Source organism: Corvus moneduloides, chromosome 7, assembly GCF_009650955.1.
Source record: "Corvus moneduloides isolate bCorMon1 chromosome 7, bCorMon1.pri, whole genome shotgun sequence".
Lineage (NCBI taxonomy): Eukaryota > Metazoa > Chordata > Aves > Passeriformes > Corvidae > Corvus > Corvus moneduloides.
In genome coordinates this window covers 17,926,898-18,215,255 of record NC_045482.1, presented here as the reverse complement: position 1 = coordinate 18,215,255, position 288,358 = coordinate 17,926,898, and the positions used below count along the sequence as shown (strand labels likewise).

The following is a 288,358-nucleotide window of genomic DNA, read 5'->3' as shown; positions in this document are numbered from 1 at the left end:
GAATCTCTGAAATTAGTTTTACCTGGCTCGACCAGGCAGAACTGAAGGATGTACAGAAATAATAGCTATTGTTTTTAAATTTGTCTTTATGCTAAAGACAGCAAAAATAAACCTGTATATCACAGTATTCGCTGTTTGTGTCCAACGATTCAAAACTGAATAACCGGTGTGCCAAAATCCCTGTAATTGCAATTATCGCTCCCTTCCTCTTGAAATTTAGGTTATAAAACTAATAGTTTATACCAGAAAAATAGTCATTTAACTTTTCACATTTATGACAGTGAGTGATAGCTATACTGCATTAAATAAGTGTTCTGTTCTTCTAAAAAACATGTCTAGATTTGATCAAGAATAGATAAAAAGGATGTCAAAAATTCTATCAGAATTGACAGGATTTCTATTGAAGAGCTACCATTCATCATTGATTGAGCTAATTGATTTATGCAGAGACTATGCATGTGTTATAGGGATTGTAATCCTTTCTTTGTTCCACAGTTCTACTCAAGAGACTTCACCGATTCTACTACAGCAGAAGTGGTACAAAAACCAGTTACATGAAAGAATCAGGCCCACTGAAGGACAAGGATTGTTATAGCTACAGACAGTGAAGCACAGGAGATATTGTGTAGTAAATGCAAGGGACTTGGACCATTGCATATTTTCCTGATAGCCTGATAACCTTGGCAGACAGAAGAGTCTACTTCCCAACTTCAGCCTTTCTACCCAACATAACTGGCTTCCCCTTCTCCAGAAAGACAGCTACAAAATATTGCAAGCAAGCTGTCTTAGCAATAAGAACAACCTATTTGCAAAGCCAAGCTGTAGAAATACACTAGTAGCAAAAGAAATACTATGTTAAACTGTTAAGAGTTCACACATTAGTCTAAATCACTATACTTGTGCGTGTTTCAATATACTCAGTTAATATAATGAGGAGTCACTTCACAAACAAAGTAAAAAGTGGAAATAAACAGCACTCAAAAATACACAGACTTCAAACTGATCTTAAGTTTTTGGTAATACAGAAGGATTATTAACACTGCAAAGCTAAAATGCAAACAGGCATTTCAGCAGGATTACATTGTATAGCATTTGTAACTCAGTGTAGTAGAATAGTGCATTCTCCTGTCTCTGAAAACGTAGTAAAATGTAATATTAGAATTATTGTGGTATCTATATGCACATTTTCTAATATGAATGGTATGTCATAAACATAACTCATTCTATTACTGCATGATTATGTTGAAATAATATAACATGGTCATAAATGAAGAGAAATTATTTTGAATTGCTTGTTCTCTTGAAATACTATTCAAGAAGATCAGAATTAAAATAGGGACACTTAGTAAATACTGCAGCAATGGTTTTATTCTTTGAAAAGTGTCAATTGTATGTGAAAATGAAACTGCAGATACACTTCAATATTTATCATGCCAGGTATTTCATTCACATTGTAGAAAATAGCCATATCAATGGCAGAAATGAGGTATGAAGTTAGCTTGTGTAGTGGATAATCTGGTGGGGAAAGAAAAAATTGCACTCTATAAATCTCCAAATGAAAAATACAATCTAGGGTTTCATAATGCCTTATCATTGAGATGAAACTATGAACTGGAGGAGCCAGACAGAAAAATGAATATGTTTAATGTGTTAGATGTGCTCTTTGTATTGGAAAACACTGTACATAATTCAGACACATTACAGTTTTCTGGCTGTTTATATAAAACGTTAAGATAAACTGTGAGTGAAATAGTTGTGGATGAGTAAGCAGAATTGTCTCAAGATTAAAAGAGATTCTGAAAGATGGGGTCAATTAGTTCATTTCTTGTTCTTGCCAGTAGCAGATAGTGATTTCTTGGGCAAGTCATTTAACTTGGTTTTATCTCCTTAATGTCTATAACAGGTTATTATTAGCTCCCTTGCTGGGATGTTATGTGGTTTAACAGTCTTAACATTGAGGTCCTTGGATGTAGGGTTCTACATAAACACAACTATTTTGTTTTGGCAGATGGCAGCACCTTTGAGCTTAGACTGCAACTCACTTCCACTTACAAATTATTTTTCTTTATAGTTCTGGATTGGTAAGTGGCCTGACTTTAAAATGGCTACTTTGTCTAGTTTTTTTCCTGAATGCATGCAACATTGCATCTTTTTTTATCAATATAATTGACAAGGGAAGAAAAATGAGGACAAAAGTAAAGTGCTAGAGAGTATGCTTATAACATATAATTGAGTGGGATGCAGAGATTACAGAATTAACACTACCTAAGCTTATTACAGAACTAGGACAACCCAGCTAGCCAGCATAGTTATCCTGCCTTCACAGTGTTGTTCTGAAGACTCACTAGGCACTCTAAGGATTCACTGTTTCATACCAACTCAGCTGGTCGTACCGTGAGGAATCAAACTACTTATCATGGCAATGGCTTGCCCAGTGCAAATTAGTCTGGAAAAATGCTAGAAGCAAACCTTCAAATAACCAGTCGACTTCTGAAAGAAATTAGTTGGAAATTTTCTCTACCTAAAGCTACAAAACATAGATACTCACTTTCCAGATGAGACAACATAGAAATACAAAAAGACAATTTGCCAGAGGCCCTCTACCATGATCTTCTTTGCACACCTTAGAGGGGAAAACTGTCCTCTGAGATGATGAAGAAATCAGTCTGATATCACCAAAAAGAAAGTATCTGAAAAATGCTTTAAACTGTCAAATTATTAAACTAAAACAAGTGAAAGGTGCTAAAATATGACAATACCTGATGTGCAAAACTGAAGTAGCATAGCAGCATCAGAAGAAGAAAGAGTATCATCAATATTATACAGACAATATTATAGATATTTTTGTTAAGAATTAAAAATGTCTAGTTATTTACCACAAGTGATATAAATGCAGGCCAGGAGCCAGCTGGATCTTTCAGAATAAAGCATTCATCCAGCAACAAGTGTATCCTATTCATAAAGTAAAGAGACAAATGTAATATTACAGCCCGATTTTCATGTGCCAAAGAACTTCACACTCATCACACACTGCAATATTGTCACCCTCCTCCAGTGGAGCTGTGAGGTCCAGCAACAAGGCCATGCAGGAGAACCACTTCAAGTGTAAATCAAGGGAAAATGAAGGTGGGGAACTGGAGAAGTTCATGCTATGTTTAAAGGAAAAGTGAACAAATCCTTCCTTTCCCCCTTTTCTATAGAACATAAGAATGTGCTGATGAGAGGCCAGCAAGGCCATTACCAAGTTCAGCATTAGTAAACACGGGCTTAGACTGTAAATCGCAAAATTTTTCAGAAACAAGTATTTGAGCTCCACCTGTTCTGGAAAAATAATTTCTTGGGAAACAATAAAATGAAAGAAGGAAAGAAATAGAGAGGGAAACCCTGAAAAATAACAATTAGAGTAAAATCAAAATGAGAGACAAGCTGGATAAAGGGAAACATACAGTCATGGGCAAGTATTTTGTTTTAAAAAAGCAAGCATCCAATATGAATTAATCCTTGTTGCCTCTACAAGTTAGCCTGCTTCTAGTGTGAGCCCTTTGGTAGTAAAGCTGACATGCAATAATGCTCCTAAGAGGCACTAAAGTTTATTACCCAGCCTTAGCTGTAAGACGTGGATCTGGGTTGCAGCCTAACACCATCACATGCCCACAGATGAGAGCAGCACTGCCTGGATGCGCACTGCAAGAGGAGAGAGGGAGGTAAAGTGAAGGGGAGAGGGTGGGGGCATCTCTCTCTCTGCCTTGAGGCTATACCGGCAGTTTTCACATTACGAGCATAAATTTAGCAGCACAGCACAGATACTCAGCAAGGCCTGTAAAGCTTACAGCCATTTAAGGGAATCAGACTTCATGGAAAACACCACATGTTTGTGCAGTGGTACATATCTCTGCATCACACACCCTGGTATCTGTAACACCTGTCATCTAGCTCATTTGCTCCTAGACTTTGTACACTGAATTTTGGTCCATGGCCCCAAGTAAGGGGAATTTCAGCTTTCTCTGGCAGTCCCATAGCCCCTCAGCAGAAGGAAAGTTGTTTCGGGAATGACACAAGAAGGACACACGGTAAATCAATGGCAAAGGCTGTAGCCAGGCCAGGCCACATTGGACAGCATTCTATGGACAGTCTCTGGGTTGGCTGGTGATTCCTGCTCACCTCTAGGCCAAGTTTGGCAAGTCAGCATAGGTCTGGGGACAAGCCTGGTCAAGAAAAGCAGAGTGGAGCAGGATGTGGGAAGATGCATACTGCATGTGTGGGCAGCTTGCCCACACTCCTCCCCCTTCTACTTGTCACATGCATTCCTTCAAGGAATGGGTGTTTCCTGTTTGGTTTTTCCCCTGGGCATGCAGGAGGAGAGAAAGAAAGGAGGCAGCCATGCTTCGATGCTGACTGAGTCTGATCCTTGTAGTAGCTCACTATTACACTGCCCAGGAGGCAAAGAGTTTTTCCACCAAAGCACACTTGACTGACAGTCTAGAAAGTGTTCAGTCTGGAAAGGACTAAGCAGGTGGAGACCGCTCTTTCCACCAGTCAGCAAAAAGGATACTAGGAAGAAGGGCAGAGATTTCTTGTTTAAATGGATTGAGAGGAAAGGTTTGGAGAGTGAAGAGAAATCCAGAAGCACAAATCTAAGTCACAGGATGCCTTAGAGGTACTGATTTCCCTGGTGTGGGAACAGGCCTTCACTTGCAAATGTAAACTGTGCCGAAGCTATTGCGGATTAATGTTGGGAAAACTAAAGACCCTCTGTCACCTGGTAAAAGTTATTCCTCCTGCAACCTCTAAATTTTAAATGGTTCCTTGTGATCTTACAGGGGGACCCTATGCCATTTTTTATGCTGATGTGAACCTGAACTCACAGACAGACTTGAGGATAGTCAATATCCAGCAAGAATGCAGAACATCACTGGGACCTCTGCGTGCATTGTGGTTGTCAGAGTATTTGTCAAAACAGATCCTGCCAAAACCCCCCTCATACTTAGCAGGCTAGAGGAGTCCTTAGAGACTCTGCAGCAATGCCAGGGTAAGGTAGCTTAATTTGCATTTGATGGGCTCCAAACACCAGTGGATGGCACAATGAAAACTGCACTGAAATCCAAATGCTAAATAAAGTTAATTTCCACTAAAACCCACTAAATTAAAAAAATCAACATTTCGAATAACGCAAACCAACACAGTCTAAGAAACAGCAGACATAGTGAGAAGGAGCAACACGGAACGTAATTACAACAGAAAGGCCCCACAGTGGAGACAGGAAATACAAGGTTAGACTTGAGCATACATTGCAATTTGGAAATGTTGCCTTAGAGCCAGAACATCACTGCTCTGAAGCTTCATCTCGCTATGATTCTTCGTTCTCATTATGATTCAAGGCCTCTGCTTGGATTTCATCTTCCATTGGACTGGATTTAGCATGGCAACACATGGTAGAAATTAGCAAGGAACCACTAAAGAGAAAAAGGCACCCCAGCTACAACTACTCTGGTAACAATTTCAAATGTAAACATCTTAGTATACCAAAGTATTTGGGGTGGTATTGCCTTGTTGATTTTTTTTAATTAAAGTCAAAACTCTTGCAGAACCTTTGAAATGGTTTCTTCAGTCAGAAAAGAATTTTTCACCAAAAGCTATCATAGTAAATCTTGGCCTTAGCAGCTGACATATTTGGATTAAAAATTAAATAGGGCTCTGAGACTTGAGATTCTCAACACGTTTGAGATTTTACTTAGGTGTTTGTTGAACAGTTTTTATTTTATTGGTTCACTGGTCACTTTGCTTTCTCTTTTTAAAAGCAACAGCCATAATTTTACTAACAGTGAAAAAACTGCCAATAGCACTGTCATAGGTTAGCAAAGCACAGTCTCAGAAGTGATGTTCTTGCAAAGGGGTGCTTACAGCTCCTCTATGACCTGACAGAACCTATCAGCTGGCCAGTTTGAATATGGACAATTTTTTAAGCCACTTAAATTCTGACCACCTCTGTGATCCACACTTAAGAATAGACAAACCCCAATCAGAGCTCCCTCTCTTGTTTCCGGCACTGGGACAGGTGGCTGCGGGGCCCTGTACGGGAGCCACGGCCATCCTGGAGCCGATGGGCCCTGTTCCACCCACGGAACCTCCCCACAGCCCTGCTGTGTGCGGATGGAGCGGCCCGGCTCCCCCGCTCCACTGTGGCCAAGATTCAGCTGAAGCTGCCTTGCTGTCCGGCAAAGATCATGTGACCAACAGCGATAAGCGAAATTCCAGCTGCAAGGCTGAGGTGAGATTAACCCTTTTAGTGCTGTGAAGAGCTGAAAACCTGAGGGAGGAGAAAGAGGAGATGCTTAAAGCTGAAATTCTGTTGTAAAGCTATGATATATCAGAGTGTCCTGTTGTAATTCCATGAAGATATGGGGGGTGGAGCGTTCAACTCGTGAGCAGAAGCACCTGTGCTGAGATAGGCAGATGCTGACGCAGCTGTAATTTGATGAGAAGTTTAAACAGGGAGAGATGGAAGCGATGAGGACTTTTGCTCCAAATGGAAAAGGAGAAGACCTCAGTTCCTAGAGATGCTCCCAGAGATAGTCCTAGAGTTGAAGATGAGGAGGACCCTTTGCTCCCAGGGAAGGAGAAGGGCCTCTGTTCTTAGAGATGAAATGCTCCCAGAGATGGGTGAAGATAACTTTTGTTTCTGAACGGCTCAACCTTAAAATTGCACCCCAGTAATTTAAGAGTGGACCCTTGAAGCAGCTGTGGGAAAAGCTGCAAGTCGAGGGAAGGGACTCACATGCGAGCAGAGAACCAACCTGGGCGGCTGTCTCGTTGTGATAGTTTCTCCATAGCATGGGCAAGAGAGACTCCTCTTCCTAAATGGACTGAACAAGGTTATTATGGAAGTGGTAAACAGACTGAACATCTCAAGGGTTGTCTTTTTACATTGTCACTGGGAGAAGGGAGAAAGGTAGGGGGAGGAGAAGAGTTCTGAAGGTGTGGTATGATTTTTTTTTTTCCTTTTCCCCTCTTTTATGTCTGTTAATAAATTTCTTAATATTCTTTCAAGTTTTGTTCCTGCTTTATGTTTCTCCTAATTCTTATCTCACAGAAGGTAAATAGTAATGAGTATTTTGGACCAAACCACTACAGCACTGAGCAGAATTTTAGAAAAGCAAATACAGACAAAATACCAGAGAAAAGAGATGCATCAGACTGTGCAGTATCATCTTAAGAAAAACTGAAAGTTAGTGTTCTTGTATCTGAAACTAGAAGAACTAGAAATGTACTTTTCCTACCATAACAGTGTTACAGGGTCATCAGGAACAGCTCTTCTCTAATTAGGATTTTCTCTGACCAAAGAGATCAGATGCATTAAAGCAAGGCAGTTTATATTTGAAAGTACCTTCCAGACTTTCAGTCTCAGTCAGTCTGCAAAAACCATGTGAACGTGTGGCTCATTGACAGCACCACAGGGGCTCACACAGTGCATGACACTGACTTATCTGTAGAAAGAAGATGAAGTACAGCCAGGTGATGCATTATGCCCTTCTCTTGAAAAAATATCACAAGTTTAATTATTTTCTTTTGCTGCACAAGTATTTTCACAGCAGCTGGTTAAGATAATATTTACTAATGTGTAGCATTCATATCTGAGTTTCCACGTGCCCCCTGTAATTTGGGCTTGGCTTTCTGGCACTTTCAGCAAGATGTTAAGCTTGTTTCAACTGCAAAAAATGCAAATTTTCCATTTGCCTCCTCCAGTTTGGATTTTAGAGACATATAAATAACTTTAAGAGTTTGGGCACAGTGCCCATTTTTCACTGCTTACTTTATGTTAGGAACATGAGTGGTACAGCCAAAATAATGGAAACCAATTATATTACCTTGTAAATTATAGTAGTTAAAAAAATAAAATTATTGAGAAAATGTAATAAAATAAGGAATGGTAAGAGATAAACAACCTAGTGTAAATATTTTGGCCACCACTCCCTAAACTGTATTTAAATCTAAACATGATTTTAGAGTGAAATTTTTCTTTTTATATTGCTATGTCTTAAGCTGTAGAATCCTGTTTTCCAGACATCCTGAGGTGAAAGATGTGAAGACCAAAGCAGAGGGATACACTCTTGCCCTGAGAAACATGGCTTAGAGACTTAGGTACAGGGCTTGGATTGTTCCACGATTTGTGCCCTTTTCTTTCATCATTTTCCCTGGCCTGAAAAAAGCTGGCAAAGCTTAGGCCAAATTTTGTCTTTAATGTGAATTTGCCCATGTGACTTTAGAGGAGATATGATTAGTCTAGAATTTTATACAGAAATGAACTACAGCTTTGAAAATGGGAACAATGACTTGAAAGCACAGCTGAACCTCATGCTGAGACACTTAACTGATGCATGGAAAGTCATAATAACAGCAATGAAAGATCTGCAGTATAGATATATTTCTGGGAGTGGTACTTATATTAAATTAACTGTTGTGGAAAGTTTTACTTCAGAATGTGAAAAAATCTGGCCCACACCACTTAGAAGAGATTGCTCTACCTCCTTAAGAGGAAAGACAGGTGAGAATCACCTCACTTGCATCCTGGCATGATGTTTCCTAAAGGTGTTTGTAAGTCTACTGACATTAGGCAATGAACTCCAATTTAAGTGTCCTCAGGAGAAAACTCACATTATGAAGCAGCAACAGAACAAAGAACTTCATTGCCCTGGAAACTCTGCTGCTCTCCAGAAGGAAGGCATGGCAAGACCAGTGAGTTCTTCTCCACCTTTACTGAGCAGCCTGTGCAAGCTGGGTCTACCAGACAAACAACACCAGGACCTCAGGACTATGTTATTGTCACTGATGTCTGCTACTGGTCACTGCTATCACTACCCATGTTCACTAGATTACCTTGCACATGTTTCACCATCTGTGAATTCCACCAGCTGTGCATTTAGTCCTGGAAGACTGGACATCCTTTTACAAAGCTGAAGACTAATCCTGCTTGCTCTGTATGAACATAACCAGACCAATTTACTCGTGTAAAATGGTCTTTTTCTTTGCAGAGGTCCCAGAACAGAATTCTTCATACAGCACGAACAGCATTTAGGTTCTCCTGTAGACTTTTAACAACTGCATCAAACAATTCCTTTCCCTTTCTGAGGAATGGAAAAATGCAAAGTGTCCAAACTCCAAAATGTGCCCCATTAAGCATGAAGAAAAGAAAGTTTTTATGCATTTACTATCTCCCATCTTCCTACCTCCAAAGTATTAATTTACTTTTTTTTAGCTCCACTCACCTGCTTCACATGCTGTGTTAACAACACTGAAGTTGCTAATAAATACCAACTGCCTTCCCTGAGAAGAAGTGGATAGTCAAGCTCAGCCTCATACATCAGTCACTACTGTGTGTAAGTGTAAAGATGCATGTATGTACAGGTGGATGTGTCATTCATGTATTATTATTCTAATTTATAGGAAGAAATTTACACAATAAAATCCTCCCCAGTTAATTGCACTTAGAAATGTATCACAAAGCTGCAGTGAAATTTCCGGAGTTCTGCCAGCTATGTAATAATAATCATCACGTATTTGCAAGGCTGCCACAAAACAACACAATTCATAGTTGTCCAGAATGTTCAATATTGCGACAAAAAGCACAAACTGTAGTTCAAATAAGTCTTCACTATGAATGCACTGGATCATTTACCTTAACAATGTGAACGTGCTCTCATTATTATGTTCAACTTGATTAGTGTGTAGTCTAACATTTAAAAGTGCACTTCGGATGAAAGAAGGTATGAATGCATGATTGGTCCTAATAAATTGAGCAACCCCATAATGAACTGCAAAGGATCTACAAGAAACTGATAGACACTGGACAGAGACACTCATAACTAGAAAAAAAATGGCAATAGCAAAGGGAAGATGGAGTGCTCTCTCCTATGAAACAAAGAAATAGACCCCGCCAGCCCACCTCAAATTTGCAAAGTCTGAACAGGAATAGATGGCATCCCTTTCAGCATTAACAGTGATAACAAAAGTAGCGAGAGGAGGCTTAGTATGGATGCTCTGTAGCAGCATCTGCTGGTTACTACAAGGAGAGCCATCATCTCCTTCAAAAATTGAGAAGATACCCCTGGGTAGAGAGGCATGACTTTCCCCATGCTGGAATGGTCCATTGGACAGGCTGCAGGATTAAGCTCCAGGAAATAAGAGTATAGCTATTGTACCATGCCTCAATCATTCTGCCTGTAACTTGAAATTATTCAAGAACCTCAACTGAAAGCACTTAGCATTTTATGGTACTGTTAAATCTTCACCACTGACACAGTTACAAAGAAAGGGAAAACAGAGAAGAGAATATTTGATTCAAGGGAGAAGCCAGCATTTGCAGATGTTACCAAAACAAGGAGGAAATATATTTGTTTGGACAAGAAACAACAACTTTCCCTCTGGAGGAAAAATGAATAGAAACCACAAACTGGATGTTCATACTGTATGTCATGGGCACGTAAAGCAGCAGAATGGACTACGTGGCTACCTTTGTGTGGTGATGAACCAGCACTAGTAAACCAATCCTTTTCATATTCTGAGGAGTTCATATAGTTTCCTATATGAACAATCTCCTTCTGCCTGAAGGGTAACCTTTTTCTTTAGTTCACTTTGAAGTGGACTAAGTTAGACTGCAGCAAGGCATTTACTGGGGGGGGGGGGGGGGGGGGGGGGGGGGGGGGGGGGCGGAAGGGGGGGCGGGGGGATGGGAATAAAAAGAAAAGCTCATTGTGAAGGGCAGTGTGGAAGAGCTATTTCAGTTTAAACCCTCTCCTCTTTCACAGAAACTTCCTCTGCCAGGTGATGAAACCCTCAGTGTTGGTGGAGCCAGCTGAGAATATCTATACACAGCACAGCGTAGAGTGCAGCTCTTTCTGGAAAGTTTAGATTATACAACAAGCAGATATGGTGCAATGCCTCAGCCCTCCCAAAACCCTTGCACTGTAATATTCTGTTTCTTCAGGATTTTCATATTGCTTTCAGTACCTGACCTAATTTGAGCCATTTCCTTACTGCATGTCACATTTGAAGAAATAGGATGAAACGATCGTTCATCAGCCTAAAAACAAAATCTTCTCCTTATATACTGCCCTTGTGTTTCTGGCTGAATATACCTGTAAATGGCCTAAATAGCTGAAAACATACCTACTTAACAGAAATCAGTTTTTTTAATCCCAGGAAGTAAGCAAAAAGTACCAAATAAAATCGTACTACAGCATCCCTTCTGGCACTCTTTGTGAATGGGTGTGGCTTTCTCTATTGAAAAGAGGAATGCAAAAGCCCTCTCAGGCACATGATGATTCTTAGGACATCCTGTGCAGAGCCAGGGGTTGGGCTGGATGATCCTGATGGGTCCCTTCCAACTCAGCAGATTCTGTGATTCTGTGAATATGATACAGGTCTAAAGAGATGGTGGAAAGTACACTGCAGTAAATTTGGCATATGATACTGTTCAACAAATAATGAATATGAATTGTTCAATGCTTCAGTCTTTTTTTCCATAAAACAAGACTGATGATGCATTTTGGTAATGATAAAGTAAAACAACAAGTTCTAAGGTTTCCATGCTATTGCTTCTCCCCAAATTATCATAGTGGATATGTCATCAGTTCCAGAGAAAAAAACCCCACAATCAAACCAAAGAAGTGGAGTCAGAGGTATTCTTCCTGCCACACAATTGGTGGAGTTTTGGGTTGAGTCAACCTTCTGTTTTGTTACACACAACTAGAACTTCAAATTTCCCTGTGGCCCTATATTTTTGCATAGTTGTTGGATAGAGGCAAACTCAGCTGGTCAAGTAACCATGACTGAAGCATGTAACTATGCCTCTGTGCCCACTACAGTACCGTGGCTCTTGGGATCTTTCAGCTACAATGGTCTGGGGTCTATGGCTGCAGCTACATTGTGTCTGTTCTTACCAAGCCCAGTTTTTATGACTCACAGAAACTCACGTGTGTGTGAATTACTGGCTTTTCAATTGACAGTGAGGCAGCAAAAAATCATCTACAAAATAAAAGCTTAGCTACTTGCATAATAGTCTCACACATTTTACCATGTGTTTACTGTCAGAACGTGTTGTAGTTAATATCTGAATTTCTGCCAGACTACTGACAGACAGAGTATGATCTATTTTAAGATTTTTCTTTTTTTTTTTGGTGAAGTTACGACTGCTAGACTGTAAATACTGTGTGCAATAATAGAAGCATTAATTTGACATAGCTATATGTTTCAAAAACGTTCGTAGTTTCCTTACGTTTTTCATTCTCTTTGCAATTCCAATTAGAAAATGCATGATCATTGGTGCCTGGAGTTGCTACAGCATATTTTAAGATACAAAAATTATACGAAATATTTCGTTCATTGCTGTTGTTAAAATGGTGGTTTGTTGTCTAGTAACTTTAGATTTACCTATAGTTCCTCTTAAAATCAAACACAATCCTGAAATCTCTACGCACATCATGGCAAAGGACACCAAAGAAAATCAGAGCAAGGGAGCACAGTGGAAACCTGATAAACTTTTCCAGCTAATTACAGGCTTATCTCTCTATAAGGCAAACAAAAGTAAATGAAAGAGCTCTGGATTCAAGCCACAGTAGAATTTTCCTTTCCTAAGTTTCATGGTACAATTTCTTCACTCCCCAGGTTTTACACAGCATGCTTATACTTTTAAAACTTCAAAATGATCCATATACTGCAGGGGATTTAAATGGCATGCACAAGGAATCCTAGGGCATCCTCTACCCTATTGTTTGTATCTCCTGGAGCCAAATTCTTTAAATGACAACATCAAAATCATTACATTCGGCTGCCTTTCATGGCTGTTGCAGTTTTCTCATATTCCCCTGTCTGTTTTAGAGCATACTGTGAGATAGCTTTGGGTTATGTAATGAACATCCTTAAACCAAAAAAACACCATTCAAAAAGGACTCTTTATCTTCATTGTTTCTGCTAGGGCACCAGTCATACATCCATCCCATTTAAAAACAATGAACATTATTAATTTTTCTTGTTTTTAGTAGAGCTGTATATGGAAGATTCATTTTCTGCCTTGATTCCTTTACACTTGCATGTGCTAAAGGAGAATACATGTACTTTTCCAGGATGGCAAAACACAGCCATGAGAAATCTTAGTCTCTAGTCAGCCCTATTCAAGTCTTTTTTTTTTTCCCCTTCACTGAGCTTTGCATAAAGCTAACCCAAACCCACATGGATTTCTATAATATCCAAAAAGAATGACAATGACTGATGTGATGTAGGTGGAAACTGCCTGAAGAAACCTAAATTGTAACAGGAAAAAAAAATTGACATTTTAGATTTTAAATGTTACACAGTTTTTATAAAGCCTCAGTCAATTTATTTTATTTATTCTAATGAAGAGCATTACAACTGCTTTACTGCACTGAAGCAAGCATCGATCACACCATTAATCACACCTTGTGAATAGTCACAAATCAAGTTCTAACAGCAAGCACTGAATCAGGAGCAATGAAGCATAAACTCCTTCACAATTTATGATCTCTCCAATTGCATCTTTTCAACCATTAAATTGCAAGATACCATAAATTTTTATCTTCTTCACTTCAGTCACATTATTGATTCTGCCTTGTGAAATATAGAATAGCTGTAAATCTAGGCTATTGAATTAAATTTAAAGTCTTGACTTCAGAAAAGAAACCCAACACACTGCCATGGCTGTTAATTTACACTGAGGAACAAATGATAGAAACATTAAAATTTAAATGGACAACAGGGATTTCAAAGAGCCAGGGTTCTGTCAATCCTAGACCTTGTCAACCTTGAGGGTTTTTCTTTTAGCCAAATTTTAGATCACAAAGTGTAATAAAATAAAAGCTCCAGGTGGATGCAGAACAGATTATTCTTGCAAACAAGTAAATGATTAAGAGGGTAAATCAAAGCTACTGAATAAATGTTTAGGTTTAAAAAACTTCACTGAATTCAGCACAATTTACCTAATTACAAGGATGAGGTGCTATAATACAAATAAAATTGGCATAATAGTGAGAGCACATTTTTACTTCACTTTACTAGTGAAAAGATCTGATCCCCTAATATGTCTCTAGAACATCATAGGCAGGTTTTCCAGGGAACGGTGCATCCATCAGAAATGAAAAGGAAGATACACCAAAGTGGAAGCCTTCATTAATTAGTGGGAACAATATATGCAGATAGAAATAGAAGCTCCCAAGGGACTGGAAGGATATAAAAGTAGACCTGGGAAACATGTTTTGGAAGAAAACACAGGGGGGCACCTAAATTTCCAGGGTACTGGTGGAGAAGGGGGAGTTTCATGAAGCTGTCGTGGGTTGCCCCTGTGAAAGTGATGTCTAGACAAGGCCAAATGCCAGGTGCTTGCTGCTGTTGCTCTACATGCCCCAGTTTTCTGGGTGCCTGGACAGAGCTCACAGTCCTCTCCCAGACTCTGAGGTATTTCTCCTTCCTGCTTCAGGGAAACTGGGTTGGTCCCCTAAAGGCCCATTGCCTTCAAGGTGAATGCCTTATACCAGCATGACAAAACACACTTCCACCATTTCCATTCCTAGCAAAGGAGCCCCTGCCTGACAGTGAATGTGCTCCTGGGTGCACAGCTCCCTGACCCACTCACTGTTCTCCAAGTCCCTCCTGCATGGATCACAGTTGTCCTCACCACAAGCCCAGAAACACATCATCTGTTACACAGTTTATAGGATTCAGAGGCTGAAATTGGTATTCTGGCACATGGCTTATGTAAATCCCCACCCCTTAGAAAAAGGCCATAAAGCTATTTGCCACTGGCAGGAACAGAAGCAGAGCAGACAGAGGCAGGGGGTCATCTCTGTCCCAGCCTCCCACATCACCCTAACCAGCCGTAGTCTCTGGATCTCAGTTTCCATATCGCAGAAATGGAACAAAGGAATTTTTCCCTTCCAGGGAGCCAGCAGCAGGAAGGACCCATGGCCACTCACCATAGCTGTACTGGAGAAAGGACGAAGGACTGGGTGGTGAAAGAACAGAGCAGAGGACACAGGCAAGGCAAGAGCTGGCAAGGCAGGCAGGGCCCTCTCCTCTCCATGTGTGCAGGGCGTGGAATGGGGGATTTCATCTCTAAGAGCAGTTCCACATCAGGACCACTGCCAGGAGCAAGCTCCTGGTGATGGCTGGTGCTACTGGTGATGGCTGCCTACTCTGCTTGCAGATGTGTGTGTAGGAGGCTGGGGTGGAAACAGGGGTGGAGCAGGTAGACAAGTCTCTGGCAAAAAATTCAGCCTCAAGGGAAGGAGGAAAATAGGTCTCCTAGCCCAGGCTCTGTTGACATACTCGGAAGTTGCCTAGAGATATTCAATTGTCTTCCAGGCCCAATTCTAGCTATATTCAATCACGTAAAACAAATCAACTAAAAGGGTGGTCTGAAGAGTTTGTAGTAGGAAGCACTCTAACTGAGGCGTGGGATCATTCTTATCTGACCAGCATGTACCTCTTCAGCAGTAACTTTCCTTTCTTTCCTCCATCAGCTGTTCCAGCCCATGAGTATAATTATCTCCCCTTTTTTTCTACATAGAAAAAATTTGCCAAGACGTAAATTTTGTATCTGGTTTTATGATTTCACTTCAGTCCACAGCTCAAGAGTCAAGAACATAATCCTTTTAAGGAGATGAAAAGTAGTAATCGCAAAACTCCAATTTGAAACAACCCTATTACTTCTTGTACAACTTACTGGTAGCACTACCTTACTTTCTCAGTACATTAGCATGCTCTAACAGGTCATACTGTCATTTGGCACCACACTTCACAGGGGTATAACACTCCCCCCTCCTCCCCCACCCTGAATTTATAACAAAAATGTTGTAAATTCCAACAAACTACAGAAAGCAATGTTGGTGACTCAGTATTATACCCCAAATATGCTAAGTGCACTGCATTCCTAGGCTGCTGTTTCCCACTAGGGAAATGAGTACTCAGTGCTTGGGATTGATGCGGCCCATATTGAGAAAGGAGTAACTGGCATCATTTCTCCAGTGCCAGTAGCAAACGTCTCTACTGCTTTTCGTCAGAACAGCCCTTGCTTTCTAGCCCAAGGAGAAATGCATTTCAGTACTGACTGAGCCAATGCCCAGTAGAATCCTTCCACATAAAGCCACATACAAATACAGAGTATTTTGTAAGATCATTTTAGATTATTTACAATCAGATTCACAACTCATTTATGCCAAAAACAGTGTTTGTTCTGAGGATTCTGTGTTGTGCTTGTACTATCTCTGGGCTTTGCATTCCTACTTCTTTGTTGATTACTGTCACTTGGACTTCAATATTATGATCTGCAAATCTCTCTGGATCATGTAGTACCCATCCAAAACATGCTGCTGCTCCTCTTACTGTATTATACTGGTTCATATCTGGAAAGGAGTATCCTCTTCCCTTTTAACATCTGGAACTTTTTCAGAACAAAGAGTGAACTTTGGGTATTAGGTCAGGGAAATAAACATGAAGGAAACTCTATTGCTCTTTTTTCTTTGATCAATCAGTTACTAAATTCCATGAAATAATCAATTAGCCAGAAAACAGAACAAATGCTGAACACAAAAGACATGCTACTATCAAAAAATATTTTTGGCACATAGCCATAGAAATGACCAAATCTAAAATGGCCATAGGCTCAGACTCATATCCAGAAGTTTAAATACTCTTTCAGACTTACATCAGAATTCTTTGACTTGCTTTGCTCTGAAGTTTGTTTCTTTTATATTGGAGAGAAGATGTGCGCATCTGAAGCCCCTGGGCATACTGTTTCTGCTGCTGGCCAAAACTTCCATGATCATAATTTCTTTCATTTCATTTCCTATTTCAAGTGAAAACTGAAAAGCACTAATCAACCGAAATGCCAAATTACAACTATGGGAAAGCACAAGCCTGCAGGAACAAACAGTGCTTGCTTGTAAAATCTTTTTGTTTGTGACTGTTAATTAAAACTGAATCCAGATCAGTAATGCTTCCCCTGCCACTATGGACAAAACTAAATAAAAAAGAAAGAATTGAAGAAAATAGGAGATTGATACGTCTCTTACTAAACTCTCAGAAACATTTTGTACCTTAAAATTTGGGTTCCTTCAAGGAAAAAAAAAAGGAAAAAAAGGGGGAAAAAGGGGGAAGGGATAGTAAGAACTGTCTAGAAACAACACACTTGCTGCTTGATCAAAACATCTGCTCAGAAATATTGAGTATCCCAGAAACAGTAGGGCTTGTGGAAACAAAAAACTTATAATAATGGAGAACTGTTAGGTGGCCAGAATGTGTGTACAGTATGGGGAAATATAGTGCAAATGTGTTGTGAAAGCTGGTGTCCCTGCATGAGGAATAAACTGCAAAGCCTAGGACATTCTGCTAGTAGGAAAAGGCATGGCAAATGGGAAAGAATTAACCATTTCCAGGTTTCTTAATTTACAATACAGATGTAATATTTAGTATATGAATAACCCAACTGAACTTAAGCATAACAAACTAACACTTTCTTCTTGTGGAAAAACACATTTGAGGAGCTTTTCCTCCTACAATGTCTGTTATATGATATGTTTCCTATTAACACATTTAAACCCAGACAATTCCATGTGCAGATGAAATATACTTCACAAAACTGAGACTGGCATCAGCAGGCAATCCAGCTATGAGCAGAAAACCTTGAACAGGAAAAAAATAGCAGACAAGCTTTAATGAAGACCTCACAAACAATTCATTAACAATAATACAAGAAGCATCCAGCGCTGTAGTCCCATTTTTGAAGCTTTACAAGCAGTAAATTTTACACTTTCTGAGGTCAGGTAAGATATTTTACTGAGTGATCAACAGAAAAAAGTTATGTTCCCAAACTCGGAGTTGACATGTGTGTGCCCAAGGACTATGAGATACAGTTTTTGAATTAGTAATTTTTCCTAACAGAACTACATACAAGCTCACTGGAGACAAATAGAAAGGTCTTCCATTAATTATGTAAGTAAATTCATAGCCCTGATCCCCAGATATCCACTCTTCCTAGGTCTGGACACCAAAACAGAATAATGTCTGTGTGCATGCTCTCTCCCTGTGTGCCATGAAAAGTGTTTAATCTGAACCGTGGTGATTATACCTGAACATTGGTGTAGACACAGCATCTAAATCTAGTTTTGGTTTGCCCCACAGGACACAGGATTTTCTTATAAAATAAATAGAGAAAAAAATCAACTTCATATCCCTCTTTCATAAAGAAATTATGCTCCTAATTAGGCCTGCAAAAAACTGCTAGAACTACTTTGTGCCTCTAAACCAAAAGCCTGGATTCAAAGAGACTTTCAGGAATTCAGAAGTTGGACCCAGGCGTGAAATTAAAGACTATTGTAAACTCTTCACAAAGCTTTGGTTTTACTTCTGCCTTCTCTTTTTCACAGCTGAACCATTTGATCAACAAAGTTTTCAAAAAACTCAGTGAGCTGCTCTGAAATTCACTACAAAGTATGATACCAGCAACTTTGCACAAAAATTTCTGATTTAAAAATGATGGCAGATTTGGTCTAATTATTGATATGTTCCAGAATCTTCTAGATTGTATTTGCTGCCGTTTTCCAATAACTTTCCTGATCAGGCTGAATCTGATCAGAACTGCAACCTTCCCCACTTTTAAACAGTGCCAGCAAGTTCCTTTAAACTCCTGCAGATAATTTTTTTCAGTTCAATGAAAATTTAATAATCAGTAATTCTCTTTGAGAATTCACCTTTGCCCTTCCCTTTAAAATAGGAGGGGATGGTGCAAGAAGATGGGGTAGTGCTCAACATCAGGAACAAATGGCTGCTGTCCTTGAAGTGATCTGAGCTTCTAAGGAGCCAAGAACCACCTGACAACCTAAAACATGTAATTACGTGTTAGCTGTCCTTTCCTGATAATGTTAGGAGGAAGTACTTGTATACTGAAATGAGCCCTCTAGCATGACAGAGCTCTATAGAGACAGCTCTGTCACTTGGAAGGGTGAATGCTACAGCACCCTTTTAATGTTCTTTCTCCAGGAAACAATGGTATTTGTTTGAAGGTGTGAGAAGGAAGACTGTCAAGCAATGAAAAGGACAGATCCATTGTGAAACAAGAAAAGTACTCACTGTGCAGCAGCAGCAGGTGCCAAGGATACTACAGGGTTTCCAGTAAAGGCTGTAATTAGGCCTTTTATGGCTATGACCAGAATCAGCAGTCTGTGAAGAGCAGCAAACTGCTCTCTTCCAGAAAACATAGGATTTCCCAAAGTTTTCCTTGGTCTTTAGAAGGATTCAGCCTTGCACAAAACTCTTCTGAGAAAGATGTCTGCAGTGCAGCCGTATGCAGTCCCATCAGATAGTAGAAAGCAAAAAAAGTAAATATTTTTTAATATATAGTTATTTTCTAAACAGTTACAAGATGCATAAAAAAGGTGTTTCTAATGTGACCTGTAAATCAATACTTGGTAAGCAATAAAATAATTAGCAGAATTCTTTAGAGAATCTGAAAATCTTGCACAGCAATATTTTAGTCAGACGTGGGGAGGATCTGTAGCATTTTGCAATAAAACCTTACAAATTAAAACATAATTTTTAAGAACTGATGTCAGTACAGAGACAGTAATATTTCAAGGAGGGAAAGCAACAATGAATATAAAATAGAAAAATGCATGAGAATAAAGACATAAGTTATACCAGGTCACATATTAACAATCTGTTGTATTTCTTGCTCAGAAGAGTCACTTTTCACCATCCATTTCCATCTCTGGACACCCAGTCCTTTTCCATCTTTGTAGATCTTCAAGGACAGACTCTTCAGATTATGACTAACATTAAAAAAACAGAGAAAAAATTTTTTTCTCTCCCAAAGGAAGTATCTTGGCTCAAATTAATTTGTGGTTTAAGCACTGGCTACAGATGGCAGCAGAATCTTAGAGAGTGAATATATAAGTGGATATGGGCACCAGAAATGAGATGGGATTGATGCTTGCCTTAAATAAAAGCCTATATAAGCTAAGTTTGAGGTTGATGAATGGTTTCTGCATATGTGACATTTTAGTGACTGCTGAATGTAGCGATTCTTGGCAGGGTGGTTATGGTGAAGTGATGCTGAGAGCCAGAGACAGTGCTGGAAAGCCAGAAATTATGGGATCTGCTCAGCTCTGTAATTTTGGCTGAATATACCAGTGAGCACATGAGTCACACCCTTCACTTTGCAATTTTTGTCTGGTTGATTGATATGAGAACACCAAGGGATCTCACTGAAGATAGATCTCAAACTCAGATATTAAAAGATTCGCCATGAATGCTCATCTTCTTTATTATACAGTGTTCGTTGTCTTTATTCTGGATTGCTTTGAATATCTATTTTGTCATTGTTTCCTTTTGTGCTCAAAACAAACAGCTTTTCTCCATCATGACTAAGAGAAGATGGCATTTAAGGTTAGAGTCATTAATTAGGTAGTCTTAGACTGAATGTGTACATTACAGGAGCATTTTACTTCTCAGCAGGTGTATTTCAGAGAGTGTTAAAATATTTAGTGCATTTTGTAATGGCTGTTTGAGGAATATATATTACCTCAAAACATTTATCGACTATTGGTTTCAATTATTGCAATTATGAATGTTGTTAACATTGCAGAGTCAACTCTACTAGTTAAATACAGATTTAGTCAGTAAAAAGGAGAAAGCATGGCTAAAGCAGGTAGAAAAATCCCAGACAGCTCACTGTACAGTAAAAATTTGTAAATGTGAAGATTGAACTGGATACGCAACAAAAGATGGAAAGAACAGATCTACCACAATCTTAGTCTGTAGCATTTGGCATGTAAGGCAGGGTTGTGAAAGCCTGTACTTCATCAAGTAAGTAAATTAATAAATAACACAATCCATTTAAGATGCAATAACTCTTATTTACTGCTTAGATTTTCCCCATAGATAACAACAATTGTTCTCTGATTATTAGTTGAGATAATATTTTATTGTTTTTCCCATTTCTCTACAGTTGCATGCCTGCCTAGATTTCAACAACTGGGTAGAGATAAAGCATCATTAGTCTAGAGCAGAATTGCCAATTGAAAAAAAGAATTTTGATACAGGGCATGTGGGAAGGGCAAGAAAACACTTCTATCACTGAAACATGCCCTCAAGCCAGGACCATATTTGTAAACTACCTGCCTCACACCCCCAGCACATGACAAGGCTCCAGGCTCTGTTTAGATTTAGCCAACAGTGGACTTTCCCATGTGCCAGAATTAGACTAGCAGTAGCTGCAGAACATCACCACTCTTATCCTCTACCATTACTGATGATTTTAAGCTGATTCAAGAATTCTGTTGCACACCTTTCAAATCAAAATGAAGTAAGCTTGAAATCAAACCTTAACATACCTACTCAAGTTTCAGAAGTTATGTTTCTCTGTAAGAAAATGCATACATGTTGCAAACTCCCAAGTAAGCAGAAGCGAAGTGAGCGTACATACTTCTTGTGGTTTAACCCCAGCCAGCAGCCAAACCCCACACAGTCACTCACACAACAGCAGGATTAGGGAGACAGTAGGAAGGGTAAAAGATAGAGAACTCCATAAGGAAAGCAAAAGCCATGCACACAAGCAAAGCAAAACATGGGATTAAGTGCTTGCCATGGGCAGGCAGGTGTTCAGCCACCTCCAGGAGAGCAGGGCCCCATCACATGTAACACTGACTTGGGAAGACAAACATCATCTCTCCAAATGTACCCAGTTCCTTCTTCTTCCCCCCACTTTATCTACTAAGCATGATGCCATATGGTCTGGAATATCCCTTTGGTCAGCTGGGGTCACCTGCCCTGGCTGTGTCTCCTCCCAACCTCCCATGAAGCCCCAATATCCTCACCACTGTGGCCGTGCAAAAAGCAGAAAATGCCTTGGCCCTGTGTAAACCCTGCTCAGGAATAACAAAAAGACCACTATATTACCAACACTGTGTTCAGCACAAACCCAAAACATAACCAAGTACCAGCCATTGTGAAGAAAATTAACCACCCTAGCTGAAACCAGCATGATACTTGATTAAGAACAGGTATGATCAGATGTTTACCATACCATGATTTTTATGATTTCATACATGAAACAGGCCTGACTGCTGAAGACTGCTTTTCTATTTAACAGCATGACAGGCAGATACCATGTTTCCCATAGCACTGTACATTTAGTTTCTTGGGAGCAAACTTGCATCACTGTATAATTAGACAGTTATATTTAAATGCACCTGCTGTGTCAGTGACTCTTCTCCGTGTCTTGATATGTCAAATCTGAAATTAGCCTGTGCCTTCTAGAAATGCCTTTAGTAAAGGGTGAGGAGATACTTTTCTGTAGGGTCAAATCCTGCAGGCGTTGCACCTGAAACAGTGAACTTGTTCCCAGATGTGCTGACCCACCTTCACAGGCTTTGTAGCCTCCAATGGGGCACGTATTGCATTCTTTTCTGTGCCAGCTCAACTTTAATGACCGCAGAAGGACAAAACATTGTTGAGTTCATATTGTCAAAGCAAACAACTACAAATCCTCCACATGCAAGCATGCTCTCTTTACCTTTCTGTTCTCTTATCCATAACAAGCGTCTTTGAAAACCAGGCTGGACAGCAAGGAGCAGAATGGAAATTCTGTTCTTACTGTTACTCATATTGTGCCATTTTGAGCAACAAATGCAATGGTTTTAAAGTTGCACTATCAAAAGAGAGGGAGCATACATGTCAGAAAGTATGATAAGATGTGCTCTTCATAAGTGTCAGTCCAGATTAGCTTCAGTGCAGAAAAGCAAATCATTAAAAGTACTACCAACATCATCTTTGTCATAACAACAAAATGAGTAATGACAAATAGTTGGAATTTATATTGGTGCTGGCATTAATAACTTTGCTGGCAGAACCTCACCTAGCATATTTATTTACTCCGTCTTTTGGTTTAGCATATTTAACTACATATGGCATTCCCGAATTACATAAACCTGAAAGTGCTGAGTGTTCCTAATTCCCATTGACTTCCCGGTGAAATGGAAAGGATGCCTAGCACCTTGCAGGGTGAGAATGCAGCATTTTCCTATGTCTACTTCTGTTCCTAGCTCTCTTGTAGCAGAATCTCATAATGTGTATTCCAGATGGCTTTTGTTTCAAGCACCATTCCCCTCAAGCCCAACTGCTTATGAACTCCCTATAGATTACAGTCTGGAGGCTGGGAATTTCTGCTTCATTCTACAGCAAGGAAATATGTAAGCACTTTAATCTGTGTATTGGTAGCTGCAATGTTATAACAAAGACCCACTTAAGGCTGCACTATACTGAATAGAATTCGCAGATATTAGAAAAGCCACTGATTCAACTCAGCATATTTATTACCAATCAGATTTCTTAAATTTCCCAGCAGCAACTATTTCACTAGCAATGAAACAAACACACCAAAAAGATACAATACAATTTTCATGTCCTATCTGCTGCAAGAACTAGTCTCAAAATCAAGCACAAATGAAACCACCTGACTGTGTTGGCTCACTTTCAACACGCCAGTCTCCCTGACTTTGCCAAAGAAATGTTCCGAGTCTCACACTGAGAATGACAGAATATATGACTCCAGTGGCCCATAAAAAGAAGCAGAGAAAATGTAAAGCTGGCAGACAATGTCATCTACTGGCAACAACTGTATGACTTTTCTGTTGATTCTGCTCCAAAGGTGCAGCTTCAAGACCAGAAATATTTGTAACTGTACACATGCACTGTAGTTAAAATACACTCTCATATATTTTATTCTACTAATGAAAAGAAATGGATGGCTAATTTCACACCTGACATACAGGTATGACTCAACAGAAATAAATGGAACTGCATCACTTGAGGCAAGAATAAATTTGACCCAGAGTTCTTGTTTCATTTTAACTTATCAAGAGAAACCCAGAGCTAAAATTAGCTTACAGTAGAAGTCACATGGTAACATGAATAAATCTCTTCCCACAAGTTCTGTGAAGATGCCTCTGGCTGTGAACCACAGCCATCTGTGGGCAATAATCCTGTCTATCTAATAAATATCAGGCAAAGTCATAAATTACGTGAGACTGCACCATACATTAGAATAAAGGAACAATGACAGATGGCAGAAAGCCCATGAGGTCACTGCAGGGGTGAATAGAAGTGTGCAAAATGTAGTGAAGGAACTGCTGGGAAATGTAGGTACATACAGTCTTCAAAATATTTTGCAAAGAATAAACAAACTACAGGCAAACTGAAAAATATACGGGTAAAAAATCATCCTTTCTGTGCTGCCATTTCACAGAAATGGAAATGCATCTGTATCTTTACACCCAGACCATGACAACTATTAAGTCTTTGCCACTTAATAGGAAGTGGAAAGGCACAGAATCTGAAAGAGGTTTTGGGGAGAAATTTTGTTCAGGAATTATACAATGCTCCATGTATTTTTTCTACCTGGAAAGTGAAGGTGGTGCAAAACAAACCAGGACAATGATGTGGATGGAAAATGTCTCTTAGAAATAGCTCTAAAATTCATCTGATTTTTGGAAGAGGTGCTCCTCTGTGGTTCCTCCCAGGCACCACAGCAATCAAACTGTAATATGTGAAATCAGATTCTGAAACTATTAGAAAGCCAGACAACAGCTAATTAAACTGACAAAGAACTTTAGATATTGAAATCTGGCTTCCTACCTTAAGTCTGTCTGTAGCTATAAAATGGAAAATACCTTAGAATCTAAAATTAAACATTTCTTTTGTGGCAAGCTAACCAAATGCTTTGATTAATCTGGTAATTTTACTTATGAACTCCAGCCTGAGTCAAATGTATTCACATAGGCAGTGTCACCTCTGGATACTGCAGACAAATACACTGCTCAAAAATGGCTCATTTCAATCCCTGGAAGTCTTACTGAAATACTTTCATTACTTGGTGCTAACAGAACTTCATCAAAAAAGCAAGAACTCATTGTCATGGCCACCTGCATGTTACTAAGTAGTTGCAATGTTTGTTTGAACAGGACTCACAGAGTGTCCAACTAAAACCAATTTTTTTCCTACAAAACACTACAATGGTTTATCAACTGAAAAATTATGTTTTGTAGATCTTGCAAAATATGCATTAATGAAAACATTTTGATGATTTCTCAGGTCAACTACATATCATGGGATGAAGGAAATGGGCCACTTTCCATTTTAAGTGGCTTTTCATCTGCTTATACCCCTTCTTCTACTTATAAAGTTCTCTTTGTCCTATGTTAGATAAATTTTTTTCCCCACTTAAGAATGCGCTGTCAAATAGGACTTAAAAACATTCTTTTGAAAGTGGAAAAAACCCCTTTAAATTGCATTTGCTCAACGTTAACCTCTAATCACTTGGGTTAAAAACTTCATATTGTTTCATATACTGATTCTCAAAGAACAATGGCACATACACCAATGGAAGTTTAATCTTCATGGCGCTTTCAGGTTTTTCTATGTCTATTATAGTCACTACTGGCAGATTTTGTACAACACTGACATCCCACACATCTCCCTACAGGACACAGTCCCATTTACACTACTTATTACATTAATCCAAAGACACTGAAGACTTCACAGGCACTGCCTGAAGTGTAAATGACAACATACTTCAGCGTTAATATGTTTATCCCACGGATTCATCAAGCTCTGGGTTGATATTTATAAATCTGACAGTATTGCTCACACGCAGCAGTGTTAAACACGAGATTATTTTTGCAGGATTGGGGGCTCATCTACACTACAGACTTGAATAACTTCTGAAAATCCAGTGTCTGCTTTCCAATAGCACTTACAATAATGTTGTGAAATATAAAATAATTGAAATCTCTCAAAATCCTTCTGGAAGATGGATATATCAACACTGAAGACTGAAGAATGCACTACTATTATTCTCCAAAAAAGGAATAATACACAAGAGTTTTATCAACCTTTAAACAGTAAACAAAATGCACTGGAACATTCAAGCCAATTTCAGTGGTTGGGAGAGTAACCACCACCCAGAAAATTAGGACAAAATTTTCTGACTGAAACACAAATTAACTGCACTACATTACAGAACTGAGCAACTACACTTTAGATCACACTTTATAAAATCTGAGGCATTCATTAAAGGACAGGTGATGGTTTAAGGCAGTTCCAAATCTCCTCCTAGGGTACAGGGATCACGTGGTATTTTTAAGTCATCTGGAGACGTTAAAGGGAAATGTCGTATCCATCTGCCCCCTATTCACACCAGCCAGCAGGCAGAAGCCAGTCCAAAGTGCACACAGATATATATTAAAAGACGTGGTCATGGCTGCTGCTGTGTCCTCCTACTTCTGAGGGAAAAAAGGAGGCAAAAATTTTCCAAGCAAAGCTTTGGAAACTCCCAGAGTTGAGACTTTTACATTGAACAATGCATTAAGAATATCTGGGAGGGAAAATCCTGTGCTGGCAGATAGGAGCACTGGATGATCTACAATGGTCTGTTCCATTTTTAAATTCTATCATCAGATTTGTCCTCAAGTACAAACCCTCTAGGAGTTTCTTGGGGGCGGTGCATCCCTCCACAACCCCTACTGCGGGCTCTGGCTTAAAAGCCACAATAGAGTCCTTAGAATCTAACAACAAGAGCTATTCTAGGCGCTGGTTAGGAAAATGGGATTTAAAGGAAGTTTCTACTATTGTGCAAAATTAGGGCAAAAAATCTCCTTTCAGATAAGCAACAAAGTATATCAATTCCAACAGTTTGCTCTCCTGCTGTTGTATCCATCATAAAGAAAGAAGTCTTTCTGTGGTGAATAAAGGTGATCGTCTAATCAATTAAGATTTCATAGAAAATACGGAACAATTCATCTGTCTGCCCCACCCTCTTCCCAGGTTGAAACAGGACCTTTCCACTTTACTCTGCATGTCACTTTTGTTAAAATGACAGGCACCTCACAGAAAACACCAAACATACATGTAGAGAGAGAAGAATTCCCATTTTGAGATCCACCACACGAGTGAAGGTTTTTGAGCTATGAATTTGATTGCTCTGTATTGGACAATTGCTTATATAGCATGATATGTATCATTTTTGTATGTGTGGTTATTCATGCATTACAGTCCGATCATGATTACACTTTTTTGATTACACCAGTATTATTAAAGGCATTTCTGAAACTGATGTAAAGTGTACACGGCACAGAAGTAATAGTAATACCATTCACTGACCTCATTATTGTCCATGACATTTCACTGATTCAGTTGAATATGGCCAATATCTCTACCAAGCACAATCTATTTTGGCCTATCATGGACTGTGGCAGACTTAGGTTTCTTTTACACTTGTTGAAAACAAGTTTTTTTTACACTATGTTGAAAACTTTCAGCTGAAGTTTGAAAGTTAATTTCTTTTAGCCATAGCTATGTATTACGTTAGTTATTCTTTTATCCTATTTTACTTGAAGATATCTTAGAGCCTCCCAACTCCTCCATTGAAGGATGAAGAAACACCAGATGTTCACAGTACTGAGTCTTAAGGCTAATGTTGCTTCACAATGACATTAACTTCAAGTTGGTATAGCTCTTATGCTTTAGCCTCTAATGACAAGGACAGCGCCAGAGTATAGCTACATTTTCTCTTTATTTGGCTATAAGTTGAAAACAAGTTCTGACTTCTGATCATTTCACATGCAGGAAATATAAGTAGAAAAAGAAGCATTAAAAAATTAGATTTAGGTTAGCATTGTACCTGCAATACCTGAAATATATTCTAACGGAATTTCTCCATTGCTGGTATTTGTTTAAAAGGGTTTGGCTTAATAAACAAAAGAGAAAAAATAAAGAGAACAATAAATTAAACAAAACACGGATTGCTGTCTATATGAAATGCAGAGAAAATGCATAGAAACAAAGAAGGAAAATATATCCTCTAAAAATAAACTATAAGACATTAAAATATAGATAATGTTATACCTTATCTAATCCACAAAAAAACCCCAAACCCAAAATGAACAACAACAAAAAAACCCAACCAAAAAGATTTGCAAAACGTACCAATTTTACTCAACTTACCTAGAGTTCGCACTGCGATTCATAGAATCTGTTGTTCTACTGGTTATGCTGCATATGCTTTTGAAATACTGAACTTTAACACACATACTGTTTTATGAATATATTTCCCTTAAAAAGCCCAATCAAGCAAAGCAGGTGTTTATGGAGTGTATTTGAAAATATGATTTCTTTTACCTGACTTTTCCCCATTTCAGCATTTGGACATATGGTGCTACTCTTGGGGATGGTCCTGTGCAGGGCCAGGAGTTGGACTTCATAATCCTTGTGGGTCTTTTCCAACTCAGTATATTCTGTGATTCTGTGAAAGATAGTGTCACAGCTGGCAGTGCTTCTACTTGTGAGAAATTAGAGTCACAAGATCTTAAAGATAACTGATAACCCAACATAGACGAATATATTTTACAAACATCCCTGTAGGACTAAAAAACCTGAAAGAAATTCCCAGATTTATATAAAGAATTTCCCACCCTCAATAACTATTCTGGAATATTTATTTAAGAGAAGGAGAAGCAATAAGAAGACAAATAAGTATTATCTTCTTGGGAAATGCTTCAGAAAGAGATGATATATAGAAGTGGAAATTCTCAAATGATTGCTTTCTTTCTCTAGAGAGGGTTGGGTTAGTGTTACACGACATTTTCAGATGTTTCTAGCTTATATTATCATGAAGTGTTCACAGTCCCCTCAAAGCAGTTTTTGCCCAACCCTGCTCTTTGCAGCAGTGCTCTTTTTTTATCCAAGAGATGAGCAAAAAAAGAATCTAGATGTTTTAAGCTCACAGAAAGAAAGACAGAACTTAACTACCCTAATTCTTGTATCTTCCTGACATAAGACAGACACCCCTACTGCAATTTCAATAAAATGCTATGATCTTAAAATATAGCACAGCCATGCATGTTAATAGGACTCAGTATAGTAAACCTATGCACCAGAGAGGCTCTGCAATCATACTGCAAGATCTGGCTTAGCAGAACTGATGAATATCCTATGGAGATAAACTTGGCTCAGACCTCAGTTGATCCTTAGAGCTCTCTCATTCTAGGCCAAATGAAAATCCACAGAAGCAATCGTTAAATGCATCTCCATTTTTTTCCGGGGAAGTACCTGCAAAATAAAAAGTACCATAGTGTTTCTATAACTGGAAGCATGAATAAGCAAGACAGGATTGCAGACAGAAGGGTGAACTGTCTGCCTGGTGGGGAACAGGCCTCATATGCCCTTCAGATGTTAGAGTCATGATGCAGCAGTAAAAAAAGTAAAGAAAGAAGCAGGGGAAGCGGTCAATAGGTCAAGGAGTACAAAACCCCTACTAAGCCCTACCATGCTGCAAATTGCTGTCCTCTTCTCTCTCCCCATCTGCTCTGTGACTGGATCATCAGGCACTAGGAGGTGTCTAGCATGGCCTTGTTCTGGATTTCAACACGCTTTTGAGAATGGTGTAGCAAATGGATGATTAGCTGATCTAGCTACTCAAAACAGCGCTCACTGCTGTTCTATTCATTTTTGTGGCACTGGCCATCTCTCAGTACTTTTGACACTCTTCCTTGGTCACTTTCCATCCCATTGAGAAGCTCGGGGAGCCAAGTACAGTTTGCCAATTACTTAGGATTCTCTAAAACTGATAAAAAGTAATTAGAAACATTAGCAACTCTGCTAATTATCTCAGTCATTGCAATCACCATGTGAGACAAAACAGTGATGTTGAGCAAGGAACAAAGGCATAACTAACCAGCACAGTAGAAAATTGTTGAACAGGAAGACCACTCACCAAATCACAGATGCTTTACTATGTATTGATTTATATTTCACGTGTCTTGGTGATCATTACAGCAATACATATATATCACATTAAAGCCTGTTTAGGGAGCTTAACATGTTGAAAGAGGTAGTGTGTTTTTATTTAACTGATGAATGGGCATTTGATGCCACTATTACTTGTTCCCTGCAAAGGAAATTAATATGTCAAACCTTACTTTGTGGGTGTTGCTATGAATTTCACTACATCTGAGGAAAATAAGAGAAGAAAAAGTATCAGTCCAATATAAAACTTGATTATACAGAAATTAAATCAATTAATTAACATGTAAAGGAAGATGTCTTGCAACTCACACTATAAGAAAAAAGCCAGAAAAAAATATTAGCAGCTAATAGGAATCACAGTTCTGTGATCATTGATTTTTTTTTTATTTGTCAACAGCATTGTCCTTTAATCACCAAGCTACTGTCAGCCTCCTCCTGTTCCATCTGATCATATAGATAAATCACTTGCATATATCCTTATACCCTCTTGTGGCTGACACTAGGCAGCATTAGTTACAAATACACTGCCAGTTTGAAAAGAATGAAGAAATATAGAAAAATAATTTTAACTTCCCACATAGTTACTTCAAAAGCTTAATGATTTGACCACTCTTTTTATCAACAGGCACTTTATAAGCCTGGCCTGAATAATTCATTGGCTAGACAACTGTGGCAAAAATCTACAAAGTATCACATCCTCAGGGGCAAAAACCAGTAACAATGTTAAATAGTGACCAGACTACTGTATTTTGTTTAAGTGTTTTTGTTAGGTGTTTCAGTCCAAATTCAGAATAACATCTTAAGCCTGTGATTAAGGTTCCATTGAATTCAAAGCATTCACAGCACATGCCTAAAGTTCAGTGTTTCCATTTTTTTTTTTTTAATATAGCCAGACTGTTAAAAAATACCCAAAAAACCCAAAAAACCCACGACAACAAAAGTACAATACTGTTAGAGATTTTGGCAATTTGTTTCAAGAATACCAGACCAAGTTGCTGAATAAGCTAAGACAATACCGTCTGCATTTCTAGCATGAAACTTCCTAAACTGTTTTCATTATCTAGACTGAAGTACAACCAAGCAAAGAAACGTAAGTAGAGAAATAACTTTTTAATTTCTCTATGAAAACGTTGTTTTTCAATCACAGTGCTTGTTAGCAATAGTCCATCAAGTCAATTATAGTGTAACCACAGAACAGACTAGTGACTTCGGTGATTTAGTGAATTGCTGAAAAGTCAAGTATGACAAATGTTGGAGCAATGATGTCCATCACTTTGAAGAAAGTGATCTTCAGCCTCCTTTACAAAGACCATCTCTGTCAGTCCCACTAATGCTTTCTTCTTGGAATCTACACAAGAAGCAAAGATATATTTGTTAATATACTTTGGGTTAATGGCTTGGATCTGTAGGCAAGTGTAGATAAAGAGGTGATTTAAAATAATTCTGATTGTTAAAGTAGAAATCAAATTTGGGTAATAAAAATAGAAAGCCTGGTGTTGGCATCGAAATGTTATTATGTAATATTCCATTTCATTATTGTGCAAATCAGTTATTAATATAGACTGATTTACATATATGAAGTATATATACACACAATGTCATATGCAAGCTTACATATTTGTGTGTACGTACAAACATATATATACACATGCTATAATCTATATAAGAGAAAGAAGCAGAAAAGTCAACAGTGCCTTTTCTTACTGTTATGGCTAGTAAGGGCATTAGCCAGATGTTGAAACTCATAGGCATCAAACAACAGTGATCATTATAGTCTTCAATCACCCCATTTAGAATTTACAACAAGCTAAGCAGAAAACCATTATTTCCACCTTCAGTATAAAGTTTTCCTCTGGCTGAAAACTGAGCTCTGCAATGGACTGATGCACCATCTGTTCTAACTTCAGAACCCTTTTCCATGAAACTTCCAGCAAGGGGAACAAGCTATTGATGAGACCCCGGAATATAAGGACATCATTAGGGAGTATCATAATAAGATTAAAATCCCTTGAGGGATCTCATCAAAACCCAGATTAAAAAGAAACCAAAAAAAAGAGAAAAGACTGACATTATAGTAACAAACCATAATATAAGGCATAAAATTAACAAACATTATGAATTAATCATACTTAGACAATTACAATCCATATGGCTAGTTAAACTCAATCTGCTACATGTAGTGGCATAGTCTGGATACTGTATATTCAATGCCAGTGCATTTCTCCCAGGATGTAATTACTTAATTTTGTGAATGAGAAAATGATGTGTAAAAGCCAATGTTTCCATGGATTCAATGCCCCAAGTCAGATAAAATGCATGAATGCTTATGAAATCTCGTGACACTTTTTAACCCTATTTCATCACACTCATATTACCTTTAGGGATGTAACAACAGTGAATCACCTTCACACTCACTACTAAGGTTAATACAAGAAACAAACTGTGTTCAAAGTCTAATTTTCTGCAAACAGGATTCCTAGGATTTAGATTACAACAAATGACATAAGATTGAATCAAGCAGTAGTTCTTGAGGATTTTTATCACTTGAAGCACACACATTTGGATTCCGAGAGCAACCACTTTTTCCTTACCGTTCCACTTATATTCAGACAGGAGATTTCAGTCTCTCAGAGGACTTGGCATTGAGATTCTGGTTCACTTTCCTCTTTTGTCTTATATAGCATGTCACGTCCGGTGATATTATACAATTTGAAGATGTGGGAAATTGCAACTCCTCAAAAAACCAAAAAAAAAAAAACCAAACCAACAAAACACCAGACCAAGCCAACTCTAATATTTTAGTCCTTTGTAGACTCTGTAAGGAATTTCAGGCTAATGCTTGTTCCTTTCTCCTACCAAGTTCTGGAGCCCAACTTGTTCTTCTACAACATCTGGAAGAAAACAGTTTATATCCAGCATAAGCAAATTAGTTGGGCAATAAACTTCACCACTTTACTTGTTCTCTGAACAAACTTGAATTTAAAAAATATGAACATTTTAATTAATGACAGACATGTTAAAAAAGGGAGTTGTTACATGGAAAAAGAACAGTAGATACCTCAGAACTATCTCAAGATTTATTCCATTCAGTTATTCAGATCAGGCTGCTAGAAGGAGGAAAGACTGTATTCTTGTATAACAGAATCTTATGCCTACCAGAGGACTGGTTTTGGAGGGAGAAGACATCATCTTTCACTTAGCTCATTAAATGGTTATTAAAAATAGGTGGGACTAGTGAACAACAACAAAATTGAAACATTTTATGGAATTGTGAGGATTTAAATTGTCATAGGTCCAGAAATTATCATTTGCACTTTCCTATTTAAGTATCCACAAAGTAATATCAAAACCCAACACAGGTCTATAAGCTCCAGGTTTACTTCAGTCATTTTGTTTCAAGAACAACAATCACAACAAAGACATTAAATTACTTTGAGACCCTGGCCATAGAAATCCAAATTACTTTGCATCTTTGAGTGAAAGTGCAAAAAAAATGTTATGACTGTTTGAAATAAGCAGATGTTTGTTAACCTACGACTTTTTTGCATACAAAGGATTTCTGGTTCAGGGTTCTTCTTTGTTTTCCAGGGGACAGGTACAAAGAAATGAAACATTTTCAATTTCCCAATCTCTGACTGGCAGGCCTTATTTAGAAAATACGTACTTTCTTTGGGTCCATAATGTCATTTATCTTTGTTATTTCTGACATGGGGCACCTACTACATTGTGCAATTCCAGGCAGATAATTTGGCTTCCTTCATAGTAATTTGATGTGCTCCAAACCTATTTAAAAGTTGCAGTGTGGTTTCGTAAGCAAACTAATCCCAGAGACAGCACAGAAGGCTTTAGAACACAAATGTGCAAGAGCAGAGTCTTGGTCCTGATGACTATGACCAGTAAATGCTTTTCTTGTTCAATAATATACACTTAATTAAAGGAACCAAAGGGCACTCTAGTCAGTCTTGTGGAATTATTGATGCACATTTTGAGTGGTTACAATCATTCAGCTTTCAGCCACATGCTTTATAATACCTTTTTAGGAGCACTATATTCACCATGAAATCCTGTGCTTGTCATGACTTCTTGCTTAATTAAAATAATGTAATCAAAAAGCTCACAGAACAAATGTTGACTGAAAAAATTATGCTAATCTTATACATATCTACTATTCACATATTACTTTCAGCAGAATAAGTTGACTAATGTGTTAATAAAATGAAACATACCCAACTATCTTGTCAAATGCTATTTTTATCTCAGCATTTACATACATTTGTCACGAAGGGGGTACATTCTGAGTAAAAGGAATAAACACTGTTATGATTAAACATGTCTGACATGATGTTTTCATCTGAGCATCAGGCAATGCCACATGCATAGGAAACCTGCACTCATGCAGTCGTAAAGCCAATGGCTTCATATCAAAATCAAACTTACAGAGAACAGGACAGCTTTATTTAGCAAGGGGATGCATCTGATTAGATTTGTTCTGAATTTGGCCCTGAACACTCAGATTAAAAATGTGGCACAAAGCTTGAACCAAGTACAGCCTGCTAGGATTGAACACTGCATTTCACTGAGACCAGAAGAATTTTTGTACAGAAGGAAGAAACTGAGAAGAATCTTCTCACAGTCCAGATCTACTTCAGAATGTTATCAGTGTCAGGAAGCGAGAGGGGCCCAGTCCCCTCACACATGAGAGACATGCTTGACTCTCTGCACCAGGAAGGACTTAAAGTATTGCACTTACAAAAACTGAGAGTTAAGAAAAAAGGGAAGAGCAGAAAGACCGGTAAGGAGAGGAACTGGAGAAGTGGTGCCATTTCTGCCTTTGGAAAAGGCCAGGTAAATCTATATAATTATGCACCCAAGCTTTCTCAGAAAGGACAGGTCTTTTAGCAGCCTTTCCTCTACTCTCTGAAGATACTGGAAAGAGATAATCAAGACCTGAGCTGATACAGGAGTGTACACTAATGACTTGTCTGCTTTCTCTCTTAGTGCTGCCGGAATTCAAGTACAATGCCAAGAGTATTTCTCACATTCTTGCTCCTGAATATGCTGGGAACTCTCTATAGTCCATTTCTAATGAATACTGCCCTGCCCCCCAAATTCTTTAGTATGCTTGCCTAGCAGCAGCATTACCAAAAAGTTTAATTTTTTTCCTCCAGCACCCATGTAGACAGAATACAATGTGCAGAGATAGGTTAACTTTCTCATGAGTCTCCTTGAACTGGCGGCTCTTCTGATGTCAACACTGTTTCACACAAAGTCTGAAATCATCATTGTATAAGCCCTGCAGGGGGAAAAGAAAACATGAACATGTGAGACAGAGCTGTACTGCCATCATCCTCTTACTGTGTTGTTGATTATGAGAATTTGTGCCTAATCCATAGATCAGTCAAAAGCATCAATGGCTTAATGTCAGCGACAAATTCATAAGGTATCTATAAGCAATAAGAATGTTTTATAGCAGCCTTTGGACTTGGACAACTTCAGACCTAAAAATGCACAGGAAACAAATTGTTAATATTAGCAAGAAACAAGATAAGATTAAGAAAACCCCATTAGTAGTTCACAGATCAATAAACATTTTCTTGTCTGAGATTAAAAAGACATAAATATTTCAGAATTTGATAAGCACAAAAGACTGATTTTATACCAAGGAATTTTCAAAAAAGGCGGCCTATATGCTTTCCTAGAATGATGATCCAATAAAATGAGAAAAGTATTGAAACCTGAATTTAGCATATACACACAGGAAAATTTGTGGTAAATCTCTCTTGGGATAGTCAGAAAAAAAGCTCTAATAAACCAGCAATGCTTTACTATTTTATACCATCTTTTACCGATGTATTTCAGGTACTTTCAGGGGAAGAAAATATCCAGGTTTTTCTTTAGTTAAAAAATTTGTCTCTGCCACACAGTCTCATATAGCTTAAATTCTTAATTATTTTAGCTCCCTTACAGTCTTCTGTAGCCTGTTTTGCAATGGAATATCCCAGTACATCTTAAATTTTTAATTATCTCAGATCTATCTACCAATCTGTCTTCATGTCAGTTTCTTGACCTTCAGCTCTATCCTTTGCCCATTTTTTATTGGGAATACCTTAAGACCCAGTGCTATAACTCAGAAAAAAAAAAAAGGGAGGAGAGGAGTTTTTGTATCCACCAAAAAAGAGTTTTAATATTTTCTGGGAGACTTTTTCTTTTTCTTTTTCTTTTTCTCCCCCCCTTTTCTTTCCTGGATTTCTACTATGAAAACCTGCCATTTCCAATTCAGCAGTCTCCCTTAAAAACCAAAAAAGGTTACTGTGCCATAGGATAACACAAAACTAAGCCTGAAAAATCACTTTATTTCTAATTTAACTTTATTCTTTTGCCAAACCCCACCCTGCAGTGTCTTAACTCAAAGTACCATAACAGAAAGCAAATCTACAGAAATGCAGCTGAGTTCATAAAAGCATTCCAATACTCTGGTTTGCCATAAACCTTTATAGATACTTCAAACTAGCAATAGTAAAAGAGAAAAAGAGCCTGTTGCAGTGGTGAGGGCCCAGAACAACAAGATAGACCTTTCTGTGGAGTGTTTTAAACATAGTTCATTTGATTCACAAAGATTTCAGGAGGTCCTATAGGCGCTTTTGTTGGTACCTGTGTTAGAAGGATAACCCTGTCAGCAGAAAAACTCCAATGGCACACCTCATCTTTTCTGATTGGTGATAGACAAAGGGATACTTTTGCATTCACTGAGGTGAAAAGTGAGAAGTCTACCTTTCCAAAGAGGGCTCCACTGTGTCGTTTAAGGGACTTACTTACTTTGGAAACAGGCTGTTCTAGAGAGATTGGAAAGTAGCCTGTCTTTATGAGGCTAACCCCCAGAGATCCACACAAGCATAGACTCATAGAAACATTTTGGTTGGAAAAGACCCTTACTGGCTGTTATGTATAGTATATTGAAATACGCTAGACAAGAGGACCTGATCACAGGAGAGCACACAATAGGAGAGACAAAAGGGCACAAGAGCAATGTCTTGTTCAAACTACAATAATTCAGGTTCCAAAAATACTGCTAAAATTAATCACTAACCCTGCCCTAGAGAGAACACTTTCTTTGTTTTAAAAAATCATCAAAATTAAAATCAGAATGGATTTAAAACCAATCATGTATTTCCTGAGCACTGCTGTCATTGGCTTCATGTTTCTTGTTACATTGAATAAATAAAATCAAGAGAAAACAGAACATTTTAAACAGTCATACATCTATAGCACATGGATTCTGTGTGCTTCTGTCTCACTTTTCTGGTTGCTTAGCTTGAGAAACAGCAAAAAAGGATAAAGGCTATTGAGATGTGTCAACCTCCGTGACTCAAAACAATTTTTTTTTCTGTCACAGCCTACTCTTTCCTATGGTTTGTTATTTTAGATGATAAATTTGGAGTAATAATTATGACTGACACAGTACCAGTAGTAAGCAGTAAAATAACAGGCAGTTCATAACAGGCTATGGACAGTGGGAAGATTCTTCTCAGTTTCTTCCTTCCGTACAAAAATTCTTCTGGTCTCAGTGAAATGCAGTGTTCAATCCTAGCAGGCTGTACTTGGTTCAAGCTTTGTGCCACATTTTTAATCTGAGTGTTCAGGGCCAAATTTTCTATGAAATTACTCTCATAAGATTGACTTCACAGAAGTACAGTCACCATTTCTGAGATTTCTGCAGAAAAATATTTTGATCAACTGAAAAATATTACATCAGTCAAAATAGCATAATACATACCCTTTGTGAAGTCTGGGACTCTCTGTGCCTAACATACCTGCAAGTTCTACCCATTGGGGAAAAAAAAAGCCAAACCAGGAATTACTACTGAAAGACAAAGTAACACTGGGGAAGGGTGAGCAGCTGACACCTTTGATCTTCTTTCTGCTGCAGCAGGAAACACGAAGGCTACCTGAGGAATGCCTGACACACTCTGGTAGTTTTAACCCAAAGAAAGCAGGGCAGCTACTCACAGAGCATGTTTCATTCCAAAATACAATGTTTCCTCAAGAAAGCAATAAATTGCTCTGGTTTAATTTGCAAGGTTTTTGTTGGTTTGGTTGGTTGCTCAGGTTTTTTTCCCTAAGCTGTTATTTCCCAGAGTCAGGTATGTAAAACTGAACATAGGCAAACAGAACAGTGTATTTTGATTGTGATGCTCCATGAGTAAATTCCATCATGCATGCATCTTTCATTTGATGTTTCCATAATTCCATCCATAGTGCTGTTTCCTCAACTCTCCAACCCCAAAGCCATCTTACCCTGAAACAGCAAATGCCAGCATTCCTTCGAAAAATAAAGCAGGAATTTCTTCTGTTCTCTTAGCATATGTAAATGCTCTTGAAGAACTCTCACCGATTCTTCTCTTTCGATTTTGCCTCATCAAATTTTTCTGCCTCAATCAAGGCAGATTTCTTCACTTCCTACCCAGTGATATTTTTCACCTGCTTGAAGAAATCCCTTCTCCTATTTATCAATCTCTCTTCTTTCATCTCCTGTGCAGCAGGCACCAGTGCTTCTCCTTGCTTGTGCTAAATCTCCCAGGCTCATTAGTCCTCTTCTCCGCCCTTGATCTTCATCTTCTTCACCTTTGTGATTGTCTTCCATGTGCTTTCTGATATCTGTGACTTTCTGAAAACCTTTTCCCTTAGCACTGCAGTACTTCTGCTTTCTTCTGTGACTATCTCTGCATGATCCTCTAACCCTGCAGTATTTCTTGTTATTGCTGTAAACTGCTCACCTTGTACTTTGCTTGCAGGTCTGCCTCCATCGGCTTCTGAGGAATCAGACTATTTCTTTTGTCCTTTCCTGATCAAGATGCTCTGTCTTTCCACCTTCCACTCCATGAGTCATCCTCCTTTTTTTTGTTCTTGTACACCTCTCCGACACATTGATCCCACAGCTTTACCTAAGAGATAATTGATATCTCCCTCTTCCCATTTGGTGAAATCTAAATGATCAAACTTTCCTGCTTTTCTCATCAGCTGTTTTTACCATGTGAAAGGAAGCTATTGTTCTTATAACTATTTCCAAACTTATAAAATTATATTTGGAGAGTGATAGTATTGCATTAGGCTGAAGAAACAAACGTTACACAATTGCAATTCTAATTTCATATTGTATTTGTTCATGATTTTAAGGCTGCAGCTATTTAGAAAGTACTGCAGATTATGATTTTATTAGGTCATTTCTACTGCCATCAAGAGCAAGCCTTGCTGTAAGCTTTGAAGTTGGACATTTTTGCTGTACACACAGTAGTGGTCAACATAAGCACTATTAAGGTGACATTGCTGAGTCTGTATCTCAAGTAGTTTCAGCTCTTGACTCAGGACTAAAATAGTGAACCAATCTCCATGTCTGCTCAATACCTCGACCTCTTTCTTTAGAAAATAAAGGCTAGCAGTGGGATTTCTAAAAAACAAACAATTATGCCCATCAACCTGATGGGCCCCTAATTTTTTTTTTTAAATTTTGTAACAAGGCCGAGATTTGGAACATAAACTCTGCTAACAAGACACAGAAAAGATACAATAATTCCATATTTCTGGCTAAAATATTTTCAGCTGAGCTATGTGAAGACACAAACAATAACAAGGACAACCATGCTCAGACAACCTCTTCTACCACCAATTGATGCCAACAAGAGACTTTTCATTGACTTGGATCAGGTCCCAATTAGCTGGAAACAGTATGTGCATGCTCCAGCACTCAGGTGATGAAATGGTTTGTTAGCAGACCACATGGTTTTGATTAGAGGCCTAATGAACTAATGCCTTAAATCAACAGGAAATGCAGCATCTGGTCAGCACTTCATTGCTTCCTTAAGCCCCAGACACATCTTAGTATTGCCTCCAGCTCTCTTATGCTACCCCAGTGCACAAAAATATTAAGGAAGTAGTTCTTTGGAAGAAAAAGAAGTAGATATTAATATATTAATTACTACAAGTGAGACACAGGAAAAGAAGTGTTGCTGGTTCCAATATACTATGCATCAAGTTTCTTCCAACTGAGACAAAAATCTTAGGCCTTCTCTAGTTTTCACTGTCCAGTATATTCTACAGCATGTTCTTTGAATAACTAACCAGAGTTAATGATGTAAAACATACTTATTGATTCATAAACGTATTTGTCTCTAATAGATATTAAAGTACTTTATACTGATATTTACATGCTGTATCATATTGAGATGTTTGTATCTGTGACAAATAATTTTACTTGGTTTTTACAGAGTCCCCTGACCCCTACCCAAAATTATCATTAATAGGGATTCCATATTTCCACACAGCTTGTCAGTTTGATTATTTAAGTTCTTATTTGGTGTACTGAAGACCTTAACCACCCCTTCAAAGCATGCAGCTCCCTGTAAGGCCTCCAATGTCTGAAATACATAAGGATCATCATCATCATAATAGCATGGCAGCTGTGCTTCCTATAAGCCAGAAAAGTTGGTCCTGTACACAACAGACACACCTCAGCCACAGTGTGCCATCTGCCTAGTTAGCAGTTAGACAGACACAGCAGATAGGAACAGCTGCTCCTGACAATGTGAAAAACATCAGTACTTCCTTAAAGGCTTTGGCAATGTGGATAAACAATTTCAGTGAAAAGAATATTTTAAATTGCCGCAAATTTTCGATGCAACTGCTATTATGCATCACACCACAACAAAGTGATTATGCTCAGTAGAATGGATTTTGTTCAGCAACTGTAAGACTGTTAAGGGATCTTTTTGTTGTTTGTGTTGCTTTTGGTTTCGCTTTTTTTCCTCAGTTTTACAGAAAACCAGTTAAAAAGGTTAAGAGACCATTTTGTCATGGACAAGGTTTCATGGCACACTGCAGTAATGTACTGTGAATTTTTTCTATTTCATTCTTTCAAGTAAAACAATTTTACCTTCACAAGTTCACTATGGTCTTCATCTTGAACTATTTATTTAGGCCATTTATGTAAAGACTGGATTTCTGAGAAACCTCAATACTGTGTCTGGTCTGCAGCAAAATTAAGACTTATAATAAAGCATTGTGAAGATGGGAGAGTGTTTGGAAATGCAGAGAAACAGCATAATGCTTGATCTTGGCAGCTATATGTTGCCAAAAGTTGGATTTTACAGTGAGTAAATGTTAAAATGCAACAGATGCATGGAAAGATGACAGGCTATAGAGGATGGGTGAACAGATAAGCACTACACACACACACACTTCATACCTACACAGTTTTTCTCTTCTCCTTTGTTACTGCTCATGAATAAACAGAAAAATTCTAGGTGTCTGACTCTGGAATGAAGCTGCTCATTCAAACTAGGGGCTCTGTGCCCCTTTTGGAGGTCAGCTGGTTGCAGGTAGGAGGAATGGAAGACAGAACAGCTATCTCTCACCTGCCTAACCATGCATAAGGGAGCAGATATTGCATGGTGTCTTTCACCACCTCCTTCCTGTTTGAGTACTCACAGTCTGGAGATGGAGTAGAACATTACTGTAAGTAGGCACTGGCAGTGCAGAAGTCAGGCATGGAAAGAGTTAGCAGTACAGACTCCACCTCAGAAACTGATATGGAAATAAAACCTATTTATAGAAAAAAACCAAAAACTATCTGGAAACATAACACAATTGCTATCTTAAATTTTGTATATATTAAACTTTCTGGCTGTCTCCATAAGTGTGAGATTTATGTTAGTTGTGAAAAGATCAGTAATTGGAGGCAAATTAATGAGAAACTTGCTGTCATATTACAGCATGCATTTTTAACGGAAATCTTTACATATTTGGACAAAATATCTATATATTTTTATATGTTAATTCTTTAACTGGTAAATGTAATTATCTAACTCTAAAGCAAAAAATATAAAAGGACAAAAATGGATTTAATCAAAATATTCTGTCATTGCCATACATAAGCCACCAGAATATCTTTTCAACAAATGAAATTATTCTTTATTTTATGCTTTTAAAAATGCATTAGTGTAATTGCTCTGCAACAAATTACCTTCTGTGCTATAAGCGTGGCTACAACATCCCTCGCATGTACATCAATTGTGCATATTGTCATGATGTTCTGATGATCACCAGGGGTGAGTTCCCCTAACAGCATGTTTATAAGGGCATTCAGTTGAGCAATCTGCAAAATAATTATATTTCAATGGAGATATTACACTGTGGGGAAAAAAACCTATTATATGTCAAGTGCTAAATGGAGCAGTTATAGAACCAAGACACATTTATTGGTGCTTTTAATCAAAGCAAATAACTTTCGCAAACTAATAATGGTGTTGTTTTCTTACAATTTTAATTTTACTCCTTAATAACAAAAATACACTTTTCTGCTGGCTCCCAGAACTTAATTTCAGAAGAGATAAATACTAGTCTGATACTGCACTTGGAATCCTAGTCTGTAACTGCACACGTGATAAAGCTAATAGATGTTTAAAGTATCTCACGTATGCTTTAAAACTCTGCTTCCAAAACAGTCACAATACGCTTCATGATTACTACAGGAAATGCAGGGGCTGGGGAGGGGAGAGAAACAACAACTCTTTGGGGCCTGAGTGCCTTGATCATGGTGACTTCTTTGTGCCAGAGGAACATGAAAAGCAGGATCCCTGAACAGCTTCCTACATCAGACTGCTAAGTAATTCCCCATCCTGATGGGAATGGTGACACTGAAGAGGTGGCCCTAGAAGCCACTGGCAGGCACTATGAATTAGACTTATTCCCAGGCATCTGGACATCTTTATTTAAAAAAGGATGCTTCTGAACAAAAACAATGAAGTATTTTTGGAATTATTTTTTTGGGGGAGGCGAGAGGGGAGGGAGGGAAGGGGATGGGGAACCCAGAACAGTCCTAAATTACACTTGCTATGAAATAACAATAAGCAAATAAGCAAATCTGCTTTTTAAATGGTTTCAAGACAAATCTTTGACAAAGCCTGCCAAAGATATTAAGGCACTGATTTTAAAAAGCTGATTGATGCAGAATCCCACCTTTGCAATAGGGGAGTGTTCGCACTGATGAAAGAAACAAGATTTTAAACACACACATCCTTACGAGATTGATGCAGTGGAAAGTAGTGTAATGTTTTCTAGAGATCACTTGATTTTGGCATTTAAATTTTATAAACCACTAAGGTTTCAAAGATTTGACTTACACCATAAGACTCATGTCTTTAAAATTACCATTTTTATACATTTTGTGCATAACAGGTTCTCATACCTACTTGTGATTGCAGACTTTCAGATTATTTCCAGCTATTCTTTTATATCCTTGAAGATTTCACCATCCTTAGCACAGACTCTCAATATCTAACAAATCAATTGTTTCAGCTGATTTTGTAGCTTATTTTCACATGCTGCAGCTTCAATGATTTTTTCTGCAAAAAAGTTGCGGAGTTCCTTCTAAATTCACTGTTATTCTACCTAATGTAAATACTATTTCCTCTAACATCTTATGGAAGAAATTCATATAAATATCATTACTAAGTGTTAATAACATCGCAGACTTTGTCATGTTGCTTCTGAAGATCTTCTTGTTAAACCTGTTTCCTGGAAAAAAGCAAAACATACAGACCTGGAACCTGGGCAGACCAGGTGACTGGAGCTCAGCACCCTGGAGGACAGAACAACCTCTGTCCTAACCCCGGGCTCTGAGCTACACAAGTTACACTGTGAAAGACCTCAGTCCTGTAAAACACACTGTGATCTGCCTGCTCAGAACACAGGTTTGTTATGAATAAAACCTTTGGTGTTCTGCTCTTTTCACCCAGTCTCCTTTGACTAAAAAGTCCTACTTCACACCTTATGTGAATTTGCAGAGACAGATGAAAATAACTCACTTTTTGTATGCTTGTCTTGAATTGTGCCTCTCTCCCCAAGCTCTAATAATAGGATATAAAAGCTTGTGGATCCATGAGAGAGAATTTAATGGAGATTTCCCTGAAATGGAACCCATAGAGTTGCCTCAAAGGAGAAAAGAGCTATAGAACAAAAAAATGGGGTAAAAATCACCAAACTTCATTTTCTCTCAGTATACTGTTTATGCAGTAACACAGCTCATACACTCTGCAACGTGCAGCACTGAATGAATTTTTAGCCTGTTTCCTACCAGTATGAAAAGAATGATTTTGGTGGCCTACATCCAAAGACACAGCAGTGTCACTGTTCATATTACTCAGTGATTGCATATAATTTGGCATCACTGAAACAATTGCAGCTCTGAAAATGTTGAGCTCTGGGCTATTATGAAGGCTAAATTAACTCTCATCACTTGAGTGAATGATCCATTCACACCAAGGTCAAAATCACTAGTTGAGCAGCACAAGCAAGATGACACTAAAGCTGAGTGACCTGCAGTTGCATATAGATAAGACTTTATTATTCTCTCAGACAACCTGAATATTACTGAAAATATTAAATTAGTTACTTACTGCAGAAAAAAATTAATATCTCTGTGGAAAAAGTAAAATCCAACCTATCTGTCTTTCCCCTGTTCGCTTTGCACCTTGGGTTCAGACAAAAATATGAGTGCTATGAGTGAGTGACTGAAGTTGCTGAGGCAGGAATGAAAGTTCAGGAGGAAAATGAGGTGAGACTTTTGGTTTCCTCTTGAAAATTCTTAAACTAGCCTGTAGATCAGGTACTTGACTGCATGAGCAAGACAAGAGAACAGAGAAGAAGAGAGGTTAACAGGTGATAAAGGGAAACTAGAGTCTCCCGGGGAATAAAATTTTCTTTTTCTGGAGGAAAAATGGTTTTCTTTTTATTCATTTTAAGTTCCTTCTCAATCCGCAATTTGAGCAGATCAAATATGAAATCTCCATGTCATAGAATAGTCTGATACTGTTTTTTCTGAATGGCAATTAATAGTTATAATAAAAAACTTCTTTCAGAACAAAAGGTTGGTTTTTTTAAGTAGTTGCCCAAAAAGACAAAATCTTTCAACTTTTCAGTCAATATTAATCTCCACCTTTTGAGTCAATATTAATCTCTGCATTCATCTGCACAGTCCTGGGTTAAGTTCTCATCCCCCATGGCTCACATTCTCCAGGCAGCCTGTATTTCATATTGCACATTGTTGTGTGACTGCATTACATCCCATTATTGGTGGCAGTGGCTGAACTACAGGAAGACAGCATGGTGTGTCATGGGTTACACAGTCCAGCAGAGACTCAGGTTCCACAGGGGAGGAGCGGGAAATAAAAATAACTAACTGCAGTTTCCAGTAGAGGCCCGAGGGAACCAACAGCATGAACTGTGGAGCTACTTGGTCACTGGGACCTCTGCTTTATGCCACACTACAGTAATGACTCAGTCAAAATTCTATTTTTGATGGACCATATATGGTTTCATTTACTTTTCTTGACAGGAAATTTACCCAAAGCATCATTTTCCCACAGAAAATGTTAATGTGTTTCAGGGGTTTTTTGTGTGTTTGGGGGTTTTTTTGGTGGGGAAAAGAAATTGACTAATTATTTTTGATTATCCAAACTTCCTGCTCCTCTCAGGAGCCGAGGCTGCATGTCAGGCAATTCTGTCTAAACCTCAGTACACACTTGTTCTGGCCCCTAAACCTAGGTGGCTTTGGTTACACTGCCTCCTCAAATCCACTAAGGTATTTCATTTCCAGTGTGTGAGGATACTTTTATCTAGGAAGATGAGTCTTTACAGTCTGAGATTTCTAATTTAGCTTCAACAACAATCTTTCCATCATCTTTGCATAAAATTACACTTCAGTGAGCCTCAAGGGGAGAGAAAAAAGAATACAGACAATAGTCATGCTTTGTACAATTAGCAAATGGTTCTAGGGTAACAGAATGGACAACAAAGATACCCATTTTCCCTTGAGTTCTCCTCAATGCTGTCTAATTGGCTCTGACCTCAGGATCGACTGAGCTTCTCCTATTAGATGTAACAGGAAATGTTGTCTGCACAGGGAGGCTAAGGTCTGTAGAATTATTTGGTTCATATCTTTCAATTCAGCAGAAAACCAGGCAAGAAAATACACCACTCAATAATCTGACATGTTCTTCACAAAACACAGGGCATTGAAAAGTACATATAACCACTGTTTATACTGCCAGATTCTTATTGTCACCAAATTTTAGGTAACATTGTCAAATAACTTTAGTGCTTTGCAATCTGTTGATAGATGTTGAAGAAACCTATATTTAGAATAATATTCATTGGGCTAAGAAGAGTGATTAAAGAACACAACTATCTAGGATGAAAAGTTTCCATGCTTTGAATGGTTACCCTCAGAAATGATTTTCAGTAAAACAATTGCAGAGAGGAAGTGGCATCATAGAGAAAAAGTGGGACTCATATCTTCCACAGGGATCATAGAATCCTTCTGGTTATTGGTCTTTTTAGAACTGTTTTTAGAATTACTATAACAGGTTTGTTAGAAATATTAGTTATTATTGAAGGAAATGAAACCAAAGCAGAACAAAATGAATGGGGCTGAACAGAGCCAAGTAATTCTTCTCTTTTCTGTACTGCAATCTTTCTATATAATCTTACTCTCTAAACAGGTGTTTGACATCATCAGAGGAAATATGCTGTGAAAATGAAAGTATTTCCATTGCTTTAAGGTCATCGATGTTTCTAAAGCATCATAAACCTGAAGTCTAATCTGCAAAGCAGCTCTGTGTACCAGAACACTTCCTGTTCTGCTGAAATACAGGTTAAACCATTTGAGCACATAGACACAGCTGGTCACCCGTCAAAATAAGGAACAGTTGCTTCTGTCTGTTACGTGCACATCTGAAGCATGCACATAAGAAAATCACTTGGTTGATAAATGATTCACCAGTAAGGACATCGTTTCTCCAGACGGATTCATATTATTTTAATCATGATGTTTTCCAACTCATTTATGCAAAATATTTTTGGTCTGCCGATTTCTAAATAAGAAGTTCCTTAAACATTACATTGTCTTGATAAGATATTAAGGTCATCTACAGGATTTGAAATTAACTTACTGCACTGGTGACATCAGACTTGTAATTAGAAATGGAGTGTTTGTTTCCAAGAAGGGCAAGTTCAACATTAAGAGCTTAGGAGATTTGCTTTCACAAAAGTTCTGAAGGTGTCATTTAAAGAATCACAGAACTTTCAAGTTCTCAGCTGTAAAATAGGGCTAATAGCATTTTCCTATCCACAGGAGCCTATATAGGGGCAAGTAAATATATTTCTTATATTTAGAAAGATGAGGAGATAGCAAGACATACAGTAAGGAAGTTTTCCCTGTGGAAAACAAAACCTATAAAAAATTTGTATAAAATTCAGTAGACAGTTCTTGTTCAAACAGTTGGTACTCAAAGAGTTACATTCAAACAAAAGCATATGATAGGCTCCCATTCAGGTTTCTCCCCCAAGAGACCTCAGCCATTGTCTCACCAGCCTTTAGAAAGTGCCCCAACTACTGAGGCATTCTTCAATTTCACTTTGATGTTACCCCACATTGTACCAAATCTTTAAATACTCGGTGACCTCATCCTTCTGCCCCAAATCAAAGTGAAATTTTTGTCTATACAGACTGCTTTGCAACATTTGGAGGACTGACCAATGGTATGTTTAAGTTCATATAAGTCCCCAATATATGTAAAAATTTTTAAGATAGGAAAGAATGAGAATTGTTACCTTCTACACTTGTTTCTTCACCTCCTGATCATTCATATCCCCAAAACATTGGGGGTTTATTTCATAGTTCAGTTTTTAAAGTGGGGTAGAATAGAGAGACATCTAACAGATTCTGGATTATTATGCGTCCAGCTGGTATTTAATTCCTGTAAGTCATTCTTAGGATGTTAGTTTACTTTCACCATTGTGTGTGTGCATCTATTTCATTCTACTGCCATTTCTCCTACTGCTTTAACTGCACATATCTGTTTATCTCACAGCTCCTCTGTGCAGGTGAACAAAGAAAAAGTCTCCATGTGTTATTCACCTGATAAACTTTGCCTTAGAAATAAAGCACAAATATTCCAGGAATAAAGTTATCCAAAATTCTGCAAATCCAGAACATAAAGACTATTGTGCCCATAATTTCTGGGTTCTGAATTACAAGAAGGTTTAACTTCTTAAACTTCAGCTCTTTTCAGATGCTTAATCATTGATTCAAAAGCGCATATCCTATGTCCTAGTGCTTTGACAGGTCTTTGTGTCTTACACAGCAGACAGTTGTGAACAAAAAGACAGAAGCAATAAAGAAGCAAGCAGGGTAGTGACTGCATCTTGGAATTTGACTTCTGAATCTTACGTGAAAGCCAGCTGGGTAATTTGCTGGTTACGGAAGAAAAAATAAACTCAGAAGGATATTTTCAGAAGTACTTTGAGATTTGGGAGTTCAATCCTGTAATACTTGTTTCCCCAATTTTTTTAATCCTTTGAGTTCAAAAACCCTCTAATGAAGGGAATTTAACAAGCTACAGGCTCCTACATAATGCAGAGTACTCAGAACATGAGAGATTATTTCAAGTAGTGAAACACTGTTCATTAGGGAAATGATCACATTTGCAAATCTTCTGAGCTCCATCTCCATGTGCTCATCATTTATTTGTTTCCATGGAGTTTTCATCCAATCTTTAATACTTGTCTATAAAATTTAAAAAATAAACAAACAGCTCCTACTACATTCTAAGCAAAGCCCATGGTTTCCAGCTCATCAGCAGGTGAATATTTATGAATATGTATGGTATACTAATGCAACAATATAAGTTTCAACATTTAAAACCTACTGATGCTGAAAAGTAACCTAAGAGATTTTTGTCCTTTGTTATAGGAAAGGAATCCTTAACTTTATGGTTTGATTTTTTGCTTGTTTTCAAAGTTAAAACACATTTCTAAGGTATTAAAATTCCACAACTAGGAATCAATTCACTTCTTATTCAATGTATTTTCAGTAGCATTAATTGATGAAAGGTGTGCAAGTAACAAAAAAGAAAAAACTAAATTTCAAACTTGAGATAAGCAGGTATATCTCTCTTACAGTCATAAAATGTATTGACTGAATTTTTCTTGAGATTCTCAAAGAAAAATCAATTAAGGTAAATGTTTGACACTCAAGGAAACTGAAAGCAGAAATATACATTATTTACCTTGTTTAGTATATGCAATGACTCCAAATAAAACCGGATCTTTTAATGGAATTAATGAAAAAAAAAATTCCAAAAGTTCTCTTGAACTTCTTCTCTGGAAAAAATCACCTGGAATATGTATTCAGTAAACAATGTTGCATTACAGCTGCTCTAAGTAACTCATTGTCTGGGTGCTCTGCACCAGTATGAAGTGACTATTCCTGAGAAATTACTCTACTATTCAAACAGCTCTAGGAGACATTTGAAGATGATGAATAACCACAATTGTAAGTATCTCCCACATGTAAATCAGTGGACTAAAATGTAAAAAAAGTCCACCTAACTTGCAGAAACATATGGTTTTGCTTTGGGACTAATGATTCATTGAATTCAAAACTTCAAGTAAATCACTAGTATCAAAAATTCTGATTAACAAAAACCAGTTAGCTGCAACACTCCCATTTACAGTGACTGCAATTGCAGTGGCAAAATCATTATAGTACAAGATACTAAAACCAATAGAATGTATTTAGAAATAAGCTTTACAAAAGATTTGGGTTCTGTAAAATGAGTTCAAGCTTAAATCAACTTATATTTAAAAAACTGAACAATGTTATGCTCATGTAAAAATAAATAAAAAAATAAAAATCAGGAAGATCTTTTGCTTCCTAATCTTGTCAGGCACTCTGTTTCATCAGAGCAGAAGGAGCTTCTCCTATTCTTCCACAACAATAACTTCATCTCTGAGGTAACTGTGCACTCATGGACATTAAAATAAATTTTGTCGTCTTTTGGAGACTGAATGGCTTGTGTACAGCTGCAATTACCTCTGAGGAAAAGCTGATGAAAAGAGAAATCTGTGATGACCACTGAAAGGGACTCCTGTCATTCTGAACAAATGCAAGTAAAGCTGGATGCCAGATTAGTGACTTAATCATAAAATATAAGTCAATAGACAGGATTCTGTTATAATCCATCCAAGGCCAGGTTTTCATGGTTCTTATGTTATAAAATAGGATTGCTGCAAAGGTTATGCTTCTAGGGGATTATTAAATGGCCATTTTGAAACCTCCTTTCTTTACGCTAAAGCAATATAGAAGAAAATGAAAGACAGTTGTATAATTTCCTGAAAGACACTATGACAAACTTATCCCCACCAGGAACCGTCTTATCCATCTGAATCCATAATAACGTGCATTTAGGTTTGGAACTCCTCCAACTTCAAATTGATTTGCCGAATTTCATAAAAAGTAGTGAAAAAACCACTTTGTTTCCTCCTTGACGACCTCTGAAACACATTTCAGCCTCGGGCACTTTTCAAAGCCATGCACAACAATTCAGAATAGAAAAAAATGACAGACCCCATACTCTAGCAGTGCCTGTAAATACCATTGCAATAATGTTATCATTCACTGTCAGATACTGAAAACGTACAAATTGAGGCAGACACTGTGGGTTCACATGCTACTAGGTGAGGCTTTTTCTTCTCACTACTCTTCATTGCTTATTCGGGCAGATACCACAAATGCATTTCCATCCAAAGGAGGGTTATGATAATGAACTAGTAGTGCTTTTTTGCAAGGTGAGTTAAACTAAGTCTGAAGTCTAAGTTTGTAATATTGTACAGTTCACAGACAGAATAATTTCAGATTGTTTCTTAGACCACTTGAGGAGAGTTTATAGGTTCAGAAAACTTGAGCAAAAACCCAAACAGCTTTATTTGAAAGTTCCTTCCTCAAATATCCAGTCTGCATATGTGCTAAGCATGAGGCATACCCAGAGCCTGTTTTGTTTATGACATATCCCCATAACTCTGTGATGTTTCCTGATCCTGGCCATTCAAGAACTGAGCCGCAGGCCTGGGAATCGAGCCAGACATTTGTAGCAACACGACAGTAGCATGCCCCTGGAAAACTGAGTACTCTGCAGTCACTTAAAGCCTGCTAGACAATGCTCCATCTACACTTTCTTCTTTTTTTTTTTAATCACAGTTTATGTCTGCATTACTTTGTTGCTGATAAGCCATGTTTCTGTGGCTTTAGTGCCACAAACCGCTAAGAGCTCATCTAAAGCTTGCTATCATACAGGCACGAATTGTATTTATTTCTTTGAAATAGAAGATGAAGAGCATAGAGTCAGACCATTAACTTGATTTCCTCACTTTGTCCAATAAAAAATAGCAATTCTGCCCCGAAAATTGAATTTTAAAGATTTGTCTGTGTGTTCCCCGACCAAGATTTTTATGTGCTAAATCAGTATTAGTGTAAATGAGCTACAGTTCCAATAATACATTAACAAACTTGTGGGAATCCTTCAACAATCAGGCCGTGTCTTCAGGGTTCCACTGCATGTAACAAGGTGCCTCTGGTCAGTGCTACTGTCTGCGACCCAACAGAATTGCTGCCCAGTGCCCATCATCATGGTAAGCTGGATTCTACACATGGTAGCCCCCATTCATCACAAAATCACCCTTAACATATGAAAACTATTAAAATTTAGAAAGCAGTGTATTTGCTGTTAGAGAAGTATCAGGAAATTCACTAAGATTGTAGACCTGTTCATTTTTTTCCATTACCTAGCCAATAGATTTACATTTTCAGATAGTCAAAGAATTTTACACATTAAAACATTCCCTGGATGTCTATTCAAACTCAAATATAGCTTCAAGGATTTCCTGCAACTCCAATAATCTACATCTGGATGCTGAAGGAAATATTGACTCCCTTCACTTTACTTTCAGCGGTGTTAATAGATAAGGAAGAGCCTTTTTGTATTCAAAATGTAAACACGTGTTAATGAGTATCACATAACTTTGCTTAATTATTAATAAATTCTATGCAAACAGGAAATAAACATACGAAATCCAGCTGTTGGAATAGGACAGGAAGGGGTTCAACTCACATTTCATCACATCTCCAAATCTGGGTTTCATATACACAGAAAAACTTTGCATGAACCAATGAGGAAGAGTAATGCACACAATTGTGTCTTGATCTGGATGCAGTGGCACCCAGAGAACTTTGACATGATCACAGCTTCACTGGGGTTTTGAAGTATAGTGTGACATGACTTGACAGTGCTCCTTTTCACTGACCCTTAGACTGAAATAAGAAAAAATTCTTGTGGACCAATAATCTTACCAGAAGGAACAAACAAGCCATATATGCAAAAATGGTGTAAGACAATGATTAAATACACAATACTTGCCTGTAAAAGCAATAACACTTTCTGTACTGACCTTCATCTCTTCCTGCTGTGTCTTCCCCTAAAATGCCTGTGGAGGTCAGTAATGCATAAAGCTAATAGGGGACTGTGAGTGCCAGGCCCCTGCAATGTACTGATGATGGAATTTTTTCTCTGCAAACAAACAAAGGTCTGCTCACTGTCAACACTTCACAGAAAATTGCTGGACTCGTCAATTACGCCACTATAAACAAATGTATAAGCATACATGTATTTAGACATATACCTGTACACACACACACTTCTAAAATCATGAAGCCTGCAAATTAATATAAAAGCAAGGCAAGGCAAATAATTTCTCATCTGGACAGCTTACTATCTAGTCTAACAACAGAAGTGGCAGACAAGTGGGAATATTTCAAATACAGTAAGGGATAAGAGGAGGACAGGTTTACAGAATTATAAACATTAAGTAGCTTGTTTGAAACAATTCTGCATTTGGGAATCCCAAGTGAGCATTTCATTTGTTCATTTGTTTAATTAGAGGTTAATAGCTGCATTTAGCTCTGTGGAATGGAACTGCTAGGACCTATTTGAATTACCAAGGTATTAGGGCAAAATTTGAGAAAGTTCTTCCTCTTTTGAATAATTTTTTTTCATTCCTATTCATATAGCCAATTGATATCCTCAGTATGCCACACACTTAGACATCCACTTTGCTACTTAACAGTGCAATGAATGAGCAAACCAGTCAAATGAGCTTTTCCCAGGTAAATAACAGAGCAAACCAATTTGTATATTTAGCACTGGAGAACAGATGTAAGGCAGCGAGACAAAAGAGAGCTATAGCCAAAAATACAAATTAATATAATTTTATGTTGTTTTATTATAAATAAAATGCTAAACACCACCTTTGTTCTCCAAGTGTATATATGTAATTTTATATCCCGAGTCTGCCATTCAAAAGCACTCAGATTAGGCTGCAAAAGTTATCTATGCACAAATTTGAACAAGCAACTCTCGTTCTCAGTTATTTTTGTTCATGATTTTGTTGATGATTGGATCCTCATAAGTCACACAAATGCATTAATCTTTTGCATAAGAAAAGGGATAAAAGTAAGTTTACAGCAATTAGAGTCTATTATATGAATGTTAATAAATATAGTCAAAATCTGGAAATGAATGTTTAAGCTAACATTCAACAGAAAATCCTACTGTTTTACACAAAGCTAGTTAGCTAAGTTGATGTAAAATCTAGTTAGAAACAGTTTTACAGTCAGAGGATATCTAGTTAAGAGTTAGCAGTGGATAGTGTATAACCCATCCTGTCCTAACGGGCATATCCAAACAGGTCAGAAGAACTGCACCCAGAAAGTCCTCATTTCTCTCCATTGACTCCAAACACAGCCTACACTGACTAGTTCAGGTGTCATAACTGTCTTTAATTCAACCCTGCCAGTTTATAGGAAGGTTAAAAACCCTCTTGCTGTCATTTAATACTTGGATGCTCTATTCTATAAGGAAACGTGTTCATTCCAGAGACTCCTTCATGGAGAAGCAGAGATGAAAAAAAGTCCAAGAGAGTGCCAACATAGATATTCAAGTATGGATCTGAACTTTCCCTTAATTTGGAAAAGTTCCCAATTCAAACTTCTCTCAATGGTTTTGCTGCTTAGGATAAGACAAGGCCTGCTTGGATGAGCAAGGAATTACACTGTAACAGAATGAGTTCACAAAAGATGACAACTCAGGTCAGTTCAACATGGGGCTCTCTGCTACCCGGAGGACTAGCCCTAATCACACTGAGCTAGTGTGGGGCCCTTTTATCAACTCTCTCTGCTAGTGTGCTCAAAAGAGGACTAAGGCTGTCCAAGAGACAAAGAACTAACAAACCTCAAGAAGATACTTGTTTTCTGCAAGAGGATTTCCTGGCTCTCACACCAAACAATATACTACAACAGCAGTCCTACTCTAGCTAAAGTTTCTGAAATCTGGGTGCTCTATCTGTGAAAAAAGTTGCAGCAGCATAGCCATGTAGGCTTGACATACCCCAGCCCTTTTCTATCTACCCCAATTCTTTTCTATCTAGACCTATCACGGTATAACATGGTGACCTGGGTTCTGCTCTGCAGCAACAGGCCATGAGCAGTTCCCTCTGAATTCAGAGGAAACATCTGACAGCTAAGGATTCAGGCTTCTGGATTATCAACTGCTTGTATCCCTATGGCATTTATTTTTCTTATTCAGCATTGCTGTTTTCCATATGAAAGTGTAAAGTCATTCAGAATAATTTGACACTCTCTCATAGCATTGCTTTTCAAGGCTAAGTGGTAGTAAAGTCTTCTTCAAGTAGGATTTAGGATTATTTTTTGGAAATCACAAGAATGATGCTGCAAACTCAGATTATTTTTATAAAGAGTTTCTTTCCATGTATGTTTCCATTACAGCTCTTGCAAACCTAAGCAAGGTGAAAATTACAATAAAACAACGCATACAAGACAAGCTGGTGATCTGAGACAGCCAGCACGGCATCATTAATGACAAACTGTGCCTGACCAATATGGTGGCCTTCTATGAGGGAAGACAAAATGGTGTCATCTACCTAACTTTCTGTAAAGCCCACAACAGTCTCGCAGAACATCCTTATCTCCAGACTGGAAATGGACATGAAAGTGAAGGGTGGGCTATTCAGCAGATGAGGAATAGGCTGATTTGGCACAGCCAGAGGGTTATGGTCAGTGGCTCTACATTCAGGTGGAGGCTGGTGATGAGTGGCGTCCCTCAGGGCTCTGTCTTGGGACTGGTGCTTTTTAATATCTTTATCAATGGCACAAACGGTGAGATCAAGGGCAGCCACAGCAAGTTAGCAGATTACACAAAGCTGAACGATTGTTCTGTACCAACCCTGACCCCCCTAAAAACCCAAAATAAGTAAACAAAAAAAGAGACCATACCACACACATCACCATCTCTCCTCTTATTTTTATCAATTCAGCAGTCACTGAGCTCCACAAGCCCAAGCAACACTCCATTGACAAATCAAAGGACAAGGAGAAAGCACAAATAAAAAATTGACTTCTAACTTGAGACCAAAGTTCGTAATCAGCCTGCAATCAGAATATATTTTAGAATCATTTCAATGTTTCATCAACTGAATTTTCAAAGAATACCGGTGGATTCTTCATTTAGTTCTTGATCATGGAAGAGAAACAAATCCTCTTTTAAATAATTTATCAGCTGCTTTTATGTGGGACTTCTATTCCTCAATGTAGACATCACGAGAATGGTCAGTCAAAATGCAATGTAATCAGGTAAGCTACACTTTCTCCAAAATTTATGTCTAGCTGGGAAAGCTCTTTTTGTTACGTTTTTTGTTGTCGCAATGTGGAACACTTGAGAATATACCTTGATAATTAATTTTGATGCAGTTTTTATTTTGATTGTAAACTCTGATTAGTACTCCAACATATTGACAGTGACAGATATGTCATAACAGTTCATAAAATCATGGTTATTCTTAACTTACCCATATCCTGGAAAATACTTGAGTAACAAGCCTAAAGGTCACTTTTGTTTTTAAAACATCTGTTTCTAAACCCATACTGTTTAACCCGAAAGACACAACCTTCTTACTGAATTAGGGTTCCTTAGAGGTTAAGCAGGTAATCCATGGAGACTGTTCCCTTACTTTTCCTTAGCTGCCATTCCTTAAATATGTTCCATCTCAGGAACTATGAGTCATTTCACTTTTAAGCACTCTTATTTCCTTTAAATTTACCTAAAACTTTATTAGACCCAGTCAGTTCTGCCCTGAAAGACAGCCCGCATACATTTAAAACATTCCCAATGGAGAAGAATAAAACATTTAAAATCTATATTTGATCTGACAACAGTATTATCATGTTTAAATTAGAAACAGATTAGACATAATTGAAGATAAAGAGGACACAAGCATCACTCCCATTTTGGTGGAGTGGGCTTTAAATTATCAGATTCATTCAGAATACATTACGCAGAAACATTGAATTGTTAGCTTCAGACAGCCTTTTCTAAGAGTTTACAATTTCTCAGTTCAGTGAAGCTTGCCACCAGCTTGTTATCAGAACAAAAAATGAAAAATCATTTGGTTCAGAGCACAGAACTGATCTCACCTCCAAAAGTACACGTTTTCTTCTGATAACCAACACTTCTTTGGACTGTAGAGGTACCGCTTCATGCTTTACAGTGAAGTCAATCTTTTTAAGATTCTTCCACGTTTCAGGTAATTCCTAACCACATTTCAAGTAGATATTGTTTGTCAGTTTGCAGAGCCAACAATCCCCCCCCACAAACACACATACTTTCATTCTCCCCAACTTCCCCTGCTTTTTTCCTTTTTTTGAAAAATATTAGTTGACTTTGTGTAATTCCTTCCCTATTGTTCTTACGCAGTGACAAAGACGGACTCTTTGCTCAAAGTAATTTGCTAAATTCGATTTATGGAAAAGATTAAAGTTTCTTTACAACATCCTGCATTTTCTAGTTAGAACATGTTTACATAGATTAAATTTGGAAATAATCCTCAGCAGCACAAAAAACACCTCAGTGATGCAACTCATGATAAAATAGTTTGATAAATATATTATTTTGACCCACCCATAAGAAGGGTGCAAAAATGCACATAGTAGCAACTGAATGTATTAGTAAATCCCAAACATGTTAAGTTCTTCTGCTTAACCTGCTTAGCTCTTAACAAGGGTGTGCTTGAACCCACTCTGGTCCAAAAAAATAAAGCCATATTCCTTACATTGCTGTTAGACATCCCAAAGGTTCATCTGCTTTATGACCTATACCTGTTGCTGACAAAAAAGTCAGCCACAAGTGTAGTTGAATATGGACATGGACTTGCTCACAAAATATAATTAGACATAGTAGTTCAAAGGCAAAGGTACACAAAGATAAATGGGGTTTTTTTATTGTTGTTTTGAAAAATTTACATGGGGTTTTTGCAAATATTTGTGTTTAGTCTGAATCTCATTCAACTTAATTCCACAATTCTGTGACACAGCTGAACTTCATTACCTCCTTGCAAGTTATATTGCTCAGAAAAGTTTCCTATCACTGTTTGAAGAAAGTGGCTAGAAGTTTAATAAACACTAGCAATCCTTTGACAGTATGTAAATTAGAACACTGTGAAATACCTGTCTATAAATTGTACTTTTAAATGGATATTTCCATGCAGGTGAAGTTTATTTTTCAGCTGCATTAAGAGGCATGACAGATTAGAAATGAATAGTAAAGAAATTATTCGGAAAGATTCCCCGTTTTCATATGCAGTGTAAGTCTTTACATTTCCTGCAAATGATGCTAGGGAAAAAATAACTACAGAAACACATTTAGTCACTTGGAAAAATCAGGTTGATAGCAGAGCTCTGATTCATAAAGAACCAGTGTTTTGCAGACTAAAAGAGTCAAACATTATAATGGTGCTATTTTTACTGCTTCAATTTTTGGTCTGCCAACACTTCCCTAATTAAAGTTACATTAAAGAGCATGGCTCAAATTTTCAAGAGGATTGCCTTCAATCTGCATGTACCATCTCTGCACCATTTCTACAGCTCTGTGTGCAAACACACCATGGAGCAGCAAGAGCTGGCTGCTTCCCAAGAGAAGGTGAGCCAGAAGCCAAAGTTACCCCAGCAGACAACATCCTCATCAACCTGTCCCGGTGGGCCTTAAGCATGGCAGCAGTGCCAGGTGTTTGTAACTGGGTGCATCAATAGCCCCAGACACAGTCAGCAGTGAAACAAATCCTGGGTCCCACCAGCAAGTACAGCCAGGAGTGGTAAGACACAGAGAGATAAGGGCAAGCAAGAGCATACAGACTCTGGTGTCCATCCAGGAGAGTATGCCTGGAGCACAGGTCCAGAGCCAGGTCCAAGCACCCCCAGGGGGCAGGGCTGAGGAGAGGCTGCAAGACAGGAACACCCTGTAGCTCAGAGAAAGTGAGACCCCAGGGCTGAGCTTCTGTGGTGTCCCCTGGGTGTGGAGTAGAGTGCCTAGAGAAGCTGGTCAGGGCCATTATAACTGCACTCAGGACACTGATAGTTTGCACACCTGCAAAGTGATTAAGCTGCTAATTACCTGATCTACCTGCACAAAAAAAGGGATGTCCTAATCCTGCAAGGTTAAGATTACTCTGTAGATTTTTACAGTGACAGAATTTAACCTGCCTCAGGTTATGCACAGAAAAACCTGTTAATTTTGGGGCAGAGGTGAATTGAGACATTTTCAGTATTTGTTTGCCAAATTAAAATCATGTGCTACCTGTGAGTTTCTTAGCTGAGATCATCTGGAAAAGGAATTTTCATTTACCCAGAAATGTTCATGTTTCAAAAACTATTTTTGTCCCAGCAGGGCAGTAGACAGGACCATCTGAAAAAAGGGAAAATCTTTCAACAGGTTTTATATAAAACTTGTATATATCAAAATGCAGCGGTGGATTCCCCCATGTTTGATGCATTCATCTGGAATATGAGAGAGCACCAAGACCAAGGTTCTGCTGTAATCAGACAGTGGATTAAGTGCACTATATCTCACATGCTGTGCTGAACCCCCTGACCAAGAATCTTTAGCTATTTGAGCCATGTGATCCCTATGTATCCTTCAGCTCTGCTCTTAGTGCCAAGGAGAGGCATTGGAGAGGAGAAAATGTTACATTTTTTACTTCATTTCAGGATTAACTGAAATGCAAGAACAAACACAAAAATAAAAGCAAAATCTTTTAGGTGGGCCTTCTAGGACATATTTGTGCAATGTGGAAATCCTATTTTGTGAAAGGCAGACCACATAAACTAATGGTCCTGTCTGGCCTTGAAATCTACGTTTGATTAATAAAGGAGATCCATAGTTAAAACCTGACATCAAAAATGCCTTTAGCATATGACTATTTAGTTGAAAACACTACCTTCCACTGACAAATAAGTTTTTCTTCTTATCATTTTAATTGATTCTTAGGAGGAAAATTCTGGTACAACACTGATAAACACTTCTCATTAAGTCTCTTGAATGCAACTTGAGGACACTAAGAAAAATGTCCTATTTTGGACACAATTAAGTCAACCGAATATTTACCTTAGAACTGGAAACAGACAGCAAATATCATTATATTTTTAAATATATATTCAGTAAAAGAAATGTCCAAGGAAAAAAGCTTTAAAAAAAACCCCAAACCAAATGCATTTAGTGTTATTTTTATTTCACCTATATAAGTGTGTACCAAAATTTAGAGCTGTTATGTTGCACCCTTACCTCCAGTTCTTCATGGGAACCTCACCCCCAGTTCTCCCAGCTGCTGTCTGCAAGTTCTCAAGAGGTCAGTTTCAAGACTTTGAAAATGTAATCTAAGGATTACTGTTTCTACATAGACATTGGATCACTGAAGGAGTGGCTAATCATTGAAACAGACTCCCCAGGGAAGTAGTGGAGTCCCCATCCCTGCAAATGTTCAAAAACCAAGTCGACATGGTACTTCACCATAAGGCTTAATGGACATAGTGGTATTGGGTCGAAGGTTGGACTTAATGATCTTGAAGGTCTTTTCCAACCTTTATGAGTCTATGGATGTCCCATTATTTCACCCAGAGCTGTGTACTCTCCTCCTCACACTTTCTTAGTCAACCTATCTCTGGTTTCATGAGTGAGCCTCTACATTCAGCAACATGTAATGTAAGAAAACGTTGAGGTAATTAGCACAGAACACCTGAAAACTTAAAGCAAACCAAACACATAAAAAATAGTAATGAACAAATAAATTCAATCAAAACACAGAAGCATGGTGTTAAGGCGTAGTTGGTGGGCTCCTTTTTCCTCTCTTTTTAAGAAAGAGGGAAATGCATTTCACATGAGTGCCAAGTTATTCCTGAGAAATATCACGGACTCATTTACACTTGACCATCTCTTCCTTTTCTGCATCTACTGCAAATGGTCAATAACCCTATTCAGGTTCTCAGTGCTGCAGAACCAGGGGCAGGGACTTCCTGTCTGATAGCAAGAAATAGTTTGGATGGGCATTTGAGGGGATGGATACAGCCCTATGATCCACATCCATCTTTTAGAAGAGTCCAGGATTGCTATTAATTTCAGAGTTCCTCTCCCAAAGAATGGATCAAAAGTCTGCAAAATATCTCTATTGTCTCATGGCTTAAGGGATGAAAGGGACTTAAAAAGGTCATTCAATCCATCCTTCTCAATATAAATATATATATATTATACACACATGTAAAGAGGAGGATTACGTATATATACGTATATATGTATATTTGTACTTAGGTATGTACAGATAAAAATCTTTATTAAACAGAAACTAGAGAAGCTTGAATAAACCTGAGCTGTTTTCCTTAAAATTTCAGGTTCCTTTATAAATTAAATTCACCAATTAAATTAAAAAAGCTAATGGTCAACTTGATCTGAAACAACTACTAAAAAATTGTTCTGATTTGAAGATTTATTAGCTTATGTAGAATATTGGTCCTAAAAAAAAAAAAAGAAACATGATGAACAAGAGATTTCAAACAAGACAACAAAATAATACAATGATTTATATTTCATTAATAGACACAAGAAATGAAAGCAAAGGAACCTCTGCAAAAACGGAAATACCTGTTCTTTAGAATACAGTAAGTCTCATGAACATTCTAGAACCTCAGAATTCTAATAAAATTCCAGCTTCCCTTTACTAAGAAATTTTCCACAGAGCAGAAACTTCTTCACACATGCAATTTTATCATCAATCCATTAAGTACCACTCTTTGTTAAAGTGTTCCAGAACAGACAGTGACCAAGTCCCTCTTCCTCATAGCTACTTCAACTTATTTCTTCCACATCTGATCTACATAATGCTAAATGAACATCCAAAAGTGAAAAAGCAGTAGAGGCAAAGATTAAATTCAAGAAAGAAAAGACATCCTTAAAGCTAAGTCACATGCCAAGACCCAAGATATTGCACCGATGGCAATGACAATTATAACTTGTCAGTTAGCAGCAGGTTTCCTGTCTGCTCCCTGAAACAACTTCATAGGAAATGACTGCTTCGATACATGTTTCTCAAGTATTATAATTTCTGTTTCATGCATCACACTAACATCAAAAATTTAAAGTACCTACTGTCATCAGCTAGACACAAAACACTGTACTTGTTATTACTCACATCCTCCAACATGTTGATTTAACTTACAGCACTTGCTAGTGAGGTGGACTGTGATTCAGATCCTTACAACCATCAGCGTCACTTTCCAGTAGAGCTTCAAAAAAATGCAGTATTGTGCCCAACTTTGTCCTTTGTTTCCTTTTCACTATTGTACAGTGTAATCAACTTACGTTTAATTTATTTTTGCCTGTGTAAACTGTGATTTTGATATTTTTATTTATCGATATTTGTTTCCATCTCATATTAAAAAAACTTGCAAAAGGAAGCAATTGCATAAATTTTTGCATGTCCTGCTAGTCTGGCAAAAATACTCTTGCACAAAAACTTGCATTAACATTAAATTTCTAGCAAAATTTTTTCACTGTAGTTCACAAAACACTTTTGTCCGCTATCTGTGGACATAACCTCACAGCTTATAGAGAAGGAAATTATTGTGGATACATAGCTCAGCTGTACTCGCAGATCTAGGAGCAGAAACCGTATCAGGTGTCCTGATGAAAAGTAGTCACCAAGAAAGCAAATATCCAACCAATAATCACAAAGAAACCAGCAGTTCTTGAGAAATGCCCAGCCTGGAATATGTAGAAGTCATTTGACACCAAATGCTCAGTAAAACAGGCACTGTAAAGCCAAAGACTGCCTGTGCACAATGCACAAGTGAAAGTAGAAGGCAAATTCATGAACCAGCTTTGCAGAGAGTCCATCCAGGTGCAGATTTCAGTGTGTGTTAGAAAGGCACTCTCAACTGGGCAAGTGAACCAGAAGTTGTTAAAAAGAAGTTAGCTAGTATAATTCAAAGAATATGTGCTGATGGAAATGACGGGATACATTCATAAAACAAGAGAAGCAGAGGTTAAGGAGAGCAGACTATGATAGATCATGGGGAACAGATGGGAGAAGTCCTCACAGCCTCTCTTGAGATATTAGCCTTCTTGGCATAAGCCATTGGATAGGGGTGAGTCAGATGGGAAAACAGGTACATTCAAATGCCTAGAGGAAAGGTCAATTGTGACACTTGAAAAAAAAGGAAAAAAAAAATAAAGAAAGGTAACAAAAGTAAGAATAACTGGAAAGGGTCTTTTCCAAAATATTTGACAATCTGTCTTCAGATGATGCAGCATCATAGCTGTTTTTGATTAGTCCCCCCATAATATCACAGAAATTGCCATTGATATTAAGTCCAAAGAAGGTTTAAAAGTTATTTTACTGCTATTAAGAAGAAGCTGCACTTCAAATAAAGGAGTGGATTTAAATGTTGCCTCAGTGTTTTCATTCAGATACTGAAGAAAACACTTGATAGCTTTGAACAGCCCATCTACAATCATGTGTTCTATGTATTCAGGGTAGAGTTTCCATTCATCAGAAAGAGGATCTGTCTGAAGCAAATACTGATTGTCCTGGAAAGAGTAATTTAGAGAATCAGTAACAGGGGTTTAGAATTGCTCTTCTCAGTGTGTATTTCTTATTCCAGTTAACTGAGTCCAGGAATAAAGAAACTCTCACTTTGATGAAGAAAAGCATTCCCACTATTTACAACATAATTACCTTTTCATTGTAACTTTTACAAGTACATCTGGAACTAGTTACTGAAAACTATTTCCCTTTGGAGTTAGATCTGCATCAGCAAGTGCAAATTCTTGTTCTAGCTTTTACTTAGTCCTGGCTTTCCTAAAAGTATTTAGACCTATTTAGTGACAATAGCTACTCCCAGAACAAAATATGTACTGCATCTACTATCATGCAGACTATCTGGCAAATCTTTTCTACTGTTTCTTGAATTGTACTTCGTAGAGGTTTTTTTTTTTTAAATCAATGGGTAGAAGAAAGGTTTTCTGTCATTTTTTTTCTTGACAAAAAAAGTGTTTGACTCACTCTGTACAACATCGAGTTTCACATTATGCTTGAATATTCTGATTCTCTCATTCACATTTTAAGCAAGTTCTCCCTTCCTGTTCATTATGATCACAGAGATCTGCATTCTGCCAAGTCAGAAGCAGACATCAGTTGTTTGTCAAAACTCTCCAAATCATGTATTCTACTTGGCTTTGCAGCACAGTCTTTCACAGCCTCTGGCATAGATTTTAAATACAATTAAATTTGCAGTATAAGAAGAGTAAGAAAAACTCTTTTCTTTCTAAGGTTATCAAAAATATCTTTAAACAGATTCCTTCCTTCTTTGTTCAATCCATTCTGTACCAAACCCAAATTTACCTGTTATGCTGCAATAAACCATTCATCTTTTCACTTGGGAGGAAAGATTGACAATCAAATGTGCTCAGTCTTCTAGTTTTAAAAACACCTTATGCCAGGTTCTCGGTGGATTCAACCTTCTTATTATGATATATCAGCTGAGTCTGCATCCTATTTATACATTAGTAGACAAGCTGGCTTTTAATGTAAACAAAAAGTTCCAGGATAGCCTATAAACCTGAGTATTTCTCACTCTCCCTAAGATGGATGACTGGACAAAAGCAGGACAAGTTTCTCTTACTGCAGCTCCTCCTTTGTCTTTCTATCATAGCTTCTGTGTGACATACTCAGATTTTAGTTCACTGATAATGCAGCAGACTGGTAGAAACATGAAGGTGAACATGACCCTGTTTTGAAACTGGATGATATCAGCTTGTTTGTATTATATAACGATGTGGTTTGACCCTACGAAAGTCTATTTTACTGGTTGTCCATATGCAAACTAGAACCATTTTAACTAAAATCAATCCAACATGGCAACTTTGATTAAAAAGGTTCAAGCTAACTTTTACAGAGAAACACAATATGTATCTGCCTGGTACATGAGTTGTCATTTCCATCAGCAGGAAGAAGTGCCATTAGATAATTTTTTTCTTTGTTTCTATGAAGGAAACTCCCATTATTCACCCCAGTTATGGCAGTAGTTTTGTAAAAATACATATCTGAGAACTGGACTAAAATCAACAATGGATTTTATTTCAGCCCCTGAAAAGCATTTTGCTCAGCCTAATAGCGGAACTTTCATCATCCTTTACTAGGCTCATAAACCACTTCGGCTTGATTTCATAAATTTCCTGGCTGAAGGAACTAGTTTTATCCATTCGTTTAATAAATGAATGCATTGGAGGTCAGCCTTTTGTATTGAAAGAAAAGTATACCTACACTCAGTAAAACTACAATGTATGATTAACTACAAACTACAGAGTAACAACCGTCTCACAGAAAAGATAATTCCAAAACATAGTTGATCATAGTTTGGTTTTGGTTTAGTATAGATGAAAATTTGAGATTACTATGGTTTTGTCAATTTTCTACTCTGTTTTTATATTCCCATACATCTGTCGAAAAGAATCTTTTTTATTTACCTTGCAAAGTGTATCTCTTGCAATGTGAAAGCACTGCAACCTCTTGGTGTTAGAAGGATGTTGTAAAATCTCAACATATTACACCCATTGGAGAAATAGCAGAAAGCTACAGAATCACAAAAGATTTTGTTATTCAAAAAAAGGCGATCAGACACCAAAAAAACCCCCTTTCTCAAGTTACCTCATTGTAACTACAGAATTTACTGAAGCAAAATATGTATCAGCGTCCTGAGAGCAAGAGCTACAAGTCTTTGCCATCTGTATCCTGCAGTGTTGGTCTCTTCATTTAGATTTCACGTACAATATCCTTTTTAAAAAATGAAATCTGAATGGCATTTCTCTCATTCTAAGCCACTAATGCTTCTCAGGGAACACGTGTAATATGAACACACAATCCTGTTATATTCTTTTGGACCCTGAAGTAAAAATTCATGACATCTGATACATAACTTGTATCTTGTGCTTATGTCTAGAATGAAAGAGAACTTTTACCACAAAACAAAATAATTGCTAAAACAATTTAAAGAAATCCTTAATGTCATGCAGTGAATTTACTACTGGGTAACTTTCTAACTAAAATTACTTCATACCATCCAAATGCAGAGGTACGTTTCACAGAATCATAGACTATGTTAAGTTGGAAGGGACCAATCTGAATCATTGAGTCCAACTCCTGGTCTTGCACAGGACATCCCCAAGAGTCTTACCATGTGCCTGAGAGTGCTGTCCAAATGCTTCTTGAGCTCTGTCAGGCTTGGTGCAGTAACCACTTCCCTCGGGAGCCTGTTTCAGTTCCCAACCACCCTCTGGGCAAAGAACCTTTTCCTGATATCCAACTTCAGCTTCCCCTGACACAACTTCAGGCCGTTCCCTCGGGTCCTGTCACTGGTCACCACAGAGAAGAGATCAGTGCTGCTCCTCCTCTTCCCCTCACAAGGAAGCTGTAACTGCAGTGAGGTCTCCCCTCGGTCTCCTCTTCTCCAGGCTGAAAGACCAAGCGGCCTCAGCCGCTCCTCATACGGCTCCCCCTCAAGGCCCTTCACCATTTTCGTTGTGATTCTTTGGACGCTTCTCTATAGTTTATTACCTTACACTGTGGTACCCAAAAGTGCCCCCAGCACTCGAGGTGAGGCCGCCCCAGTGCAGAGCAGAGCGGGACAACCCCTCCCTTGCCTGGCTGGCGATGCTGTGCCTGGTGCCCCCAGGACACCGGCTGACCCTCCTGGCTGCCAGGGCACTGCTGACTCATGTCCAACTCACCATTGACCAGGACCCCCAGGTCCCTCTCTGTGGCACTGCTCTCCAGCATTCCCCATACATTCTGTCTGTACATGCAGGGGTGCCCAATCCCAGGTGCAGAACCTGGCACTTCCCTTGCTGAACTTTACACGGTTGGTGGCTGCCCAGCCCTCTAATCTGCTGAGGTCTCTCTGCAGGGTCTCCCTGCCTTTGAGGGAGTCAACAGCTCCTCCCAGTTTTGCATCATCTGTGAACTTGCTTAGTATCACTTCCAGCCTGCATCCAAGCCATTTATGAGGACGTTGAGGAGCACAGGGCTGAGGACGGAACCCTGTGGAACCCCATTAGTGACTGGACACCAGTCTGAGGTCACCCCATTCATTATAACCTTTTGTGCCCAAATTGTGAACCAGTTACTCACCCACTGCATGACATGTTTACCCAGCTGTGTGCTGGACATTTTGTCCTGAAGGATACTGGGAGAGACAGTATCAACAACTTCACTGAAATCCAAAAAGATTACATCAGCTGGCTTCCCTTGGTCAGCTAGGTGGGTTACTTTGTTATAAAAGGAAATCAGGTTTGATAAGCAGGACTTTCCTCTCATGAAACTGTGCTTGTTGCAACCAGTGACTGCATTGTCTTTCAGGTGTTTTTCAATACGTCCCAGAATAATCTCCTCAATAACTTTACTGGGCACTGAAGTGACACTGATAGGACTGTAGTTTCCAGGGTCCTATTTCTTGCCCTTCTTGAAAACTGGGATGATGTTTGCCAGCTTCCAGTCAGCTGGGACTTCTCCAGATTCCCAAGATTGCTCAAAAATTTTTGAGAGATTATGCAATGACATCAGCTAGCTCCTTGAGGATTCTTGGATGAATCCCATCAGGCCTCATAGATTTGTAGGGATCTGGAGCATCAGATCCCACATAATTTCAGGGTTGACTGGGAGTTAGTTGATCATTCTCACAGTCATGATCCTCAAGCTCAGGACACTGATACCCCCTTGGTCCATCATCCATGTTGAAGACAGAAGCAAAGAATGCATTAAATACCTCTGCCTTGTCCATGTCCCTGCAGATATGGACACTTACTTTAATAGCAGCGTGAAATCTAATTTCTGCTGTAGCTGCCAAGATAGCCAACTGCTCTTTTTTAATATTTTTGTTAAAGAGAACAAGTTGCTTCAAACTTTGTGCAGAATTTTTCCTCCTCTTCCACATGATCCCTGCAGAAATTAGAGGAGGAGGAAAAAAATTCAATGAGGAGTATACTTACAAGTATGATTCAATGCTCATTGAACAGATTTTAAAAATCAAAAAGCATCCTATGAGAACTTTATGAGCACATTTCCATATTTTTCACACACGTCAAAGTATACCTTTAATTGCTTATATAAAGATGTGCAGATCTGAGCTTTTAAAGACAGGAAATAGAACCAAAATGTCACGGGCTACGTCAGCTTTCTTGTACATCTATGCAATCTCTGCTGTAATTATTTTCTATTGGGATTCTAAAGAACTGGATAAAGCCTGTCAACTTTTTGTCTAAAGTTTAAGTGTTTTGCTTTCACTGAATTTCATCAGAAGGTAATTTGGTTGTGAAGGAAAAAAAAAAAAAAAAGACATTCTAAGCATCTGCATGTTCATTTTAAAGTGGAAGTTTAATATAATTTGAATTTCAATGAAATAAGATGAGAAAGTGTTCAGATTTCAAGTATTTTTAAATTTCTCATGAACGTTTCAGAGCCTCCAGAACTTGTTTTTTGGTTCACAAGAGCATCTGCTTTTCCAAAATCCCCCAGTTTCCTGCTACTATTACTGCACAGTCAAGTTCCTTTTTATAGTATCGCCTTTTCAAAATCCTAATTCGGGGGAAGTGATCTTCCATACTCCTGAGTGTCTCATTTCCACACAAGCAATAGATATCATTACAAACTTGATCAGTAAAGAGAGAATTTAAAAATTTCCATGGCCTACATTTTGGCCGGAAGGATTGGCAAAATACAACAAATCCTCTGAATGGTACAGTAAATATCAGAATGAACTAAATTGTTAAATTCCCATGAAATCTGCTTGTAATCAGGCTAAAAATACTGTGGGAAAACTGCCTGTCTCATGGTTTCTTCAATAATTCTAATTTTGGTTTTGTTTGAAAGTCAGAAGTGCCTAACCTGAAAATGTATGGAAATGTTCCAAAAGCCACGGCAGCATTTTGAGAAGATCAGCAAAAACCAACTGCAGGTTTATTTTGATTTCAGTTCAGCTTTCTCCTAAGTCATTTGACTAATTTCAGTATGTGTGGAAATATGTTTCCTTACTTTGTGATTACTTTAGAAACAGTTATTACCTTAAAAACAGAACACAGAGAATTTCATCTCTTATGGTAATTGCAGGCTTAAAAATGAAGACACTGCTCCAATCAACTTCCTGTTTCTTTGAAGGAGAAAAGATTTTTAAGTTCTATCACTGAGGTGTGAAAATGAACAGAAAAAAATTTTGCTCTTCTAGTTATTATTTAACAGGTACATAAGTATGTACTTGTAGAACAGTCAGACTACCAAAAACACTGCACAGCAGGACCTATGAAAATACAGCGTGTGTCTAATGGGAAGAGAGAAAACAGTAGGTATAATCCAGAAAACAGGCAAAGAAAAGTACTGTGTTCCTGAGACTGCACATAAAACTGCAAAGAATATAGAAAACAATTGAAAATACCTAGCTAATTACTTAAAACTTATTTCAAACCCCAGCTGAAATATAACATATCTCTTTGAGAAAAAAAAAAAAAATTGAACTATACCAATTAAGGTATATCAATTAATTTAATAAATACCAAAATGTAAGCAAATTAGTAATTTTAAAAATAATAATTAAATTAAGAAGAGGTGGGAGATTTTTCCTACTTACTGTCTTTTACTCTCAAACATCTCTTTGTATCAGGTAATTTCCTCATCAAACATTGACAGAACAACAGGAAAATTGGGATAAAAGCTAGAACTGGTGGCAAGCCTTTCCAGCAGATTACTAAATATCAGCAAATTTGCAGAAAATTCACTGAACAATAAATAAAGAATTGCAATTTTATTCTAAAACATTTTACCCTAAAACCTGCATATTTCCCAGAAGTTATTCTGTTAAAATGACAGAATAATTTGCTGATTAATTATAGGGGGCTTTTTTTGTTTTTTAGTGGGAGTTTTTTGTTTTGTTTTTGGGAGGAGGGTTTGTTTTGTTTTGGGTGTTTGTTTGTTTGCTAGGGTTTTTTTGTTGGTGGTGATTTGGTTTAGAGTTTTTTTGCTTGGAAAGTAAATTAGGAATTGCATATGGGAAATATACATAGAATCCTGGTTTAGAGTTACCTTTCTTGCCTCTTCAAATGCAAGATTAACATTTTGTGTGAATGGTAATGGTGTTGAGGAAGAGATTATTAAGAACTGAATGATGGGAACTAATTTAATAAAGTTATGAAAAATTAAATATAGAAAAACAAAAATAGTGGAAAAATATAGGTACTTTTAGAATGAATCGAAGACATTCTCACAAAAGAAATATAACTATATATAAATATATAAATAGATAAGAAAATAATATATGCCTTATTTCTATAACTAATTATTAGAATAAACTTTATCTTTGCTCAGTTTGTAGGAGTGGTTCTGAGAGGCAGTTAAGAGTGGTGACTGGAACAGCTGGTGAAAGACACATATCTTGTGCTACTGGAAATCAGACCAGACAATATGCCCAAAAAATACCTCTTAAGAAGAAATGAAGCACTTGCATTACCCATTTCCAAAACAACACAGGACACAGAAGTAGCAGTCATAAAATGTGAAGAAACACTCTGATGCAGCATTGTGAGACAGTACTGCAGCCTGGCAAGTGGCACTGGCCAGGAAAAGCGTAAGGGCTTTTTTAGCCCTTAAGCTACAACAGTGGGTGAAAAAGCCAGCAGTACAAAGCTCTAAGGAAACCATTCTGGCAGAATGCATGAAAACAGCTGTCCTAAAGCACTGGACACACATCTGTCATAGTTTCTCCACATACCCAAATAATGGACTGAGATAAGAAAAATTATTTTTCCTCTGATCTGGTTGTATTTTGAGTTAACATCACTTGGAAAAAAAGCCTGTGCTATAGAAGCCATTTCTAGACCTATTGTGAACCTCCTGTTGAATCTGTGATAATCCAGTCTGTCCAAAATAAGTATTTTTACTATCACAGAATCATAGAATGGCCTGGGTTGAAAGGGACCTTACAGATCATCTACATCCAACCCCTGCTGTGGGCAGGGATACCCTATGTAAATGTAGTTATAATTATTTCCTTGACACTGTGGGAAATGGCACTGAAGCTACCACTTCTGCAGATGTCAAGTCTTCAAAAGGCAAATTGCAGGTGCCTAGAGGACAAATTCAAGAAATACAACCAAAAAGTTTATCGTGTGATTTTATATAATTTTTACCAATAACATGTTTGCTGCATTTGAATATGTATTACCAGCAGCAGTCTCAGTTTATGACAGTTCATGGTTAAATACTCCATAAAAGCTAACTCACTTGCTCTATTTTGAACTCGCTACACTCATGCTGACAGCCCAAATTACAGTATTTTATTATATTGCATCTTTACTGTGTATTTTATTTATCTCTGTTGTACCCTTTAGTATTTGGCATCTATTCAAAATCTTTACCTGTGTTCTCCTGCTGTTCTGGGGGGTTTTGTAGCTTCTTTTGATTTGTACTCAGAGCATTTTCTTTTACTTTCACACTGTACAAAGTTCATTAGTTTGGAGAGCTTATGCAATCTCTCAATGACACCAAATCCCGTTTGTTCATCTGATTTGCCACACAGCTGCTAAGATAGCCTGTGTATTAAATCACCAGTTGTAACCACCTGTAAAACACTGCTTGTAAATATGCTCTTCAAGGCACAAAGCCAGCTTAATGTAGCAGTTAAATTTTTAAATGAAATGTCACAGGAAGCATGTATGTTCCCTATAAGCAATTCGCAATTCAACTGGTTTGCATACTGCCCGTTTACTGTTTGTTAAAATTCATGTCTTGATTTTTTTATGTGTCTTCATAGGTTCTGCTAACAGAGCATCCATAAAAACTGGAATTTTTCATGGGGCATCTAAGTTTAATCCCTCCTGCAACAGCTACATTGACTTCATTTTTCCTGAATTTCTTTGAAAGAAGATATTTTCTTAGATCTAAAAAGTTCTAACAATGCCTTGATTTGGCAAGACAATTCATTGTGTAGCTCTACAGAGTAAGTACTTTGTCTTCTATTAACTTTGGTTTTCCTCTAAAGTCTGAAATTATGGCCTAATCTCAATATAGGCATAAAATAACATTCTTCTATTCAACAGTTGCATGGATATGAACAGTCAGTGAGCTTTGTTTGGTGACATTTAACTTTATCATTCTTCCATACCCATTGCAAAACCTTGCCTTCTCCCTAAAGTTCCAAAGACGGTTTTTATCAACAACTTTTTCTTTTTATGTATTTCCTTGTCTCTCTGGAAGACCGTTTCTAAATAATAGCTTTTGAGGAGAGAGCTTTTCTCCATTTTCATTTGGGTGAGGTTTTACAACGGTCTTAAGCACCTGCATCTTGTAGAAGTGAAAGGAACATAGATAGTAATGGTCCTCTCTTTCTTTTGAAACTTTCTAACAGGTTTGAAATCTTAATGAACTAGAGAATCTACAACACTTATATCAGAGAAAGTTCTATGTTTTATTGTAATACTTTTTATGGAACCAGTGAGTTATTTTGCTGAATATAACTGCTGGATAAAAAAATCCATGCTGTGAAGAGTTAGTTTGTGCCTACAAGAATTACTTTGATCAGCATCACTCTTCTTCAACAGAGAGAGTACATGCTTCCCATGTTTCTCAGGCAGCCATATCCTATCAACTCTCTGCTTTCTTCCTCCACCACAGCACAATGTCCATTTTCTCCCATATTTTCCTTCCCCCCCCCCCCCCCCCCAGTTCTCCCTTTGTTCTGTCTGTTCTCCCTTACGTGTGGTATGTTTGTATGCTTATATAAACTCCTTCTCCTTATTCCTGATTTTATGATGCATCTATTTTTGTTTGTTGTACATGTTGGGATGCATTTGTACAGCACTGAAAGTAAACCTCTTCTATCTCAGCAGGAAGCTGTTCCTCAAAGCAATTATGCCTGATGGCTCTCTTTCCATTTTCCATCAGCTTCTCAAGAAATTGTATTTCCTGAAACCCTACAAATTCTCCTTTAGAATCTTACATAACTCTATGTATTCAGCCATCTCTTTTTCATCCATCTTCTCTTTTTCATTATGTTTTTCATTTTGTTAGATATTTGGCTCATTTACTCATACATTATCTATTCTGATACTTTATATTTTCCACCACTATATTGATTGCTATTTTCTTAGAAATTTATAGAGTTTACATAGGATCACGGCACACAGCTCCCACTGATTTTAGTAACTCCCACTGACTTTAATGTGAGTTTTGTGGCTAACTCCCTGGCAACTCAGAAAATACAGGGTCTAGTGGGTATAATCTGAGTTTAGAATCACTTATTTAGAAGAATAAGCTTTTAAAAGTTTTTTTTCTGGTTTTGTGGTCTTGCATTATTACAACTTTTAATAGCTGAGGGACCAAAGAAGACATTTTCACATAAATTAGAGTATTTGAGGTCTACATGTCAAGATTTAGAACAAATTAGGAAAGATTAGTCATTTTCCCCTGAGTCACCATCAAATTTTGCCCTTGCTTTTATCATTGCAGTCTATGGTGGTCTTCTCTCGTCTACTGCAGATGAAAAAACACGACTTGAATAATGAATGAGTCTATGATCAAAAATATGCAAATCTTGTTCTTCATCTCAGAATTTGGACATATCAACTTCAATTTCCTAAATCCTCTCTTCTAACTCAAGCTATTAATGATGCTAAGACAATTATCTAGCTCTACCAGACTGCCTATTGTTCATTCAGCAGAAACCTCTATTTTTAAAAGAATGTCAAACTATTTCTGTAACATTTCATATATTATTTCATTTTTCTTTCACAGTCTTTCTGTGTCTTAAGTAGTAGCCAGGGTGTTCACAGCTACAAGATAAGGAAGCTTTATCTGAAAAAGTAACACATTCTTATAGACCATCTGATATAACTAAGAAAAAAAGGTGAGCTTTTAGACTCACAACCCCTTCATCTGTATCTTAATCTTGTGTTCTTTTCAACAGGACTAAAATCTGCTGTTACTCTTTGGTCATCTAAAAAATATGTCCCTTTTTTCCTCTTTCTTCATGTATCTCTAAAGGCAGTTTCTCCAAACCTGGATATTTGTGCACCCATTTTCCATTCCAGACATCAAGCCAGTTCTCACATAGCTACAATCTCTAGTGCAATTGAAGACAGCGGGTTTTCGCTGTTTGTTATATTTGCTTTTAAAGTAAATCCAGCAGTTTACAAAACATAAACCTGAACATTAGAAATACCTACTGTAAATCAGAACATTAAGTTCTTATTCAAGGCCAAACTGTGATTATCCTTTTTGTAATTTCAAGGGTAAAAATAATACAAGTGCTTTATATCAAATATATACTGGCAGCCAACTACTGCTGTGGTCCTGAATACTTCCAGTGATCAAGGTGTTGGCAGAGTCCTGAGTCACCTTCTCAGACGAGTAAGGAAGCTGGCCATGAAAAAGATACTTCAGATTCCAAAATGGCCAGAGGACCTTAAAGCAAAAACCTTTTTGCATCCTGGGTTTCAGAGAGGTAGTACCTGCAGTATCACTTGTTGTGAGTAAACAACAGGATTACATTCACTGTCTACTGTTGCTCCTTTGTCAAATAAGCTGTGATTGGAGTCAGGGTCACCATATTTCCCTGCATACCAAGTGACTTGCTGCCAAAATGACTGGCCTGGTCTACATCTATCTGGTCTTCAAACTGTTGCAAACTTGTGTTGTAAACACGTTAGCATTGATTTTAGTTGAGGCTAAGGAGATATATCTCCTTTGTCCATATTTTCTTTTCCCACTTTTTTTCTTACTGAGGAGAATTTCATTCCATGTGAAAGTCTTATATAAAAGTTGATAGCATTTATCCAGCAATAAAAGTCTTGAACATTGAAAAAAGAATATTTGACAAAATTATTCATTTCCCAACATTTGCTGTTTAATTGCATGAAGACTAAAAGCTGCACATGAACCAAATTTAAATAAATTTTTAAAAATCAAGCTGTGCAAGTACAAAATTTAAAAATAAAAAAAAAAAGAAAAAGAAAAAGAAAAAGAAAATAAAGAAAAAAAAAAAAGAGAGAGCAAACCCCCCAAACCTGTAGCTGTGATAAACAGGCTAGCTGCAGCACAATGTATTTTCATTCTGCCACCCATTCGCACTATATTAAATTTTACCTCTGAGTCCTGAAAATTGTTCAAGGCAGCTAAATTTTCATTGGAGGTTTGCCTGGAGCCTTTTTCAGGATCAAGGCCTGCCTCATCAGGTGTCCTACCAACATGAATTACACTAGTTCAAAGTACAGTTCTCATACAAATTAATCACAGCACGTACTCAAATATTTATCAAAATGTTTCTCAACCTAGTAATTTCACTCTATAGAATTTTGAGATATGAAATAGATTAAATATTTTACCTTAGAAGCAGATTCCAGTCCTTTTGACTCTTGAAATGCAGGATTTAATATTGTTACTAAGTGGTGACCATTCATCTGCCAAGTGAATCTCACATGATGAGAGAGCTTTCTGCATTACAAATGTATGGAAAGTTCTATCTCAAAATTCAATTACAAATATCAATAGTTGCTATTCAGAGCAACAGCTCCAAAATAAAGCTCTTTAATTTCAGATTATAATTGAAAATGTAACCAAATTATTGTATATTCTATTGCTTTTGACACCACTGACAAATACAGGAACTAATCCTGTACCTGCTACTCACATTATCACTAATGCAAGTAATCCCATTCAAATTAAGAATGTGTAAACAAAAATTATTCATGTAAGTAAAAAGTACAAGATAGAGTGGATAAATCCCCTGAAATTGAATGATACAATCCATTTATTTAGTTTCTTTCTCTAAGGTATGTGGTTTCACATGCCCAGTTGGAGCTGAAAGTACAACTGAGACTACAAAAGCTTAAATAACAGATACTGCACAAGCAGAGCTGATACAGCTGTTGATCTTATGAAAAAAGCAGCTCCCGGGATCTCCCTGCATTCCTCAGTTCATGATCTCCCGCATGCTTATAGTCCAGGAGGCTCTTGACTCAAGCAGAGGGCTCAAACTTATGAGCTACTACATAAGCAGGCACAGCCTACTTCCATGACAGTCCCATTAGAGGAAATGAGACAGAAACAAACACTGACAGGATTATACTTAGAACTTTTTTCCCTATTTTCCTGCCTCAGTTTTAGATCCTCAGCCCACCACTACTCAGTTACAGCACAGATGACTTACCAAGAAACGGCATTATAACCAAGATAATAACATCAAAGGAGCATTTCAGTAAGAAAAAGTTTTAAAAGTCAACATCATTCTCATTAAAAAGGGCTGAATAAAAACGCTATGGATAAAATCACTTAGATTTAGACTACAGTTGTTCAAGCTACCTGGTATCTTCAAATATTAAAATCTTGCCATGCACAGCTCCACAACCAGTATTGGACTATTCTAACCATACTTCTGCCACATAGCTGAGCTGATGGAGACAGGAATACATTTCTCAGTGAATTTTCCATGATTTCTAGTCACCGTGAGCCATCAGGCACGATTCAATCTGCCTCTATTGCAGCTGGACTTCTTGCCAGCTGTTACTGACAGTCCAGTACTATATGAAAGTGTCAGTCCTTCAAATGGTAAGGTAAAGCCAATTAGTTCATAAGGTTAAAAGCAGAGTTTTGTGGAGGGACATCCTATTTTTCTACAGTTCCTTTAAAAATTAAGCAAGCCATATCTAGATTGAGCATGTGTCTTCTGTGCAAGAGTAATAGTCACATTTCACCAAAAATTGAATAAGTCTATTGTGTAAATGAAGGACTCCCTAAGCACACATTAACAAGAGAGACCATAGCCATCTATCATCTCAACGATCGCTGAACAACAGGATCTGTAAGTAATTTTGATAGAACAGATTGTGACAGCTTCATAGGAATTACTGCAAGTTGCATAGGCAAAAATCTACAGAATAAAAGGAATAGAAATAGGATGTAGGTTGTTCTGTCAATTCACATATGATCAAGCATTGAAAGCAGCATTGCTAAAATAAGTATTTTTCTCACTAGAATAAAAAGACGCAGGGAGAGTACAGGAGTGCCTGAAGTGTCACATATGAGCTAACTATACTGAGAAAATCAAATAAGGATCTTGTTGCTAAAAGAAAATATCAATAAATGCAAAATATTTCTTTTCATGTTTCAGTAAAAGCAAAAATAAGCACTGTATTTCTCATCATATATAAAAACATTATACATATATATCTATACCTATATCTATATATCTTAGCTTGACTGGCCTCCCAATCAACCTATCAGTCCTATGAGTAAAGTGTAAGAACAGAAAAATCTGGATCTATTTCTTACAAGAAGGTAAGGCCAAGTTATTAATGCATGACAGAGTCTGGTATAGGTGAAGTAAGTATTCTGGCATTATTTCAGTCATAAATCTTTTACCTCACCTCCTTCATTTGTCCTTGTATATCATCTTATACAGAGATAGTTACAAGAAATTTGACAAGTAGGGCAGTGCTAGAAAACTGCACTATCCTTTTCTTTGAGGAACAATTCTGATTTTCTCCATCTTATGGAACTCTCAAACAAGAGACTCACAATGAAATGCTTCAAAGACAGTGAGAGCATATGGCAAAATGCAGCCCTCTCATCTCAACTTCTCTGCAAAAGAACTAAGAAGTTACTGTCCATGAACGATTAGAATTTATCTGCTAGCCCATAGCTGTGAGTAGTCAGAAAGGAGATAATTTAGAATAGTTCAGAAATGCTTATCCACGTTAGTTTAGCCTTTCATGCCAAGACTTCTTTTACTACGACATAAGTGTATCTTGTCAATAGGGAGGTGTTTACAGTTTAACAATTTTGCATGAACAAAAAGAAACAACAGAAAGTTTAAAAAGACAAACTGAAAGGAACAAAAGGTAGTATGCCAATGCTCTAGCAGAAGGCCAGTTTTTTACTTACAATATGCTACCTCAAATTTAGCACCTACATGTTAAATAAATAATTTATATTCTCTCTCCTCTGCTAAGAGATTGCTCTGTGTATAATGAACAAAAGCAATTCAGATTGATACAGATCACTTCATCAGTACCTCACTGCACTTCACAAAAGCTACTAATGACCCTTCCTCTCCCTTCTATAAAGCTCAGTGGGAGCTCTGCGACAACGTTCATGGGAGTTGGAGGTGTCTCAATTCTCAGCACTGTTGTGAGAGGTATGAAAATGGTTCACAACTGCAAAACATTACAGGAAACTTAGGCCACAAGATGGTGTTCTGAATGCACATTAGAAGCCAAAACAGCAGATCCCAAAACACCTTAATAATGACTGATTCATCTAAATTTTAACACCTCTTTTCCACATTTTTCTGAAACTTTGATGTCTCTCAGTGTTATTATCCACTAACTTCAAACAACTGTTTTAAGTAAAGCACGCTAAAAATGAAAAAAGGAATATTACTTAGAAAAATGTGATAATAGTAAAACAACACAACACATTGCATATAACAGTTACAGAAAGAGCTCTATGGGAATGTTACAGCATTTGTATTTACTAACCTGTTGTAATCCAGTGGGCCGTGTTTACTTTTCTGTGTTTGCCTTCCAACACCAATGAAACTCCTTCCTCATGAATAAACTTCTTCACTGTACACTTTTGCTCTCTGACTCCCAAGTGCTTTTTTCTCCAGCTGAGATGAGTAGCTGGTGTGAAAAACTTCAGGGAACAGCAAAACAGTTTGAGACATCAAAGCTGCTTCTATCCTCTTTCACCAATAAAATGTTTAATTTGGGCTATTTCAGCAAAAGTGCCTTCAGTGACTATCAGTGGCTTCATTCAGTGTTAGTGTCACTAACACTGAAAAATGTTTCTGGGTTTTTTACCCAAGAAACAAGTGTGCTAAAAAATGCAGATTGAGACAACCAAAAAGTAACTGCCCACCTAGAAAACAGTTTTGGCTAGCTAAAACATTTATGCTTCCATAAATTCTGTTTCTAAAACAGCATTAGTGTTGGCAACCTACTCCTTGTATCTTCTATCATATGAAAACTAGAGCACTCCATCAGGAATTTGAGGGTATTTGAAGTCACACATTTGTCCCCTGTTTGCCCTCCTCAGAGTGCCATCTCTGAGAATTTCCCCCCCTTCCCATCCCTGGGATTTCAGGTGGAAATTTCAAGAAATCAGTTTTTCTCCACTTCCTTTTCTTCCATTAAGTTATCAAAACTCATTTTCCTAATTCAGGCAACCCCCAACACATTTACAAAATGTAAATCTAACTGTAATAAATACAAAAAGCAAAAAAGGTGAACACTACAGAATGAAAACCTGACAGGGTAGTGGCTTTATCCTGAAGAGAGGATTACTTGGCACCAGGTCACAAACTCAGTGCAGACACGAAAGTGAGACTACAACAGTTAGGGTCAGACTCAAGAATTTAAGTCTTCACTGAAACACCTTCACTGAAAATCCAACTGTGTTTAATTTTAAGATACAAGTTCTTCTGCTCTCTGCTTCAGGGCAGTCAAATGCAATTCAGCTTTGATCGAAAAACCTTATATTGTCACAGCACATATAAGCTGAGGTAAAAAAGGACTAAAACAGCTGTAGAGCTTTTGGTCGGAAGCATTCTGTCCAGAGCTTAGAACCTGTGGCTGTTAAAATCAGTCTGCACAGGGAGAGACAGCTTGATTCACAAGTTTATAGTTAAATACTCTTTCCAAGTAACTTGGAAACCAAATCCACTTTACTAAAGCCACTTTTTTGAAACAGCCCCAATACGATAATGGGATAGTTTTGATTAATCAAATTTCAACCATTGCAAACAAGCCATTTTGAAAAGCAGAGTCCTTCTCCCCAATAACTGCTAATTCCAACCAGAACATTCTGGCTTTCCTTGTCCCAAGCGAACATACACATTGTTTTTCTGACAATTAATACATCACGGACTACACTATGTTCCTAAGTCCACTACTTTTTAAAAATATAGGACATAAAATTGTATTTAATTGTGTATAGAGCTTAAATAGTAAAGTGATTACCCCAGTACACAGCAGCATTTCAGAAATTTTATTAAACAGAAAATACTACTGCAGAAGAAGAGTTCCACTGGGTAACAGCTGCCCCCTTTTCTAAGGTTCCAAGCATTTGTTGTCTTTTAAATACAAAAAATGTTCTTAAAACTTCTGAATGCATGCACTTTGCTGGTCATTTTCTGTTCCTTCTAGGTCTATTTTGAGAATCTCTGCCTAAGCTCATTTCAATTTCTAAGAATACATATAATTATACTCACAAGTTTGAAATCTTGGCACCTCTCTATTTCTAAACATAAGATTCTAGTTAATCACATAACTGTACAATATCAGCCTGTGATAGTGATGATGCTCCTGTAAAAAAAAAAGAAGTAAAAATTGTTTTGCTTTTCAGTGCTTGGTGCATAAAAATTAATTCCCATTTTGTTCTAGAAATGCATGAAACACAGAAAAACATGTAAGTTTTGACAGACAAACTGAGCAGAGATGCATGTGCATTAGTATAACAGGGCACATACTTAGTGGTATCAAGATGATCTGTGGTAGAGTAAACTGAACAAAGGAAACAAATATCTAGAGCAGAAAGGAAGGCAGAAGTAGCAGCTTTTCAGGTTTTGAGGAGAATCTCTTGTATGAATAAAATCCCATGGATTGGCATCAATCTGCAAGTATTTTCTATCATTCTGAAGATTGTTATCCTTCTTTTTCCAAATAAACAAAAACCACCAAATAAATTACCCCAAACCCAAACTAACCAAACAAAAATCAAACTAACAAAAAAAGAAACCTTTTTAAGAAAATAAAATTTAAAAAAACTAGAACAAATACTCAATATCAGATGGTCTGAGTTTTTTCTTTTAATTCTCTTTTATTTCTTCTCAGACAAAATCCTTTGCCAACGTTGAGCAAAAGTTAGGAAAGGTTTGAGGTTTTAAGGGCTCTTTTTATGATGAGTACACTATGAACAGCAGTAAAAAACATCATCCTACCCTTCGAGCTATCTTTTCCTCAACATTGTGCAAGATGTAGTAAATATTTACATCCTCATGCTTCACTCTACTCCCCTGTATAATGATATGCTGCCATACCTACACTGTCTTTATCTAACGTCTGATTCATTAATGATTGTAAGGAACACTGAGAAGCTCACTTAAAAGCATAATATCAGAAACAGCTTTTGCAAGGAGCATCATAAATGAAGTGTCATTATAATAAAATTCAACTTTTCTATAAGAAAGGGTACAATTACATTCATATATATTTCCTACACACTAGAAGGAATAATATTGAAAGTTTCTAATCAACAAAAATGCACTGATATCCATGTTTAAGTACAAAAAGGACCATTCAGTAATGACTCTATTTTTAATATCCCATATTTGTGAACTGGAAGCCAAGTACAAGAACAGGCTTAAGCTGATCCTTACCAGACACCAGGCCACGAAGGGTTACAATCTGCATCTCTGCTTTGTTCCTGCTCTCCTATGCCAAGGTGCAACAGAGAGGCCTAGCTCCAGGTGATTCCATGTGCCATATGTGCTACATTTCCTGCACACTCTAGGAGCTGGGAACAGGATTTCCAGATTTATAGCTAGTCTGTTTTTCTTGGTTTTTGCCAGTTTAAACCCTCTCCTGTTATTTATACATTTTATTTAATTTGTGGTTGTTTTGGTTTTTTTCCCCAAATACCAAGGACAATTAAAAACATACAACAGACAGGCACAGCAGGAGAAATGGAAGTATGCTCTCAAAGACATACAGCCAAATTTAGCCCTTTGGAGAATCTGGTCACAGAAGCATGAAATTTTCACAGATGTCTGAGTAGTGCAAGGATAGCATGACTGACATGTTCCGCTGTCTTTGCTATCCAGAATATTTTTGTGGATGGCTCTAGATGTGGGAGGGGCTTCCATTTCACAGCATTTGAAAATACGTATCCACATAGCTGTTTCCAAAAGAGGAAGACATATACTAAAAACGCTGACCCACATGCCAAGCTTTAGCCTCTCTGAGTGGTCCTGCTGGCTTTGAAGGGGCCATTCATACGGAAAATTACATTATTTAGCACGGGCTTAGTTGTATGGCCAGATTTTAGGATGTATGCCAGCTTTGCTGAGGCACCTCAAACTGATTAACAGCTCTGCCATGGAGGGGCAACAACGAACACAGGAGGCAGAGACACTGTGGGTCATGCTGCAGCTGTGCTCTAGAGAGCTCCAGCACTGGTGATGCTGGCATGGGAAGAAAAAGAACAGGGAGACAAGACCATGCAGACAACAGTTTTGAGTTATTATTAGAGTGTGAGGAACTACCCTTTGCATTAGAGTGTTCTTCTAGTAGACATGTGCTGCATGTCTACTAGAAGAACACTCTAATGCAAAGGGTAGTTCCTCATATATAGACTCTTCATGGAGCAAGCATACTCACCCAGGTTTGCAGAGGCAGTAAGATAGCAATCACTGGCAGTAATTGTTCTCCTTCCAATTAGCATTTGGAGTGATGATGGTCTAAACACTGCCAGGAACAACAGAACAATAAGATAAACCCAATGCTACAGACTAATCAGTTTTCAGATTAATTTGGAAATTAAAAGTCTACAAAAGCAACAAGCATCAGTAAATATTTTTCATTTGTTACAAGTACCATGATACAGATTTTGCCCTCTCCAAACATCCTTATCTCTAAAAAAAAAAAAAAAAAAAAAAAAAGACCAAAACATTTTAAAATAAATTCCATGCATCAGCCTATTTTAAGCAACTGAGTCTACAAAAACAGGGCTCAGGGTCAACGGCATTAATCCAAAAAACACTACTTGCTACAAAACAATATACTTAACATCACAACCCTATTTCCATGTTCTTGTCAGAAAGACAGTTTTCTGACCACATTCACATAATTAAATAGCAGTGAATCTTTCATTAAATACAAGGCCTTATTCTCATCTCACAAGAATTGATGGCAAAGTTGCTAGCTGAAGTTTGAAAACAATCACACTCTATTTATATCTAACATACATAACATGCTATGTTTGGGGTGGGGAGAGGGTCTGTGTGTTTGTTGTTGTTTTCTGTTCTTTTTTCCCCCCATAGGAAAAAGATCTGGCAGCATACATCTATTTCACAGTAAAAACGAGCTATTAATATTATCCAGTAATTCAGCTGCTTCCCAGCCTTTGGGCAAACTTTGGTGAAGAGAGCAGACTCCCTCTTTTCATACTTGTTAATCTGCCAGTTTCCTCCTCAGGAATTTACACGCAAATATGTTCATTTTCATGCAAGTTAGAGTCTGGTAGGTTTTTTTTTCAAATAGTTTACCAGAGTAATAACTATCATCTGGCTGTAAAGCTACACCCTGCACTATGAGTTAGGTGCTGAGTGTCTGTTTAGTAAAGAAAATATGGTAAACCAATATCATAATTGCACAAAATGGAATCCAGATACAATTCCAGACAGTTACATTGAATGCTGATCACTGGGGAAAAATTTAGATCTTTCAAACAAAAACTCACAGCAACACTAGAAAAAATATAAACTTACAAATAAACTGAAAAACAATTGCTTTATGCACTGAAGTCCTTTACCCCCAAAAGATGGGAAAGAGCTTTCTTGTTATAGGAACCTACACTGGGGTAGAAAATACACATTCTGAAATGCCAGATGAAACCCAGAAAATGAATGTTTTCTATTTCTCCTGGGAGACTTTTTAAATTATCAAGGTAGAGACTCAGTAGGAAGCTTTTTAACATGCCAGTTTTATCAATTTTTTCTGCCTTTGGAGTGAAATTGCTGTCCTTGGCTGCCTTGATTTCAGCCACTCTGACTCTCCTTTTGCCAGTTACCAATCATTCTTTCAGTGTATCAGCACAGGTCAAAAGATGAAGACATGCTTACATTCACTACTCCCACACTTGCAGTTCAGCACAGGCTATGGGAATGCAACATTTGTACTGCCAGGGCGCTGGGAAAGGGCCTTTGTATAAATGAAGTGCAAGTCTTCAACTTATGGCCTAGGGGAGACTTAAAGAGTGCTGACACCTTTCAGTTACCCTCCATGTGTATTCTCAAACCATTGACTGAACTCCCAATGTCTTGTCCCAGCACGCACAGGATTCAGTGCTAACCCTGGAGCTCGCTGCCTGAGTAGACAGTTGTTTCAAGATCCCAGTCAAGTGACTGACACAGCGATAGATCCTGAAAGCCAAAGGTTCACTCTTTCAGTTGAATGGATGAAAATCGCTTCTTGAAACCAGGACTACAGGTAACCTAAGACAGTTCTCTCTCTTGATGAAAAAATGAAGCTTGTGAGATATATTCTGGGATACCCAGAGTTATTCGTCCAACAAGAAATTCTAACACTGTTCAGAGATGATCTACATGGTTCAGAATACAATGTAATATGCTCCCCCTAAAAGAAGTTGTCAGTATCTGGTAGGTTTTTATTACAATTGCTCACTATAAAATGCACTATTTAATTACTAGCATGAAAGGGATTCTAGCATAAAGGAAGAAGGTGAAATGAGACCTCTTCACCTTTTCAACAGTTAATGTACTTCTGCATGTAAAAATACAATGCTTTCTCATATGCATTTTTAATGATGCATTGCATTTTCTTAGATCTGTGGGATGTAATTTCTCTGTTGGTGTTCTTGGATATGATGTAATACCTAAAGGAATATATGACCACAATATATAATTTAAATAAATCTAGACTTCTTAGGATATTGGTCAAGAAAAGATTTGTGATTTTGTGCCCAACTTGACCGTCCATTAAATGGCACGTGCCTAAGTGCTCAGCTTCTAAAATACACTATCTTTTCTAAGACATTTCATGTTGAACTTCTAAAATTAGACAACTACTTCCAAAATGCTGAATTAACATTTCTACAATGCTGTGTATAATCTGGAACTTTACATTTTTTTAACCAGACAACCAGACTTCAAAACATCCATTCTTCAGGTACTGTAATAATGTAGTTGTCAAAATAAGCAAACTTACACAGAACATAATGACAGAAACCAAATATTTTTAACAGACAGTGTCAGGTTTTCAATAAAATAGAGCACAAGTCAGTTCATGACAAACAGGTATTTTTAGTGTGCATCTTAGAATCTACAAGCTGTAAGCATATACGGCCATTCAATATTTATATGCACTATCAAAGAAGCTACTGAACATAATGTGAATTTTCCTTACCCTGACTGAAAACTCTTGTACCAGGACAACCATATCCACTGGGAAAGCAGTATTATTTGGAAAGAGGCCAGATCAGACAGATGGCAGAGAAAAGGGAATCAGTAAAATGTTCAACGTTGAAAAGTTTCAGTAGCAATGTAACATGCTAAAAACCAAAGAAATTGGTCTGTCTCTTCATCTTCTGATATTACTAAAACCAAACAAAGGTATAGCAGAAGCAAAAAATATTTTTCTAAATTAAATATAAATATAAACAAATAAAAGACCAAGTAAATATAATCGTCTGAGATTTTGAGAAAATGATCTGAAATATTCAGTGAAATAAGGTATCAAACAGTACATTTTTCTCTATACATGTAAATATATTCATGTGTTTTCCAAATAGTATGCAGTATATAAAAAAAATGCCACTTAGCTACCTTAATTTTTAGCATTAGTTTTTGAAACTAAGGTAATTTGATTCTTACTGCTTCTGTGAACTGTGTGACCACCTGCAAGTTTCAAATTTATAACTTCGATAAAAAACCAACAGATTTAGTTCACGTGCACGATCAAGGCTACGCCCTTCAAGTCACTGCTCTTTATTTGATGTAGCGCTGCTCACAAAAAACTCAAGACAGACACTGTCTGCTTTCATGTTTCATGCACTGAGCTTAGGGATGCCTAGTGCAACCCCTAAAGAAAAGATTTAACCAGATCTAATTATCTGATCTAAGATATTAGACAAAGATTCGAGCAGATCTGCTTCTGTTACAAACAACACACAAAATGTTGATGTGCTTCCATCATCCAGTCACTTTTATTTCCCACTTGAATAACTGTGGAAGGTTGATAAATTTGGGAATGAAACTCTTAACTACAACAACTGCATCCCTAGTGGTCAGGGAGATAGGTGGCAGTGAAGCATGCAACAAGCACCTGCTGAGACACTGGGGGCAATCCTGGTGAACTACAGTGAAACCAGTTATCGTTTGCAGACCCTCTGAGCAGTTCAAGGAAAATATTTTAGATAGCCACACTATTAGGGCTCCTGCAAATTTTTGTATTAAGCACAAGTCGTGTATCTATACATACTCTCTGTATCTGCTGCTATCCAGCACAAATACATGGACAATATGGATCCCACTGTGCCAGTCATCGTGCTATTCAACTATTTTCATTTGTGCTGCCACAAATAAAGAATTAAATATAAAAGTGGTACCTCTGGTATGAAATCTAGCTTTTGTTGTCAAGATTATTTCCTTGCCCAGTGACATAAAAGTGATCAGTATGCCATTATGTGGATAAAACAATTAAAAAGTTTCTCAGAACTAACTCTGTCATCTTGGACAGCAAAATTACTGCTGCAAGGAGCCACCAGCACATTTGTTTTCATTGTAATCAAATGCACCATCCTCATCAAAATGGTAATTTGACAGGGATTTTTTTGTTCAACTCATGACAATTTATCCATGTCAGTATTTATTATCTTACTGTCATGAAAGCTCCTATGCAGACTGCCACTTCATTATCCATACATGAGTTTAAAGCAGTAGTTTGCCTGATCAGAAGTGCCAAGTAGCTTATCATTTTATATTTGCCAAAATTATTTTGTAATAGGCCACTGAGTTTTTCTCTTAGAAAGCAATCTGTACTGAGTATTTTCTTAAAATATTAGATAGCCAATGCCTCTACTGGATTAGTACAGTTCATTGGAGTACAGTGCTATTGCTTCAATTGAATGTATCTTGGAGTAAAAATTTTGTCTAGTTGTAATGAAAACAACTATCAATTCTCAACCATATTTTCTATTTAACACCCCTGTAAATTCTCAGAAGTAATCTCTTTTGTCCACTTATAAGAATATAAAGCTGGAGAAAGTGGATTTATTATTAGCAAAACACCAAGATTAATAAATGCTGAGTCTTGGCAAAAATCTGAACATTTTACATACTCCTCTGGGAAAGTAACAAAGGCACAAGAAAATGTACCAACAAGGGTATAGCCAGGTAACGATATACAGAAGACTACATTAGTGATAAGTATTTCATTTATGAGGGAATTGGACTTCTGGCTGCAGTTTGTTCCTTCAAACGTTGAAATATTTTGTCTGTAAAATACCTTCCTATATTCTCTGTAGAACATTTTCCTAACCACCACCAACCCTCAGTATCTTCCCCTTTGTATGATGCTGGTATGTACTTTCTAAAGTTGTTTCCATCTCTTCTGTCTGAATTTTTTCTGCAGTACACCATCCCCTGACTTACTGAGTTGACCTCAACAGTCAGCAACACTCTTCTTGATGCACTGGTCTTTCTTGACTGGGATTATTTCTAATATCTGCCTGCCTTTGCAGGAACTCCATGGATAAATTCCTGTGATTATGCCCTCCAGTTTGCCAGCTCTCTGTCAGGTGTTTTCTTTCCTTGTGTTCCTCTGTCTGCATCTGAACTCTCTAATCCTGTATTTACACTGCAACTTCTTTGGGACTCTGGTTAGTGTTTCCCCCACCTCCAGAAATCAGCTGTTTTGACTTCAAATATAGTGTACACATGCCAACACAAAGTACTTCAGTTCCCTAACACCTGCATCTCTCAGTACATGCATTCTCATCTTTTCTCTGACAGCTCTCTCTGGATCACTAGCTGAAGATCATTGTGGCTGAAGCAGAGCTGCTACTATCCTCACCCTTCTCTCTCTCCGACTTAACCTTGCACAAGGTCTCCTGTCATAATGCTGCCATCCTGCCAATCCTTCAAACTCGTAATTCAGGTATCTTCAACTTAGACTTCTCTACAGGTCCTCTCCTAATAGCTATATACAATATTTACAGAGCCTTGCTGCTTAGTGCAGGAGGTAAAGTTTTTCCCAACCATCCATATAGACAAAAGTCTCCTCCAAGCTCTTACCATCTTGGTTTCTTCAAATCCTGCCAAATGCCATCCTGTTGGATGGTCAAATAGTGACACATATATTTAGCTACGCTGCTTTCCATGCTTGGGAGGAGATTTTCAGAAATAACTGTGCAGGACCATGTTATCTTCAAATCCTTCCTTCAAACTTCTTTGTTTTTTGGGCTTTTTTACCCCTATGTCAGTTAAATGCTGAGAAAACTGCTGTGCTATGCTCCCAGACCTGCACTTCCATTGGGTCTTCTGCTTCCTGGTTACACCCACACTGCAAGGTCTTTGGAGCAGGGCCAGCTTCTTGTGTTTGTACAGTGCCACCCACAGCAAAGCCCATTTTATGACTAGGACTCGGAGGACGTTGACCAGTACTGCAAACCACAGCAAAGCATCCCTGCGGTAAGAGCAGCTGGCTCTGTCAGCGTAACTTTCCTTGCTGCAGAAGGGAGAGAACCCTCAGCAGACCTTTCTTCCCACACTTGTCTACTGCAGCTTCTCTTAACAAAACACTGTCTGCTTGACTTGGAGGGAGTTTCTCCAAGAGACAAATCAGTGTCTCACTCTTTGAAGCCTGTCTAGCAATCAACCAGCTCTTTTTTCTTCAACTGAGAAAGAGTAAGGTAAAGCTTTAAGAGACAGAGCAAACAAGAACTGTCAAAACAAGCAGGGTTAGATCCAGAACCTATTATATTTAAAGGAAATGCTAAATTTACTGTAATGGGCTTTGACAAAAGTCCCCTGTCACAAAGAAAAACAAGCTGAAATTGGCTGAGTCATCAGAGTAAGAGGCAGAGCTCTCATAGTCCCACCACTGAGTTATCCAGCCATTCCCAGCCACCTGCTGGCAGTTCACACTCCCTCTCCAGGCTGCCTTCCTGTAAAACTAACATATTCCAGCTGTTCTGCAGTCCCAGGCCTTAACCCTTTCTTCCCCTCAGTAAATACTCACTGTCTTCCACTGCATCTTTGTTTTTCCAAAGGAATTTCATGTCATGGTCTTTATACAACTCTGTGATAAGGCCTAAGAGGACAGGTGAACTGTTTAGATTGCAGAGTAAAATAGACAAATAAATAAGCCCCAAACTAGGATCTTCTTCCCTTGAATTCAAGCATGGGAATTCTGAAGGGGCCAATAAAATAAAAATGATGATCTCTTCTGGATCTGAACATTTTGCAATCACTTGGTATTTTAATTCTAATGAGAACATAAAAATAAATGATAAACGGGCCTTAAGCATTTCCCTTTCAAATTTCTGTCTCAGGAACAATATTATTCCTTGCCACCCAAGTTTTATATATATACTCTATCCATACTTTTCATATATATATATGGATATAAATTTCCTTATGCTAGTTCTATAGGAAAATTGCTACTTTGGTAAATGTGTAAAAAGCAGATACAGCCTTAGTACTGTTGCCATGCGTTACTGGTCATCATGAGAACAAAGTCATGGAAAAAGCCCTACAATTTCTCTATAAAGACCAAAGAAAGCCTTATTTTGACTTCACTAAACTAAACAAAAAAGTATTATTAGAATTTCATACGTGTCTTCTTGTCATACTCATAACCAGATACAGTATCAAGAATGAGCTTCGTCTGTGGTTCCCTCCTATTAGGGGAAGGTTAAATAAGTTCTTGCTGCCATTAATTCTTCAAGAAGGTTGCTTTACTTTGCTGCTTTTCAAAATGTATTTTCACGTCCTCAGGCACTGTGTGTGGCCAGCCATTTTAACTGTTTCAGTTTGAGTAGAATCTGTCAGTAAGTCAAATGCAGGGACATAATTTAGGTTCTAAAATGTGAATCTGGGAGATGATGGGGGTAAAATACACTTCTGAAAGAAACCTCTCAGCAATAGGAGGTCTACAATGACTGTACAGACACCAGAATAACAGTAGCATGCCTTTAAACCCACCTTGCACGCCAGCTGTTCACACAGGAAGAGTCAATTCATAGTCTGTATGTAGTGTCTGTTTAGTGACAGGACACATTACAAAGTCATTACCTGATGTACCTTACTGCAGGACCAAGGTACTCTCAAGTGCTTACATATGGAAAGAAGCACTTGGGGCTGCGGTGAAAATATCCATGAGGGATAGCATTGACTTGCACCTTATTGGAGGTGTTTACAGGAGGCAAGCCAGCTGTTAAAAGGAGAAAGCTGATTCAGTGCTCTCTGTAAGGACTTAAGACATTTTGAGAAACAGCCTCAGTTATTAGGAACAATGAGGTTTTGGTCATCATCAAACATCCTAACAGGAGGCTAAAGTGCACCTGGGCCTACATCTGAACTTTCATGTAGTTGAGAGTCCTTCTCAATCAATAAAGCAAAAAGGATTGGAATAACAGTTTTTACTACAGAGAAATAAAGCAACAACATTCATTCCAATTTTAACTTTTTTCACTTGTATGCAGTGATAGATATCTACATTCTCAATCTTTAAAAATAATTTTTAAATTATATATTACTTGTAAGGGTAACAGAAACTGTATAGCATGAAAAGCAATTACAGCACTGTATATCCATAGGAAGTACTTCAACAGATAGATGTAGAGAAAGAGGAAGAAAATGGATTACCCTAAAGCATGCAGGAATTGGTTCAGAAATGTTTCAAAATTCTGCAACTGAATTCTGAAGGCAAATATGGGAAATCCTGTGCAAACAACAAAAAAAATCCTGTGGATGAGGACTAATCTTCTTCACTAAGCCTATATCCAGAGCCTATTCCCTGCCCTTAAGAAATCTAAACAAGGAGATATGGAACAAAATTTGGATGTTTATTTCTAGATCAAATATAAATCACTCCTTAGTTCCTTTTGCCTTTTGTAATGTGGGGGGTTTAGATCCTGCCTCTTAGGTTTTCTACACTCAGAGTCCATCTTTTCACTGTGATATGAGCACCCTGTGAAAGAAGAAAACTGACTTTCAAAACAGCTAAGATGGCAGTCACAAGGGGCTTGGTATACACTTCATTTGAAGATGCTAAAATTATATGTCTGAAGAGTGGTTATTCGAGAAGTATTGATTTTAAGTCTGAGTTACAAATCTCGCCAATTTATTTTTGTATTTGACTCTTTAGGGAGACTTATAGGGAAAACGAAAACATGAATTTCCTACTTAAACTTCTTTTTGTGTAAAGTGGTATGCCAGTAAAATAGCCTTCAATTGCCACACCTCTAAATGGCTGCTGGAGGTCCAAGATATGGGGACACAGGGCAAGAGACATAACTTTGTCTGTTTTTTTGAGTAACTGGTGACCTTACTCTAACCTGTGTCTATGTTGATGATTATATCCTTCTAATATACTATACAACAATGACATTTAACAGAGATTAAATGTTAGCCAGCTTTAGCCTGCTCTTGCTAAGCAATGTATCAACTACCAAAAGCAAAAGCTGACCAGACTTTACAAGTTGTTAAGTAAGATGTTTGGAAGATATTTAAAAGACACAATCTCCAGGCTAGCCGAAGATATTTTCTAATTTTTTTCTTACTCAGATAGCTCCAAATGGTGATTTGGGCAGCTGGAACCTGGGGGCATATTTGCTTCATTACATACATTATTTTGTCAGCTGGAGCTCATTTTTTGTTAGCATACAGATGGACACAGAAAACCTTCAAAGACCTTACAAATATATTTTGTTTTAAATGTAAATACCACCCTGGTATCATTAATAGCCAAGCTAGCTTGTTTCTCTTACCATTCTACACCCTATATGCCAATAATCTCAGGGCTTTATTTTGCCCGATAAAAATTTTCATTAAGCCTGCAGAGGGCTCTTTCTGTCTTTCCTGACTGATAAGGTTTAATTGGCCTCTAAGGATAGTAAGCTGCTTGAGGGCTCTTTCAGAATCTGTGTTCCTCTGCTTCTTTGCCAAATATTTTTTTATTTCATCTAGTGATTTGTTTCTATCAGCCTCTTTTCTCCATTTTTGTTGCCAAAGCTGCTACATTTTTTCTCTGATAATGTAAGCATTCCCCTCCATCAGTGTTCTTGGAAGAAACGCCATTTTTCAGGTAGCTCCACCTTTTCTTTCAAAGTCCACTATGTTATGTCCAAAAAAAATGTTTAGTTGGAAGATTTTTTCTATTTGCCTCCACTCCAGTCGAAGTGAATGTCTGTAATAGATGTGTGGGCTGACCATGCCATTTAACTTCTTTCCAGCAAGGCCAAACTGAATATAAGGAAGTCAGAACATAATTGAATCTAAGATAAAGACAGGATGAAAAAAATAGAAAACAAAAAAAACCCCTATTATATAAAAAATTCAAAATTATACAGAAAAATACTGTCTTTCTCTTCCTTAATAATCACATAATATTCTTGAAACCTTTTTTTCCTTCTTTCTATCAGGGAAGACTAGGATTCTCGTATTATTTCCTTCAAACTGAATTAAGACCTTTGCTATCGTTCTGTATTTTCCTGATTTTTCATTCTCTTCTGTGTGGATACAGAAGCCTCCATTTCAGCAATATTCTATTTCCATAAAGAGTACTGAATCTATTATTTGCTTGCTGTACTTCTAATTGTGCTTTTATAGTTTCAGAAACAGTTCCATTCTGCAACAGTAATCAGCACATCTCTAGTAGCTCAGTTTTTGGGCTGCCTTTGTAGCCCATAGCCCTCTGTTCCTCTATGCAGCTTTATTTATTTAACAGATTTCCAACCATAAAGTTTGTAGCAGTCAAAGCCATCTCTCTTTTCATAAGTGGGCACAACTTTGAAATTAATGGCCATTTCATACAGCTGAATACTCAGAGAGCCAAGCTTAGCCTGAGATGGATTCTGATTTTTCACAGATGATACTTGGTTTTTCACTAGTGCAAACCCCAAATTTCGAACCATGACATCCTCAAATATGGTCACATGTTCATGTCATATTCTGATGTTCAAAAGTCTTTTAAAATGGAAGAGATAACTGCTCCAGAATTTGGTGAAGTTCTGGGTAGTAACAGCAGAAATTTTATCAAAAGGAATCTAGCAAAAGTCAGTAATGCACTGTACAATATTTTTTATGTGTAAGAACTAAAAATTGCTCAGAAAGGCTAAAGCAATGTACTCTTTATATTATCTAAAACAGGGAGAGAGAAAAGGCAAGACTACAGAGAGACAAAAGTTATGGGAAATAAATAATAGGGAGGAGATAGATAAATAGAATGTTAAGACAGAGAGATTACTGACAGAAACAGTCTGCTTCTGATCCAAATGTGGCAGATGTGCCCATTAAAGCAGCTGTCTCAAATTAATAAACACCTTGAATGGAATTCTGCATCTCCTAAACATCCAGGGGGAGAAGATTCCACACAATTCTTGACTGCCATTAGCATGCCTTCTGTAGTCCTTGAAATGAAAAGGATGAGAGAGAAGAGCGCAGAAGTAAAGAGTTTAACAGCTTCATGCAAGTATTTATGCTTACCTGGCTGAAGAGAATCAAGAAAGTATGTGCTCCTAGCTCAGGTGCTTGTTTGTAGCTAGTCTTGGACTTCTCCATTTTTCTTCCTTAGCACATACAAAACTTTCATCCTTCAAGAAATGGGGGTCTGAGTTAACAAGCAATGACATATTTGCCTTAGTAAGTTTACAGATACAAAGGATGTATGTCAACAGGTACAAGATCTCATTCATAAACAACAAAGCCCCACATTACCCGACAATCCTCAAATACAGTACCTGTTTCTCAGCCTGGTTTTGAAGTCTTGGGACTGTGAATTCAAATTTCACTTGTCTGCTATGCACAAGTCATCTGCACACAGTAAATGGGCATATCAAAAAGTGTGCTGTCAAACATAGAACCTAAACGAGAAAAGAGTAGAAAACTTTTGGCCTCTGTGGCATTTTCCAGTTATGCTACATCAAGTGTTCCTCAGATTAAGCACAGGTTAAAATATACTCAAAGAGAAATGTCAGTTTAAATTGCAGGGATCACTAATATGTACTGAACAGTGCACTTGAAAAACAAATCACATTTTGCATGCACACGCCAGTCTTTAAACATTCAGATTACAAACTCTTTATATTTGACATGCCAAGTGGAGGGGGGGGGAGGGTTGGTGTTAATTTTTTAATAACTTAGATAACTATTAATTTTTAAAGAAATTTGTTGTAATCTTTTACAGTTGTTTACATGCTCTTGTTCTGAAATCTACAATCTTCCTACAGTATTTGGTGCTGAGTTTCAAAGCTAGTCAAAAGTATGACAAAAGTCACGAACACTGGGAGAAAATTCAGAGCCCTTACTCAAAATAATAAGTGTTTCACTTGACTTATTTTTTGTGGTATAACACTGAACTGAGCTTTAACATGGCAACCCCTTTATGACTTTTGTCATAACACTTACCAAAACAAAAGAATGTAACTTGTGTGTAAGCAATAAATTATTTATGAACTTGTAAAGATAATGATATATTTTTATAGAAGTGAGAATTTTCTCTAATTGTATAGGCTTTATTGCATGAAATTATATACATGGGATAATGCAGTCTTGAATAAATTTTGAAATCTATGCATGACTGGACAAGAAAGATTAACAAACAGCTTTTTTAATCTCAGCATTCCGAGATATAAAGATCTCTTGAAGTGACATCAGGCCGGTTAACTCTGCCCCCTTTTTACATGTTCAACATTCAAGAACAGGGTCCTCAGTTTGTTTTTTCACACACTGTCTCACTCATAAGCAGGACAGAGCAAAGTTTTGACCATTTCTACCCCAAAGCTCTCTGCCTTCCAGAAATAAACAGGAAACATCTGTTGCTCTTGCTTGAAGAGGCAGGGGGAACAAAGAGGATTCTAAGAAATTTGGAGAGCTGCAGAAGAGCCAAGTATTAAGTGAGACTGAAAATGGAGGCAGTGAGGGGATTAACACTGGGAAGTGACAGTTCACCTCCCTTACTCTGCTCCTGAAGTTTGAGCTTGTCCATGATTATTCCCACTCACTAGTGTTCAGTATTGTACCTGTACTGAACAGGAAAACTGTAAAATTTGCCACATCCTTCAATCCTCCCGCATTTGAAATATTTTTTATAGCTACTTCTTCCTCTGAGGACTGTTAAGACTTCCAGGGAAGCTGGAAAACACCCCTCTCACTCCAAACCTCAGATGAGCAAATACATAATTGTCACATAAAAAGCTAATTAGCACAACTGAAAATGGCACTATTTTACCTCTTCAGGTAAATACTGACTGGGGAGGTAATGATTTTTTTTAAGGAAATATAAGAAAAGTCCCAAAATGACATTAAGAATTAATATAGTTTTAAAAGGTTTGTTATATACAGAAAAGACTTGAATAGCTCCTTTGGAAGCATTTCAAGCTGTTAAATAATTATGTATTTAGGACACATTGCATGGAGTAAAAACAGCTACAAATGTACATGGAAAAATTATGATTAAATCCCATTATCTCAGACAGCAGCTTTGGCACAAATAACCCCAGACAGAACTCTGGATTTAATTCAGGAACACAAGGCTATGATACCTATGAGTGCCTATGACGCTGCCTCACCTCTCACCGGCATGGCAGCACACTGGCCAAACATCACTTAAAAACAAAGGCTGCCAATGCCTGTCCCCCCCACCCTCACCACCTGCTCGCCCTTCTCCCTCTCAGCAGGACCTGGGCAGCCCTTGGGGATGGTCCCCAAAAGCAATAATATTGCTCTAACTGTGCTCTGTGTGTGTGTCAGTGTGCACAGGCCTGTGGCAGCTGTGGGGCTGTGGAGATGGAGGGGTCTGTGGCTGGCCCACCACCAGCATCCTGTGGGGCTTGGACCATCACAGGGTGGCTGCAAGAGCCCTGGAGACCAGCCCTCACCACAGCAGGGAAACAAGGCCTGTGGGGCTGGGCAGCTGAGAAATAACCTTTTCCTCAGACAATAAATAAAACCAACATGCAAAAGGACTGCAGAAGTGAAGAGGCAAGCAAGCCTGCTGCTGGCACAGGACCAACCCACTCTCCCATACTTAGTTCCTAAACTAGACACAGTATCCTTGTACTTCACATGAAAGGAATCAGCCAAAACGTGGCTCAAGCAGCACAGTTCAAGCTTCAACACGTATCTGTTTTTCTCCATCATAAATCATTTATAGCAGTGCGTATTTCCAGATACAAATTTCATTAGTCCTCAAGCAATAGTGCATACTATGGCAAACCTCAGTCTAGCATGTGGGCTTCTGCTGGGATTATGGTATCTATGACCTAGCAGAATTACAAAAAGACAGAGAGGGGCACAGGTCAGTAAAGAACCAAAAGGCAGTAAGGACTGCTGTGAAAGCATGATGAGTGTTAGAACGCTTTATGCAGCTCTCAATTTATTTTTTTGCGCCCCCTTTCCTTGCTTTATTGCATCTTGTGTGACTCATCAACAGCCCACCCACCAAACAGCTTCAGTCACACTTGTCTGGAGAACTCAGACCCCAGAAGGTTTCAGTGAAGCACCAGGGATTAGGATCCATAAATTATATTAACTCTTACTATTGTGTGTCTCCACAGCCTTCTGCAACCCTACTCCACATAAGTCACTTATCCAACCCATCTGTTCCTAGCTCTTTCCCACCATCCTCACTTTGTCCTTATGTTCACAAGTCTTCCTACCAGTCCACAAGAGCACTCGTTCCTTACCTGCTTGTTTGGTACAAGCTGCTTTTACCAGGTCACGTACCTCAGGTCTTCTTATGCACTTCCCCATGCTGCTCCTGAAAACTATGGCAAAGGGCTGCCATACAGCCCAGTGTCTGTCTGCTCCAGCCACATTTGAACATTACACTTCTTTTTGCAAGGCTATAGCTGAGGTCCCATCAAGGAGGCAATGTTTACATAGTAAGGGATGCAGCTGTGCCAGATTAGCTTGTACTCAACCCCTCTCAAACAGGCAAAGAGTATAACCAAAAAGAGCAGGAGTTCAGAAAAGTGGAAGGTCCCAATGCAGGTTGCAGCCTAGCTAACAAGACAGGGCTACTTCCCTTTCGGGAACCATTGTTTTCACCACTAAACCTTCCAGCAGTACCACCTGTAGTACTAGAATCAGCATCTCGTACCTTCTTCTATGGAGAAGAATGGCTGACAGAATTAAAAAAAAAGTTTCCAAAACCACAGTGGCAGAAGCAACAGGATCTTTTTGTATTCTACTCTTTTCCCCATCTACTGATAATGATTCATGCAGTGGCCTAGAGAGAGGACAGAAATTAGGAATCAATTCAGCAGTAAATGTAGAACAGTCCTATCAAACATCATCATGATGTCTCCACCACAGGGTAATCACATGCACAGAATCCCATTGATTTTCCCTGCAAACCTTATGCCATTTCTTCAGATAGCAACATAATGGAGTAGACTGTTACATTCTCCCATGTTTGTCAAATCAAAACACATCCTGATGGAAGAAAAAAATCCAGTTAGGAAGCAACTGTGATGAAGCAGCCATTTGTGGTGCTTCTGCATAAATTATAAATAAAATTGTGTGAATACCTTACATAGAGGAGCAGGTTCCATAGAAACAGAAGGGAGAACTTAAGAATGTGGGTAGGTGAGCGGCCCAGCATACGTGAAAGTCAGGGACTCCTTTAGATGATATAAGATTTCAGTGATATTTTGTCCATGCCTGGAACCCAGCTCAACCATCTCTCTGATGGTTCTTCTCTTGTCAGGGGCCACAAGATTCCTTCCTGAAAGACCTTTCCAGAGAAAGGTGTGTTGGATTATGTGATACCACTTATCAACTGATTTTTGCTGTTTGAAAATTATTTGCTATGGTGATCTGTCAGCCTATAATCCTTGCAAAGATACTTTCTTCAACTAGTTTTGTGAAAAATGCAGCTATGTTTAAGATATATAGAGAAGTAAATTTTGTTGTATCTGTAGGCACGCCAGGAGCACGGTCAAGATTTGAACTTTCGGAGGCCATAAGAAAAGCAGTGCTCAAGCAACAAAAATAGTTTCAAATCTTGCTTTGGAACATTTTCCTGGTGGTGCCCATCTCATGTTGAGCTCAAAATCTGTGCAACTGAGTCTTCTGACTAAAGAGAAACCATAGCTGGGGAAAGAAGGTTATTCCTTGCAGGTAATTTTCATAGCATTCTTCTGCCAACTCAGCAATAGAGAAGGGTACCAACTTGTCCAGACAGAGGCTTGGTCAGTGTCAAGATGCCAAAGCGAGCTCTGGAATTACACAGAGATTCTGTTTTGAGTCAGAAATGGGTTTTTTTTTCCTTAGTTCCAAGATGAAAGAAAGAATTGTATGTAAAACGGCTTGTAAAAAATGCTTCCTTTTGATACCATCTTTTAGAAACTAGAGCACAGAACAACATGATGCCAACCACTAGTTCCCCACCGTTGTGGAAAATGGCTGCTATTCATGTCTAGTTAACTCAGCCATGTCATCTTCTGCCCTTTTCTACAGTACACGCTCCACACTCCTGGTGTTAATGGTAGTGGTAAAAACCTGGAGGAAAGACAGCCAGCTGCCCATTAGTTCTTTACTTAAAGAAGCCAAGAACCACTCTTGACAGGTGACTATTAGCTCCATTCCTTCATTCCCCAATATCCAGGAAAACTTGTGAGAGAACGTATCAGAGCTTTCCTGAAGCCATTGGGAAGGCTTATCTTACTGATTCCAGCTGCTCAAAATGCCTAAAACCAAGGCCTGGTATTTCTTGTTCAGACAAGCCCAGAAAAGTGCTCTGCAGAGTCCCATGCCAGAGGAAAATCTGCATCATCAGACCAGAAATCTTGCTCCTCACAAGCCTTTCAGTGATGGTATTACCCTTAGTCATATTGCTCCTTGACCTGATAAGTAACTGGTTAAAAGCTCTTGTTCTCTGCAAGAATCACTGTTAGTTTGTAACTTGCAAGGATCAAACCATTAGTTCATTCAGGAATGAACCCAAGAACACTTAGACTATAGCAAGTGTACGGACAGGCCTTTTACTTACTGAAAGGTGAACCACTGAAATTGGTAACACGATGCTCTCAAGCTCACGCTCTCTTGCAGACCCAGTTTTAAGGTCTTCTTAATTAGTAGTTGTACAAGACTGCAAGAGATAAAAACCAACCAAGGATCTAAGGGCTCCCATACCAAGAACCTATACAAGCGAGAAGTCTGACATGAAAATAAAGATGTAAAATGATACAGACTGTACCAGTAAGAAGCAAGAAGCACACCAAGCAACCATTGTCATGAACCCACGAAGAACTGGAAAGCATTCCACAAAATGCACTCTTCTGTCTTGGTATCACATGAATGCCTAGAGGAAAGCAAGCCATGAGGTAGCAACAATCCTAGATACACCAAAGATCTTACACTCGGGCTCGTAAATCCTCACCCTGGAGGTGAGCAGGAAGCTTTCAGAAATTACTATCCCACAACACAAACACTATGGCTGTGAGCCATGAGGCAGACAGCCCTTAGGTTGCAGGCTTTCCATGAGACTTCCAGAGTTACTTTCTTCCAAAACATCTACCTTCTGAGGCTTCTTAACAACAACATATCTTTTTTTAAAATGTGCTACCTAAACACTAATTAAAGTAACCACTTGATGTAGTGAGCATAAAAGTTCTGAGAAATAAAGCAATCTCATCTTCAGCAATGAGGCATCAAAACCCTTGACACCAAAACACCTTCACCCACAGAGGAACATCAGTGAAAATGTCATTCCATAAAACTTGTGAAAAGCAGTTTGAATAAGAAAGTAGCCCTCTTCCCTCCCACTTAAAATAATGCACTAATACAGCTACTGATGGCTAAGAGATGAGAAACAGAACCTAAGTATCAGAAATATACTAATATGCTCTGTACACTAAAACAGCTTTTGAAAACCAAGCTCATTCACCTGCCTAAAGGAAGTGGATTCAGAGTATGTTAATATATTGACAACATCCATGGAACACTGCAAGTCTAAGCAGAACTGTCTTCCCTCAAGCTGCTGCTCTCATCCCAACCAATTTCATCCTTTCATTTTATTAAACAGACGATTAAACTGATGGTGAATTAACTCCCTTTTCTCTGTACCTGTCAATTTCTGTTGCTCTGAATCTCTAAAAGATTTGCATTAATTATTTTTTTTCCACTAAACTGCAAATTCAGAAAATCCTTCCTACATGACTTCCAGTTCTCATTTTTCTAGGCTGAACTCTGCTGGGTTTATCCTAAATTATCCTAGTCTGTCCTCTGTCATTTGATACTCCCAAGACATTAGACTTCACAAATAAAAGCTTTTCATTTTCATTAGAGCATCATATACAACTATTACTCTCTTTAATCTCACAGTTCTCAGCCACAGCTCCTTATTAATCTCCAGGTATTGTACACGTGTCAGAGGACTTAAACGCAATCTATAGGATGGGACCTACATATTCTTCATGCCCTGCTCAGCAGAACACCAACACGTCCCCCCGACACCAACACAGCACATTCGTGTCCACCACATACAGATGGGGGTTTTTGAGCAAGGAGGTGGAAAATTACCATCTCTGTGCCCATAGGGAAAGGAAACACTTTCTGCTTCCCACCACCTAGTGCAATAATAAAACATCTCAGGCTATCAAAACGTATTATGAAATTACACCTTGTTAGTTAACAAGAAGCACAGTAAACTCAAGTCAAAAGAAAAAAAAATAGTGTTTTATTAACTACCACACTGTTATAATACACTTTAAACGTACAATAAGGTAGCCTTTAAATTTGAGGTGGTTTTAAGAATAACAAATGAACAGATTTCCAAATGTTTGTAAATAGGTGAACTGCAGTAATTATTGTTGTACATTTTTTGAAAATGGTATAGCACTTACAGACTGGCTATATAACTTCATTTTGTACATTTTCTATAATTGAAAATATAAACAGTAATTAAAAAATAAAAAGAAAATTCAGCATAATAAAAAACATATATGTTTATCAGTTAAATGTACTGGATACATACAATTTTTAAGGGAAGAAGCAAAAAAGGAAAGATGGCTGATATTTAAATGCAGATTGACTAACCAAAAACTAAACAACAAACAAATAAAAACCTCATAACCCCCCTAGTTCACTATGACTATATCCATATGTTTGGGAGTACTGTCAATATGGAAGTGATTTTTCTTTTGTATTTGCATATGTTATATTTTACTGGTAATTTACATGATGGCTTTTAAGGCCCTGGCAGACAGATGTTTTTTTGGAAAAAGGTTTGATAAAAATCACTGCTGAGACGCAATACACCTTATTTTTGGTCCTCCAATGTTCAAAAGAAGGGATATACTTCACTATAACATTTGCCTTACCACCCAAATGCTTCAACCTATACATATTTATTTTTCTTAACATTTTAAGCTTTTTTAAACATTGGTTATATTGCCCACCTTGGTTATTGAAAGAATATTAACAAGACATCATTTTGGCAAATTAAATCTTAAACATGGCTTTTCAACAGGATTTAAAAGGTGACTATCCCTAGAGTTCCATGTTAAAATGTAGTTTGCAAAATCTTACAAGAGTAATGCTTAAAATATTGTACATAGTTAACCTAATTAAAATAATTAGCTTCAAAATGACAAGTTGATGAGCTAAGTAAAGCCTACACTATGTAACATTTGCTTGGAAACTTGATTTGTCAGTTATGCATAATAAAAATTCCAGTCATCAAGAAAATTACAAAATTTCTTTTATCATAATGTGATTTCTTTTCACCCATCAACTTCTTTTATCTTACAATAGATAAATACCAACATGTTCTCATTTTTTTTACACTAAACCACACAGGATTGATGCATTTGGTTAGACTACCATTTCCATCGTTAAATTCTTTTTTTTTTTTTTTTTAATATAACTTGGTAAAATTTCATCTCTTCTAGATTCCAAAAGTACCTACAAAACCCATGCAATTTTACCATTTTAATATACTATGGAATATCATACAAAGTAAGGCATTTCAGTGTCATGTATAACCAAGTTACTGTCAATCCAAAAATTTTTGCACATCAATAAAAAGATATCTAAGAACTTAGGAACAATATTCTTCTCACTACTGTATAAAAATAACCACAATTAATAGGTATCTTGTGTAATATTTACTCCATTGTCTCGTTTCCCGAAACTGTGACAAGCTGTAAAGGTATTTCAGTGTTGGTAAGAATATCCTGATTGCTGGTGCCAGATGTATTAACAGTTCCTATTCCTGAAACAGAACCTTGTTGAATATTTGCAAGGATAAGTGTTGTTCCTCCTGCAGTAATCAAAGTATCATCAGATGTTGCTTCTACTGATGCCAGCACTGTACTGCTAGAGTGAATACCTTTTTTATTCTGATGTGTTTTAATGTGTTTGGCAAGGTGGTCACTTCTCATAAAGCGTTTTGAACATTCTGGACAGACAAATTTCTTCTCACCTGTCAAAGAAGAAAAAAAAATATTCAAGAACATTAACAATTAAATTAAACTTACTGCTTTTTAGAATCAGAATTCTAACAAAAACTATACTGAGGAAGAAACTGATCCAACATGATAAACTTGTGTATTACATTTCTTGACACCCATACAAATCCTTTATACAAGAACTAATTTAATTTTCTGTGTCACCAAGTTTGGGGAGATCTTTCAGGCATGCTAGAGAACATAGCCATCTCATATCCTCAGGCTGCTAAGTTTCACTGCAATTATTACCGATAAATAACTTCTAGGAGGAGAACAAAACCTACCAAATGATGGACAGGGAAGACTATGACCTAGAGCAGAATCCCACTTAAAACCGACACACAAGCGCATTGGGTAGTTCAGGTTTGAAAGGACCTCTCAAAGTCTGTTCTGATCTCTTCCTAAGCAGCCACCTATGAGATCAGATCTGATTGCTGAGGAATTTACCCAGTTTTCTTGAAAACTTTTAAGGATGGAGACTGCAGGAACTCTATGGGCATCCTCTTCCAGCACCTGGCTATTCCCACAACTACAGTTTTTATTTATAGCTGTTCTAAACCTTTCTTATTTCAATATACACCTGTTGTCTCTCATCTGTCAATGAATGCACCATCAGGGAAAGTAACTTTGCCTTCTTAAGGGTGGCCTTTGCAGTTAACTAGAAAATTACTACTAAGCTCCCCCCGCCATTACTGTTCTCTTTGTGCATCTGAATCCTACAGCCTTTCCTCATAAGGCAAGTGTTCCAGCCTCCTGATCATCTTGGTCACTCATTACTGAACTCAACCCTGTCATCAATGTCTTTCTTATATTGGATGCTGAAAACTAGATGCCATGTTCTAGATGCAGTCTAACCAGAAGAGGGAGATAATCACTTCCCTGGGACTAGGGTCTTTGCTTCTCTTGATACAGCTCTGGGCATCATTGCTGCTGGCTCTTGATCATGTTCCACTTGTCTATCAAGACTCCCAGGTACTTTTCAGTAGAGCTGTTCCCAACCTCTCCACACTTAGCCTGCATTACTCCAAGTGTTAATTCCATCCCAGGTGCAGTATTTTGTGACTATTCTTGCTGAATTTCCTAGGATTCCTGTTAACCCATTCCTTCAGCCTCAGTCCCCCTGAATAGCAGCCTTGCCATCAAGTGCATCAACTGGTCACCCCAGTCTGGGGTCATCCACAAACCTAAGAAGAGTAAACTCTGTTGACTCCTCCAGGCCAGTGATAAATATTTTAAAAGAGGTCAAAGGATAGATCCCTGCAGTTCTCTACTTTTTACTGGTAGGCAAGCAAACTAGGAGCCATTAACCACACCCTCTGAACTGGATCATTCAACTCGCCTATTTTTAGAAACCATCAGTCTATCCATCCAGACAAACTGTAACATCCCAGCTTGGCTTCAAGTATCCAAAATGTCTACACAAAAGCACACCATTAACAACAACATGGAATATTTTTCACAGACATCCAGAGACATTTTTCTAGGCAATGTAAATGCTGATAGGCCAAAAATTATTTATCTATGGGTTTTTCAAATACTATGATTTTAAAAGGTAAACATCCTGTAGAATGCAAATATGGATTTAGTTTGTAGGAAAACAGGTAAAACAGACAATACATTTTAAATTAGCTGCTCCTTGAAAAGGTGGAATATCTACATTAATTCATTTTCTTCATATTAGACAGAAGGAGAAATGTGAAACTGAAGTTCCTAATGGGTGGTCTAACCATGAAACTAAAAGATGTAGAATGATGCACCATCACAAGCTCTTCTTTGATCTTAGCAATTATATCTAATCTCCAGGCCACCTAGTCCTCTATTTTTCTCTAATTGAAGTTTTAAGATAAAAAAAGAGTTATAATCTGGTTCCAAAAAATGAACTGCATTGCTGAGCCTGAATCAAAGTATTCTGATTAAGCTACATTAAACACTAGCGTAAATGTCAGTTCTGAATCGAGAGGTGGCCGTTTTATCTCCTCAGTCAGACCTGCCAAAGATTCCAAAGTGAGTGAATATCAGTAAGTATTAGCTGATTTTAGAGAAATCACACTGCATTAAAATCAATTCAACTCAAAGAGCTGTTCTCCTCTTACAAGTTATTTATCCAAGCCCTGTCCACAGCACTGCTTTAGTTAAATACAGCAGAATCAAAGACTGGAAACCTGTGTGCGTTCTTCGGTGTCGCTGGAGCTCATCGCTGCGAGTGAACCTTTTGCCACAGAACATCCAGTTACAAACAAATGGACGCTCTCCAGAATGCCAGCGGAGATGAGCTCTCAAATGTGAAGTTTTCCCATATACTTTGCCACATCCTGGTATGTGACAAATGTGTTGCTTCTTTTTTCCCAAGTTGGAGCCTCTGTTTACGAAAAAAAAAAAAAAAAAAAAAAAAGAGAGAGAGAGGGAAGTTATTCATTCTAATATAGTCCTCCTAAATACTGGTCATACATATACAGGGGGCTACATGTACCACAAGGGATCTGCAAACCAACCCACGTAGCTTCATGTTTTTGTTTCAAATACAACTGGATTCCAGTACATTCCATAAGAAGCTGAAAATAAATTCTATAATGCTACCCAATGCCACAACAAACTATAAATTCATCTGTGTGTGAAATATATGTGACAGAAGCATAATCTTTAAGAAGCATACATGTATATGAAGTTGGAAATACAGTTATTACAGCAGTTTGTACCACTTTGATGCTGAAGTGCCCATATTTTACATTTCTCCAAGTTTCAGGTTTTACCGTATCAAAGATAGTTTTGGCCAAGAAAAACACAAATTACTGCAACTGCCAAAACGGACACTGGAGATTTTGGCAACTGGGTAGAGAACAGATGGGACTTTTGGCATCTTGGGGAAACCTGAGAATCAGTTTGGGGTTTGAAGACAAGCATACTGACCTGAATGCTTTCACTAAAAGAGGTGGAAGCTGATCTTGCTGACATTTAAATTAATTCCTTGGTTTTTTTAGTTTAAAAAAAAAAAATCCACAATGAACACAGAATTCACAGATCGTATAATCCGGACTAAGCTTGATGCTTATTCTAAGATGCTGTCTCACTGAAATGGCAGGTGATTGATTCAGGGGAAGCACCTGATACAACAGCCTAATTTTTTTTTTTTTTTTTTTTTTTAAATCAAATCACAAGAGATAGATAAGAGAACACCTAGAGAAAGATTAGTCTGGCCAGTGCAGGGCATCATGATTGATTTTAGCCAATTTAAGTGTTTGCTACTGAAAGGGGCACTTGAGGAAATAGGTCTGGCTGACAACACAGCCACATGAACGGTAAATGCTGGTGCAAGGGAGGAGATTGGAAAATGCAGCCAGGCATAGGCCACCTTATTCATCAGCAACGTTAACTTAGAACACTTAAGTGGATTCTGAAATCACAGTCTTGGGCGCTCCATCCTCCATGACTGATTATACAATTTTCAGTTGCCTCCCTAGGGCAATTTTTTTCTTTAAACTGGGTGCTTTAGCTTCTGGTTTACATCTAATGAAGGTTCAGGGTAAAGTGCATACACGCTTCATGGAGCTAGCAACTGCAGCAAGTATTTCTGAACATGCACAGAAACGAACTCACTCTAAAACCTCACAGGATCTAAAGGGAATTCCAGCCTAATCACATATGTACCTAAAGCATTACAGACAGTCCAGGAAAGTAAGGAGATAAAATCCCACTAAGCCATAGAAAATGTTTCTAAGAACTCTCAATATAGAGCAATCTTTATAGTGCTTCATTAGTCATTTTGTCTCAGAAGAAAAAAACATCACTTTTAACTACTAATTATTTGTCATGACAAATACAAGTTTTGATTTTAGAACAAATTCAATGGCAGCAGAAGCAGAGTCCAAAAGGCTTTTGATCCTGCTTTTGTAGCAGGATAATCATATGAGGACTTCATCCTCACACCTTCTCCAAATATAGTGTCTTCCCTTCCACAGAAATCTGTACAAATATTTTGTAACTTGGCATGATAGAGTACACAAATTGGATGAAATCACATCAAAATTTCCCTAGAATGATTTTAAGATTCCCAAGTCAATAATTTGAAATTGCTTCATTGCACCTTTCATCTAGACTGAAGGAAACCAAGGCTGAACCCATGGTCATTACCGTGCATAGGTGGTATAGAATACATAATCCTAAGCACCTCACCTAAGTGGTGACAGAATTCCTTAGCAGACTACATAGCTCAAAGTGAGGGGAAAATTAGGGATCCACAGAATGAAACCCACAAGACTACTGTGAATTAGCAACTAAGTGTATTTTTTCTACACAACTTCATATGGGCATCTGCATGTTTGCTTCATGTGTACTCTAAACTGACAGGATATAAGCCAAATTCCATCTGGACACTTTGCAGCTGTAACAGTCTGGCACTATGCCCTAACACATCATGCTAAGAGGCCTTTCTTGCTGCACTGGCCAATAGCCATCATCACTGAATAAATGAGTATGACTCCAGCCTACTCCTTGAGTGGAGTCTTAAAAACAATTAATGTTAAAGTACTTCAATGGAAATTACGTTTCTCAATAGCCAGGCAGACTGCAACTGTTTCAGCAGGAAACACCTTCATCCACCGAGAAACTGGACTTTATATTCCACAGTATTTCCAGGAACAACATTAAGTATTTCAAGGATAAAACACCCACAAATTATTTTAAAAATATGGTTTTTAGAGTTACATACCTGACGTGGTGCTCGGAAGCACAGCTCCCCTATAGATCAGACAGTAGTAGTTATATCTCAATGTAATTGCAGATGTAATTGTTAGGAGGGTGAAATCTCTAGATGTAACTGAGAAGAGACTAAACTTTCTACTTAACTTCACCCTAACAAGAAGCTTAATACATTCTGTTTGGAACCAGAGCCATCCTTTGAGGCATGTGGCTCTCCCTCTCTCCACTTGCTTACTCCCCATGTACTATATAAGCTTGGGGCTAAAAGGTGTTAATTTGCAAATCTAATACATCATCCTCCTTTCCTACTTTTCCTCCCACCAAGTAAGGCAAAGATAATGGTGGCTTCCCACTTCATAAAACTGGTACAAATCTGAAGACTGCAATGTAGTTCAATTCCAAAAGCCAACAGCAAAACCCAGAAAGAATTTTTCAACTCGCCCCTGAATCCAGAAAACAGCAAATGCAAGAAATACCAAAACCAAGGCTATGCAATAGATTAAATTATCATGAAGTCTGCATATGTGAAGCTATTTTCCTTTTCCTACTCCATTCAGAGCATAGGAGCAACAGTATTAATTGAGTGAAACACTATTCAGTTTTTTCCCATTGATTTAAAGTGCTTGTTTTACTAGTTACATATTATTTATGAACTGTGTTATTTGAATATGAACAGAATTATTTATTTCTCCAGGGTGTTTTTTCCTCATTGTGGGTACTGACAACACTCACTCAGAGTGTCTAAGGAATTCACAAACATATTGGCTTTATCATCTTAATGTTTCAGTATGGTGAACCTGAACTAGTACAATCACTTTGTACATCCAACTACAGGGTAGAAAGAGATTAAGGCCAAAATTGTCAAACACCCACCAGAGCTTGAGGTGTCAAGTTCAATGTAGTAGAAGCATGTATTTTTAGAGTACTGTAGATGTTCGCAGTCTGCTCAATCAGCCTCACAGGAATTAACTCAGTACTTCTGCAGTGGAAAAGGTGGGCTATATAGATATATACCTCCAAGACTTCAGAGCCCTGTTGCTGCACTCCTGTATCTCATTCCCTAAACACCTCCCAATTTCTGCAATAAGTGAAGCAAGTGACAATCATTACACAGCCCTGATTCACTCCTGTGTATCAGCCATCCCATCCACCGAATGGCACTGACAACATATGAAAAAACAGTATGCAGTCAAGTAAGACTTGAAACCAACTGATAATGTATATGGCACAGGGGATAAAATTAAAGTTGCCCAGGATATCTTAACTTAAATCATTTGCTCAATTTTCAATTTTGTAACTTTAACATCATTTTAAGAATTATGAATGCTATCTGAAACTCTGCAAATCATCAGCAGAGCTGAAAGACAAATCAAAACTTAGAATTCCAGCAGTAGGGATAAACAGGTAACTCTAGCAGCTATGGAACATGATCAATGCTCAAATATTCCTCCAAGTGGGCTTATTCCTTTCTCCTAAACTCTTAAAGGAATTCTACATTCTGGTGGGAAAATTGCTCTAGCAACTGTAAGCACTTTCACTCTTTTCTGTTTCCCCACCATTGTCTCCTTCATTATCCTGTTTCTCTTCCAGTTCTAATTCTTCTCACATCCTGACTTCTTGTCCTACTTTTCCTAGTTACTTTGTATGTTTGATGTGTCCAGGCCTTCCTTTACAGTGGATTTCAGTGGATCTAAACTCTGTCCTAGTTCTTATCTCAACTCTTTCCCAAAATCACATATCTGAGTTTTCAGTCTACAAGCCTACACCCTTCTCCAGACTTCCCAAACCATTTCTCAAAAAGATTCTCTCTTGGGCTGAAACTTTAAACATTTTGTAGAAACTGGAAAGAAGAGGATTTTACAGCAAAGATTTCTAAATTAAGGCCACTGTAGTTTGGAACAGAGCATGAGGAAGGAAGACCAAACACGTGGAGTCTCTGTTTCCTAAGATTACAGGCAGTGCAAATCACATTTTCAGAGTTTTCTCCTGAAATGAAACAAATCTCAACCCAGGGTGTACTTAGGGCAGATTTTCATGGCAGAATCAGAGTTCAGCAAGAACTTAGCAATGTCTGTGCTATGTTGCAGTGAACTACACATACAAATTTAACAAGAGGAATCCAATAGATGATGATGATGATGTATAACCCGCAAATATTATCACTAGCTTTGCTGGTGGTGTAAATGTATCAGAGTCTTTTTGTCTTAAACATTTAATACTTACTTGGCATGGCTGCCTAAGATATTACCTCCCTGTGCTTGCAAGGAAGGTATCTAGAATATACAGCAAGAACTGACAAGAGACTTGACAAGAGATGTAACTCAGCCAGTGCTATTAGAACTCTTAGTACCACTGGAGACTGACAGGTTCTTTACAGTCATTTTACAAATTTACACTATAGTTCCCAAATAAATAAAGATTTCCATTTTAGTGAAGAAAGTATTATCAAAATGGACAAATTTTAGTGCATTGGAAAGCAGCCCCTGCACAATTCTATCAAGCACAAACACAACTAAATATTTTCATTTGTAAAAGGCAGCTTATTATCCCCCCTTCCCCTTCTATATCCATAATCAAGACATTTAAAATTAAGTGTTTTGAAGTAGAATAAAATCTTTATTATAAAAAGATGAGTAATATTTTAATGAGATGCACAATAATAAAGCATAGGTTCCAATGCAGGACTGAAGTTTAATGAATTGGAACTTAGTACCTCTTTGCTAGTCAAATCTCACCAACTTTGACTGAAAACAGTTCAAAACTTGTTATTTAGAGTTATTATACAAACCTTGTTTTTCCTAGGAAACCAGTGAATAAGAAAACTAGGAAAACTGTATTTTTGTAACACTCTAAACAATTAAATTATGGAAAAAATGCTCAATCACTGAGGAAACGCAGGAACACAGGATTTAATCAAGTTCTTGACATATGATAGGAAGCCAATCACAGATGTGCATATTCCAAACTATCTCATTTTCATATTTTTAAAAGCAATGTTTTATCCCCCTCACTTCATATTCCAAACTATTTAATTTTCATATTTTTAAGGGCAATGTTTTATCCCACTCACTTGTACTAGGTGACATCTAACTCCAGCAATGGAGTAACTCAGAAAGGATGGAATAATCTGCTTTTTCACCTGCAAATCCAAAAATGAAAGTGGTAGTCCTTTATTGCAGAAACTCTTCTGCATAAGCTTCTACTTTCCTCTCACTGCAGGCAACAGAAGCTCCTTTTTTTCTCGCTCATTATTTGTTTTTCATCATTATATGCATGATATGACACTGAATTTTACATACCTTCCACCACCTTCTTTGCAGTTGGGACATGTACACGCTACTCGTCGCAGTCTTTTTCCCTCCTGATGTGGTTGGTCCCCTTCATCATCTACAACCTGTACTCTCAAATGTGTTAGATCATTAGTATTCAGCGTAGAATCACCACTGAGCTGCCACTCTTCTGGATCAGGATCCTCTTCTTTAATCCTAATATCTGAGAAAAAGAACAAACACAGATCCGTAAGTAGCCCGTTCAATAGACAGAAGGAAACCAAAATGATCAAATCTTTTTACTCTTAAGAGCACTTTGTCAGTCAAAAGTCAACATCCTTAACCGCATACTGACATTGCTTCTGTGCCCTTGTAACCTGTAATGTATCTTAAAAGTTTATCTTACTATACATTTCAAAGTTGAAGATAAGCTATAACAAAATATTATAGTTTAAGTTTGAACTGTTCTTGGTGAGGAATGCTGTCACCAGGAGAATATTGTTTGCTTGAAACTTGGGAAAAACTGAGGAAAAAGGTTGAACAGAGGTTGAAGAAAATGTAAACATATGTTTCAAATGATCCTGAGTAGCCATTCTGTTCCCACAGCATTTCTGAATTAGTGTCACATGCAGTAAAAACAGCTTTCCTCAATGGTCTTCAGAAGTTTTCAGTATGCACAGAGATATATAAAGTAATGTGAGAAATCAATCTAATAGAAGGTTTTCACCTGAGAAAGACCGAGATACCTAAGGAAAACAATTAAATTAATGTTTTTGTTCAATTTTTCCCTTTTCACCTGAAATTTATGTCTTTTGCACATTACACAGAAAAGAAAACATTTAGGGAAGAGTGTTATTCAGCATTAGACAGAGATAAGCAACACACGAGCCACTTCAACATTTTGATATACCAGCAGTCAAAATAGGTCTTAGCAGTTTCCTGAATGCAAAAAGGCCTCCTACTTACTCCTTATAGGATGGACATTTGTAAGTATGTGCAACCTCTCCATACAGAGCATTTATTCAATCTAATCGAAGAATTAATTACAGCATCACAACAACAACTGTTTTAACAAATTTACACTTTAATAGGAACATTTCCTCCTCAAACACTATTCTGTATTCCCAATGGGTTTAAAGTCTGGATTGCAAAAAAAAAAAAAACAAAAAAACAAACCCAAAAAAACCCAACAGTTTGTACTATCATTTTAGAAAGGTGAACCCCAGTGCCTTCTTTGGTTCAGCATAGTTTACTTTGCATTTTTTCTGTGAAAATGATTACCCACTAGCACAAACTAATAAGCAAACAACAGTAATTGGGGGGGGGGAGTGTTATTTATTTATTTTATTTTGTTGAAGCTTCGAACTAACATCTGTGTGTCTTTCTGGATATATTCAAGAGATTGCTTTTTCAGCAAAACAAAGTCAATTATCACGTAGACTTTTATCCTTAAACACTGAAACCTTAATTGAGCATTGTGCCCACTCTAAGCTCTTTCTGGGAGTCAGTGCATCAGCCATCATCTTTATAATAAAGACAAAGCTTCACAGATTGCATGATGAAACATCAGAAAAATGGTGCTGGGTCATATGATAAACAGCATCCTGTGCCAGTAGAGATCAGGAAAGAAACCAATGAAAAAATAAGTAAAGAGTAACAGTTACCTGGTTCTACCTTCAAAATCATCTCCAGCATTCATCTGTTTAGAGACAAAGGATATTGCTACACAAAAATTTGCTTGATGCTAATAAAGTCTCAGCCCAGTCATCCCCAACACCACAGCTTGCCTTTCTTTTGCACACATATTACCATATGCAGGACTGTCCTGTACCCTACATCACTGATGTAACTACAGTTTAAGTAATTCTCTAGGACACCACTGCCTTGGGAAGAGAATTCCAGGTCAAAACCAGGGAAGTCTAGAATGATTATCTGGTTTGGCTGCAAAAGCCAATGCTAGAAATTAAGTTTGTGTGAATATGACGCTCTGAGCTGTGGGAATCCAAGAGCAAGCACACTCACTTCTGGTGATTTTTTACACGCGTAGTGCTACCGTGGTAAGCTTGCCCAAAGTCACCAGCGCACTCAGCTTCACTGTTACCCTAACAAGTTCACAATTTCAGACAGCACCATAATAAATATCTTTCATGTGAAGTCCTAGAAAACCTGTGGAGATTTCTGGTCTTCTGCATAAGCCACCAAACTACCTTTCCTACCAAATTAAGCCATTTTCTGAGACTCACCTAAAAAATAATTATTATTCTAATTTATTATCTGTATGTTATATATAAAATTAATTTTATGCAAGCAAGCATTAAACCACTATAAAACATAAAGTTTATAGAATTATCTTTCAAATAAGTATACTAATACATTCACTTAGAGCAACTTAAGAAAAAAGCAAAAGCTTGATTCACTCTTGCACAAAAGGGTACGTAATAGGAATTTAAATATAGCAAGGCAGCAAGGCTGCCAGCACAGGCCAATGCAAGTCTCCAAGCAGTTCTTTAGGACTGCATATGTTACACACGATACTCAAAATTCTTCTACCAATCAAATGTAGCACAAATGTACACTGTATAAATTCTGGTTTTATTTAAAATAAGGATTAAAGGATTGTTAACAACATAACACAGTGTTTTAAGAAGATCATTTCTGTATGATCTCACTAACACTGGACACTGGTATATAGTGTGCCTACAAACTCAGTAGCTGAATCCAGTTAAGACTCCATCCATATACTTCAAAAGACGTATGTCCTAGCAAAGGTGAATGGAACAAATTAGTGTATGGATCTGTGCTGCCAAGACCCAACTCCACTACTGAAGTCAAACATTCCATGGAACATATGACTTCTCATATTATACTGACCTCCAAAAGTCACACTCTAATATACACCTAAGAGTAGAAGCATGTCCAAAAAGTCTATTACTACCTGCCAGTATCCATGACTTTCTACCTTCTATGCAATGTTTGTTCCACTTTACAAACTTTTGTCATGAGTTCCTTCCACTTTTTCATTAGTATCTTGCTATTTCCAGTTTCTCCCAATCACCACCAGCAGCACAGAGATTTATAACAGTTTTATAATGATAGAGGCATAACTGAGAAACCTATATGGACAAAAAACAAAAAGAGGGACAGACAAAACATTCCTAACAGTTGAGGATACTGGAGAAGGCAACAATTGACATAGATACACAATAGTTTATAGCATTATTTTTAAAAATGCAAAACTGAAATGAACACAAAATAGTATGGTGTTTTTAATTTTGTGCTGTGTTTCCTGGTTATCTTGGTAAGGCAGAAAGTGTAGGTATTGCTTTAGTTATTCATCAGAAGGACTATCTTCTACTCCAGGCATACAAAAAAGTACCACATAAACTGGAAATTTACAGACAGGACCTTGTAATACTTATTTATGTAGGCTATACTTTAAACAAAACACAATTAAAAGAAATATAAACAGATAAAGTGTTTATCTAGCCTCTCCAGGATGCAGTATAGCAGAGAGTGGATTGCATCAAAACCCACAGTGAATGTGATTGCCTTAAATGAGGTCCTTAGAACCAATCTGTTGCTCTCCAAGTAGGTTTCACATTATTGCAAGAGATAAGGCTAAAATTCCACCAGTATTTTTTGGAGGGAGGAGAAGTGCCACTCGTGAAGATGTTGAAAGGGCACACCATGGAGAACAGCTGCAGATTAAGTCTTCTCCAATGCAATGGAATTTGAGAATATGAAAATTCATGTTGATACCAGAGACTATGTTTCTCCTCTGGTGTTCTAGATGTGCTCTGCTCTAACTCAGCCTCAACTGAGAGACTTTACACATATCCTGCAAAAAAAGGGGCCTAAAAGAATTTATATAATCCCCAAAGTCATGACAAGCTGATGCAAACACTAGCAAATTAGAGACAACTTTTGTCCTCTACCAATTAAACATAGGCTAAATGAAGGTTACATTTTCTCCACTACTCTTTTATTTCCATGCTTTCAAATTTCTATATGCCCTTCCTTTAAAGTACAAAACTTAGTTCTAGGTAAGTATAAAGGTGAATTTTAGACAAAGATACTGTTTCAAACTGCAAACAGATTCTGAAAAATAGATATTGTGTTAAAGTTCTGCTTCCTGTCTAGTGCGCTAGATTTGGTTTAGGTTTGGCTTTTCCAAGATGGAAATTGGGATCTTGGTGTACAATTGTGTTCCAAAAGTAGTATTTCATAGTCATAGAAAGCCCAGAGCTGGCTACAATATGGAATAAGATTGAGTGTATTTGGCAAATAAAACCAATAACTAAGAGATCTGTTTAAAGTGCTTCAGAGAAGAGTAACTAAATTTACAGGATTAAACAATGCAGATGTAAATGCAGTTTAAACTATTCTTGAGTACATGTGAACTATGATCTAGTGTGGAGAAAAATACTGTTGCCCACTGCTATACCCAGGCCATTTACCAACTTCATCAGGTATCAGACGAATGCCTCAATTAAGCTTCACATTATCTCTTGGTCTGTTTCAACCAGGACTTAGGAACACATTATTTTCTTTATCTATCAAAAAAGTTATTAGTTTGCATAAGAGCCACAGAAACAGGGATAAACAGAGAAGGGAAGAGCATGCAGATTTTTTTTTATATATCTGCCTTTGCAGAATGTCACAAAGACACACTCAGTATTACATTGTAACACTCTGCAAACTGTGAGCTTCTAGTTTAGCTGCTTTTCCTAGATGCTGAAAGCCACCCTGCCTTTTAGCTCAGCCAAGCTTTACAAGCTCCTGATCTGAGATGCAGAAATATGGTCTTTGAACTGAAAACAGATTTGCAGCAGCCGGGCATATACCTTCACACCTATTTCCTCACAGAATCACAATCTGTCTGCCATTTCAATTGTTTCTAATAGTTTACTTTTCCAAATAGATGCTTCCCTTCCAACCTTTCCCAAGGAAACAGATATTAATTCCCACTTCCTTTCCATCTTGTCTAGTTAATTTTGTTTTCTGTTTTCTCTGCAGTTCAACCCACATTCCCTTGGAATCTTGACTCATCTTGCCTTAACCTCTAGATGTGAGGAAGCTTTAATAAAGACATTTAAATTTCTTAAGACACTGTTCTTGTTCTTGTCCATCTAAACTAAACTATCGAAATTAAACTCTCTCTACCAGTTGACCAGCTGTGCAAGTCTTTCAGATAGGAAACTCAACAGAATTAATGGTTTTTACTCTGACTTGCCCCCAAATCTTAAGTGTGAATTTACGCATTTTTATTACACAATAAATTACAAGGTAACATAAGGTACACTTCAAAATGTCATCTTGAAATACTGATGAACTCAGAAGGAAGACTGTCATCTAGATTCAATAGTTCTAAATCAGATTTTAAGTTTCTGAGGAAAAACAGCTCTTGTGTACAAGTCTAAGAGCAGGACCTTACAGTACTCAAGCAGTACCAGCAGAATGATTAAAAACACAGCAACAGACCTTTTCCTCGCAAGAATTACCACATACTGTATCTCCAAGTGATCCTATTCATTATTCTAAAGTAAATATTTAAATATTTGAATCATGAAAGTACTTTAGCCAGTGCTACCACAAGGAGCACATTATGCATCAAGGAACAGTTACTCGCCCTACAGTAACTGCACTCCCTTGAGATGTGCTGTCTACAGATTCAAAATTTTGGATTCCTATAGACAGTAATGCCTGCTGCAGCATGCACTTACTTTTTCTGTTCTTCTCACAGTTGAAAATCTAAGAGGGTTTAACTAAATAGGGGGAAGAAGAGTTGCTCATGCTTAGCACTGAAGAAGCCAGAAACCCCAGAAATATGTAAGGAAAGCAAGAGGACACAGAGAATTCTCTGACCAGCAGGGCTAAGTATTTCTCCATAGAAGAATATCAGACTGCTACTAGGGTCAAACAACAACTGTCAGCAGTAATTAGGGAAGACAGAACTGTTCCGTAAGGGTTTCTGTCCTGTATTTAGGTAAAAGCCAAATAATTGCCCTGCTACTACATGACAATGAAAAGCTTCCCACTGACAGTAAGTCAGGAAGATATAAAAACTGCTACCAAAGCAAACACTTAATAAATCAACAGATTAGGATAGTTTTCATTTGACACTTTTTAAGAGAAGGCTGAAGAGCCCTCTGCAGTTTTAATGCTGCGAGCCTTTGACCATGTGAATGCTCCAGTGGGTTAGAAAAAAGCTAGTACTGTGATAATACTGAAAAAGAGTAAACAAAGACTCAAAGAAGTAGGGACAGAATTAGTGCACTTAAAATGCGATTATGTGAACAATTAGATTAAAAACTAATTTTCTTATTTAAATCAACGATGCCACCATTGTCGGTGTAATATACTTGAGAGTTCTGCACAGCAAGTGTCTTACTAGGGTACAGAAGAACATTTCGATTAAATGAAGTACAAAACATACTTGGAATACATGAATTACATACTGGCATGAATTTTAGATGCAGATTGAGAACTATCATTTCTGTATGATAAATTATGACAACATCATTGACAATGCGTATTTTTATCTCCTTTTGCTCTTGAAAATTACTACCTTTTGAAAAAAAACTGTGCCTTTTACAAGCAGTAAAAGACAACCCACCTACAACCCAGCCTGATCTTCAAGAGGGCAATCACAACTAAGGTCCTGGTGAGTATTCCTGGCATTATAAAAAGGCTGTCGTTGTCCTTGGTAGAAACTTCAGATACTTTCTATGAGCCAGATGCACTGACAAGTTTGGTTTTGATCTCACAGATCAGATACAAAGTACATGATCCTGCCAGGAGGTTCAAAAGGCAAGAAAACTGCACAGAGCCTGAAACAATGGCCGTAAAGTGCTGAGACTGCAAAAAGACAGAAGACAAGTTTCCAGACTTCTTTTTAAGTTAGAGCAGTACTGGAAATAAAACTCCTTCCCTCTTTCACACCATGGATACTTGCCATACATCCCCAGAGGTGTATGAGAGTTTTCGTTTTGTGTCAGGAGTAGCTTGTAAAAAGGGTATTTGAAAAATGAAAAAGGAATGCGTACCTGAAACTGGGTAATACATTCTTTTGTGAACATCCTGAGGATATCTGAGACTAAGGTAACTCAGGCTCACCTCCTGAACTCTGAGAATCTAAGCTGCATCCCCAGACACTCAGCATACACAACACACATGCAACAAACTTTCACCTCACCACCACCACCTGTAAGAAAAATCATTAATGAGCTGTTTTGGAGCAAAGAGCAAAAAAGCACATGAAGTACTAATGCAAAGAAAGAATGTGACAATTCAGTATCTTCAAGAATTTGAAGAAAAAATGTAATTCTATTCCACAACAGTAGATATTGCACTAAAAAATTAACCAGACTAACTGAAGTTCTGCAAACTTTAAGTAAGATAATTTACTGTGTGCTGTTATAAGCATGACTGTGAAACACGTACAAGCATGATCATCTAATTCTTCCACAATTTATTAATTTCCTTTGAAAATGATGCTAAAATAAGGAATGTAATTTAAGCATGCTGACAGCAAACTATTTACACAAGATTGGTACATAAATAGCTCTAATTCCTGCACTAACTTAAATTCATCAGTTTCCAATTTAATTTTCATATTTAAAAAACAGTGGGGAGAATTGTTTTTTACTGTTTTAATTTTATAACATGCAAACTAAATGCCTCAAATGAAAATTGGATAGCCGTAGACAGATGTTGTCAAATGAAAATATTTACTTAACATCATTGCTTCAGTTTACTTCATGCTTTTCATAAGACTTCCTTATTTTTTAAATCAGATTCTATTTCATAATGATACCATGGCCTTGTCTCAAAGTCTTGGTATAAAGAATGCCTTAGACGGAAAAACTGCATAATTGAAACTAAAATTAATGAGGTTGAAAACTGAAACTTAAAGAAAAAAACTAAGTTGTGCAACACTGAAAACCAGCCCAAACTTCTAAAAATTTCTAGATGCCAGAAGAAAGCCATGCTTTAAGTAGCATTCTGCACTACTTCATCAGAAGCACTGAAACATTGAAACAACCATCCCAGCAAGTAAAACTGTGAATACTTAACTTTTAATTTTGTTCATTTCAGCATTTACACTGTTTTAGGAAACAGGTATTAGACCAAAGCCTTACAAGGTACCAGCAGATGAATGATAACCTGTCACTTGGGCAACTATTTACCTTGAAAATTGTCAGCCAATTTTTTGGCCAAATTTAGAGTAGCTAAATTACTCCAGCATGACAAAGATGTCACATTCCGACAGGAATGGAATGAAGTTGCCAGCACAAACAGCCAACCACTCCCACTCACTATCAACTGGTTTTAAGTTAGTAACTGGCCTGACTCTAAGGTCAATGGCAGCAGGCAGATGAGTCCTTAAGTAGCTGTTAACACTCCTGCAGAAGAGGAGCTGGGAAGAAAGATGAAGAAATGAAGACCTCAGTTCTGGAGTGACACTTCAGTCAACTCTTGAAAGGAATCCCTTTGACTTGATTCCAGCTGTAGACCAACCTGGAAAACTGTTTGTAAGGTTTTTTTTTTCTATTCAAATAAATGAATCTTTCAGCTGAGTGTGTCTGGGTTGATAAGCAGCAAAGTCAATTCTCAAGCCAATGCTACTTTCTTTTGGGCGATTTGCTAGTGTCTTCAGATGCCACTGTAATGGTCAAAAGAAGTATATAAAAAAAAATTATCCAGCATCCTATAACAAGTTATGCAACCTATATAAGACCTAGTAAAATTGCCTTTTTTTTTCCCAGGAAATAACAAATCCCAAACTGGTTCAGTACATTAATAAATTAGTTGAGACACTATTACAATTAGATTTTGATTAACACTATTAAATTTCCTTCAGCTGGACAATTACTTGGGGGCAGAGGGAAAATCCAGTAACTTAAAAATTCTTCCAAGCTGACAAAACTTAGTTTCAGAAACATGAAAGCCAAGTTGGTACATTTCAGTTCCTGACAATTTTCCAAAATAAACACTACTTTATATGAAATGTTTGAAGAAGAAATCTATATAAACATGCTAATAAAAAACTGCACCTTTCTTGATCAGGAAAATCACTAAAGAGTAATGTGAACTGAGCATGTAGTGGCTCTTTTTGTTACACACAATGCAGTATTTTATTACAAACTGCCAACAAAAGAAGTACACTACTAGAGAGCTTTCTCAGGTTTAATTTCCTCTCAAGACCAGAAGACTGAAGCCAAAACACAAGTGAGAAAGGTATCTCTCCGCCAGTTCTTCATATAGAGATACTATTTGATACAGCTTTTTGCTTGAAAAGCAATGCAGAAGAGTTTCAGTTGTGACTGACCAATACCCTCCCCTTGGTCACCACAACACCAAGCACAACGAAGAATACGAGCTCTAATAAACATCCTAAGACAAAACAAGCTTGGCCAAGACTTTTCAGAACAAACTCATTGCAATGCAGGTCTGTGCATATGTATGCCTGGTAAAATAGACATTTTGGTAGAAACATACTTACTGGACATTTTTCAAAGAAAACTGTATACTTACTGGACAAAGCTATTAGCTTTGTATTAGTGTTTCAATGGCTTTCCATTATGTAAATAAAATGCAGGATCTAGGCAAAGACATTCTCTTCTTCTCACACACAAGCACAGTAAAGATGTCCTCTGCTGCCTACCTGGGGAGTGAGCCTTGGAAGAACACCTCTCACACAATGGGCTGTAACAACAAAAATCTAAAACCTAACTGTTTTCACAGCTACAGTGCTAACAGAACAAAGTACATTATTAGGACTTCAGATAAGTACCAGCCATCTCTGACTCAAGACTAGGAATATGTTCTTTTTATTTTTGCTTCAGGTAGACAAATTTTCTTAAATGAAAACAGAAAATACAGCCTGACTCTACTTGGTATGAAAGGAGTGCATTATCCAGCTTGGGGGAGAAAATACAGGGAAACCCTTCTTATCTTGCGTCAAAGCTTGTTGGTAGTTGGCAAAAAAAAAAAAAGAATCAAGTAGCTTCACACCCTTTAACTTCTCTCATTCTGCTATCTCTTCCACTTACCTTCCTGTTTCAGTTTAAAATTAAACAGTTTTTCCTTATTTGCAAAAGAACAATATACTTTTGACTGAAAAAAAGGCTATGATTTCACAATCTGCTTCTAATTGCATATTTATTCTCCAACCTGAAGAAAGGGTGCCACACCATATTGCAAGGGGTTATAAATAAGAAGGGGAGAAACACCACCGAGAAAGATGGAAAAGACACTGAAAGTCAATCAAGATAATTCAGTCTGATTCTGTTAGAAGCAGTGTCACACTAATCATTACTGTGGGAAAGTGAATTTCTTCTAACATAAAGGAGGGACCAATTACATTCTCCCCAAATTTAAGGAATGGCAGTTTTAATACCTTCCAATCCATTTATTATTCCTAGACAAGTAGGAAAAATGTCACTGTAAATCTCCATCTTATCTTTAATACAACCAGGTGTTTATAGCTATGCACTTCAGGCAATAGTTTCTGCTACTCATCTAGTACTTCTGCCTATTTAATCACATTTCATATATCCTGTTTAAGTCTCTTGCCTCCCCATGTGGAATTCCTTATAGGAGAATACAGTTAAAGAATGCTTGATGGAACTCCCTTGCATCTTATTATAAACCACCATTGAAACATTCTTGAGAATGATCAATAGACAAAATGATACAAAGCACAGACCAGACTCAACTTCTTTCTCATGTGCCTAGCTGGTTTTTTTTTTTTTTCCCTTTCTCCTTTTCCTTTCTTTCTTCCCAAGTTTCTGCTACATTACTCCACAAGCAATAACATTAGCTACATGATCCTACACCAAATATAAATCTCAGAAATAATCCTCCTTTTATCAGCCAAAGGGCTAATAATAATTAGTAAAGGGTCCTTTTTCCAAGACTTAGATTCTGACATCTGAGTTTAGCTGCATTAACATGCAGAATACATGGTTTTGGTTACTGATGTCTATACTCTCATAGGTAACAAGGTGTGATGGAGATAAACCAAGATTTTCTGTGGTCACTGTAAGCATAAAAATTTAAGAACCAAGATCAGCCAGCAGAGCAAATGCTGTGAGCAGTGCACATCTGTTTGGTGCTGTTGCCTACAAGCCAATGAAGAGCAGGCTTATCTAGAGCTCAATAACTTTACTTGGTGGTAAGTGCACAATACAGAAGTCAATTCCAAAACAAAATGAACTAAAAAACATCCCAGCATATTATTTTCAATTCAAATTTTAGATTCCAAATGGGAAAGCAGGCTTCTTGACATAGAATACAGAAGTAACTATATAGGTAATATAATCACTAGCCATTTGAAACAAAACTCAGCAGGTCTTCTAGGCATGTTTCACTTAACATTGCATTCATCTCACAAGCTTAAATAGACAATACAAACATATAATACAAACCATGTATGTTTTACTTAAATATTTATGCTTCAGTATCTTGATGAACCAGAGGGCTGGATCTCATGATGACAGTGAAACAGTGATTCCCAAGCTACTTTGTGCAACAGTTCCTTCCCAAATGACCTCTACTGCTCACTCCGCCCCTCATGATTAGCCTGGGCACAACCCAGTAATGTGTTTAAATGGCTCCTGGTATATCAAAATCTCCTGAACCACAATCATCTCTTATTCTTTTTTTTAGGTAGTTATGCATTGGAATTTGGAATGCACTGTATCAAATTTACAAAAAATAAGCAGGCATGTTTGCTTTTTCTCACATAAGAAACACCCATTTTAAGAAGATAATATTTCTTCTCCACCGAGATAAAACACTGAGATTAATGAGTCTACTTTAAAGCATAATGCAAGTAAGCAGTACTGAAAATTCACACATTCTTAAGCACAGCCTCCATTTTGATATTTACATGCTTGTTTCACTGCCGCTTACATGAGTTTCCTACATCATAGTAATACTGATAGTAAGCCAGTAGGAAATTAATTTAACAAAAGAGCAGGGGGATAGAGCACCTCAGGGGCTCTGAAAATTTTCAGGGGAAAAAAACCCTGCATAAATAGAAGTATTTGGATTTTCCATAGAAACTTCACCTATTCAGGACTAGGAAGAATGGGTATGTTAATGATACTGATGCCTTACAAGAGTGGCAGCTGATAGCCAGATTTCCCCCTTTTCAATTTAGTATACAGATCTTCTCCATGGTAAGACTTATAAGCACAAACACTGAAGTGCTGTTAACAAATACAACCACTTGGGAGTTACATGAGCTTATCCTAAAAGGAGTGAGGTAGGACTATGTTCTACCATTACAGTTTCTAATGGAACAGCAGTTGCAAATAAAACCTATCATCACTGTGTTTAACCCAGTGTGTTTTGTCAGCTTCAATAGCAAGATGATGTTCTCATTATCACCATTTAAACCAATAACATGCAGTAATAAAAAACAATTTTCTGCAAAAAGAGTAAAGTAAATACCTGCAGGACTGCCAGCATTTTCTCCTTGATGCAGCTGAATACCAGCAGAATCTATAGAGTTTACTGTAACTGTCTGTAGATTTGGCAATTGAGCAGTGCTTAGACTAACTGGAGTTGATGTCAACGCACCACCTGCTGCAACTTGACCGAGAGTGAGAGTCTGCACAGGGGTCAGAGTTATTTGTTGACCAGGTGCATTCTGAATTTGCAAGTTCTGCAAGTTCTGAACTCCTTGCACTTGAAATGTCTGCCAGGTTATCTGCCCAGAAGGCGTCACTGTTTGTGCCTGAATTAGGAAAGTTCCAGGATTCAGCTGCAGTTGAAGATTTTGAAGAGCCTGTTGAGATATACTTTGACTTGCTTGAACACCATGGATTGTCTGTTGCGCAATACCTTGTACAATCTGGGCTTGACTGGTTGGCTGCTGCGACTCTTGTAGCTGTATGTGTTGTACAATTGGCTGTGCTGTGGAGACCTGAATATTCTGAGCCTGTGTGTCATCAGAGACTGACGTCTGGATGTAATTTCCCTGAAGATCAGAACCATGAACTTGACCACTAGTTGTGGTCAAGTCATTTGCATTTTGTTCCAATATACTTGAACTGTCTATGGTAACGGGCAATTGTGATGAAGATGACGTTGGCACAAATAAGTCATTATCAGTGGCAGTTTCTGTAATTTCAGGAGAAACTTGCTCACCAGTCCTTTCAGAAGTATCTGAACTATCCATGGCCTGTCCAGTATTTATCAAGTGCCCATCTGCATTAATGCCTGCTGTCATGGTTTGAGAACCACTGCCAAGTCCCAGAGAATCTAGATCAACACTATTGATGGGTACAAAAGTAATATTTCCCGGCAGTCCAAGAGGGACATTAGCAACTACTTGTGCTTGGCCAGGGTAAGATGAACCACCAATTGCAACTCCCTGAACCTGGACTTGACCAGACTGACCAGATAAGATATTCTGAATATTAGCTGAAGATGTTCCAGAGGCAATGATGGTTTGATTAGAGCCAGGAATGATCTGAATTTGACCAGTTTCTTGATTTATACTGCTATTATCAGAAGAGGCTGCAAAGCCAAGTTGAACCTGCTGACCATCCGCTGTCTGGATCTGGGGTATTACTTGGTATTGTACATTAGACACTGTACCATTCGATGAATCTGATCCTGGTGCAACAGAAAAGATTTGTTGATTTTGCAAACTCTGGATAGGAAGGACATACTGCGCACTTGAAGTTACTGTGGCAGCACCTGGAATCTGTACTATGTTACCAGCTTCATCCTTTATAGTGGTAGGAGCTGCAGACAAGACCTCCCATCTGTTTGGAGCTCCAGCTAATTGCACAGAAGCCAAATCCCCTGTCTGAATAAAAAGAAAAAAGAAAACACAAAATTAAAACAAATGTCATACAGACTATGTGTTAGACCAGTCATGCAATTAAACACTAGATATTGATACACTACTGGAAAACATGCAGTACAGCTCATATGACCACCAGCAATTGGATCAAAACTATGAAATACAGACTTTATAAGTGATCTAATGCCTAAGTCAGGGTAGCCAGCCTTTGGGTCATGAGCTGCACGTTGCTTGTGAACATGTCAAATGTAGCTCTAATGTCATGGCGAGGTCAGGTGACCAGCAATAGGGTTACTCTGGTGGCAGGGCTGCTGGGTGATCCAAACCCCTAGCTGTGGGAAGGAGGGAGCTGGCAGGGGCTGCTGGAGCTCTCATCACCAACTTACCCTGGGACTCAGAAACACTCTTTACCCAGCCTATTGCACAGAAGTGAAGGAATCACGGTGAAGCCGGCGTTGCCTGTATCTCCTGGAGCTCCACTGCTTTTCAACTCTCTGTTATATTTGATACAGGTGAGCATGTTGTGACTCTTAGTACAGGGAATGTTAAGAGGTGATGCAGTCACACAGTTGGAAAGATAGGACAGCCTCAGCTTGTTATACAAAACACAAAGCTCTAGTATTTATAAGCTTGTAGGAGTTAAGTGTTTCGCTAGGGAAGAAGACTTCTAGACTAAGAACTTTTACACTGAAATCATGTTTGGATTAGTCATATGCATCAGCTAGGAGGGAAAAAAAAATCTTCATTAAGTTGGAACAATAGAAAAGGCCAATGTTTCAGAGCAGACCCCCAGATGCTTAAAGAAACTATTATGCATTTGTTTGTTTTTCAGTAAAGAAAAGGTAAATTGCACTTACCTTTCTTTACCAAAGCAAGCTTTTTCAGAATAGAGTATTAAGAGCTAGATTTAACATCCTGCAATACTTGGCACAGACTTGCATAGTCAACCACCTTGTAAATAACCATTAATCTAAAAAATAGGAAGTAAAGTTTCTCCTTATCTGTTTTACCATACTACAGTAAACCAAGGGATTACCTTAATATTAGCAATAAGTAACTAACTTGTCTTCCAATCAGTTCAGCTCTGTGAAACAAATCTAGTCTCTCTGGCAGAGTTCAGAGGACATAGAAAGAAAAGCTCTGGTTTGTCCTTCCACAGAGATCCTGTGATCACTCCTGGTAGGGAAGTTACCAGAACATACCGCAACTTCTTTCTGATGCTGCATTCTGACTTCCTTAGAACAAAACCAGGACACACAAAATACAGCACACATCTAATTCTTTCCTAAGACAGCATTGAGACCTAGCCAGTCTGAAAGAATCCTGCAGGTATGCACCCGAGTGAATTTAGTCCACAGCATTAGATGGGACTTCTCTAGTTTCACATTCTTATCCTATTCCTATAGCCCTTGACACTACAATGTTTACATGTATAAGAAAGATATTTAAGTCTGTGTACTTATTACAGAAAAGTTTTACTGTGCTTATCAAGCTTCATTTTCAATAAAGAAATGCATAGCATGGTTCTAAATTCTTCTCAAGAACTGTAAAAATAATTACTGTGCAAAAAACAAAAGAATGCTAGCCTTCTTCAGCCCTCAAAGATATGGGCCATTGACTCTTCTTAACAGTTGGACTCTGATCCTTCCAGCTCAAAATATTCTGTGGTTCTTAAGTGTGATTCTTAATTTTTCAGGTAATATATCAGTAAATAGATTTAGCATCACCAGAACAAAACTAATTTTATGGCCTTAATGCTTCAAGGAAAAGACACAGAAAAAGGAGAATAATAATTCTCTTCTATTATTTTCTTTTCCTCTTGTACTGATCAACCTTTCATTTTAAAAACATGTTTAAATTTTTTAGTCTTTCAAGCTTGTAACATATGACACTAGAAGAAAAAAAATATAGTATTCCATATCACATATCTTACCTAAAAGAAGGCTAAAAATTCCATTTTCCTCTGCTACCACATTAGCTTTATACACTTGTGTTTAGTCTTGTTTACACATAGATACCAGCTGCTGAAACACTGCTAAGAAAGTTCATAACTATTCAATTCACAGGCATATAAATACCTATTAACTGAAGGTTTCATAAAATATCAAAACACCCATAGAATTCATCGGTAAACATCGGTCAGAAAATACCTAAAGCAAAAATATGGTTGTTATATGCTTAAAGTGTGTCATTATAAAATAAATGTATACTACAATGTGCTGATAGTAGCTGTTAGAACAAAAGAGAAAGGAAAAGTAATGTAAAACATTACAAGTCTGATATAATTTCTCACTAATTGAAAACTATGTACAAGCAAATGTTGAAAGCTTAGGCTAAAACTGGACTGATCCAATATGCAGTAACATGTCTATGTAATATCCTCCACAGAAATACTTCAAAGGGAGTCTGTCTCCTTCGTGATATGGAAATGACCTACTTTATTCTTCTCCCAAAACATATGTTGATTTCCATATTGGCATTTTCATGTTAGGCACACATCTCACGTTTTCATGATCTAGTGAAATCTTCCCTCCAATTCTGCTCTGTAATGACTTTAGCACAATAGAGCCACTCTTCTAGTAGATGCACTTGTCAGTCCGTGGAGAAGTTCAGGGCAGCCATGCACAAGGATATGAAGCTATACTACACATACAACATAAAATGCCTGTTATTCATATTGCTCTTACAGCTGGCTGTATCAGACACCACCGGCTGAATCATGTGGAGGGAGGGGCAAAAAGAGGATGAGGCTTTCAAGAAGCTATCTGGCAGCTATCAAAATTACTAGCATTAAAGCATGAAAAAAACCCGTATGGTAAAGATTATTTGAGGATGACCTCTATACTCAAATGGTCATTGGCCTCTCATAACAAGATTGACTGTTATGCTCTTTCTCAAAGTCTGTTGAGACAAGACATTTCTTGGACTTCTCTTCCTACTAACTGAAGAACAATAACCTTTCTCTACATCCACAGGCAGTTAAGCACTTTCGTAGTAACTCAAAATTTCTGCCACTGACACATGAGCAGCAACATCTGCAGCCCATTCGCTTACTGAGCTTTACATTCAAAATACACCAATTTGTTTGCTGTCTCAGCCATCCCTGAAAATTACTTATAGGGTAGAGACAAAGTAACAGTTTTCTTATCAACTGATACTCAAGCGGCAGTTATTTGGAAGCTGCTCCTTTAAGAGAAGGCTGGACTGTTTCAATCCAAAGGCTCTGTTTCAAGAGGAAGGGACAAGGATCTAAGAAAAGTTCAGCACTACTCAGCCAAGGAGGAGAGAACAGGAAGCAACAGGGAATTCACTGGAAGCAGCATGAGGAAACAAGAAAAAGAGATGGGAACAGAGCAAAGAGAGGAGCTAACACAACGCATAGGACGAATTAAAATCAAATTACATGTCCACCTGAAGAAAGGTCAAGCACCAATAAAGAGAAGAAGCAACAGCCACTGTTCAGCCTGTCTTTTGATTCTTTAACAGGCCTTGTATAATTTCCAGTGGGTAAAATAAAGAGATGTCTCTGAGACAAAAGTCCCATCCCCGAACAATCACAAGCCATGATAAATAAAAATCTAGTAATTGTCTTGTTCAATACGTTTAGAGAAAATTAAAGCAACATTAAGTCAAATGTGGGAGGAGATAAGAGAAAGACAGGAGATAAAATATCTTTCAGAAGTGATCTAAACCATACTGAATGATAGGACTTGAGTTATAAAACTTAAAATAAGCTTCACCAAAGTAAAATAGGGAAGAGGACAAACACCCCTGTAAGAAATGGTATCTGTTGTAGACACCTGCATCTCAACATGTCAAATGGACACATGTCATTAGCCATCAGTATTTTATTACTGAAGTCTACCAAACATTTATCTGTGCTGGTGGACTGCTTTTTACTGCACTTTTCAGAAAGTTACTTTTGCCTCATTTAGTCCTGGAGCAAAAGCACCAGCCAAACAAGCAGAGGTGGACAGATAATGAGTCACGAGCTCCTAAACATTCAAAAATCACACACCTAATGAAGAAGACTGGACACTGCCCCATCCAAATTGTTGTTGTATGAAAGAGTTAGGGTTCTAATGCATGGGTTTAATAACACCATGTGTTTACCAAGCTACAGTAAACTATCTGTGCATTCTTAGGTCGTTACAAATACAAGATAAAATGCACTTGCTTCAACTCGTTCATTAAAGTATGAGCTAATACATTCTATCTTGTATTTGCCATAGGTTAAAAACATGTTCAAAATCAGTCACTGTGGTTCAGCTGACACAAAGCTGTTTCTTAAGGCAGATTAATTCTGTTGCATATTTGAGCCCTCTGCCAATGAAGCCACTCAATTTAGAGAAATACTTTTGCCCAAATCAAATGTTCGGAAACATTTAACCTTCAAATAACCTTGAGGTGAAAAAAGCTAGTGTTCAGAAGTAGTCAGCCTAGACTTAGGAAGGGGAAATAATGCTGAAATAACTAACCTCACAATGCTCTACGGTGAGAAGACTAGCTTGGTAGATGGGGTTATGCAAGGCATATATTTATCACTAGGTTAGTTAGGCTTTTGACTGTCCCCCATAATGTAAGAAAAAGCCTTTTTTTTTCATACCATCTGGGTTATCAAACACTGGAACATGCTGCCCAGAGGGATAGTGGAGTCTCTATCCTTGGAGGTATTCAAACCCACTGGACACAGCCTTGAACAACATGCTCTTGCTGACCACTTTGAGCAAGGAGGGGTAGACCAGACGTTCTCCAGACATCCTTACCAGCCTCAACTTTCTATGAAATCTAAGACTTCTTACTAGTGTTTAATATTTGTCTGTCCTATTTTTAAATATGGATATGTTTTAAACTATACATTTCCTTAATTTTCCCGAAACTATAAAGAGAAATAAAACAAAATTTTTAAAGAACATCCCTAAAGCACCTTCTTCTAAAAGAACTTCTACACTTGGTTCTGATCCAGTACTAGAAAGACATAACTGGAATACAAAAACCAAAGAACATTTTAAAAGGTGAGCTTCTGGACAGCAGCAGGGCAAATACACTGTTAGACATCACATTCTACTGAAACTTCCTTGTTTTGCAAAAGTATAGAACAGAGAGAAGCAAGACAATTCCAGGCAGACTTTTCTACAGCGGCAGAACACATTCTGGTGCATCTGTGCACATCCAGAAACACAGCATCAGGAAGCTACCTTATCACCCACAAAAGTGGAAATGGATGTCAGATCAATTTTGAGCTTCCTCAAAATGATCATACAGGCCAGAATACCAAGTAGTATGGATAACTCTGACACATGGCATTCATGCATACTTTTGCCTAGTGGAAAACATGAAATTTGAAATGTCTTCCTCTTTCTCCATCCTGTGAGCACTCTTCCTATTCCTATTTCCTTATAAACTGAGTTTAAACTAGGTGCATCTCAGATGGTTAATCTTTTGAGGCATAAACCTACTAGAATTCTAGACTTTCATTAAGTTCTGTGAAGCACTGATACTCAATTCTAAAGATATGCCAAAGTAGTCTTAAAACACTCCAACCTCTACTTGTAAAAGATACAAAGAAATGCTTTGCCTACAGCAGAGAAATGATACTCATCTTCCCCACATATGCTAACTATTAACCTGTCCAAATGTTTTCCACGTCTTGTTGGTAAGCAACAACACAAATAAATCAAATAAATCATTCCTCCCAGCCTTTTTCTCCTTTTTTTTATTTTTTTGACTAGCGAATCAGTGCAGCCCACATCACACAAGATGCAACTACACACCTCAACTGGGGCAGTCATCTCTGGCAGCTCCAATTCTCTGGCGGCTGTCAGAGCCAGCAGCTTTCTCAGCCAGCCTGCCACTCTTCCCAGTTCACCCGCCTTCCAGACCGCCCACGCAACCCCCCATCAGTCTTGCACTGTATCCTAACCTATCCAGTCCCACCCAGTACAACCATAAGAATGGCCCTTGGGAGCATCAGAGTTCCAAGACAGCCTTTAGCTTTGCATTACAATGAAGTAAGAGAACATAAACAACTGGTTATCATCTCAGCTTTGTAGCTTCTTAAACAATCATCTGATCATGCTACAACCGTACAGCTGACCATCAAGGCTCTGACCTAAATCTGTTTGCTCTTTCGTTTCCTCCCTTATGCACATCTTTACCACCTTCTGCTTTGCTTCTCCTAACATTAAAATTTTTTCACCTTTGTTTTCACCTAAAGTTAAAATCTTTGCAGATGTTTAAACTGGAATGAAACTAGAGTATTTATAACTAAATGAAAAAGAATCCTAAATATGAAAGTTTGAGGCAGAATTATTAGTCAAAGATGAACAGTGAAAAAGCAAGACCCAAACTAAAACTTCTCAGATTTTAAACTCCCAAGAGAGAGAAAGACATCCTGAGGGGCCAAAACATGAGCTGCCATTCTAGGTCAGGCAGTAGCACATAGCATCCCAGCAAGACTCTCACACAAACCAGCAGGCAGCAATATTCAAGGCAAAGTTCCCATGGCAAGTGTTTGAACCAACCATGGATGCAGCAGTATGGCAACCAAGGAAAAGGTTCTCAGGTAAGCAAGCCACAAGCTCAAGACCATCTACATTAATATCAAACACCATCAGGCAATACACTGGTGTTGGCTGATCATTAGGCAGCGTAAATCATGGTGTCAAAGCTGAAAGACTGCAATCTTCATCAATGCACAAAGACAAGATCAGCAGTAATGCCTGCTAGTGCTCTCATCCAAAAGTAAATACAGTTCTAACCAGAATCCGGGGCCAAGCTGAAAACCTGTGGTCTAGAGACACCCTGCCAGGTCATTGACAGGGTGGAAAGGAGAAGAGGGTTGAGTTTAGTTCTGCCAATTGCCTTCTTCATTTGCTTTTTATTACAAGCAGCTGCCATTTTCATTAGTCTTTTTACTTCCTCACTAATTCTTTCAGTGGCCTAACAGCAATGTCCATTCAAACAGTAGGCCTGGACTCAGATACTGATACAGAATCATAAGATAATTTCAGCTAGAAAGGACCTCTGAAGGTCACCTGGTCCAACCCCTGGGCTCAAAGCAGGACCAACTAGATCGTTACAAACACAGTTACATTTGCTCCAGCTCTTCCCCAAATCTCAGACACGCAATATTCCCTGCATTCCTATGGGAGTTTTGCTGTTGCTTTTAAATCACACTGCTGGTCTCTTGGGGAGCAGCTGCAGTACACCATTTCAGCCAGGACAGCAGTATGCTAGCCCAGCATGCTGGCTCCAGCCCTGCCAGTTTCTACCAAGCAAATGTCAGTAAAACAGTAACAAAACAACCCCGAAACAACAGCATCGCTACCCCTTTACATGCAGGCTCTTCACCCGGTTCTAAGAGGAAATATCTAGTTTGACTTCTACTACCCATTTGTATGGATTGAGAGTTCTATCAGATGTTCAGCTGGCAGAACTGTAGTCCAGGTATAAATACAGCAGGAAAGAGCTGCTTTCCCACTGCTACATTAGGCACCATCACCCATGCACAGGTATCAAACTGATTGATCTATACTCCTGGGAAAGGGAGGAGCATCACAAACTGCAGGAAGACAATTATTAAGTCTATGCATATAGACTTCATTTTCCATATGACTTATGAGGTACCTACAATTTAAGCCTTTTTAGCTTCTTCCTCCTTCTTCCACCCTCCAATAAGATAAACACAAGGGACCAGAAAAAAAAAGAATCTTTATTGCACCAAATCTCTTTTGTTCTTCTGTTTTTCACAAGGAATGTATTTCAGGGCCTTTAGTCCCTCCCTTCTCTTTATTAAGGTCATCTTAATTAACTCCAGTGTCTAGTTCAGCTACTGTTAGGTATCTCCTTCAATTTATATTTAGTTTCCACCCAAAATATTCTGAATCATTCAAGAGTTATGTTGTAGGAGTGTAAAAATTACCAGAATGCTATAACCTAACTCACAGAAGATATGTAGGAAGGGCCTATCTGCATGTATGGAAAGTAGTGAGTGAGCTTATAGTCATTTAGTTTTAACTAAGATTTTGGCTTCTCTTGAATTGCATTTGCTTTCTCCTGAAAAGCCTCTTATACATAAATACAACAACATATTAATTTAACAGGAGTAAAGAAGCACCACAGCAAAACTGCTTTGCCCATTTTGAACTGCTGGGAACCATTTGTCCTGCACCAGCATTCTAGTATCCTGTCAGACCTACTGCTCATCCCAATCAATCAATCCACCCCCAAGATGCAAAATTCCAGCTGTACAATGAGAACAACCTTAGAGGTGGATATAGGAAAGCAAGCAATCATTTAAACATCATTGATTTTTCATAAATAAATTTTTCAGCACTGTATGCATCCGGTATTATGAAACAAATCTTAGAGGTATCGGGCACTTTACAACATCTAGAAAGATTTTTAAAAACATACTGCTTGAGCAAATAAATAGGTTTAGCAGAAAGGATGCTTGAAAGGGGTCGGAATCTTAATACATTTTCAAGCTCTGTCATTAGTCTACAACCTGCTGTATGACCTCAGACAGCTATTTTGCTTTAGCTTCCCTTCATGTAAAGTAAGCTGTAACATACAGATGAAAAGTATTTTGAAGTTTAGCATGCATTTAGAAACTTCTATCACTAACACGCTGACATTTGTTGAAAGCTTGCCACAGCCACTTCATCCACCAATACGTTTTGCAGTTTTTCTTCCTATTCACAGAATCCTAAAACCACACAAGGGTGTTGCTGTGTACAGCAAGTTTAAAAAACAAGATTTGCTTTAAAAGAAGAAAAAGGTTTGGGGTTTTTTTGCTAATTTTAAAGATGTTTTTGTAAAAAAAAAAAAAATTAGAGGTAATACGTGTAATTTTCCAAGGGCTAAGGCCAAAAAATTACATCATGTCATTTTAGAAGATATTTTGGAACTCTCTTTTAATATACCAATATTCTTAGGTATGATTTATTTAGAAATGCATAATCTCTTTGAATTTTATGAGCATATGTCAACACGAGATTTAGCTAGACCAATTAAGGAGCATGAGTTTTCATTAGGCTTTTGTTATGGGAATTGTTAAACTAGCTTCAGCAAGAATATGTTTCTAGTCTGCAAGATCCATCTCATCACACAAGGTCCCAAGGTCATCAAGGCTCCTTTCAGAGGCGACGGCGCATGAGAGATAAGGACAGAAAATGCTACGAGGAACCGCATGATAACTCTCCCTAGAAAAACAGCGTCGATACAGGAAGCAGCTTTCCACCACCGCGCTCGCTTCTAAACAGCCATTTTACTTGACTACATCCTTCCCCACAGCCAGCCTTCATTTTGTGTTCCTGGCTGGCTGCGCGGTTCCAGGCTGACAGCCTGGCGAGGGTACCGGGGGCGCGCTCAGGTGGAGGTGAGATGCCTCCCAGCCTCGCCGGGTGCCGAGCGAGCCGTTCCGGTGCCAGGGTCGGGGGAGGGAGGCTTCCCGCCTCCCCCCGTTTTTGAAAGTAAATGAAGGCGCCGCTCCCAATGGCGGGGGAGGGGGGAGCTTGGCTCCCTCCTCCTCCCGGGAGCCCGGCTCCTCCTGGAGAGGCAGGGGAGCCCGGGGACCCCTCTCCTGGCAGGTCGGCCCTGCTATCGTCCCTCCCCCCGGGCGGGCAGTGCCGTGTGTCCCGTCCCTCCCCCCGGGCGGGCGGGCTGGCTGTGCTGTCTCTCCCCCCGGCAGGCCGTGCGAGAGCGGCGGGGCGGGCACTCACCGCTCCGGCAGAGTGAGAGGCAGCGGCGGCGGCGGCGGCCTCATCCTCCTCCGGCGACGGCGGGCCGATCTTGCTGCAGGTGGCCGCCAGCAGAGCGAGCGGTGACGGCTGCGCGTCCTACCCACAATGGGCGGGTTCAGGGAGAGAAGGGGGGTGGCGGTTAGTGCGGGACAGCGACCGGGCTCCTCGCAGACGCGCACACAGGAAGCGGCGGCGGCGGCGGCACCGGCTCCGCACCCGCTCACAACGTGTCACCCGGGGGGGGGGGGAAGGGGCCCGGCCGGGCCTGCGCTCACCTGGGGGGCGGCCGCCCCGGCGGAGGCCGAGGCGGCGCCGTTGCCGTGCTGGAGATATTCGCTGTGGCTGCTGCTGTCCACGTCTAAGGCAGCCATTTCCTCTTGTTTCACGGGCTTCTCGGGAGCTGCGGGCACAGCGGGGAGGGGGAGGGGAGAGTCACTGACGGGAGCGATCACCCCCCTCCCTCTCCCTCCCTCCCTTCCTCCCTCCCTCTCCCCCCCCCCTAACCCCAGCGCTCCCCCCGCCCTCCCGCACGGAGCCCTCCTCCTCCTCCTCCTCCTCCTCCCCGTGCTGCTGCCCCTGCCCCTCTTCTCCCTCCTCCCCCTGCTCCTCCTGCTGCTGCTCTCAGTGCCGCTCTCGCCTCGCTCGCACACGGACGCTCCGGGGCCGGAGCGGGGACGCGCAGGGCCGGAGCAGGAGCGGGGAGCCCCCGGGGCGGCTCGGTCGGTGCGTACGTACCGGTCATGGTGTGAGTGCGAGCGGCCGGCTGGCTGGCTGGCTGGGCGGGAGGCAGGCAGGCTGGCTGGCTGGCTCGCACACAGGCCCTGCTGGCTGGGGCTAGGCGGCTGCCGCCGGGGACATGCTTATTGTGCTCACGGCGGGCTGAAGCGGCGGCGGCGGCCCGAGCCTACTCCGGGTTTTTTTTCCTATTTTGATTGACGGTGCGGGAAAGCCGAAAGGTGGGGCTTGCCGCGGGAGAGGGGGCCCGGCCGACACCGCCGCCCGCCCGCCCGCCTGCCAGCCCGGAACTCCCGCCCACGCCCGCGCGCGCGCGCACCCTCATTGGCTGCGCCGCGCCGCCGCCGCCGCTCGCACGGGCCGCCCGGGCTGCCAGTCACCCGCCGGGGGCGGGGGGGGGCGCCCCATGCCGGGGCGGCTTCCTGTTTGCCAGGGCTGGTGCGGGGAACAATGAGCGGGACCCGCCGGGAGCCCGCGGCCCGCGCCGGCCCGGGACCCGCCGCCCCGGGAGGCGGCCCTGCCGCCGCGCTCCCCTGACAGCGCCGAGCCCGCCCGCCCGCAGGGGTCAGCGCATAGACACAGCTGCGTGGCGGTGGCGCTATCCCCCCGCCCCCCCCCCCCCGCGCCCCCGCCGCTCTTGTGCCCGGGGGGCGCCGAGCCAGGGCTGCGATCTTTCGAAGTGTCCCCGCCGGGGTTGTCACTCACGGCTGGCGACAGCCGCGGCTCCGAGGCGGCGGCCGAGCACCGCCCGGCCGACACAGCGCCGCCGCGTTTTGTCCCTCCGGCGCTAAGATGTCGGCGCGCCGTACCCAGGGGAGCCGGTCCGCCCGGGCGGACCCTGCCCGGAGACTGCCGCTGGCCGCCCCCCTGCCGGACGGGGCGTCCGGGTCAGCGCCGGCCGCAGCCCGGGAGCAGCGCCCGCCTCAGCGGGGCCGCTCCGCCGTGCCGCCGTTGCATAAGCGCTGTGGCGGGCTCGCACCTGCCTGACCCGGGCGGGGGAACCTAAAACCTTCGCTGTCTCTAATGCAGAGCAAAACCCGTCCAGGATAATGCCGCGAGTTAGATCTTAACGTGACACGACTTCCCAGCGGGAGTACCTGCCCTGAGCTGGGCAGCCGAACCTTGGCACGGATCGAGCATTTGTGCCAGGAGGCTTTATTTTGATCATGTTAAGGAGAATTAGTAAGATTTCCCTTAACGTCAGGCTGGTCTGTGTCTCATGTTATGCAACAGAAAGGAAACTGGGAGCTCTCTGATTGTTAAACTAAGGCAGGAAATATGTTTAAATTGTTACATAAGTATATGATGATACAGGAATGATTATTAGTGGGGCCTGTTTCTCTGTTACACCATGTAGCTTGTGAAGGGTTCCTGTAAAGGGGAAGAATTTGGGCTTGGCCTTCCGTCCCATTTGAGTGCGTGTGCAGGGTCATAGGAGAGTGTGTAGGTTGAGGCACTGGTTTTGACCCTTAGCTTAGAAATTCTCCCGAATGATGAATTTTTCATGGGTACCTTTAGTGTGGTGTTCCAAGGAGTCTGAATGAGGCCAAAAAACCCTCAAACCTACTTTCCTGTTACAATCTTTAATGTAATTAGAACTGAGGATTACCTAGGAGATACAGTGAGCACAGTCCATATGTCCACAGGTGGGCTGAGTATGTGAAGTTCCAGGCTCCTGAGATAAACTCATAGCAAAGTTAGTAACTTGGAAACCCAGCAGTATGGTCAGGATTTTCAACAGCCTCTCTGAGCGGAGAATAAACAGTGCTTTTTAATCAGTCCCAGCACTATGACCTTGCAGTAACTGCCCAAGCTTAGCTTGGACACTATTACAGAACAGGAAAAAACACACTCAGAAATTTGAATTTAATATCTGGAAGTTATGATAGAGGAAGATTGAAGTATTTTGCTGTCAGTGGAAGATTGTTCTTACTGTGTGATGTTTAGTCTTATTTCTAACCAATTTACTTTTGCTGGTATGTTGAGAGTACCTTCAGGTGACTTAATAGTAAGTTGTAAATTAATCCCAAAGCTTTTTGTCACAATTTATTTTTTCAAGGTAGTTGAAAAAACCCCAGCCAAATACTTCTGTTTGTTAAATGTCTGTATTTGTTTACATAGTCACTTGTAACTCTACTTTAGAATCAGTTGTTGGTAAGATAGATAACACAGCCATAAGGAAGAAGGTTTTTTTGCAATTTGTATTTTTTATTTTAATAAGAAGCAAAAGTAACTTGGAAAAGTCAGGGTTTTTTTAAACAGTGTCAGAAATAATTTTTAGCCAGTGAAAGCTAATATACACAACATCTAAAAATGCATCAGTATACATACATAAGGACATTTCAGGAAAAAATGAAAATGCAAAATTACCTGACCATTGTAGTATTAAAAAAAAAAAAAAGTCTTCTACAACTAGTATAGAACTTGCAGTTTGTTTGGCAATATCAGAAGTTGCTAGTGAAACGTATGAGTCTGTCATCCTGGAACCAGAACTATTAGTGGTTACTTTAGACTTTCAGTAACTGAGGTGTTCCTTTAAAGACTGATGTGTAAGAGAAATAATTCCTGTTCATATGCTTTGAAGGGGAAAATGATGTTAAAAACCTGCTATTTAGCAGGGTATTGCCAAATACTGTCAATGGCATTTTGCTTTAGGAAGATTGTGTTGTCTAGGACTTAATCTAAATATGAAAGTTGTTCTTTCTTCTACAGCTGGGTGCATGTTGAGAGCTGTCTGACTTAAGTGGGATGTTGTCAATAGAGTAGTTTACCTACATGGATCTGATTGCAGGCCTGGGACATAACTGCAGTGCTTTAAGACAGAAAGATTTGAAGTACCAGTAATGGGATTGATTTTATATATAAAAGTTTTTCAGTGCAATAAAACTCAGATGTAATTAGGCTTAACACTAGTGGAGGACCATCTTTTTTCTAGTCAAGTATCTAAAATTAAGGGGTACACTCTTATGGTATTACTAAATTCATATAAAGAACTAAACCCGAATATTAACAGACTATTTAAAAAGTAGACAAAAAACTCAAGATAAATTACAAGAAAGTTGTAAAAAAAGATCCGCTATTATGAAAAAAAGGTGTAAAGAGACTCAGAATTGTTAAATAGAAACTGGCTGGTAATAGAAATCACGTGTGTCTATTTACCACTTCCCAGTGGAGATTAAGAACACATGAGAAGAAAAATAAGTTTAAAAAAAAAGACATTATTTGTAGGGTTTTCTGCTTATCGATATAGTAGCATTAAGACACTCACTAGAAAAATCCTGGATACATGAGGGAGATGCTGGTATCGAAACTGGACACCTGAGTTCCTGTAGGTGCTGGTCTTTCTTGCAGAGTTAGCACTGTGACAGTATCCCCAGAGCCTGAGCTCTATGCCCAATTGGAGGAGACATTGTTTTCTCTTTCTTGAGATTGCCCACCAGATGTACTGTACCCAGATGTGATCTGAATAAACTAACCATGACCAGTTTACTCTTAAAGAGCCTTGCCTCTTTAAGCCTTTGCCTCCTGCTTCCAGGCTGTTCCTGGTTAACTGCAGGTCCTGGGATGAATTAATTCTCGATCAATTTGCTGAAAATGGTGTGTTGTAATTTGAGCTGTGTAGATACAGAGAAAGTAATACTGCTCTATAAATAATAAGAATACCTCTACCAGATACCAAAACGCAGCAGTTTCAAAACTAAGATGCAGCCTTTGGGGTAAGTAGCAATATAATGTGGGAGAGGAAACAATGTCTACCAGCTTCTGATGAAACTTGAGAGAAGGTTTTGACAGATGAAATCAGATCCAACTTGGAAAGAACTGTAAAACTTAATACCTACCCTGTATTTCAGTTGTAAGCTCAATGCTGTATTTGTCCATTGTAACTTGTACCTCACTGGTGTAAGTCTTGGAGCTCAGTCTCTGTGTGACACAGTACAAATTCAGAAGGAAGTGCACTGTCTAGCACAACTCCCATCCCGCGCAGTGTCTGCTATACTTGGAAATAGCTTTTCTGTCTCTATAGTCCTTTGAAACTTTGGACCTATGGCATGTTATTTCTGTCTTTAGTGGTCCCTTCTATTGGTAACCCTGCACTTCTTTAAAGGAACACATTATTGAAGGATTGTTGGTATGTGGTCCAGTTCAGTTTTCACAGTTGTGGTACTCCATTCCTCTGCAGAGTGGTGGTTTTGCTATGCTGAAGCCTAGAATGCAACGGGACAAGACGGACAGGAATGCATTCTGCTGTGACAGAATGTAATGCCAGGAAAACTCAGGCTCAGGTCACTTTAGTTTGAAAGAGTAGGTCTGAAATGCCATTGAAGAGTTAGGAGGGATTCCATTCAACAATCTACCTTAAAACGTGTCCTTTACTGGAAGGACAACTAGCAGGACTATCTGTAAATCTCATACCTCAGAAAATAACTAGAACACGAAAAAACCTAACCATTCAGGAGAGGTATATCTTTTTGAATCTGAGGTACCTTCTTGTGTTTCAGTAATCTGTCTAAAATTTTAGTAGAATCTGGAAAGCCATGTTTTCTAAGTGCTAAACATCTACATGGTACTACAAAACCCAAGATAATTACAAGGTTTTGAATCAGACTTCTTAAACTTCGTAGAATTCAACTTCATTCTGAATTTCAGCCTTCATTTACAATTTGTTTAAGTCTTACCAGACAAGAACAAGAGTGTAGCTATCAGTCCTAGACACTGCACTCTTAATTTCTACATCCTGTATGGGTCCATTTGCTTAAGAATATTGGGTCATCTTTCCATAGGGCCACAGGCAGGACTGACAGGAAGTTGACCTGTGAGGTTTAGTGAGTCAGCATATAGTAGTTGAGATAGTTGCGTGACTTGAGTTCATCAAATAGAGAAAGGAGCCCTTGCCTAGTATAAAACCAGCAGTGGTTCGAGAAAACTGTTGGCTGGCATTGTGTCATCATCCTCCAGAAAGCACCTCCCTATTCTGACATGAGTGGCTACAAGAACACAAATTCTGCAGAGGGGGAGCAGGCTGTAGCAGTAGGTTTGGTCTACCCAGAAGCTGAGCCAACCTAATAGCTCATGGACATCGCCATAAGAAAACAAATCCTGCAAAAATACTGCTTCCCATATTGCAAGCTATATTGAGTCAAACTAGACACTGTGAGCAACAGAGCTCCATGGGTGGGAGCAGAGGAGGAGACGTAAGGCTCCCTTCAGCAGCTGCAAGTAGATTAATTCAGGGTGTCAAGCTTGCTGGACAACACAGGAGTTTGCTTTTGGCTATGTTTTGTGTAAAGTGTCTTGTCCGTAGCCCAGGATTCCAAGCCTTTAGAGGAGCACAAATGGTACCTGAGAGCATGTGAAATATCAAGGCATTTGTATAGTCTGCTGCATAAGTGTGATGGTGTCCAAGTGTAACTGTATGGAAGACAAATAATAGGTGGTGAAAGTGGATTTTAGGAGAGCATGTTTTCTGTTTTAAATGGGGAAGCAATTCTAAAAATACTGGTCTCTGCTTGAAACAACTCCACTACAGAAAGGTCAAAGAGAAATCTGTGGTACCTGGGTCCAGCTGTTAGCAGGGGAAACACTTGATTCCACTGGTCTGCTCCCACTCAGTAGAAGCTATTGATGGGATAAAGGCAGGCCTAGCAAACTCATGGGCAGCACAGCAGCCACAGCAGGAACGTGCCAGCTCCAGGCTCTTCATGCACTTCACTGGAGGTCTGAAACATGCTGCCTGGTAAGAGGAAGAAACTGTAAATAAGTAGCCTAACAACCCAGTCTGGGCACAAATCTAAAGGCTGTGACTCTTCACCGACACAGATGACTGATCTTCAAGGAATGGGGGCAACAGAAAGTCTGTCCAAGCTCTACATGCACCAGTATGTGAGGACAGACCTCTGGAACATTGTTTTCAACCTAGTCATTGTATTTATGAATATTTTTGAGTAATTGGGACAAAATAAGTCATGTTCCTTTTTAGTCAGAAATTCTTCCTTGTTTGTTATAGCTGTAACTCTCCCCAGGTGATGTATTTTTTGTATACTTTGCAAATTTTCAAATTCTCGGGAGACATTTAATATTTGACTGGTAAACAGGTTCTGTTCTTAATAATGTTAGAGAAAACTATTTCTGCTGGTTTTTCTTTCTTGTGTTAAACTATATCACTACAATAGGGAACAAAGTTTGGTGTTATTGCACAAGGGGTTTTTTTCCCCATTAATTTCATTATCTTGGTTTTAGTTGTGTAAAGAAAGAAATAAAGAGTATATTAGTTAAATCTTCCTTGTAAAATATGTGCGGTTTTTATTCAACTGGCAGCAAAGTCCATCTAAGTAAGAATTTTTTTCATTAACAGTATTTCTTTCTTACAAAGATGGAACAAAGTCATCTACTCTCCCGCCCCTTTGGGAAGAGGCACCAGGAAGAAGCAGATCAGTACATAGCTGAAAACTATGTAGCAGGCTAATCCTTTTTTCATTTCATTGCTCTTAAATGAGAAATACATGTCCTTTTTTTCAAGCTTCCTAAAAGTTACTGCCTTTGGGCCCCATCATTATCCTGTTTGTTTATGCTTAATTCTTGCCCTTCAAGGTCATCACAACAGATAAAATATAATTATAGAAATAATTGGGGGAAAAATTGTAGATCCTTCAGGTAAGGTTAGGAAAATTGTTCAGAGGAAGAGGCCGCATAACCATGACTTGCAGAATCAGTAATACAGCATCTAAGGATCTTCCTCCATAACCCATCACAAAATTGGAATGGAAGTAAATAAATAGACACATAGATAAAAGTATAAAGCCACCCGAATGGAAAAAAAAGTCTTGTGTATTTCTTGTCTTGTGTAATTCTTTCTCAAAATTTGGCATTTTATTTTTAATAGCACTGATATAAAAGTAGGCCAGTGAAATGAAAGAGACTAGCAAATTATATACATGCACATATGTTTGCTGAAAAATTGAAAACATAATAGCAGGAGTTACACATTCTGAAAGGAAATACTTCTGGAGGGAAGAAGTGACTTGCTTTTATGAATCTCAGTCTGAATTCCCATTCCCGAAACAAAAGCAAGCAAGACTCCGTGGCTCCCTCTAGGAGAAGGAAGTCTGGGGCTATAGTCCAAACCACATCCCGTGCTTTCTCTGGCAAGTCTCAGCTCCAGCAGCCAGAAGGCCACAGTGTGGTCTGAACAGTGAGAGATCAAATGAATGTAAGGTCATTTGGAAACATGTATGACAGTTTTGAATTCTTACATATCTTCAGGTGAGGGAGGGTTTTTTTTCTTAGGGGAAAAAAAAAAATCCCTGCCACGATCTTTGAAAAAGGAGTTGTGGGTAGCAGCCTACAGAAGAGGGCTGGACAGGAGATGGTATTACATGAGAACCTTCCCTGAGAGGTGTCTGATGCAAGGAATAACCTGACCTCTCAGGGATTCTCAGCATTTTGTTTTAATTGGTGCTAGGGGATTACAGACAGCCCGTGTCATCTTGATTTGGGGGCTTAAATGCCCCCAGGGTGCCTGGTCTACTCTCCCTGTGAAGAACCCCAGTTTCTGAAGAGAGTTCTGGCATGTTCAGAGTGGCATATAAAACTTCGGTGGTCTTTCCTAGCAGCATCATTGTATTAGAGTAGACAAAACCATTAAGAGGCACAGAACAAACTAGGTTTGTGCCTTTCTACTCACTAACTTTGAAAGAGGTGGAAAGGTCTAGGGTTTATTTCACATTTTTCTGTGTCTACATTTCTGCAAAGTCAAAATATAAAATTTGGACAAGACCTTGGTAACAGATGCATTCCCCTTAGCTCTTACCATCCTGCATTACCACAGGTAATACTCAAACTTCATCACAAATACCAAGGAAGAGAAAGCCGAGTGAGATACGAAATTCCAGTTCTGGTCATAGAAGAAAATTGTTTAGGGGGAGGGGGGAAGTTACTAATTAAAATTTATCTAAGAAATGCCTCAGTTAAAGAATCATCAATCTGTTTCAGCTTAAGTCTGAAAGAGGCACATTTGAGGCTGAAAATGATAATTAACACACTCATGGTGCTGACTTAAAACACCAGTGGATGCTTTTTAACTGCTAATTAACCTCTGGCTTCTATAAACATCCTTAAAAAATGCACATCTTTATCACCTTTATTGCAGCTCACTAGTAATCATATACTTCTCAAACAATGCTGCAGATCATTCCTGGTCCTTTTGACCTGTTTCAATTTCCAAATTACTGCACAACCTTCCCAGTCTAATGACACTTGCAAACATCTGCACGTGCTGCAGGTGTCCTTCCTATTCCTAAAAATTAATTAACAAAAGTTAATTATTTTTTAATGTATTGTTTCTCTCTCTTGTGTCAATTAATATTTGAGTTATTGAAGTGGATCATTGCTATTAGTTTGTTTTCACAAAGTTGGAAAATTCCAACTCCACTATCATCTTAATTACTTACAAATGAAGGATAAAATTCCTCCTTTTCTGTGGCAGAGCTCCAAAAGACATAATGGAGATGGGATGCCGTGGCAAGCCTGCGTTCCCTGTGCATTCCTCCAGTCTCAGCAGGACCACTCTGGCACCGGAGGCAAAGCGTGCATGCCATGCACAAGCATGACTGCAATTCCAGGACACAGAGCCCACTATATATTTTACTTTTTAATAGTAGTGCCAGATTTTCAGCAACACACCTTACATTTAAGCAAAGTGGTAATTGAGTATTCTGTCTGCTGCATAAAAACCAGAATTAGTTCATTCTCCTTTTCCTCTCCCAAAGAAGTAGTATTGCAATACTTTTTTCCCTAGCCTGGATTCCTACAGAAATTAAAAGGGGGTTGAGATCGTTATCTCTTCATATGTATAATAAATCTCTGTGTGTGCGCACGCACGTGTGCACACATAGGTGCAGGTACACACTTGCATGTTGTGCAAGAGAGAAGGAACAAGAACAAACAGTAGCCAGTTTTAACCACATCTGACAGAACAATAAAAGGCTGAAAATGCTACATTTCTATAAATTTCGTAAGAACAAGCTGCTAAGTAAAAGGGGACCCACCAAAGTTTGAGTTAAACCCTTATTAAACACCAAGAAAGCTGTGAAGATGGAAAGATGTTATGAATACCCACCCACAGGAAAAGCTGCAGTCAGAGCTTCCAGCTGTACAGACCTAGGAGAATCCAAACAAGATTTGCCAAAGGGAAACCAAGCCCCATCAGATCTGCCCCTCACAGGTCCGTGCTGGATTTCTAATCCATCGCTATCCAGCTTTGCATAGTCCACTTTTGCCCTTTAACTTTGGGGGGAAAAAAGACTGGTTTTTTTTCCCCCAGATTTCTCAAACCTGATGAGCTGAAACCCAGCATGAAAGAAAGGACCAGATTTTGTTCTTAAAGACCCCATGGGATACCCTCACAAGAATCTACATATGCAGCACACTAGACAAAGAGAAAACAGCATCTTCTGGGTCACAGCGGACCAGAGATAAAATTCATGCCCTGGCAGCCTGGAGTTTGATCTTAAGGTAGCAGGAACGAGTGCTGGTGAAAAGCCTCTCATCCCACTTTCTCCATCTGTCCATGGGTCTAACCATTCTTAAAAGTTTGGTGAGGGGCACACATCTTGAGCCTCTAAATGTTCCTGGTTGCTCTGTAATACAGCTGTGGTAACCGTGCAGAAGACACAGCTGAAGGAAGTTAAGTCAGGGTTCTTGGCATTGCTCACCCTTGTCAGTGCAGTGTAGGGCCCTCGGCTCTGCTGCTCTGCCAGAGACACTCCTGCCAGTGTCCTGCCAGTGTCACACCCCTCTGGCACCTAAATCCTAAAAGGAAACTCAGAGGTCCAAGCCCAGTATCAATGGACACACAATCTTCAAGATACCCCTTAGCCACTACAGTGCTTGTCTCAGTCACATTTCTCCCTCTTCATAGCTTGGGAGTGTTTGACAAGGTTTGTTTACTTCACCCCAGGGTTGTGTGTTCATCACCTGTCAGCAACACATCCAGTGACAAGCTCTGGCACTCCCAACATTCACAATCCCCTCTAGATGACTGCCTGACATTTTATGTTCTAGTCACAGTAACTCAGCTTTCATCTATCTCTCTCTTCTGCACTGTATACGTCAGACCCTCCTTTGCTAAGCATGCTTACATCTCTAAAAATACAGTCCAGGAACTTTCTATTCTTCATACTGTGTAACAAGGAAACTTGTCTCTCCAGCTCAGCAATCTCACTTGTAGGTGCTGAAGTAATCAGTGCACCTAGGCTGCCTTGGATGCCTGTGGCCATATCTAGCAGTGCTCTGATTCACTGTCCTTCATACCCCACACGAAGGAAAGATAATTAAAGGATTCAGCAGCCAAATTCTGCTATTCCCCTCTTTTCCCCAAAAAGATTAACTCCCGAAAAACAGAGGTGCCCATTCTTGTCACAGGGTGACAAAAGGTAAGTGTGTAGCATAGTTATTCTTGCTGCTACATGTTTGTGATCTTATCCTGAGATTTTTTAATGAACTTTTTTTTTAAGCTTTTGTTGCTACGAGAATAATAATGACCTAGCAAGGCAATAAGAATCTCCAAGGCTTGGAGCAATAAAGTCTTCTAAACTCTTAACTACTCTAAACTCTTACAGTCATCTAAACTAGCTACCTTTTGCAATTTTATGGGAATATAAATACCCATTCTATTCAGTACGTTATACCTGCCATTCCCTGTTTTTTCTAATCTGAAATAAACTAGGTGAGTAGCCTTCTTTTTGTGCTTTGTCATTCATTACTTAAAGATATAGGGAAGAAGTTAAAGCGTGTTTGTTAAATAAGTAAATATTTAACAAGTTGACTCCGATTTTAACAGCCTAAGGGAAACAGTGTTATAAAACCTTAGAAAGTTGGCAGTACTCATTGTTTTTTTACATGACACTCAAGTTCATCATTGGAGCCATTTTATTTCCTGGATGAATTACACCATTTCTATAGTAGGACAATTCAACATAAACATCTATAATAAAATAAGTCAATTAAATCGGCAAGTTATTTCTAGTCCAGAGGGAGAGAGCTGCCTTTTTCTTATTTACTGTTCCCTAAAGAGTTAAGGCCCCAGAGCAGTAGGATTCTGCAGAAACTCAAAGCTAAACACACACTTGATTTCTGAGATTCTGGGACCCAGACCCTTGCAGTTCTGTTGTAATTCACATCTGGAAGTCAGCAAACATTTCCTTATTCCCATGATTTTCAGGCAATGGAGGAGGCAGGCTGGGAAGCAGATATCTAAAGGCCACAGGAAAAAAAAATAGAACAAAACTGAAAACCCACAACAAGTTTTAGGGGTTTACAAATTATCTGTGAAACTTTGTAATCTGCCCCCAAACTTTCCATGGGGAGAAGAAACTTATTGGTCAAAGTCAGAATAAAGGACCTCAAATTTTGGCTTCAGTAAACTGTGAGTTAGATACCACTTTTATCAAATAGAAATCAATAGGAATTAAAGTATGTTAAGGGTTTCGGGGCAGAGAGGCAGCCACTCTCTCATCAAAAATGAGTGGCAACCAACATGTCAGTGAGCTGATGGTCCTTTCTCCCATTTCCTCATTGGGTTGTCCACCATTTATCCACATTTGCTACGTGGTCATCAGTACGAGGGTTATAAACAGAGACTTCACAGAGAACAGAAGTGGCTGTATCCTAAGTGAAAAAGCCTCACCCTACCCAGTATCTTGTGTTTAATTCAACTCCCCATTCCAACCTGTGCCAGACCATTTAGGGTATATTAACCAAGTCTGAGAACTCCCAACTAGTGACTACGCAAAGTAATTTCATTGCTGCAGCTAATCTACAAAGACAAATATTTTTGTGTTTACACTGTGAGAAACAAAATATCCTTATCTATCAATAAAAAACATTTGCTCTTTGTTGGATACCAACACTGTTCAACTCCAAAACTGTTTGAAATCCTGCCTTGTTTCTAATCTAACTCAGCGGTGCCCATAATAGAAGGAAATCAGAGAACTCCCTCTGATACCACTCTACCTCTCTGCTTGAGGACTCAAACCATTGAGGATGTTCTCCTCATAAAATCTTTTTTGATCGTGGAAGAGATTATCCCCATTTCACAGACATGGGTGAGATGTGCAAGAGCATCAAGAGCCTTGCCAGAGGTTACATGTGAAGTCTCACAGCAAAACCAAGAAATAAATTCCCATCTTTTTAAATCCCAGTCCATCCTCCATTTCACCATCTTTCTATCTCAAAGAAGAATGGCTCAACATTCTTCCTTGTCTTCTCTTCTGACTAAGAATCTAATTTGACTAGTTCTGTTCTTTGGAAAACATTTTTCCTTCCTCTTGTAGATTTTCCACAGACCTTCACAGCTTGCAAAGTGCTGCCACACAGCATCGCTTGGCATTCCTGGATGTAGCAGACCAGCTGCAAACACAGCTCCCAAGTTCAACCAGCCCAGGTTCTGCCTGTACCATGCACCTGTAGTTATGCAGAAGGAGAACAACTTGAGGCATTAATGGTGAGAGAGGCTCTGAATTCAGCAGCATCTCAGTGTCCTCTTGGGTACCTCAAAGCCTGAGCCTGAAATCCTGCAAAGCCCCCACAGATCCTGCTGTTGCCTGGACCATGCTCTCTGCTTTGGACCACTTTGCACATGCTTGCGTGTATGAAGTGCCTCTTTACAGCCCCATGGCATTAGAGCCAACTTGAGATTTTCAGCCTGGATGTTAATAGAGGCCGTTCCCATCATTTTGTCAGTTAGTCCTACTGTCAAGGTACTGGCTGAAGATAAATTAGATCTGGTTTTCCACCTTTTTATTTAAGGTTGTCCTGTACTTAATAAAACACCAAAACTAATTTTTCCAAGCCCACCACCTCTGCAACATTAGTAGCTGTTTCCTTGTGGGATGGTGCTCCTCTCTCAGTCATTTCTGTATGGTTTTCAAGCCTTGCCACTCACCCATCTAAGCTGTTAGGAAGGAACAGGAATGTCCTATTCTCTCTGACATTTACCTGTATTTTTTTGGAGTAGGAAGAGACCATCGAAGAATATCATGCAGAGTCTCAAGCAGTTCCCAAATTGATTCCTCAAGGCTCAGGCTGGTGAGAGGGCAGCACGACTCAGAGGCACAGCCCAGCAGAATTTGTGGAGAAACCTTTGACCAGCAACATACTACTTGAAAAGCCTTTCTCCTTCAGACACATTCATGCCTTGAATCACTCACTACCAAATATAGAATGTATTCTTTAAAAGATACTACTTTCCCCACATGAGGTATCTAAAACTGTTGGAAAAAGCAAAGCTGAAAAATACAATACCCCCGGCCATATATGAGACATGATTAAATCAAAATGCCCCCACAGGCTGACCTGGTGGCCATACAGACCTTCCCTTCACTTTTCCCTGGTTGGCATATGAGATACACCCAGGCTCCCAGGGGTGCTGAGGCATTCCCACTCTGCCGGCTGTGTGACAGACCACGCAGGCACGCCTCGCCCCAGCAGCCTGTCCGCATCTAGGATGGGGCATTCAGCAGGATCCTTGTTAATAACAGGAAGATATTAAAAGTAACCAAAACAAAGATGTAACATGCTCTTGTCAAGAGGCACCAGCTGTTTCACAGTTGCTGCTCCCGCTGCCATCTTATCTGGCCATTACAAAAACGGTCTGTCTCAACATTTGGTCTCTGTCACACAGAAAATTGTCAGCTCCTCTCCCAGGGCTCCAGTCCCAGGCACCCAGTGCTCCCTTGGCCCCTGGCTGTTCTGTCCTGTTGCTCTGTGGCTGCTCCTGCAATGCCAGCCCTGCAAGCCATGGGCAAGGCAGCAGCACATGCTTTAGGCACACACTCACTCATAGAAGCCCAGAGAGAGCCATATGTTTTTACATTTGAAGTGCAATCATGATATTAAAAAAAAAACAATTTGCATGGTTTACGTAACATATCCTTTAATCAGGAAATGTAGTTCCGAGGAAAAGGTAATGGACGAGTAGGAGAAGGATAAAGTTCCTCCTACTACCTTTTAACCCCTTTCTTGCTGAATATGCTTCCTTTTTCCATCCCAGGAAGCAGACTCGCATTTTAGGGGCAGTTCTTACTCCAGAAAACATTTTAGTTTCCTTCACACAAAGAAGAAGAAAATGTTTCTGATTCAGTGCTTACACTGGGTAGTTGTTTTAGTCCCCAACACTGTGCCCAACAGGACCAGGGCAGTGATTGTCCCCTTGTACTTGACACTGGCCACATCTCAAAATCTGTGTTCAGTCTTGGGCCCCTCACTACAAGAAAGACATTGAGGTGCTGGAGCGTGTCCAAAAAAAGGCAATGAAGATGCTGAAGGGTCTAGAGAGTATGTCCTATGAGGAGCAGCTTGAGGGATCTGGGAGTGTTTAGCCTGGAAAAAAGGAGGCTCAAAGAGGACCTCGTGACTCTGCACTACCAGAAAGGAGAGAGTAGCTGAGTGGGATTCAGCCTCTTCTCCCAAGTAACAAGTAATAGAACAAGAGGAAACAGCTTGAAGTTGCACCAGGGGAGGTTTAGATTGGACATTAGGGAAAATCTCTTCACTGAAAGGGTTATCAAGCATTGAAATAGGCTGCCCAGAGAAGTGGTGGGGGCACCCTCCCTGGAGGGATTTAAAAGCCATATAGATGTGATGCTTAGGGACATGGTTTAGTGGTATACTCAGCAGCGGTGGGTCAATGGCTGGACTTGATGATCTTAAAAAACTTTCTCAACCTAATAATTCTATGAATCTAAAAAAGGAGGAATAACTCTCCCTCTCTGTTTATTTTTCACTTTTACCCAACCTCTCGTCTACTTCCCCTGTGGCTGATCTCATCTCTGTGTTTTTCTCACATACCTTGTGAAATTACTCACTCCATCCATCACCTGTGCAGTTGACATACATTTATTTCCATGCTGAAGTCCCAAATGAGCTCTGTTATGTAGCACAAACCAACCCAAAGTTGCAGTCACCTACCTTGTGTGCCAGCACTGCTTAGACTTCTCTCTCTTCAGGTGTGTCCTTGATGGGTGTTTTGGGCTGATTGAGGCCTTGCTATGGGGGCCCAAACCCCCCAAAGCTGGTGGTCCAAGCTGAACTCATTTGCTCCCACCCAACAGTGCTGCCCTGAATCCCATTAAGGCACAGCATCCACCAGGAAACCATGACCTTGAGTGACTTCCCTCTGCTGCTGCTACATGAAGTGTGAACAGCAAGATCACAAATACCACTCTAATAAGGTATTCTGGATTTTGATACACAATTCCTTGAACATTCAGAGATCCCAGCTCATCTCCAAGAGCTTTCAGACTTTCAGTCAATATTTACCTTGGTGTTTCTTTACCTTGTGCATAAAGACTAACTCTGTATAAGACAGTATTCAGGCCACAACTGAAGGCTACACAAGCAAATGGACCCTTCCTTTGTTGCATAGTGTTTAACCATGGTACAAATTGAGCCATAAGAAAATGACAGCCACTTACTGGAATTAGCACATTTAGAAATAGATTAGGATAGTCATAATAAGAAGATGCAACTGATATACTAGAAAAGCCCATGCTTTGGGTTGTGTGCATCTGATGCAAAATAGCACTGAAATGCTGCAGCACTGGGTGGTCAGGCTGCTTGGTTGAATGAAGGGAAAAACATGGAGTGGAGGAGGCAAAGCAAACTGTCCCCACTCCTCAGGTCAGAGCACACCAGTCTGCCCGCTCTGTTGCTCCACCTGAGCACCTGAACTTGATCACACTTGAACTCCTGGGACATGACTACAAATACATCCCTTAGATGCTGGCCAGCTGATCATATCTCTTGCAACATTTTGCACATTAATTTTGGTATCCTTTTATTGTAAGGCTGATAGAAGCAGTCCAAACATTGAGGAAGCCAGAAGACCCAGCATTCTTCCACACTGACTTTGCATTCCTAGAAGGTAAATCTAGTTAAGGCAAGTCTTACCCCCCTGCAGGAACTGAAAGAAAACCCCACATACTCCTAGTTTATATCTTTGATCCTCCAGCTTTACACATGGAGCACAGCATGTCTCCCACAGAATTTTGCTGAAGGCTATTTTCCCCTCGTGCTGCTGGTTGGGAGGTACAGTGTGCATCTGTTCCAGCTGCAGGACAACAGCTGGGGGTCAAGAAAATCAGAGGCAGAAGGGGCATCAAAACTATTTTCTCACTCATCACAAAAAAGCAATGGAGGAAAAAAAATCTTTTAAATCCTCTCAAGATGTTTTAATATTAAACATTAAAAATTATACAGATATGATACAAGTCTCTCCTAAATAAACAGGAACTTTACAAGCAGCTATTAGGATACTACGCAGTTTGTAGTAACTCTATTAAAATCCCCAAAATATTTCTGGTCTTCCCTTCTAACCCAGGGGTATACCAAAATGCAAAAAATAATTCTGGTAACAAGAAGACATACAGACAAAATGGTCTTGCAACACTTCCCAAGCTGTGAATAGTAGACATGTATTGGAATCCTCCTTGCTCACAGGCATCATTTGAGCAGCAAACATCAAGTTTAAATATCAGGTCTCATAATAGGAGAGACACTCTACAGCTCTTGTAGGCCATATGCCACTGGGCATCTCCCACCTTGGTCTCAAAGAACTTAAAAAGAAGCAAAGGAAACAACATACCACACCTCATTAATGATCTGTTTCTAGCTGCTCTGAGTAGGAAGTTTCTGAGCATGAACCAATACTAATCTTCCCATTTCAGTGGTGCAAAGAAACGTAGCTGCTCCAAGCTGGACAGGATTTAATGCTGAACACAGTGCTGACAGATAAGCAGAAGATATAATCAATCTATTTCATTTCTAGAATCAGACAAAGCGTGGGATTCTGGGGGTAGCCTATGCAGGTCTTTCCTTTGCAATGCAAGGCAAGGATCTAAGTATCTCCTAAGCGAACTCAGCCTTTTGGTGCTGATTTCTTAGCTGCTATACTGGATTAACCACTAGGGACTGCAAAGGAAATTGTCCCATTCTGCTGGAGTCTAGTCAAGCAGGGAGCAGCAGGACTACCAGAGTCATATCCAAGCAGCATGGCAGGGACAGGCACCTCAACAGGGCTGTGCCACAGCCAGTGTCTCAGTGACCAACAGTGATCATCCTATCACGTCTTGTGGTTTCTTACATCCCACCCCAAAGTTCTTGCTTCACTTTCCTGACCCGATATTATCTTTGTGTTCCCTGCATCCCTAGCTATTCTTGGTATTTAGAGAAGTTCTAATTCTCTTCCTTCAGCTTTGTTTATTTTGTTTTCTTATTTTTATCAGTATTTCCACCCAAAGCTACATGCTTTCTCCTGTCCTTTCAACTTGCACACTTGGAACAAACAACCTCTCTGTGAGCTCTGTATTTATCCTTGCACAACCAAGGAGAAGAGAGGCATTGAGTAGAAATGAGAAATAGGGAACGAGGCTGACTTCATTGCAGCTGCTGTGCTGCCTCTGAGCGAGGCTAGTCCTTCCACGTGAGCCTAGAGCCACCTACCTGCTTCATACCAACAGCAGTGACTTCAGCAACCCAAGTGTCTCAAGGCTTTGCTTCCTCCTGCCTAACATTCAGATAGTGGAAGGCACGTGGGACAGAACTCACCCTCTAAAATAACACCTTCAGTGGATCTTTCCTGAACCCTCTAAAATGCCAAGCGACTGCAGTGTTTGCAACCATTCAGTGCAGAAAATACATGACTCCCTGGGATAACTTGCCACTGTTCCCAGCTCTTCTTTTCCTGAATTCCCATGAATCCTGGTGACCCCAGCATCCCACCCAGCCCAAGCACGGTTCCAGCTGGCGCTCTCCTACTGTGACATTGTACTGGGTCCTGCCAGGAAAGCTCCTGTGTAAGGTCCCAGTAAGGTCCACCATGCTGGTATGGAGGAAGTGGATTCCTGCCTTTGGCTGGCGGCCTCCAAGTGCCCCTCAAAAACCCCAGGGAGATGAATGGGCCTTGTGAACTCTTGCATACACCTTCCTTGATGTGACTGGAGGGTCAGAGACTTCAGAGAAAAACAGACCAGTCCCTCCTGTCTACCCTTCAGTCAAAGAAGTCTTAGAAATTCTTTTAAGTAACAGCAAGCTATTTTTAAGTGGCTGATGTCTTTCAAACACTGAGTGGTATCACATATTCAGAGAGCCACAGCAAGGTTTTTTGTCTTGAAAAAGCTTAATTTCCTGAAGCACGTATCAAAATCCCACCCTATGAATCCCTTCTGTGCAACAGAACTCTCCTAGTTAAAATTCTACACAAGCGTATTTCTTTCCTCCCTGCTCCCTCAGGTACCATTCTCTCTATGTACACTACAAAAACAACTGTGCCTTTACTAAAATTGAACACAATAGCCAGGTCTTTGTGGAGGATAATTAACAGCCAGCAGTGAATCTTTGTGCTGATTCAATGGGATATGAATGGGTGATGAAAATTCTTCTTTGCTGGAGAGGTAATGGGATATTGTTATGTTTACATATGCTTTTCCTCTTGCATGATAGCATATTTATGGTGTTCATAGTTTAAAGTCAGAAATACGCACACAGATATTCTGTGTTTGTATTCAGGCACTTATGTCTCAACATGTTTGCCTCTCTTTCTGTCATTAACGAAATCCCCGCTCCATCTGCATCTAATCCAAATTCCTCGTGTCCATTCTGAGCAGGATGAGTAGACCTGAGCCTCTCCAGCTGTTCCTAGAGATACGAACGTTCATTTCTGGAATTGAATTTCTACGGTCTTACGTAAACTATCTAGGTTAGCGCCCTCACACGGGATACTTCACAGAGTACTTGGAGGTAAATACAGTGGCATTACACAGTTCTGAAATACATGGATCCCCCAGATTTTTGTGTGCTTTTCATTTCATGATAGAAAACTCCCATGTTGTTCTTTCCTATTGGATAGATAAGTATGTGGGAAAAGCAGCAACTCTCTTTTGAAATACTGCATAAATATCCATTGAGTGTACTCATTCACTACATATATAGTACAGGAATAGCTCTCAACTCTAAGACTAGAAAACAACAGTAAAATAATTGAAATGAAAGCATGGTCTTTCTAAAGTAGAAATAATAATGACCATTGTTAAAAAGGCAAAAGGAAGAAAGTATGTCCAGAAATGTTTAAAAAATAATTAGTAAATAAAAATTTATAATAATTATTTAAAAAAAACCAGCTCTCACCTGGCTGCACATTGCAGGTGAACTCCTGCATCACCAGGGCATATCAAGACACTGATGCTTGAGTGCAATGGCCAGACAGGGACGTGCCCAGCTTTGTCACTGCTGTTACCTGGTTTTGCATAGCTAAGCACACAAAAAAAACTTGGGAATGCTGCCAGAAAAGGAGCCTTTTCATCTGACCGTAGGCCTGTGAAATGGATGGAAAAGCAATAACACAATCGCTGGCACATCAACCAGTGTGCCAGGCAGCCGGGCTGGTGTAGGAGTCCTGGCTGGCAAGGGGCCTCAATGGGGAATTTCCCACTGTAGGTGAGGGTTTGCCCAAACTGGAGAGATGGTCGCACCTCACACCAGGGCTCCTTGCAACAGGCCTCACACCATTTCTGCAATTGCTGCTGAATAGGTGGGGCTTTTCTTCTCCCCTGGAACCTCAAAATCCCCTTTCAGTCTAGTGAGATATTCACACTGAAGGTGTGTTTCCAAAGTGGAGAACTAAAAAGAGGATGGGGAGTTACTAAAAACATTGCAGCCATTGGCTGCAGACAGCAGCCCTCTAAGGTGCCCTCCAAAGGTGCCCTCAGAGCCTCTGACCTCCCCCACCCTTGTATCATATTTTAAAGAAGTCTTGAATTATATTTTTCTTTGAAAACTAACAGGGATATATAAGAGGTTTTACGAGATGGTTTATTTGTTTGTTTTTCTTTTGAAATGTAGGTCCTGTCTCTCCCAGAAGGGATTCTGGCTAACTGGGTAACTAATGAAACAATAATATTGTCTGAGATGGGAGAGTCAAAGTCTGGAGGGGAAACTTTTTGGTTTTGTTTTTAATCTGACTGCTTAGCATTCCTTCTTCCTGGATGATGTCTACTGGAGTTTGCTCATCAACTGTCATTTTGGGGAAAAAAAAGCTTTTTGTAAAATATTTAAGAGCTCCATTCCTCCTAGCAAAGCCTCCACACTAACACACAGCTGCCAGACCACAGAACAGTGTTTCAGGCAAAACCAGCATTTAGTACTGTGCGCATTTTAGGGGTTAAACAAAGCAAAAAAAGGGAATTTGTCTTTTAAGTATCCATGCACTGCCTTTTTAACCATCATACAAAAGAAAACAATAAAAAGAAAATAAGAATTGCTCTGTAAATCACCTGTGGACAGGAGATATGATGAGTAGGAGAGACATTTAGTTCATTTGGAGGGATTTCTTCCACGCATCGTATAACATGTGCTCTGTAGTCCCTAGCAAATGTATCCTGCACCGTGGTATAAATGAATGTGAACGGTTTGAACTGCTGGCCAGAAGGGCAAACTCGACAAGTGCTGCACTTGAAGTTATTCATTGCACAGACGAGTTTAAAACGAGTCTGATTCTGCACAGGTGCAAAAAAAGCCAGTCTTTGTACAGGAGGGTTTTTTGACATTAAATTAGTTTCAATAGATGATGATGGAGATGCACATAATGAATTTGTAACTATGGGGAAGCAAAGCATTGCTTCTGACCCAGATAAAATCCGAAGAGCTTTGCTGATGTCCGCTCAGGAGGAGCCCTGCCCGCCCGCCCCTGCTGCCACGGCCCCGCAGCTCCCTGCCTGGGCTGACAGCGCTCCAGCACCTTTCCCAGCTCCAGCAGCCTCGTCACAGCCACAAACACAAACACGGATTACTACACTGAACACGTCAGGCTAAGTCAATAGTTTAATAACCACTATTAAGGCTTTTCCAAATCCATTTAACAACTGTAAATTATTCCAAAATAAAATAGCCTCAGCCAATCAGCTGTATAGTCACTGACCCACAACTATGTGCTTATTTCTCAATTAAGCAAATGTCCACATGCTGGTTGGCTTCAGCTGCTTTTGTGGTTTTGTATGTTGCAAGTTTCAGTATATAAATCCCCGTCCCCCGCCTGAGAGCCTCAGCTATTTCCAACACCAGGTACTGCAGCTTCACCCTCGCTGGAGGCGAGGCAGGTACTGGAATAAACCTCTCCGCTCCAGCCTCCCCTGCCTGACCACCCTGAAGGCCCCGTGCTTACCTGTGCAAGGAGAAGGGTCGCCCACTGGCTCAGGGAGCCATCCCTGAGCTCGCTGGGGCCGAGCGGGGCAGCTACCCTCACCTCTTGGAGCAGCACCTCGGCTCCAGAGCTCGCTGGGTCCCGGCGCTTGGCGGGCACCAGGGAGCCAACCTGGCAGCGGCGGCAGCGCCGGGGATGGGGCGGGAGCAGCGCCGTAATGAGCCCGTGGCACCGCTCAGGCGCTGACAGCCAGAGGGTCTATGGTAGCCAATCAGCCCGTCGGGGGGAGCGGGGACAGCCCGGCAGGCACAGCAGGAATAATTGGAGGGAGCTCCTAATTAATTTGATAATAACCCTATCCTGTGTTAACACGCTCCACATGCAAAAATGGCTAAAAAGTGCCAATTAGCAGTGAAAGTGAAAGTGAAAGTAAGCACGTAATGGGGGTTCAGGGAACCTCGCAGCCAAGACCTGACGGCACTCACAGGTGTGCCAGGCCCTCAGAGGCGCCGTCCCTTCTCCGGGACAGGAGCGACATGCCTTTACAGCCCTGTGTCTCCCTTGGAATGAGGTAGGTTCCTTCTCCATACTTGCATCCAACAACCAGCTGTAGATGGGCTCATGATACATTTTAGGGGCGCTCTAAATTCTTTTGCTGGCTGGTTTTGCAAGACCTAAAATCCTCATCCTCCTCAAATGCAGGGGAGTCTCTGGGATCTGAGTGGCTGCAAGCCCTGGGGAGAGGTAGAGCCAGTGTCCAGGGCCTCAGTTTCTTAGATAGCACGGCTGTAGCTGTATGGCCAAATGGCATCAACAGACAATCTTTCCACACCCATCAGCTTTTTTATTTTTCCTGCCACTCATCCAATCCGTCCTTTGGGAGGCTTGAGGGGAAGAGGGCAGAGCAGTCCCACACGAGCTCCCTGCCCAGCTGGTACTGCTGATAGCACCAGCAGAGCCGGCCCGAGGACAGCACCTGCAATGCTCTGGAGAGCCAGGACATACACAGACCTCGAAGCTGCCCCTTGCCCCCTGCAGTACTCATCGCAAGCTGCTGCTAGTCCACAAGTCAGATTTAGGATTTAATTTCTAAATACTCATGTTGGCCTGCCACCAGAATTTAAGATAGCCTTTTTATTTCCCTTCTTCTATTAGTCTGTGTCAAGCTGTTTTGTATTTTTACTCCTGAATTATCTCAAAATGTTCTGTATTACAGTCTAATCCCAGAGCCAAAACTGGCAATTTTAATACATTTTCCAGAAAATAGACAACTTGGATGTCATTGTATGCTGTTAAAGTTTTGCCAGGTATCTTGTGATCACCACTTACAAAGCTTCCATAAAGTATGCAGCTATAATGAGTTCCAGCTTGCTTTCCAGGCAAATATGAAAGAGGAGTTTTTTTACTAATATTTGTGAACGAACCAAAGTCCATGCTCTATGGATGCTGTTGTGATTGCTGGAACACACAGATGGCTGGTGTCTTACTTATTTCCTAATCCTGCAAAGCAGAGGGCAGGTAGAGGCACTGAGCAGTTCACAGAGCTGACAAGGAGAGGAAAGCAGGGAAGAGACAGGGAGTTGCTGTTGTTGGGAGTAGAGCAGAAAAAGGGCACCTGAGTCCAAGAGGCCACCTTACAGCAGCTCTGCATTCACAGAGCATGAAGTAACTTCAGCCACTCAATACCCAGCACGTGTTTTCAGGCATGGTTGGGATGAAACAGGTGCCTCCAACACAGAGTGTCCCACATCTCAGATTTGCCAGCCCCTGGGAAAGCCAGCCGGGGGTAGATGGATGGGTGGACAATTGCGGGTGGGGGTGAGCCACAGCCCAGCACCCTTGGCACACCCTCGTGTCCTCAGCTGGGCTGAAATCATGTTTAACAAAACCTCAGAGGAACCCCCACCCTTCAGGAGCCCCCCAAGCTGAGGAAGAGCTCAAAGAGGGAGCTCAAAGTCGCAGTGTGCACAGGAGTGAAAAGTGCGGTTTGCACCTGTGCAGCAAAGCCAAGCAAGACTCCTCTCTGCATGTGGCAATGTCTAACACTGGGGCCAAATCTTGGGTTTAAAACAAAGCCAAAAGGGAAAACTCTCTCCAAATATTCATAAGCCTCTTTAGAAAGCTTCAATTTAAGACAAACCACAGACCAGGCACCTTGCCATGGGACTGCACTGCTTTTAGCTGACCCCATATATAATGGCAACCTGAGCAGTCTGTTAAATGCTTTAATGCAGCCCTCTGGCCCCCAAGGCAACTTCCTCCTGTGAATGCCAGAGCCAAATCTCTGCAATAGCAAGCTTTAAATCTGGAAACACAAACTACCCTCCCATTTCATGAGAGAATCAAAGTATTCACTGGGACACAGCGAACAGTAAATTGAATGCCCAAGTTAGGGACAAGGCAGGCTACGTCTCTCACTGCTGTGAGAGCACTCATGTTTGGGAAGTGTCGTTAAATAATAGTGGCAGCACTTGGTCACAGCACAGTCTGCCTTCTGCCTTTTAATTAAATGATGATACCAAGAGGCTGTGCTTCCTACCACGTGCAACAGAGAAGGTTGTGAAAAGCATCCCTGCCACTGCTGTCAGCTCCTGTACCAGCACACTGCACAGAAGGAGTCATCTGCTCCTCCTTCCCTGGAAATGTATTAATTTTAGACTGCATTGCAGTAGAGCAGATTCACCCCCCAGTAGAAACAAGAAATAAAACACTCTTTCCTTAGAGCAAAGAGACCAAAACTGAAGCATGGGACAAAGTTAAAAAACCCCAACACACATAACTTTGATGTATTTGATGCAGGAAATGACATGGTTTCTCTAGCTACATTGCTATGAAATCTTAAGTGAAAGATTGCTTCCAGCAGAACACACTGATTAAATCTGAAGAGATTTAAGAAAAATTGAGATTCCAAGGCCCAATTAATTTTCTGATTAAGAAATCAAGATGGGTAAGGAATTGGGAGTGGCAGCTGAGATGCAAGTCTTTCTCCTTGATTGTGCTTCTGTATATTAAAGAAGCTTTAAAAACCAAGGTACAGGAGAATAAAAGGCTGACCTTTGATCTATGTGATATGCCATAAACTAGAACCAGTCCTCCAGATTTCTGTTTGCCAGCTTTGCATTTATGAAACAGAAGCTGCCTTTGAATATATTTTAACGTGATTACAGGTCTTTCTATGACCGGAGTTCTCTCTTAAAGGAAGTAGCCTACATTATTGCCCCTTCTTCCTTCATGGAGTTTAAAGTAAAAAGAAGGTCTGAAGGGCTTGAGAGCCATTGCTTCCTACTTGCCTCTTTCCTGGAATCTCAAACTCATGCAAAATCTTGTCCTTTTTTGCTAGAGAAATTTATAGATTATCTTGGCTTCTCTGTGAGGGTAGAGGGGCTTCCTTGCTCCTGTGGAAAAGTAGGAGGAGAAAGACAGTTCCTCACGGAGAGAGCTTTGCTTATAAATGTACTAGTAACGACCATAACAATGAAAAGAGTCCAAATAAGAAACATTTCTGTGTGCTGAGCAAGGATATTGTGCACTTGGCAGAAGTGAGCCCATATCCTCCAGCCAGCCACAGAGTCTCGCAGAACAGATGTGCTGGTTCAGTGTTTAAGAACATACAACTGAAAAGCAAAAGCCTTTCCAAGAGCTCCTTTACACATTAATAATAAAGCAGCATGTTATTTTCAAGGAATAGTGACTAGAAATAATTTCTGCAGAACCATGTTCCTAACAAAATCTAAACTTCCAGCTGAAAAATTTGACTACAAAGAGGGAAACAAGCCACACTTAACCCTGTGATGAGGAGTTTGAGAGACATCTCCATGCCCAAACCAGCCACATGCAAATATTAGAATAAGGGTTTACCTAAAAAACCGGGGGGAAAGAGAAGTCACCCAGGAGTAAAGTCAACTCTAACTGAGATTCCAATGTACTGCAGGCAGTGAAAACTGTCTAACCCCCTGAAGTTTGCAATCCTCATCTAAAGTACTGTATACTCCATAAGTAAAACCTCCTGCCCCAGAAATCCAAGGGAGGGTGAAAGAACTCACTTGAAGGTTTGCCTCTTTGAAAAAGACCTAAGGAAAGAAAAAAAGGTCCATTTCAGGGCTCAAAGAATAAGAGTATTTAGATACTCCTCCTTAAGAAAGGACCCAGATGCAAGCAAGGTTTGTGCCATAGTTTAAATCCAGGTTCCCAGGAAAACTTGCTTACAGAAAGATGAGAAGATCTGAGGATCATTACTGCAGAGGATTCAGAGAAATTATCTCCTAATACACAGCTGAAGACAGAACTAGTCTTGGTCTCTCTTTGGCTTGAACCTCTACTGAAATTTAATGCTGACAAATCAAAAAGGGATATATCCAGAATCTGTAACCCTGATAAAAATGGGAAATCTGTATCATCTTAATCAAAGGATATGCCACCCCGAGCTGGATCTGTGTCTTGTCCCTTGGCCTCATATGACTCCTGTGTGCTAGAGGTTAAGGGTTTGTTAAAGAATATCGGTTTTGATTAAGTGTCACATATGGTGTAAAACATCCTCTTTATCACTGGCAGTGAAGGTTGGGGGCCAGACAGTGCCTTTTAGTGAGCTTCTAATATAAATTAGGTGTCTTAGGTAATGGGTGGTTTTCAGACAGGATTGATCTTTCTATGGTCCAGTGAAAGTAGGTGTGTTTGGTGAGATGTCACAAAAGCAGCTTCCTGGCACCTATACTAATGGGCTGGTTACCCCTTTTGGAGTAGGACTTGAAAAATGTAGCACAGGAATCCCCCCCCTCCCCCTTCCTAACTTTTTCATTTTCTTGATGTAATGGGCAAAGGTCTATATATCCTTTACTCCTTTGGTATTTCAGTCCTTGTATTTGCAGTATCACTCAGTGAATCTTAAGCACTCATCCTTTTAGTCACTTACACCTCCCTAAACTTGCATGAACTTAAAGATGAAGTGGTTATGAGTAGACTGGGTTACTTACTATTTTTATCAGTGTACAACCTTTAAAGAAAAACGTATCAAGGACACCATCACCACCACAACCAAATGATTTCTATTCCCCATTAAGACCTTCTCAGAAACTTTGATGGCACAGAAGCTTAAGAAGAGCTGTGGAGATGTTAAACCCTAAGTTCCCCTGCCTCAAAAATAAGAGCAAACATGCATTTCTATAGACATCAAAACGTGTCTGTATTTTCCTCTTTATGAAGCAGAAATTCTCTCAGCTTTGTGCAAAGAGTGGCATGATCAAAAGCACAAACTGAGCACATGAGATCCAGAAGCTGTAATGCAGAGTCCAACTATGGACCTCCGGTAAAGAGGGTATACACAAAATAAACCTTTCTTTTATAGTTCATCGACATGTTGTAGTTAAAACTTTTCTGAAAAGTTTCCATGGGTTTATGAAGAAGAGAAAGCATAAATGTAGGTATTGCAGGCTCATACACCCAGCTGCTGAACAAAATCCTCAAATCTTTAAATATGCAAGAATATGTCACAAACATTTTAATATTTCATTGCATTTCCCACATACCCACTCGTTGCTGGAGCACTGGTAAATATCACATTTGTTAAAAATATTTACATAATTAGGATACAGAAGTCTATTCTGATTCTGGCCCAGAAAGGTTTCCTTGGACCCCAATTTAACTAACTGAGATAACAAAGATTTAAAGCATGACTACCCTTAATTTGCTTATAAAAATGTATTTGTCTTTAGGCAAAGATAGGCACATCAGTAACTCCAAGAACAGAGTAGTTTCACTGTATACAGTGAGATCATTATGATTAAAATTGCATTTGTCTGAAAACCATAACAGAACTGGCCCTAGATATGGCCTCCCTTTTTGGTTATTTCAGATATAAAGCATAAAATCTCTTCTGTTAGCAGGGGACACCGAGACAGCATTTTCTCTCTCCTATCTCAGAACCTCTCCTGCTTATTTTTTCTTATTTGCTCATTGTTATGATGAAGTAGCTTTGTCAAAGTGCTTTTGAATATCTGTCTTATTAGAGATACTTTCAAAAAAATGGATTAACTAGTTGAGGTTTGGGTTTGGGTTTGGGTTTTTTAATACCATCAGATGAAGGACACTTGTTCCTACATCCCACTTGGATGGGGACTCCTAAGGGAACCAACAGGCTTGCCAGGCATTGGGGTCCTCAGCCAGGCCCCCAGCAAGGCTCAGGCACCAAAACACCTTTGGTCTCCTGGGCTGGTCTTTGAGCCCCAAAAAGAAAACAGCTCTCTTATTTTGCAGGTGCCCACTGGGACTGTCAGGGATAGCACATGTCTTGATTTCTAATGCATTTAAAGGTGTTTTGTCCCAAGTAAGGACATCTAGTGGAACACAAATAACATACGTATTCTTACTGATTGCTAGAAATAACCCATGCATACTTCTAAGATACCGTCTGACATAGTATTAAAATACAAGTCATGCAAATAGACCTCCACTGCCTTTGAAAATAGTACTGATTTCGGAGTGAACATACTCATCTCAGAGGTGCTACAATGCCAATGCCCTTCCAAACCATTCCAGGAGCTTACTTAGAAGATAAAACCACGTTTTTCAAGCCTGTCTTAAATGACACCTCATGTTATTCCTCATAGAAGAACTGAAAACTGTTTCAAAGCTGCAATTTGCCAAAATAAGTCATTTGCCCCCCAGAAACACTCCCAGCCCTGCACGAATAGTGGCACAGCAGCAGTTCCTGCCATGCTGAGCACCACTTAGCTTTGCCAGTTTGCTGTCACTGGGACCATGCCATCAGGAGCATCCAGGACACTTGTAAAAGCTGATGCCAGAAGCAGGGGAGGGAGGCATAGCCACCGCAGCAAAAGCACTCTGCAAGCTGCCTGAGCTCTGGCTCCACCTTGGGAGCTGTAGGCAGCCTTGGGATCGCACCCTCTGACTCCCATCACCATCCTAACTTGTATTTTTAATTTGTTTTTAATGCCTCAGGCATAATTTCAAAAAAGCTCTTGTACCCTTGTCTCGGTTTTGAAAGACAGGTGTCTGCTAAGGAAGGCAGAGGCCCCCCTTGAAGTGGCAGATATAACCCCTTTTCCCTCCAAGTTATTATATTTTGAAATCAAGAGCCTTTAGGCGAAGATGTGGGAAATAGGAATAACAGTTCTTTACTATATATATATATATGTATATAACCAGTCAAACAAAACAACAACAACTCTGGCAGTAACAGCAATCACAAACCCAGTGCCAGCCTTCTCGGCTGTCAGGCCCTTTCCCCTCGGGTGCAGTTCCGCTCGCAGCCGGCAGGGGCGCTGGCGGCTCCCGGTGAGCAGGGCAGGTGCGATGGTTCCCCCGCGGCTGCAGGGGGCGCTCCGGAGCGAGCTCGGGACACACGCGGCACCGGTGCCCTGGGATCCCGGGAAGGGATGGAACAAAGGCTTCACAAACCCCTGGGCAGTTGATCCCGGGCTCTCAGGAACAGCAGGCTGGAACGGCAGGGACGAACGCAAATCCCGGGTGGCAGACGAGATGTATCCAGATGGGAAAAACCCACGGAGGCCCAGGCAGGCAGGGCGAGCAGGGCTACAGCGTAGCGAAAGCTCGAAGCAGCAGCGGGGCAGGGCAGCCACAGCTCGGTCTCCAGCAGGGCAGGGAAAGCGGCTTTTGGGGTCCCGGCGTTGTTTCCAGCAGGAAGAAAGAACGGCCAAAAAGAAAGAAGCAGCAGCTCCTTTCTCTGCAGCTTCTCTCTCCGGACGCTCAGAGCGAACTGACCCCACACCCAGGTGTAGACAAAGGAGTAGCCAGGCCCGCCCCACTCCCCTTTTGTCTTTCTTAAGTACAGCTATTTGTCCCCTAGCAACATGCATATGGGAGAAAATTCCTTTAACAGAGAAAAAAACAGACTAAACTAAAACCCCAACAACCCTAAAACTAATGTTACATGTTAACAACGCCTGATTTGTTGCAGGAGCACCCCTTTTCACTGGAGAAATGGAAGGCAGTGGTGGGATGGAGCACTACTGTGCTGTGCTCACTGCTCCTCTCCCCGGCACCGGGCTGGGGACTGGCACAGAGCCACAGGAGGTTGCTGGTCAAGTTGCTTCTCCATCTTTTCCAAATGTACTTCCATACAGTCTGGGAATTACTGAAGAAGAATGTTTCCAACAAGGATATACTGGTTTATTCCCAGCTAGCCCTGTGTGTGTCAGCAGGGCAGGAGTAAATTAGCGGTTTGCAGGACCAGGGGCAGCCTGGACCTCCCTGCAGCCCCATTTATCCAGAGGAGAGGGAAAGTTGCCTGGGGCTTACCTTACACAGCCAGGATAGCAGCAGCATCCCAGCAGTGCCTTCTGGCCTGAATTGCCATCCTCTGTTTCCCAGAAACATCACCTGTATGTGGTCATGAGGAGCACACCACAGGATTCAGTGCCAGCCAATTCATTTCCTCTGTTCCACAGCAAAATTACTGCAAAGACAGATAATAGAGATTTATCACTGCTGCAAAGGATTACAGAAGTATAGGAGGCTCTCCACATATTTCCCCATATGGAAATTTTGTGCCTCCCTTGTGTTATTCAGATGGGCAGAGAGAACAAGTGCTGAAAGGGTAACATTGAGCAGAAGTTGCCTGAAAGATCAGTTCTAGATGCATTACTCTCTTCTTTGTGCTGATGCAAAAAATAAAATTAATGAAATCTATGACCAAAAAAAAAAAGTGATTGGATTCCTAGGGTTTCCCTGTTCATCCTGTGACCATCAAAGAGTGGGCTGATCTCCTGGTGAGCTGGCTGCCCTCGCCCGAGGTGTGAAGAAGGGGAGGTCCATTCTGTTTGGGAATGAAGCATGGAGAGAGGGGAAGATTTAAGACCCACTGCCACAAGGAGTTTATGGGGCCTTGCTGGTGGTCCTAATTTAATGTACAATAGCATGTCCCACTTGAAAGGCCAACCAACTTTAATGCCAACACAGCTTTAAAAGGAGCAATTAAATGCAGTTTGATACCCCATCCCTTCTACATACCCCTATAAAGGGGCTCTCCTGCAGTCCTCACCAGTGCAAAATTGCTCTGTACAGAAGTAGCCCTTCCAGGGTCTGATGGTTTCCTATTTATGAATGGATGAGAGGAAAAATAAGGCCAAAACCCCTTGACCTTTAAAGAACAGGGCTGTCAAATTCAAGGGACAATTTTCATGAAATGGAGTGTTAAATTACTCAGCGTTCTCCCAAAGCTCAAGGTCCCCCATTACTACCCTGCACCCACTCTGGGTTTATTAATTTCTAATTCCTATTAGTCTTTCTCCATTAGGTGGGGGACAAGTGGGTTTCACATTCTGTGGTACAGATCCTCCTCTGCTGTGGAGGCAAACCAGAGGCCAACCCAGTCCCATGGGAGCCCTGGCTGCCCAGCCCAATCCCCAGGTGGCCAGCCCGGAGCATCTCTGCACAGGAGGCCTTTCTGAGCTGCATTGCAGCACCTCTGCTCCTTTGTGCCACTCCGGGGAGTGCCAGGCTTTGCCCGAGGCTCCTGTGCACTGGTGACAGATGAGCTTGACAGCCTGCTCAGTCCAGGTGACTGAGCATTAGCTCGCCTGAGAGTGCAAGCGCTAAGTAAATCTCATTCCTAATCCAAATTGCTTTTGATAAGAACAAAAGCTGTGTGCAAATGAATATTTCCATCTTATTTCAAATTCTAGGTTTCAACTGCAATATTAATGCTATTTTACAGTGTAATTTACTTGTAATAATATGTCATTATTGTCATTTTACAGTTTTCTCTTAAAGTAGTAAAGAAAATGTTTTAAAAGGCACAAATAGCTGGAGCACAAATCTCCATTCAGCCTAAGAATCTGTGCTCTCCCATCAGAATGGCACGTAATTGAAAACAGTGACATCCCGAATGGGCTAAACACTCCAGTCATTAACTCGTTTTTATTTTGGGATAAAAGGGAGTGCTTACAGCTTTTTTCCCAAATAGTAAATATAAATTAAACATTTCTCTTTCTTTCCCAGAATGGCATCTGCCAGTGAAGCCAGAGATGACCTCCAACACTTTCCACAAGCGCATCTCAAACCAACACCCTGGTGTTAGACACAAACCTCCTCCAGGTGAAGGGTTTCCTGCAACACAGCATGTAAAAGGTGGTTCACAATAGCAGAAGTGTCCTCATTACCTGGTGACAAGTTCCTGAGCACCAGGTGACTGCACTGCTGGGTTGGTAGGAATTGCAAAAACCTCAGGCAGCCTTCAGAGGCCAGGCTGTGTGCAAGGGATGGAGGTGTCACAAGAAGGTGGCATCATTTAATGAAGGTGACGTGTGTCACACAGGTAACTGTAAACCAGCTGTGATTCCATCTCTCCTATAAACCTGTGGATGGAAACTGATGCACTATTAGTACACTTGAGGACTGAGAGAACGACCATCACAGACTTCCTGTCCTTCTCCAGGAGGATTTCCACCACTCTTTCCCCATCACGACACTCCACAGACTGACGAGGTCAAGGCTATTTGGGATCCATTTCGTCAGGAGGTGTTACACATCAATTGTCTCCTGCAGGCTGGGAGTTTATCCCAGCAGCAACTATTGTTGAGCAGCTGTGAGATTTACACCACATTTCCAAAAATATTATTTCTCAGTGTGATTTCTGTCTGAATTGGGCAGAAAAATATTTAATGGCTGGCAAAACATTAGTAAATAAAAGCAGATCAAGATGATGTTGTTACAATAACAGATTACATTACTATTCCCTGTCCTTAGGAAAACCCTGATTAGACCAAGATCCTCATGGGGTCTTATGAATAAGTCAGGAAGGGGCTCTAATGACCCCACGTGAGAGTGCATGAGCTGCAGCACAGCCAGCGAGGTGCCAGGTGCCTCTCAGAGCAGGCACTAGCCTGGATGACTAACAGCACTCATCACAGGGGGGTTGTTGATTTTCTTTAATAATTTGGGACAGATTTTCTGCTAACATAAACTAGTACTGCTCTGTTGAAGCCAGGAGAATGCTGCCAATTTGTAACAGCAAAAACTGACCTTTAATCTATTTATAATCTCTTTATTCTTCATTATCTTTTTGAAGAAGTGTACCTCAGTCTGACTACTCCCCACTAAAGAGAAAAGCAACAGACTTTTCTTGTTAATCGGTGTATGGGAAACTCCAATAGCTGACGTATCCTTCCACCTTTGCAAGCACACCTAGCATTGATTGCTGATCTTATATCTTGAAATGCATAATTACTGAACTAAGAGAAAATTACTTTTTGCTTGTGAGTGTCAGGACAGCTCTGAATCCATGAATGACTCACCCTCAGGCACTGGTTTAATTTATGAGTTATTTATCTCCTTGCACACACCCCAGCACAAACAATTATACTTAGTAATTTGTTGATCTTATCAAGGCTGTTTGATGTTAGTATTGCTACCTCCAATGACGCTTGTGCTTTGAAACTTAAACAGGAATTAAAACCAAATTTGGATACTTCATACATGATTCATATTACAGAAAAGTTTAACTCTTCAGCAACTAGAGGGGTTTGCATGCAATTGTCAAAGAATCTTTTGCTGACAGATTTGGCAAGGTGGCCCTTCAGTGGCATGAGAACCACTGGTTAGAGCTGGTTCTGTCCTTACACAGCATGGGTGAATGTTCCTAGCACAGGACAAGAGAGGGGAGTGAGTCCTGGGCCTGGGCCAGAGCAGCAGCACCAGCTCTGTGCCCCCAGCCCACGCCTGGGGCCGTGCAGTGGCCTGGTGAGATCAAACCCCGCAGTGTTCACATGCCAATCTGCAGGGTCTTCCCTCGGCGCCTGTACGGCCCTGGCTTGCTCCTGGGAACCTTTTCATGTGGGCAACAGCCTTCCTCATTACTGAGCAAGGACTTTATTAACCCTTAAACTATTACATGTTTACTATAAATCAAGCTCTACGAACCCCTTTGCACAAGGTAACTCTCTCTGTTGGCAGGTGCAGGTACGGAAGCTGGGGCCGCACGTGTTCACCACGTGCTGTGCTTCAGGGGCAGGCAGCTCCTCTGTGGCCACGGCCATGGGGGGTGAAGGTCCTCACAAACAGGTTTCCCAAATCACCCTCTTAAACCCTCCTCCCTCCCCCTAGCATGCTGCTGTGATCATTATGCCAAAATACAGCAAGTGAACTTGGTATCAGAGGTACAAGCAGTGCAGGGATTTCACAGAATCACGGAACGGGTTGGATTGGCAAAGACCTCAAAGATCAAATTCCAACCCCCAGCCTTAGGTAAGGACACCTTCCATTACACCAGTCTGCTCAAAGCCCTACCCAGCCTAGCCTTGAACACTTCCAGGGATGAGGCATCCATAGCTTCCAGTGCCTCACCACTCTCATAGTGAAGAATTTTTTCCTAATATCTAATCCCAACCTCTTCCAGTTTAAAGCCATTGTCCCTTGTCCTGTCACCACATGCCCTTCTATAAAAACATTTACTTCAGCTCTTTTGATTCCAGACCCAAGTACCTTGAGGCCTGGTGATGCCGCCTGGGAGGGGTGGAGGGTCTCTGCCGCCAGTGCTCCCCGCTCCCAGCTCTGCTGGGGTGGGCCTGGGTCACTAGGGATGAAAACATGATCCACACAGAGCAGTACTTCTTCCATCCCCACTCTTACCAAAATAGCCCTTGGTATGTTATCTGTTTGGAGAAATCCCCGTATCCAGTCTTAGCCTTGTCAATTCCCCTGTTGCGCAGAGTTCCTGCCCCTCAGGGCCCAGCAGAGCGAAGCCAAAGCCCTGCCCCCCCCCCCCCCCCAGCAGCAGCAGAGCCGCCAAGGGCAGGAGCCCGCCATGCTCCTGCTCAGCCAGCCGCGGGCTGCCAGGCACTGACTTTCCGAGACTCGGGTGCATATATTTTGTTAACTTACACATCCCACACACTCTTGCAACAGCTGCAGATTTGATTTGCTGCGTGGTTTACCAGTTTCTGTGCTGAGCACACACATTTGGCATGTAGGAAATAAAACGCTACAGGCATTAGCTGCGCGGAGCCACGAGGAGCTCCGACGGCAGCACCGGCCCGACCCCGGCTCCGGCCAGCAAGCACGCACGTGTAACACTCCTCCCTCTGCAACACGCTGCCATACGGGCCTATTCCCATCGATCCGGAATGGGCACTACCCGCGCAGAGAAGCCAAGAAATAACTGCTCCAAAGACAGCCTTGGAATGCAGAATAGACTTTAAAACTTTCTAAGCCCAACCAGCACACCACTCTTTCAATCCACAGGGATACTTGATGAATTACTTCGATATATATATATATTTTTTTTTAAAGCCTCCAGTGGTTTTCCTGTTTTAATGGAAGTGAAATTGTGGAATAGTGTAATCAAACATTTGGAATTAGCAGGGGGCAGTAAAAGCTAAAAGAAGTGATTATTAGTTTTAAACAATTACAAATTTCTAATGACTTTCCCTGCTTCACCCTCTGTGAGTTGAGTTGGTGAGTGGAGAGAAATGGTAAAATTTAGCTAATAGTGTTCGAGCTGAAAACTTCACCAGACACACTGAACTTTCAAAACGCAATTTTATGCTCCTATCCTGCAGCTGGTAGAATAAATGGTGTTTAAACCACCCATTGAAATGGGGCATGCAGCATCCCTGCCTCGGTAAGGACCACCAGAGCTCTGCAAGGGCAGTTTCAACAAGCCTGGTTGCCACAAGAACATGAAACACTGCACCAGGAATGTACCTCCCTGATGTTTATGAAGCTACAAGGGTGATTTGCTGGAGCAGAGGAGGGAGGGGAGCACAGTCACAGGGCTGGAAGCCTGGGGACACATGGCCTGAGCAGAGCTGTCCCTGCCCACAGCCATCAATAAAGTGCCAGGAGGTGTTCAGTGAGTGACCCCTGCTGCAGTGCTGCCACTCCAGCTGCAAGCCTGTTCTGTGGGAAAGGAGGGAAGGAAAATATTGCTTACACCACAGCGTTCCCAAAGCAGGCACTCTGCCATACGGAGTCCTTGACGGGCCCTATGGGCTGGGAAGAGATCAGGGTGAACTTGGGTGATGAAAGAGGAAAGGTAGATGGCAAACTGCAGCAGGGAAGAAAGGATCCTTCAGGAAAAGTAAATCCTTTAAAACAACTGTGGCAATTCTACCAATCTCTACAGGGCTGGACACAGTTAATGAAAGTACAAATAGACATGAAATTAAGACAATACATCTATGTTTTATCTGATACATTAATCCACACAGAAAGGCCAAACCTGCTTCCCCTGTGTTCTGGGAAATGCCTATTAGAGCAGAAAACTCTCTTATACATGAAATATCAGTGGGTACAAATAGTCTTCAAAAGTTAAATTTGTGGGGGTTTTATGCTTCTTAATGGTCTGAAATGTCACATCTTGGGGTCCCTAAGCACATCACCGTGATATTGCTATTGATTCTGCCAAAAGCCACCAGCAGTAAGCCCTTGGCTACAGCATTGTTTTTGTTGACCAGGAACATACCTTTAAAAGTAAACCTCCTTATCACACCTCTTCACACACACAGTCCCTGCCTGCTCTGCATCACACAGGACTCCCACAACAGGCAAACTGGCTACTCCTTAGGTATCTTACAGTGAACTGGTTCTCTTGAGACTGAAGTGGAAACTGCCCTCGGAACTCCTCACGGGACCAGCCTGCCACTAGCCCAAGCAGCCCCTCCAATACCTGCCCTGGGAGCAGCAGCTTCCCCAGCCAACTGCTTCACTCTCCAGATCTATGCCTACAGAGTTAGCCCGAAGGGCAGTGCAGGCACAGCCACGTTCACTGACATCTCCACATCACTTTGGGGCACTGTCTTTGGTAGCTTAGAGCCTGGTAGCAGCCTTTTCCCCGTTCCACTAGTGTTTGCTTAATCCCAGAAACATGACATCAATGTCATGGCTATTAGGCACGGAGGAACGCCAAGTGAAGAGGAAGGGTTAGCACTCCTCCTCCCTCGCAAAATTCCCTACTTTCTGTATTTTGGAAGAGCAGTGCCTACAATATTTTTTCACCCTTCTCCAGCTGGAGAAACAACATGTCTCCTACCCACTGCCACCATGCTAGTGGCAGTAAAAAGTGTGCAGGCAGATTTCATGTTTGGTTTTTTTTTTTTAAATAGCAAATGTGAGTAGGATGGATAGGTTGCACCTGGAGTATCCTGTGCAGGTTGAAATGCATAAATAATGTGTGCTTAGCTTACGCTAAATCACAATTCTATTTCAAAAAGAGTGCTTTACATTTGCTACATATATCTGCAAGTTTTAAGGAGTTGTACATCTTGAATGCATAAACCCACTAAGGAGAAACATGGGCTGCACATATTTAACACGGCAGTTGTCACAAGTCACCGGTGATAGAAATAACAGAGCTTCTCAGATTATTCTTTAACAAAATTTGGGATTATTCTGGAATAATTTATTAGGTTCAGTAGTTAAAAGAACCTAGTAAAAACAGCTGAAGAGGTAACTATTCAGGCAAATTAATAAACTGAAACATAAAATATATATATTCTATAATGTTTTAAGATGTGGTAAACATTTTAAATTCATTTTCTATTTTCAGGACATTGTAGCAACTTCAAAAAACCCTGTCTACCAAGAACAACTTAGTTTGATTTTTAATTATTGTTATTTTTAGAACAGGGAGGTATCACGAAGTACACACAACCAAATAGAAACAATTCAGGGCCACAGAGTATTTTGGAAACCAGAACAGATTTCAGCCGGGACAAGAGAACACATTTCAGTGGGTATTAGTGCAGTAAAAAGGTTACTTCTCTTTCAGCAGCACACATACTCCACTTCTCACTCACCTTTCATTGTGTCTAAAACCCAGCATGAGCCCTTCTCTGTTACTAGCACCTTGCTGACTTCCAAGAGAAACAGGTAGGCTCTGTTTTCTTTTGGATTTGACTTTTAACACAAGATTTGATGGTCCTAATCTTTTCTCAATTATGTAACATCAAAATAACGCCAGGAACAAATACTAGCCACACCAGGGAGACGATACAAAGGAGAATTTCAAGTGTTCCAATACATCTGAAGCCCTAATTTCTCTGCTCTACAATACTGTCCCCAGTCCTGCCACCACAAAAAAAGGAGATACTCTTTAAAACAAAATCAACAACTACGTATTGAAGTCATCTGCCCTCCTTCTTTCTCCTCCGTGCAATTAAAGGCATGATGCCAACTTTTCAACAATGAGGCTCATGGCTCTGGCTGAACCATGTCTTACTCTCTCAGAAATGAGCAATGACGCTCAAAGGTGGGGTCTTGAGGGAATGTCTCAGAGCAGGATGTGACCAGTGCTCCCAGTGCCTTACACACAGCGGGTTTAGCCGGTGGCAAGCTGCCTTTTCAAAGTTCATAGCTAGAGAACTTATCACCATGACACAAGAGGCCTGGCACACCAACAAGCCACAGGTAACAACAGCATCTCTCCCAGCCCTGACCCCACTGAACCTATAGCTGAAACCCCCAGTACACGGGCACTCAGAAAAAGTCAGGCTGTTTTAAACACACTAAACATACTGTGAGAAAGGGCAGTTCTATGCCTCACATTAAAAGAACAAACTTCGTTTTATTTTTGCCAACACCTTATTTTTCTGTTACCCAAAGTGACCAGCTCTCCTTCATGGTTAAAAAGTTAAGAGGTAAAAAGGTACTGCCAGCTGTAACCTCATTTCAGCAGAACAACTCACCTATCCAGCACAGTGTGACCTCTTCCTTCAGAGCACTATCTGCTTCACCCTCACCTGGCCTCAAAGCCAGACCTCAGAGGACAACACACAACTACAGGTACTACTGCTCCATCCTCAGTGATTTATTAATTTCAAGGTAAGAGTGAAATACTCTTTCGAAATTATTTGAACAAAAAAGCCTCAGTCTCATAGATAACATCATTTTTCTACATATATTTCCTCTCTCCAGTAAAAATCATTTATGCTGCCATCATTATTATCCTTACTATCATCTTTCAGTGAACGTCCATCTACAAATTCATTAACTTTTTTGAGACAAATCATTGGCATCCTAATCTTCTGATTCCCATGAAAGACTCACTTTCAAGATACAATTGCAGCTGCCCCACACTGCCAGTTACTGTATCATACACGTCTTAAAATTCTGTAATCAGCATCCACCAGGTGCCGTATCGCATTCAGCACACCACAGTCAGTCAATACAGACATCCCCAAACACACCAAGGCTGGTTTTGTCAAATGTTTTATTGAGTGTAGACATCTGGAGTACTGTAAAACATGCATTATCTGTAGATTCAAAAAGGAGCAAGCCACATTGTCCTCACTGTCAAACGTGTCAGGCTTGGCATACATGATGGAGATTAATGAAGTATCATGAGAGTAATATGGTTCCCGAAAAGCTTCTACAATTTGGAGTAGGGTCTTAATCGTTTGAAATGCAAAGCTGTTCACATTTAGTGAACTTGCATGTTTGCTGGAGGTGCCATATTTTAATTCAAAACAAACAAGAATAATTTCACTGGGGGGAAGGGAGGTTCCCTAGGTAGAAACTGTATGCTTTTTGTTTCCAGATATTCCAATTCCAAATAAAAATTCATATGCTTTTTGAAGCAGCACAGTTCATTTCTGAGCAAACAACATCTGATACTCATTTCTTCTTGGGTTGTTGAGGTGTATTAAATTTAAAGAAGATAATATCTCCATCCTCTACTACGTAATTTCTGCCTTGTTGTCTGTATTTTCCAGCAGCCTGTAAATGGAACAGACAAAAGGAAAATGGGTTATTTCATTAGACATTTTATAGTATTTTCAAATGGCAATTATTTAAATACATTTTGTAAAGAAATGGTAATACTTCAGCTTTAGAGTTTGACAGTCACAATACTCCTCAGTTTGACATCACTTGGTTTGACATACATATAAAATATATATGAAAGTAATTTAGCCTCCACTGGATCTGTAGTGCTTAAAGTGCACCTGCATTATATAGTGGTAGAGCCTGGCAAGACAAAGGACACTAAAACAGTTCCTTTTTTTTTTTCTTTTTTCAATTTGGCTTTCTTTTCCTTCATCTGAAAACCCTGCAGATGGCAAACACTGGTGGCAGGAATGTAAAGCAGCGTTGCTGGAAAGGGCAGTCAGCAGCAGCCCGTGCCATGGCTGCCCAGCTTCCCGAGCGCCGGGCAGGAGGGTCCTGTCCCCACTGACCATGGGGACACCCTGCAAGAGGCACAGCTGCGCCGGGCTCGGGCTTCGAGCGGGGCTCTCTTGTCTGCTTGTGCCCACATAATGAAGGGCTGAGGAGCACAAAATGCAGGCTCAGCTCTACTGTCAGAAATTTCCTTTAGAAGGAATTTGCTTCAGAAGGACAGATAGAAGAGGAGATAGGCTGTGAAACGAGGATACAGGAAAAGGCATATGGACCAAAGACATGAAAAGAAAATTCATTATTAAAATGCTGTACTTGAGGAGAGCAGAAAATAGGCAAGGAATCTATTAAATATCAGTACTTTCTACATTAGAATTTATTATTATATTTTTCTACTGTTATCTCATCATAATTAAACACAGTATTACAGAGGCTGTGGCATCAGGCCTGACAGGCTGGGCGGGAGGTGGTCTGCAGAAGCATTTATCTTGAAAAGTGTCTACAATATGGAAAAGTTGAGAGCTTCTGCTTTAGTTCAATAACCATTCCTGTTTTGAAGTTTTCTCTTGCAGGAGAAAGTGCTTCCATGCAAGACCTCACTGTGCCATTATTCTCAATGACACTATCACAGTGGTGGCATGCTAAGATCCCATTACAGGAAAGCTGTTAACTAATGACCTTAGTTGCTGTAGAACAGATCAGATTAATGGTACACAGTTAACTTGGACACCTTTCTTTCACAAAACCCGTTCTGAAAAGCAACACATTTCCCCATATTGCTGCCTAGAAATTTAGAGGCTTGATAACCTTGTTGCTGTCATTCCTTATTTAAATGTTGTTCCCAGTGATGCTAGCCTATGGAAAACTGCAGCTAAGATAGCCCCAACAATAAATATATACTGAAATAGTAATTGACCTTACCCCATGCGACATTATTGATACATAAAAAATAGTACTTTGCAAATGCTTTCCTATTTCTTTCCCCTGGAAATCTGTTTAGACTGTAAAATTTTTCCTTTCAAGTTCTTTCCTTTGAAGATCCTAATAATGCTTAAAGTCAAGAGTAATTAGACTAATTGATGGCATAAATACTAATAAAACAGTGCTGTAAAAATCATCAGAAAACGTAAGCTGCAGGCACAGGTACAGAAACATTTTACAGCTGAATACATTTATTACTCACAAATATTTGTAGAAAAAACTGTCCTCCACAAAGTAACACAACAGATTTTTTTAGCACAGTAGTGTGCACTATCAATGTGGCATAGATTTCTTTAATTAAATACATTTTGATACACTAATGTAAGTTTATGTATTTTTGTTACCAGTTTACAGTTAATTAAAAGTGACAGTGTTCCTTTAAATTCTCTAGAGACCATTTAATCCATTTCCATTGCTATCAGAAACACTGGTTGAAAAAATCAATACCCATTTGTGAATCTTGAGTATGTATTAAACAAGACACGTCTAACCAGTTCATTTGCACTTGAAAGCAGCCATCTGTAGAAGCCAGCTTTGCCTAAGCAGATATGATTGCTAATAATGTGATATCCCTGTAGACTACAAAGCCCACACAGTGCTATTCAGTGTATAGTTCACAGCACTGGCATTAAATTAGTTATGCTGTACTGGTGTTAAACACACACAAAATCAAACTTAAAAATCGATCAACTTGATAACATACAAAGCAAGCAACTCCCATTACCACTTTTATTTAAGATGACTCCTAAAAGTGCCTAAATTTAATTTTAAAATTTACCAGCAATATAAAAGTAATTAGTATTGTCTACAGCATGAAACACTGTATTAAATGCAAATTAGAAAAGACCAGAGGAATATGACACTTTATTCCAAGAACAAGGTTTTTTCCTAACCTTGATTTTAAAACTGAGTAACAAATGAAAATCTGCTTGTTTTACAGATACTTCATAAACAATAAAAATTTAATCATTAAATATGATTTGAGCATGGAAGCTTGATTTTTAGAATTTCACATTGTGAAAAGCAAATAAAAATATAAAGCAAAATACTGATTAATTTAATAGGTGTTAACTGATGCAGCCTCTCAAGGAAAACACTCATATTTGAGCATCAAAAACTGATGGTGGCAAAATTTGAATCTCAGTTATGTGAAGTGGTTTCTGACTGCAGAATATTAGATTTATTTATAGCTATGGTTTCCCTTTACAACTACAACTCTACTTCCCTTTTCACAAAGCAGTTCACATGCCGCAACGAACCAATTATACAGGATTTTTTCCCCTCACTTCCTGGGGTTCAAACAAACCTATTAAAGTCCCGCTGCTCAGTATGATCTTCCTTAGTGATACCACTGAGAATAGGCTGAATTTGAAATCATAGTTTTGCATACCTTTCAAGCTATCAAATAGCAAACAATAAAGCTGAACCTTTTAAATTCTTTAACACATTATTGTGTGTAGGAACCTTCAAATACTGAGATTGAGTAAATCAAACTAATGTGCTTTGTAATTGCAATTTAATAAAATACAAATCTTAAGAAAACATCAAAAATGCCAAATGAGAAATCAAATGTGTACGAAATAAAGGTAAGTTTCTCTCCTTAAAGAAGGAGGAAATAATGCATTAGCAATGCAGAGAAGAGCAGCTTTCCTTATGACATTTTTTGCCATGTACAAGTTCATTTCATACTTAATAACATTCAAATCAGATATAATTTGTCAGTTCTAAAAGGGCACAACTTTGGGCACCCGAGCAGTCTCTGCCCTCTAGTGTTGAGAAAGCAGATGAAACTCTTCTCAATACAAGTGTCACCACAAAGAAACATAGGCTCAAGGAAAAAAGTTTTCCATTAAATATCTTCACTGTCTATTCAGCACATAGTAGCCACCCTGAATGATCAAAGTAAGGCATAGCATTTTTGAGTAAGACATCAAAGGGCAATTGAATGAAACACTGAAACAGTAATTTTTAAGGTCCTAATTATGCTTATCAGAGCCTAGAAGTGGAACCCACTAATCCTGAAAAAAGGGTACAATTTTATAATATAGTATTTTCTTAACCATTTGCATCTGACATTTATAATACCTTTATTCCAAACTCAAAACAAGAGGACACATTTTTAGAAGGAACAGATTTTCAATGTTTCTTGTTTCCTTTTAGAAGCAATTCAAAAAATCTCTCTCATCTTAAAAATCTGATTTTTCAAAAACAAGTTAGCTTTAAAGCATATTAAATTCTGAACACTAATATGTAAACAGAGAGAAAAACACCCCAACACGTTAGTATAACATTTGGTCTTAGTGCTGACATGTAGTCCATGCACTGTTATATCTTGGATACTGAAATAGTTGCATTCCTGTCCAGTAAGTTGTTGCATTTGAACTCTTTCTTAAGTAAAAGATGAAAATGGATTTTGGTCTATTGCTAGAGGTGACTGAAGATACACTTAGCATTAAGAACTTTCCAGCGAAAAATCAGATTTGAAATGGGAAAATGGTACATATGGAGGGAGAAGAAAAAGATGGGGAGCTCACCTTGACAGCAGCCTCTGAACCTCCTTCTTTAAAATCTTCATATTTCATTACTTCAGCCATAATGAATCCCTTTTCAAAATCTGTGTGAATCTTCCCTGCTGCCTGAGGAGCCTTCGTCCCTTTCTGTCAAAGGAAAGACCAGAAGAAAATTAATTGCATTTAAGAAGATTGATTGCAGGGAAGAGGTTTCTCCTTTTTTATATGCTTTCAGGATCTGCTGAAACTTTGTTTCATATCAGCTAAAATGTCACACATGCAGCTGGGCAATCCTCAATACCAGGACACAGACAGTGCCTTCGTCACAGATAAACCAACCGACATTAAAGAACAGCAGCTTTGTTTTTCCTAATAGGTATCAACAGCAGTATTGATTTTAGAAGCTATGACTGTGTTTTGTTGTGAGATTCGCTTCGACCCCTAGCTTTCTACACAGAAAGTGAGGAAGATAAAGGTTTTTAAATAACTTTGAAATCTGAATTACTCAAGAGTTTCGCTTACATCCAAATAATTTCAATTAAATGATAACATTCATGGCAAACAACATTTGCAGTGAGAAATGACATATGGATGTCAAGCTGTACACATTAGCTTATTTTTATTTCAGAATAATTTTATTAAGTTTGATATAGAACAAACTGAGTATTCTTACCCAAACATCAACAACTGAATCGCTAAAAAATAAAAAATGACAGACAACTATACGAAAATTTAAGTTTATGCAATAGAGGAGAATGCATTATAGCTGCATGCTTTAAATTACAAGGACATACATTCTGTGCACATACAACCATGGAGAGAAATTTGAGCAATAATGGTGACCTAAAGGCTGCTTAATAAAGCATGTTAAAGTGCTAAGGAGTCTGACACTGTAAAGCACAGTTTTTACAATAAAAGATGTATTGGGTTAATATGGCTACTCACTGATGCTTACCTGACTAAATATCTTTGCACATTAAATCAAAGATACTCACAATCAGTCTTAAGATAAACCAGCTTTCAAATTCTCTAATAAAGAAAGAGCAAGCACTTCTACTGAAAACAGTGGAATTTCACAATGTGCTTTTAAAAACTATAGCAAGAATCAGAACAACAAAACTCCTGCTTTTATACTGTTCTGGTTGCTATTTCAGGGACTTTAGCAAGCAGTTATCATGTAAACAGAGATGAGGGGAAAAAAACTATAAAAAAAACCCCATGCATGCTTATAAGAAAATAAGTTTAATGTGCTAAAACATACACAAACATCTGTAGCAGTACTATTAAAAATATAAATTTACAGGAAATTATGTTGATTAATGAAAACAAATTAATTCCAGTGAATGAAATTAAATACAGCACTGAAACTCATTGCACAGCCCTAAATACACTGATGCAAAAAACAGAAGCTGAAAGACTGAACTGCACCTCCAAAAGTTGACATTGTTGTAATTTTTAAGTGTTTGCAACTGTACACATTCCAAAATATTTTTTCAGTATCAATCTTTATATTACAACATATTTACATTCAAGGGCAAACCACTACAGCTCAGCTCTTACTGTCCTCTGGGAATAAATTAGTTGATCTCTATGGCTATAACCATTTTACATCAACATTTAAAATACATAATAGCGTTTTAGGCATTACGTAAGTTCCCAGATAAACATATAAAACCACCAAAATAAACTAGGTCTAAATACTGAAGCCAGTAAAAGACCTGAATTACTGCACACTGATTTTAGGATTTTGAGCCCAACTGTGTATCCACGAGGAATATAATGACGTTATATTGCTTTTATTGCTGAAAATGTAATCCCAGCAAAGCACAGGAGGAATGAACCATCCGCAACCCAAACAAACTTAGTGAATACAAAATGAAAAGCAACATCAATTTCACTGCAGACAAACCCAGTCACACAGATTAAGCAAGCACAATACTGGTACGTCTTATCTCTGACCACAGGAGGAGGGTAGACAGATTCTACAGGATGAAGAAATTCAGACTATGTAATAGGCAGAATCAATTGTTACTTGCCTCAATCAATGCAGCTCCACTTTCACTGTTCAGCAGCTCACAAATAATTAAAGTTATCCTGGACAAAAACCTCATCTGTAATGACTAGCTAACCGCCACCATGACAAACTTCAAAGTCAGTGATATCAATCTGAATTCAATAGTGTGGAACTGGATATAGCTGATGAATAAGTATGAATCTTACCCTGATGGTCCATGCACGCACTTCATCTGGGCCTGCAGTGAAAAAGTATTCTAGTTGGAGTGCTGCATATCCAGCCTTAATGATCTTTGCTAAAGCACTGAAAAAAGAAAAGGGGGAAGGAATCCAATTCATTCAGGGTATACACATAAAACAGCTAAATGTGCCAAGTAATCAATTTACGTGGAAAGACATCACATATTTTGAAGATCCTAGGTCTACTTTTAAACAGAGCTATAATTGCAGTAGCCTTTTACTTTGAACTCTCCTCAGAAGAACTACTTTTTTACTGCAGAATCGTAAAGATAGTATTTTGATTTGTTTATTTGGCAGGCTACAGAAACATGGGATAAATATAAATCACCCTATGAGGCAGCACTCTTGGTCCCAGGCAATTTTCAGGACTCCAGGTCATGAAAGCATATCTGTTTGACTGAAATTCAATATTGAAACAATTTATTATAGTTCTTCAGAAAATTATGACAAAATTTTCTCCAGTGTCCTTATTCCCCATGGATGACGAAACAGTTTTGGTGATCATTCCTTCTCAAAAATATACATAACTAATACCTATGTTATAATTAAAACACTGTACAGAGATGACAGATGACAGTTAAAAACTTAATTTAAAATAAATCTTTTCACTCTGTCTCATGGTAAAGAAAGGAGAAGATTCTCTCTTTATAATGGTAATTACTCTGTCATTTATTATTCTATCAGCGCAAGCAATTAAATTACTGCAAGGAAATAGTTGATAATAAAGTGTAGGGAAAATGAATGCTAATTAACCTTTGTGTCATGTTCTCTTCCAGATACTTCTGTTTCTCCTCAGCACTCATATCTTGCAACTTGAGTTCCAAGGCCCCACTAAAAGGAATGACCAAAGCACCCGGGTCGTGCTTGTCCACCCACTCTTTAATTTTTATCAACCTGTAGACAACAAAGGGCACAACATTATCTTGTAGTGCATGCATGGCTGTACCACATTCATTATTATCAAGTAGCACATACATATTCATAAGAATTGCACGGATTTATGATGCCATCTTTTTGTGTATTGCTTTCCAAGGTCAAGGCATTAACAGGCAGCAATTGCTTCAGGTGTACTCCATTAACATTTCACTGTTTCTTGGTTTCTGTTTGGCATTTAATCTATCAGAAATAGGCATAATTTGGGACAATAACTAGGTGTTTGGTAGAGGTTAAGTACTTGCAATCTAAAAAGTGAATAAAACTTTCTGCGAGAAAAATGTACTTCCAAGAATGATGTTTATCAAATGCAGTAAAACTGAGGGCTTTCAGTTTTTCCTGACTTTTTTTTAAATTTAAAAAAAAAGGCATTTCAGGAGGTGAGGCTGCTGATGTTAGAGAAAGAGAAGAACACCACACTCCTATACAGCAAGCTGCACCTGCTTTTTCTGGCTACTGATCTTGGAGTATGCCATAGCTGATCAATACACGCCCATGTTTCTACTAGTTTTTCCCACCTTTCTACTGTTGTCCCAGGACAAAGCTTCTGGACACTATAGTATGATTATTTTTAAATAAAGAAAAAAATTCCCTATTCCTCTTCATCTTCAATAACTGGCAGCATTCACAATAGTTTGTTGTTCATAATTTTTTTTTAGTTGAATGAAACAACAAATTTAGAGCTACAAATGTATGGTGTTAGTTCTTGAATGTTCATTATCCTACTCTAAAGTTAACAAAATTGGCAGCCTCCTGGCAGCCAGGAGGGTCAGCCGTGTCCTGGGGGCATCAGGCACCGCATCACCAGCCAGGCAAGGGAGGGGTTGTCCCGCTCTGCTCTGCACTGGGGCGGCCTCACCTCGAGTGCTGGGGGCACTTTTGGGTACCACAGTGTAAGGTAATAAACTATAGAGAAGCGTCCAAAGAATCACAACGAAGATGGTGAAGGGCCTTGAGGGGGAGCCGTATGAGGAGCGGCTGAGGCCGCTTGGTCTTTCAGCCTGGAGAAGAGGAGACCGAGGGGAGACCTCACTGCAGTTACAGCTTCCTTGTGAGGGGAAGAGGAGGAGCAGCACTGATCTCTTCTCTGTGGTGACCAGTGACAGGACCCGAGGGAATGGCCTGAAGTTGTGTCAGAGGAGGTTTAGGTTGGGTGTTAGAAAGTTTCTTCACCCAGATGGACAGTGCTCTCAGGCACATGGTGTGACTCTTGCGGATGTTTTGTGCAGGGTCAGAAGCTGGACTCAGTGGTCCTTGTGGGTCCCTTCCAACTCAAAATACCCTGTGATTCTGTGAAAAATTTACAGCAATGGATGGTGTTTAAAAAATCTTTAAACATAAGCATCATATTCATGACTGCAAGTATTTATTTTAAGGGAACATTTATAAATCACCTGCAAGGAGTTCACTACTGTTAATAGGACACTTTCTGAACAGGTATGAATGGTAAGAATGACAGCTCTATGCTCAGCAAACACAAGTGCCACGGGAATACTTCCTGTACACGAATAATCAAATTACAAAACATACTACTTTGGGTGCCAGCGATGTTTCAGACCTGAAGCACCCACCATACAGCACAGGGCTTTATGCTTGCTGAGTTCTTTTTCTTAGTCCTGCTAATCTGCAAGATTTAGACTAAGGTTTTAACTGCTATTATACTAAAGTGCTTTGAAACTGTGGCCTGCAAGCCTTTAAATAACCAATGCAAATGTCACTTCAGAAAAAAATGAACTGAACCACAAGTTCATCAACACACATTTGTCAAAGAAAATAGCAGGGGATCAGAGCTATTATGAGATTAAGTGCATGGCCGACTGAGTAGGGTTTTAGATGGGACAAAGAATATAGAAGTTCACTCAACAGTTTTCACACGTTTGTTATATAATGCTGGTCTTCTATCATTTACTTATGTAAATACCCGGCCAGTGTTTTTCAATCCTCATTATACTAATCTTTTTTTACCTCCAGTTATCCAGTGAAAACATAGTCTGGTATCCAGGACTGATACTGAAATACTACTGCCTTCAGAAACATCTGAACTGAAAATCACAATTAAGGTGTGTTTCTCAATGTGACATGTGACATTTAACAGCACTTCTAAGACTGACATTTGTAGTTAACTAATTTATTTTGGCTAACAAATTGGATGTGGAAGTTCAGAGCTTATAAATGCCAACATTTTACAGAAAATACATCTCAAAATGGATCTACAAGTTGTAAGTGTACTTCACCATATGTGTGTACATCCTTTATAGATGGTTTTTAAAGGAATTATCTAACGCTGGTCTCTAGACTAATTAAATAATGTGACAAGTGAAGAAAGATGGAATGAAATGTGTAAACTTGAAAAAGTGAAATGAGCACGAAAATAATGTCAAAAATTGGATTCAAATTCTGTTTGGTAAATATGGTCATCATAACTAATAAACTAAGAACTATTGTGGAACAACAAGATAAGAAATAATTACTTTGGCTAAAACACCAATTCAGAATAATAATAGTCTTAGACTGTCATTTTAACAGCTTTTCTATTGAGTCCTTAGAGGGATTATTTGCATTCCTCAGGTATTCTATTGTACGATTCAGATGAATAAAGACTTACAAATCATTCCTCTACCGCCAGTGTGAGACTTTGATCCAGTGAATACACCATTGTACCTTAACTATAATTGGCAAAAAACCTGACAGTGTAGAGCATCACAAGCTTAATAACAAAGGAGAAAATCTCAAAGTGTTGACAGACGATCTTCATAATGCAGGAGCAGAGCTGGTACATTTTAGCAGTAAATGAGCACTGAGGTCTAAAGGTCTCTGAAGTGACTGACATCAGACCTGCTACAGCCTCACTAAAAGAATAAGGTACTGCATCCTACTCTGTACAGTCAGGTTCTCTGCCCGAATCTTTTACTTCTGTGACTTTCAATGTCACAGGAATTACTAAAAAGCACCAAGGAATTCCCCTAAATGTGATCAAAATAAAGAAAACTCAACAAAAAAGTAAACAAATATAAATATTGATATATTTCAAAATTACATTTTCCCCAAAGCAGAATGCTTAATTAATAATCAATAAAATAATAGTGGACGTTTGCTTTCCTGTTAGGGATAACCAAGTGTGCCAAACAGAACAAAATGGTCTTAACAAATAGTAACAATTATTGTCAAAGTCTGTTTTATTTGAGCACATAATTTTTCCAAAGAAAATTATTTATGCCTGTAAAAGGACAGCATTAGTACACTCATTTTGGGCCTTTGTTAAGATAAGCAAATCCTGGAGTATCTCTCCGTTACTTCATGCTATACTTGAAAATGAATAATGAAGAGTATTGGATTTTATGCTTAAAGACTTTTGACACTTAAAAAACTCCACTGCACACTAACATGTAACAAAATGAAAAGTAAAAAACTATCAAAAAGTAGAACTGGCAGCACCAATGACCATGATTAACCGCTGAAACTACTTTAAGAAACAAGAAACTGCTCAAGATGAAAACCCTTCTTAACAAAGTAAACTGAAAACCAAGTGAAACAGTGTAACAGCACAGGATTTCTTCAACATCCAACAGACTTTCCTGACTGAGGTGGCTTGGTTCCTCCCTTCCGCATGCAGAAGAGTGTGCCAACAGCAACTACAGATGGTTCCTGAATTCAAATCTGATTGATGCCAAAAACCAGACAAAATATATTTTCTGGAAAAAAATACAGACCCAAGAGACAGCAAGACATCCATTCATTCTGTGACAGCAAGCAGAAAAGCATATTACAACTGTGTAAAAGCCTGACACAAGAACAAAACCAAGGCAAGTGCAAAACCAGATCTCATAAACTTGCAAGTGAAGGCAGCACTCAAAATTCTGATGAGGGAAAACACTGAAGAGGAATTCAGATGCTCATTTCCACCTAACACTGTGACTGTTGTTTGATAAGGACTCAAGGAATATCAGCAGCATTATCAGCTTATCTAATAAACCACAGGTGCCAGTGACTTCAAGTGCAGATGGATCAGGACAACTACCAGAGCTAACTCCTAATCCTAAATCAGGATGCAGAAGACCTTGGAGAAAGGTTTAAAAATGAGGGCACTCACTGAGAAGGCCAATAAGCAAAGAGCACCAGAAAGGGGAGCTGTGCAGAAGGGAGAGCCTTCACTTCAAAATGGTGATGCTTACTGAGGCAGAAGAAACCAAAACCTGCAGCCAACCAAAATAAAAAGGTATAAAAGTTGCAGAACGTACATTACCTACAAATCAATATTTGAGAGAGTTTCACATGAGAGATCCAGCTGGGAACAAGGACAGAGTTCAGATGGAAATCTGAAGTAGTGATGGAAGAGAGAAGCTGCAGAGAAAACTTAAGCTCAGTGGACACTTGTAAGACAAGATGATCTGAAAAACTGACCCCTGAGAAGAAAGGTGATTTGTCAAAGTATGCTTTTGTACAAGCAAGACCAAAAAAACCATCTAACTCATAGAAGAGAAACAATTGTTTTTCTGTTCTACACCTGAACTATGAAGAGAAAATGGCAGAAACAAAAGAGCATGGCAGGGAAAAAGAAAACACCAGGCAGCACAAGAAGGAAAGAAACAAATGTAGATAAGATCAAACTAAATGATCAAAATACACAAAAGACTGAAAAAATTCACAGATAGGAATGAGAACAAGAGGACTTAGAAATTCCAACAGGCTCTTCTTGTTGGCAGTTCTGAGCAATCCTGATTTTTAAAACCTAAACTCAATTTGTTTAGTGTTTGCTCCCTACTGTTGAGAAGTTTTCCATAGGTGTAGCCTAAGCTACCTTTCTTTTAGTTAAACTGAGCCTATAGGCTGTGGACCCAGAATAAATGCTCCCTATTTATATCTTAAAAATTTTAGGCAGTTTTTATTTTGAGCTTTTCCACACATTACCTCTAACTTTGAACCTTTTTTTTTGGACTCTCTTCAATTGGTCTAAAAGTTTCTGAAAGCACACGGTATCTGATGCACTTCTCAGAGCTTTCAATAACGTCTTATAAACATAAAAAACACCTAGAGGATTAACTCATTTTTCAGGTGATTTTCCTTTTTATTAAACCCAGTCTAGCATTTGCTTTTTTGTGACAGCACTGCAACATTATCTCATGCTCAGGTTATAACTTATTGCATGACCCTGTTTGACTAGCTATTCTTAATACTATGTTTGCATAGTTGATTATTCCCGTATAAAATCCTTCTCAGGAGTTGCACTGTGGCTATTTTTCCCTAATGATTCCTTCTATTTCTTGAGATGCTCCTAAATTCTAATTTTTTTCTACACATATATGGACATCTCCTAGATTGAGAGGTATCTACAGATTTAACAAGAGCGCTCACCATCCAGCTCATTAATGGAAATATGTAACAGTATTCAACCAGTAGCTGCTTCTGCAGATCTCATAATGAGATATCCTTTGTTTGGAAAGTGTACCACTGATAACCATGCTATGTGTATCATCTTCCAACCAGTCTTGCACATTCAACTTCCAGTAGTTTCCATCTAGCCAATATTTCCTATCTTGTTTTTGAGAATGTTGTAAGGCACTGAAGCCTTTAAAGGCTTAATAAAAATCCCAATATGCAGTGTATTTTTTTACTACATGCAATTAAATTTACCACAAACAAAATATTAGACTCATCTGACAATCTAGACAAGTAATGAACAATCAACATGAATTTGTGAAGACAACTGGGTTGCTTTTAGGGGATTAAGAAATTGAATTGTTCCAACATTTTTCTTGAAATTGAAAGCAAATACATCAACTCAAAAATACCTTGTTTCTTCTCTCTTCTTTGTGGATTTCTTTTTTCTTTTGAAACCTCATCCATTATCCACAAATTATCTAAAATGATGATGAGTTAGGCAACAATTGTTTCTTTTGCCAAGTCCCAAAACTGTGAGGACCACTAGGTTTAGTTGATTTCGTAGGATGGGAGAAGATCTAATCTACCTAAGCACCAGTACTGCATGGCACAGTGCCTAGGTGATGTCCTTCCCTTCCGTTCTGGTAGCGTGCACAGACTCCATGGAGATCAGGTCCCACTGTTCTCAGTGCTACACACAGATGAGGATAATATGTATACGTATGCTTATAGAGATCAGAAAGAGTCACAGCTTCAGCAAGCTTTCGTTTCAAATTTCTATAATTAACAAAGGATGGAATGGTAAAAATAACAGAACGAGTGTATATAATGACTGTATCACAGAAATGGTCTGTGACAAAAGTGAAGAAGGGAAAGTGGAAAGTACAGGTGGCTCTCACTCCGCTGTATTGAAGCACTGTGCTCTAACTCTTTATTGCTACCTGCCTTTCTCTGAGCATCCCTTTCTTCTTGCATTACATAAGGAGAAAGGATGACAAAACAGGAAAACATTACGGAGTAAAAAGGCACCTTCTTCCTCACCATGATAAGTTTTTTATGAAGATGACAAATCTACAGAAGGTTTGGGAGTACCTATTACAGACCTTGGCAATCACATCTTAAATCATCAGTGATGCTTATGAGTTTATTTTTTTATTCCCCGTTCCCAGCTGGCCAGATGAAACACAGCAATCCTTCGATTTCAAAAGGCCTTTTCCCAGCCCTCACCTGCAAACGCTTTCTATAACTGGTTCAGAACAAAAGCACTGCCTCCACACACTGGGCTGCTCTCCGGCCAAGAGCCTCCTCTCAGCCCCTCAGGACAAGAGCTTCAGGAACTCAACACTGCCATTTGTCCTGCACATCCTGAATGCTTTAAGCTCCTCAATACTTCCCACAGTCCGATGTCTGTACCACCTCCAGTGTTTAGTCACTGCATCCAGCTGAACCTTACAAGAGGCCCTCGTAGAGAACCCATCTCACACGTTAGATACCACTCCCATCTCCTAACACAGATTGACTTGAGCCACAGGAAGTGGAACAGTCCTTAAAATTCTTTGCCTTTTGGGGACTTGCCACACATCCAGCGATCTCAGGAATCTTATGACAGAATGGGTATATAAATATTTCATTCTATCAGATCCAGATTTCACATTTTTTAACTTCATTGTAATTTCAATTTACACTGTATCAAAAAAGAATCATAGAGGTTCCTGATCAACACTGTCATTTGACATTTATTATAGATGGGTTTATAACTCCTTAACATTCTCCTTTGAAATGTAAGTAATCCCAGGTTCTCTGCCTCATGTGTGTCAAAGCAAGTTCTCCCAGAGCCTTGATCTCTATCATGGCCATTATTTTAAATCCCAAATAATTCTGCAAAATCATTTGTTAGACAGGGTGACTAGTATTGCACCTACTATTTTATTCATGTTGCATCCCAGATTTTAAAGAAACGTTTTCAGAACCTGGACATGAGCTTCTCAGCCCATTCCCTACTCGTCCAGATGTTATACTTGCCTTTCTGCTATCAGCTGCATGTGGAGCAGGACCCCTACCAGCACTCGCTGTAGGCATATTCAAGCTGTTCACCACCAAAAATAATCCAGTAAACAAGCAGCTTTCAGAGGGAGAATTTAGTTCTTTCATAGCCCCCCTCTCCAGCCGTTGTCTTTTAAAATGGACCAGTTCACTTCCCCACATATTTGTAGAACTGGCTGTGCCAATATAACAGAAGGGTGCTGCAGGAACAGGTGAAGACTACCAAGGACACCCTACAAGGGCATCTTAAGTTAGCCTACCACCCAAAAAAACACCAATGCCATGGAGTCAAGTTCAATCAGCAATTTTGTTATTTATTATTGAAGAATTCATATAAATAGCAGGACTCCTGAGTAGAAATTATCCCATATGAGATCACTTATAAATTGATTCTTCTAGGCAGAAAACACTGGTTGACAGGGGAATTAAAAAATCAAGGCAATATTCCGAAAATCCCTATCAAAGCACTTTGTGCCCTCAATACATAGTTCTGTTAACAAACTAACATAATATGGTAGTAGCAGAGGGTTCTCAGCTTACCTGGTCTAGAGAACTACCCAGAGACAGTAGCTGTTTAATGGTATGCTAAAAACACATCAGGACACAATACTTACAACTCTATACGTATGACCAACCACTTTTTGAACATATTTCATATAAAGACTTGGCTTAACTGACATGAAACTTTTTTGGTTTGCAAGATGTGGTAACGGTAAAAGAAATAATACCACAGAACATGACCTGTAAATCAAGTACAGACAGTAGTTAATGGACAAAATATTTCTGTATCTAGAAGATATAAAGCATGCATGACAGAAAAATCAAGTTCATGGCCTACAACCACTTTGAATTAAAAAATATCAAGATGATGGAAAGACAGAGACAAAAGTAAAATAATCCAGGATGACTTCTTCTGCTGATATATACAGAGCTCCCAGTAAGAAAAGATTTTTCAGTACATTATTCAGCTTATATAATCTAACAAAAGGTCAGTCAAGGTAACCCTATTTTAAACATTTGTAAGAAGTATCATTCATGAAGAACAAATATCTTAAAATCCTTTCAAAAACCTTCATTTCTGATCTAATTTCCAAGACGGCAGTAATATCTCTACCCAAATTATGGTCCCCACTAAAGCAATCAAAACCAATCATAAATTGGTATCACAACCAGAATCAATTATGACATAAACAATCAGGAGAATGGTACTACACTGCCACTGTAGCACCTGCTGGCATGTGAAAGGCTTACAATCTAGCTCTCCTTGGTCTGCCAATTGTGAAAACTAATTCTGTCTTAATTAAAAAGACAAAAAAGAGATGGCTGTTGCTGTCAGCAAGGATCAAGAACAGTCAAGACCAAACTACTGATGAACCCACATAACAACAGAGACTGCAACAAACTGTGCATATTACATTTCCTAGTTATAGGCACAACAAGCCCCACTTGAGCACATATACTTTGGACCAGAAAGATGCTTTTAAAGTTACATCTTGTCATTCCTTCTGCTAGCATTTATAAAATGCATAGTTTAGAAAGGTTATCTTGAAAACTATAACAAAATAATTTAACAATTAGTCATAAACTATAGCAGAAGGAACAGATCTGTCACAAGACTTACGTGCAAAATGATGATGACTGAGATACTACTACAGATTAGTAGAAAGAGTTCCTATTCCACAGTCAGGCTTACGCTATGGCATGATAATTTTTTGTCTCTTGACAGGACTTCTTTACGTCACACGGAAAACTGTATTCTTAAGAGTCCTGGACAACGTAAGACAACTTATATCAATGCAACTATAGTAAAGTCTCAAATATATAAACTCATAAAAAAGTTGCAAGCCATTCATAAGTAGCGTATTGACAAAAAACCCCAAAGAGGTGATGCCTTAACAAGAGAAAGTTTACATGAAATACACGATGGACAACATAATTTTAAATTCATTTTATAAGTTATTTCATTATTTATTATTTTAAAAATTATTTTATTCATTCTTTTATATACTATGTGCATGCAAGCAAATACCAAGCCATACTCCCAGACAAAAAATAAGATCTATATAAAAATCCCATGTAAGGAAATAAATATATACTAACAATACTTGAAATAAGACACTATAAAGACTAATTGGTAATGCATTTCTCTATTGTTAATTAAAAATCCTGCAATGAGTAATACAAATGCAGACTGTGACGTTGTTAGTTTTGGCTTTCACTGAAGTCACACAACAATTTAACGAAACCTAAATAAACTGGGTCGGCATATTTCCCCCTAGTTCTCTTACTGAAATATCCTCTCCTTCTCACGAAAGATAGAGGGAAATGCCTTCCTCACTTCTCCAGAATTAGCCTGTGTGATGTTAATTGCAGAGCCTCTCCAGACCAAAGAATTCACATGAATGTTCTCTTCCTCTATCAGTTATTAAAAATTACCGAAGTATTAAAATTGCAAGAGTCAAATGTTACTACAATAAGAATATTTGATTTAAAGTAATAAACCCTGCTTACTCCCCCTGCCGCCTTGGGCCATTAGCAACTACTTACAAACATTTTGTGATCACACAATACTACAATTCTATGTTTTAAGAAACAATTTTAATGAGATGAGTAAAAAGCATCACAGAAGCTGGCGACACTGGGCTAAGTTGTGGGGTTTTTTGATGAAAAAAAAGATCAAACTTGCTATTAGGCTATTAGCCTATTCCATAGGCTACTCAATAAAACAGAAATTAACTTTGGCATTTATCCAGAGAAAGAACATCCCCTAAGCTCTCAGTATAACAACAGAAGTGTTTAGTTGAATGGTTAATATTAAACCTAGAGCAACTCAAACAATGCAAGGCTTTATTTCAGACCCCTGATTTAGATACCTAATCTTGCTCTGCTCCTTATATAGTTAATGAAGTAGGAGGCTCTTCTGAGAGCAATTCAGACGACTTAAATTAGGGTTCCCTTTCTCATTTTCATCTTAAAGCATCTCCCCTCTCCTCTTTTCATAGGCTGCTTTAGAAACTAACCCTCACCTTATGTGTCTAAGACACTCACATAAAATAATGTGATGTGCCTCCATCTTGCCTCCTGCTGATAAACTTCCCCAAAACAATGTCTAATAAATACAACAGCATATACTGTACTGTCATATGAACATGTCCATGTCCAAGTAAAACACTAAACGAGTTCAGGATTTTCACAGCATGCAGAGATGCCTTGTATGAAATGTACTTCACTAATTTGAAAAGCTGTCACAAAAATGCTCAATTCCACAGACACAGTCTGTTTACCTGTCTAAACTATGGTGAAATGAAAAAAAATGAACAATGTCTGAATCATGTACTAAAACATACTTGTCCTAGGGGAGCAGCAACTTTGATTTTTTTCAGAAGCCAGAATAAGTATCTGGATCAGTGTCATGCTTCATTTATCTGACAGACTAAAGGATCTGTTAGACACAGATTTTTAAGGCTGAAAATGGAATGACAAAGTAAATTTCTGACAGAGAAGTAAATAATTTTATTCTGTGGGTGGGTGTGCACAAAACATTTTTATTTGCAAGTACAAAGCTAAAATTTGATTTATTATAAAACTGTTAGTTTACCTATCTTCATTTTTTGTATCAGTTATGGGATTAGGAAGCATTCAACACCCTCAGCAATTTCAACAATAAAAAAATAATTTGACTGAAAAGAACTCCACCTTGAAGTTACAGTGCTCTGTGGTATGTTTTACCCTTACAAACACTAGCACTAACAAGAGGATCAAAAAGCCAAATCAAAAAACCAAGTTACTTTTATTTTTGTGACTTGGCCCAGAAACCATTTTTCAATAGAAAGTCAGAACATAAGCCCAATAACATACTAATTTCATGTTCAGTCTCTTCCAAGTAAAGAAAAGGCTCCATGTGTGGTGGCAAACATGATAGTTGTCAACATAAATGAAAATGTTCATGAATAAAAAACAGGCTGTTATAAAGAGCTAATTATAATATTACTATCAATTGCTAGCTTGCGCTTGCAAATCTTTCATATCATATAAATGCATTGTTTTTGACGTTTCTCTGTAGCTAAACATCACATCATTTCACTTTTTCAAAGTAGTTCAAACATGCATGGGATATTCTATAAGGAATGTGATCTGATCTACAGTTACACTGAAAAGAAAAACTATGACATAAAATGCGTGGTCATTAAAAATGTAAAACATTAATCATCTCCCAAGAAAAAAAAAAAAATCTAGACTTCTAACAGCCTCTACAAAATGATTTCTACTTTCTGTATATCCATTCCTGCTATCCAAAACAGCAGTTGAAAACACTTCATCCAATTAAGTGAATGATGACTAAAATAATACATACATCCAAAGCACTACGGACATTGTGAATTATTCAACTTGCGTCCAGATGCTTTCTTATCATCAGAAATGCTCTTTATTTGCTTAAGGCAACCACCCACACTCTTCTGGCACATACATTTTGAGAAATGTTTCAGTAACTATGAACATTTCAGTGACATTTTCAATGAAAAGCACTGTTCCTATTTTAATGCTCAGATGTTTTCTTCTGTTTTAGAAGCAGCATAGAATTTAAGTTTGGAAAAGACCTGCCCTAGTAAGTAACGGATGGTTAAAAGTAGGCCTAGCCGAAAGAAAAATACTCAAAAATCATACTGGGCAGTTATTCTGGGACATGACAGTCTATACATTTCTTCACCAAAGAGTCACTTAATCAACATACACAATGCAATTTTAGTCTTTAGACGCCATCAAAGAAGAAATGATGACAGAAAATAACCTTGGGTAAACACAAGTAATTTGGTTTAAAGGAAAAAATAAAGCATGTCCTGATAAATTTATTCTCTCATTGATATGACATATGATTTTCTGTGCAGGAGAAATACATCTATAAAGTATTTGATAGTGTGCTGTGTGTGAAACTACTCATTCAGCTGGAGAAGAAGGGAAAGTGGATTTGTAGAGACTGGGGACTGAGCAATGCACTGGATATGACAACAGGAGAACAACTTGGTCTTTTAGGGTACTAAATCAAACTTCACCAGGATCAAACTCAGGACTGATCTTGTTAAATACATTAATGACCTTGACACAAACATAAGTTGCATGCAAATAGTATGTTCAATACAGGAGCAAGAGACATTTTCTTCAAGGAAAGTCATCATCATTGTCAATTGAAAGTGACATAGAAGGGAGATAACACTGGGTTAGTGTTCTTCAAAGCAACTCTAAGGCACCAGGACAATGCAACAGGGAAAAGGCAAATATCCTCTACAGATCCCACTGGAAATGCTTCCCTTTGCTTAACAGGATGCATTACATCTGCATACAAGGTATTCCTGAAAGCATATGGAGCACTACGTGCAGCTGTGGTCAGCTAAATTCAGAAGAGGTCTAAGATTATCAGAGAGATGGGAACCTCATGTAAATGACAGAAAATTGATAATGCCTGCTTTAATTAACTACAGGAGGTAAACACCAATTAGATAAGATACTATTTAGTCTACAGGACAAAGCTGCCTGAACCATCAATGAAATAAGTCAGCCACGGAAAAACATAGGCTGTAAATTAGCAGAACATTTTCAACCCAAGGCAGCAGCAAGGTTCTGTGAACTGCTTCCCAATACTAAGTGCAGAACAATCAACTACTGTTAAAAAAAACCAAAAACAAACCACCACCTTAATTAATTTATGGAAATCATTATACTGTGTAGGTACCAACAATAACTGGTTCTGTACTGAATGCAGAGAAGGGATTACAGTAATTTAGGGATTACCATATAGTTACAAGGAAGCACTACACTTTGTGAATTCAGAAGTACTTAAACACTATGCAGAAAGGCACAGGAGGACAAAGAGGTCTCAATTTCATACAAATCAAGTTCCTACACCTTTCGCAAGAACCAATGCCTTCACTGGGAAGAAGGCAGGAAGAACTCCACCTCCACATACTTGACTTGGCTAGTGCTGGCCAGACGACCAGCAGCAGCAGGACTGTCAGACTGATGTGTTCAGCTTACAGAGTATGATGCTACCTGTGTTCAAAGCCTGATGTCACTGCTTTTTAAAGAAGGAGTATAAATTCGGGATCATTGTCCTAAGGAAACAAGACTCAAAACTCCTGGACAACCAGACTTCATGAGATCCGCTCTTCCAAAATAAAATGTAAATAAAGTCAGAAGTAGCCCATTATACCATACATAGTTACCAATACCACTCACAAGGACAGCACAGGTAAAGCAGAAGAGGTGGCTGCAGTACTTGTATCATAGCTTGGCAGTAGGTCATCTCATAACTTGGACAAGGTACAATTTTTAAAATAGCACTAATAATAGCACTAGACTTCACCACACTAACTGGTCAAACAAAGAAAATTAAGAGCAGTGTAATTTTAAAATGTGCAAAAATTTTAAATGAAATTTTCCTACTTGGTATCACAGAGACCTAAAAGAGACAAAAGTAAAATCCAGTCCCTCATCACCAAATCTCCAGGCGTGTTAAAATGCCTTTAACATAAGGCCTTCCTTCTACAGTCCCACATCAGTATCGAGTTTTGGTCCAGAAAAAGGGAATTCCATCCTCATGAGTCTTGTTCCTACCAACCCAACTGCATCTTCAAGAGCAAGCTTGTCCTTTTCATGGAGCAAGGTTGCCTGTAAAGGAAAGGTACACGCCTAAGCAGACAACAGGACAGGGCAGGACACTGATTCTGAAATGCACTGACAACCTTCATTGTGACATTTTCTGACTTTGATGTGTCCCATTACAGCATTAAGACACTTAATACAGCAGCACGTAATTTCCAATTTATAAAAAAGCAACCAATAAACATGCTGAATTCCAAACTGAATGTACTCATTATATATCCATTACACAAACCTATTTTTGAGCTAATGGAGCTACAGTGAGCATTTGCCCCTCAAAAGACCAGAAGCTGTTCTGCTGCAAGGTATCACAGGTACTTGCTAAGAGCACAAGAAACAAAAAGACATAGTACCTCTGAATTTCATGCCATGCTTTCCAAGGAGAAAAATCTAGTGAGTACAGTCTCTTCCAACCCTTTTCCTTAAAATATGGCCACTTTCCCATCCAAAACTCTTCACATTCTGTTTCTCACTATGCTTTCCTCTCCCAGTGTTACTCTCCAGTCTTCAAAGCTTTCCATCCTGGTCCAATGGCTCTTTAGCAAGATGCTTCCAAATGAAACCCACAGAACTGACACTTCTTCACTGAATTCACACCTCCCTCCTACCCTTGCTTTGGTCACTCCCACACTCCTACTTCCTTTTTTCTCATTTGCAGGGCTACCACTTCTGATCCTAGTCACAGAGCCACTTCCTGCTCAGTTTCCTTCATGCTTCAACACACAGAGTACATCTGAGGAATTTCCAAATTCCTATTAGGTCTGCTCAATTCTTAAATTTAGCAACAGCTATTTCAAAGAAAAATTCCTTAACCACTGTGTATCTCACAGTATTTAGCATGATGTTAAATATCTACCACTGTACCTTCTCATTTTGTTTAAAAATAAATAATACAAATACTGACATTTTGAAATTTGTTCTGCACAAATCCAATGCATATTGATTTTTCCCACTAAAAAGAGGGCAAAGTAGTTATGTATACGCTAAAATAAACAAGGCTCAGGTATAAAATATCAATTTAATAAACAAAAACAAACAATCCACTGTACAGTTTAAGTACCAGAGACACAATAAAGATGAATCATACCAGATATATACAGTAATATATATTTTAAAGAAATATTAGATACAAGTCCTTCAGTAGAGTCTAGAAAAGCACCGAGCATATAGTTGTACTTCCAGTGCTTCCACTTATGAGATAAAATCTTCTCTTCACACAGGAAAAGGACAAAAAAAAGTGGGAATCTAAATACAGCAATCTGAAACACGGTAACACTAACCAATACTGTATCTTTCCTTGAAACAAAAATTTCTCTCAGAAAAAGATGCAGTTTAGAGTTTCTCCAGCACATTCACAGTTACTGTATCTGCACTTCTGGTACAAACCTGTGGAGCCTGCAACAAGAAATGCCAAGAGTGCAAAAGACTTCATATGACTGTATTCTAGTTGTAGCTGTGCACATCCTCAATTTTGCTTTTTACCACAAAGAAAGCCTAACTAAGCATTATAAATCAATCAGAAAGAGGACATCTTTTTTTATGCTTTAATAAAAATAACGCAAAGCATGGAACTTCACAGTGATGAGATGCCTAAACCAGAAGCATTTCCCCAGCTCTACTGCAGTTAAAAGAGATTACATAATAATCCTTTACAGAGAAAGCTCTTACTGAATTTGAAAAAAAAACTTGTATGTTGCAATTTTCAGAAAAGCACCACGCTAAAAATGCATTCCGTTCATTCAGAAGCAACCCAGATTCAGTACTATAGAAGCTAAAGGTACTGCTCAATGCAATGATTCATAGTTTCTCTAATAGGAAGATTCAGCAGTTTTCAGACAAGACCTTTATTCCCTCTCTGAATAAATGATGCCTGAAATTTTTATTCTTGTTCTAATGGAATTTCAATGGCCTTCACTGCAAATCTACTGGAAATTTTCGCATATTAAGTGGAAAAAATTAAATGATGTTAACCACATTTTAATGTGATTAAGGCTGACAGGGTCATTATTTCTGCTAATCACTCAGTTTAAAAAGCTCAAACAAAACTTTGTAACAGCCAACATTTTTTTCTGTTTTTCTGTATGTCTACTGTAGTTGAGAATTAAAGCCACTACTGGATATGAAACACAGCACGTATCATAAAAGGATATATCAAATGTTTTCTGCAGTTTGTACATGGATTTAATCATAATTAATTTAAAATTTTAAAAAGGGGGGGGGAAATCATTCTTTCAGAACGTATAGCCCTTTACTTCTTTTGTCTTCCTCAATCAAAAGACAAAACAGAACAAGGGAATATATATATTTCATTTCCTCGAGGTCCTATTTGCTAGCGAAAAAGAGAAAACATTTCTGCATGTCTTCACTTAAACCAAAAGGTACGTGTAATCACAGAAAATTTCTTAGAGCATGTCTGTTAGGCTCTGCAATAAGGAGAACACTTATTACCATTTTAGGTTGGCGTAAGCTGGAAAATGGGCATAAAGAAGTAGAACAGAGGCACGTAGCAGCAACGAAGAGCAAAGATTATATAGTTTTCAGAGTGTCTTGTAGTTCACTCTCATGAGGGATCAAGAATAGGACAGAAAATTAAGCAGACTGCTGTTCTGGTCACGAGCTCAGCTCAAGAGGTATAGCCTTACAGCCAGCCCTCTTGCCCAAAGGTTTGGCACCGACAGCAGCAACTGTCAATGGAGCAACTCCCTAAGATCACAGAAGCTCTGAGGGTGATTGAACAGGGCAGAAGGACTTCAGCTAAAAAATAGACATAAGTTTGTCTTGTTCATAGTGCCAGAGGAAGGGATATGTTGTTTGTGGGATTTATATTTTGTTTTTTATGAGTGGGAGGAGGCTGTTCACAGGTTTTCTTAGGCTTGCATTTTAGGCTTTTTGAGGGATTACCATTTTCTGTAAAGATGACCACTGTAATGTTTACTGCCTGCTTAATAATTAATACCATCCCCTGTGAATCATCATTTCTGGATGACCTGTACCTTTCATGCCATGTTATCTCTTTCCTCATAACCCCCAAACTTAGAGATTATTAAAAAAAGAGTGGGGGAAAAAAAGCATTTCAGCATTCATATTAGATTTTTCTACATAAGTAACTTAAATATAAGCAAGTTACTTTAGAAGAAAAAGAAAGAGAGGCCAGACTGATTCACATTGATCATTCCCATATGGTTTAATAGATATATTTCAACCCTACTGAATCACTAAAAACTATAGTAAGTAAGATCATTACCTTATTAACCTTAGGGTATGTGAAAAAGAATATTTTATTTCCTTTCCATTCCTTGGCAAAGTGTCTGAACACAGAAATTGTTAGATTTACTTCATGATTACAACAAAAAATGCGGAGTAAAAAAGATGGTAATTAATTATATGCAAGTCTTTTCACATAAGACTTTACTTCTACTTTACTTCTTCATATCTAGCATGTACTGCTAACTGCCAGCTGCTTTTTTTCCTAACAAACATTTGCTTCACACCTGAATACTTTCCATAACATGAAAAAAAGTCCAATGACATTAGATGACTTACTATCAAGGAACGAACTATGTTAACATTGATACATTACAACTGTAGTTTGTGGTGTTCTCAAAAAGAAACATTATCGGTATTGTTGCGCTTTCTAGTTTTAGTGTGAAGCCATGCACTAGTGCATCAACTAACAACCCCCTGAATTCTTGTGCTCATCTAAGAAGGGACCCTGCTGAATGTCCTAATGCATCTTATTGTGAATCTTCAGCAAATAAAACTTCATGTATGAGCTCATGATGTGCTTTGCTGCTGGAAAGTCACAGGCTCTGTGGGAAGCTTTTTATCTTCCCAGCAGTCAGTTCTCTGAGAACATCAGTGCAGCTACTGTAGTTACCTGTAGATCACTTGTATTTTCTCACATCTGTGTCCAGCAATCTAAACCATGATGATAAAGGGTCATTAGGTTTTGAGTGAGGAAGGGGATGGACTAGACAATTTGCTCTGATAAGCTCCTTGTTGCGAGTGCCAGTTTAGAATGTGAAATGCGGGGTTATGCACATTCTCAACTCAAATCCCAGTGCTCTCAGAGCACCAATTAAAAATCATACTCAGCCCATCTTAAACTACATGAACATACCTTACCTGAAATTTTTACAATTAAAATATTGCAATAAACTAATTCTGTCATGGTAAGAAGGACATCAACTGTGTATTAGCCACAAAAGAATTCAGGTACAATTACTAGGATAACTGCTGTTTGGAGCACAGCAAAGCAATTTCCCACAGTGGGGCTTACAGTTCAATTTACCAGTTGGGCAAATATTTTGTGCTCTGTAGTGGTCCACAGAGTTAACAGTTACCTGTAACATTTGAGTAGTGTTATACTTGGAGAAAACTTTTTTCAACATAAACAGGTGTTTCAGCTTTATCCCTTCACACGAATACAGATTTTTTTCCCAACACTTTTCTAAGAACTCTTTTAAGATTTTCGTTTAACAATAAATGCAAATTTTATGAAAGAGTCAATGGGTCTATTTTCCCATTCCAAGCTACTCACAATGACATCTTGTAAGTGATAGGCTACTTGGAAGAGGAATGAGAATAAGCACAATGTCACCTATAAAATTATGTTAATCCTCAAGTAACTTGATGAGGTGGTAACAGGCTTTTTTCCTTATGGGATATTCTTAACCCAGTAAAAAACAAAAAACCAACCAATCAACCAACCAAACAAAAACTAAATAAAAAAACCCCAAGCACATGAACTAAACAATAATGAAAGAAGGCTGCATTTTCATATGAAGCAAACCCAGGTTATACCATGAATACAGTATACAGTTCCAATGACATGGCCAGTGACAGAACTGTGAGAAGCCTTTAAAATGTTTTTCATGAAGTTTTGTGTCAAACTGCAGAGAGTATCATGCTATTATGTTAGCAACAGATAAATACATGGAAATACAAACGAGCCATTGAATACTTCTTGGTCAATGTACAAGCCATCACAAGAAATTCAGGGATTTAAGAGTATGAAGAATGTAATTCCTACACTTCCCTCTTCTTGAAGTTAAAGATTAAAATAATTACCATTCAAACACTAACTCATCAGCTTAGATAGTTCAAAAGGGGTTTTCTCCATTGCCCTTGCAGAGATGACAATATCCTGCTATGTTGTTTTGAGTCTTAATTTCAAGTCAATGAAGAAAAACAGAAGGCTTATATTTTACATTAAAAGGTCCATTTCCAAATTAGAATGATTGTAACAATACATGAGATCATAACGTATTTTCTACCAAGATTCAAAGACAGCATTTGAAAAAGAGCGCCTTAATTTTATCACTTTGTTTTATTTTATTCATATACATCTTTTAGTTCTGATGCTGCAAGAGAACTAGCTATATACACAACACTGGTATTTTTTTTTTAAATCACTCCATGGTCTTCAATGAAAATGCATCATTGTGAGAACATTAACAGTCTGCATTATCAGAAAAAATGAATCCTTAATAATTATTCATACACCAAGAAGCTGTAAACCCAAATCACTTCAGAAGACCTGAATGTGTCAAGAACTTTGACAATTATGACTGGAGCCAGGAAACTGTAGCACTGCAGAATTTCTTATGAATTTTTCTAGTTACTTTTTATAAATGCTGTCCTAGATGACAGCTTAATGTGTACCACATGCAATATTTATTCTTCTTCAGTGTCAGACTGTCTAGCCATCCAAGGGAATACAAAGAATGTCACTTATTAAGATAAAAGCACAAGGAAGGTAATCAAGGACATATGTAACATCAGCCAATCATGCCCTATTTCAACATCCTATTCCATTCATAACAGTTCAACAATTATTTGCTTACTGATAACTTGCTTTCAGGCTGTTTGTGTTCCCCATAATGGTGGTTTGCATTTATTTTGCTCTTTAGAATTGGACACTTGCTGTGCCATGCATGTTTGTCAAAACTTTCTATCTTCTGCCAGAAATAGCTTTAGTATATCAAATAATTTCTGTTTGTCAGAAATCACTAATAGAACAATCTAGTTACCTTCTATGCCAATAGGGTACTAACATAACTAGAAACCAGAAACAAAAGGCTATCAGACACCACACACTACTGCAAGACAGGCAGCTAAACCCATGTTTCTATTTACTGTTCTTTGATCATATAGCTGTGTCTTTATGAAAACCTAGTACAAAAAATTAGACTCTGAATGGAATGGAAATGTACTTCAATAAAATACTGTCTGTGCACAAAGACATTAACCTTGCTTTTAAGCTTGAAAACTAAATTTCTTACTAGTCCTCCATGTCTCTTCACCGTATTTCTACTTATTTATTCATTTTACCAAATGCCTATATGAAATACTTGTAGACATCTTATCTGCTGACTCTAATCTAAATGATGGATCAAGTTATAAAAAGCATTAGTTCACAAAGACAAGTAGAGACAGGCAGATAGAGGGAGCCAAAGACAAACATTTACCCTCCATAAAGTTATTTTTAAATAATGCTACTAATAATAATTTTTGAAAATCCTATGGGAAACTGAACACACATGCACATGCATGCACACTTCATTAATCTGAATATCCTGGGACATAAAGATTTTATTAAATAAAAAACAGGTATGCATTTAATGAGCGTCTGAAATAAAACACAAGCTGGAAGTACCATCACATGTTTTAGATCGGCAACATTGTGCAGGTTTTCAATGTATTAGGTGTAAGATTTTATTTTCTTTTTTTTCTCTTTAATAAAAGCCATTTGGATTTAAACATATTTTCGCTTCAGGAATGCACTACTGTGCCAATGCATGAGAACAAGAGGAAGACTCAACATACAATGAATCTGACTAAACCCAATGAAGTACAAACGCCAGCACATGCACTGAAGTCTCTTTCAAATATTTATCTTCTAAACATCTCTTCAGGCTTTAGAGGCTAATACCAGAGCACAGTAAATTACAAACATTCTTTGGATTTATGTTCTATTTAACTCCTCTCTAAATTACTAATAATTAAGCTCAAGCATTGGTAATAAAGGATAAGAAGATACCCATACCCAACGTCTCATCTGACAGTTCTTCAGTTAAACATATATAATGTACAAACTTTCCTCTCCAATTTAAACATGAACATGCATCTATTCCTGGTTTCAAGACATGGATACATGGTTCCATCCACTGTAAGACTAGTGACTATCAACATCTGAACACTAGTCATCCCATCAGTCATTAGAAGAAACTCTAGCTGTGAAAATAAAATACTATGCCAAAACTTTAGAAGGTAAGATATATGTTTCTTGGGAAAAACAAGCAGTTAAATGAAAACATATTTCCATATACTTAATACAAAAGAATGAGCTGTAAACCATAAAATTAAAAGGAAAACTATTTTTTTTAAAATGCATCAGATTTCCAAAATAATCATTAATGAAAAATGTGTCTGTCAATTGTGAAACACAGAAGTCACTTAGAAAAAGGAAACTTTAAAAAAGGGTGCCAAAGCCAGAGGAGCCTACATTTCCAATCATGTAAAAGAATCATCCATCCATCAAACATTATTTTTCCATTTATAACAAATGTTTGACTGCCTGATGTTTCCATGTAGCTCCTATTTATAGAAAACAGAACAATGTTACACAACATATTCCCTCAGAGGAGGAGATGTTGCAGACCATTCACAAAGAACAATTTCAAGATGACTATTTTTTCCAGACCCTCCAGATATCTCAAACATCGTGCATCAGAGAAATAAATGGTAGGTGAAATAAAATTAGTTTCAACTGTGAGAACTTAAAGATATTAATGCAATTATGTAGGAAGCGACAGCATGAAATATTTCAAGAAATGAATTCAATAAGCAGAATTTTAGAGAGGTATACAGGTACTTGTCTGCAAAGCAAACACTGCAATACTGAGTAACACATCATGAAAAGAAAGATACTTATTAATTGGGACATCATTTAAGAGGTAGTATTAGACCAATACTGATTGCAGTGCCCAATTCAAAAAATCAAAAGCAATACGAGTGTATTCTCTTGCTATTTCTTAACATAAGACAATATTATCAAAGGGTTTTTTTGCTTTAAAAAATGTCTAAAATCAAAGCTCATGTGCCAGTTATTGCAACTGTTAATGTGCCTGACACGAGAGTGAAGGACTATCTTTCCTCTCAAAACCCAGTTACAGGCAGCAAGGAGGTACCAGATCCTCACAGAGAGGAGGAGCTACTCCCATTTTATCAGGCGAGACCACAGCCACTCACCTCAAAAGCCATTCAACAGCCTCCTCTCCATCTTCCAGATTCTCAATAGACCCCCACAAAAACAACTGCTGGCTTGTAAACGCTTGTCAGCTACAGTAACTGTGATCCAATAGGTAGGGACACATGCTCGTGGTATCTATTTCCTCCTCAATTTGAGAGAGAAATTTACTTGCTTCAAGGACTATGCACAACTTCTATGTTGTCTAGCTGACAAAGACAGGCTAACAATGCTCATTCATTCTGAAAGGCACAGGGCTTACTAAATTAATAATAAGAAGAAACAAGTAACTTAATATTCAGTAACTTAAAAATAACCAAATCCTACCTTCTAATGTAAGACCTGCTCATTAACGGGACATTAATGAGCTCGTAAGAGAAACCACAGCATTGCAGATCAGTCTTTATACTTCTTTCTCTGCCAAAATTTCTCTCATATCCAAAAAAGCAGAAAAAGGTAACCTGATAAACTAGTGCATATTAGGAGATAGCATTTTAACTCCAAGGAGAAGTGTAACCAGACTTTTGTAATTTGCATCACAAAGTATTTTTGTAAATCAACAATAAACAGAAAAATACAGCAGAACAAAGCTCAGTCTCCAAGATGTAGACACTCACTTGCAAACAAAGAATAATCCTAATCCCTGAGAAATTTGAGGAAACTATGCCACCTTACTTTATTCCCATTTCTTCATCACAGTTATAGCCAAAAATTACTGCAGTGAAGGTGGCTGTAACACTCAACAACCCAAACGAGTACTGAAACAAAGTCTGTTCTACTTCTTCATTACTAATGATGTTTCTCATCAGGATCTTAAAATGTGAAAGAGATTTTGACATGAGTATCTACAGGTTTACATGCACAGTCAAACTGCTTTACTCTATAATAAGTAAGAGTGAGATTCACTACTGAACTATCAACGATTGGAAGTAGGATTTGAAATCTGCATCTGAGATAATGATCCAATAACGAGATGACAGCATTGGTATTGTGGCCGTACCCTAATCTCCTCCAAACATTTCTGAGGACCTGTTGATGAGGTCGTGTTGATAATGCTCAGGACTAACAACCCTGGACTGAAACATACAATAAATTACAGAATCTGGTCCTCAATATGAAAGCTGGGGTCTTAAGCTGCTTACCTTCCTGCTTTCTTCCATTCTGTAACAGACAAGCGAGTAAAGCACAGTCTCTCCTTCACTTTTTCCATTTCATTGTTCAGGACATCAGTGTCCCGGAGTATTATAAAAGAGAAATGCCTATTGTCCTAAATATAAGCTAGTCTGAATCTAAAAACATAGGACATAAAAAGCAAGATGAGACAATCCGAAGCTAAAAATCTCACTTAAAGAGTATTAAAAAAAGGTATCAAGCTACTGAAAATCCCCAAACTCATTTAGTTGTCAGTAAAACTAATATAGTAAACCTATACTACACTATGCACTGTCAAAACTATGCTCTAACCTACCATAAATAAGAGGGAAACATTGCTTAGCCAGCTAAGGCTGTGACAGCACTGCTCAGTGAGGGAAAGCAGCTACATACAACAAACACTTAAATGACTGAGCACATTTGGATGGCCTTTGAAAAAGAGGACTGACAGAACACAGTGTCTTTGCATACATCATTCAGGAGATAAATCACTGATAACATTCCAGGAAAAAATGCAATTATTAGACAATATCGGTATTTTTATTGGGTAACTTGATTTTAAAGTAGACAACATTTCCCAAAAAATTTTGTCTACAATTTCATCAGCACCAAGACTTTTAGAGAAATAGTGAAGAAAACTGAGCCATGAAGCACAAGTTTCTCCACAGTGGAAAGTAAGCAGCAGAAAACTGAAGTAAGCTCTTTACAGCATACTGGGAAGAAGGAAGAACAGTTACCCACTACATGTAGTAACAAGATTTATACTCCAAAGACATCTCTGCATCTCTGGTTTGCTTCTGAGCAATTTAAACATTCTCTGGTTTTAAACAAGACCTAAGTTAAAAAAGGATTTTGTACCCCATTATGCACCCAGAGTCAGAAACGTCGCATTGCAATAAACAACAAAATTTACATCATTGTCTTTGAGAATGTCACCACACAGCATTTTTTAGTGGAGGTCCCCTTCTGTGCTGCTCATGCTATTTAAACACTGAACAAATCCAAGTTGTGTAATTAACTGGTCTGGAATCTAGTGCAACATTATTCTCTCCCTTAGTATTTTGTATCTTAAGCAGTATATGTTTACTAAAGAGACAAATACATTTATTCGAAGTCCCAGTTGCAATGAAGACCAGGGAGAAACAAAGCTTCTAAAGTGTTCAGACAGTACATATTAATAGAGATGCCCTTTTTTACCCTGCACAGGTTTGGATAATTTTTTAAGCAGTTACATTTTTTCTTGTTGCAAGTTAGCATCTGCTACTTTAGATTGCGCCTATGGAAGTCCAAGTGTTTAAATAAAATATCACACAAATTACTTGATTCCTCAACTGCCATGGCAGATTAAAGGAAGCATCATTAGCAATTCGTAAGACTACACAAGCCAACTATAAAAGTGGTAGGGCATCTAAACTCATAGCTGCAGTTGATCAACACAACAACTGAACCCACAGAATTGTGTATAAACACATCAGAAACTACAGTGATGACAGCCAAAACAAAAAATTAAAAACACTGAGAAGAGCATCTGCAGAGAGAAGAAGAAAAGGAAGAGAAGATGGGAAGCAATGCTGAACTTTTCAAAGGGAGGTTTGGATGACATGCAGCTGATAAAACAGGGATCACACACACAGCAATGAAGTTGAGAAGTTGCTTGTAGCTGCTTTCACTCAGCACAGCCTTCCTGATACGAAGTGTTAATACACAGCTCTTTTGTACTGCCCTGACAGTACAATCAGCCGGGTGCACATGGATGCTCTCAAGAGTATGAGAGGCCTGGTGGGTCATGGCTGCTGTGCTGGGCTGGTTTTGGTGCTGTGGGATGCTGGGCTGTCACGTGTCACTCAGAACACCAGAGAGACTGCCCTTCATTTCCCTGCTCACTCTGCTCCCTACAGTCTGCAGCCTTTGATGAGTTTTAAGCATAGTGTGATGGTACTTTTATCTGCCCAGGACAGGCCCTCCCGAAACCCAGAAGGTTCCCAACTACTATGACTACCCCTCTGTTTACCAGTTCAAGACTCAATGTATCGTAAGTAAATTACTGAGGTTTTATTTCCTGACTTTGCAACCTACACTTTAGATATTTAGTAGTGCCATGTTGTAATCAGGTGGACCAGAATTTTTGAAAAAGCTTCATCATACAACACTGCCCATTTTTAAAACATACAGAAACAATTTATTTGAAAAATTTTACTGTCCTAATATGTAGGAACCAAGACATTTGGCACAGAGCAAACTTGCTATCAGAGATAAACCATCACACTTGGGCGAAAGGTGAACACTGAAGTTAGACTCTGGGAAGGTGCATTTGTGTCTGGGGCGAGTTTACACACTGAAGCTGAGAATGAGACCAATCTTTCCATGCTTAAAGACATGTCCCCAACACCTGCTATTACCCAAACAATATGCACTCACATTCAAACAGACAGGAGACTCCAGAGGGGTAGGCAAAAGAAAGCAAAGGAAGGCGGCAAGTCTGGTGAAAGAAATCATCCAGACCAAAGGACTGGACTGGAACTAAGCCAGCAAGAATGGGATGAAATCAAAGGAGAGGGAATTTGGCCAAGATCCATGGAGAACACATCAGCTAGGAAAACGGTAGGGAAAAAGTATGGGATAAACAGAACAACTAAATGAAAAGTCACTGGAATTGGTAAAACAGAAGACTACAAGAAGTCAATTGGGAATGTCAGGACACAGTGCTGGAAAGAAAACTGACGGACATTTGATTGATGGATGACTAATTAATTTGTATTCATTCATTCGTATCAGAAACACTAAAGAATAACTGTTTATTAAGCAAACAACATGCACTATCCCCTACTACACTAGGTAAACGCTCCATGAAAAACATATGCAATTCTCTAGTTTCAACAGCCTGAGCTGTAAGATATTCTCTCTCAGTCAGGCAGTAAAGATGTAGCAGGATGCCTAAATTCTGGATCTGGTTAACTTTAAATATCTGACTTCTCAACTTGTATGTGCAAAACTTTACTTATGCCCAGATAACATAAATCATCTCCTAATATTCTTTTAAAGCATTTCAGTTGTAAGGCAGGAACAAGAGCTGTAATATATTTTTTAAAATACTATTTTCTGAATTTGTCAGCATAGAAGAAAACCTTAAAATCATTGTGCAGCTATGTCAAGAAAACATTTCAATACCACCTTGGCATTACAACTTATGATTTTAAAATTTCTACAAATAATTTCTCAAATACATTTACAGGAATAAAAAGTAACCACCTAAACATCCATAGCTGCAGAAATACAACCAAGAACTCCAAGTCCTCATTTATTACCATAAATGGTAATAAGTAACTCCATTTATAACTTTGTTTCCTACTAGATTAAAAGTGCAAGATGCAGTGAAACAGATTAATTCATACTCAAACCTATTCAGTGCTCCTTTTACTTGACCCTTGATACTTCTTTGTTCATGTCAGATTTCCCTACCCCCTCCATCGTTTTTTTTTTAAATATTCAGAACATCTGAAGCAATATGAAAAAGATGAATAGAAAAGGATTATTCACTCTCATAATACAAGATCTAAGGAGCATCAAATGAAATTATGATGTGGCAGATCCAAAACAAGCATAAGGAAGTACTTCTACATATAGCACATAGTTAAGCTGTGGAAGTCCCTGTTGCAGGATATTGGGATGCCAAAAAGTATACTTGGGTTCAAAAGGTCAATGGCTAAATTTATAGAATAGAAATCAGTCAAAAAGTATTAACCACAAGTATATCATATCTGGCTTAGTCAGTTCTACAATAACAGATTGCAAGAAGCTGGATGCTTATACTCTGTTTGCTTAATCTGTTCCAATAATCTTCCCTGAACATCTGTTAGTGGCCTGTCAGAAACATGATATCAGAAAAGATAGACCTTTCATCTGACCTAATTATATCTCTTCTAGCTTAAGAACATTAAAAATGCTACAAAAATCAATGGGCAAAATTTTATTGATTATGACATACATGTCACTTCTCTAAATACCCAGGAGCAAAATACTAAGTCCCCTAGCCTATCAACACCGATCAACATTTTTATCAGAATGCCTACCATAACATTTTGAGAAACAACCCCTTAAAATAATGTTAACACACATTTAGATATTCAACAAGTCTGAACTATATTAGAGAAAACGATGTTCAAAAATCCATAATTAAGTCTCAGACTTTTAATTACAATGCTAGAGATACTAGAAAATCTTTAGCAGCATAACTGGCTTTTTGAACTACAGTCTAGGCATAGGATGAAATTCACTTTATTGGACCTGAGAAGTTGAGTCAAAAGATCAGTTTATGTGGCATTAACATATACAGTATTCCTGGTGCTTGCTGCAAGTCAGTCCAAAATACCAAACCAAACACGATGCTAAGCATGGTCCACTACATTCACTCATTAATTAGCTCAGTATATTCCATGACTGGAATCCATCCTATGATAGGCCACTAGAAGCACCCTCTTCAGCAAGACTAAAATGTAAAGCTTTAATTAGATGAAAGGCTGATAAATCTGATATCCTGGATTTATGTGACATCCTGTGACCCAGAATGCAGTTTTAACTGATAAACGTTATTATTGTTATTGTTGCTATTATTATCATTATTTTGAATATTTTCATGGTAAAACTTGAATACATGTATACCATGGTTAAGGTACTAGATTCAGATAAAATACCAATTAGGAATTATTAAAAGAAGAGTTTAAATATTCATTTAGAGTACAGCAATACGTATTAAGAACGGTTTCAGTGGATTCCCTCATAAACGTCAAGATTACTGTCATCTGATCATAACACAAGTGCAACTAACACAGCTGCCATGTCAGCTTCTCTTCAGGGGCTAGGTCTTAATCATAAATCAACTGAATGACTAATTCAACATTGTTAAAACCAGCAAGTAACTGCTTGGAGCCATTCCAGTTTTTACATATTTCAAAAGGTCAATACACCTACTCAAACACACAATAGTCCTATCTTTCACAGTGTTTTCTTCTTTTCTTGAATTGAAAAATAACACATTGGCACTTAAATATAAGTGTGCTTTAACTCACAATTAAAATGTTCATTAATTCTGAAAGAGCTACCCAGTAAAACAAAGACAATTTTAGTTTTCCTCTTCACCCAAAATCAAAAAGCCTCTCCTCTCCTTTGCTGTTTTAAACACTTTTATAGTTGCAAAAGTCTGATGAAAACATTTTATGGCTGAGCATTTCCTGCATTAATCTTACCTTTGTTATAGTAATATTACAAATTAAGCTCAGAAATAAACTTTTTTGAGAAGAATGACTACGACTTAAATGTGGCTTGCATTTCAAATATGAATACCTACCCCTCAAAATAATAAAAAAAAATCATAAAGTGGAATCTAACAGTAAAATATATTCTAATAATTTACATCTGCTTGTACCACACAAATGACAGAAGCCTACCGTTAGCATCCTTCATAGAAAACATTTATTCTACTCTTAAATATAAAAGCTATGTTGCATAAACAGAGGATTTAAAGCTGTGGCAGAGCAGCCGAAGGAAAGGAAATGGCAATCTCTCTGGTTCTAGTAGATGCCTTTCCCTATCACACAATGTTTCCCACTCATAAATACATGACAAATACTTCCTCAATCATTTTTTACGAGCAGGGATGCACAGGGGGTAGTCAATGGCTAGCTTGAGGGAAAATAGGAACAGCAGGAGGCAGAAACTGTACTGAAAATGGCTATGTGGTAAATTCTCTTCTGGAACATCACTCAGATACCCAGGCTTTGATCTTTCAGCTACAATTACACTCACATCCATGAGATCTGGGTACACTTTTTAAAAACTAAATCATTAATTGTAATAGAAACAGTTAAACTGTTTCATTATATGACTCCTCAACTCAAACATCTGATTTTTTACAAATTAAAAATTGCAATTTATCCAAAGATTTGCTTTCAATTGGGTTTAACTATGTCATCATCACATCTAGTCTCACAAAAAACATGGGGTGACTGGCGACAGCTGAATCACAGACTGGCGTCGCCTAAGTAGTCTGGCTACCATTAGGGTCTGGGAAATGGTATTTACTGTACAATTAGAGCCAGTGAGCTCTACCTGTAATCATCCAAATACAGGTGTGAGGATCTTTTTTTTTGGACAGGAAAACCGACTCATCCATTTTCACATAAACTTCCACGTCTGCACTGTGACAGCAAACCTTAAGAAACCACAGCATCAGTACTTTGAAAAAAGCATCACCTCACAAAAACAGAGCAAATGTGACTATGCTGATTTTAAATACTTCCTTGGGTAGAACCACTTCTTATCTTTAAATTGTCATACCCAAAAAATATTTAGAGAAACAAATTAATTTAAAATTATAAAATTTGGCCAAACATGAAGAGCTTACATTATTATATTGCTTATCAAGCCCATTCTGAAGTCTGTGTTTGGGACTGAGAGGGTTTGCTATTAAAATACATTAAATTTTGTTCTTTAGTACCAACACAAAATGTCTTGGAGTATCAAAAGGACAGTTTTAGTTGCAGTAATTTCCCAGAATTTATTCTAATGATTTATTGGAGTTAACCATCTGACATTAATTATTGTTTTGGCTTCCAGTCTATGAATGTTTATTTTTCAGTTTAAAGCCTTCTCACTCTTTGATATCATATGGAAATGAGAATTTTTAATGGAAAATTGAAACCATGTGCATCTAAGTACTTAATGAAGTACAGGGAGAAACAGAGGGTGTACTTTAGGAGAATTCAGATATTCCGCTTTAGATACTTTTGATTTGTTTGGATGAGTTACATGCATATATCTGCTCACAAACATACATTTATACATCTTCAAAGTATCTCACAAGTACAGTGTTTAAAATTCTGAATTGTAAGAAAAGATTTGATGTTTGGTTGGGTTTATTTTAAACTAAACACACTGCTATAGATTTTCCTTCATCGTATACTAACTACCTAATCTGCTCCCTCCTCCACAGAGCAGTATTTATGCCATCTAGAGCTTCCAGAGACATGCTAAATGCTGTACTTCTCAACAGCGGATTCCCACCATATGTCTACCATCTTAGGACTGGATCTTCATCCAGTTCACTGAATGTCTGATAGATTGATTCTGTAACCATCATCTACTTGAGTCACAATACTGATGTCAGAAATACCTGACTAAAACCTGAGCTGCTCATGGCATTAAAGCCCATCAAAAGAGGCCTGTAAACCACAAGCAACACACAAGCAGCAGCAAGAAAGCCAGGCACCCGGCTGCAAACAGAAGAGTAATGTTAAAATGTGCAATTTTGTTTGAAGGACTTCTGTGCAACTCACATAGCTTTAGTCTTCTGGCATTCAATTAATTCCTTAGGAATGAAAAATATGCTGTTCAGACAACCAGCATTATAGTACATGATAAAGCCATATGTTTATTTAAATTAGTTGTTCTAAATCAAATCTATTTTCTTCACAGTTAATGGATTCATGTTAAAACGTAAGGAAGCACACTCTTTTCTGCAGTTTCAGTTAAGGTTTCACCATATGCACTGTACTCAAGCAGCAGTCAATGGGAGCATAACAAGTAACAGAAGAGCAAGATTACTTCATATTGCTATTTTAATTAATATCCTTGGTGATCTAAATGTGCAAGGAATTACTGACCATGGAAAAATACGACACAGAAATATAAATTTAGACATTTAACCTGTACACACTCACCACTTGTTTTTCTTTCTAATGTAGTCTTTTTCAGAGAGATTAACCAAGTAGATCATCGGTTTTGAAGTAAAAAACAAATGTTTGTTTAAAACATCAATCTGGAAGTGAGAATAAAGGGGGAGAATTTTTAAAACAGTTTATATCAACTTGAATTAATTTTATGATCATTTTCCTCATGGCATGTCTGAGGAAGCTACAGAATTCGAGTGTAATACATAAATCACAGATAAGCATAGATTCAGCTAATAAATTTAACATTTAATACACTACGAATATGAAATCAAAAAAACAACAATAACAACCAACTCTAAAAAGAGCCAGTAACAGGTAGCAAAATTAGAAGTCAACTCATGGAATAATATTTATAGCCTACCTCTTTGTCATTCCAATCATGATAGAAGCGGACAGCTTTCTTTTCATCTATTACCCATGTCTTGATTTTGCACATTACATCCTATGCAAGATCAAAAAAAAAACCAAAGTCAAAAACTCAGCTGGATATCAAGACTATTCTCTTCCATAAACAAGGCATATATACATTAAGATTCAAAACATACATACAAACTAAAAATTAGATAATACCTTTTAGAAACAAATTTTTACTCTCCCAGAAAAACAGAAATTGCTGCTTTAAAAGTTGCTCAAGAGCAATATGGATTATTAAAGGCATCCAAATCCCACAATTAGAAAGTTAAATACACAATACTCAAGTATCATCTCTTGTCACCCCAAACATCAGCAGAGCTCATAAAATACATGTAAAAATCAGTACATTTTAGATTGCTTTTCAAACTCAGTAAGACGCAACATTTCAGCATCCAGCGGGAGAGACCACGTACAATATAAACATGCCATTAAGAAAAGGGAATGGGTGGGACAAAACACAGCAAATATCTTTTTTTTTTTTTTTTTTTTAAATTGTGAGCAAAAGAAATGGAGCCTATTATTGATGATCCACCCTCGAGAAATTAATTCAAATGGCCAAAGCCCTTTTTATTCCGCATTAATTTTTCGCCAACACCTTCTCCCTCCCCCCCCAAAATGAAACCTGCCAAAGCCTCCATTACACAATGGCAAGAGCCTTGCACTGGTGACCTCCAACCAGCTGCATTCACTTTCAGAACATCTCTCTCGGCAGGAAATCTAAAGGCCTTTTAGTTAGCAAGCTAGTGTGCATTCAGAAGGAGTAACTGCAGGAAGAGCCCAATGTGCTTTGTTTCTCTGGCCTTTCTTCACAGAAAGATTAATCATCTGTGAAATGGAAACGGCAAACAGCAAGTGACACAAACTGAACCCTTCAAGCCTTTCCTCATCAGTTTTGTGGTCGTGAATCCGAAAGCTGCGTGTGGCACGGTTCTCCTTACAGGCAGGTGTTAATAAAAGGCTCTTGGGTCTGAAAGGTCAAACTCTGCTCTTCTAGGAGTAGTACATTTTAGAGTCGCCTATTTTTTGTTGTAGATAATTTATGATCATGCTTTAAATAATGCATTTTTTAAGTTGTAATTGATGCAACTGAGCATTAAGAACTTTAAAATACAAGGAAACATTCCCTGAACTGTTGAGCACACAACATTTTTTGCACCTAATGCTATGCAGTTGAAGTACATTTATAAACAACCACAAATAACATCAGTATTTACTACCGTCTTTTCTAGTCTTGCAGTAGCTTTAGTGGAGAAAAAAAAAAAAAAAAAGCTCTTCTAAATCTTCAGATCCTGATTTGAAACCCTCCAGGAACAGGACTCCCCACAGGTTTTAACAAGGAAGGGGCAAGCTAAAACTTTTAATGAAATCTAACATGTTCTGCCTAAGAATAATCACTTTTACTCTCCTATAACTGAATTTCACTCATAAATGTTTAAAAGTGGCTAATATAACACCATTTCCTACAAGGAGAAGATCAAAGTGCTATATTACAAATGCATTATGATTAAAAAAGCACTGTGCAGCTTTGCTATTAACTGTTCTTTAAACCCTAAAAGGCTTCCCATAGATCTCACTTGGCACTGCATATACAACCTTTGACAAGTAATGTAGACCATTTTTATTCATTGCCTAAAATTGTAGGCAATTATGTGCGTCACACTGGCCACCTGCAAATTCTGAATGCCTGCTCCAGTTGTCAGAGCAAAAAACTAATGTCGGAGGGGATTAATCTAGGGGGAGAGAGTCCTCTTTAATGGCTCCAGCAGGTGAAATGGCCCAGCTGGTTACTATGATGAGTGGCCAGAACAGCTTATGTAGAGACATGCAACAAGATTACACATAAAGAAGAAAACAGTGGTACCATCTTATCTTTAACCCTATGTGCTTTTTATTTTTTAATTAATCAGTATAAACAAGATAAGGGAAGCAATTCTACCAGTAAGGACTTTTCACTTAAGATCTTTATCCTCAGCTTCTCTTTAAATAGTATATATAAAAATCAACACAACCATCAAGATTCCTGTTCAGCAGTGAAGGAATTCTGGTTACAGGCTATTTTAGATTTTAAACTAGTTCTGTAGGCACTTACCACATGGCTTTCAGCATTACAGTTTCTCCCACAATAGCAACGCCTTGATACATATAAATTGGAGTCAATAAAAATTTGAAAGAAAAAAACCACTATAGCACAAACAGCCAAACTTCTAGGCTTAAGCAGAAATGAAAGGAGAGCTACATAACACAGAACACCCTGAAAATTTCAAGCATCAACACAGCAAATAAAGTTTGGCCTTTCTAAAGCCTATCTAAGCACAGACCTGCCAATCAAAACCTTTCTTTCACATTCATTTGCTACTTACAGTGACACACAGATCTAAATCCATTTTGGCACTTTGCTACTTACAGTGACACACAGATCTACATCCATTTTGGCACTGACCTAATTTTAAAAAGTTCTCGTTTACATACCTGACTTGATGCTGTTTGCAACTGTCATTCTAAAGGAGTGATTACAGGGACAATTCCCACAGGTAAGGCTGACCTACAGCTGAATATGCTGGGGGGATCTGACAACCGTATACTTGCCATTTTATTTTGGTTTTATAGGGAAGCTGGCAAAGTATTCGAAAACTTTCTTTAGATAAAAGGATGGAAACCTGTAAGCAAATACAGCATTTTTGTATGAAGCTGATGAAGCAGTGAGACACAAAGAAGTTCTCTGATGGACTATCTGGGCAGCAGTCCCAACATGCAGAATGTTAAGGTAGACAGTCCAGAAACTTAAAAATGGGTCAGCTGAACTTAGATTCCCCTGCATCAGTGGTGGTGTTCCACTGAAATGAGACTTAATATAACTCCTTAAAAAGGAAATTGTTAAACACAAATGACAATATGAAGAAAGGCAAGTGTTTCCACATCTCTTTTTAACTCAGCTGCCCCAATACTCTAAAAAACCACACAAATAGTGCATTTTTAGGTTATTTCTCATCTAGCACCATTTTTAGTTATTTGCTTCTATTTAGGACTGGTGAAAGAGTATAACCCAATCTTTTTATCTTCTCTATCACTGTAACAGTCATTTAAACACATTTAATTACTACTCAAATAAACTTTGAAATGCTTAATAACAGAATACAGACCAATGATCCACTTTGTTTCATTAGATCTGGCCTCCCCAACTGCACACTTTGAGGTCAATCTGTCCCCAGCAGAATGATCCACTTCACCTTCTTTGATGAGAGGGGTACTCTTGTTTTTCAGTTAGCAACACTATTACAGGAACCATTCAGAAAGCCACCAAAAATCCCTCCAAATTCCAATTTGCTTGCATTTGTCAAGGCATATGAAATATAGCAAACTTCATGAATATCAAATATCACTGTTTTAAAAATCAGTTAATTTCTGACTATATTAATTTAGCACATATGAATACAGTGATTTTAATTTATGTCCTGCTCTCATTTTCCAAATAACCACAAGTAGTCAATCCACAAATGCTAAGCAGGACATTAACAGTAAGTCCAGCAGTATAAAATAAGGAAATACATGTAAATTGCATATAGCAGATTTACCAAGACTTACTCATGAGACACTACTGTGTAGAAAAATGTGCATACATTAACAGACTTTCTGGATGAATGATAGTAATAATGTGTGCCAATGCCAAATTCTTCTTACAGCATGAGGGACTAAACTGAAGCTTGGAAAACTCACTTGCCTACTTGGCATCAGAGAATTGTGATTTTTTTGTTGTAAATTAGCAGGGCATGTAATTAACTTCCGCAAATTTAATAAAGAAATAAGCAGTTGTGAGGATTATCACTTCACACTTCAAAGTGCAAGCGAATTCCCTGTGATCTTGCAGGCAGTGCAGAAGTCTCCACTACTACAGAGTAACTGTGAGTACAGTAGGGGTTTTTTTCCCCCCCACCAAGGGAAGTATGGAGTGTTTTCAGCACCTTATTCAGCCCCTTCAAAACTTCCAAGATCTAAAAACTTACCATCTCCCTGTAAAACTTCAAAAGCAGTTAAATACATTATATTAAAATGTTTCAATTGTCTAAAATTCTACCATTTACACTGCTCTGCTGCTTGGAAAAGCCACAAGGAGTACCTAAAACATTATCTGTAGCTCTTAGTTAGTTCCTCTCATTTCATACTGAAGTCCAACACCATTGCATACCAATAATGAAGGTGGTAGTGTATAAATAACATATTCTGGCTTCCCTAAGGAATCTGGCTCAGTGGCAGAAGGTATTTCTTTAATAAATCACTGCATACACCAAATGGAGTCAACACCACCTAACCAGTAGGTCTCAGAATACAACTGTAAATAAAAACCCCAGTGTGCATGTTTCTGGTGGCACTCCAAACAAACTCTTTGCATTTCACTGTTACCACCCTTCAACAGCCAAAAAAGGCCATATTAATGACACATACATTCCGAGAATACTAAATTACTAAGAATGGGAGCCTATGTAGGGACCAGGACTGCCACACAGCTTTAGTGAAAGCAAACAATGCCTTTCAATACAAAAGCACTGAAGTTCATACACTGCTGGGCAGGGGACAAAGGGAAGATGGATACAGTATTTACCAGCAGAGGACTTCCCTCTTGCGAGAGGGACTGAGAAGCCAGGAGGCTCACAAGCACATGAACTGTACTGTAACTAGAAGACTAACGCAATCTTGGAGTATATAAATAGCCTAATGTCCAACGGGAATAATTCTGCACTTATCTCTGCTGAAATAATGAAAAACTGAGAAAAAACAGAGGTTTTGAGAAAGTGCTTATGCATGAAGACTTGGTGTTCTTAAGTTCTATGCTTTTATTCTTACTGCATTTTATATATACATATATATAACAAAAACCTCACATATACGGGGTTTTTCACACTAGCATAGGGAAATCAAACAACTGCTGAAGCTTGACAAATACAGACTAAAGCTGTGTTTTATTTCTAAGCAGTAAAGATAATTAATTACTGGCATAGCTTACAGAAGTTAAAAGTAATTTATCTCCAGCCAGAAAATATTTCAATAAAGGTTAATTCTTCCTGTAAGAGATACATTCCATTTTAACCACAGCTGTAAGAACTAAGTTGGGATATACAAGAGATCAAACTGGATAGTTATTATTCCATCTGGCCTTCAAAATTTCTGTCATGATTTTTCAGATACAGATAGAAAACAATGCTATTTGAGGTACTCAGCTAGCTTAATTGTGCTGCACCAAGAGCAATTTACTGAGTACACACTTTTTTCCTTGTTAACATGAGATGTATGGAGTGCACCAAGCCCACAGTCCTTCCACTCACAGCTTTCCTTGGAAATCTTTTCACTTCTATTGAGCATAGCCTCAGCTCTCTGCTTTTCCTGGAGGTTTTCTGGCAATTTACAAAGTTGAGGCTGAAGTGACACTGTAAGAATTTATGCTAAAAGCACTGTTTAAAAACAATGGTATTTTAAAGGACAATTAAGACAAATTTTGCAGTTTAAAGAAAAGGCGAGATGATGTTTTTTCATTGTGGTAAAGTGCTTAAATAAGCTGTAGCTGCTGGGTGCAGGAAAGAGAACAAACCAGGTACTGCATCAACTGGAGTGACAATGAGCTCCTGTGTGGTACAAAACAATGTCTAATCTCTTACAATTCCCTTGCTCACTGACTTTAATAAAAATACAATGGGACAAGCAATGGATTTAGGACAAGTGTATTATCCTTTCTGCTATTTAATACCTTCTCACAGAGCCAGTACAAGCTGTACATGATGTAAGATTTACTTAGAACTAGATGCCAATAATGTTTATGAACCACAACACGCACTGTCACCCAAAACATCCTACAGGCATTCCAGGCAATGTAATTCGTGTCAATAATCCCCAAATTCTCCTGTGTGGGTCATCCTTGTGGGCTCCTACAGCATTATACATAAAACAACTCAGTCACTTGTCGCCTCTCAAAGAAAAAAGCCAGCAAGAATACAGAGAGCAGTCTAAAGCATGCTATCTACAAGTGATTATTTCCAGCAGTTCAGAAATTCAGAACAGGGAAATTGCACTGAAAAGCAAAATGAAACATATTTTGCGGAGTTTCACTCAACTTTTCTTACTGCATCAGCCTATACACAATAATTTCCAAATAAATCCATGTGTGAATGCATTTGTTGTAGATGTGAATTAAGCCAAATGAAAAAGGTGTCTTTTAGAATACAACTATTCGTATACAGTATTATTTTGGCATATGCACAAACAATTTAAAATGGCTTGGATCTAGACATACCCAGAGATACATGATTTACAAAATTAATTACTTTAAGCCACTTGTCAAATCTACACAGGAAAGATCAGCCTTGACAGAAAGTAGTTAAGAACTGACTTCTCTTTGTCTACTGATAATACCAAAAAAATCCAAACATGTGTTTTCACATTATGTACTTTTAAGTCAGGCTTTACTACCAATCAATTCACAAACATCTGCCATCCTACATTCAAAATGTTCTTCAGAATGAACTTTAATTTCCTCTAAATACCACATTAAGCACAGTAAATGGTCCACTCAAGATTTTAGGCATAATTATATGCATTAAGAATTTAAATATTTTCTTGATTCCCTATGATTTAAGTTAACAATTGTAAAAGCCATCAGCAGAGAGTATGTCAACAGTGTACGTGTACACTGCTCCTTTCTTTCCACCTCTTGTGGAACAAACTGGCCTCTCAAACTCTCCTTGCATAAGGAGACCAAAGAAACTGGCAAAAAAAATTTATACAATTCATCACTGTATCTATCTTCAACTCAGAATGAAAGAAAGGTGAACATTCCCAACTGACATCATCAGTTAGAGGAAATAAGAGTTCAGCCATCCGTGACAATGCTGGCAAGCGCTTGCAGCAAGAGGTCAGCGAATTCTGCTTGGCACCATCCCATTCATCAGAATATTGCAGGAAGGAAAGATTTCATCTTGTGTATATAGGTAAGAAGAAGAAACGGAATCTACCAGTTCTTTGGTGTATGTGAAGTATCTCCCATACCATATCGGTGATTGTAACAACAAATCAACAAAAGATGAACAAAAGATGAACAAAAGAACATCTTTCAAACAGTTAATATATTCTCAGGACAGGACCAAGACATTAAATGTAAGGCAGGAGAATGGAAGGGATTAAAGCTACATCATTAGGAAGATTTTGCTTCATAGTACATATATGCTGACAAATACAATGACCATTGGCAGAGTGTGAGTATTCTAACAGAACAAAGCTTTCTTTGAAGTTGAATATGCACTAGATGGTTCTGGTACCATTACACTAAAAAGGAGTCTCTAACTGCTCTTTTCATAACTACAACTGCTTTTCCTCCTACAAAATGTGCTTGATTTGATAAACTAATTTTATTTTTAAAATGACAGACTTTACAATGGAATTCATGTATCTTGCAGGACTTGGGAAAGCATCCCATTTAACCAAACACTGCAAGTTCAAATGCAGTGAACGCTGATCAGACCTACTGTAGCAGCCACCTTTCAACTGAAAATTGGAAGTTCAAACACTGTGCACATTGATTCTGACTTGAAGATTTTGTCTTCATACCACTAATATAATTTTGTCTTCATCAATAATCTGCATCAACTCAACTACAAACAACACCCTTGTAGTCAGATTTATATATCTCAATACTGTTACCTTAACAATTCTTGCACGCTGGAATTCAAGATTTTGGGCACCAACAAAGGGCTGAAGGAATAGCTATCTGTTGCAGAGCTATCAGTTTCTGAGGACTAGAACTGAATCAGGCTGGAATGGTATTGGAAGAGAATCCTACAATAATGTTCACTTAACTGTATTAGAAGATATTAACTTGAAGACTTCCGTCTCCAAGGCTGAGAGATCCCATTAATTAAAAAATATTTTTTAAAATTTTATAATTTGAACATTCTGATCAATGAAGTAATACATATTTGAATTCTATTTTTAAATCCCCTGCTATCCAAAATGACAGATTAATAATAAGCTAATAATGAAGTTTAACTCAGTATCTCATGTCTCTGCATATACCAGCACCAGACAGATTTAAAATATAAAACCAAAATTACTCAGATTGCTTTCTGAAATTATATTTGTTCTGTTTTAATACATGCAAATAACAGGAGAATTTTTATTCTATAACTTGTCTTTAGAGGGTTATAGCCAAAATAAAGGTATACCAATCTGAAAGACTAGTACCCCTAGTAATAACAGTCATTTCTGAGAAGGCAGAGGGAATACTTGCAAGACAGACAACACATGTGTAAAGGAAGCTATTCCAAGCTTACGTCAGCATTATATGTTGGTGATCTTGGACCATATTGTGCCATTGATTTTTAAGTAGAACTTGAAAATTATTTTATTGATAGCCCCTTAACAACAGTCAGCTATTTTATTTCTGCTGACAGGGGATTGAGAAATCAATTCTCTGAGAGACAGGACAAACAGTTAACACTATTCAACTGCCAAGCCAGGTCACTGCACTAAGGTGAATTTACCACCTGTAGGCAATGTGGGCTTAGACAGAGGAAAAATGATAATTAACAACTTATAACACCATGCCAGAAGGCAGGCAGTCAAGTACAAACCTCAGATTTAAGTACTGTCGACTGATACACACAGTCAATTTTCTATTTTTCTCCTCCTAAACCTTTTGGAGATTTCGGACTATCAAGTTACAACTGTGGTAGCTTACTGATAAAGCGAATCCCCTAAAGCAGACAATTCGTATTTATGAAACAAGAGAAATGAGTTCTGTAACTCTCAACCAGTTGAAATTCTTAAGTCATTCTCATGTCTTCACCTTGAATTGTTCCCAAAAGAATGGGGGATAGAAAACAATAAAAAATGAGAGACACTAAAATTTTAACATTGTGCTTAAAAACAAAACCAATACAATCTAAAAATACCAAGTTTTTTCCTTTGTAACCTCCTAGTTTTCCTGAAAGGAAAAATGACTGGTAACACTCGGTGCACAGACAAGAGCTGTTTGTTCCACATCTCTGCTACAGAAGAAGAATATTGCTAAGAAAAGAATATTAGCCATGGCTGCGTATTATACTGGCAAATAATTTAAAAAGGCAAATCCTGAGAAGTTCTCTCCCAGTCCTGTCCCATCCTCCGTTTTTTTGAAGACAAACTGTTTGGAAAAAAGTATTAATTTCAGGCCATACTGTCTCTTAATGATTTTTTTTGCCCGGCAAAGAGGAAGCCTTGAACATTAGCTGCAAGCTGCATGGAAGTGTTACTAATTGTGCTGGACAGGGAACTCTCTCTGTGACAGACAAGCTAAATGCAGAATGCAATGGATTTGGGAAGTGCAGACTGATCAAACAGCCAAAATACACTCCTAACATTTGACTGCCACTTTAGGAAAGAGGCATAATCTTTAACTGCTTTTTTCACCCATCCCACATGGCTTCCCTCCTAGACCTGTAAATCATTTACTGCACAGTCAATCCCACTATGCTATACCAGTATATTATATAGAATGCAAGCACAGGCCTTCGCTGCAACACAAAAGGTGAAAGGGAAAGAGGCAAGGCAAACTGTACAGGAGTGCCTCACAACCCAGTGGATGAACATTTCCAGCCCAGCAGAGCTGCTGCTATAGTCTCACAGCTACACAAACCTATTTGTAGAAGTTGCATAACTGGACCTAAGGATTGATTTACCAGGAGAAGGAAAGAGCTTTCACAAGCCTTCACCATTAAAAAAGTCCATTTATGAAGTCTAGTGTACACCTTAGAATTCAAGCATATAAGTCCCAGGGGAAGACAAGCAAGAAGGTCCAAGGTCAGCAAGACTCACAGGCATTATGCCCCACAACACTTCCTTGAAGAGATTCCCTAGTGACTATAGCTCCTATGTGCCGACTTTGTCTCAAGGGAAGCATTAATTTGTGCCTCCCCACTCTGTTCAGCCACCCCTTCCCATGAAACAAAGGAATTTCATGCCTTTGAAACCTCTATTGTTGTTGACAAACTCAGTTGAGACTGGTCATGTGTAACAGCTATTATTGGGAACAGACCTGGCAGAGCAACATGACTCCAAAAACCTGATGTTTTCTGTGCAGGTGTTTGTAAAAACAGTATTAAAAAAAACCAACAAATGACAGGAAGTTACAAATACAAGGTGACAAAGTCATTTTGACCAGTGAACTACAGATGATGTAGTAGTAAGGAGACTGAAGGAAGAGGCAAAGAAATGGACGAGAAACTGAAGCTGGGTAAAGATAAGACTAATAATAAAGAGTTGAAATTTTTCTTTAATTAATCTAAATCGCATTTCTAGAGTTCAGGTTTTTACTTACTGTCTCCCTTAATATGAGAATAATCTGACATTTTCTGTTTTCAAACACATACCAACTTCCTGTAGTTAAAAAATGAATAAGAGTAACTCTTGCCATACAATCATAACTGTACCTACCACCCATTAAGTTACACGATCACTATTACAAATTCAATTTAAAACACGCTGCAGTTATGATTCTTTGTAATCACAAAAGTGCCAACTTCTTCCTTAGCACAGGAAGAACACAGATTGTGATATAAAATCCTCAAAGCATCCAGAGAGGTACACTCAAAAAACTAGACAGGAACGTTCCATCACAAGGAGCTGAGCAAAGCTGTTTCCAAAGACAGCCACACAACAAAGTGAGTGAGAAGAGCTCGAGGCTGGGGCAGAACAGCATCACAGCATTCCTCATTTTCATCATGTCATACCAATGTAAAATTTAGCCTTAGGATGAACTTTGAATTCCCTACGGGCAGGATTTTTGCTTGCCCCTTTCTTTAAGATGAATTAAAAGGTGAAATACTGTGTGGATGCTATTTGAAACTGTAGGCATAAACTGCACTGTTCCTCTAAGCACGTGAAACCTTTTGTATAAGATAAAAATCACTGCCCACGTGTACCCAGGGCTGGGTTCACACGACAGATAAGACCTTAAATGAAGCATGCCTGGTTCTCTCTCTCTGGGCTTACATGAAAGCCTTTAAATCATCCAACAATAGCTATTTTTTCTGGCCTAGACCAATCAAGGAATAAAATACTTTTCACGCCAGATGCGGACTAGTTCTTCACCAACAGAAGCTACCAAAGAAGTGCTTTTTAACACTGCATCATGGAGCTGAACATTTTGGAGGGGGATGTTCACTTTCAGTTCCTATTTGTTTCCAAACACTAGGTAGGGCCAACAAATTTCACTGCACTTCAGTACTGATAAATTAACCAACCAGCACCAATATAACAATGTTTTTCTTACTACCTGCTATTGAAAAATCCATCTGACAAAACAGTATTTTTTAATACTTACTTGCTAGACACAAATAAGCTACTTCCACACTGATACACTGCTGTAATAATTAGAGAATGCATTTTATGTACCACCTGAAATATTTCTAGAATATTAATGACAAAGAAAAATGGATAACTAGACTACTGGCAAAGTGCAGGGGACTCAAAAGACAAGTGGCAGTAAAATAAAAATTAGCAAAAAACATAGACTGAAGTTGATAATTATTATACATCACTAATTTACAAAGAAACACCATTGCTACCCTGTGATAATTGAGCTCATTTAAGTAGCTTTCCACAACAACATCCTAAAATTAATTTCAACTAGCAGTCTTTATTTAACATGCGCTAAAAGACACGAAGTGCAATCACACCTAAAAAATACCTCCACTTGCTGGCTACAGGAATACTAGTATCAACATCTCAGTAGAACTTAACAGCAGGAATAAGTCAGAAGTGACTGCTGAACTTTGAATTACAACTAGACATTGATGTAAGTTTGACAAAGGATTGGCAATTCTCATACAAAGCTGTGTCAGAAAGAAAATAACAGTTAAATTTCAACACTTACAATTAGCTACATCTATGAAATCTTACACTGACAGTACAGCAAGTCATTCTAGTATTTTTTCAACTCCTAATAACAATTACTTTAAAATACATATAAAAATAGTAGTAGTGTTTTGTATTACGAGTGGGATCAGTAAGAAAACCCAACAATACAAGTATTTCAATTCAATGCCGAGAGTACTTATAGGTCATGTACTTACATATTCAGGTTTTAATTTCTTGTCTCCTCCTCTTACAGCTACTTTTTCAAGCTTATCTATGCTCTGCATGATCAGCTCCTCATCCTTAAGTCTAAGTTCTTCATGTATTATTTCAATGTCACGAACAGGATCTACACTTCCTTCAACATGAGTGATATCATCATCTTCAAATGCTCCTAAAACAAAAGAACACTTAAATTACCTATTAAGATAAAAAGACAAGAAATAAATACTTAGAACATACTAATGAGTCAAAAAAGTTTGAAATTGAAAAGTCACATGGTCATACCACCCATGCAAAAGTGTCATGTGCAATGTTTTATATCACACTTGTTTAGTATATTAATTTACATACCAACTCCAGAATCCAAAGCTCGCTCTCTGTAGATACAAAGCATAGCACTGTGCCATTTCAGGACAGGACTTAAAGCATTTAAGAGTTTCTCCCACAAAGGAATAGGCTAGAGCAGTTTCCTGAAAATAGCTGGTGTGTTTAACAATATCTAACCTAGAAGTAGCAAACATAGTAGCTAAACTGAACATCACAGAACATTTTAATACACACAGTAATGATTACAAGAATCATGGAAAGAAAACCTTACAAATCACCTTGGCAGACCTCATCGGCTGACCAATTTTACGCTTTAAGAAATGAAGAAGTTCTAGACAAAGAATTCTGAAGTTCTGAACGACTCTTAGTGTTTCCAAGGGAAACAGGGCTTAGAAAAAAAGGCCTGAAATCATCTGGCAGACCTCGTCCCTGTTTCAATCTACTTTATCACTGTGGTTCTGACGGTGATTAGATAATGAACCACTCAGACACACAATTTACACAGCAGCTAATTTCATCGGCCTGATTTGAGGGTATGGTTTTTAGGGGGCCATCAAAGAAGCAGATGAAGGTGCATTTGTCATATATGAGTGACAACCATTCACAGTATCTGAACAAAATGGTGCTGGCCCTTATTAGAAACACATGCTATTATCACATATTTAAAGTGCAGTTGAAGCCATAATTTCAAATTGCCAACTGGCAACATAAGGTTAAAACAACCAGATATTACTGACGCATGTGTGCTGACTTCATGCCCTTCTGATGACAATCTGGCAACATAATTCAACTAGGATTGAAATTATCAGATAAGCAGCATTGCTTAAAAAAAAAAATCCTGCTCCCCCCCCCCCAAATCAATACATGTTTTAAAAATAAAAATATTAACAGTTAAAAAGAGTTTATTACTTCTTCCTGGATCAATTTTCAGAGTATTCGCATGCCTAGCCTGTAAATACTAAAGATATGTATGAGAAATCAACCATGAAAATAATGTTATTTGAACATTACCAAAATTTAAATCAACTGATTTCTTACACAGGAAAAAAATCCAAGACATTTCTTGAACTGAAAAAGATAGGAAACAGGGTGAACAACAAACAATTCCTTAACTGATATACAGAAAGTTGTGGGAGTTCTTTGTCATCATGCAGATCTTAAACTTCATCTTTTCCTTTAACTAACTGAAACCCCTGGTTTTAGCAACAAAGCTCTTATGCTCTTATTTGTTTTATCAACAAAGCTCTTATCAATGCACATGGAACACAGATTTAAAATGCTGTTCATAGTTAAATATCAAAAACATTTTTACATAAACTTATGAATAGGCTTTCAAACAGTGGTTACCAGAAGTTCCCTCCTCTCTCATTAACTTTTTCTCTCCAAAGATGATCAGTGAGCTCCCTTGGTACAAGCAAAGCAATAGATCCTACTCTGATGCTGGCCATGATGGGAGAACAGGCTGCTAGAGCAGGGTGTGGAAAGTCAAATGGAAAACACTCCACACTAATCTATACCAATGCCAGGCAGTCAAGGAAGATACCACAGCCCTTGTCTTCTTTAAATCCTTACCTGCACACCTGACTGAATGAGATACAGGCTGTTCAGATGAGCAAATACTAGAAAACAGTTTAACAGCTCTGTTCTAATTTACAAGGAAAATGTTGAATAAAAAGGGTAGAAGTAGGAAGATGTCACCACACAGATCAATAAAAAGTCTACTTGCCTCAGCCTTCTCAACATATTATGTAGATACATAATATTTATGCAGCTAAAAGTTTATCTTTCTTCATTGTATCAAGAAAAAAAACCTCCATTACCATGTAAATAATATATTCTCACAGCCTTCTGCATTTGGTGGCCATGGGTTTAAAAAACAACAAAAATCCCCACACTGTTAAGTCAGGAGAAAAGCTGCATGACTATGAAGATCTTGCATTTAGAACACAAAAATAAAAAGTAAAGTAAATAGCTGGTTTTGGTCTTAAGAAAGAATGAGGCTTTTCTGAAAAAGCAAGTGTAAGGTGAATTACTAACAACACAAAACAGCTTATATATTAGTTATACTTTTCTATTTTCTTCAACAATAGCAAAATACTTCTCCAGCAATTATCTTCATTTCTTCACATCTTCCCATTCCTTTTCACAAAATTGTTCTTTTTCCATCCAAACCCAATTAATTATGTTATTTCCACCCTTATAAAGTTGACTCTATACACTTCATCTTTGCTCTCTTCTCAGTTCACTAAAGGCTTTAACCCATGGACTCTTCAATGTTCTGCCAGAGTTTTCTTCAGGTCTCCTCCTTCCATCACGCCTGGGTCAGCAGCCATCCTGCAGCTCATTCAGGCAACACAATGACAAGAGACCTGTGTCTCTCAACAGGCGGTAGCTTGCTTGGGTAAAAAGCCCCTCTTACTGAGCTGATGATTTCCCACTAGAGGCAACAATTCTAACCTTCTCCTCACTGGGTTGCTTGATTCTTCTCATGGAATGAATGAACACTAGTTATCTATTCCATTAAAGCCATGGATTTTGAGTTTAAACTTCCAATTCTACATTTAGAGGAACTCCCATTTAGACAGATACAGTTCATAAATAAAGTGGTAGCTTTATACACAAAAGACCAAACTGGCAATAATGTCCACCTCGGTACAAATGAGAGATTCTTCAAGGCAACAGGCACTGAGCTTTATTTGTGAATCTTGTTCAGAGCTTGTCAATGTCAACTTCAGTCATCAACCTAAACCAGACCATCCTCTGACCAACAGCCTAGCTAGAGACATGGCAGGAGGATACTTAAGAAGGAGGGAAGGAAAAGGCAGAGTGAAACTACTATGATGAAAGAGCCTTAGTTACAACTTTGTCTCGGTATCCATGTGGGATGTATCTTGAACAATTTATTATGTCAGCCTCCAGCCTGCTTTGTAGTGATGGTCTGGTACATAGTACACTGAGCACAGTAGGGAATTCAATTCTGGTCTGCAGAGCTGCATGCAGACATAGCAAGTCAGAACTGGTGGTAACCTTAGGAATTAGGCTTTGGGCAAGAGATGAGATCTCTTGGAAAAAGTACAGCTGTGAGAAATTAGCAGTTAAACTACTAGAAAAATGTTTTACCCAGTACCTGATTTTAAAAACTGCCTATATCAAAATGCAAAGTAGTAGGAAAAAATGGAGTTATAAAACCGAGTTTATAAATAAGACATACAAGAAAGCGTGCATATTGTTTACAACTTTCAATGATGAAAATAAGAACTATGACCTTATTCTACAAATCTTACAAATATCTACAAATAGATCGCTAACAGTATATTGCTATTTATTACTTTGTCTTTCTGCCTTTGTGTGAAATCCCCCTGTCAAGCAAGGCCTTTATCGCTCTTGTTAGGGAAGATGATATGATAGGTCCACCTTCCCTGCAGCATACACAGCAGCAAAACAGAAAACCCAAAGGGTTTATTTTAAAGTACAAGAAATGGGGTACTAAGAATCCCATCACTGTCCAATTAAAGATAGTGCAATAGCTGTACATTGAACAAGATGCACAAGGCGGACACAGGCTATGAATGCTCAGTAGCACTAGCCTAAGTAGTTGATACCGTGCACTATGTAGAAAAGCAGCCTGATGGAACTAAAAGCTGCTGAATTGGAAGAAGCAGGGAAAATGGGATGTGGGTCTTGAGATACAAGATGATAGCAAACAAATGAGAACTTTGTTTTTCTAAAGGAACAGGTAAAACTGTCTTGGGTATCAGGAAAAGAAACCCAATACCAGTTTATGGACACTGAAGAAGAAAAATGAGAAACAAACGTTGACAAAGAAATCCTCAGATTGGCTTGTCTGATACTGCTCTCTCATTACAACAGAATCCATGAGAAAAATAAGGGGGAGAAGGAGAAACAGACATTTGGTAGTCTTGTTTTGATCTCAAGCTGATTATAGCTTGAGAGAGAGCTTGGTAGAAAAACGAGAGAGCAAAGGTTCCCCAAAATTATACTAACAGGGCATCCAGGTGAGGAAGCAAGCAAAGGACTAGAATGGGATAGTTGTAAAATAACAGAGACAGCAAACACTGTCATATGTCAGAGGTAAAGCCCATTCTGGCGATGAGGAGTGTTTAAATTTGATGAACCTCAAACACACCATGTCTGTCTTCTTATTGACATAATGAGGCCTCAACTTCTGTGAACAGGAGGGATGTTTACAAGGTTAGCATCTTGTTCACACAACATCCTCTGTAGCACACTCACACCGGCCAGGCTACTGGAAGCTGAGCTCTGTGCTCTAGCATGCAAAGTCTTCATTAAGAAATCAATTTTTTCAAAGTTGTGCTAAAAAATTTGTCTTTAAAAAAACCTGTTGCGATATTTTGGAATTTCAACAAACAACAACCTGATCTAACTACTTTATTTATTTTAAAGTAATACTAATTAAAAAGTATATTTACAATTAACATCTCCAAAACTAGCCACACCACTGTGTTCTCAAGACAGTATGACCAATGGACAATGACCTTCCGCAATGAATATAATGAAAATCCATTGTACCTCCCATGTCTTCATCAATGCATTTGCTTTTAAAACGTAAGGACTCAGCATTCCTTGAACATTACCCCAAACCACACCACCTTCCTTTTGACTGCTTTCTTGAGTTAAACTGCCTGTGCTCCAAAACTGCCCTCTTTCTACTACAGCAAACTGTGGCATACTACTGTAAGAGGAAAAAGGAATTAATCTGCCCTGTGGACAAGTAATACGTACATAAAATAGAATTACCCAAGAATCTCCCCAAGGAAGCATCTGTTTGTCAACAGCTAAGCTAATCCTACAGCAGTACAGGAAGGTCAACTGAGAAACCCAAATCAGTAATTTCATTATTTAAAAAATTATTATAACTTCTCTGGTGGTCTCACTCATGTATCCTACCAGAGGTAAACTATAATTTTATCAGAAGTATGTCAAAAGGAAGTTGAACAGAACCCATATTTTTTAAGTATCCTATAAATATAAGCCTTTTTTCAAATAATCTCCCATAACATACTGATAGATTTGCACTCTATCTTTAAAAAACCTTATCACTTCCTTTAGTGCAAAAGAACAAATATTACAGAGTTAGAAACATCAGGCTCACTGCAAGTAAACATCTGCTGTGCTAAATTCCCATAGTATTTTAGCAGTATCCAGATACTGCTATTAAAACAAGTAAGTATTTAGATAGGAAAATGGTAAAGCACAATACAGGAGGAGCAGGATTCACTTTTGCCATCTAACAGCCCCAAAATAATGATTTAAACTGAAATTATTAGAAATGAGGAGCTTAGAAATTATCACTGCCACACCCAGCTCCCTCTTCTGTTGCCATTAGGTTCGAACTTGAAATATTTTTCCATTTTGGGGAAGGGTTTATCTTCAGCTGGGCACTTTATCTGGGATGTCTGGGTCCAAGTGTGGTAGGGCAAAAATAATTTTTAAAGTGGCATTAAAGATATAATGCAGCAATAGCTGGTTCTGCACATTTCTTTCAAGTGACACTGGATTTAAACAAAATGCAGAAAACAGAACAAATGGATGGAGAAGATGTACAACTTGACTCTGTTTTTTTTCCCACAAAAGTGCAGGAACTGTCAATTTTGTAAAGTCTTGATGGCAGCCAGAACACACAGTCTAGATCTGTTCTTGACAAGCAAAAATAAGAGCACATAAATATGTATACAGGACAGCCGTAACAAATGTCACTTTTAAACGGTATCATCTAATGGCATGCACATTTCTTCCCATTTCTTTCAAAAATCAGCTTCAAAATTCCTTTGACAAAATTTACCTCTCAGCCTCCAGAAATTTTTGCATTGCTTATGTTATACCTGTCAACATCTGATGACTGTATGTTATGTATTCATCTGAACAGAACCACTACACTTAGTTACAGGCTATCATCAACCAATTCATTCTCTTGCTAAAATCAAGTCATCCAATTACTCCTTGACTAATCAAGGCTGTTTTGGCTTTTTCTTTTTTCAAAAGGTACTCAACAGCATAAACAGTTCACTTACAAGAAATGGAAAGGGGCTAATCAGCAGAATTATTGTTTTGCTGCCACAATTTGCAGTATTTAAATGTAGTTGCTGATTGGACTGAAAGTTTTATGATATAGCATATAAAACTAGTTCCACATAAAAACGAAGAAGCTGCCTATAGCCTGAACCTTATTGTTTCTAGCTGCTCCAAGCTGCCACTGAGATGGTAAAATCCAAATCAAAATGCTACTTTTAAACTTATCTTATTCTGCTCCTAATTGCAATTATGGAAATTAATTAATATCTTAATTAATTTATATTTGATGTACCAGTTGCTTTACTTCTCTAATTATCCTTACCCTTAAAGTAAAATGTAACCAAATATTTGGCTAATACCTGCTATTATTAAGTCTTGCTATTACCGAGACATAATAGCATTCTGGCATCTTGCATTCGTTTACAAAAGGTAAGCAATCTATTGGTACATGTTATGCTGTAATTAAGAGGGATATTTACAATTTGATCAGAATTTGAACTGCAGCACAAGCTGAAACTCTCATTGATATTTAGGGTAATGACCAGCATTTTTGTCAATAAACTACAAGGGAATGTTTAATAACACCATCACAAACCAGACCGAGAGAATAATTGGTACTTGCACTTCCTCTCCCACATACGTTCAATGACTGTCATCAAAAAGAGCTGCTCGGCACAGACGAGCACATCACGGTACACACAGACACCCTGTTATAAGCCCTGAAATAAATGAGCAATAATATCTACCTGGCCACTTACTGGTGGGAATGGGGGAGAGAACAAAATGAACTAAAATACAGTAACTTGGGTGGGGAGTTAGAAAGAGGGTATTTCTTTGAGCTATGAAAAAACAAGACTAGAAGTGTCAAAAGAAAGCTAAATTGTAAATAATATCTATACTTAGACTAGCTTGACATGCTGCCATCAGTATTCCAAAGATTTAAACAGTAAAAGATACTGCTATTTCTGACTGAGGTACAGGTATATTTAACATTACAGAATGTACTAAACTTTGATGATAGTACATTTTACTATGCATAGTTATGATTAGAAGGACAAAATAGTATCAGAATCAACATTTTACAGCGTCTTAAACAAAGTACCAACAAAAAACCAACAAATAAAGTAGGTTTAGCATGTTTTCCCCTTGGTAAGCTAATTTCAAGTTAAATTAATCACCTGTAACACAAACCTAATATTCTTTAAGCAAAGTAATTTTCAGTTGAAGAAGGTGCACCTGCCTACGTCTTCAACATAAGCAAAATCAAGTACAAAAAACATTAAATAAAACACTGTAGTAAACCTTGACTTCTGAAGAAAGAATTTTTTCAGACATCTTTTGTGGCTTTGTTTTGTGCTACAGCCCCTTAAGTTTTGTCTTCATAAAGCCCTAACTAGTTGTAATCACTCGCAGTCTAATTGTGGACATTTATCTGCTTTTCTTATGCATAGAACATAGCTATTAAAGCTGAATGGTGATGGTGTGAAGTATAGGTTAAATTGGGTGAAATTAAAGCAAATTACTCCGGGATGTGGAACTCTGAAAATAGAAACTGCCAGTGATTTGCAACCCTCTTGATGATCAGCTTCACAGAACCCTAAATGACAAGAAAACTTACATATTTTAAAGTTAACTAGATTTTTTAAAAATAATATGTATAAATTTATTTTAAATGCAAGCAGTCACTGTGGCAATAATTATTTTGTTTTATCTGCATCATAAAAATATAAGAAAAGGTTTTAATTTCCATTTAAAACACTTGTTTTTATTCTCAAGTTTAGCTGATTTTTAGCAACAAAAAACCAGCTCAGAATATTAGGTGCAGCATTAATGACTTTGAACACAACATTACAGTTTATGTGTACCACATGGCTATACAGACACAGGATGGTAAAAGCAGCTGCTTTGGGCTTTCTTGAGTAGTGCAGTATTAGAACTTAATTCATTACCTATCTATATAAAAGATAAGCAGCTACATTTACCCTGCTGAGCTCTAAAACCCCACCAGTCAGGAGAGAGCAAATCAAGCACCGCTCCCCAAAAGTCTGAAATAGCAGCTGAACAGCAGCTCTTTCAATATCAAATCTATTGGGAGTATTTGACAAAAAAGGGCACGTCTATTTCTGCACCAGCAGACACACAATGAGAGCATGGAGCAGCAATACAGGATTCTAAATGACTGTAGTATCAACTTCTTAAGCATACAAAGAATTACATTTGCATAAAGGTACTCATCAAGCAAGTACTGCACAAGGTCAGAGATGAGAATTATAATCTCTCCGGGAAACACTGAGGCAAAGCAATTCACTTCAGGACATGAGAGTCGGCAGAAGAAACCACAATCCAGTTCCTGATGGAAGCAGTTTTATCAGAGAAAAGTTGTTACCAAGACAGTAATTCCAATGAGCTTATCTGTAAAATCCTGCTCCAGAGCTCTTACTCTTGAGTGTGCCTGACAAATATTAGCAATTTGTTTCTGATGTAAAATGTGTTTACTTGCCACTGCTTTCATCCTGGCACCACTGGGCTGTAGTCAACACTCCACAGACAGAACCTTCTACCTGCTGAGATTTGCTATCAAGTTGGTCATGCTGGGTAAAGGACATTACTTGACAGCTGAAGCAATAAATCTTTGAGCCTTTTGTCCCTCCATTTGCCAAAGGCTTGCTCTGACCGCCCTCAATTATGTATTTTAAATACTATCACTGCACTGCCCACCAAATAGTTGGGACACAACTGGGACATACTCTTTAATTTCCTTTCCTGCAATACATGTTACCCAAGTAATTCACACAGATTCGCTATCAGAAGACACCTTGGGAAGGGCAGCACTCGATGTAAAACTTTTTGAGATGGCTGGCATGCCACATAAATTCTTTAAAATTCCCTAAGAAAAATAGCTGTCTGTTCAGATTTTTACAAACTACAACTGCGTTAATTGGAAGAAGGGGTAAATTAGGAACTTAGCCTGGTCAAAAGCCTCAAAGGCTGAAGAATGCAAATGCTTGCTTCAGAGACAAGTGCTCTTGTCACCCTGAGCTCAGTCACGTTCTATTTTATGTTACTTTCTGTTCTAATGACTGAAAACCTTCCTTTGTGAATTTAAGTCATGAAAAGAGAAGCAAACAGGAGCAAGGGGGATTCTCCACCCTCCCCAGCGAGTGTTCCACAGCAGCACTGACTGCATAAAAGATATGGCATGCAGGAAGGTCTGGTCACAAAAACACCAGTGGATAACTTCTAACATGCCTCTGTGTACCATATATCCAATTTTCCTACTTAAAAGTAGACTGAAACTCATGTCTTTGCAATCTGATGGCACCTACACTGTACAAAAACATGGCTCCTAAGCAGAAACCACTTGGAAAGTAGAAATACACCTATATGTGTAAGTGTGCATTCATACTACTTCCAGAAACACCGTATCTCTGTGCTGCGTTTTACCCCTTTTTTCTGAAGCTCAGTCATCCTGGTCTTCTCTTTAGGAATACTCAGTGTCAAGCTCTATGGTGTCAGTCTTAACTGGCATCTCTGAGGGTCACTACAACAAAATGTAATTGCTAGCAATAACTATGTTTTTAAGACAATATATCCACAGAGATCACGAATAGCAACTAGCAGCCATTAGCAGATACCCATAGGGCAGTTCTACCTGGCTTTGAATGACCAGATATATAGGAGATATTTTAATTATTCATTAACTATTTAGCTGGGTCTCAGACTGATTATGTCAAAGATGCAGAAATATAAAAACCCAAGTTGAGCTCTGAAGTTTTTAACTGGGTCTGGAATAGAACTACTTAGCCATTACCATGACTGTACTCCTACTGAAGCACTCTGAACTCCTAATGCTACACCAAAGTCCAAGCCACTAAACTCTGCTGAGCCCACTCTGACTCCTGTGCAGAGACAGCACATCTCCCTGTCCCACATCCTTCAACAACCTGGAAGGTTATTGGTCTTTGCAAAATAATGAACAGAGAATGAGCGGTTCAGTTCTGCACAGAATGCAAAACTACAACCCTCCTGAAACCCACAACAAAGAGTATAAAATTGTTTGAATACAGCAACTTCTTTTCAAAAGCATTTAAAGCAATAACTTAAGATATATAAATATCAAGAAAAAAAACTCAGAAGTTTTCAGCTACAAGAAATTAGTTATCCGAGTAGATTCCAAATATTCCAAAAATTAAAATGGCATTTTTGTTACGATAAAACAACAGCCCTACAAAACTGTCAAAGCCCGTTGCAGTGGCTTACAAAAATGCTATAAAAATAGATTCTAGAATTTGACAGAGCAGGGAGAAGAAAGCCATGTTTACAGAGCAGTCATTGTTTACCAGAAGAGTAAGAGAGCATTTAGAAGAAGAGTACTTATAAGGAGCTGTAAACTCAGTCCATCACATGTTAACAAATAACCTTATTCTCCATTATCTCAGTGTTTCTCCTTTGAGGATCTATTTTGTTGCACAATGGAAGTGTGGAGGAGCAAACATACTTAAGGGAAGACCTGCCATTGTACAACAAAAATGAGAGTTGATAAAGACTTAAATCAGCAAATATTGTTTTATCAGTGCCAATTAGGTATGCACAGGCCCTATGTATAGTTTGTAATGAAGTGCAGTGTTGCTAAGTGAATAAAATAGCTTTAAAAACAAAAGCAAAATGCCTCTCAGTAAATTTACCTTATAAAAATGGGCCCCATCATAAAGCCTTCCTTCTGGACATTCTGACCCACATTCATAATGTAAAACAAACTTAATGCAAAAGAAGCAGTACTATTAATCCAGATTTATCCCTTGCAAATCAATTCCAATTTTATAACAGTGATGCTTATGGGTTTCTCGTAATAAAATTAATAATAATTTAAAAAATATACCATTAGCTTTAGCTATATCATAAGGTTAAGAGCTTACTATTATTATTTTCACATGTTTACTTTTCAACAAATTAAGAGATGTCACAGTTTTTAAGACCTCACATAACTGTACAGGCTTGGAATTATAAGAAATATCAAACGATCTTTTTAGAACAGAATCTGAAATACTGAAAACACAAGATAATACAAAATTTGCATCTTATCTAAGATGTTAAAATTGATAAAGAGTTTGCAACATTTCCTGTTCAATGCTCAAATCTTAATGTAACAGTTGACCACATAAAACTCAACACTAATATTTCATTTTGGATGTTAAGTCTCTTCCATTTCCTTTATAATGATCAAAAAAAAATCCCAACAAAAAATTAATAAATTGCTTGCTATAGACTGGCTGGCCTGTCACATGGGAAGTAAAGAACTCATTTTGTATATTATTTCAGTAAAGTAATCCCTAGCCCTCCAGACATTCACTTTTCTTTCTAGCAACATTCTACTTAAATGGCAACTACACTGTGGAACATGTCAATTGTGTTCTGTAACTATCTGGCACCATCTAGTAGCCATTGGTGTCTTCTTTCCTAGAAACCATTAAGAGATTTTGTTAAGGGATTGTGAAAGGGTGATATTGAACAGGTATGCAAGGAATAGTAACTCAGACTTCTCTAATTGAACATTATATGGTCAAGAAAATGTTTTATGTTCAATTAGGTAGGCAGCTATAGTCACTAACTACTTGTGCACTGTGCAAATGACTTCTGCCTTCCTTGAAAAAGTACATTAAATACTTGTGTGTATGTTGGAATTTTCAAGTAATCTAAGAACCTGCTGGCAAATTTTAGCAACAGTTGACAAAATGCATTGTTTTATACATGTGTGCAAACATTGGCCCATTATTCCCTTTTCCTATCCTCAAAACACATAAATTAGAAACTAAGAAAGAAAACATATCCTTTGATTAACTCGAATCCTGGATATATTGGGTGTTTTTTCCACAACTGCCAGAGCAGAGTGCCTTGTAGGCCCTAATATTGGGGAAGGGGGATGGAAGAGGAGTAATATGAATATATCAAGGCTACTTCATTACATTCCCAAGGTGTGACTGTGTAGAAATCTTTATTTCCAACTGTATTACTCCTTTAGCTTGAGAGCAAATAGAAATATGCAGCCCTGCCGCTGTGCTCCTAGCAAAATAAATATATAAATGATACTTTTGCAACATCTAACCACAGCTTTTTAAGCTGAGACAGTTGTTCTTCTTTTACTTTAGATGTCAAATCCATCACAGAAAAGAATTTTGTTTTTAAAAGACCTCCTCAATGAAGCAGTTCGTCTCTCTGACATTTAGCTCACTATATTTTTACAAGCACCGGGCTGAGCAAACTATGATTGAGAGAAGCCATCTTATGCACATTGCTGTTGTCCCACATCATTCAGAACAAACCTTTTTAGATCGTTAACTACCACAGGAGTGCTGATTACACAGGCACCAGCAATTTCCTAACCAATGACCACCTGAACAATGATGTGTTCAGCTTCTCAGACCCTGAAGCCTTTCAGAGGTGAATCATTTCACAGTTTGGAACTAGATCTCCATAGCAACTTCCCTTTGAGGGTTTTAGAATCACCATCCCGTAATTCTATGATCATCAAGCTCAACCATTCCCAATGGTTCTTTTCACAGCAGATGGAAAAGGAAGCCTTGAAATTTTACAGTCTATTTCAAGCAATTCATCTGGCAGCCTATTAGAATTCAAAATATTTCGACCTTCAATCACAAAGCATGTTATCTGAAGCTGTGGTGATCTCAAGTCAAGACAAGCAGACGTTTTAGTCTAATCATCCATGATGAGAAGAGACTGACAAAAACTCTTAATTCAACCACCATCAAAATGCTTATTTTAACTGCATGAAAGTCTTTCAACAGGCAATGAAAACACACCATGTACCATTTTATCACAACCTTCCATTCAAGGCAAATACGAATTCTGAATATTGGCATGGATCTTTGCACTCTCTGACTGCTTTTGAACAAATATCTCCTCCTTGAAAGTCAGTATAAATCCAAATCTACCACGTTATTTTTTTTTCAACAGCTGTCAAGAAAAATGATAGAAGCAAACTGCAATTAAACTTCTCATGATTGAGTACACTAATGCTGCAAATGAGTTACTTATTGATAGATCCAGTTCGTTATAGGCATCTTGTAAGAAATACAAATCACTTACTACCCAGAAAAAAATTATCCATTAAATTATGAACATAGCATTGGCTAAAATCTTGAGGCAAAGCTCAGTTTCATGATAATCATAATCAGAGGGATGTTGAAAGTTGGAGATTTTTTCCTTTTTCAGTTCCCAGTTGCCAACTCAATTCCCTCTGTTTGGAGTTAAACATTGCCCTTCTCCTAAATGTTTCAGTCAACCACTGAAATAATCCCATTGGGGCACAAAAGCTTTAAATTTGAAAATATTTTCACCTAAAACTCCAGGCTGATTAGTTCATATTTATCAACCTTAAATACAAGTTAAACTCTAATGCTTTAAAATCTCACGTATACACTGCTACACACTATGTTATTAATATCATTATCTGGTGACTAGAGAATCTAGAAGACTTCTAACTTTCTATATGTCAAAATGCCACTAATAGATTTTTACAAAACGAGCAGTAAATTCACTTTAAAAAAAAATTTTAAAGAATTACCATTTAGTGACTTGGCAGTGTAATGCTGATACTTAACAACTGCTGTAAAATGCATCAAACTTAAAAGGAACAAGAAAAGGCTCCCACCTGCACCCAAGCCCCAGTATCCACTAAGAATAGTGAAATAAGGGAAATTAACATATATTTTATAATGTTCGTAGAGGAAGGAACACTTAATTGTTTTACTTTACTTGAATGAAAAAAATGCATATTCCGTGTCTCAGTAGTTACTTAACTGCAAGAGCAGCCACAATTGAGACCCTCTCTACAGCACTTAAAATGCCACATTTTATTAGCCTACAGGGAAAAGAACAACAACAACCCTCTCCCCCTTTGCTGACCTTATTCTCCTAGGTATCAGCACTGCTGAGCCATACTCTTACTCTACTTCAAAGAAAAACTCTTTAAAAATTAGAAACTCATCAAAATAACTGCTAAAAGATCTTGAATATATGATTTACTGAGTGGTAGCTTACTTAGAGTTAATATATTGGCAAAGTAATTTTGAAAAATTACTGTAAAAGAAATGTTGATGAAAATCTTTGGGGGAATAAATTGGCACAATACAGGATTTATCTTCATATATTTTGCACCGTTTGCAGTGTCTCGTACTCAGAGCTATACAGCTGCTTACACTGTACTACTCAAAGATCTGAGGGGAAGGATGTAAACATACCCACAACATTTAACTATGGATGAAGCTAGAATTTAAGATAGAGTAAAGCAAATGAAAAAGTTGTGCATCAACTAAAAATGTAAACTGTTTACTTCTATGTACAATTGACTGAAATAAACATGGACTTTATTCTAGCAATCCGAGAAAGAAACACCATGGGAAAAAACCTTGAGTATGTTAAGTACCATCTCCTGCAAAGACCAGAGATTACAGCAATTACATATGAACAATATTAAAATTCTTAGTGGTTTCCAATGCTAGATCAGTTACTACTGCAAATATTTTTTTAAAGATACAAAGCAGTTACAGGATACGTTTTACAATACTCAAAATTTTTGCTCAAGAAAATTTTCAACTTTTTTTATTTTAATATGGAAGGCAATCAAATATCTTTGTTATCAGATGTTTTAAGTCATCTATAAAGCTTAACTTTCTTTTGTCTGTTTACCAAACTAACATAACCATCATGTACAACCTTTCCTTTAGCATATGTTCTAGCTGAAATTGAAAATGAAACTGCCCATGACCACTAAGTTAATTAATCACCTTGCTAACTAAAAAGTACAACTGTCACTGCAACAAAACCTACACGTGTAGACAGAACTACGTATATGTAATTTTGAAATGTAGCTATTGCTAAATGTAATTTGAACAGGAGCATTTTTTAAAAATTCTTTAGTAATAGTAAATTAGAAGTATCTTGCATTGTACAATTAGACTGTCAGCAAAGGATGCCTACTAGTAACACGTATGCACATAATCCTAGAGTTACATCTTTACGGTCTATTCTAAGATTATGCACATGTTTTGAAGTATTTTCATGGTATTTTACTAGATATTTCTCATAAATCGTAATTTTAAAAACTAGAAGGCAGTTCTTAAAGCTGCCTTCGTATGTCTCTAAGAATGAGACTGCACTTCCAGCTTTTCCTCCTCCCAATATTCCCATCACCTTATCTAAAAAACCTCATCTTAAGCACAGTAGTTATATATTAGCTCACCGTTTAACAATCTAGAATAACCTTAAGTTTATTTCATAACATATAATCAAGCAACATACAGTAATTAAAGCACACTGAAAACAGCAGTTACTAGCTAATTAACATTACAGAAACACTTTTCTTAATGCTAGAAAAAGACAAAGATGTTATAAAATACTGTAGCATAAGGAAGAGTCTGTTATGAACCTTTTTGTTTAAAACATTAAAAACTTCAACTTAGGAATTTGAAGTTAAATTACATTAATTCATGAATTCAAAATGTCAGTGCAGGTTATGCATGATTAGGTAAGCCATTTAGGGACTACCCTTGCACCACATAGTTCATGTAGGGCAAGGACCATTCACATAAACTGTCGCAACCCTCAGGACAGCTCACCATCCACAAACATGCCCAACCTCTACATTATCCTTATTCATGCAGAGTCGAAGAATTAATACAGTTTCACTCTTTTCATGGCAGTGGGAAGTATTTTGGCATCACCACAGCACCTGAACTGCAGCTAGGGACAAGCAGCAAAGGTGAACTCAGGCTGTGACAATGACAAGCAACCTGGGCTGGAGATAGGGGATGGCTGCCAGACGGCCTCTGTGTTCTTCTGAACACACTGGTTTGCAACGCCAGTAGAGCAGGAGACTGTTAGATAGTTATTTTCTGCTGTGCTATTAAATTACCACTTTAAAACACTGACAATATTTTACCTCTACATGCGATTTTGAAACCCATCTTCTTTTTATTACATCATATTTTATATTTCATATCTGTCTGTACTAAGAGTAACACCTAAAAATGCTTATGAGGTAAAACTGTGTGCACACTCAGCTCTAGCAAGCAGTCTCTGTGGAGACCAACACTTTCATATGAAAATATACTCTGATATTTTTTCCCCATTGTTTGTATCACACCATTACTTACCAGCTTCTATATATTCTTATCTGTTCTGATATATTTTTATCACTTAACAAAATTTTTCAACGTCAGGAATTATTTTGTGCTACCTGACATGTTTTCTAAGCTTTCCAAACACAGTGCATAGGAAGGTGTATTATCTTTCCACTCTGTTTCATGATTACTAGATAGGCAATCAAAAGGATTACAGCTACAAAGTAGTTGTTGGTTAGTAGTAAATAATATGGCACACAACTTCATGGTTGTGTGCCATAAAGCCTAGCACACAACCACAGCTAATTTTGTGCTCACACAGGGGCACAGGGCAGTGCACAGGCAAAAACGTGGCCAACACCAAACCAACAGCAGACTGCCTGTCTCAGCAGCATTGCCTTTGTTTCCTAGTCACTATAAGCTGGCAATTCTACATACACCTCTGCAGGGTTCTTTACATTTTGAAATCCAACAGATGTGCTTACATAAAGGTACACTCAAATTCTCAAAATTCTCTATATATGAATGTAAGTATGAACATTTGTATCATGCAGCAAAGAAGTCAAGCAGGCCACCTCAAATTGCCTTTTAGCATGAGGAAACATGTATCTTTAAAATATTTCCTCTCTGATTTAGAAAAAAAGTATTTTAAATTCAAGCATTCCAGAAAGAAAAATAAATACTAACGTTATTATCCTTCACTAGATCCCTGCCTTTTTAAACATCACTGCTACTGCAACTTCTTCAATAGGCTGTGATACAAGCTGTCAAACTCATGGGCAGTGAGACACTTTCAGAAAACACTGAAATAGACAACACTAACTGCTAATTCCAGAACAAAGCACCATTTGTTCACAGCTTGGTTTGACACTGGTCTTATTTTCCTGATAAAATAAACCTAAAAATCATTTTTAGACAGAATGAAGATTCTCTCCATCTCAAAGCACTCAAAGAAACTCTTCAAAAGAAAAGAATCACACTGGCCATCATGCTTCTGGCAATTTTTGAAGTCTCTGAAGCAAGTCCTTGTCCATCAGCACTTAAATCTATTAAAAAAAGCTTTCACCAAATTATTGTAGGAAGGTTCCTTGCAATTTTTCCACAAAAGCTATCATGTAAGCATTTGTTTTGGACCTTATCTACCCTGCAGGGGCTATCATTATTATAAAAAAAGACAATTATTTTAGGGTTCCTAAAACTAGCAGACTCTCAGAAGATGCTGAATCACAATACATGAAAGATGACAAAACTCCCCAAATTTCAAAGGATATGCAAAGGGCGTATGCAGTAGTCAAGCATTTCCATAGATGCTTCTAACACTACTGCTATAGATGTCCCCCAGACCAGCAAGTCAAGCACCACCATCTCTTCATTCAGTTAGACTCAAATCACAGCCTGTTCACCCTTTGCCCACAGCACAGAGCTGACAGGAGCAAGCCAGAGGCCAGAACTGTTCTAGCAGACTTCACGCCCTTGCTAATTCAACAAAGAGAATCTGACAGAAAAGAAGATCCCTTAAGAGTTACATCCTATTTTTAAGCAACCTTGCTATTCCAAATGAGTTTGTTATAAAATTAAAAGTTCACTCTTTAATTTTTCTCTTTTTTTAACAACCCTGATACAGAATGCTGTGTGTACTTTTTACATAATGTCATGTTCTAACATGAAATTGATCAGGGATTAAAACAAAAGCCCAACTACATCACATAACACGGAATGAAAATGCTACTATTTCCTTTTGATACGACAGGAAAACCCTATTCCAGATCTTCTGAAAATATCACGCTTAAACTTCGAAAAGTTTAGAAGAAACACAAAACAAATCAGCAAGAGACTCTTCTGCTACAAAAAAAAAAAAAAAAGAAGAGTTTGAAGGAAGCATAGCTGCTGCAATGCTATGAAAACAGGATGCATTTTATTTTTCAGCTAGTCAGTGTTAACTGAATGCTTATTTTTCAAACAATTTCTGTCTATGAAAATTTTCTAAATTTTAAGAAATGCTACTGCAGAAGAAGGAAACTGCCAAAAAGCTATGAAGCTGTTAAGTTTCTGTTCTGACATTTATTTAGTAGTACATACACATATAAAATCTTTTTCTTTAAATAAAATGGTAGGCAGTATAGCTAAGAAAAAACATGTTAAGTGAACAGAAGATGAATTACCCCTGACTAGGCTTTCCATTTTGGTGAAAAATCAGAACTCTGATCACAAGCAAACTTCTCTGTGGTTTGCTGATTACTAACATTAGGAACATTCTCCGAATCATTTAAATCATCTGTTTCTTTACAATGTGCTTTCAGTTACTTGTTTTCAATTTTAAATACGACATTGCTGATAATATTACAATATCCCTTCCTCCTAAGAGAGGCAGTTAGACCCTGTTGCATTCCATAGGAACACAGCCTTGCTCTCAGATGCAGCTCCATTTGCCCTTCTCCCCCACACTGCCAGCCTGAAGCCCAGCTTACCCATCTACTCACTCCATCAAGACATTAAACCTGCTGGCACATGATGCATATGAGACTGATTTATGTATTCAGACTGCATCAAAAATTCAAACTGCATTTAAAATACAAGTAGTATTTTCCCTTACCAAAGATTTCCAAAAGGTTTTTTCTTCTCAAACATGCTGAATATTTCATCCTAGTTACGTGGAAGTATTTCTGTGCAGTGCTTGTGTAACAGAATTACACATGTTCTGAAACAAAGAATAGTTATTTGTTCTCCAAGGCAAAGTTTAAAACAGGAAAATAAAAGTAACTTCAGTGATTTTATGGGTGAGATTTGAAATTGCTTTGTACTAACTTACCTAATTCCAGCAAATTTAATGTTTCAATTTAAAACAATTTTCCTACACCTGCAGTGGTCCCAGAGATATCTTTCCAGTCAAGAAAGTTTTAGTTCTCTGAGACTGCAAACAAATTATTGTTTCTCATATTTTCGCTGCTCTAATACAGTAAATTAACAACGTTCTAGTAAAAAGCACCACTAACACACAAAATCCTGTTAACCAACATCACCCTGCTGTTACACAGCAAGAAAACAAATAGTGGGAAGGCAAAAGACCTCAAATCAGCAAACCATGTGCAGAGGCATTCTGGAAAAAAAAAAATCCATAAACAGAAAGAGATGAGAGAAAAGCTTGAGGTTTTTAGCTGACAAAAGCAGCATTTCTCTCCAGCAGGGAGGGAATTTGGATGTTGCTTATGGGAACCAGATGAAGGGACTCCTTGCATGACTGCAACACACAAGCTGGAAACGCTGGACAAGCTGTCCATACACAGGCAGCTGAGGGCACCTTCCAGGCAGGCAGTGCCTGTCAGCCCTGCAGGCTTCCCAGCCCCACTCTTCCGCAGAATCCCATGTTCCCTCTCCCAAATATGGCCCCATGTGTTAGCAACACGTGAGAACAGCCGAAAATGAGGAAGTTGTCCAGCCTGCAGAGCGAGGCCTGAGTGCAGGGCACACAAGGAGAATGTGTAGCCATCAGCTCATCCCCCTGCTCAGGGAATCCAGACACATCCACCAGGCACCAGTGTGGGAACCACACTGTACACATGCACACACCACTCCAACACATTCTTCTCCTGGACTCAATTGGTTCCCTTAATTCACTGACCAGCAAGCTGCATGTTTCCATCTACAGCAACACTAGGAAAAACTGTGAAATACTTGTCCAAAATCACCATTTTGGACAAGTGGTTAGGAAAATCAGGATTATGATGTATTTACCTACAGAAGTGTCTAGTCCGTCATATTATTCAACAACAATGCTCAAATGAGGTAGTCAAAATATCTTAGCATGGTAACATTACACTGACTATATGGGAGGAAAATGAAAATTTAGTAACATCTAACACTTTTCTAAAAAATAGGTGGCTTCATTAAAAACAAATTATTAAATAATTCTGAATATTTTTATCTTCTCTTAGTAACTGAAACCCTGACGAGGTTGAGTGAGCAAGGCAACTGAAAAGCTGAGTAGCCAATTAAGCTGGCAGTACCTTTGCTCTGCTAGGCCTATTCACACTGCACTTCCCAGCTCCAACAGTGGCTAAAGCAAGTCAACAATGACACTGCAATACTTCTCTATAAGGAAAATATACACAACAGTGACACCCCCTCCCCCCAATTATTTATTCAGAATGCAACTGCATCCATTAATACTCAAAACCACTCACAGTGAACACATACAGAGAGGGGGGGAAAATTAAATTTAAACAAGCATATGAGTGTTGTTATTTTATTTCAGTGTGGGACAAATCAACTAGAAGGAAACATTCAATCTCCTTATGAGAAGAATGTGAATTTGTAAACGATCAATTAACTCATACACTAAATTATTCACTCTAAATGGCACAGTCACCTTAATGTCAGTCTGCAAAAGTAATCAATACAGAAGAGGGGAAGATGTTTATTTTTGTTTTCTATAAATATACACTGATTAGTTAGGGTTCAGACCAAGCCATCTTTATTCACACTGAGCAGAACTTGACTGCAATTCATGGAATCTGAATCACACAGTATGACTAAATAGAAGAATTGCACCCCTGGAAAAAAATATAGAAGTACTTTGAAAGGTCACTTTTGTTCTCTCTCCCTACTTACTTACATACACACTTTAGGAAAAATGACAACAGGAAAACATGTGAAAGGATGAGAACATGAATTAATAATCAGCCAGTTAGCAGCTTAGAATTATGCTGGAATAATAAAATGAAAGTATCTTACTAAAGTGAATGTTGTTAATGGCTTATCAGTTTAAAAATAATCATATTCTCACCAAAGCCACTGTACAGAAGGAGACTATATGAGAGCTGTATTTTTTAATACTGTTTTGCATGGTCTTTAGCTTGCATTTACATCCTTTTCATATCCCATCCCTACAGGATTATTGTTGGAACAGTGCTGTAGTCACTATTTGACTGTAAGCTAGTTTATTTCTATCTAAACCGCTAACTTGGATTATTCCTCAGAAGGGCAAGTTACTAGATCAGCGTGAAAGAATAGAGAAGTTGAATTTATATGGTCCTGTCTCAGTGCTTCAGGCCCAAGGAGGAGGGGTGACTGCTGAAGGGAGCCCTTAATGCTCCAGGACTAGTATGCAGCCACAGAGATTTTATCACAGATTCAGTAGAGCCAGCAACTCCTGCACACAAATTAATACGAAATCACACTGTCATGACTTATTCCTTCCAAAACCAGAGCAACTGAATACAAAATCAGTAATAAGGTAGCTTTAATATAGCCTAATTTCTTCAAATGGGAACTATGCCTCGCCTGACTTTAAGTATATGGAAATTTTGAAGAATGTTATGCCTTTCCTAAGGTTATGGGGAGCAAGACAGGCCTACTGCATGCTCAGCCAACATACAAAAAACTATACTAATTTCACCCACTTGGTTGAATTTTCCACAAAAATCACATTTTATTCAATACAATGTAATGTGAGAAGGAGACAGCAGATTTTCCACTAATTTCTACAGCACTGAGTATCTGTTTTAACACAAGGAGAACAACTTTAAGAAATCATAACCAAGGCACATGCAAATTCTTCCCATTCACCTTGAAATGGGAAGACATGTAAATAAAAGAAAAATACAGCAAAAACAGAGGAACAGAACATCACAGATTAGGTATTTCCAACAGAGAAAGCCATTCAGTAGGTATCTATACAGTCATTAGTACAGTAGGGTCAGAATCAGAAAAACGTGGTTTGCTTGCGGTTTTATTTTAAACCGTGCAAACAAAAACTATTCTGTTCATGTCAAAACGTGTTCATATGGAACAAAACATCTCCTGCAGTCCAGATCACTTCACTGCAAGGCTTTTTTCTCTGTTGCAATATCATCATGTGCCATTAATTTGCTAGTTGGAAAAAAACCCCCCTGAAGCCTAGCATGTATTTTTATCTACTTGTTAAAAAAAGTAAGAGAAAAGCTCTTCATAATGGAGAGGGAAGGAGGAATGGAGGGGGTGGGAGACAAGAACAGGACACAAAAAAACACCTTTTCCAAAGACTGTTCTAAGCAAAAGGGACATGTCATGTTAAACAGTAGTCAATAGCTGTATACAACCAGTAAACAAATTCAGCTCTATGAAAAAAGAACTACATCACCATTTAGCGGTTGCAATTTAGATTATTCTAGCGTGTAATACTTTAATTGTATAAAACAAAGCTGATGTCACAAACACAAAAGAACTTCTTGCAAAGCAAGCGCCACAAGTAATTTTTATGCTGCCACTGATGGCTGACAAGTGATGAGCACTTTGTTCGAATTCATATGCATCTAAGGCAACAGGTGGCTTATAAAAAGAAAACACTAAGAGCTTTTTAACTCTTCATTATCAAAATTTTTATAATATGTTTTATCATAATGACTAAACAATCTCGGCAAATAAAAGCTCAACATACTAACTACAAAGATGAACTCTGGCTCAGGGAAAATTATCTGTTATTTTCCTAAAAGCAGAAACTGAGGTAAGGTTCTGGATCCCACTGACTTGAGATCTGCCTACACTCAAAACGTTTTGTAATTGCACAAAGCACTCAATATTTAAACAGTATCTTGTGATATATACATTAAAATCAGCTTAAGACAAGAAATTTTATATTTTCTTGCCAACTGTCTTTTCTATACCCATCCCAAACACTAGCTGAATATTGTGGTACACTTGGAAGGAAATTTCTGGAAGTGTATTTTCAAGTCTTAAATCCAACTGAAAGTGATGCATTTCAGATGTTGCTTAATGTAGTTTTGGGCCAAGAGTGGCATTACAGAAACGACATGTTTTTTTTCTAAATACTGCAGAGTCCAGTGAACAGTTTTGTTTTCTTTAAGCACATGAAGAGTTATTAAAGAAAATATTTAAAACACCAACATTACTCACAATGGAGGAAAATACTTCATTTACATTTGCATTTAAGTGCAAAATAAAAGCAAAATAAAAGCCACCATAAAAACAGAGATAATTCAGATTAAAAAATTAAAAATAAAATAACTCAGAGCGGCATTCACTGATTTTGTTACATTTTTAAAAAACTGGAAAGTAAATTGAGAAGACAACAATGCAAAAAGAATACCAAAACAATCTTTATATTCTGCCTTATAATTAAACTATGAAATAATCATCTGTTTATGATTAAAACATTTTAGTGTTTGCTGGTTTGGATACATTAAACTCACATACTACATATTAGACTTTTTCCTCTGCATGGCAATTTTACCATGCCATCCCTAACAATTAAAAAATATTACATCAATATTTCTTATCTTGTACACTGCACACACACACACAAAATTTCTATGGTGATGTTCATTGGATTAATTTTTCTGCTTTATGACACTTCAGAGAACCCAACCAGAGTCTTAAACTGCCCAACTTTTGGATTCCCTCTGCTTCTTTCCGTATTTTCTCTGAAAGCAAGCAATCCCTCTCAGGTAGCCTACAATCCTGTACTTCTACATTTCCTCCCTTTTCAAAGTCTTTCACTTTCACACTCAACTTCCCATTTCTATTGCTATTTAGTTTTGAGACACCAATTTTCACATCAAATTACCAAAGCTGGGTGCAAAAAATATTCAGTAAGCATCAAGGAACTGTTATCTCAGTAACAGGTATCTCGGTTAAGTACTGAAATGCAAACCCATGCTCAAACTTATTTTAACAGTTTAACTAGTAAAGTGAGTTTAAGGTATAGAAGTTTCTACCATCATCCTTATCAAGAGAAAAACCCGTATGATGGGGGGAGAAAACGAAGAAGGTAGAGAGAAGGAAGAAGGGATGTTGTTTGATTTTGCAAAGAAAGTCTTTTGAACCAATTTTAATAGAAAACAAATTAACCATGTATTACTTGAATACTCAGAAATTTAATTACACACCTAAAGATAAACACTGAGGTTCTGAAGAATCTTCTTGCTATTTTATCAACAACAGATGAAGCTTCACTTTAACTGTAAAACCCAAAATAAGAACCAAAAGTAGCCTTTCTGAGGTATTTCACAAATACAAATAAATGTTTGGCTTGATACTTTGTTAATTGTCTCCAGGCACTGAGGCTCCAGGGTGCTGTTTGGGGCTAGAGAACCCCTGGCATCAAAACTAAAGCAACAGTTTCCAAAGAAGCTCTAGCAACTACTGCTGACAAACATCCAGCACTTAAATCCATCCCACTGCTAATTCTGTTTTCTGCAGACGATATCAGGATAAAAATTCATCTTGAAATACACTAAAAAATAGCTGGGAGAAACTGAAAGGAGCAAATACAAGAGTGACAAGTACCAAATAGAAAAAAAAACTAGGCCATAATAATTTCTGCTGAGATGCCATTGATAACTGGTTAATACATAATTCCTTGTAAACCCAAGTAGAGAAGCAAAACTTCATCTTCAGCCAATGTGAAGCTGGACTTCATCAGGACAGAAGAAAAAGTCTGGAAAACATATTGAAAACATACCAACTATCTTTATTAAAAGGCTCACCAAAAGAAGCCAGCAGATTTCCACATCAATACTTCAGCACTACAACAGCACAAAGGCACATCTGCAACCAAACCCTGCATCTCAATAACATCTCAGCATAAATAACAGTCATAAGAAAGTCAGGTTTCTTCAGACTCCAGTGGACAACATGCAAGGTTTGAAAGAAAACATGCCTGTCTTGCAAACTTGGAAAAAAAAAAAAGGGAAAAAAAAAAAAGAAGGATACAACTGGCATCACATATTTCCTATGGCTGCCTTTTTACAAACATTTTTCATTTTACCAATCTCAGATTAATGCTCCCTCAGCTAGAACAGCATGACTGTTTGCTGAATTACATATTAAATCTGATTAAAGAAATGACCTATTTTTAAAATAACCCAGCAAGAAGAATATGGTTATTTTTAAAAACCAAAAGCCCTTTCACTACACAGTTTCACAATCATTTCCAACAGCACAGAAGAAAGTGGCAGCATATCCATGAGGAAAGATGTCGGAGTACGGAGCTGCTTCAGCTTGCTGAAGACTTTCTCATCCAGTGTACAAGTCTGGCACAACATATGACTTGGACAAAGACAGACACCTATTTTTCTAAAAGTGGCATTCTGGTCATTGTAGAAACCAGGCTGCTCCATTAATAAATAGCAATTCTGAAAGGAAACTGAACCAGAGGTTTCTCTGTCAGTTTATTAAACAGTCTCAAACTCTCATAGGCAAAGACAAAGGAACTCTAAACTGACACCCCAAGGATCTCAGAAAAATTTGCTTGACACAGAACAAAAAGGAGGTATACATTAATTAAGTCTTACAACAGCATATCTTAACTAACTCAGAAGCCTTGTTTAGTTTGTCTAGGAAAAGTAACTTACCACCAGAATAAGAAACCCAAAGCCCTCCTGGTCTTCATTTGCAGCAGTTACTCCACTGTTCAGTACACAGCAATCACATAAGTAAACTGCTCCTTGTCTATTTTAATACTGAAGTCACATAAGCCTCGGAAATTGTCACCTCAGCTCATCTGGTATTGACTCAACTGCATATTCTACTGCAGAGCAATGAGGGACAGCAATAAAGAGCCCCTGAGCAGCAACAGTGAACTCCTACTGTCGTTTGCAAACCCAGGGCACACCGTGCCCTCAGATGTGTTAGGAAGCATAGCCATCTATGATTCAACTAAGAAACAGAAGTGCTTCTAGGAACCTATCTAACTTAAAGTTTTCCTTAAAACTCTGCATTAAAAAAATGAAAGCACTTTCTCAAAAGCAACTTTATGAAAGGGATGCTATAATATTCTCAGTTTACAGACCGCTCACCTTTCTGATCATGCAGCTAATTAAAGTGAAAATACTCAGCCACTTATCTTTTCCTGTTCTTACAGTCTCACAAAGAACTGTTACTTTACCTTTTCTGAGGTAACCTTCCTCTGACCAAAGGAAAACAGGCTTTCACATTTCACATTAGAAAAACAAATCAAATCCATCTGCAGTACTTTTCCCTTCAAACTTTCAAGAAAGTCCATGGAACAGCAAATAAAAAATTACTAATAAATTATCAAACTATCACTGTTTTTAAAAAGTCAGGACACCCTACACCATCAGCAAAGACACCCACTCAAACAGGTAAACATGTATTTCAGGAACAGTCACCTGAACACCCCAACTCTATCACACATTGATGATTTCTTTAAAGTATTACAGAGGAAAAACTCATCTGCATTGCCTAAATAGCAATTACACACTGCCAAATCACGTACACAGAACTATAATAAAAGTAGTTGTAGGTCAAATAATAGCAATGACTCAATAAAGATAGCCTGCCTGGTCTTTATTCTCAGGGGAGGGAGGATTTACTGGTCAAGTACTTTATGACTCACAGTACAGTATATTAGAAATTTTCTATGTATTCTTTAGAATTGAGAGATTGCCCTTGTAGCTCAGTAGGTAGCTCTCCTGTTTCTGGCCTACGAGGTCATAGCTTTAAGTCCCTGCTGAGGAAACTTAACAAGTTCCATCTATAAATAGAACTGCATTAGATGCTGCTACTCTAGCAAGGGTGGTGGCCTTATAGACAGGAAATTTTATGTTTTCATCTGTTCTGATACAAAAAAGAAACTGGACATAAAAAGACATAGGATGTTATGCTAAAGATGAATGACAATGTGGATTCCAAAATCCACTGTCACTTCAATTAGCGATACTAACAAATCTAGCATTATCAAACTATGATAGAGGCCAGGGAAGAATGCACGAACAGTAGTTTTCCTTCTCAATAAGTAATTAAATAAAATTACAGACTTTACAATATTTGAGACTGAAGAGAAACCTCCTAGGTACTATACAATCAAAATTCAATTTGTGACATCAAAAGGCAACCTCAACATAAAACAAATTTTGGACTGTTTGATTAGTAACATAGTATTTGAACATTCATAGCTCTCATCCTTTCTGAAGAAGTAAAGTATATCCTTGAGAGACATTTGTTTAATTTTTACGGACTAAAATGATACATATAAACTTTTGCTCCTAATATCCATATATTTGGGGAGGCTTATTCAGCTCTCAGAACAATTACTTTTGAGAAATTGGAGAATGAAACCTATTTAAAACCTTACCTGAGTTTATTTGTGCTTTAAACTGTAACTACCTGGCCTTAGAGGAATATGGATTAAAGCTCAGGTATCACTTTCACTTAGTCTGGCAATGTAATTCACTGTTCAATAAAGACAAAGGCTAACTCACATTTTCCAGTACCTGTTCCACAATCTACAACCACGTGCCCAGGAAAACAAATTCACTCCTCTGCTGGAGACAAAGCTCCAAACAACATACTGCAAACTGTTGTGGGGTACAAACCCACAATTTTTTTTCATGTATGCACACCAAAAGGAAAGAAACACCAGCAATAAAACAGGAGATGAGAGTGGTTTTACAATGTGATTTCCTGTATCTCAAATACACTATGTTCAAGGACAATAACAGATCTTGCAAAGTTCTTCTGCAATTGTTCAGCATACGAGATTATTGCCCTCCCCATAATTATCTTCTCGCCTAAGTGAAAAATCTGATTAGTTAAAAGTTTTCCACAGCTGGCCAAATTAAGCTAGTTGATCCTGCACTGGCACTGATCTATTGAACAGGATGCTGGTGTACAAAATGCCTCCCTCCCTCTTGCAGGTATAGGTTTAAAGGTAGTAGTAACTGAAACTGCATGAGAGAAGATTCACTAGAATCCCATCCCGGTCCTTTAATTCCACTAGCAACATTTTGGACAATAATGTACTAGTATCCAAAGCACACACAAGGTCCTTTTCTGCTCTTCAGATGCTTCTACAAACAACTGCTTTTGAGCATCATCCACAAACAACTGCTTTTAAGCATCAGCCTTCATCCTAAGCCTGTGCATCGAAGAGTAGGCACATAAGAAAGACAACGGCCACTGTGATGCCTGCTCTGACACACAATCTACTTCCATTTCATTTACATCCACTGCCTCTGCTGCTGGGTGCTGCACAAACACTCCAATCCTACGTGGTCATTTCTCAAGAAGCTTCTTTGAGCAGACGTCTGTACAAATGTTTTTTCTCTCCACCAACATTATTTCTGAGAAAAAAAGTCTGCTGTGCTTCCATCCTTGGATCCAGTGAGAAAAATCTTGCAGCACTAGACAGCATTAGCTCTCCAAGATGGCTTAAATCTAGTACACAACACCAATGACAACTCCATGTGTTTCCCTGCAAGAAATCTTGTGTCAATGCAGTACGTCTAGAGAATAAGTCTTCAATGACTCATTGTCTCTTCAAATCCCTTTTTTATCAAGTGTTTTGTGGGGTCTTTTTGCCTCAAACTGAATACGGTGTTCAAACAAAAAAAAAAAAAAAAAGTTTATTCCAACACACTTCCTTTTGCTTCAGTTATCTAAAAGGGGAATGAAGACTCGTATGCTTATGGAATTCCCCTCTAGAACATTGCTTGCCACAGAGCTTAACTTCACCTGCTTTGAGAAGGGACTGTACCCAGCCTTGCTCATCACCACAGAATGTGGTACAGTACCAAGAGGGTTGCAAAGGCCTGATGAGATGCAGCCAGGGATCATTCACACTACATGTGCATTCTGCTTCTGCCTGCAGGTACAAAACTGCTGCTGTAGGGAGGAGATCTACATGAATAAAAGCTCCGAAGTAAAACACAGCTAAGCGACCTCTGAAAAACCCTCCTCTCCTGCAACAAAAACATTTCTTTAAATGAGGAAAAGCTAATGATAAGCAAATTTGTATCCATCTCCATAAACTTGTTAACAGCCTCCCTTCCTTTTCAAAACAGTGGGCTTAGTATCTGAATATGGAAAGGTAAAATTCAAAGACAGGTTACACATGGCCTAGGACAATCACCACTAGTTCATTTATTTCTGTGACCTGATACCCTGAAATTGCAACATGCAATGCAAGAACAGTCATGCAAATATAAATTATTTCACTTTTGGTGATGATTTTGCTAAAAGGAGTAGAGGAATGCCATTTTCCTAACTCTGTGAACAGAAAAATCTCCTATGCAAAGCCTTTTCTCAAAATCAAAACACTGTATAATATTTAACCAAAAAAAATCCTGAACAAACAAAACTACAAACAAAAAAACCCTAAGCATTAGGTTAATACACAGACACAACTGCCTGTTTAATTTGAAAGCTTTCACAATTTCTGGATTTAATATGGAGAAGTTACTGAAAGCCAACTGAAAGTTTAGCTGAACTGTGAGCCACACCAAATATTTTATTACACTTTAATTCAGTTACTCTAACAATAAATAAGAAGAGAAAATTTCAATAGGAACTATCATCTACTCAAATAGAATGCATGATACATTTTGATTGTGTAACACTAACAAGTTTAATATGTGTGAACTATTTTTAAACTTCAGTGGCTTAGGAGTGAAAGGTTTGTATCTGTAAAGAGGCAACCCTTTTTTAACAGGTGTCAATTACACTTAGTAATAAATATAAATATAAAACAAAACCAAAGCATCTTCAAAAAATTGAACAAAAATATGTCAAAGACAATCATTTTTTTAAAGACAGATATGTTTACATCAGTTCAAGGTGAATTTTGACCCATTATAAAGATGAAAAAACAGCTTCAGATATTAGAAGTGACACAGCCAAGCTAAACTGAGCCACTGTGATTCCCAAAGCACAGAACACACATGCTGAAAAGGATGAGATGTAACTCATACTTTGTTCACTGAAATGCTAGTGCAGTGGAGTGTGGCTAAGTGATATCCTCACATCCCTCCTCTCAGTAGCAGTTGGATTTCAGGAGCAGCAATCAGCAGGTATGATTTCTTGTTAGAGAATATGGGGGGAAAATGCATCATGCCTCAAGTATATAAAAGCTACAGATGATTAGCATCTTTATATAGAAAATAGAACATTTTTATAGAAAGTCAAAAAAAGTGAAAAAGGATGACGTATCTTAGTTAAATAACTTTATCATCACTTTGATTTTTGCAGGCAAATCAAAACACTGGCAGTATTACTGCAAGTTGCCATTAACACTCATGATGGTAAAAAATAAAATTAAGTCAACTTGATTTCAAATTCTGAGCAAAAATCTGCAAAAATATTGTCAAACTCAGTTTTGATTGGTGCTTTTTTCAAGTAGGAATAAACTACTCATCTGACATGATTCATAGCTATCAAAGCTTTAAATAATGACAAAACAGCTTTAGAAGTTACCTAAAACCCTGAAGGAAGCAGAACCAGGGGGTGTACTAAACATTTCCAGTTTTAACAAACATAAAACTGGAGTAAAAGCAATTAAAGCTTTCTAGGAACCCATTCACATTGGTCACACCAGTCACTTCTGTAAGACTGCAGGGGATGTTTACCTAGCTTCATAGTTCTTTCACTCTTATCACAAAGAACAAGATTTCACGGATTATCAGTTACCAAACTCCCAAGCCTGCTGCTAAAAGGCAGCTGGAGCTCCTCTGCTGTGAAGTCAGAGCACTTCCAGAGGAGCAAAGCAGGAGCTTCCCAGCCCTCCTTGCCCACACTCCCCCAGCACCACAGGCAGCTCACACCATCCTCTGCAGGACTGGCACACCAGGGGATGGCACAGGTGAGCTCTCAGGTTCTTCCACAAAACCCAGTGTTGCCTGCCGTACTTCAAACATTTGGCATCCCACCCTAATGGTTTTTATTAATTGAAAAGGAGAGTTTGATAGCAAAGTACTTTTACAGACAAGCTTCCTCCCAATCTCTGTACCTTTGAAGAGAACGACTGGATTTCATTAAAGAAACTAAAAATAAGAGAAAAATGTGAAACATATTTTCTAGAAAACTAGGACTGCAGAATATCAGTGGGAAGAGAAATTCAAAAACACGAAGGGCTCTGGATGTTTAACATCCAGTACGTTCAAAAACTTGACAGAGCTACTATAGCAGGGATTAAATACTGATATCTACCATTTTCCTCACTGAAGCACTGTTTAAGCGTAATTTGTAAATTTACACTTGTAACAAAGTTTCCATTTATAGTTCACCATACAAAGAAAGTAATTTTCTACAAGTACTTGCAACAGGTCTGCCATAAAAGTTGAAAGGTGGTTAAAGCCATGAAACTGTGGAAGAAACACTACCATAACCTTCAAACAGCCTGCCTTCTGTCACTACAAAAAACATTGCTGCCTCAGTTAAAACTGCAGTACACCTGAAACATGGAGAATAGAACTGTCAGAAATGTTTCTAATTAAACCGTGAAACTTGGAAGATTAACAAAGCTGTAAGTACCTTAAGCACATGCCAGGTTACTATGGGACTGCAAACACCATTATCCAGGACAGACAACCATTTCAAAATTTCATCCCCCATTCACTCAGTCAGTAAGCAAGGAAGTATACCTGTCTCAGGTTTTCATAACTGGATGTGGCCAGAAGTAAATGACACCCTTACCGCTAAGAAACTGGTATAACCAGTTTCTTTTTAATTTTTCTTTAATTCTTTTTAATTTTTCTTTTTAAGTGTATGGAGACCAACTGGTTTAGTTTAAATACCACTAAATCATTTTCAGTTTGCGCACTTTTACAGAAAAAAACCCAAATAAAGTATCAAAACCCAAGAATGGATTGCTCCATTCTGCAAGAGGAAGACATAATTGCCTTGTTTGCTGAGCTAAGAGAGTCTACTTCATACTGTCACTAATCATGTATAAAAATACAGTGGTGCTCAACACAAACCTACCTCTCCTTTTACTTGTCCTATTACCCTACCATGTGTGGTTGCCACGTGTCGCCTGTTTCTTCACACATATTAAAATATACTTTAGACATATAAACAATGTTTTTATTGATTTAATGAAAACCACTTCTCTCAGGAGAAGGAACAGTATTAACAAGGATATGGAAACTTGAAGGCTGAAAATTCACAGCCATTTCAAGATGGGGGGACTGTCTCTTTTAAATGAAGTAAGGAAAGTAGAGAATTAGCCAGGTGGAAACAGACCGCATTTGTCCTCATCTTTATGCCATGTAAGAGCTCACCTGTGTGCCTTGTGGTGGATCAACTGATAGGCAACATCCTTCTCCAAAAAACATCTCAGAACACAAAGAGGTAACAACAGTGTATTCTGTTATGGAAGCTAAAAAAACCCACAAATAAACCTTCTGTCCTAAAGAAAACACAGTTTAACACATCCTCAGCAAATAAAGAAAATGGGATCAAAACCTTTAGCCTAGAATTATAAAATACCTTTGGTGAGCTACCCAAAGTTTGTCTCATCATACTCAACAAAAGCTCTCCTTTCTTGTCAAGCCACTTCCTTGCCTATTGTTACCTTAATTAATACGACTTGGTTAATTCTCAAACTGCTTACTGCAAAATTACCAACTGAGCCAAGCTAAGTCAAAGTCTAACAAGCTTTTCTTCAATATACTCAGGCATGCAGAGCTTGAAGTTTAGAGCACAAATGCACAACGAGCTGCTTCTGACTTCCTGCCTGGCATCCATAAATAAGAAAAAGACCAATTCTCTGAAGGACTCTGCTTCCCATGCTGGCCATTACCACAGGCAGTAGCAGTGCATATCATGACAGCATAAAGATGGGGAGCAACACTTTCAGTGAAAGTGTTGAAAATTTGTTGCAGAGATTTGTTCCAAAGGTGAAAATTTATTCCAGATCAAATCAAAATGAAAACAGACATTAAATTTTTCATGCTTTGAAAATGCACAGTCCCCATCTGTCACAATGACCGCCACAGACCACTGCCCAGGCCAGCTCCTGCGGTGTGCGACAGGAGCGGGGAGCAGCTGGAGGCTCTTGGCTTTAAAGCTGCTCCTCAGGAGCTCAGCTCTGCCCAGGGGAGCTGAAGCTCCAGGCACAGTGGCTGTCAGCAGTCCCGACGAGGGAGAGGATAAAAAGTAGCAAGGAGGCTTGCCACACGGGATAATCCAACTTTTTTGGAGGCAACTCACAGGGGACAAGCCTCCAACAGCTCCAGGGAACCTCTTTTAAAGGGAGGTGTTACAATGGGGATGGCTTAACTGGGGACCAATAGAAATCTCTCAGGGAGGGATATGGACGAGGATAGACATTTCCTTGGGCCAATAGCCCCAAGCGGAGGAGGGAAAGGGATCACATGCCCCAATGGGGCTTCGAGGTTTAGGGGATTTCCAAAGGGGGAGGTATCTACAGGGGTAGGGTCTCGGGGGATTGGTGGGGACCATATAAGGGTAAATTGGGAGGTTTCAGATGATGGACGCTGGACCTTCGGGAACAACAGGAGGGGTTTGGGTGATTGATAGGGAAAGAGCTAGAACAAGGGGAGGAGAACAACCATGTAGGGAGCACCGGGGAGCGGCTTGGGTCTGGGGGAAACCAACTGGGAATAGGAGTGGGGAAGGTAGGGATGAACCATTGGAGTACAGAAAACTTATATAAAAATACAGTAAAGGTATCGCATCACCACACCCAGATCAGTTCCTGCCACAGCTCTTCTTACCAAGATTTTATCATTATCTTCTCTTCATCTTCAGCAACACCTTCTTTCCAGCTTGCTGGCATACAAGTCTCACCCTCCAGTCCCCTACTATTACTAAAAAAAAATACCCTAAGGTATTTTGCCGTGTCCTGCAGCCATAGGGAGGAGGAGAAAAGATCCAGCAGGCAGGAATTGTGCAGCAAGATTGATTTATTTAATTATTTTACAAACTCTTTTATAGACTTTTTTCTTCATAGTCTAATTGGACAAAGGACCAGCCACCCCTTGGGGGTGATTGGCTAAAATCCTAAAACATCCATTGTCAAAATATTTTTCTACTATACCATAAACAAGACTTTTCAAGGCTGCAGGTGTTTGGTTGTTTACATTCCCTGCTACCTCTTCTGCGTGAGAGAAAAGTCTCTCACGGACTTAGAAAATAGCAAGAAAATCCTTGCTAGCAGCATTTTTGTATCCACACCCTACCTCTTGCCCTTGAATAGCAGCAGCTAGCCTGAGTTCTTTTTAAGCCACTTTCTACTGTGACTGCAGAGATTCAGTGTTCAGTGCCCACCCACCAGGCTGAAAACTGACAGCTGGTTTCAGGGCACTGGTTCCCAAAGATACACAGTCCATCAGGAACTTGGACCAAACCCTGGTAAAAGCAACAAACTTCATTCTCTCAGGAACTGGAAAGTTTAAGGATTCACAAAAGCAGCAGATTTCTACTTCCATTTCTGTCTTTTACTAACATATTCCATTCCTCTTTCTTCATGAAATTAAATAAACTGCCATGCACTGCTGGCAAAAGAAAACAACACATCATTACTGCAGATTTCCCAGTTTAAGTCTTCAGCACAATGCTAATGAAGAAAGGTGTACCTGTTAGATAGCAGAGGATGAGGCTTGGCTGGAAAACCTAAGACAGACCTGATGGCTTTGAATTGAATGGTAAAGGTTAAAACTGTAACGGATATTTGCTCCACAGTTATTAATTACAGTACAACAATGCTGTCCTTAAGCTAGAAAAAACAGATAAATAAGTTTACATACGCATCAGATGAAAGATCCCATCACAGGCGTTTATGTGAGACAAGAAGGAATTTCCTAAGCCTTGTCCAGTGTGGGCTCCTTTCACAAGGCCAGCAATATCCACCACATTCAGAAATGCTGGAATTTTGCTGAAATATAAAAGTCAAATGTTTCCTTACTAAAGCATATTAGCCAAAATTTTGGGCACAGAAATAAATTCAGAACATGAAAATCCAACACTTCTTTTTTTTAGAACAAGTTAAACATCACAGTATGGAATGTGTAAGACAAAATTCCTCCCATTGTATGTAAAACACCCATTCTCTAAGTTCTCTGTAAATATTTATGCAAAATTAAGTAAACTAGTTTTGAAATGTGGAATTATACAGACAACTATACAATAATCGAGCAGGCCTGGAAGACTGAGGCATAGATATATCATGTGTAGTGCACAGCTTTCCCAGGACCAAAGGGTAAAACACAAAAGGCCATTGTGCTCTGCTATTGCACACCTCTAAGGTTACCATTTAGTTCAGCAAGTTATGCAACTTTCTCAGAAGACAAGAGCAGGGTTTTTTTTAATACACTGGTGATTAAACTAGCAGTGATCAGGGTTATGCAAACAATTTGGAAAAAAGGCAGATAAGTTAAGGTGGTATTATAATGTAAACAGCTGTGATGTTTTCCACCAGACTGAACAGCAAATGGTTAAGCAGACATGTTCATATGACATTTTACATAGCAACAGAATAGACATTAAGTTCAAATTAGCTGAGAAAAACAGAAAAAAACCAGAAAAAAACAGAAAAAAAATATATAAACTTCAAACCTTCTATCCTCCACAAATCCTCAGCTTGTTTTTAAATGAACAAATAACTTAGTGGCATTAAACTTTACATGTACACCCTAAACGAAATTACTTCTCAAAATCCAGGTGAGTTGGAAAAAAACCCAAGAAACCACTAAAACCTTGTGATATGGCATTGACTAAAAGCACCTTCATATGTTCTATGCAAATGACATCATCATCATGAACAGTGGCAGAGAGAACCACACTGAAATGCTGCAAATCCCTCACTTGTGGAAGACCAGAAACCACACACCACAGCCTCACGATCTCCAGCTTGATGGCTTCAAAATAAGTAGCTGGAACAGCAGTTCATTCCCATCAAACACTTTATCACCATCACATTTCATTAGCACTGTGCTAGGACTACCACAACAGCTCACTGTTTGTTTCGCTGGCAGTAAGTATAGCGGCAAACACCCAAACCCACGGCTTGCACAGCCCCAGCGAGAGGGGTGAGACACACCCTAGAGCCGGCATGAGCGGATAGAGCTGAGCTGGAAAGCGGAGTGTTCTGTTCTGCGGTGAGTGTTCTTCAACACCAGATTCAAATCCAAAGATATAAATTCTGTGGTCTACCTTAAGATGCCTTTTCCAAAGACCTACCATTGCAGTGCTGCTCACAGACAGAAACAACCACAAAGGTGGGAATGAGGGCTAGGAATGACCCAGCCAGCCCTTACAGAAACCCTCTCTGAGCACTATTACACTTCTGAAATCTTTACTGTCCACAGCCCAAAATGAGCTTTATTTTTATCAGTGTCACAACATGCTGATAAATACGTTTTTTCAAATACTGAAATATATGACAAGACTGCTGTCAAATCTGTAACAGCAGGAAACTCCACCAGCAGAAAAATCACCCTTCTCTCCTTATCCCAGTGCCTGGTATGGCAGCTATAGTCCAGACAGAAAAAAAAGTAGTTACAGAAATCTACGGATCATTGTCTCTGCTCAGAGCAACTGACTTAGGTAGAACAAAACACAATTTCAACTTTTTTTCTTTGGTGCTACCCCACTTCCCTTTGACTGTAAGTAACACATATCAGCAGATGTCCTTCCTCACTTCAAATCAACTCCCTAATTTGGGAAGAGATGATTCACTAGAATCTGTCTGAGTATGGAACATCAATTATTTCTGGAAAAGTGGTTGACCTAAAGGTTTTGTTTTCAATCTTGCTCTAACATTTCCAAAGAAAAATTATTTCTTTCAAGTAAAATAATTTCACAATACAAGATCTGGACAAAATCTTTTTGTTCACCAAGGTGAAGTTCAAAGTGTCACTAAACCTGTCAGGTGTAATAAATTAGGAACTTAATGACATGTTTCATATAATTAATATCTTTGTGACGTACTTAGAAAGAAGCAATTATGTAACATGATACAATAAGTTACTTTAACTCAGGTACACAGTTATGTTGACTTTAAACTTCACTAGGCCCATGAAAAGAAGGGCTCATCCTTGGGAAGACAGATACTGTGTGCTGCAAGTTAATGCCGTGGAATGCAGTCAAAAGAACATGACTGTCCCACTATTTTTTTTTTTTTTTTTTTTTTTTACACAAACTCAGAAACAGCAAATCCTTATTTAAGGCACTAGCAATAGTAACTCGCAGTCTGAAGACAGAAGCGAGTACCTATTAGTGCATTAATCCTTTTGCCTGTCACAAAGAGAACCAACATACTTCAAAAGAAACCTCGGCAACTTCCCAGTCTTTGGTTTTTGACGCTCACTCAAAAGCAAGACAGAAAAATGGCACTCTGTAAAGCCCTTCTCCATTGTAATTTTAAACTGTGTTTTAAGGAAAACAAAGGTGGTGTAAGGAAGGTTCTATGCTCCCTTCTCACCTTTCTGGTAGGATTAACTTCCTGGCCAGCCATCAGAACAATTCACACTTTCACTACAAAGATGCCACATTAGAGCAAGACAGATACCTTCATATGCAAATGGTCACTCTATCACCAGAATCAACCTCATTTGCTACACAATGGAAAGAAAACCCCCGCACATTTCTTTCACAGTTGAGTAATACAAGCAAGAGTCCTTTGAAGTATGTGGGCTTCCAGGGTGCTTTCTCACCTTCACTTCGGGTATCACAAAGCTCACGTTCCAAGCAAATTAAAAGAATCCCCACTGGCAGACACCTTCCCAGGTCTAAATTTGTTTCATCATAGAAAGATGAATACACAGAAAAGCAGAAAAAGGCACAAGCTAGTCACACTTGCCTGTACTCTGAAGGACAAAGAGTAAACATGAAACGAAATAAACAGAACACTGCACAGAATGGGGGGAAAGCACCGTATATCTTGAATATGGTTTATTGAAGACTTAACTGCATTTTGCTTTTCTTTTTTCTCCTCCTCTAAACAAATTAATTTCCATTTCCTAGGATTCATTAGTCAGCATTAGCATAATGTCACTGAGCCTCAAACGATCATCAGGAACAGGTGGCATCAACTGATCATTTGTACAAATCAGTGCAACACCAAGCTACCATAAAGCACGTCACAAGGATTTATAATATGAAACAGAACACCAAGTCCAGAAGTATCTCTATATTTTAACCACAGGTATAATCCTTGGGCAGGGGTTTTTTACCCCACTTTGAAAAACAGCAGCACTGCGTTTGTGTTAGTGTGCTACCTTCACTGTATGAGCAGCCATGCAGTAAAGAGCACAAGACTCACTGGGCCAGACAAAGTACAGTTTTGCAGTCTGGTGGTTAGGGCACTTCAGGAGTAAGAGGCTTATGCATCCATAGGGTTACATATTGTGCAGGGGGTGAAGCTTTTTTTTCACTAACTTAGTTTTTTCACAAACTTAGTTTCAAATTCATTGTTTCAAATTTCAGTCCAAACCAGTTACTTAAACAGGAGGAGTTTCTTTACCTGACCTCTTTATCCAGTACAGCAGTTGTGAATGGATTAATGCAACCAGTTACTTTCTTGCTTCTAAAATGTATATACATACAGTATCTGGAATTTGTTGTGCATAATTTTTTTTCCAAAATTTGAGGGGAAGAGGCATACATTTATTTCTTGAGTTTCCACAAATAATTGCTTTGTTGAAAAAACTCACAGTCAGCACACACCTGAAGCTGTGACTTCAACTGAAACATGATAACTGAAATGCTGTTTCTCTCCCTGGATTTTCACTCTTCTAGGTTTCCACAGTCTCTCTTCTCCAATGAAACCAAAATCCCATTAGTTTCTCTGCAGCATTTAATACAGTTTACTTAAATTTCACCTCCACCAGGAAACCCTGGAAAGCCACATGACAACTTCATTCAACTAAAGCTTCAACTAAATTCAAACGCAGTAGTTTTCCAGCAAGCCTTGATGATAATACTCATAACACACTCGCTTTTTACTCATTTCTTCAATAGTTCAAGAAATTTCTCTCAACTCAAACTCTACCTGATCCTAGGTCCCACAACCAAGAAGGCCAGATTCTTCAGTATGAAGGTAAAATGTCCAGCTCCCCTTTCTCTTCGGTAAAGCCAAATGTATTACTCATCTCCTGCTTCCCGCACAGGCTCTTCTGCTTTTAAAAGCAGCTACGTTAAGTCTGTTAGAAAAGAGAAATTCTTCCTCCTTCCCGAAAATTCATACAACTTCAGTCAGAGTCATCTGTTAGCATTCACAAATGACCTGAAGTAAATGTAGCAACATAGAAAGAGAACATGTATATTGTGACAACCTCTTTAAGAGCCATTCAACTCTCAGTCTGTCCTCACTGCTATTTTTGGCTCATTTCCAAACAGCTCAGTCCTTCCCTCTTCCAGGAGACTGTACTCCCTATTACAACTCCTGCAATCAATCCTGCAAGCAGTTTTGACCAATGTAAGCAAAATCCCTCACTGGACAGTTAAAAGAATCTGCTTCCAATGAACTAGGTACTGCAGATGAACCCTGGCCATTTCTATACAAGAATGATTTCATTAATAGCATTTTATCCACGGTACTGACAAACAAGACTTGAACCTAACAGCACATGAACCAGAAGTGAAATATCTGCTTATTAAATTGCCCTTATATGAATTATAACAAGGTAAGAGATTCAATGTGGATTACAACACATACTCCATGTCCTGTACATACCAAACACCTGCATTCTCAAACTATTCAGTAAGTTATCACACCAACAAAATACAACTAATTAAATTTTGCCTTCTCCCATCAGGCAGAAAAGATGGCTCAAGTCACCATTACTCAAGGTTTTTCATTCACTGCTGGCAAATATGCAGTGCTAGAACATGCATCACAGCCCAGCTGATTTAAGCAGGCTCAGAACAAACTGAAGAACAGGCAAACTTAGTAACACCTATGGAAAAATAACATTAACAACAGGATATAGTTACCAATTTTCAGTCATTTTCTGTAAAGAAATGGAATTCTTTTACAGATGATGATATGTTAGATTTACATCCTGCTAAGTTATTGATCTCTCACTCTGAAACTACAGGTGGTTTCCATTTATGTAAATGTTCCTCTTAAACATAGATTAAGTCCCACATGATGTCCCTCAGAAAGTCCCACTGCTGATCTGGATTCTACAAAATGCTTTCCAGCAACTGATTACATAATTTTGACTTTAAAACTTTATCACGTACCTGAGTACGCTATCCTACAATGAGTTCAAGGGAACTTTCATTTAATATTGCAGACTTTCATGATCTAGACAGCAATGGGACTAACTCAGATTTAGTACAGTAACCATCATTTGAGCACTAAAGATCAGAATGAATGAATTTTATTGTCTGCAATGCAAAAAAACAAATCAAAGCAATCTGCTGACAAAAAGGATCGAGATCCTCAACTATAATGGACAGTGCTAGACTTGAAGAGGGGTAGTTGCAATTTAGATATTATCCTCCTCGGAGATAACTAAAATTGCTTTAAATTTTAAGTTTGAAAAGGACATCCAAGATAGATTAGAAATAGTCTAGGTGAAATAAAAATGTTTGTGGTTGCAATAAGCTTTGTGTTTGTGAATGCATGTGTGCAAGGCAACTCACAGGTGAAAACAAGGAATGAAACAAATACTGACAACTTTTTAAGTAGTTTGATTCATCCTCTCTTGACTCACTCCTGCTTATAACCTCATTTGACTTTAAGCAAGGGAGGAACCAGAAACACCACACTTTAACATCACTTTTTTTATTAATATTTTCAGACAGATTGATTTCGATCAGCCAATGCAGTCTTTGGGTGTAATTACTTACAGTTAGGCTGTAGGTTAATTACCTTAGGCTTACTGTGCTTCTTCCTGAGCACTTCTTTTAGTCATGTAGCTTGGAGTAAAGTAGAAAAAATGCAAATAATTGCAGTGAGGAGATTATTGGGGCACAAAATAAATCAAATAAAGAGGAAACTGCAGTTTCCTCCACCACCTCAGTGAAAATCATTGTGAGGCTGGACTCCAGAGTCACCTGAGGCATATCTCCTGGTCAGGCACAGCACACTACAGCTGTGGCAATAGGCAGGAGGACATATGAGCTAAGAGTGGTGGGTACATGCACCCAGAGGCTTTCAAGCTATCTGTGAGTTAGGACACAAATCACTGTTCAAATTACATGAGTTTGACATACTTACACTAAAAAAAATATTTTTAAGTTTAAGGTGATTAAGCAGCATTTTAATTAAATTTAGAACAAAAATACACAAGAAAATAGCTTCATCAAGGCTTTTATTAAGTTACTAAAATTTCTTCAGTTGCACTATACACACAGCTCTTTTTTTTGTGAGATACCCATCACTCCTAAACACACGACGTCCCATAAAATATTAACTCAGTTAACAGAGCAACTCTTTCTGGCTTCCGTGTCGTAATTGTCATGTCAGGAGCTACTTGTTGAGATGAAAAACATCTCTTTTCCATTGCAAAATTAGCGAACCTCATCCTCTGCTACCTACTTAGGATTCATAAATTAGGTGGGGGGGAAATACACCTTTCTGCTTTAGTTCCTGCTGAAGTGAATCAGTCTACAGAAAATACTCTCTTTCCAATACTAAACTGGAACTAATCCAATCATTAGTCTGTAAAACCTTGCCTGAAAGTACCTATACTGGGGGAACAGGGGTAGGAGGACAACAAAATAAAAAAATAAACCCTCTCCTTTCTGAAAAAGCTACACATGGGCACAATGTAACAAGTGAGTTTTCACTGAATATTGTATGAAATTTATAACAAACAAATAAATCATTTAAATACATACATTAAGTTAGTAACATAACATAAACAAATACCTTAAAATAACAAGCATTCAGAATTGTGTTTAATATATTAAGATTTCTTCTTTTTTTTTAGTATCCAGTTTCATTCACAGCAAAAAGCAAGTAGTAGTAACACTAAAGCTCAAAGAAATAATCTATATCATTTGGCAACAACATAGCAGTTTTAACCGTAAGTTCTTAGAGCCCACCTTCTGTGTACAGTCTATATCACTCAACTTATTTATTGTCAACAGTCACATACATCCCACTGCTGCAGAAAGAAAAAAAGCACAGGTTACAAGTTCTGCCAGTGTACCTTAATCTATTAAGTACAGATTTACCTGTAGGTAATAGTCTCTAAATTGTTGCCTATGTGATTTCATTTACAAACATTTACATTTCCAATTAATACCAGTCAGCTTTCAGCACGGCCTAACAAGTAACAGCACACCAGTCCCAAGGAAGCTGAGGCTCTCCTCTTTTCGAGAGAGGAATGGATCTTCAAGCAACAAACAGTACCTGAAGATCCCAACTCCTCCTCCAATGGCAGAGCAGCCACAAACTCATACCAGCGATGTCCCTGGCAATAGTCAGTCTAGCTGCAGCAGAGCAATCCCAGCTCAGTGGGACCGACAGCAACTGCCAGCCCTGTCCCTCTCCCCTGCCCTGGTTCACAGCAGGCACCAAGGCAAGATCACTTTGTACTGTCATACTTTATTGCAGTTAAGACAAAGTCACCCCTTGTTTCTTTTCCCTATCTCCCAACAATGACTGCAGTTATGTGAAGACTAAGTGTAACATACGGGAAAAAAAACCCCAAATGTTTTAGATTTTGAAAGACAAAATCTTGAGGCTAGACGAGAGTCCAATTTAAAGAGAATTCACTGTTTATAAAACATTCTGCATGCACAGATGGATTACGTCTACTAAACCAAACAAGTAGAAAATTACCACAGAACGTATTACATAAAGATGAAGAACAAAATCAAGACTATACAGAGAAATTAAGACATTTAAATTACAATTCAGTAGCGTATCTTTGTGACTACAGCCTTCTTTTCCTAAGTTAGTCTCAGGCAGACAAGCACAAACAGCCCAATAAGTTACTTCAGTCTACTGTCCTACTGGATTATCATTAATTATCTCTGCTTTTTTACTATTACAGTGAAATACAAAGATCATATAAGCAGCATAAGTGAACTCAGGAGATATAACTATCCACTAATGCCCACATCCATTGACTTTAAGTAACAAATGTCTGTAGAAAGTCAAAAGAACATTTAAATAAAAGCTGATTATCCAGCTTATTATCAAACTCAGTATATTTACTGAATACAGATTCAGAAAATATACTATTTTCATTAATATTTTTAGAGTGATAAGGGGGGAGGGAGGGAAGGAGAGTCAGAGAACACACAGAGGTATTTATAATCTTAGCACTCCTTGTAACGATAGATGGCCAAAGGCAGGGTGAGGGGAGAGGTAATAATCTCTTTGTCACTTCAACTATTAATTTGGGAGTAGCTATTCATAGCCAAGTGAGAAGAAAAGGGGATTTTTGACATGGCCAAAGCAGCACTAATAATACAATTTAGAAGAAAATTTCCAACAAAACTTCAAAGCCACACCATTATCTCTGGTCAACAGCCTCAAAACTTTGTCTCTAATTCAGTTCAGTTTTTAAGATCCATGCCATAACCATCATACTTAACACCGACTTGAGCAGGAAAAACAAGGTAACGTTATAACAATCCACCTAAACAAATAGCTTCATATTAATGCAGTATTTAAAAACTGCACAATAGTTACAGACGGAAACAGCTTGTTTAGACCTGAAAATCAAGTCAGAAAATGGATTTTTTTGATTAGCGACTAATAAATCTTTTTTAACTGTGGGTGAGATCTGGCTCTAAAACTGAGGCCCAAGAGTTAAAAAAAGCACATGTGCACGCTAGTTTGCCCTATGATTTATGTACACTCACTTGATTCAAGATACCTCTGCAAGTAACTGCAGACTGAAATTAATGAGTCACAAGTTCCTATATAAGTTTCTGTTTTCTGGAAGCACCTTAAATTTTGCTGTTCAAGCAAAAAAAAGTTCCCACATTGAACATACAGAGCAGATTACAGACAGAGTCAACAGCAAAAAAATTGATGTGACAAAATTAATACACTCCTAGAATAATGAAAGAATCGGGAGAGATGTAGTGTAGGAATATCCTTGAATATACCACAGAACAAGTAGCAGAGCCTATTAAAAGGAGAGAAAATCGGGGACAAAAAAGACTGCCCATAAAACTTACTGCCAAATAACTAAGGATGCAGGGATAATGACAGATATTTGTTTAGCTCCCTACAGCGCATACAATATTCTGAATGATAACAAAGTATAGGGTGGAAATCTTACAAATTAGCAACCTTACACATGTTAGGTATGTCCACTACTGTTCACTTTTCAAACCTCTTCAGAAGATCCTCCCAGTCACCTGGGAGCAACCATCTTCAAAGACAGGAACGCCAATCACCAAATGGTGCTGAGCAATGACTGACAGCTCCTACATTTATCATTCTCATACAATAAAGGTCATACTGGGGGCATGGGAAAGGTATAATCCAGGTGGACATATAATTTCATATTCTAAAACAGATGTCAATAACAAACTTGTAGACATTACATTTGCATTAAATTTTTATGAAAAGTTTTGGTTCGCCAATACTGCTTCAGCTGCCTAACTGAAGAAAAATATTAAGAATCTGAGTTACCTCGGAGGTTTGTGATACTGGCACAGGAAGTCAAATCTGTCATCTGGCACAGGTACTCGACTCTCATTTGGATCGATAGTACAGAAAGGAAAATTTTCCGCTGCCGCTTGACTCTTCGTTAACACATTGAAAAACGTTGATTTCCTATCAACGAAATACACACATTCTTAAAGTAGTTCAATTCAGAAGCATTTAAAAGTACTGGATAAAACCAGATCTTATTCTAACCCAAAGTGTACTGAGCTTTTTCTTTACTTCAACAGCAGTGACCATTCCCCTGATTACAGCAGAGGACACACGCACCTGTAATGCCCCACTGAAACCCAATGATGTTACCTCTCTCCCCTACCCTTTAAAATTCCCCTAAGTACGTATATTGCACACACATGTCAGCAAAAAAAAATTAAGTCAAAAGCAATGCACAGCCCTACTGGCCATTTCTCATTTTCCTCAAGAACAGTGAGACACCCATAAGGATGCTTGAAACTTTTCTTTGAACTAGTTTTGCCATGACTCACCCTTTCCACAAGGGTATTGTTCCTTCAGATTTATTTACATTGTACAATTTCAGTATCTAAGCAATAAAAGTCAACAATAAAAAGAGAAAAAAAGCGGCACAGAAAGCAAACCACATCAGTTAATCAATTAAAAGTAATCTTTTGTTCATATGAAGATACAGTTGAACCTTACCAAACTATTTTCATCCTTGTTAAATATCAGTGGAAAAAAGTACACTATCAGGGAAAAAAAAGAACACTTTCCCTTAAACCAAAAGGCAGATCACTTTGGTAGCTGGCATTTATTAAACCAAAAGAGCAATTCTTGATTTATTAACTCCCAAATCTTCTACCATAAATATTCAGGTTGTTGTGTTTTTCAGAGCTGCTCTGCATACAGCCAACATGCTCAAAAGTCACTAACAGTTTTATTTGAAAGTTACATCACAACATAACTGAAAATGCTATTTATCCCCATTGACATGCCATACAATGCTACAGATAATTATTTCCTTTATGGAGTACGTCTTAGCTATACCCCGAAAAATAAAATAAATTATAATGAAAATATAAGAAAGCAATGCTTCCAGCTTTAAGACGTGCACAAAGGTTTGTCCTCTAATTTGTTAAAGTTTGAGAATGCTGAGACCTTTTCTTAGTAAACAGGATACACGAATTAATACCAAAAGGTTTCACATGTGTATCTTCCAGGCAATCAATTCATCCTCCTTTTCAAGAACAGCTCCTGTGAGGAGCCATAACTACAGATGACAAGCATGACAGAAATCAATGATTAACGTTTCAGCATCTCTTCCAAACTGTCACTTAGGCTTGTCTCACTACAAACTCTGAAGAAGTTTCAAGAAAGTCCTCTTCACTGCCAATGACACGGAATAATTAACCCCTTCCTGTGCACATCATCCCAAAATATTAAAGGAATTTGTTGTGCACGGGTGCCTAAGTATTTGCATAAAAACATGCATTACACAAACACAACAGTGGAAATAAGGAAATACAAAGGACATGGTGTTTTATGAAACTCAGCAATTATTAAGACTTTTCCTTTCTCTGATCCCTCCCCTATAATCTTGTCCAGACTCGTACACACCTGCCTATCGCTGCCAGTTTTGCGTCGCTCCACCTGCAAGTAGTTCCAGCTAAAGACAGAAGTCCATCACTGAGCAGTAAGACTTGTGTCCCCGAGCTCGCATCCGCACCTTTCTGCGCCCAGACAGCGCCTCGGGTCCCTGCTCGGCGCAGGGGCGAACTCGGGGAGAGCGAGGAGCCTCCCTGCCCGTCCCCGAACACCTACCCCACGTTCGGCAGCCCGACGATCCCGATCTTCAGGGACGTCCCGAACCTTCCGATAATCGGGTGCGACTTAACCCCGTCGCCTCCCTTTTTCGGGGGCATCTGCAAGCACAGAGGAGGGCACACTGAGCTCCCTGCGACACCCTCGCGCACCCTCCACGCCCGTCCCCTCCCGGCACGGCGCAGCGGCCCAGCCGGGGCCTCCGCCTCCGGAACGCCGAGGAGAGACACCCGCGCGGCGGCGGCCGCCGGGGCCGCGGCGGCGGCCGGGGATGGTGCGGGGCTCCCCGCGGCCGGGGATGGTGCGGGCGGTCCCGGCTGTGGCCGAGGCCCCAGCTCACCTCGGCGCGGAGCCGCCTCGGAGCAACAAGCGCGAGCGGCCCCTCGCACGCGGATGCGCCGGCGGAAGGGGCGGGGCGAGGCGCGGCCATTGGCGGGGGCGCCGCGGGGGAAAGGTCGCGCCGGGAGGGCGGGGGAACCCCCGGCCCGCCCCCGGCAGTGCCCGCGCGGCCCGAGCCCGGCACGGCCCCAGCCCGGCACGGCCCCAGCCCGGCACGGCCCGAGCCCGGCACGGCCCCAGCCCGGCACGGCCCCGGGTGGCAGCGGCGGTGGCCACGGCGGAACGGCCGGGCAGCCGCAGGAACGCTGCGCGCAAATCACAGAATCAGTGAGCTTGGAAAAGACCTCTTGAGATCATCGCGTCCAACCTACGACCAAGCGCCTTGTAGACTAGACCATGGTACTGAGTGCCGCATCCAGTCTTTCCTTAAACACCTCAGGGGACGGTGACTCCACCACCTCCTGGGCAGCCCATTCCAATATCTAATCGCCCTTTCTGTGAATAAATCCCTCCTAATGTCCAGCCTAAACCTCCTCTGGCACAGCTGAAGAAGACCATGTCTTCTAATCCTGTCACTGGGCGCCTGTGAGAAGAGGCTGACTCCCACCAAGCTACAACCTCCTTCCTGGGAGTTGTAGAGAGTGATAAGATCACCCCTGAGCCTCCTCCAGGCTAAGGTCCTGGTCTTCTGTTTGCCCACCCATCAATCCTGCACCAGCGCAGGAAGCACTGGAAAGGTGAAACACCCAATGCCCAGAGAAGTGCCATGTGCTTTTTGAATTCTAAGGAGCACTGATGCTTAGGCACACCACTAGACTTTCGTTCATGCTTATCTAGATAAAGAGGTGTGTGGTCAGGAGGAGACCCTTGTAAATATGTTGTGATTTATTTATAACAATTTACATAGAAAATTAATAAAATAATCTAGGAATAAAATAGTGAGGTCATGAAGAAAAGATGAAACATTTAGAATCTATAAAAAATTAATTGCAGAATGTTACAGAAGTCAGAGCAGGACTCTTCAAAAAAATTAGACATTTTCTTTAACTCAGGCTCTGCTTCTCTGAACCATTAAAGACAGGCACCATCAAGTGTTGCCTGCTAAGAAAATTGGAGGAGAGAAGGCAGTAAAAACTATTCTTATGGCATGCCCTATTTTAAGTCCATAAGATAAAATTCTCAAAACTTGAAAAACACCAGAGTGAAGGAGTCAAGGTGAGAGTATCATCAGATCTATATCATCTCTATCACAGTAAAAGGAATATAATACTGAACATATTTTTAATTTTTTTTTAAAGAAAGGACACTTCTATTAAGCCTAATTTGAAATTATACATAAAAAATGTCTCTTAAAACTTTTGTATTTCAGTGACATGAGATTTTTGCAACAATAATATTGAGGAAGAGAATGCTGTATCATTTCAGAGTTTTTCTATTAGTATAGTGATAATAACAGTTCTTGATAGTAATATATTTACGTGGTCTTTCTACTGTCTTAAAATCTATCACTATACACTTAAGAGGGAAAAAAAGTATATCTAATTCAGATTAAGATACAGTTACTTAGCTGTTGAATAAAGCTAATGTATTACTACACCAAACATTCAGTAATATTGAAATTAACAGAAATCATTTATAAATAAATTCAGCACAGACCCTGAATCCTTCACATCCATAAATTACAAACTTCAGTAACCAAATTTAGTTTCCTTTTCAGGAACAAAATAAAAACACCATAGTTTTCCACCCTTCTAAAGCTCGAGACACTTTACTTGTCCTGAAAGTAGTGATTTGCAAGACTACTTCACAGCAACAGCACAGGATGGATTTGCCTAGCTCTATTAATAAGGCCACAAACTTTCTGAAAGACTACTTTTGGAGAGCTTTTCTGCTTATTAAATTTTCCCACAATCCAAACATTTTGTCAGACGATTTTGTTGTCCAATCTGAGGCACAATAGCTCTCAGTAGATAAACTTCTTGACTGTCTTCTTAAAATAAAAATATTTAACTTACCAGTTATAAGCACAATATATGTATAAGGCATAAGCAGTTTGATACATGAAGTAAAGGAGTGTATAAGTGTGTTTGTGTATATATTCATACACAAATAATAAAGCCTGCTGTAGGTGTAATTTTCGTTTTAGCTGTTGGGGAAAACAGCTGAACTGGAAGAGAAAAAGAAATTAAAATCCCTGCCTACTTTTGTTGCTGTACTTCAGTGTGACTACATAGGGTAACAAAGTCAGTGATGTGTGTACGAAAGTGTGCAAGTTTGAATATAAGTTTTTAATTTATGCTCTTCATTCAACATACTGTAATAATGGCCCCCTTCTCCCCTTCCCTCCCACCCCCTCCATAGTCCCTATATCTAATTTACTGTTAGCATGGCCACTTCACTAAATGCAGATACAGGACTTCAAAGCATTTGATCCCTTCAGCTAGAAATCGACTCACGGCCATGTAACACTTCATCTTATATGCTTTTGATTTCAAGTTGCTTTTAAAGTCAAGGTTTGCCTTATTTGGCTGAATGTTTCTATCCAAATCCGTCATAATGGTGAAAGCCTCATTTTAAACTGGCATACATAGTTTAAACCGTAATCATCTTGACCATATTACATACAAAATGTGTTTTATAAGTTTAACAGAAAAAAACACAAACATCTAGAAAGCAATCATCTCCATGTCAACTCTCTAACACTGAAGTACTGCACAAATACAGCTTATTGTACAGCTGGATCACGTGCTGAAGCCAAACAGCCCTGGAGCAACTCTACCTGATTAAAAACAATGTTTAAAGGACAGTAATAAAACAATCAGTTTGTTGTTTCTGCCACCAACATAGTCTTTGCTTTCTGCTGCCCAGAGCATATATTTACAGCAAAGTCACTGTTAACTGCAAAAATAAGTGGTTTTGTAGAACTGAAAGAATAAAGACAGAGCCCCTGATCCTTGCTGTGACCAGGTAATATTCAGTGCAGCCCAGGGGGTGAGAAGAACACAGCTGCTTTTGCACAACCCAGCTCGGAATTACCTGGGTCCCTGCCACTTGAAGGGAGCCAGATGACTCCTAGTAATACATACACTCAGTACTAAAAAGAAACACTACTCAAGGGCATGGTCTAAACTAAATGGTGTTCATCGAGTTCTGTGAAGTTTAAAGGTAGTCATCACACAGCTGAACTGTGCTTGAATACAATATTTTTAAACATCATATTTGGTAGGGTTCAATAGTGTTTGTTCTTTTAGCTGTGGATTCAGCTGATTTCATAGACAATCTAACCTTGCTCCATTCTTTATACACCTATATTCATACTCCCCCTTGCATTTTATATTTACGCATTTTCATTCTTCTGTATTGTGATAACTGTCCTTGTTTTAATGGTATCAGATTGTTAATGGTGGTATACCAGTGCAGCTCCAAAGATGGTCAGGATTGGTGTGGTGGCATAGAGCATCTCTCTCACCCCTTTCTGTGGTATCCCAGACTTTGTCAGTCTAGAAGCATGTAGTTCTAGTGCAGAACAGTCTGATCTGCCACATATTACTAATATTTCTACATCATAACTCTGGATATATCAGCTGAATTTCATAGCTTTAACATGGACAATGCCACTAGCAGGCATAATGCATACTGAAATCTTCATAGTGAGAATAGTGAAAGAGATTTGCTCACAAGAAGAGAGAAAGCCAAGAAGAGAGAGGTTCTATAGTAGGACAAATTACCAGTGAACTAATAAAATTTCAGTTCAGTTCAAGGTCTACTTTGAACATTTCAGTACCTTAGCAAAATGAGAGTATCACTATAAAATAAAAATATTTTTATTATTTATACTAATAAAAACAGAGAAAAAACATTAAAGAGGGACTGATCATGAGGTGAGCAATACTAGGCTTTTTCTAGGCCTCCAAAGGCTAGAACCATTCTAGCATGACCATTTCTTTTTTCAACAAATAAACCATATGACATGAAAGAACTGTTAAAAGAAAAGGAATGGTAGTGGTCTAAGAAAAGATGTTGATTTCACTTTATTTAGCGTTGTAGATGGTAGCACTGAATTGTGTCTTAATCAAGATGCTTGACAGCTGAACAGCAAACTATGAAAGAGGAACATAAGTATTAAATACTTCTAGTGCCTTAAAGGGTATTACTGAACATGAAAGATCCTCTAATTTACAAGTAGGGAGACTTCTGTCTCTGAATTTGGACTATACCTGTATACTTTAAAAAAAGAAAGCAAACAAAAAATCCAAACCAGCCCACCCTGAAAGAATGCTGACTAGGAATAAACCCACAGTAGGACTTACTCTTGAATCAGTTTTTTGCAATCTTTGAGCTATGTTCAGCAGCCTGGGAGACACCAGCAAGAAAGAAACCTTAGGGAAAACGAGATTACTTTTCTATAAATGTCTCTAAACTCTACTTGTGAGGTACAAGTTTGGAGCTACAACATCAAAGGATAAAATAATGTAAGTTTTGGCATTTAGTCTAGATTTTTAACTGTGTGCTGTTAAATGTCTATGCAGGAATAGTAGACTCTTGCTAGATTTCAAAGACATTTCATCTTTCTCTTCTAGGGCACAAAAATGTTTGTGATGTAACTTCTTAGGATAGATAAAATGATTTCATATGTTGAACACAGTAGAAAAATGTATAGAGAGATCTGGATAGTTCAAGTTAAAAACATGATCTCAGGAAAAAAGCCACACACCTCATCCTGGATCTAATGCAGATTGAGCAGTTATATTTTAGCCTGATAAGATACATTCTGTTTTGATGGAAGAAAAAAATGAGATACCTAATAAACTACGTTAGTTAGGTGATAATGATACATTTTATACGCTACAGATTTGCAAAATTACTGTAAAATGAAAACCAAACAAAATATTGAAGGACATCATGCAGCAATTCTGGAAGTCTTTTAAATTTTTACCATATTATATTTATTCTACTTCTTAACTAAGATTGTAAAGTATTTTATAACCTGAAAAGTTCCGATAAAAGGGATTAATAGTAGTCATTTACATTTCTAGAGGCCTAGAAAAAGAGTTACTTATGGGAAACAGTTAGGACACTAATTGCAAAATATCAAAGAATTCTTTACACTCTGGAAAATCTGCAGCCTTTAGGAGGTCACCCAAAGTGCTCACAAAAATTGCACGTATTGCTGGATGTGGAGCCTGGAGCACAGAAAGGGGGTGGGACACGTTCCTCTGGGCTTGTGAATGAAAGCCCCAAAGCGCATCACCCCTATGCACACAGAGAGATGGTAACAGGAATATAGACTACACCTTCAAGATGGGTTTGCATAGGAAAATTTCAAGAGTTTACCACTGCAGTCAGCTAGTTTTTCCTCATGAAGGTACACTGTTCAGCATGAACAGGTGAGCGTATACCTCAGTCCAATTCAGAAACATTGCACCCCCAGAGAAGGTGGGGTGACAGTTTCTGTTCTACATTAGCATTGCAGTGACCTCTGTAAGTACAATGGAGATTTATTCTGTACAGTGCTTCAGTTTACATGTAAATACTAATGGCATACTGCTGATATGGCATTCTTCTGGTTATAATAAGAACCCAGTAATTTCTTCCTCATAACTCAGCTACTACATTACAAAAATCCAATAGAAATCAATTTAAAACTCAGATCACATATATATTATTTTTCTTTAATTTCGTGGTAGTGTTCTTATTTATAAGAAAAAGGTCACAATGCAATTATCCCTCACTTGTGCATTCAGGAGAGGACCTCTTAGCTACTTTGTAATTTCATAATTCTCTATTCGGAAGAACTTAGAAGCTCAGCAAAGCTTCACTCAATGCCAGTGTTTTCCCCATAATTTACTTGCAAAGTTGTTCCTACCCTTCTATTCTCAACTGTGCAGTACTCTCATCTGTAAATGTGGGATTTGCCATATTTTAACTTAGGAAACAACTTGTATGTGCACACTCTTGGTGGTGCCAGCATAAACCAAGAATCCACAACAATTGCAGAGACCCTGGCAGTCCTCATCTCTAAAGGTGCCTTGTCACCCACTGTCATCTGGCAACAACTCTTCAGGTGCCAATGCTCCTGATACAAACCTGTTTAGCAGTCAGCTTCCCAGTGTATCCCACGCCCTGTTGTCCAAAAGGATGTGATGATGTTACATTCACATCAGTATCAGGAAGAGATCACTCTCCTGCCCTGCTAGTTGCTGGTCTGGAGGATGCACACAGCAGGACAGGACTGGGCATGCCAGAAGTGCTTGGTGAGCAGCCAAAGCTTGAGAACACCTCTGCAGAGGAGTTCTGGAAAAACAATGAAATCCTATTCCAAACACTACAAAATTACTTATCAAATTGTAAAATTACTATCACTGTGTTAAGAAATAACACATGATCATAGAAATTCTGTTGCCTCACAGTTGTAATACTTTTGTGGGTGCAACCAAAGGTTGAATTAAGCATGAATGCTTGGACACAGATTTCACTAGGGATTTCAGAACCCAAATAAATTCCGGAGAGGGATTTTTAGCCAGAGTTTAACTGCTGGCTGCCACTATGTAATTCCTGCCCCACTGAAGAAACACAAGAGCATGGCCTACCACAAATAACTATTTTTCTGCCAAACCTAATCTACATCTTTTTTTACACTTATTCCAGTATTTTTATCCCAGTCTCTCTTTTAAACCAAAACTTTGCCTTACAAAGTATTTTTATTCCTCTCAATAGCTTTATTTAGATCATCATATCTGTACTACAATGTAAAAGAAAGGTTTGCGCATTGGCAAGTGCATTGAGAACCCTGAAGTGGGGAAGAACTACTGCTGACCAGCTGTGGGAAGGCACTGAAATAACATCAGTGACCTGCTCTGAGAAGAAAGATGTGGCAACTCTTGTGACAGATGAAAAAACCTTTAATAGTTTAATTATTGACGTAAGTGAAACAGATTGATTGTATCTCTCTCTTTGTGACACTGAAATTTTGCCTGTCACAATGAACATTCATAGGGAAGAGCAATCTTTATCAGAAAAGGTACTCACTTGCTCTGCTCTTGTGCTAAAGATTTTACAGTATTTGACATGCCAGTCACAATTTACAGGACTCCTGACAACATCATCTGAGAAATTACACATTTGTGTTGGTCTTTTTTAGAAATCAGGTTTTTAAAGTGTGCCCCTTGTTTGTAACCATAGGCTATCTGATGAGAAGTGAATACAGTTGTCAGCTGGTGGGGCAAAAATTTTTAATGTCAAGAATACGAGAATCTCTGAAAGCCCCATGGCCTGTGCTCATGGCTGTCCAATACGAGTGGGCAGCTTAAGTAATTTAGGAAGAAAAGTTTATTTCCTGAATGCACAGAGCTTTGACTGTCAAGTTACCTATAACAGTTATTCTTTTTTCACTTCAAGGCGGGCAGTAATATTTCCTTGCGCATTATATAAATTTAAAGTGGAACATATTATTAAGGATTTGAGGTGTCTATCTTTTTTAGACTGCTTTAAAAAAAGAGTCAAAGACTGCTACTTGAAGTTATACAAGATCCCTTTAAGATATTTGTAGGACATTGGACATGAGAAAATACTCCTCTCTGCTTATTTTCCTAAATATCTCTTCTACGAATCCTTTTATAATAAATGCGCGTGCTGATAAATCTTAAAAAAGAACTACAGAAATATTAATTACGTTGTGATTGTTTATCATTTTTCCCACAATAACATCTTTTGTGTATTCTGCTCATTTTTGGGAAGGTCTTATGATCTAATCTCCAACCTATTTAAAAGAAAATGCTTTGTGTGCCATTTTGTACTCATGGTCGTTTGGAGTTCTATTTCAGTTTCATTAATATTGATGGAACTCGTCTCTGCACTCATTCTCAGCAGATTCTTTGAAATTAATCTCCAGCATTTACTGTGATTTGTTTCTGTTTTCTGCTTCATTTCTGAATCCAGCTCTTCTCTAGTTAACTTTGTTTTCTTTATTTTTATCCACTTGCTATGACGGTTCTACTACTTGTGCCGCTGTGGTGTGTCAGTCCCTTTATGGGATCCCTGTTTCGTCTCTGCCTTTCACTGTGATTTTCCATCATTATGGGCCTCTTGAATAAAAATGTAGCCCTTGTTTCTGATAAAGTCCATGTTCCTTTTCTTTCTGTGTGATTTTCCATCATTATGGTTCTTAAATTTCTTGAATAATGATATATACTATGAACAAATGCATGAAGCAGTAATGGCTTCATCAGTGTTTTCTAAAATATATCTGCAGCTTTTAGAGCATACAGTGCTACAGCAGAGTTTGTGCCATATTTGTAAAAGCATGATTTTTAAAGTGTATTTTGTAGCCTATTGATGACTATGCTGCTGTGCATTAATAATTTGCCTTCTTTCAAACATTATCTACTTTTCAGGATAGTGGTTTCAAAGAGATACTGAAGTTGAGGAATAAGTATTAGTACTGAACATCTTTTTTTAAAATGGTAAAAACATAAACCCTTTGTAATGTTTACAGCAATACCACTATGTTATGGGACTAACAGAATTCTTGTTAGGCCTTTCACATGAAGGATGCATGAACAGATTTAGGAGTTCTTATAAAAACAAGCCAACATTTTAATTCGAAGCAGCATATCATAATAAACAAGTAATCAGAATAAGTGTTTTAAATATATATCTGCAAAAACATGATAAAAGAAAAGTTGTACTCCAGTACTAATTAGTTACATTTGAGTTATGTCAAATACATGATGAAAACCAAAAGTATAAAAACATTTGAAGTTAAACCTCAGTTCACCAATTTGAACAATGGAAATCTTTAATATGCCATAATGTAAGTTGGGGTAAAAACAGGAATCAAAATGTTATAAAATATTTCCTACCTTATTTGATAGTAGTGGCACAGTAACTTAGTCCACAAAGTGCTTTATTGATTTCAAAGGGGGCAAAATGTTAGTCACAAAACGCTAACCAAGTATGTCAATGATTTTAGCATTACTTTTTTTTTTAACATACTCTGTAAAATTATATCCATTAGTGTTTCATTTTGGATAACAGATGGAAAGCTTAAAGATCTGGAGAGGCTTGCAAAAGTAAACCATCATTTTCAAAAACATTTATAATGGTATTTACAATTTACTACAGTCTCTCCCACCAAAATAAATGGGTCTTATGGTATTAATTAGAGAAAACTTGGTTCCTATGTGTCTTGTTTCCTTCCATTTGAAATACAAGTATCGAAATTCCTTTAAGTTCTCTAAGGAAGCCAAACATGAAATGCCCCAATTGATGGCTCCAGCTCACCACCCAGGGGCTGGAAACACTGTCCCCTTCTCACCAGGGCAGCTGGTGGCCTGGAGCAGGTGAGCTACCCACAGAATTTCAACCAGGCACAAAGGGTGCAAGCAAGACCAGTGGGAACAGCTTCCCCGTACTACCCAAGCAAAAAGAGCAAAGCAGGTTTGGCAATGGCAACCAAGATTAGCCACAAATCATTCACTGCCAGAAAAATCAGTAGTGACAAAACAGGTGTGTTTTGTCGAGCCAGGTAGCCAAGTGAAAATAGACTGGATATCAGACCACGTGATCGTCACAAAAGGTGACAGAACTAGGGGGTGGCACACCTACAACATCACACCTGAGTGTAAACATAGCTCTCAAGCACAGACAAGTCCCCAGTGAGACTCTCTCACAGGTCTGTTCACAGCACCTGATCCCAGGTGACAGTCCTACCCCGAGCACAGGCAGCCAAGCTCCTCAGCAGGTGGAAAAAGGTTCTCATGCATTTATGCTTCACTCGGGGTCCTGACTCAAGCAGCTTTCAATAATTGACACTCCTTACCTCAGTGCCTTGATACAGCTAAGAATGCTTTTATGTCCTTCTCAGTTTATCTTCCAAAGAATCAGTGACTGTTTAATAATGTTTGTATTAATGATTTCTTCTTACGCCATTCACTTACAATGTGAACATGGTGCCTCCGTGACAGCTATTTAGCTGCACTGCTGGTTCAGTGAAAAGCCTTGGGAAGATTGCTAATTTATGATATGTATGATGATCCCACTTCCGTTTTCTTCCTTCACAGTGTTTTGTAGATTGGAATGCATAGGTAGGTGGCCAAGTTTGAATAGCTGTGTTATGTTAGTTCAGTAACAATGAAGTGTCATTATTTTTGGCTAATATTAACATGTAACTGGGGTGTATGGCCTGACAGATGCATCTGAAACATTTACAGATTCTGGAAAAGAAATCTACAGTCACTCACAGAGCTGTCCCCAACCATTCTAATAAGAAGATAAGATTGTTTTGCAGCACAAAGTGGGAGAAGACTTAATAGAATCAGTCACAGTTTTAGTGGCACCTCTGCTTCAATAACTAATTTATGTCAATTTATACCCAATTTTCTTAAGTAGATGGTTGAGAATAGTATTACTATTTTTTTATCTTCCAGGTAAAAGGTACTTCTCTTTTCATTTTATCTGGGATAAATTATGAAGTCATTTCTCAAATGCAAGTTTCAATCCATCATTAAATAATAACTTGAATGATTGCTTCTCTTTTCTTAACTCTTAGAATGGAAACATACTTGCCCTTTCTGAATCTGCAAGTTCCAGTCCTCATCATTCTTTGTTTCAGAGTAGTACTAGCAGAAATAGTAGGTGACTACTGTCCCTATCAACCTCAATTTCTATTACAGAAAACAAAAGTTATAAAATGTTTCAATGTATCCAAGTTGTTTTCCCTAATTCCCCAATTTAAGAATGTCATGATGACATTCTTAATTTTGCTATGCAAAGAGACAAACCATGTCGTTTTCAAAGCAAAAGAATAATTAAAATACACAAAAAATAGAAAGATTCGCATTGTAAAAAATAAGCTAAAAATGAAGGAAGTGTACTTCAGAACAAAAACAGGGGCTCAGACATTCATTTCATGTTTCACTGAATAAAAATCCAGATGACTTCACAGATGAATCGGAGATAAAGTTAACCATTTTCACTACAATTAACTGTGACACTTCTCATGTTGGCTAATGTTTGCTGCATGGTCCCAGCGAAACACAGGCTACTTTTAAAGGCATTCAATAATCAAGGAAGATTCTGAGCCACTGAAAGTCCACCCAACAGAAACCTCAATACACTTACCAGCTCAGACTTCCTCATAGGAAACCAGTAATCATACTGTGCCTATATCTTCTGCATATTTTTGAGTTATTCATGTGTGGCAACACAGAAAACATCCTATCAGTTCACTTTCAGTCTCATGGATCACATATTCAAGGGAATTAGCAACAGCAGCAGCAATATTTGAGAACTCACCTATCTGCAAGGCAGGGTAAGAACTCCTATTGATTCAGGTGATTTCAAGTCTCTCCTGTTATTTCTTCTGTAATTTCTGTGGGGTTTTTGTTCAGTGCTTGGTGCCTCACTGGATTTCAATGAGACTGAAATACTATTTGCCTCAGGAGTCTTTTGAGCTTAAGATTCCCACTTTTCTGGAGAGGTGTACTGTGAAGCACAAAATGCCTAAGAACAGCATTCAGTCAGGAAAGAATGATGGTCACCAGTACCTGTATTCACTTCACTGCTGTGGTAACACAGGGAGGTAAATAACCTCCACAGAACTGAAGCTATGTCTGCTATCAGACTGACAGCTGTGCTAGCCACAAAAACTATCTTTAATAGACAGATTTAATAAAAAGAACATGTTGTTTACATTATATACAAATCCCAGCCACCTCCCCAGTCTGTACCTAAAAGTACAAACAGCAGAGTAATCATGATGCACTATCCACTTGCCAAAGCTAGGAGAGGAGTGAGGCAATTAAACACAATGGCTCTCTTACCTAGCTTTATTACACTTAGCACCTGCTTGAATGCCTTCTGTCCAGCTGAGGAACATCAAGCTGTCTTAGAAACACCCAAGCAAGGGCTTTCAGGAAACAGACAAAGCTCGAGAGATCTTTGGCCTAGAAAAGAAAATCTAGGAAGCTTCTCTAGTGTTCAGGAAACTACAAAATTAGTGAAAACCATTAATTGCACAAGTGATGTTCTGTGGATGAACTTAGTTTTTCTGAAAATTCCCAGAGATTCCTTTGGAAATAATCAGCAGTCTGTGAATCACAAACAGTGCCTGGGAGATGCTATGTCCAAGACTATAACATGAACAAATGCAATCATTATATTTACCAAACAAATATTTTCTGGTTGGACATTTTTCTTACTTCAGAGGTCAGTTTCATATCAATACTATCTAGTATCCAACATATGCAATGCACTGAGTTTATAAATTAATTTCAAAAGTAGTTTTACTTCTTTTACTTTCTCTGCTTAAAGTCAAATAAATATATATGCAGTCCATATTCAACTATCACAGAACTCAAAAATCCTCCAGAGCTGTGACCTCAACTTGAAAACAATAAGCATGTGTAGCATTCTGAAGGAGGGAAGAAAGGTAAACTGATTACTTAATTTTTGATTTTTGGTATCTCTGAGGAGAGCTGATAACTCCTCTTTAAAAATTTCTGCCTTCAATGAATTTGTAAATATGCCTGACTGCAGCCACAAGTGGGATGCAGAAGCTGTAGGATACCGAAGCCACTCCCGTAACATTTAAGTGAGGGTGTACATCAAACCAGGAGATTTATAGTAATCCCCTGCTATTAGACACACTTTTCTTGAAAGTGTGAGTTCCCCTATTAGCTACTCAGCAGGGGACTCCATTTACCCTGCAAGTGGTCTGAGGCATGCAAAATGTTTAAATTTTGAGAGAATCACAAACAGCAATATCTCCAGAGTACAAAACATGACCTATATTTTTTAATTGCTCACAAAACAAGACACATCCAAAGTGACATGGATACGAATAGCTTAACTTGAACTTGCCTAGAACCAGCTCTGTAACTCACACACTGTGAGGATTTGGTGGTGAAGTCTCATCAACAATCCATCAGGTGAAAATCCGGTATCTCAGTATCTCAGTATCTCAGCCTCAGTATCTCAGAGACCAGTCTTTCTGGAAAGACGAAATTTGAACAACAAGGCTGCCTCAGACTTTGATTAGCCTTCCCATACATGACAAAGAGCTCACTAGTAAAAGCATTTTGTCAGCAACTTCGGTACTGCAGTTTTAAATTTCTGTAATTCCTGAAGACTGCATGAGTTAAGCATTTTGAAAATACTTGATATTTTAATGCTTTTAGGGGTTTCCTCCTTTTTCAGTATGCACCTTTCAGCATTACTGACTGAAGAAATACCAGCCTACTTAGTTTTGAAATTTGAAATTGCAACAGACTGTGAGCTGTGGTAGGTATGTGCATCAATAGACTGGAAATTCACCCAGGAAAAATATTTAGGGAAAAAAAAACCTAACTAAAATGTATTTGTTCTTAAGAATTCTAAGAGACTATCTTCTGTTTAGCTGAGATTAAAGATGGTAATCTACAGTCTCAAAACCCTAACTCACAAAGATTTGTCATATTCCTGCTTATTAAAATGTCCTTTTAAAATCTTTATTAAATTATATCCGTGGTGGGGTGAATGAACACTAAAAAAGAAGTTCTGTAATGATTCTGAAGTTAGATTCCAGTCATTAGATAATAATTCGGCTGTAAGACTCTTATTCATTATTTACATTTTAGTTTTGTAACATTTAGCTTCAACTCTTCTGAAAGAGATTAAATTGAGACTATTTTTAATGTTGATTCCAACAACTGCAAAATAATCCTTGATATTTACTAATACCAATCCACAATTAAACAATTTGCAAATGCAGGCTAGACATAATTAGTAGGGCTTGCTGAATGAGCTATTTTCTTCACATTTTTAAGATTAATGCCTACATTGATCTGAAGACAGAATAACTTTAGTCTCACTGTCCATTTTACATAGTGCACTGCTGAAAGCATATTCATATTGCAACCACTTCCCATCACTAATAGAGAACTGCATTTGGAAGTACTTCCTTCAAACTGATAGATCGAATGCAAAACTGCTCAGAAAGATAGGTTATGAATATTTTGCACTGTACATCTCTGTGGCTACCCACTACTTCCAACCATTAAAAAAAACACAGAAATGTTGCCATCAATAAGAATTGCAGGTACACTTCATCTTCCAACAGTGTTATGTCTGGACAGTTGCAGCATTGCAATGGCAAGGTAAATGGCAACTTGAATATTCTCATGTTAATGTATTCACATCAAATAGTTACTCAATTTGCATTTTGCTCCTGTAATTAATTTAAAAAACAAAACCAAACCAATGTTTTTGCCTTTTTTAAAATCCCTTTTGTCTTACCCCAAAATGGAAATTAAAGTTACAAAATTTTTCTGGTTTAGAATTTAAAAGGTATATATGCAAATGGGGTATAGATGTATGATGCCAGAGTTGGGTAGGTCTTTTCTCCTTTTCACTTAGTAAAATAAATACTTGTATGCAAACATCAGATCTCACTCTAGAGCTAACATGTATAGCTAATATATAATTACTATGGGATTAGATGCGATCCTAATTTAGTGGTAATGAGGGTATAAATGAGGTGGGATTTTTAAGTTAACCCCTCAGTGTAGGCTAGTACAGCATCTCTTAACATTAGTTCAAGTCCTGTCGTTGGAAAGACTCCAAATACAGTAGTACTTTACTTCCTTAGACAGAGTAAAACTTATTTTGGCAGTGTACTTTTTTATGAGTAAAGTTTCAGCATTGAGAAGAGTATGAAACTCTATAGGAATTTAACTACAGTGAAAGGTTCTGAGGCCCTAAGACTGATTTCAGTGTGAGCATTGCTCTTCAAGACTGCTACACTCAACTAGATTCCCTGAGTTATATTATTCACATATTACTATACTAAGAAATTAGGCTAATATTCCAAAACTGTTCTCCGCTGAGAAGTCAATGTTAACCAAATCCAGGGTTCTGCGGAGTCATACAGTGTGTACATTTGAAAAACAAAGCAACAGTATCCCCAACTCCCTATTCTGCTGAAGAAACATCCTCTTCAACCATGAATTTAGGGGAAAAGTTCTGGCGCAAGTAGAGACGACAGTTTAATATATTCCTAAACAATAGTTTAATTGGCTTTGTAGAACTATTTCCCTCCTGCTCAGATATTGGTATGCCCCCATTCCCATTCTCCTAACCATGTGGAACACATACTCTTCTACCACATGTTAGATTTCAAACTTTATATTATTTAAATACCATGACACTGTATGTTATTAATCAAAATCTCAATATTTTGGAGCCGTTTGTTAAACAATTTTCTAGCATCAAAACCTTACAAAATCACAATCTGAGGCACTCAACTTCCTTGAAGATCTCTTCAGAGAACACTTCAAAGAGGAAGTTTTCGTAGAGGTCACTTAACTATATTCAACCCTATAAATACAAAGAAACATTTTTTGTTTTAAAAATTGGATAAAAAATGTTATATAATTGTTTTAAATGGTTGGACTATTTAAAAGGTCACGTTAAAATCGTTAAGTTCCATGATGAGACTTGTCTTATAGCTTTTGACATGCATAAGATGTAAAGGATGCCTATTAATAATTTCGGGAATAGTTTTAGATACCTACACTGAATTAAACTGTCACAGTTGATGTAATTATTAAGCAAGGTTATAGACCATGCTCAGAAGTTCAAATAGTGCCCATTTCAAAAGTCCTCTCAGTAGTTATGAGCCCAAGGGCAACCTACCATGACTGGTCACACTCCTGGAGCAGGGTATGAAAGCTCTTTTTGTTTAAAGCTTGTCTTCTCGATCCTAGTTACAGCAGAGTGGTGTGAATGCAAGAGACTTTTGTTGTTAATAAATTTAATGCATCCCATTAACACTTTTTACGTTCACATCCAACCAATACAGAGCATAAAAGAGGAGCGTGTAGTACTTGTCACTTGATTCCAAAACTTCAGATTTATTGCCTGTATGAAATGATCTCAGGCTAAGTAACCTCACTTCAGCCAAGCAAATCTAATGGGCAATGTATGGATGAACATTCTTAACATTATCAATCAAACTGCAGGCATCTGTAGTACCACTTTCACCTTTTTATGTCAAATCATGTGTGATCAAAATGTGTTAGTTCAACCCGATACAGTTCTCTTGCTAAACCAGAAACTCCAGCAGACAGACTAATGCTGGACATGTTGTATTCTTAAAACTGGAACTAGCATTCCTAAAAGTGGAAATACGTCCATGTGTGTATGTTTTTAAATACACTGAAATGTGGGGGGAAATAATTTACTTACAGAAATATTTTCAGCTACACATTGAAAAAAATAATCTGAACTTCACCCTACCTATTCAGAATTTTAAACAGAGCAACAGGATTTGTGATGCTGTTTTCAACACTGCTGTCTTCACTGAAATGTTTTATACCTTCACAAACTAAACAGAAGATTTCATGTTGTGGCAGTAGTCTCATTGGAGCCTTATGACCAGATAACCATTTTGTTTCGCAATGTCATTTACACCAGTACAAATGTGGAATGTCCTATCTGGAATTAATTTAAACTACTCTTGTGAATGTAGCTTTATGTAAAAGAGTACCGAAATTAAAGTACACTGTTTAGCAACGCTTTTTACTTTTCAAGATTTTTAAATATTCTATTTAGCTAGTACAAAGAAAACACAGGTGCACACATATGCATACATCTGGATGGACACAGCTGCACACCTTCTCTAGAAAAGTAGCATGCCCTATGGGCTGGCTAGCTGCTACTCATTTTGATCCAGGTAATTAACATAGAAATAACATACAGTAATATTTTCTCATCCTCTGAGAAATTTTATATAGCATTCAAGTATTTCATGGAACCTTCTCTTATTCTGTGCTAAATGCTTAAAAAAATACTCAAACAACTTACACTAAAATATGGTCCTATCTGATTATAAAATAAAAAATCTGATTATAAAATAAGCCTTGCAAAAATAAATAGTTTTGTCTCTGTTTCCAGAAACAAGATGGTATTAGCAGACAAATTATTAAATATAATAATCTGGACATGTTTGCCACATTCAAGTGTGTGGAGGGGCTAGAAGAGCGATTCTTTCTTAGTCATGCATATTACTTGAATCCAAAATAAAATTGCCAGTGTTGCTGGGGCAGCATCAATGTTTAAAAGTGGATTCCTTTTCTTTCACTTTTTCCAATGGTTTTTACTTTTGTTTGATACAGATAAAACCCTTTCATCTATAGCATTTACATTAAGAATTTAGTAATATATGTGCTATAGAATTGGAGAAAAATACTGGCCTCCTAAAGGATTTTTACCTCCTTTCTCCCTCCTTCCCTTTTCTTATTTTTTGTTCTTGTTATATGTATGGCTCCAAGGTCTGTCTCTTGGTGCTTGGTACACTATTGCTCTGTTATAGGAGAATCTTTACAGTTCAGTCTGAGATAGTTTTTCAGGGGTGGGTCACATTCTGCTGACAAGTATCATGTGCCTTGTCTTCTAGCAAATGATCCGTTTGGAATCTCATCCTAGCTGATATTTGCTCTTTGGGGATGGATGAAAAACCACAACGTGTTCTATAAAGCTCAAATTGGCCTTATCAAGCAAAACATCTGCTAGATGCGTGAGTGACTTGTGACAGCAGGAGACATCAGCACCGGCCTCCCCAACAGAAGACAGTGCTATTAATGGAAGCTATTATGGAAGAACTCTGGCAAGAATTTTTTTCCAAACAGCTAAAAAAATTTAAAGAAAAAATATGTTGTTATGGTAACAGCTATTTGAAAAATACTGTAACAATAGGCAATTTAATATCAAACTACCAAGCTGTTAGTTTAACTATTTGGTTTTCTTTTTAA

At 38.5% G+C, this 288,358-nt stretch overlaps 2 protein-coding genes and 3 long non-coding RNA genes across 14 annotated transcripts in view; 1 reads left to right on the top strand and 4 right to left on the bottom strand.

Annotated features, from left to right (window-relative positions):
- Positions 1-99,858: 99,858 nt before the first annotated feature.
- SP3 (Sp3 transcription factor) lies at positions 99,859-134,210 on the bottom strand. Its single transcript, XM_032114963.1, has 7 exons — positions 133,923-134,210; positions 133,463-133,587; positions 133,167-133,283; positions 122,079-123,444; positions 109,647-109,839; positions 103,815-104,011; positions 99,859-101,627 (listed from the first exon to the last, which is right to left on the bottom strand). The coding sequence occupies exons 1-7, from the start codon at positions 133,927-133,929 to the stop codon at positions 101,311-101,313; spliced, it is 2,322 nt and encodes a 773-aa protein (XP_031970854.1). The 5' UTR covers positions 133,930-134,210; the 3' UTR covers positions 99,859-101,310.
- Positions 134,211-136,310: 2,100 nt separating this feature from the next.
- Positions 136,311-167,797, bottom strand: LOC116446708. 9 transcript variants are annotated; one of them, XR_004241322.1, is made up of 4 exons: positions 167,716-167,797; positions 163,387-163,543; positions 146,265-146,381; positions 136,311-139,653 (listed from the first exon to the last, which is right to left on the bottom strand). It is a non-coding gene; the product is annotated as an uncharacterized LOC116446708 (long non-coding RNA). The 9 variants fall into 9 exon arrangements; XR_004241323.1 differs by lacking the exon at positions 167,716-167,797 and adding an exon at positions 165,249-165,329; XR_004241317.1 differs by lacking the exons at positions 163,387-163,543; positions 167,716-167,797 and adding exons at positions 143,633-145,172; positions 155,134-155,222 and having other exon boundaries at positions 146,265-147,418.
- Positions 155,480-165,791, top strand: LOC116446709. The gene is made up of 2 exons (XR_004241324.1): positions 155,480-155,683; positions 165,088-165,791. It is a non-coding gene; the product is annotated as an uncharacterized LOC116446709 (long non-coding RNA).
- A 4,480-nt stretch (positions 167,798-172,277) lies between the features above and the next one.
- Positions 172,278-270,656, bottom strand: OLA1 (Obg like ATPase 1). 2 transcript variants are annotated; one of them, XM_032114964.1, is made up of 11 exons: positions 270,571-270,656; positions 270,231-270,331; positions 268,422-268,565; positions 258,616-258,743; positions 223,589-223,764; positions 211,444-211,524; positions 211,071-211,168; positions 179,697-179,837; positions 178,911-179,007; positions 176,715-176,837; positions 172,278-172,800 (listed from the first exon to the last, which is right to left on the bottom strand). In XM_032114964.1, the coding sequence occupies exons 2-11, from the start codon at positions 270,329-270,331 to the stop codon at positions 172,699-172,701; spliced, it is 1,191 nt and encodes a 396-aa protein (XP_031970855.1). In that variant the 5' UTR covers positions 270,571-270,656; the 3' UTR covers positions 172,278-172,698. The 2 variants fall into 2 exon arrangements, with proteins under 2 accessions (XP_031970855.1, XP_031970857.1); XM_032114966.1 differs by lacking the exons at positions 258,616-258,743; positions 270,571-270,656 and having other exon boundaries at positions 270,231-270,318.
- A 12,717-nt stretch (positions 270,657-283,373) lies between these two features.
- The window catches only part of LOC116446275, a 7,343-nt gene continuing 2,358 nt past the window's right edge, over positions 283,374-288,358 (bottom strand). Inside the window, exon 3 of the long non-coding RNA XR_004241110.1 lies at positions 283,374-283,560. This is a non-coding gene — a long non-coding RNA (uncharacterized LOC116446275). The remainder of the gene's footprint in view (positions 283,561-288,358) is intronic.

Bases quoted from the DNA above. Each gene is read 5' to 3' on its own strand.
- SP3 (XM_032114963.1), bottom strand. The intron at 123,445-133,166 runs GTGAGTGCCCGC...CTTTTTATTCAG, and splicing joins CCTCTCACTCTGCCGGAGCG to ACAGGGGATTTGGCTTCTGT. The intron at 101,628-103,814 runs GTTTCCAGTCTT...CTTCTTTGACAG, and splicing joins ACACCGAAGAACGCACACAG to GTGAGAAGAAATTTGTCTGT.
- OLA1 (XM_032114964.1), bottom strand. From the start codon at position 270,331: ATGCCCCCGAAAAAGGGAGGCGACGGGGTTAAGTCGCACCCGATTATC. The intron at 179,008-179,696 runs GTTAATTAGCAT...TTCTTTTTTCAG, and splicing joins GAAGAGAACATGACACAAAG to TGCTTTAGCAAAGATCATTA. The intron at 176,838-178,910 runs GTAAGATTCATA...TTCCTTTGACAG, and splicing joins TGCGTGCATGGACCATCAGG to AAAGGGACGAAGGCTCCTCA.